General features: G+C 42.1%; 2 protein-coding genes across 2 annotated transcripts; one reads left to right on the top strand and one right to left on the bottom strand.

Annotated features, from left to right (window-relative positions):
- Window positions 1-404: 404 nt before the first annotated feature.
- LOC117509029 (octapeptide-repeat protein T2-like) lies at window positions 405-941 on the bottom strand. The gene has a single exon (XM_034168844.1). The coding sequence runs from the start codon at window positions 939-941 to the stop codon at window positions 405-407; it is 537 nt and encodes a 178-aa protein (XP_034024735.1).
- A 13,436-nt stretch (window positions 942-14,377) lies between these two features.
- Window positions 14,378-124,433, top strand: cdon (cell adhesion associated, oncogene regulated). The gene is made up of 19 exons (XM_034168494.1): window positions 14,378-14,639; window positions 68,016-68,151; window positions 70,178-70,456; window positions 70,943-71,089; window positions 73,633-73,776; window positions 73,867-74,157; window positions 74,237-74,506; window positions 90,103-90,383; window positions 93,099-93,273; window positions 96,885-97,001; window positions 97,632-97,835; window positions 100,996-101,177; window positions 101,638-101,743; window positions 108,942-109,064; window positions 109,290-109,481; window positions 112,341-112,636; window positions 112,806-112,885; window positions 119,497-119,762; window positions 123,787-124,433. The coding sequence occupies exons 2-19, from the start codon at window positions 68,079-68,081 to the stop codon at window positions 123,939-123,941; spliced, it is 3,381 nt and encodes a 1,126-aa protein (XP_034024385.1). The 5' UTR covers window positions 14,378-14,639; window positions 68,016-68,078; the 3' UTR covers window positions 123,942-124,433.
- The last annotated feature ends 126,179 nt before the right edge of the window (window positions 124,434-250,612 follow it).

The raw sequence follows: 250,612 nt of genomic DNA, 5'->3' as shown, positions 1-250,612 counted from the left end.
TTCCCTCTCCACCTCCTCCGTACTGTTTCCCCTCACCGCCCTCCTCCGTACTGTTTTCATCTCTCCGCCTCTTCCGTCCTGTTTTCCCCTCGCTGCCTCTTCCGTACTGTTTTCCCCTCTCCACCTCCGTACTATTTCCCCTCTCCACCCTCTCTGTGCCTTCTCCGTGCTGTTTTTCCCTCACCACCTCTTCCGTCCTGTGTTCCCCTCACCGCCTCTTCAGTCCTGTTTTTCCCTCACCACCTCTTCCGTACTGCTTTCCCCTCACCGCCTCTTCCGTCATGTTTTCCCCTCACCGCCTCTTCCGTACTGTTTTCCCCTCTCCGCCTCTTCCGTCCTGTTTTCCCCTCTCTGCCTATTCCGTCCTGTTTTCCCCTCTCCGCCTCTTCCGTACTGTTTTCCCCTCACCGCCTCTTCCATACTGTTTTCGCCTCTCCGCCTCTTCCGTACTGTTTTCCCCTCTCCGCCTCTTCCGTACTGTTTTCGCCTCTCCGCCTCTTCCGTACTGTTTCCTCTCTCCGCCTCTTCCGTACTGTTTTCGCCTCTCCGCCTCTTCTGTACTGTTTTCCCCTCACCGCCTCTTCCGTACTGTTTTCCCCTCTCCGCCTCTTCCGTACTGTTTTCGCCTCTCTGCCTCTTCCGTACTGTTTTCGCCTCTCCACCTCTTCCATACTGTTTCCCCTCTCCACCTTCGTACTATTTCCCCTCTCCACCATCTCTGTGCCTTCTCCGTGCTGTTTTTCCCTCACCACCTCTTCCGTCCTGTTTTCCCCTCTCCACCTCCTCCGTACTGTTTTCCCCTCACCCACCATTTCTGTGCCTTCTCCGTACTGTTTTCCCCTCACCACCTCCTTGGTACTGTTTTCGCCTCTCCACCTCTTCCATACTGTTTTCCCCTCACCACCTCCTCCGTACTGTTTTCGTCTCTCCACCTCTTCCATCCTGTTTCCCCTCACCGCCTCTTCTGTACTGTTTTCCCCTCTCCACCTCCATACTATTTCCCCTCTCCACCCTCTCTGTGCCTTCTCCGTGCTGTTTTTCCTCACCACCTCTTCCGTCCTGTTTTCCCTCTCCACCTTCTCCGTACTGTTTCCCCTCACCACCCTCTCTGTGCCTTCTCCGTACTGTTTTCCCTCACCTCCTTGGTACTGTTTTCGCCTCTCACCTCTTCATACTGTTTTCCCTCTCCGCCTCTTCCGTCCTGTTTCCCTCACCGCCTCTTCCGTCCTGTTTTCCCCTCTCAACCTCTTCTGTACTGTTTTCGCCTCTCACCTCTTCCGTACTGTTTTCTCCTCTCCACCATCTCTGTGCCTTCTCCGTACTGTTTTCCCCTCACCACCTCTTCCGTCCTGTTTTCCCTCTCCACCTCCTCCGTACTGTTTTCCCCTCTCCACCTCTTCCGTACTGTTTTCGTCTCTCCGCCTCTTCCGTACTGTTTTCCCTCTCCTCTTCGTACTGTTTTCGTCTCTCCACCTCTTCCGTCCTGTTTTCCCCTCACCGCCTCTTCCGTACTGTTTTCCCCTCTCCACCTCGTACTATTTCCCCTCTACACCCCTCTCTGTGCCTTCTCCGTGCTGTTTTTCCCTCACCACCTCTTCCGTCCTGTTTTCCCCTCTCCACCTTCTCCATACTGTTTTCCCCTCACCACCCTCTCTGTGCCTTCTCCGTACTGTTTTCCCCTCAGCACCTCCTTGGTACTGTTTTCGCCTCTCCACCTCTTCCATACTGTTTTCCCCTCTCCGCCTCTTCCCGTCCTGTTTTCCCTCACCGCCTCTTCCGTCCTGTTTTCCCCTCTCAACCTCTTCTGTACTGTTTTCGCCTCTCCACCTCTTCCGTACTATTTCCCCTCTCCACCATCTCTGTGCCTTCTCCGTACTGTTTTCCCTCACCACCTCTTCCGTCCTGTTTTCCCCTCTCCACCTCCTCCGTACTGTTTTCCCCTCACCACCCTCTCTGTGCCTTCTCCGTACTGTTTTCCCCTCAGCACCTCCTTGGTACTGTTTTCGCCTCTCCACCTCTTCCATACTGTTTCCCTCTCCACCTCCGTACTATTTCCCCTCTCCACCCTCTCTGTGCCTTCTCCGTGCTGTTTTTCCCTCACCACCTCTTCCGTCCTGTTTTCCCCTCACCACCTCCTTGGTACTGTTTTCGCCTCTCCACCTCTTCCATACTGTTTTCCCCTCACCACCTCCTCCGTACTGTTTTCGTCTCTCCACCTCTTCCATCCTGTTTTCCCCTCACCGCCTCTTCCGTACTGTTTTCCCCTCTCCACCTCCGTCCCTTTTCCCCTCTCCACCCTCTCTGTGCCTTCTCCGGCTGTTTTTCCCTCACACTCTTCCGTCCTGTTTTCCCCTCTCCACCTTCTCCGTACTGTTTTCCCCTCACCACCCTCTCTGTGCCTTCTCCGTACTGTTTTCCCCTCAGCACCTCCTTGGTACTGTTTTCGCCTCTCCACCTCTTCCATATTGTTTTTCCCTCTCCGCCTCTTCCATCCTGTTTTCCCCTCACCGCCTCTTCCGTCCTGTTTTCCCCTCTCAACCTCTTCTGTACTGTTTTCGCCTCTCCACCTCTTCCGTACTATTTCCCCTCTCCACCATCTCTGTGCCTCTCCGTACTGTTTTTCCCTCACCACCTCTTCCGTCCTGTTTTCCCCTCTCCACCTCCTCCGTACTGTTTTCCCCTCACCACCCTCTCTGTGCCTTCTCCATACTGTTTTCCCCTCAGCACCTCCTTGGTACTGTTTTCGCCTCTCCACCTCTTCCATACTGTTTCCCCTCTCCACCTCCGTACTATTTCCCCTCTCCACCATCTCTGTGCCTTCTCCGTGCTGTTTTTCCCTCACCACCTCTTCCGTCCTGTTTTCCCCTCTCCACCTCCTCCGTACTGTTTTCCCCTCACCACCCTTTCTGTGCCTTCTCCGTACTGTTTTCCCCTCACCACCTCCTTGGTACTGTTTTCGCCTCTCCACCTCTTCCATACTGTTTTCCCCTCACCACCTCCTCCGTACTGTTTTCGTCTCTCCACCTCTTCCGTCCTGTTTTCCCCTCACCGCCTCTTCCGTACTGTTTCCCCTCTCACCTCCGTACTATTTCCCCTCTCACCCTCTCTGTGCCTTCTCCGTGCTGTTTTTCCCTCACCACCTCTTCCGTCCTGTTTTCCCCTCTCCACCTTCTCCGTACTGTTTTCCCCTCACCACCCTCTCTGTGCCTTCTCCGTACTGTTTTCCCCTCACCACCCTCCTTGGTACTGTTTTCGCCTCTCCACCTCTTCCATACTGTTTTCCCCTCTCCGCCTCTTCCATCCTGTTTCCCCTCACCGCCTCTTCCGTCCTGTTTTCCCCTCTCAACCTCTTCTGTACTGTTTTCGCCACTCCACCTCTTCCGTACTATTTCCCCTCTCCACCTCTCTGTGCCTTCTCTGTGCTGTTTTTCCCTCACCACCTCTTCCGTCCTGTTTTCCCTCTCAACCTCTTCCGTCCTGTTTTCCCCTCACCGCCTCTTCCGTACTGTTTCCCCTCTCCACCTCTTCTGTACTGTTTTCCCCTCTCCGCCTCTTCCGTCCTGTTTTCCCCTCACCGCCTCTTCCGTCCTGTTTTCCCCTCTCAACCTCCTCCGTCCTGTTTTCCCTCACTGCCTCTTCCGTACTGTTTCCCCTCTCCACCTCCGTACTGTTTTCCCCTCTCCACCATCTCTGTGCCTTCTCCATGCTGTTTTTCCCTCACCACCTCTTCCATCCTGTTTTCCCCTCTCCACCTCCTCAGTACTGTTTTCCCCTCAGCACCCTTTCTGTGCCTTCTCCGTACTGTTTTCCCCTCACCACCTCCTTGGTACTGTTTTCGCCTCTCCACCTCTTCCATACTGTTTTCCCCTCTCAACCTCTTCCGTCCTGTTCTCCCCTCACCGCCTCTTCCGTACTGTTTCCCCTCTCCACCTCCGTACTATTTCCCCTCTCCACCATCTCTGTGCCTTCTCCGTGCTGTTTTTCCCTCACCACCTCTTCCGTCCTGTTTTCCCCTCTCCACCTCCTCCGTACTGTTTTCCCCTCACCACCCTTTCTGTGCCTTCTCCGTACTGTTTTCCCTCACCACCTCCTTGGTACTGTTTTTGCCTCTCCACCTCTTCCATACTGTTTTCCCCTCTCAACCTCTTCCGTACTGTTTTCGCCTCTCCACCTCTTCCATACTATTTTCCCCTCACCGCCTCTTCCGTACTATTTTCCATCTCCACCTCTTTCATACTATTTTCCCTCACCACCTCTTCCGTCCAGTTTTCCCCTCTCCACCTCCTCCGTACTGTTTTCCCCTCACCACCCTTTCTGTGCCTTCTCCGTACTGTTTTCCCCTCACCACCTCCTTGGTACTGTTTTCGCCTCTCCACCTCTTCCATACTGTTTTCCCCTCACCACCTCCTCCGTACTGTTTTCGTCTCTCCACCTCTTCCGTTCTGTTTTCCCCTCACCGCCTCTTCCGTACTGTTTTCCCCTCTCCACCTCCGTACTATTTCCCCTCTCCACCCTCTCTGTGCCTTCTCCGTGCTGTTTTTCCCTCACCACCTCTTCCGTCCTGTTTTCCCCTCTCCACCTTCTCCGTACTGTTTTCCCCTCACCACCCTCTCTGTGCCTTCTCCGTACTGTTTTCCCCTCAGCACCTCCTTGGTACTGTTTTCGCCTCTCCACCTCTTCCATACTGTTTTCCCCTCTCCGCCTCTTCCGTACTGTTTTCCCCTCACCGCCTCTTCCGTCCTGTTTTCCCCTCTCCACCTCTTCTGTACTGTTTTCGCCTCTCCACCTCTTCCGTACTATTTCCCCTCTCCACCACTCTGTGCCTTCTCCGTGCTGTTTTTTCCCTCACCACCTCTTCTGTCCTGTTTTCCCCTCTCAACCTCTTCTGTCCTGTTTTCCCCTCACCGCCTCTTCTGTACTGTTTCCCCTCTCCACCTCTTCTGTACTGTTTTCCCCTCTCCGCCTCTTCCGTCCTGTTTTCCCCTCACCGCCTCTTCCGTCCTGTTTTCCCCTCTCAACCTCTTCCGTCCTGTTTTCCCCTCACCGCCTCTTCCGTTACTGTTTTCCCCTCTCCACCTCCGTACTATTTCACCTCTCCACCTCTTCTGTACTGTTTTCCCCTCTCCGCCTCTTCCGTCCTGTTTTCCCCTCACCGCCTCTTCCGTCCTGTTTTCCCCTCTCCACCTCCTCCGTACTGTTTTCCCCTCACCACCCTCTCTGTGCCTTCTCCGTACTGTTTTCCCCTCAGCACCTCCTTGGTACTGTTTTCGCCTCTCCACCTCTTCCATACTGTTTTCCCCTCTCCGCCTCTTCCGTCCTGTTTTCCCCTCACCGCCTCTTCCGTCCTGTTTTCCCCTCTCAACCTCTTCTGTACTGTTTTCGCCTCTCCACCTCTTCCGTACTATTTCCCCTCTCCACCATCTCTGTGCCTTCTCCGTGCTGTTTTTCCCTCACCACCTCTTCCGTCCTGTTTTCCCCTCTCAACCTCTTCCGTCCTGTTTTCCCCTCACCGCCTCTTCCGTACTGTTTCCCCTCTCCACCTCTTCTGTACTGTTTTCCCCTCTCCGCCTCTTCCGTCCTGTTTTCCCCTCTCCACCTCCTCAGTACTGTTTTCCCCTCAGCACCCTTTCTGTGCCTTCTCCGTACTGTTTTCCCCTCACCACCTCCTTGGTACTGTTTTCGCCTCTCCACCTCTTCCATACTGTTTTCCCCTCTCAACCTCTTCCGTCCTGTTTTCCCCTCTCAACCTCTTCCGTCCTGTTTTCCCCTCACCGCCTCTTCCGTACTGTTTCCCCTCTCCACCTCCGTACTATTTCCCCTCTCCACCATCTCTGTGCCTTCTCTGTGCTGTTTTTCCCTCACCACCTCTTCCGTCCTGTTTTCCCCTCTCCACCTCCTCCGTACTGTTTTCCCCTCACCACCCTCTCTGTGCCTTCTCCATACTGTTTTCCCCTCAGCACCTCCTTGGTACTGTTTTTGCCTCTCCACCTCTTCCATACTGTTTTCCCCTCTCAACCTCTTCCGTACTGTTTTCGCCTCTCCACCTCTTCCATACTATTTTCCCCTCACCGCCTCTTCCGTACTATTTTCCATCTCCACCTCCTTCATACTATTTTCCCTCTCCACCTCCTCCGTACTGTTTTACCTTCCCACTCTTGCCAGATGTTTCTTGGTTTGTTGGCTTTGGCCTCGACGGCCTAAAGTCACCTCACTGGGCTGAACCTGCCTTGGGAGGATTGGAGCACAGCTTCCATCAGCCTCGGCTGTCAGATGGTGAGCTGCACCTGCTTTCTGAAGCAGGGTGGGCCCAGCTGCTGCTGCCGCTGCCACTTCCAGGCTAAAAGTGCAGCACATCATTTCTGCCTCAAACATGATTACACTGTTTACTCCCAAACATACGCACAAAGGATGACTGTTTCATACATGCTCACCCCCGCCCTTCCTCTCTGTAAAGGCATCTCACCTAGTGATGAGGAAACAGCAGGGGCCGACCAGCATCCAGCCCGTCCAACCAACGGCTCAGACGCCATAACATACGCTGAGTTATTAACTGTTCACATATTTTCCTTCTAATGTAGACTGAGTCCAGGAAGCAGCTCAACAGATGTTACAAATTAATCCTTTACACGCTGAAGTGATTTCACCAAATAAAGGTTAGAAAATCTTCAATCAGGAACGCAAACGAGGAAGGTAAGTGGTTAGTTGGCATGACAGTAATCCACCTAATATGAAACTGGTGTCAGTCCTCTGCTATATGGTGGTTCGTCTGGGTTGTATTTGAGGCCTGTTGCTGGTTGTTTCTTTCTGATGATCATCTCTCAGAGATCACAGTGTATGTACTTCTTGGTTTTTGTCTAGTTTTTAATGGCTACTTTAAAATACAAGATGCGGTAAATGGTACGTGAACAAGCCCCAGACCAAACTAAATACATGCAGTGTAAACTCAGTCAGTACTGTCCTGTTTAATTAATGATGCTCATTTAGCTTAGCTTTAAAATAATTTAAGTTTTAAGATTTTCATTTGATTGATTTTAACATTTTGGAACAATAACGTTTAAAATGAAGCTCAAACTTTGACATTTCTATACAGTGTGTTTTGAAAATGAAGTGTTCAAATGAAATTTCCAAAGTACAACGATATTTGGTTCAAGTTTAAATGGCCTCAATCAAGGGCGCAATTTACAACTAGAAATTGGGGGGACAAAGTGCGAGGCCTGCAGGGCCGAAGCCCATAGGCCGGGTGTCTTGAGCCCACTTTAGGCCCCCAGAAGCCAACGGTTTCTAGATAAGCTCAGATGCATTCTGAGCATCCAGAACAGTAATTTTAATGTTTTGAGAAGACCATAAAGTGGACACCATTTGACTTATACAATTTGAAACTGTAGATAAAAGTAGTTTATTCTGAGAATAGCCAGCACTGATTTTATTAACATCCTGGTATAAATAAGGTATCATCACATGTGTAGAACTCAAAAATAATGATAGGTTGAGTTTTCATTAAAAAAACAACTGCAATGTGGTAAAGTGTCTTCATAAATATGAAAGAACAGGCTCTTAATAATGATTAACTATCGCATACTGTATATTTTTCTCAAGATTTGTTTTTACATAAGTTTGAAAAAACAACAGATCATAAGTTTAGGATAAATTACTTATCATGAATTTAATTTTCGAAGTGGCACTAATGACAACACTCATACTGAACATAATTTCGCTTGCATAGACTGATTTTGGAGATCAAGCAATAATTGCAGATGGGCTTTCTGAGGTCCCAGATAGCTTTTCTGATTTTCCTTTTTCTAACTTTCAGAATTTAGTAAATTAGCATATGGTCCACTGATACTTATGTGTAGACACTAGTCCCTAGAAGCAACTATTTTTGGTTTCAAATCTGGGCAAATGCAGTCCCAGAAAATTCCGAATGTGACAAACAAGAAACAGGTGGTGTAAACAAGTCAGTGCTGCTAAAAATACAAACTTGCAGAAACAAAGATACTATTCTGACATGGTTTTGCACATAAGACTGGCATAGCATGTTTCAAGTACACACATATATGTCACAAGGTGGGGGGGACATACCATATTCTGTCCCCCCTGGTTGAAAATCCCCCACCAAATTACACCCATGACCTCAATTCATTGCTTCTACTGTCCTCCTTCAATGGACGGCGCCAATAAAGCACTTACTTCTGACAACTGACAGGGGAAGGCGGGGTTTATGTGATCACTGATGTCTGATTTCATAAATGTATCTCAATATCACAAAGTTGGGCTTTTATTGTGGAGGGATGGTTGGCTCAGGAAACAGCTGATCATAATATGAATTAGAGCTACTCAATTGATCTGTTTTACAAGTGGTCTGAAATAAAGAGAAGCAACTGATCCCAAGAGAGAATAAAATTACTTGGGGATGCCCCACAAAATGAGTATTATGGCCAATAAGGGTATTTTACAATTGATATCAGCTGTATAAAGTCCAACAAGCACGTACGTGCTAGTGCCTTAAATATGAAATTTATAATTAATTTGTTGTCCATGCCTTGGACTGTTACCAGTGCAATGAATAAATTTTAGAGATTGAAATAATTCATGATTGTTGAAAGATGTTGAAAAACTGAAGTGCCTTCTTTGTAAAGTGATTCAAAGGTTACAAATCTTTCAGTAGTCTTGTGATTTTCTACAGGAAAAAACTAAAATAAACAATATGGCTACACAAATTTCAGTCTACATAAATGCTACACTCAACCCACAGGGACAGGCAGTGGAAACGTGACAGGTATGATAAACACTTTAGGAAAAGGTTTTGACAATGCTTCTGAAGATTTGACTTGGAAAAACAGTGACTTATAATGTGATATAAGTGTACATATTTTTCTACTGCAAACAAATGCAGAAAAAAATTATTATGTGGCTTATATTTTATAGTTTTTGGAGCTGTTTTTTGGGTTGCTGTTTTTTTCCCAATAATTTGAAATTTGATTGACAGGGACTCCAGAGATGCATGCAGCTTTATTGTGTATCTGAAATATGACATAACAAACAGTAATACCTTGTTTTATTATGCATCGCTATATAAAACAACTCAAATGTATGACCATAATCATGAATAATATCATTACAATAACACAGATTCTTTATAAATGATGGATTCGGGGGCTAAAAGACTGGATATAAAATCTATCTATAAAGCAAGAAACATCTGTGTGTGTGTGTGTGTGTGTGTGTGTGTGTGTGTGTGTGTGTGTGTGTGTGTGTGTGTGTGTGTGTGTGTGTGTGTGTGTGTGTGTGTGTTGCTTGCAGATCTCTCTGACTGTTTTTCAGATCGACATCATCTTTCAGATGGCTTGCGCGTGGCACGATGATGTGCATCCTTTATGATGAAAATTTGTGGGATTCATTTTTCAAAACCTTTATTTAACATTCATACTTCCACATGCACACACGTGCAAGACACATGCACCACATGTTTGTTTGTTTTTTTGTTTTTGCAACACCATACTCGTGGAGGCACTTAGAAAAATTTCACATCCAGCTCGAAAGTGATTGTCTGCTGACTGTTTTCGTGCTGACAGAGCGAATGGCCACACATTTCCTAAGTGCCAAGCGAGCGGTGTTAGACCTTTGTGTGTGTCACCTGGAATTTGGCCGACATCTGCTGTGAGAGGGATCAAATGGGCTCTTACAGCGCACACTGTCTTTCAGCTACTGGTGTGTGCAAATAGTAGCATCAGGTGTACGAGGCGTTGGAAGCAGCTCCGATTTTACACATATTACATACAATTCCTGCTTCATGCGCAATTCGACCACATTCATATTATATGTGAAGGAGCCTGTAACAGTCAACATAAACAAACCCAGAGGCACACAGGTGGAAGCACATGATCCTCGTCAAAGGTAATAATGCATGGAATAAATAATTAAATCCTAATCATGACATGCATATTTGATTTGGCACAACTTATGCCAGATGCCCTTCGTGATGTAACCCTCTTCGTTTAGTCGGGTTTGGCACCGGCTCTCAGAATGCAGTGGCTCCTGCACACTCCAGTGGCTCAGTTAAAATTAAAAACACACTGACACACACACACACACACACACACACACACACACACACACACACACACACACACACACACACACACACACACACACACACACACACACACACACACACACACACACACACCACCAAAGGCTTAGAATGTGACTTGGGGCTAACGTGGTTCAAGGCCTTGTTGTGACCATAGAAGGATTTATTTAACATTTACATTTTTAAACCTGCAGGAGCTACATGCTCTCTGCGTGTGACTGTGTCTCTCTCTCTGTCTTTTGGTGTCTCTTTCTAATTGTAGCTGTGTCTTTTTCGATGTGTCTCTCATTTTTCTATCTTTTTCTTTGTCGTTCTCTTTCAGTGACTGTTTTCCTGTCTCTTGCTGTCTCTGTCTCTCACTGTGCCTGATTCTCGCTCTCTGTGTCTCTGTCTCCATTTCACTTTGTCTGTGTGTCCTGTCTTTTGTTGCCACTGTGTCCCTGTGTCTGTCTCTCTCTCTCTGTCTGTCTGTTTCTCCTTGTCTTGTTTGTATCTGTGTGTGTGTGTGTGTGTGTGTGTGTCTGTGATACTGCCTGTATCTCTCAGAATATATCTATTATGCTGTCTGCATCCCTCTTTTCCAGTGTCTGTCTCTCACTGTGCCTTTTTGTCTCTCCTCTCTCTCTCTCTCTCTCACACACACTTTGGGTTTCTCTGCATCAATCTCATAGTGTCCCTTTCTTGCTTTCATTGTGTCTGTGAGTCTCTCTCATCAGTCTTTCTTTCTCTCTCTTGCTTTCTGTCTCTCAATGGTTGGGTTTCCATTACAGATTTGCAGGAAAGAAAAATATAATGCAACGCTAAAATACCCTCAGCCACATGGAGCATTGTCTTGTTTATAATTTGCAGTTGTTTAATTGGTTATCCCAGTGCAAAGTGTATATATATATATTATATATTATATATATATATATTATATATATATATATTATATATATATATATTATATATACGAGGTCTGTTAGAAAAGTATCAGACCTTTTTTATTTTTTTCAAAAACCATATGGATTGAATCACGTGTGATTGCATCAGCCAAGCTTGAACCTCTCGGTGCGCATGCGTGAGTTTTTTTCACGCCTGTCGATTGCGTCATTCGCCTGTGAGCAGGCTTTGAGTGAGGTATGGTCCACCCCTCTCATCGGATTTTTATTGCGAATACAATGTCTGAACGATTTGGAGCTTTGCTGCATCAATTTTTTTTCCAGAAACTGTGAGAGACCTCCAGGTGGACACCGTTCGGAAATTAATATAGCTTTCAGGGACGATTTTATGGGGATTACACAGATTAAGGTGAGTGATCCAGACGGTTTAAAGACCGTCACCAACTGCTGAGAGCCGCGGCAGACACCTCGCTGGAACAACCAGATCATTTCCAACGCTGAAAGCTTTGTTGATCCGGGACCTCGCTTTACTTTCACAAAAAAGGAGAAGATGTGGAATCAGTACTTTTTCGGTACATTCACCATTACAGGAGTTTTTTCATGGAAAGAAAAGCGAGGGAGATGCAACCACGGAGGCGTTCATTACGCGGGACAAACACCCCACCTCGGTGTTGGTCTCACAGGACGGCTTAAAGGTGGATTTCCAGACGGATTCCGGTTGCTTTCAGTCGTGTGATTATCCGATTGTGATTGTGCATGAGCTGGACCTGCCCCAACATGTCCTGGAAGGCTTCATCACGGCGTTTGCTTTGCGCATGCAGCTCCACCGCGACGCGCGGGAATTCCTCCGCACAATCTGTCTCAATGTGCCGAAAAAATGCTGATGTCCACTCTTTTCACAATTCCTGTGCTAGTCAGACGACATACCGGATCAAGACAGCGTGCAGTTTAGAAATGAATGGAACATTCCACTGTTACAGGAGTTTTTGTCATGGAAAGAGGAGCGGCTCCACTGCGCGTCACGGTGCAGCCGCATGGCGCAAAGCAACTCCGTGATGAAGCCTTCCAGGACATGTTGGGGCATGTCCAGCGGTAACCTCTTAAAATACCTCTTAAAATAGGTCATGGTAGGTTAGCCATCTCTGAAGTTGTCCAGGGTCTGTGTCCCAAGAATGTTCCCTGTGAATTTGAAGACTCTGGCAGTGATAGGACTAGACTCATGCTAAGCACAGACAGTTGGATAGACAGACAGACAGATGGATGGACAGACACAACGTCTTCGCAATACCCAACTGCCATGATTTTCCCCTGCTCGGGTCTTGATCATTATTTCCTGTCAGTCTTTCTTTATTGATTTCTTTGTGTTTGTCTTTTTGATTATCTGTTTATTTTGCTTTGTCACAGCTTCTTGTTTCTGTTCTTCACACATCAGCCACGCGTTTAATGCCATTCTGGTTTAGTTTAGTTTTGATCCACTGTTTTTGATTGTTGTTTCATGATTGCTTTCGTCACTAGTTTTATTTGTCAGGTTTACCACGTTAGTCTTTGGTTGTATCTTTTGTGTTTGTTTACTTTTGGCCACATATCAGTTTTGATTTTCTTGTTGCTTTCTTTTCGGTCTGTTCCATTTGTTCACTTGTATGATTCTTTCATGTTATTCCATGCAGCCTTGGTTTGTTTTGTTCCTCTCTGTCTGGAGTATTGTTAAGTTAGGATTTTTAGTCACGTCCCTGCTGTCTGTCCCTCCTCATCTTGGTTCTCATGTTTTTATGCCCCGTTTCATTTGTATCACTGTCACACCCTCTGATCACTGCACTCTGCTGGCCACGCCCCATTTTGTTTGTCATCTCCTTGCCTACTTGTCACAGCACTCTCTTGTCTCACACAGTTGTTTCTCATCTTTGTTTGTCCACGCCCTCCTCCTGCCTACTCACCACACCTGCTTCACATCACAACCTAAATAACCCACTGTGTATTTAAGCCCTGTAAGTTTTGTTTTAATTTGCTAGTTCCTTGAGGTTATGATCTCTGTTCCAGCTCTCTTGCCATAGTTCCTTGTTACCTTGTCGTTGTTCCTTGTTGCCTAACCGTGCTTGGTTTCTGACCTTGCTTTTGTCTAGCCCTCGTATTACTGTTTGCCGTGTTCCTGAACCCAGCCTGTTTTTTGACTACACCTCTGCTGACCACCTGTCTGTACTTTTGCCACGCTGACTGCCTTTTTGTGTACTGAACTCCTGCCCGAACTACGATAAAAGCCTTTTATATCTAATCATCTGTTTGTGAGTCTGGAAAGTGCTTCCTACCTCCTGCTGTGCCAGCCTCCCCGTGTATCATGACACCAATGGCCATGTTTGATGGCCTCGAGTAAAAAGTCAAAGGACAGTGTTTCCATTAGTAATGAAATGTAACTGCTGGGTTTTGTCCCCTTGCAATAACTGAAAGAGAGAAGGTGAGCTTCTTAAATGTTATAAGACTTAATGTGACGGTGACTAAAAAACTACACAAACAACAACAACAATGAAATTACAATATTTAACAAGACTTACCCACTCATTGCCATGTCTAGTGGAATTTGCCCTTTGGCTGACCTGGTAGAGGAATGGTCTTTAGTGCGAGCCGCATGGGTTCGATCCCACTGATGTCCCGGCCACAAGGTCCTGCGGTTACAATCTGGTGTCACGAACAGGATGCGGGTAGTCACAGAACATGCTTAAATGCACCTGTGACTTCGGGACAAAGTCAAAATGATGGGGAGATATGTAGCGGGATGAAGGTCCCGGGTCCTGATTGAAAAGACGTTCCCTGCTAGCTTGGCTAATAGGGATTTCCCCTTTGGCTGACCTGGTAGAGGAATGGTCTTTAGTGCGAGCCGCATGGGTTCGATCCCACCGACGTCCAGGCCACAAGGTCCTGTGGTTACATTAATTTAACTAGTTAGTGTAGGTCTTTTGGATCTATGAAGCTTAAATATGAAAAAGTATTGGTATTGGTATCGATATCGGTGATACTTGGCCTGTATTTTCTTGGTATCGGATCAACACCAAAATTCCCGGTATTGCCCACCTCTAGTTTAATGGTCATAACTCCCCTAGTATTTAAGGACTAATAAATAAAATATAAAATTCTAGTGGTGCCACGGAAAATACTTTTTTTTTTTTTTTTACTTAAAAATCTTAACCCCCCCAAGGTGGACACTTTTAAATTTTGCTCAAATCTGTAACGGAAGCCCAGCTTGTGTGTCTCATGATATGTGTGTATATGTGTTTCTCTTTTCCAAAGTCTCTGTATCTGCCTGTCTTTCTTTTTTCTCTCTCTCTCTCTCTCTCTCTCTCTCAGTGGGGTTGGGACATTCCTGGTTTGACGATCAGCCTCGCGCTGCCGTGATTTGCTGAGCAATTCGACACTGGCTTCAAAGATGTGTGTGTGTGTGTGTGTGTGAGTGAGAGTCAGGACGTAAAGCTTTTTAAAAACACGGACTCTAAACTTCGTAGCTGAAAGCAGCCCAGTTGTCGGTCCCTCGCTGTCCGTGTGTTTGCTGCTCGTGGCCGTGTGTGTGTGTTTTCCCGCTGGACTCGGTGTGTGTGTGTGTGTGTGTGTGTGTGTGTGTGTGTGTGTAATGGAGGGCCCCGTGCGGATTTCTCGGCACAGGAACGCTTTCTGCCGCTGAGGTAAGTCCGTCTGTGTTCGGCTGTGCACACACACATCAACCGTCTCTGTAAACTACACATTTTTTTAAATACATTTTTTAAACAGTTAATTTAGCTTTTCAGTGTCGCTTTTTTTTGAACAACCAGCAGTTTGCTAACTTTGTGCCGGTGTGCGCGCGCGGCGAGCTTCACACTGTATTTAATATATAAAATAAATAAACTTCCACACGGTGTGTCTTTAAAGTGTGAACCGTTTACACCAAAATAACCAGATTCCCGGTTCGCTGAAGTGTCACCGTGCGGTGTTACGCCATTAGAAAGGTTTAGTCGCTGTTCGTTTACTTTATCAGTGTTCTTGTGCAAAGCTTTGCTGTGCAACTTTCCCGAGAACTGGAGTGAACCAACACAACTCAGCTTTGTTGTCTCTAAGCTGGGCGAATTATTATTATTATTATTATTTTAATAATAGACCAACTATGTGTTTGGTTAACAGTGCCAGCTGAAATCAGATGGCCAGAGGGCTGCTTTTTCAGCTTTTCCCCATGAAAGAAGGTCTTAGGAAGTGACAGTGGTGTCACATAAGGTGGGAATGTGCAGGGGTTATGTGAAGCACTGCTTTTCAGATGTTCTACCTTTAATTCTGAGTGTGTTGGGACGAGCTTTGATCCCTGGTCTTTGGTGCTGTTCTTACCTTTGCAGGAGAATGAAGGTCCAAGTCTTTGTGGTCCTGATGCTTTCTGTCTTACTTTGTGGTTTTGACATGAATGGGTAGGGAGAGTTCCCATGAGATAAAAAAAGCTTTTTAACCTACCATCCCTGGTTCTCAAGACCAGGCACCTAAGTGGCTCTACTCTACTCTTTTCTACTCTCCTATTTTACGCTTCCTTTTTAGATATTTAAATACACCTTTGTATACTGGCGTAGTTCCACCTTAGAATTGGAATATAATATATAAGATATACCTTACTGAATTTTCATGACCAGTGACCTCAAGAGAGGACTGGATGTCTTTGGTAGTTGGGTGTTTGGGTACCGCGGCAATCAGTTTGTGTCAAATGATTGGATACTTTAGGGAGACTCAGATGAGGAGATATGTTGGCCATGTGGTGTGTTTCTCTGAGCATGATCCATCACACAGGTGTCTCAGTATTGAAGTCCCCAGGACACCCACGTTTCACCTGACTGTTACCCAGTTGTCTGTTCGGATAGTTGCCATCCAGGAACCAGGGCAGGTCCATGCTCATAGACGTGACTTGACTTGTTAGAACCAACATTATAGACCACGTTCACACTGAGTGTACACACGGTGGTTTCAACTAATAATCAAAGTACTTTTTTCTTCCTCACAGACAGAAAACCTTTATTCATTCATTTATTTATTTTAACTGCATCCCTTGAGGGTGTCATAAATGCATTGGCTTGTGTCTGTGCATTGTGTGAAATTTAGCAACTTAAAATAAAACACTGTACAAAGCAAGTTCAAGAACATTTCAAACTCTACTTGCCTGTGGGAATGAAAATGTCATTGTTTGCCTATTTCTTATTGTAGAGTTTCATGTTAACTTTCACAGCACTTGTGCATGTTTGTACCTGTTTCTGATAATACAAAAAAAAAATTTACATCACTTCTGCCTGAATCTTTATTACTGCCTGAATCTTCATTACTGTAACAGATCCAGATCCTTATCCAGATCTGCAAGGGATTTCATGTGCTGATTTTCTGTCATGGTGTATGTGTCACTGACCGTTTCCATGAGGAGTAGATTAGTTTGTGTCCCCCATGTCTGTTTGCTATTTTGTTTCCGGAGAGGATGACAAAAAAATTACCAAAATGATTTTCATGAAGCTTGATAGAAGCTTCATGAAGCTTTGTAATGGCTCCGGAAATCTCACAGCCTTATTTAAAAGACACATTTATAGTCATATAGTCGCCATCTCTTCAGATCCTCCAGATCAGAACACTTATTCAATTTATAACTTCTGATTATGTTGTTTTGTTTTTATCTACATATTACAAAAGCTACAAAAACATGCAGGAAATGTGGAATTAAAAAAAAAAATTGAAATTGAATCCACATCCAAAGTCTGATTGGGACTAAACGTTTGTGGCTGTTTTTCTGAATAATCCTGATACCAAGACAATAAATACAAGGGAAAATATTGTGTCCATTGCAGAGATAAAACGCATAAAAGAAGAATGTTCAAGGTATTGAAGGCATTTACTTTTACTTATTGGTCATATTTAACTTTTATTTTTATCTCAACTGTCCTTTACAAAACTAGCTTAGAACTGAACATTATTTTACTCCAGTTATATATCGCTGTGGACTGTGTATTAAAAAAATTACAGTTAAATACTTTTATCATTATTTTAGACTTTTTGTAGTAGTTAAAGCTTTTTTCTTTGAATTGAACTTAATTTAAGTTAAAAGCTTGCCTTTTTTTAAGTAGTACAGTCAACATAGAGAAACATGAGATGATTCCACCGTTCCGCAGTTGGGTCTTCTGTCTGCACTTTGCCCCTACCTTCAGGACTTTTGTTAAATATGGGTTACACTCAGAAAATGGAGTGCTTAAAAGTTATCCAGAACAAAGTCTTGAATTCACCTCCAAAGCACACATGGGCGCTCCTGGACAAAACACTTTCAAGTTCAAACAGTTGCCCCGTGCATTGTTACCTCGGTGGGGGACAAGAAGACACTTCCGATGGCTTTCAAATCCTTTCAGCGGTCCTGAGGATTGTGTGAGCTTTTTGACACTGGCAGAGAGAAACTTGCTCTCTGTGCTGAGGCTCGGGCACTGACGGCACTCGGTGTAAAGGAGAAATTCACCTCAGGATCTGATACTGAGTTATTTTATTTTGGACCCAGTGGGTTGTGTGGCTGCTTTGAATTTTAGTCTTGAAGTCTGGAGAATCTGATTTTTACCATGTTTGTGTGTCAAATATTGGTGTGAACAGCATTTATTTTTTTGATTATTTTGGGACCAATACTAAAACATGTTTTTTATAGTTGAGGCTTTAAGACTCTGAAAGGTGCTTTTCCTGTCAGTCTCGTTCATTGTGTGCTGGAATTACACAGAAAGCCACACTACACTGCCAGAAGATTAGTGCTGAAACAAGATGGAACAAAATTATATTCACTCACTCACTCACTCACTCACTCATCTTCAACCACTTACTCCAATTAAGGGTGACGGGGCTGGAGCCTATCCCAGCAGTTATAGGGCGTGATGCGGGGTACATCCTGGACAGGATGCCAGACTGTTGCAGGACCACAGACAAACAAAAACATTCACACACACCTACAGACAATTTAATGTTTCCAGTCCACCTAACCTGCATGACTTTGGATGTGGGAGGAAGCTGGATCACCCAGAGGGAACCCACACAAAGACAGGGAGAACATGCAAACTCCACACTAGAAAGACCACAGGTGGGAACCGACCCCATGACCTTCTTGTTGTGTGGCAACAGTGCTAACCACTAAGCCACTGTGCTGCTCCTAAAACTATATTATGGGCCAGGGCTCAAAATAGTACGTACACGTGCTAGTTTGTGCACATATTATTCGAGCGGTGCACATAGTTTTATACTCCACTTGCACTGGTGCAAGTAACTTTATCCAAGTTTTATCAACTATAAGCACCAGTAGAATGAACCAATAAAGGAATAAATAAGGAAAAAAACAATTTCCAGTGTGTTGTCTTCATCTTCCCTGCGTTTTGACTCTCACACACGGAGCGAGTTGCTGTGACGATTTGTTCGCGCGCACACTTGGAAAAAAAAACTGTCTGGCTTCAGGCTGTTAGTTCTGGAGCCTGACCGATATATCGGCCGGCCGATATTATCGGCCGATATAAGCCCTTTTCAAAGTACTCACTATTGGCCGAAATTTTGCCGATAGAATGCCGATAATTTCTCATAAACAGAACAGTTACTGAAATAATGTTTGTGTCGGCAATGTAAAATGTCCTTGCACCGTTTGTGCTCCGACTCCATTCAATTCTGGGAATTACTGCCATTCGCCATTAACCCTCTGGGGCCGACGCCATCAAGCTTTACTAAATTGTAAATAACTTTTTTAATGATATCAGATATCAGATAGAAACTTACTTTTTTTCTTTTTTTTGCTGAAAAGTTAACTCCGGACTTTCGATCCACCGTCGGCCATCTTGGTACTCCTCATAGAAGATGTGTGATGACATGTGCAATGTGAGTGTCCAATCGGAATTGGTTCTCCGTCACATGGTTTTCCAAAATCCAATCGTAGGGCAAATTTACCTCACGTGATATGGCAAACATCATTTTCAGGAGTGATATCTTGCTAGTTGGCCTGTTTGAATAGCCCCCTAACTGCTCCAATTGCATTTTTGCATTTTTTTAACTTGAAAATTCTTCTCTGTTATAAAGTTAATCAATATAAGGACAAAGCTTCAGCTTTTAGCTCATACCTTTTTTGTTAAGGGTCCAAAAAAGAACATTTTATTCATTAAAAAAATAATGATAATATCAGCTGATTTATCGGCTATTGGCAAATCAGCCGATTTATTGATTATCAGCATTTTTTTTCACCCAAATATCGTTATCGGCATCGACCTCAAAAAAATCCATATCGATCGCGCTCTAGTTAGTTCCTTGCTCTCCGCTCAAACTCTCTCATCACTGTGTTAAAAAAAGGACATAAGTCCTGCTCACAGACTGATTACTAGAGACAGGACATGTCCACATGAAGTATAACTCCTGACATCTCCATATTTACTCACAGACGGTTTGTTCGCGTGCATGCTCGCGCATCTCATGGTCACAGGAGGAAAGATAAACTATAACAGAACTCAGAGTGCAGACCTGCAGCTCAGCACAAGAACAAATATAAACTAGAAGAGAAGTCAGAGTGCACACTGTGCACTCTGATTTCTCTGTGCAGAGAACCTGCAGGCTGTTTTCTCACCTCCTCCCTGCCGACTGCTGCACGCACCTGATGCAGAAATTCCTGCATCGTCATGACGCCGCAGGAAGAAGCAACTTGAAGTGGGCCTGGTGTAAAAGTGACTAAAGTGACTTTTGGTTGTGCAAGTAACTTTTTTTTGGTGCAAGTAATTTTTTTGTTGCTAGCACCAGTGCAAGTAGGTTAAAAATGTATTTTGGCCCCTGTGGGCACAAACTCACTTATGTAATTTATATATAAAAAAAAAAGCTATCAAAGATTTTTGTTTTTTAATCTCATCATATTTTGTCTTCTTTTATGTCACAGTAAATACAGCATTTGTGGATTTCAGGTTGTCTGTCAGACAAAATTATCATTATGACATCAGAAGCCTTGTTTGGCATTTTGGCACAATTTTATTTTTACATTTATTTTTTACCATTATTGTCAAATGGACTCACTGGTAAATAAGATAAGCACTTTGCACAACAGATGCATATGGATCCGTTTAGTATTTTCCGTGCAATTGACTGTCATATTAATGTCAGAGGTTTTTACCCTATAGTAAATTTTAGGGGTGTCACAATGAACTGATATGAACTGAAAATTAATTTTAAAGTAAAATATGGCTTGTGGGTTAAGGATCGTGGATTTATCTCAAAATCCACAAGCACACAAACTCCTTCTGGCCTTCTGTATACTTCTATATCAGCACTCTCAGAGCAAACATTGCATCTGTAGTGCTGCTTCTTGGCATGAATCCATATTGCTCCTCACAGATCTTGACCTCTTTTCCAGTACTCTCCCATATCTTCATGCTGTGCCTCTGTAGTTGCTGCACTCCGCTTTATTCTTGTCTACTGTAATTTTTCCTAAGCATTTCCATACGTGCACTGGAATGTCATCTGCACCAACTGCTTTTCCACTCCTCATGGTCTTCAAAGCTGTCTTCACTTCATCCTTAATGTGTTGCACTTCCTGATTTACTCTCTCCACATGATCAGCCTTCTCTCACTTTCATTTTCTTCATTCATCAGCCCCTCAAAATGCTCCGGCAACCTTCTCAGCACACTCTTCTCACATGCATGGACAGCAGATGTGCGCCAACAAAAAGCACAAGCTTATTTTCACTTCTGTCTGTGTGAATACACATGGACAGTATAATAAATAAAATAACATAATAAATCAATAATAACAAAGCAGTTTCCTCCACTGAGTAGAAAAAATATATCAGGAAGAAAACTGTGAACAGGGCACTCACCTACTTGAATAATGCCTTCCGCAGAATTAAATATATAATGTCCAGTAATCCACATGATCAAAGAGGTCCTGGTTGCCACGTCACGCACAGATGGTGTGCGACGTCCTCCTGTGGACAGATGTCATCCTTAGCTGAATCCCACATCTGTCAGCGCGTACTCTGACCATGCGTGCACGCATCTCACAGCCACCAGCACGAGACTTTTTCCATTGTGATGCTGATGGAGAAAAAATAAATGACTGAATTAATAAATAAATGAGTAAATAAAACAAAATTATCCCAGCTGCTATGGACAGGTGTGTCCACCCCGCTGACCATGACTGCACGTGAGTCTGGAGTTGAGCCACGGCTGTTGGACTCCATCAGCTGCTTTCAGAAGCCCTGTCTCTCTCAGGGTCATCTTCGCTGTTTGGGTATGCTCCCAGGGCAGCTCTGCATGACTCCCATGAGTAATGTTAGATTTTTGTCTCCAATCACTCAAAATGTAGTTTCTTCCGTCATCAACCCCTCACAAAGTTCCCTCATAATTCTTGCATGTTATAAGTCATGGAGACTACAGTCAGGGGGCTTTACAACACCCATGATGGTTCTCTGAGTACTTCGGTAGGGGTTTTATTGCCAGTATTGAACTCTTCAAAATTCAAGCGACATCTAGCGATTCACACGGGGCTTGGCGCCAATTAACAAAAGTCCCATGAAATCTCATGATTTCCCTTGCAAATTCTGGTTGCGAGCAGTCGCGACCCAGTGGGATACCACTCTTAGTGTTTGACTTCATGTACAACTTGCTATATGCCCTTTCCTTAGTCTTTGTCACATCTCTTCATCTTACCCCACATTTCCTTGGACTCTTGTCGACTTTCATGGTCTCTCTGGCTTTCTTAATTAATTGTTTTTCACAACCTCTTTCTCCTCATACTTTCCTGAACATTTTCACTCCACCACCAAGTCTCCTTGACTTCCTTTCTTTGTCTAGTTGTCACACTCAGCACCTTCTTAGCTGTCTCCCTCACCACATCTGCAGTAGCTGTGCAGTTGTCCAGAATCACTTCCACCGGCACCTTGAATTTTACATGACGACAGTTGTTCTCCTTTGGCTTTCACCATCTGGTCCTTTGTACAGCTCTCACTCACTTCCTCTTCTTCTGCTCCCAAGTCATTCTTCAAACTATCATCTGATGCTGTGTAGGCACACTCTTATGCACCCACTTGACAGTCTCAAATTTCCTTTAGGTTACATCTCCTTCATACAGTGTAGTTCACCTGTATACACCTTCCTCCAATCTTATACTTTAACATGTGCTCCTCCTTCTTAAAAAAATATTCACAACAACCATTTCCATCTTTTTTTTCCAAAATCTACTACCATCTGCCCTTCCACATTCCTCTCCTCGATACCATATCTACCCATTACTTCCTCATCACCTCTGTTGCCTTCACCAACATGCCCATTCATTGAAGTCTGCTCAAATCATCACTCTTCTAATTCACTTCAGATATCTCTTTCATTGTACAAATACCTGTGGGGTATAGGCACTGATGATATTCATCATCACCCCTTCAATTTCCAACTTCGCACCCATCACCCTGTCAGACACTTACTGAACCCCCAACACACTCTTAATATACTCTTCCTTTAGAATGACCACCATTTTTCCACCCATCCACACCATGATAAAATACTTTAAAACCACCTCTGATGCTTTTGGCCTTAACGCCTTTCCAGTTGGTCTCTTGTACACATAGTATATCTGTCTTTCTCCTCCATCATATGAGCTAGATCTGTTCCTTAAACCAGTCATGCTGCCAACGTTCCACACTTCTAACTTTACTCTTCTCCCACTGCCTCTGGGCATGTTCTCCTCTTCTTTTTCTTTGCCCAACAGTTGCCCAGTTTCTGTTGATACCCAGTTGGACAAAAGCCATGCTGTTAACCTGAGCCTCAGGTGATCTGGTATGGAAATTCAATTTGTGATCTTCATGTTTGGTTTGACAAAATTTACACTGGGTGCCCTTCTTGACACAATCCTACTTATTTATTCGGGCTTAGGAACGGCACTGAGAATGTGCTCTCTGTACGCACCACGTGGCTGAGTTAAAGATACACACCCCTAATCAATATATATTGGGAATGTGATTTAATCAAAGGTAAAGCGCCACACTGTAGACCCTAATAAGTTAATTCAACTCAGACAATTTGAGTTAACTGATTACTTTATATCCTTATTTTAGAAAGCTCAAATAATTCTAATATACAACATTATAATAAAGTACAACTCCTGATTTGAGATCAATCATGTACATTTATTCTATTTTATGTACCAAAGATAACAGTTTGCTGTCAAAATTGAATGAACTGCTCATGTACTATTTCCACATAGTGTCTTATTCTTTTTTAGTATTGACCAATTGGTCTTTGCAGCCACATATATACTGCATTTTCTGTAGTATAAATCATGCTTTTTTTTATTAGTTTGGGAGGTCCTGCGACTTGTATATTAAAAATCACACATTTGTTGTCAATAATAATAATGATAATAATAATAATAATAACAATAACAAGTGCAATCTGAGATTTCTGACACCTGGCAGTCTGTATCCGGATCACCTCCAAAATTCAGTGGTGTCTTTCATGCCTTAATATCTGTGTTGCAGATTTAGTGAGAATCCGTGAAGTAGTTTTCACGTAATCCTTAAAAGCCTATATAAAGTGAAATCTTGATAGAGAATACAGATCTGGTTCTGGATCACCTCCAAAATTCAGTGAAGTCTTCAGTGCCCTAATATCTATCTGTGGTGCAAATCTGGTGAGAATCTGTGAAGTAGTTTTGATGTAATCCTTCAAAGCCTATACAAAGTGAAATCTTGATACAGAATACAGATCTGGTTTCAGATCACCTCCAAAATTTAATGGAGGCTTCCATGGCCTAATATGTATCTGTGGTGGAATTTTTGGCAAAATCCGTGCAGTAGATATGACTTCATCCTGCTAACAGATAGACAACCAAATAAATAAATAAACACAATGATTTTACTCCATCCTTGGCGGACATAATAATAATTACAGTGACTATTTGTGTAGGACTTTCCCAGGAATCGAAGCACTACAAATAAATTCTAAAAATAAAAGAATGCCTATAATAAAATGTACACTGTAACGACACACAAAAATCCTAAATTAAACAGCTGACAGTACAGAAAAAAGTTGTGACCAACTCTCCAATTTTTATGCCCCAGGATCAACTTTGGTTTCAATGCTTTGCTCACGGACATGAGACATAGGGGTGCGCAGTATATGCGGTAGACGGTATAAATGATATGAATTTGGCCTCTTGATTTTGATTCTACCGACAATCATGATTACGCTTGTTAATGCAAGCACAGACACCATGGAGCAGGAGGAGCTGCTTAAAAAAAGCGGTGCACACTTAAAGCTCTATACTAGTTTTTAAATTTTGGTAATAGGCTTACTATAACGTGAATTATGACTAATAATTTCCCTGATGTTTTTCTTTCGTGAAATTTTATGGTCATATTTGGTGTGCCAACTTGCAGAAAGCAGCAGCAAAAAGTCTCATTTCCTCATTCAGCCCCATCTTGGGGCAGGAGAAACAGAGGGGAAAAAAAAACACTTTCCCGTTTATCATTGGTTGAAACGTACGACATAAGGATCATTAACCCACGTGGGGTGGTCTCTGAGGACATTCTGGACCAAAGGCAGACAAAAGCACTAACCTTGCCTCCAGCTGGACAGAAGCAGGAATGGCAAAGTGTGAGGTCATTCCAGTATCGCAAATTACATGTCCAGCACAAGTCAGAGAGGTCTTGTTTTGGATAGGAATTGTTTTTCTGAGTGGCACAAATAATTTTGTGTGGCATCTTATTGCATGTACACAGGTGTGCAAAAAATGTCTGGAGCATTTCCTGCATTTTAATGTAAATAGTTGTATATAACTTTGTTTTTTTTTTGGTACATTTGTTCATCTTTTTAAACTTTACAATCTATATTTGCAGTTGTAACAATGATGTTTGTGTTCGTTTGCACTATTTTGCACCATAGAGTGCTGAGTTTTAATTTTGAGTTTTGAGATCTGCACAATAAATGTTCTCAAAATTACATTATATCTATTTGTGTTGTTTTTTGTTTATTTATTTTGTATCAGTTTAGCTTTGCTAAAGGACTATATAACCAAATCAGAAACACTTCCATTATAATTTTTACACTTAAGTTTATATCGCGATATATGCCATTACCATGAAGGGATTCAATTTATACCGCAAAATGAATTTTAGGTCATATCACTCAGCCCAAATGGGACATGCAGAATTAATCATGAATTGATCCAGTGGAGCAGCTAGCAGAGTGCATAAGAAGCTGGCCTGCTGGTATGTATATGGTGGTTCTAATCCCGCTCACGCTGTCTGTCTGTGTTCTTGGACAAGACACTTAACCTACATTATCTCACTCCACCCATCTGCAAGTCGGTATTGGCCTTTGCTGGTGATGTACTGGCATCCTGTCCAGGGGGAGTCATAGACCCTCATCCGTTTGATACTATGGAATCTGAATATAAGCACCAACACTAACAGTCTTCAGGACTGATGTAGGAAAGAAATATAGATCTTTTGGCCTCTTAAGTACACCGGCAATCTGTTCCACCACCTGAGGCACAGGTGCCGAACAGGATGACTTACTGACTTTTTGTTTTAATACCAGGATATCGTGTGTCCTCTGATTTTGTTTTTTACTGTGTCAGGAAACAAAAAACAAGCCAGTACAAACAAACAACAACAAAACAAACAAAAAGTAAATAACAATACCTCTCCAAAATACTAGTTGTCCTAAATTGGAAAAAAGGTAGCATAAAAAATTCTAATGTATTTTCTTTACAAACTGAAAGGTTAGCGCTGTGCTCCAGACTAACTTTTTTCACTGGGATCTTCAAAGCAGCAGAAATGTTTCTGTACCCTTCCCCAGATTTGTGCATTGAGACAATCCTGTCTTGTAGGTATACAAGCCATTGCTTTGAGTTCGTGCTTGGTTTGTGCTGTGGCATGCACTGTCAACTGTGAGACCTTATATGTAGACAGGTGTGTGCCTTTTCAAATCATGTCCAGTCAACTGAATTTACCCCAGGTGTACTCCAGTTCAGTTGTAGAACTATCTCACAGATGATCAGTGGAAACAAGATGCACCCGAGCTCAATTTTGAGTTTCAAGGCAAAGGCTGTGAATACTTACGTTCATGTGATTTCTTAGTTTTTTATTTTTTATAAATTTGCAAAAATCTCAAAAACACTTTTTTCACATTGTCATTATGGGGTATTGTGTGTACAATTTTCAGGAAAACATGAATTGCATTCATTTTGGAATAAGCCTGCAACATAAAACAAAATGAGGAAAAGTGAAGCACTGTGTATAGATTCCGGATGCACTGTAATTCAGATAATTTCATATTTGCATTTTGAAATTATTTGGGGGACGCTGAGAATGAATGCAAAATATTTCAAATTATTGGATCATTTGGTGAGTTAATTTTACTATATTAAAATAATTTTTCATGCTTGATTGAATTATTTGCCTTAACTGAACTTAAAGCTGTTTATGGTAGTCATTTTTCCTCTTTTTTGAGTTGAACTTGTCAGATTTTATAGTGCAGAATGAGCTCTTTTCAAAGGCTGTTTTTGGGACTCATAGGGAGATTAATAAACTATTACTGCCCTTGCTTTTATCAGACCAGCGTGAACAAAGCACAACTCTGCTATTACGCATGCTCCAGTAATGTTTGAGCTATTAGGGTCCTTACTAATAGTAAACACATGTAGCTAGAGGAGAGCTATGTTAAGTGGGCAATTTGAATGTAAGCATCTATAATGATACCATCCTTTGGACTATTAATGGCTCTCAAGATTTGTCTTTGTACAGTCATAATCACACAATACACCATAGTACACAAGTAGTATAGTTAAGGTTCAAACCATACAGTTGGTTCAAACTTTGGTATGATGTAGGATTTAGGGTTCACGGTTCAATGAAATGATGGCCAACTCGACAAATTATTGATGCATTTTATCCAAGAAATCTGTTTGGATGACGCTTTAGGTATCCAAGATAAAATACATTATCTCAAAAAAAAAAAAATCTTCTCAAAAGGACACACTGCAGTTTTTACTGGATAAAATCACAGAAAAAATAAAAACACCAGCAATGAATGAATGCCTATTTCAAACACGTAAAAACAAAAATTATATTGTGTTCCTTGTCAGCTCATGTTTGGCGAGTCCATCGGAAAGTTGTTATGCATGCTCAGAAGTTTGAGAAGACATCAGATGGAGAGCTTTCCCGGTGGTTGCATGTTTGTTTACCATTTTGTCCATTTTGTGTGTTACTTCTACGTTACGCATGTGTTCATATCCTGTGTTGTCTCATGCTTCAAGACTGGGCTTCTGATTGGTGAAAGCTTCAGCACAGGGTGTAGGGAGAGAGGACAGTTTCCAACACAACAATATGTAGCACAACTGTTAATTTAACCAAGGTCAGATGGAAGATACACAGCGTGGCTGTGTGCGTTTTTATCTGGGTGTCAGAGCACACCTGGCAGATTCTCTTGGTGAGAAGGTGCCGCAGAGAAAGAAGGTTGTTTGTTGTGGCCTTTTATTGTGAGCAGTCTAAGGCACACCTGTGCACTAATCATGGTGTCTAATCAGCATCTTGGTATGGCACACCTGTGAGGTGGGATGGATTATCTCAGCAAAGGAGAAGTGCTCACTATCACAGATTTAGACTGGTTTGTGAACAATATTTGAGGGAAATGGTGATATTGTGTATGTGGAAAAAGTTTTAGATCTTTGAGTTCATCACATACAAAATGGGAGCAAAACCAAAAGTGTTGCATTTATATTTTTGTTGAGTGTATATTCAATTGAATATACCACAAAGACAAGAGATTTAATGTTCAAACTGATAAACTTTATTGTTTTTGTGTAAATATTTGCGTGTGTTTTGCCTCACTGGCAACAATTGTTGCCAAAGTGTATCACTGTCATTTTCTACTCACAATAAAACATCTCAAAGGTACTAATGCAGTTTGTTCCACTTCTAAAAAAAAAAAATCTGGGCGTAAACAGCTTAATCCCCTAGTTGCTCCCGGTGTGTAGTGAGCACTTTGCATGGCAGTACCCTGACATCAGTGTGTGAGTGTGTTTGTGTGAATGTGAGGCGTAATTGTAAAGCGCTTTGAGTGTCTGATGCAGATGGAAAAGTGCTATATAAATGCAGTCCATTTTACCATTCCAAAACACTTGCTACTCAACTGCACTTATCATGTGGTCTCCCCTTAACCTATAAACTCTACATGCACATGCTGTCTGTGTGACAGGCTGGAAAGCACCAGGTTGCTCAGCAACTCCAAGTCCATGATAAAATAGAAGAAAACAGAGAAAACATTTATAAAACACCGGTCAGGATGCAGCAGACAATGTGCTACGTTAAGCAACACTGGGTCACATACCGAGGTCATACGCCACACACAGTCGCCAGTATTTGGCAGGAAGTTCAGGCTTGAGCATGACGAGTGTGGCACGCCAGCGGTTGCCACTAACATGCCACGCACACGCCTTGTCTGTGTGCAAATCCTTACTTATTCAAGACATCACATTGGTCTCTTAATATTGCAGCTTTTTGATACTTACAGACTGATTTTATTGCCAAAACAAGTGTGTTGAAAAATAATTGGCCACCACGGTCTCGTTTGGAGGTGGGTTAGGGTTAGAGGGGTAAAATATGACACATATGATGTAATTTCTCTATTTCCGGGGGACAAACCGCGGCATTTTCAATGGGTTTTTGGGCAAATTACATGCAAAGAAAGTGAAAATGCAAAGAAAAAGTGATGGTGCAATGGGAAATTGGACATGTCTTGCAATTTGTTTGTGACCCGGAGCTCAAAAGTGTCAAGGCGGTTTTGCAGCCGAGAGAATGGCACTACTCTGATTAGCTGTAGGCTAACATTTACCAACCTGCTCTCACGGCAAGTCGTGATTCAGCAGCACGAAATATACGTTAATCTATTGGTTCGTGATATTGTCACAAAAAGCGCCTCATTTTCGTCACAGTAGCACAAATTCATTCTAATTCATTCCGTGATAGCTGCACGAAATTAAAAGTGAAGCGGGGGGGTTGGGGGGTATGGTTAGGGTTGGGGGTAGGAGTAGAGTTTGTAAAGGTGAGTTAAAAAAAACCCTGTCACAAAAATTTGACTCATTTCGTGATGGGAGCACAAAAAAAAATGTGAGACTGGGTTGCCCTTACAGACACGACGTCTCCCATCGGCCTCGTCTTTTCTTCTCCACTGGGAACTGAAAAAAAACTTTTCGCAACTGCTTTGTAAACAAAACAGTACACCATTTTTCTGTGTGAACTTATGCTGTGTATATATTGCGCAACGGAGACTATTGCCCTATTGCATCTACCAAAGAGGTTATGTTTTCCAAATTGTTGATTGGATGATTCAGTGCTTAGCTGACGTCATGTCGACCACTGAGCAAAGTTTCCACGAATAATCGGCCATGAGATGATTGGCCAAAATATAAGCATGTCAACTAATGAAAATGCGTTTTATTCAGCAGCAGGATATCAGTGGTAGGACACCCGGCTCGGATATTTACGGATCTGCAGGTTTCCTGTGTGCAAATGCGTATATACTTTGGTCTCTTCCCACCTAATCCCATTTGCTTATCCATACAGTCTGCCTTATGCTAAACTATTGACAACTAACCTCTCCTGTGCCCCTGTTGCTTGGGGTTTGAGTCATCCTGCAGAAATGTCCAATTTTCTAGTGCTAGCCTTTGGCCCTGTGAGGTTCAGCTTGCATTTGTCAGGGACAGCGCGAGAACTCAGGCCCCATTAAATGGACAGAAGAGAGTTTTGGGCAGCTTGCCAAAGAGCCTCCATGTTCAAGGAGCCGCGGAGTGCTGATTGACAATACCCAGCAGCCATAAGCAGGAGGTCGGTGGGAAGGATGGTCAGGTCAGAGAACGTGTTTCAGATGTGACTGCTGGGTTGGTGAGTGCACCCTGCAGCTGTAGTGTTAAAAAAAATATCTGGAAACTACTTTTCTTTCCACCCTCTCTGTACATTCATTTAAAGGGCAGATTTAGGATAAATTGAACCTGCTGCTCCTGTTGAAGTAGCCATACAGGGAAACGCGGTAGCTGAAGGTGTCACATGTGTTTATATACGGAGCTGTGATTAGGAGGATTTCTTATCTGCTCTTAGCACATGCTGTCATTATCTTAAACTATACAAAGTCTGTCAGTGGGACCCCTCCCTCTTTCCCCACATCTCCCTGACTCTGACAGATGATCCAAACACCTCACCGTTGACTGGCTGAACTATGCAAGCATGTTACTGCAGGTGGTTACAGATAGGCTGTGTTTCCTCCAGTAGTCCCAAATGTCAAAGGGGAGCTGAATGTAGCTCGATATATATACCAGCTTTCAGCAGATGGTCATACTGAATTTCTAAAAAAATCAGAAACTTGAAGAACCTGAAACTTTCGAGTGATTGGAGAAATTAAATGAGAAACATCGGGGTGTAATTGTTAAGACAAACAAACATTTTTGCAGTACCAGAAACAGATGTTCCAGGCAGCCACCGAAATGCAGCATTGCAAAGCCTCACGGCTGGCGATAGTAAGGCTTGGTGTTCTGCTTCTTCTCTGGACAGTTTGTTTTATAGAATGGGAGTATAAACCTCGTTAAATGTAAATATCTGTCTGCTGAATGTGATAAGGGAATATAAATCAAAACCACACACAGTGCTTCACAAAAACAAAAGTCTGCTACAGATAATGAAAATAGCACAAAAAGAGCAAGTTGTCAAGCACAGAAGTATACATTTTTAATAGAAATGTTTGTGTGCACTGTGCAGGATGTTAAATTATTTTTTAAAGAACTACTAGACATATTACCACTAACCTGGAAGGACCGCTATATCTGATTGTACATCAGCTTGACCAAAATTAGTAAGTTTACAATGATACTGACTTACATTATTTATTAGATAATAATAACATTAAGAATTCAGGAACTGCCTTCAGCTGGCTTCACATCTGTGTTTTCAACAATAGAAACCTTCGACATGAGACAAAATAGTAATGATGATAATAATAATACTAGTTCAGTAAGTCTGTGTGTGTATATAGCGGTTACTAGAGGCATTTTTCAAGTACTTTATTTAAAGGTGTAGTCGCTTTTGATTTTTCTCAAAACTGACATTTACTTTTTGTTGAAATCTAATTATTTTAAAGCACCTTTAGTTCTGTGTATGGTAAAATCTCATAAATTTTATTGTTGGAAAAGTCTATTTTTTTGGCGCGGGGGGATACCACGGTCAGTATAGTAAGTTTGCTTTGTCATCATGACATGAAGGGGGAAGTACATGTGCACATGCACAATGTTCAAAGTTCATGCTGAATAGGAAAAAGACTCAGAATATTCATCTTCCAGGCTGGAAATGTACATAGAGTCTAAAAATACTAAGATAAAATGTCAAGTCTCCCCACAAACGTATTTTAGCTAGCCCAAGTAAAAACGTTAGTTTTGACAGGTGACACAGTAGACCATTGTATGTTGTTGTCCTCTTCTGTAGACCTGTGTGTTTTCTTACCTGTCCACCAGATATCCAGCAAAACCTTCATGTGAAGTATGTCCAGATTTTGTCATGATGTCTTCACAACAAGCTCGCTGGTCACTTGTGTTTACTGTGTGTAGCTTTCTTTCTGGTACACTTTTATGACATTTTTTTTGGCACTTCAGTTGTAATTCACCTGACCACAAATAAGAAATATAACACAATGCTAAAATACCCTCGGTCTCAAGAGCATAAAAATAGGAAACAGAATGTGACCTTTTGACCCCTTAAAATAGGTCAAGGTTAGCCAACTTTGAAATTGTCCAAGGTCTGTGTCTCAGGAATGCTTCCTTTGAATTTGAAGACCCTGGCAGTAATAGGAACAGACTTATGCTGGGCGCAGACAGACAAAGGTACGGACTGACACAAAGTCTTCGCAATACCTGATGGCCATATTTTGGCCTCTGGTAAAAAACGAAACTCAAAGAATTGCTTTGTCAACATCTGTTTTTTTTTTTTTTTTTTTTTTTTTTAAATCCCAGTCAGGTGAACGTCCGGTCTCATTGTTAACCGTGCTTGGCATCTGCAAACTCATATGGGGTGTGCAGCCAGTACATTCTGAGTGCCTGTCCCACACCTGGATAAATGAGGAGGGGTGCCTCAGGAAGGGTGTCCGGTGTACAACAAGCCATGATTAAAAATGTAGAGTACAAATCGAATTGAATCGAATCTATACCGGATTGGTCAAGGCCTGCGCTAACAATGACTGCCAGCGGTGCTGTTGCCCAACAGGGTGCCGGTGGGAATTTTGCTACTGCTGGGTGAAGAAGAGGAAGAGGAGGAAAACATGTCCAGAGACAGCAGAGGAAGATGAAAACTAGAAGATGGCGTCACCAGGCAAGAGGTGAAGAGGGAGGCCAAAGAGGAGGATTATGGATGTGGTGAGGGAAGACATGCAAGTGGTTGGTGTGACAGAGGAAGTTAGAGGACAGGGTGAGATTGAAAAGATTGATCTGCTGTGGCGACCCCTAACAGGAGCAGCCGAAAGAAGAAGAATGTGTCTATGAGAAAGATGCACAAGTTTCCAGCCCCGCACACACACGCACACTGATGTCAGGGGGCTGCTTTGCAAGGTGCTCACTACAAACTTGCAGAAACTTGGGGATTAAAGACCTCGCCCAAGGGCCCTGAGTGATTTGCTGGTGGGTGGCTGATGTATGATTTTGTAAAAGAGCGCACTTTCACTACTTAATGAAGGGGGATTTGATGCTGCTCTTTGAATCAGTGTGGTGCATCAAAGTTCACCAGATGTAAAGGGATTATATGTTCTTTTAATTTGGCGAGTTATGCGATGACAGCATTTACTGTTTTTGAGTACTGTTTTCAAAAGCTCACTGGGATGGGCTGTCACTCATCATTTCCTACACTGTTACCATTGAAGAGGATAGTCAGAATATGATAATACAATGCAATGCTAAAATACCCTCAGCCATATGAGCATAGAAATAGGAAACAGAATGTGACCTTTTGACCTCTCAAAATACGTCAACGTTAGCCGTCTTTGAATTTGTCCAGTGTCTGTGTCCCAAGAATGTTCCCTGTGAATTTGAAGACCATGGCAGTAATAGAACTGGACTTATGCTGAGCACATACAGACGTACGCAAAGCCTTTGCAATGCCATATTTTGGCCTCTGGTAAAAATGAAGCTGTTGCTGAGGAACACTTTTTTGTGTACTTTTAGTGCTCTCTCTCTCTCTCCATCCTTACACACTTTGTGCATGCACACATGCACTTCCTCCATGTTGTCTGTAATATCTCACAGAGCAAACTCACTGTATATGCAATCAATTCTACTCAAAATAAATACTTTTCCACCAATGAAATTAGATGTAATTTTACATTAGACCACATAAACATAGTTAGCCATGCTGCTTTGTGTGTATCTGATTCTGTCAGATCACAGAACTAAAGCAGAGTTGGTACTGTACAGTACTTGGCTGGGACACCAGAGCTTGAGTGTGTGTGTGTGTGTGTTGCTGTGTAGAACTGGAGTTGCATTTGGATTGGTATCATTCCCAGTGACGATCTCTGCTGGATCTGTTGTGATGATCCACAGCAACTCGGAGCAGCTGAGCAGTCATACAAATACAATTTTACTACTGTTTCATAACAACTAGATTTCGTCCCGAAGTCAGTTTTATGGAAATTTGAAAGGCACAGCAGTTTTTGAGTTTTCTTAATTTAAAGGCATTACCCTACGGTCAGATTAGCTGCAACAGTTACAAATCAACAAACAAACAAAGTGTATATATATATTTTTGCCAACCAACATACATACTGCAGTTCTCATAAGCCATAAAATAAACAGCTGCTCTTCAGTATAACAGGAGTGGATCTGCACAGTGCTCTTTGAAGTATGATGGTTCCATTGTTTAATTCTTTTTTTGTGTTTATTTTTCCTTCAGTGTAGAGATGTACATTTTTTTTTTCCTTTGAAGAGCCACAAATTTATCTGGATGGAGGCACATGGGCCATAAATAAATGTTGATCTTGCGTTAATTACATACATCAATTGCATTACAACAAAATATTATTTTTTATACATACTTGTGATCCATCCATCTATTTTTTAAACTTGCTTATTCTGCCTAATGGTCATTGGGGGTCTGGAGTTGCATAAGGCATAAGAAAATGAAAAATAAAAATAAAATTTCCAAATGACAAAGCACACCACTTTCTAACTGCTTAACAGTAAAGGCACCTTGACACTTGCATGAAGCGCAGTGCAATCCGTTGTGCCAATGCCGACGCCGCACTTTGTCCACGCTTGATGCCACGCTAATCATTTCATAGCCCATGATGCATTTGCTGTCAGAACTTGGCTGTTGAAACCATTCTGTCATTGCTCCCAGAATCACAGAGAAATTATCTACAACTATAGGTTGCCTCTTGTGCGTTGTGCGGTGGAGAACGCGTTTGGAGGCTTGTCATTATTTATAATATATATATTGTAATGGATTGGTAAAACAGTTGCATTTTCATTCCTTCGTATGAGTTAATTATCTGCAAAGTTATGTTTAGTATAGATGTAACACCATATCAAAATTCAAGTTCAGATGCCATGTGCGCAATGACACGGCTTTGACACGCAGTGTTTTCGAATACGTTGCAGAACATTCACAACTAGCCACAAAAGTGGTACGAAATTAAAGCGTGGCAGAAATTTTGAACATTTTACAATTTTCTTTGCGCACAGTTCACGCACAGTTTGCAACAGTTTACAGTGAGTTTACTCACTGGAATGCAAGATAACGTGCCAGTGCGGGGATCAAATTTGTATAAGTCTCAAGGTGCCTTAATTTGCAGAGCGCTTGTTAATTGCCAAGGTGGGCCAAAACAAAAGGAGTGTAGTCCATAAGTCCTGCATTGTGACCACAGAGAGACTTGAGTAAGAAGCTTGTGTTGAGGTGTGACCATGTTTATTTGTGCTTGATGACCGATAAATAAATCAGAAGGCCAACATAATCATTCAATTTGTGATACTCACAGGTACATCTGTCATGATCTGGCCCTTTAGGGCCTGTTGGTATAGCTTTGGACTTTTGTCCTCTTCCATGCTCTGAAATGTCTGTGCTTTTATTCATGTCATGTCAAATTTTCATGGTCATGTTCGGTTCTGATTGGTTTTGTTTCATTTACTCATTGTGTATCATTTGCTTGCCGCATATATAGTTTTGCTTTACTGCTTATTGTTTGCTTTCACTCTTTAGTTGCTTTAGTCTTAGTTTTGTTCTGTTTATCACATTAATTGTATTGTGCTTTAGTCACAGGTTTTGGTTGTTATTTATCTTCTAGTGTTTCTTATCTGATTAAGTTCTGTTTGTTATTTATTGCACTATTCTATAATCTGTGGTTTTGTTTGCTTGTCATTTATTTTCTAGTTAGTCATTTACCTGTTTGCCACTTTATCTTTTATTGTATCACTTTTTATTCTGTAGTCCTTATCTGTTCCATTCTAGTTGTGTCCAGGCTCTGTGTGTTTTCAGCATGTATCACTAGTGTATCACTTATCTGTTTTGTTTTGATCATAGGTTATATCTGTTGTTCTATTTTTTGCCACCCGTGAGTTCTACACTCAACAAAAATATAAATGCAACACTTTTGGTTTTGCTCCCATTTTGTATGAGATGAACTCAAAGATCTAAAACTTTTTCCACATACACAATATCACCATTTCCCTCAAATATTGTTCACAAACCAGTCTAAATCTGTGATAGTGAGCACTTCTCCTTTGCTGAGATAATCCATCCCACCTCACAGGTGTGCCATATCAAGATGCTGATTAGATACCATGATTAGTGCACAGGTGTGCCTTAGACTGTCCACAATAAAAGGCCACTCTGAAAGGTGCAGTTTTGTTTTATTGGGGGGGGGGGGGGAATACCAGTCAGTATCTGGTGTGATCACCATTTGCCTCATGCAGTGCAACACATCTCCTTCGCATAGAGTTGATCAGGTTGTCAATTGTGGCCTGTGGAATGTTGGTCCACTCCTCTTCAATGGCTGTGCGAAGTTGCTGGATATTGGCAGGAACTGGTACACGCTGTCGTATACGCCGGTCCAGAGCATCCCAAACATGCTCAATGGGTGACATGTCCGGTGAGTATGCCGGCCATGCAAGAACTGGAACATTTTCAGCTTCCAAGAATTGTGTACAGATCCTTGCAACATGGGGCCGTGCATTATCCTGCTGCAACATGAGGTGATGTTCTTGTATGGCACAACAATGGGCCTCAGGATCTCGTCACGGTATCTCTGTGTATTCAAAATGCCATCAATAAAATGCACCTGTGTTCTTTGTCCATAACAGACGCCTGCCCATACCATAACCCCACCGCCACCATGGGCCACTCGATCCACAACATTGACATCAGAAAACTGCTCACCCACACGACGCCACACACGCTGTCTGCCATCTGCCCTGAACAGTGTGAACTGGGATTCATCCGTGAAGAGAACACCTCTCCAACGTGCCAAACGCCAGCGAATGTGAGCATTTACCCACTCAAGTCGGTTACGACGATGAACTGGAGTCAGGTCGAGACCCCAATGAGGACGATGAGCATGCAGATGAGCTTCCCTGAGACGGTTTCTGACAGTTTGTGCAGAAATTCTTTGGTTATGCAAACCGATTGTTTCAGCAGCTGTCCGAGTGGCTGGTCTCACACGATCTTGGAGGTGAACATGCTGGATGTGGAGGTCCTGGGCTGGTGTGGTTACACGTGGTCTGCGGTTGTGAGGCTGGTTGGATGTACTGCCAAATTCTCTGAAACGACTTTGGAGACGGCTTATGGTAGAGACATGAACATTCAATACACGAGCAACAGCTCTGGTTGACATTCCTGCTGTCAGCATGCCAACTGCATGTTCCCTCAAATCTTGCGACATCTGTGGCATTGTGCTGTGTGATAAAACTGCACCTTTCAGAGTGGCCTTTTATTGTGGGCAGTCTAAGGCACACCTGTGCACTAATCATGGTGTCTAATCAGCATCCTGATATGGCACACCTGTGAGGTGGGATGGATTATCTCAGCAACGGAGAAGTGCTCACTATCACAGATTTAGACTGGTTTGTGAACAATATTTGAGGGAAATGGTGATATTGTGTATGTGGAAAAAGTTTTAGATCTTTGAGTTCATCTCATACAAAATGGGAGCAAAACAAAAGTGTTGCGTTTATATTTTTGTTGAGTATAGATTAGTCTTTGCATTTTATTTTCTCATTGTGTTTGCAGTCTGTTTGCAAATAAATAAATAAATAAATAAATAAATAAATATATATATATATATACACACACACACACACAACCCCAATTCCAATGAAGTTGGGACATTGTGTAAAATGTAAATAAAAACAATACAATGATCTGCAATTCCTCTTCAACCTATATTCAGTTGAATACACCACAAAGACAAGATATTTAATGTTCAAACTGATAAACTTTAATGTTTTTGTGCAAATATTTGCTCATTTTTAAATGGATACCTGCAACACGTTTAAAAAAAACTGGGACAGTGGTATGTTTACCACTGTGTTACATCACCTTTCCTTCTAACAACACTCAATAAGTGTTTGAGAACTGAGGACACTAACTGTTGAAGCTTTGTAGGTGGAATTCTTTCCCATTCTTGCTTGATGTACGACTTCAGTTGTTCAACAGTCCGGCGTCTCCGTTGTTGTATTTTGCGTTTCATAATGCGCCACACATTTTCAATGGATGACAGGTCTGGACTGCAGGCAGGCATTCATTGTTGGTTTTCGGCCTAGCTGCTTATGTGTAGAAAGTTCTCCAGATTCTCTGAATCTTCTGGACTGTAGATGATGGAATCCCTAAATTCTTTGCAATTGAACATTGAGAAACATTGTTCTTAAACTGTTGGAGTATTTTTTCATGCAGTTGTTCACAAAGTAATGATCCTCGCCCCATCTTTGCTTGTGAACAGCTGAGCCTTTTGGGGATGCTCCTTTTATACCCAATCATGACACTTACCTGTTTCCAATTAGGTGTTCTTAGGGCATTCATCAACTTTCGCAGTCTTTTGTTGCCGTATCCCAACTTTTTTGAAATGTGTTGCAGCATCCATTTCAAAATGAGCAAATATTTGCACAAAAACAACAAAGTCTATCAGTTTGAACATTAAATGTCTTGTCTTTGTGGTGTATTCAATTGAATATAGGTTTAAGAGTCATTAAACCGGATATTCACACACTGGACAAAAACAAAAGTCCCAATGTTTTTCCATGTAATAAACATGTATATACCGGCGAATTTTGTATGATGGATTTTCGCTTACATCGGACAAAACTTCCTCTCTGAGCGCAATGCATTTCCATTTAAAACCCCTCGCATGTAACGGACAGAACAGTCTGGATCAACGTGCCCAGTAACAGATGTACGAAATTAGGTTCAGCACTGACACTTGCCAATTCAAAAAAAGTGGGTACCGTATTTCTGTGATTAAAAGCCCGGCCGTTTTTTTTTTTTCAAACCACGCTCACCGGGACCTGCAACCTGACGTGCACCTGCTAAATCAGAGACAAAAAGATATGGTTTGTCACTTTTCACTCCTTCATCTCCCGTGCACATGGCAATTTGGATTAAATATGTTTAGCTTAACATATTTCCTTCATGGAGGAAATTATACAACTCACCTTTGATTTGGAGCTACAGTAGGTGATTGTAGAAAGAAGAGCTCCTTGAGGGACAAATCCAGAAAAAGCATAATCCAGAAAAATTGCATAAAGACATGACGGAGAACTTTAAAACTGTCACACACATTGATGTCATTGCATGGCACAGAGTTACAGAGCTGCAGACGATTTTAAGTTACACCCCGCAGCGGACTTAGAAAAAAAATGACTTGACCAAATACAATCTTTTTAATGGACATAATGCCCGCCGGTTAAAGGCAGGCCTTTATTTTTTTCAGAGGAATTTTTGACACGGTCAGTAAATGAGGCAGGTCCTGATTCAGAATTCCCCATTGATCATTTGGCACCTCCTGACTGTAACTAATCTGTTACATAAATATAGCAGATTTTGTCCATTTTATACATATAATGGATTTTTGTCCATTTGTGCATGTAATAGATTGGACAAAATTCGCTGGTCCACCTGAATCCATTATATACGAGCTTTGTTCACATTTTCATGAGCTGAACTCAAAGATCTATATACACAAAATACCTATTTGTCTCAAATACTGTTCACAAATCTGTCTAAATCTGTGTTAGTGAACACTTTTTCTTTGCCTTTCTCTGCACCTTTCAGAGTAGTCTTTTATTGTGGCCAGCAAAAGAAACACCTGTGCAGTAATCATGCTGCCTAATCAGCATCTTGATATGCCACATTTGTGAGGTGGGATGGATTATCTTGTCAAAGGAGAAGTGCTTACTAACACAGATTTAGAAAGATTTGAGAACAATATTTGAAAAAAAATAGGTCTTTTGAGTATATAGAATTTTTTTATATCTTTGAGTTCAACTCATGAAAAATGGGAGCACAAACAAAAGTGTTGCATTTATATTTTCTCAGTGTGTGTATATATATATATATATATATATATATATATATATATATATATTTCACTGGGATACCAATTTTCAATTTATTTTAATTTATATAGCTCCAAATCACAACAAAGTTGCCTTAAGGCGCTTCACAAAAGTAAGGTCTAACCTTACCATCCCCTAGAGCAAGCACACAGGTGACAGCAGTAAAAAACTCTCTCTGGTGATTTGAGGAAGACACCTCAAGCAGACCTCACTCAAAGGGGTGATCCTCTGCTTGGGCCATGCTACCGACATAATTTACAAAATGAATATACAGGAAATTTTGGGCATCCATGCCAGTGCACAGGACAGGAGGCTTGCAGAAGGCACCACCCCATCTCTGGATGCACCTCAAACAGAGAGAAAAAACAGAAAAATCAGGCAGCAGAAAAACAACAAATACAGAATACAGGGCTGTGAAAACTCTGCAGATCCGAGGAATTCCACGGATTTCATCATGGGGAGGGGTGGTGTTTTGTGTTGTACTCTGTAATTGTGATTGTCACTGGGTTTTTAACATGCTTATCACAAAGCATTCTTTTTTTACAACTTCGTGCAAGTTTTATAAATCCGTGGACACTGATCTATATAATAGATACAAATCTGTGTCCTCGGAGCCGCAGAGTTTCACAGAGAAAATGCCTCATTCAAAGTGTGGTTATTATGACAGTTGTCTTAATGCGGGACTGATTGGTTGCTATGGTGACACTGTGTGCCCGCTACAAGACGCTGTTCTTTAATCTAAACGTAGCATGTGGACATTGCACACTTTTAGAGCCATTAAGTTTTTAAAAGAAGAATTTTGCGACGTTTGTTTCATGGAGCAGCGTTGGACAGAGAGAAGATGGCGAGAAAGACAGTTTGGAAAAGTTTAATAAGTAGTTTTTCCTTTTGTAGTTTGTTCTCCACAGTGAAGCTGGTAGGCTTTGTTATTTTCATTTTACTTTTGAGAGAGTCTGTCAGATTTTGGATCTTGATGTGTGCCGAGTCTGTTCTTTGTACTGGAGCAGCACACTGTTTTAACCCCGTTATAACTCCTACCATGAGACTGAATGCGGAACGCTCCGCTGTTTTTCAGGCTGCCAGAACACACAGATGTATTTCTTCTATTTTTCACAATTATATCAATGACAACACTTATAAGTGTGCACAAAGCTGAGCCTCTGGCAGACTTCTTTTACAGGCTGCATTCATGGACGTGCATGCGCACTAACTTTACTCACAGTGAAGAGTGGCTGCTGCTTTTAACCTGACTGCATCAAAATGAACAGTTATCACTTAAAAAAGTCATCATAACAGACGTCACACTTATGTAAACTCATGTTCTTAAAGTTAGCAGTGACATTCCATTCAAGAGCTCACTGGGACATTTTCCTCAAAGCTTTGTAAACGCTGTGGGAAATGCACGAATACTTTGTTTTCGGCAGTCTCCGTAGCTGTTTGTTACGAATGCTGTAACTTTGAGACTGGTCCTGTCAGTCCACAAAGTCATCCCGGTGTATCATCAGATGGTCACTAACAACCTAAATCTTAGTAGTTATGATTTCAGTGCAACATGACGTTTAACTCCCTCAAGTTTAGTAAACTCTTGTTCTGTACATTCTTATACATTCTGTATGTCTGATTGTCTTATTTTTTTTTAAGTTGTCAATGTTTTTGGTTTGTACAGTGAAAACAAAATACCTTCATCAGTCCTCAGCCATTTGAAGCACAGTGGAGTTGTTTTTAGCCTGGCAGTTTGGAAATTGTGACTCTCTGCAAATGTCTTTTATTATATGGCTGTAATCATTCAGTATGTGTGTGCAGAACATGAGAGAGAACAAAAAAATGTATAGTTCCCCAAGAGGGTTCAGTGTGGCATTTTGGAAGCCAGAAACAACTTCTTTTCTCAGACATGTCAAGCCAGTACACGATGAGACCCTTTGAGCCACTGCCTGCATTTCGTGTCATTTTCTTAGTGACTCCTCAGAAGTACAGTACAGGAAAAGTTTCTTGGAGTGAACTTCTGAACCAGACCCCAGCTGACAGCTCTTAAAAAAGTTTTTATGGGGAATTATTTTTTGCATCCTCGGCGTCTTCCTGTTTGCAAGATTTTTTTTTTCTCTTCCTGTAAATGATCCCAAAAAATATGCCTGACTTGGTCTGCTGCCTTTTTTATTCTTCTTTTTTTTCCTTGAAACTGTGAGCAACCACAGCTTTCTATTTCAAATGTTGAACCAATAAGTCACATCTGACATGGGTTTTCTGAGAACCAGAATGTGTGCACCGTTAAGGAGCCTATGCAAGGATCAGCAAGACTATATTAAGGCAAAAGTAGTGACTGGCACTCCCCTCCGCCTGACAGACAGGATCCTTGTTTGAAGGGCTGTTTTTCTCCCAGATCAGAGAGTGAGGCAGTGTGGGTGATGCAGCCGCTGCCTGCTTCTGGTCCTTGTGGTTATGGGTGCCGTTTTGGTCCTTCCCTGTAGAATATGTGGTCCCTAAGGGAGCAGTGGGACCTCTTATTTGCAAAAGAAATTCAAAGTTATCCAAAGCAGAAGGATAAAACACACACTTGGTGCAGCCTTTGCCAAGTTATTTAGACATGGAGAATATATTCAGCGTGTATGTGGAAATTATTTCTCCAGTTTGACTCAAATAAATAAATCACTCTCATGACTGGTGTCCTGTAGCGTTCTGGCGCGCTTACACAGCAGCAGATCCAAACAAACAAGCAAACACAGCAGCAAAACATACGCCACGCTTTCCTGTATTTTCGCTATGTTTTGCTGTTGTCATGAAATTATGTTGACTTTGGTGCAGTCAGAGGCCTTATGTTTATCTGCCGAGAGGTCTTCTGAACACGCTGGAGCTCTTTTGACCAAGAGCCAAACGTCGGAGCTCAGATGATGTGTCATAGACATACCGCTACCGAGTTTGTTTTGAAAACCTCTCGATGCCGCACAGCAGGCACACAGCGCTACGACGTAAGTCAGATAAACATTTAGATAAACTAAATAAAGTCTTCACACACTGCTTTTGGGGCTGTGCATTCATCTTCATGTCTTCAAACATGTAGGTACAAAGGATACCGTTTGAGTTTGTGCAAGAGATTTGTAGAACTTGTGAAAAAGACAAATTTTATTTTAACCTTTTTCATCAGTTTGTTTTTCTTTCATGTGCTGCATGGAGAGGTTAACCACAGTCACAGTCATACATGGTCAGGTACATAAATGTTTGGACAGTGGCACTATTTTTGTAATTTTGGCTCTACAATACCACAGTGTGCTTGTAGTGTAGATTTTCAGCTTTAATTCAAGGTGATTAACATAAACATAATTGAGGAATTACAGCCATTTGTACACTCTCTGAGTAGTTTTTGTTGAAGCAGACTAGTGGGGGAAGCCATCAAGACACCTATGACAATGCTAAGTGAAGTATAGGCTTCAACGTGTTCATGTCTATATGGACATACATTTGACCTACATCTTTGCTTTCTGTCTGTCAGCAGGACATCTCAAAAAGATATCTCAATTTGAATGACATTTTGTGAAAAGCTAGATTTTGGGCCAAGGAAGACCTGATTAAATTGTTATGGCTCCAGATTAAGGCAAGTCTTGTCTTTGATTATTGACCAAAGTCAAATAAAGTGAGAATTACAAGCCACAAATTAAATTAAATAATTGTTCTGAAGACCTAATATGTTGATTGTTTTGTAACCCAGAACATACATTTTTAATTTGTGTCAGCAATTAACAGTAAACCACAATACGTACAATTCCGTTGAGCATGTACCAACAGGTTGATTTTGTATAACCCTCTTGAACTTTATCATCAGCAGGCATGAGAATTTTCCAGATTTTTTAGGATAGTCTGGGCCATTCCTGAAATTGCTGAAAATCCAAGGAGAAAAATTTTTGGTTATAGGGTAGTGATGTAACAGATCACAGCTGCTCCGTGATCCGTATGGACCACCTTCCACAGTTTAGCACACAGGTGAACTGTAGATTAATTTTAAATGTATTAATTTTAAAGTTTAAATAAGTGTGATTTTTGTGTCATGCTGTTTTTAAAGTAATTACTGCATTTATCTTGATGCATTTGTGACAAAATCACAGTTTAAGTGGAGAGGCTGCATCTGCGTATGCAAATCATGAATGCAGTCTGTTAAAAACTGCTCCAGTGATGTAGAGTTGTGGAATGCGGCTTTTCCACATTTATTTCCTCAAAAGCTGCAGTGATAAATCCGCTGTGCACTCTGTTGACGAACAGATCCAAACTCCAATCGAATCCGAGAAGAAACATCCCGTTAAAGGCATTTTTGATTAGTCAATGAGACTTGATACACTCAAAAAGTGTGCGCTTCCTCTCACTTAGTCTGCAAGGTGGTGCGAGCAGCCAATGTTTGCTGCAGCAGGGACATGCACACACACTGTGTTTAAAAAAAAAAAAAAATACAAACACATTGTTTCACTTTAAATATGCAACAAGTCTTTTTTAGGTCACCAACGGTGCATGTGTGTCTCACTGTTTGATAGTGCTGAGCCATAGTGCTGATCAATCAATCAAGCAACTTTTTTCTTATATAGCGCCAAATCACAACAAACAGTTGCCCCAAGGCGCTCCATATTGCAAGGCAAGGCCATACAATAACCATGAAAAACCCCAACGGTCAAAACGACCCCCTATGAGCAAGCACTTGGCCACAGTGGGAAGGAAAAACTCCCTTTTAACAGGAAGAAACCTCCAGCAGAACCAGGCTCAGGGAGGGGCAGTCTTCTGCTGAGACTGGTTGGGGCTGAGGGAAAGAACCAGGAAAAAGACATGCCGAGAAGGGGGGCAGAGATCGATCACTAATGATTAAATGCAGAGTGATGCATACGGAGCAAAAAAAGAAAGAAACAGTGCATCATGGGAACCCCCCACAGTCTACGTCTAAAGCAACATAACCAAGGGATGGTCCAGGGTCACCCGATCCAGCCCTAACTATAAGCCTTAGCGAAAAGGAAAGTTTTCAGCCTAATCTTAAAAGTAGAGAGGGTATCTGTCTCCCTGATCTGAATTGGGAGCTGGTTCCACAGGAGAGGAGCCTGAAAGCTGAAGGCTCTGCCTCCCATTCTACTCTTACAAACCCTAGGAACCACAAGTAAGCCTGCAGTCTGAGAGCGAAGCGCTCTAATGGGGTAATATGGTACTACGAGGTCCCTAAGATAAGATGGGACCTGATTATTTAAAACCTTATAAGTAAGAAGAAGAATTTTAAATTCTATTCTAGAATTAACAGGAAGCCAATGAAGAGAGGCCAACACGGGTGAGATATGCTCTCTCCTGCTAGTCCCCGTCAGTACTCTAGCTGCAGCATTTTGAACCAACTGAAGGTTTTTTAGGGAACTTTTAGGACAACCTGATAATAATGAATTACAATAGTCCAGCCTAGAGGAAATAAATGCATGAATTAGTTTTTCAGCATCACTCTGAGACAAGACCTTTCTGATTTTAGAGATATTGCGTAAATGCAAAAAGGCAGTCCTACATATTTGTTTAATATGCGCTTTGAATGACATATCCTGATCAAAAATAACTCCAAGATTTCTCACAGTATTACTAGAGATCAGGGAAATGCCATCCAGAGTAACGATCTGGTTAGACACCATGCTTCTAAGATTTGTGGGGCCAAGTACAATAACTTCAGTTTTATCTGAGTTTAAAAGCAGGAAATTAGAGGTCATCCATGTCTTTATGTCTGTAAGACAATCCTGCAGTTTAGCTAATTGGTGTGTATCCTCTGGCTTCATGGATAGATAAAGCTGGGTATCATCTGCGTAACAATGAAAATTTAAGCAATACCGTCTAATAATACTGCCCAAGGGAAGCATGTAGAAAGTGAATAAAATTGGTCCTAGCACAGAACCCTGCGGAACTCCATAATTAACTTTAGTCTGTGAAGAGGATTCCCCATTTACATGAACAAACTGTAATCTATTAGACAAATATGATTCAAACCACCGCAGCGCAGTGCCTTTAATACCTATGACATGCTCTAATCTCTGTAATAAAATTTTATGGTCAACAGTATCAAAAGCAGCACCGAGGTCCAACAGAACAAGCACAGAGATAAGTCCACTGTCCGAAGCCATAAGAAGATCATTTGTAACCTTCACTAATGCTGTTTCTGTACTATGATGAATTCTAAAACCTGACTGAAACTCTTCAAATAGACCATTCCTCTGCAGGTGATCAGTTAGCTGTTTTACAACTACCCTCTCAAGAATCTTTGAGAGAAAAGGAAGGTTGGAGATTGGCCTATAATTAGCTAAGATAGCTGGGTCAAGTGATGGCTTTTTAAGTAATGGTTTAATTACTGCCACCTGATAACAGCAATGAAGAACAACCAGCACACTCACTTTTTCTTCTTGTCTATTCTGCAGCCTGCACACAGATGTGCAAGCCTCGGGTGCAGGGGCATACCCACCGGGGCCGTACATCCCAGACGTGTGGGTCTAACTATGTTGTCGTACATTGCCGTGCTTATCACGGAATGTTGCTGATATTTAAGCATTCTTATTTTAGTTTACTTTTAGATAGATTTCATATATATGTTTTCCTATTTTAGACATATTTTGTGTTTTTGCCAACAAAAACAGTCTAAAACTTGTTTTTGGCAGATTTTAACTATAAAGCATCAAAGTATCCCAACCCTGGGCAATATGAAGCAATTAAAAATGATTTCTGAGCAAACCGAGCCAGAAAACATGGCATTCTTTGAAATTAATGAACATCGTATATGATTTTACAGCAAATTTGATCATTTTTTTGATCCAAGACAAATCATTTTGTTTTATGACACATAGCACATATGATATGTTGTTCAGCAACTTATTAGGGATCCTGCATATTCTCATGATGTTAAACAGAGCAGCCCAGTCAACCAAATCAGACTGAATACTTGCAGAGCTACAGTAGGATGATGTATGCTTCAGCGTCACATTCTCATTCCAAGGCCTTAAATAGCAAAAAATTGTCAGGCTTCTTGTTTTTTAACGTATGTACAAGGAATGGGCTAGCTGTATAGTAGCTCACAGCAAAATGAATTTGTGTGAAAAGTCTGTAGTTATGATGTCTTTCTTTTGTTCCAATAAGCCAGCGTTTTCCAATCCTGGTTAGAGAGCAGATACAACTGTAACAATTGTTCATTTCTGGAAACAAGCACCAGAATTGGCACGCATACACCTTAGACATTACTCTTTTGTAAAAGACAGCCAGGTAGGGGTCAATTGAAGAATTACACAGGGGTCAAAATTTAAAAATACTCCAATCATGTTGAAAATTATACCACATTATTTGTCTGATGATGAAGATTCCAAAAGGTTAAGTTGCTCCAATTTTGCTAAAAAGTGGTGCAAATTATTGGTTGCGTTGATAGGATTAACAAATTGAATAGTTCTGACTGTGTTGAATGCTTGGTCTGTACGGTAAAGGTCAAACAATGCCGACGTCCATTGGATTCTACGGCATGTGACATATGTTACCCTGTAACATGACAACTAAGCATGACACATGGTGCAAACTATTCCTTTTTAAAACCCTGTTAACTCAACCAATAATTTGCATTATGTTTTACAATATTTGGAGCAGCTTTAACTTCTGACTCCTGTACAAACTGAAACTGACCTTTGTCACCATTCTTGCTGTTTTTACCCCATAACTCCATAACATTCAGTCATAGATAGTCCAAACTATACGTTTTGGTATGATCAGACACAAAATGTGGTATAGCTTTCAATATGATTGGAACATTTTTAAAATTTTGACCCTTCTGCAATTCTTCATTAACTCCTAATTGGCCCCTGATTGAAAATTCAAATGGCTAACGTTATTTGTCTAAAATATATACCAAAAGGTATACACAGTCAAATTTTGGTGCTTGTAACCAGATTTGAACAATTCCTCTACAAATATTCTGTTATCTGCTGCCTTAGGTCCTCGGGACCCAAAATACTACACATTTTCCACGTGCTCCTGAACTACTTAGAGGAGATCAGCTCAGTCATCTGTTGGTTAGTTTAACACACCTGAGTGAGCTGCTCTGCTCTGATAAGTTCAGGGACAGATTGAAAATGTGCAGTATTTTGGTTCCCAAGACCAGCATTAGAAAACACTGACATAGACTTAAGGTTGAGGTTATGATTATTAACGTCCTCCACATCACATCGGGGGAGTTGTAGGGCTGATGTCTGTCATTTTGACTTTGACTTTCTAATTGCCTTGTGATACTAAGATGTGCAATTTTGAGGAAAAGGGCCAAGATGTAGTAGATGGTTGACTTTGTAAGCGTGAACTGACACCGAATACTGCAGGGAATGCCCCGTGCAAGTACGTTGCCAAGCACAGACTTCAGTTATTCTTGTCTTAAACCAGGTGTTCACGCTTTCTTTTCCAGAGATGGGCAACAAGTCCTTTCTTCCAGTCTGTTCGGATGATACAAGATAGAAACAAACACTGCTTACAATACCCGGAGAACACGAAGAAGTCCAATCTTGATAACACAGATGTTTACACACCCCCCCCTCTGCCAAGTGGCAGATCAGCAACTACAACCCTGGCATCAGAGATGTCCAACTCCTTGGCAGGAGGATCTGCCTTATGCAAGTGCTGAAAGTAATTGGCCCAGTGGGACCATAAAGCAGCATCATTTGTCAGAACTGTGGCCTTAACTGCAGTGCAGCAAGGTGTTGGTGCAATTCATCAGTTCCTCCATAATTAGTTGAAATGTCACTTGCTCACACATTTTTCAAACAAATGCATCGTTGTCTATCCTCAGTGCCATCACAGTCCACTTTGTCACTTCCTTATCAATCCCAAAATTACGAACAAGCTTTGCACTGTAACTGCTCGGGATGATATTCTGACTGCCCTCAGAACATCATACAGTTGGACCTGAGTGACTTGGAGTCATGATGGGACTTAAAAGTATAGCCGGCCATATGCCACACGATGTTGCAATAACAATGTGTATCACGCCAGGACCACAGTGAAAAGCACCCTATATTGTAGCATTTATGGAAGCACTGTGGGATTATGTGCTTTGCAGAGTTCAGGCAGTTAGGCAGCATAACAAGCATGTTAAAAACTCCTGTGATGATGCAACCAGAGCCATATTTCTCATATTACATCTTATGTGTACTGTGTGATGTTATTGCAATTTAGCGCTCTCAACTTGGTACAGGTCCGATATTGAACATGTGCATAAACCAATCAAACATGGGAAGTAACTAAATCTTCTGAGCACACAGAAACATTTTGAGGGCTCAATAAAATGTGGCTTTATCACTCCTGAGCGCTGAAACAATCACAAATGAGACAACCTGTGCAATGTTGTGCATCTCCTGTGCCTCCCTTACTAGACTGCACTGACAGAGACACTGTAAATTTGTATACTGCCATTCTGCAGTTCTTCTGCAATACGCTTTTGCGTTATGATGATACATTTACTATACAACAGTATTGCATCATATCATTGTGTGTAAAAAGTGGTTAGTTTGAGAGTAACTAAGTAATGCCTGTAACTGAGTAACTTAAAACACTCCTTTGATTTTTAACTGAACTTTGATTATGATCAGTTCCAGGTTACTTTGATCCTGTAATCAGGATCAACAGAATTATTATCAGAGGTTTGCAGTAAAGGTGTTGTGACACTATGAAAGACAAAGTAAAGTGATTATTGACTAAAGTAAGTGTCTTCAGCTGCTCCCTTGTTTGCATTCAGGGTCACAAGTTTTATGCCGGATGCTCTTCCTGATACAACTCCACATTAGATGGAGAAATGTGGCAGGGTTGGGGTTTGAATCGGTAATCTTCCGCACTGAAATCAAGTGCACTATTCACTTGGTCACCACCCCCTAAAGTGATTAGTGACTGATTGACATACTTAGTCTGGTGGCAAATATTACTTAATACCTCGGTCTCTTTTGGATACATGATGTCACATTTCCATTGGCAACACAAAGAGCTGCATTCAGCAGAACCATTTTTCCAGTTTCAGAACATATAAGAGTGCTGGGAGGAGCCGGATTTGAGCAGGATATGTCATGTTCTGAAGGCAAATGTGGCTAGAATCTGGTTGGCTTGGGAATCATGACGTCATACTTCCTCACTACATTTGTGCACTTACAGCATCTTCTCACTGTGCTGGTGTTCAGTGTGGCTGCAATGGTGAGAGTACCAAACAACCTTCTTTCTCTGTGATGCCTTCTCGCCAAGAGAATCTGCAGGGTACCCTCTGACATCCAGATAAAAAAACACAGTTAAGACTGACCTAGGCTAAATGAATAGCTGCGCTGCATGGTGCTGCATCGGGAACTGTCCTCTATCCCCTCGTACTGAATTCACACCGCACGCCAGAGCTTTGGCTAATCAGAAGCCCAGCCTGAACCATCAGACAGCCACGGGATATGAACACGAGTATTGACATAACAAAGAAGTATAGTACAAAACGGTAAACAAACATGCAACCACCAGGTAGCTCTCTGTCTGATGTCCACTTAAAGTTTTGAGCATGCACTGAACTTTCTGATGGACTCACTGTACGTAAGCCAATAAGGAACACGTTTAACAAATGAGGAAAGGAGTTGTACAGGACAAAAATGCACATGAATGGATATAGAAATGTTATATACATTACTCATATGTTTCCTCAATCCGTCAGTGTGACAGGCAGTTAAGGGTCAAACCTCAAATATCAACAGAGTGATGAAAGACAGACATTTACTCCCCCCCCCCACACACACACACACATGCAAAGACTCATGTACACACATGCAAACATTGTTGATTAAAGTTGAGGATAAGCTCTGTGTTCTAAATCAATAAAGTAACATTTGACATTTAGTTAAATTTGATTTCACACTTTTTACACATGTCTGTCATTGAGTTCCATGTTGTTTCTGCTTTGGTGAAGCAGTACCCAAACTACAGTACAGTTAAGGACAAATAATCAGAGAACTGTTGGACCTTGGCAGAATCATCGGCTTTGTCACTGTTGTCTAGCTTAATATGTGTTTTAGTTTGAAAGTTTGTTTAGACAGCTGCCAGGTATTTATCAGGAAGATACTGAACAGAAACTGTTGTCTGCGTCTTTGGTGCTTGTTGCTGTAGAGACATGAGCAGTGATGGAATCCAGGGGAGTTTGGGAGGGATGGGAGACTGCACTGAAGGGGGAAAGGGGTGAGCGGCTTGCTTAGCTCATAGTTCTCAGCCCACACAACAGCATTTAGAAACACTGTGTCCTGAATCCCTCAGACAAGGTGGACCATTTCAAGACCCTCATCTTTCTAATCAATCTTGATATTGTGGAATGTGCAGCTGTGGCACCGGGAAGACAAGCCACGGCTGCACATTCCACAAAATCAAACTCCAGATCTTCCAGATGAATCAGACTCTTGGCAAATGTTGGATATCAGCGTTATAACTCACCCTGCAAGCAGGAGGGCTTTGTTTTACATCTTGGTCAAGCCTTCAGAATTACCTTTGGTTTGAGCAGACGTTCCCCTGTGGCCTGAAAGGTCTGTGAAATCAGCCGGAAGGACCTGGCAAGCTCGAACAATGGAGAAAGTTTGTTAGTTACATGCGCTTTGCAAAGGTCTGGAGGTGGCCTTGTATGGTGGCGATACCCAGGGATCTGTTTCTAGTGTCCGAGGCCACTATTGAGTTTCGCTCCTGTGGTTAGCCCGCTGTTCAGACCTTGGGAAAAATCCATACCTCCCCACCCTCCTGTCCCCCTGCTCACAGATTCCCAGGAAAAACAAGACATTGCAGAACAATATCCAATTAAGATGGGTCTTACATACTGTACCATTCAGTCTCCACTCTCTCTCTCCCTCATTTCAGTCTTTCTCCCCCTCCCTCCCTCCCTCTCTTCTCTCTCAGCTCTCTGTTTGTGTCTTTGGCCAACAAGCCTCGGGGTAGAATTAGCGCTGTCTCCCAGGTCCCGGCCCTGGCACTTTGGGAGGGTCAGGCTTTGGTGTACGGAGGCGTAGGGGGATGGAGGTGAAGGGGGAGATCTGTGTCCTTGGTAAACAGGGCTTTGTGGGATGTGACTGTCTGATCTTCCGGGGCCTCTCCTTTCATTTTTCCTTTCGTCTGGTCCCACACCACGATGGTGTCATCGGCGTGATGGTGTCGCCAGGATCTGGAGCCCTTTTGGCATGTCTGTCACCCTACAGCAGTGCACCTTCTGGACCACTTCTCTGAAAGGCAGGCTGTCCTTGACTATATTTTTCTTTTTTCCATCTGTACTTGCATTTATTTTCAATGATTTATGGAGGAGATTTACATTTGTAGGATGTGCAGGTCAAATGACGGCAGCCAGTTTGTATTATTTATGGACGAAGGATATATCTTTTCACTCCTCATTGTAAATAAAAAAGGACTTGTCTTCTTTCCTCTCTTAATTCCCTTATTTAACTCCAAATCATGTCCCTCTTTGTTTTGCTTGCTCTCATTCTCTGCATCCCTCTTTTAGTAATGTCTCAGTCTTTAATCAGACAGTCTGTCCTTACCAGAGTCCCAGCGTTTCCACTCATTACTTTCCTCTGTGGCCCTGGGCTGCCTCATTGGTCTCACCCAGACCAATGAAAGTTGAAAATGGTCCCCTGGCTTCTCTTCTGTCCTAGGGCCTCACATTTCTGGACTGAGCTTCTTTCAACATCATGAATCAGTTTGGCAGATATGAATGTGAGCTCATGTCTCTATCTCCAAGACGGAGGAGAAATAAGTCCTTTCTTGGCAACTTTTTACATTACAGGGAATATTTCACCTGTTTATACCCCTATCTCTTTTCTTCCTTCTTTTGCTTTCTCTTGTGCGCTTCCTCCCTTATTATGTCTCATCTAGCATTGACTTTATCTTCTAGCTATGTGTGTGTGTGTGTGTGTGTGTGTGCGCGCGCGTCAAGATGAGGAATGCATGCTTTAGAGATCCTCTGTCAGTGAGATGTGAGGCGAGTGCAGACAGGTTTGGGTCAGACTGGACCATCACACCAGGAAAGACTTGCTTTTTCTGTTACACTCCATTGCTCCATTACTCTGATATCTTTTGGGCTGTAAGATTAATTCAGTTTGGCATATTATCTCAGCATTTATTGTTTTGTTTTGTTTTGGCTTGACCAAGATGTTGTTATCAGCACAGGAATACCATTTATTACACTTGAGTATTGATTTCAAGAGGAGCCAGGATGGGCTCCTGTTATCGGTAAACAGATCAACCCTGGAGCTGCTGCATGATGTTTGTTTCGTTCAGATGTGCAGTCTTGTGAAGCAGAGAGGCTACCTGCAGCAGCAGCACCAGTTGTGACTTGTTCGTCTCCCCTTCGGGTCTTTGATGCTCTGATGGGTTGCTTTTGTCCCTCTTTACCCAATATGACAGTGATGTGGGCATTCCCAAATAGGGGCAGATGGTGCTTTAAGTAGATCTTGCAGAGAGGAGGCCAAGTAGAGGTACAGATGCTACTTGTTTTCTTCAGCTTTTGGGTGAATTCTCCTTCCTGAGAGCAGCTTTTCAGCATGTTTGTTTTCTACTGTCATCTCTAGAAATTCCTCCTGTCCTATGAGGGGACAGATGGTGCTATTCTTGTCTCTGTATTCCAAGTGAATTTTGCTCTAAAGATATTCAGAGCAGATGGATCTGTGGCATAGGATTTGGGGTAGCAACCTATGTACTGAGGTTTGAGTTCAAGTGTGTGCTTCAGGTTATCTGTGTATGCTTGAACAAGACACTGTTCCAGTCCATTCAGCTGTAAATGGTACCAGTCCTGGACTGGGAAGCAACCGGCAACGGGTTTGCATGACATCAAAGAGGGTTTGTTGTGTGGGCCGCTGAAGAGGAGGTACTGCTGGCCTCCACCACCAGAGGGCGCCCTGTCTGGAGTGCGTGCTCCAGGCATCAGAGGGCGCTGCCGCCTCACAGGAGCAGCCGGGGTGACAGCTGTCACTTATCACCTACAACAGCTGTCACCAATCATCTGATCAGCAGTGGTATATCAGCAGGACGACATCTCCACCTCTTTGCCGAGATATCGCTCTACCGAGGAGGTAACGTTCTCAGCTGACTGTGAATATCTGTTGCTTGTGTGTGTTGGACAGCAGATATTCTGTTTCTTTTTTCGACGAGAGGTGGAGGTGGTTTTCCACCATACGTGTTGCTGGGTGCAGACGCACCCACATCTAACTGTTTTTGTTCCTCGCCAGCAGTACCAGATCCGACAAGCAGAGGCAGTGGCCACCTGGGAGTTCGGGACTTGGCGGCTCCAGTATTCCCGGGGTTCGGTGGCGGAGGAAATCGTGTGGTTCCGGTTCTGCTTTGGACAGACGTCTCTTATCTTCGAGCCTGCCCACGCGACACATTTTTGTGAATTGACTTCATTGACTATTATTGTAATCTGCTGTGTTTGTTGTGCTCATTCACAACAGTAAAGTGTTGTTATTTGACTTCCTCCATTGTCCGTTCATTTGCGCCCCCTGTTGTGGGTCCGTGTTCCTACACTTTCCCAACAGGGTTCATAGATTTAATCAGGGTTCTCCACAGAAATTTTTAGTATAGCGGTGCTATTGGCAATTATCACCCGAGGTGGTGAGGTTTTGCTATGTTTCCAAAATTTTGGACAATCAAGGCCTTAAGCTCACAATAGCACCCAAATCATGAGCTTACAAAAACATTTATTGAAAGTAAAATGGTTGCATGCACATTTCTATCATAGATTTGATTAAAGAATGCTCAAAGAATATGTTTAATACAATACAGTGCACATTGAATTGACTCTGTCAACTATCAGTAGTATTGGGACAGGTTTATCCAGGAGTCAGTAAGACCTTATTTAGGACATTCTTTTGGCGATTTGGGATGTCCTCATGTATTGTAATAAATATTCCAGAGAAAGGCAAGAGTTTCTCTCAGAATTTAGAAGAATAGGCCTGAAAGAAGTTTCTGTAGGAAGTATTTTAGACATAGGGTGAAGTGGGAGGGGGAAGTGTTGGCTTTTTAAGTACTTAAGACACTGGACTCATCGAGAGGATTTAGTACTGCTATAACGGACTGATGCAGAAGGTGGCAGCAATGCAACAGTAAGGATGCCGGCTACAGTTAGACGCCATAAAAGAGGGTAATCTTGATCTATTTCACAGGGACACGTTTTGAGGTCAGAGCGCATTTCCGCATTTACAAAATGCCTCAAGAAAACACCAAAAAATTAATAAAAGTACTTCATTTACTCATATTTATTGGGTAATGTAACAGTGTGGGTAAATTGCCGCACTCTGACCCATTGATTGTGCATCTAATCTTGTTTCCCCAGCAGAGTGTGTGCAAGACAAAAACAACCATCTATCCCCTGTGCAAAAACTGCTGAAGATTGATGACTTGGGGTACGAAAAAATTCGACTTTGCCATTGGAAAAAAATGGTAAAATGAACAGAATTTCACGAATACTTGTAGGGGCCCGAGTGGGCCGTCTGTAGTGGACTGACAGTGGGCCAAATCACCATCGGGCCAGAAGGCAAATGGCAATGTCGAGCCCTGTCAAATAAAAAAAAAAACATCTTGACATGACGCCAGAGTATAATGGTGCTGTGATGAGACTATAACAGCGCAGCTGCTTTAATCCAGCGTTGATATCAGTGTGTCTCAGGGCCTGAAATGCTTACTTGTATTTCAGGGCTCTATGCTTAGTTTGGTCACTTGCCATGTCAGGCAAGTTGGCCTTCATACAGGTGTCACTGCAACATTTCTCAAACATGCATGGGTCAAACCTTCACTGAGAGACATGTGAGGGTTTCCACGTGAACTCAGTGACACTAACCACATTGATTTTCAGTACATGACCCTTTGCCTGTTTTCCAACAGCACAGTGTGTTTTGTGCACAAGATGTCTCTTCAGTTTATAGGTATAGCAGTGCATTTACAGCATAAGTGGAAAAACAGAGTAAGAGATCAGATTCGGGATAGATGGAGGAAATCTGAAGCACAGAATTTTTTCCGACAAGTATTCTGGAGTTTGGGAAAAGAGAGGAGAGAGCAGCTGCGTTGAACATCATTTGACAGGGGCTTCCCCATTGTCAGAGGCTATGTTCCAGGCCTCTCTAGTTTGTGTGTGGGCATCTGCTTGGGAGAAAGGGGAACTTGCCATTCCACATTGCCAGTGCTGTCAACGTCAGGAAAAAGCTGCGTGATGAGGGATACAGGATATCCTCAAAGTCTCCACTGAGGCAGCTTCATGGTGGCGGATGTCAAAGAAAAGCCAGGGAGATAAGAGGCAGGAATGATGCCCCCGTGTTTCCTCGATATGCCAGATCAATGAGCCAGATAGGCTGCTGAGTGTGTTTATACAAGTGCACCCAGTCCAAGGTGTAGATCTCAATTGCTAAACCCCTGGGGTTGAAGAAAATACAACAAGGAAAGGCTTCTCATCCTAAATATGTGTGACTATACTGGTGTTGTTATTATTGCAATTATATATCATTATTACAGCAGAAGAGAGAACGATAGTTTCCATTGATGACACGGAGGCAGAGTGCAGGGCCTGTTGTGACTCGTGGGATGGAGACATGTTAGCCTGTAAGATGTGGGTTTGATTTGTTTGAGTGAGCCTACTCATCATGCAGAGTTTTCAGAACTTCCAGCCCTTTCAGTAAGTTTTAGATTAGGAGGAGAAAACAAACAGCCTGGCCCTCATGGCGATGCATCAGGGGGTAATGTGGTATTTAGGAAGAGTCAATGGGGAGCATTTTAAAAATGACACAAAAATATTCAGATTAGATGCCTTCTGTCCAGAGGAGGTCACTGTTACCATTTGGGTGGTTTTACATGTCTACGTAAAAAAGTATTGTTCTCTGGCCTTTTGCTGTCCGTAAATCAGGCTGCATAATCATAACAATATTGTTATAGCGATATTAGCACTAATGATAATTATGTCAGGCAAGTTTTGGAAATTGTGATGAATTTTATGTTTATATTTTTCCTCACATCAAAACTAGAAGTGACACTGCAGTAAAATCTGACACGACGAGGAGCGTAGAGACAAAGAGGAGTCAATTAAGAAACACACACAACTCTAACCACTTTATATTGCAGTGATTTTTTTTTTTTTTTTTAACCGAGGGTTGTATAAGGCACCTAAACCTTCATGTATAATAAAATAATATATTGGAGGTTCCCACCAGTTCTGCCTTTCAAAATAAAATAAATTATATAAACGGAGCTACAATAATTCAGGATTTTCTATAATACTTTCGTCATTTATATTCAAATTGAACCATTTCCCTGTGTAACGTCCACCAGTTTATCACCAGTTCACTTTAACAGTAATTCATTGCTAACACAGCTAATATACTAACATCGCTGATGCTCCCTGTAAAAAAACAGCAAAAGTGTAAAAAATTATTTACATTGTCAATTTTTTTAAATATTGCAGAAATATTGATACCACAATATTTGCCAACAAGAGCAATCATGGCACATTTTTCCTGATATCTTTCAGCCCTACTGTATAATAAATCCTCATAACATGAAATTAAAAGTTTTTAAAAGTTACAACTTGTTGACCCCATTTAGGTTCACAACTCGGTCTGGTTGGTCCATGATATATGAGGATATACGAGGTCTGTGATAAAAGTAACGGACCTTTTTATTTTTTTCAAAAACTATATGGATTTGATTCATATGTTTTTACGTCAGCCAAGCTTGAACCTTCGTGCGCATGCGTGAGTTTTTCCACGCCTGTCGGTTGCGTCATTCGCCTGTGGGCAGGCTTTGAGTGAGCACTGCTCCACCCCTCTCGTCATTGTTTCATTGCGAGGAAATGGTGGAATGATTTGGGCTTTTTTTCCATCAGAATTTTTTCAGAAACTGTTAGAGACAGGCAGCTGGAAACCATTTGAAAAATTTATCTGGCTTTCGGTGAAAATTTTATGGGCTTCACAGAGAATAAGGAGTGTTACTACAGCTTTAAGGACGGCCCACAATGGCGCTCGGCACGCTGCGCTCCGAGCCGCCATCAGGAGGCAGAAACCACCACATCATTTCTAAACGGATGGCTGTGTGGAGCCGGGACCGTCGTGTGCAATTTCTCTGGTTATCACAAGAGCTGGACATCAGCCATTTTCCGGCAGATTTCACTTTTAACAAGAGATTTTGTCATGGAAAGCCGTGCGGAGGCTTCGCGCATCACGATTCGCTGATGGAGCGAGACAAAGGAACACCTCCGTTTCGGAGTGCCAGGGGACAAGTTGGGACATCTCCAGCTTTCCACAATTTCTGTTATACTCACTCGACTGGTAAGCACTGAAAGCCGAGATAGGCATGTCCCAACTTGTCCCCTGGCACTCCGAAACGGAGGTGTTCCTTTGTCTCGCTCCATCAGCAAATCGGTCGTGACGCGCGAAGCCTCCGCGCGGCTTTCCATGACAAAATCTCTTGTTAAAAGTGAAATCTGCCGGAAAATGGCTGATGTCCAGCTCTTGTGATAACCAGAGAAATTGCACACGATGGTCCCGGCTCCACACAGCCATCCGTTTAGAAATGATGTGGTGGTTTCTGCCTCTTGATGGCGGCTCGGAGTGAGGCGCGCCGAGCGCCATTGTGGGCCATCCTTAAAGCTGTAGTAACACTCCTTATTCTCTGTGAAGCCCGTAAAATTTTCACCGAAAGCCAGATAAATTTTTCGAATGGTTTCCAGCTGCCTGTCTCTAACAGTTTCTGAAAAAATTCTGATGGAAAAAAAAGCCCAAATCATTCCGCCATTTCCTCGCAATGAAACAACGATGAGAGGGGTGGAGCAGTGCTCACTCAAAGCCTGCCCACAGGCGAATGATGCAACCGACAGGCGTGGAAAAACTCACGCATGCGCACGAAGGTTCAAGCTTGGCTGACGTAAAAACATATGAATCAAAGCCATATAGTTTTTGAAAAAAATAAAAAGGTCCGTTACTTTTCTCACAGACCCTGTATATAATCATGCATCGGCCATGATATGATTGTCAGCATTCCTATTCACATACTGCAATGAGCTGCCACGCAGAGATGGGTATGGATGCAGGTGGATGATCATTAAGGGGTAAAATATTTACTAGCGCATTGCCCATGGGGATCCATGGGTTCTAGATTGAGTAATGTTTATAAAATAGGTAGTTGGCATTTTTCAAGGGTGGTAATAAATTATGCAACATTTCTATAATGATTTTAACTGAAACTGCAGGAAATTAAAATAAGAAAGTTTTATGAATAATTGTTTTTATTATTTGGCACATTTGGTTGATGTCATGCTTTATACAGTAACTGGCAAGGTTGAGATAGTTCTTTTGTTCACCGCTTGTGTGGTTAACGGTATCAGTGTCCATTGTTCAGTTACATAATATCCCTCATTTCTCCAAAAATATTAGTCCTATAAACTTTCCTTTTTTGCGGCATTCATCCTTGACCCAAAATTTGTAAGCACACCAAACGGAAAATGTCAGCTCTCCCCAGTTTCTCAGTGATCTACGTTATATACATACATGCACACAGAGGCCATTTGGCTTTCAGTATATACAGTAGTGTTCAGAATAAAAGTAGTGCTATGTGACTAAAAAGATTAATCCAGGTTCTGAGTATATTTCGTATTGTTACATGGGAAACAAGGTACCAGTAGATTCAGTAGATTCTCACAAATCCAACAAGACCAAGCATTCATGATCTGCACACTCTTAAGGCTATGAAATTGGGCTATTAGTAAAAAAAGTAGAAAAGGGGGTGTTCATAATAATAGTAGTGTGGGAGTCAGTCAGTGAGTTTGTCAGTTTTGTGGAACAAACAGGTGTGAATCAGGTGTCCCCTATTTAAGGATGAAGCCAGCACCTGTTGAACATGCTTTTCTCTTTGAAAGCCTGAGGAAAATGGGACGTTCAGCACATTGTTCAGAGGAACAGCGTAGTTTGATTAAAAAGTTGATTGGAGAGGGGAAAACTTATACGCAGGCGCAAAAAATTATAGGCTGTTCATCTACAATGATCTCCAATGCTTTCAAATGGACAAAAAAAAACCCAAAGATGCATTGAAGAAAATGGAAAACAACCATCAAAATGGACTGAAGAATAACCAGAATGGCAAAGGCTCACCCATTGATCAGCTCCAGGATGATCAAAGACAGTCTGGAGTTACCTGTAAGTGCTGTGACAATTAGAAGACGCCTGTGTGAAGCTAATTTATTTGCAAGAATCCCCTGCAAAGTCCCTCTGTTAAATAAAATGTGCAGAAGAGGTTACAATTTGCCAAAGAACACATCAACTGGCCTAAAGAGAAATGGAGGAATATTTTGTGGACTGATGAGAGTAAAATTGTTCTTTTTGGGTCCAAGGGCCGCAGACAGTTTGTGAGACGACCCCCAAACTCTGAATTCAAGCCACAGTTCACAGTGAAGCATGGTGGTGCAAGCATCATGATATGGGCATGTTTCTCCTACTATAGTTTTGGGCCTATATATCGCATACCAGGTATCATGGATCAAGCACACTAGTAAACGAGCAAAATCTTGGTTCCAAACCAACAAAATGAATGCCTCGCAGATGTGAAGAAATCATGAAAAACTGTGGTTATACAACTAATTACTAGTTAGTGATTCACAGGATTGCTAAAAAAAGCAGTTTGAACATAATAGTTTTGAGTTTGTAGCGTCAACAACAGATGCTACTATTATTGTGAACACCCCCTTTTCTACTTTTTTTTTTTTACTAACAGTCCAATTTCATAGCCTTAAGAGTGTGCATATCATGAATGCTTGGTCTTGTTGGATTTGTGAGAATCTACTGAATCTACTGGTACCTTGTTTCCCATGTAACAATAAGAAATATACTCAAAACCTGGATTAATCTTTTTAGTCACATAGCACTAATATTATTCTGAACACTACTGTAGATTTTTTTCTCTGAAATATAAACATTTTTTGCCATAGGTTGAATATACAGTGTAAATGCTGAGGATCCACGTACTGTACTCACAGTGTGTGCTACAAAAGGAGTTTTTTTTTTTTTAAGTTTCTTTGACATACGGAAGTGTGAAAATACACACTTGGGAGATGTGTTTCTGATCCAAAGATGCAGTCCCTTTGGATTAGTGGTGTAACGGATCATAGACTCTCATGGTTTGGCACGCATGTCAGCTGCAGATTAATTGATAAGATTACATAATAATTTTAACTTGTTTTAAAGTAATAGCTGCATAAATTTCTATGCAGATGTCAGTAAACTCAAATTGTGAGCCAGTTGTGAGTGGAGAAATAAGTGGGACGTTAACATGAAAACATGAGTTGGCTTCATACTATTTTCCACAATGGCAAAGCTTGCAAACAGCATTTTTTTAAAATCTAAATCACTGCTCTCTTTTTAATTTAAAGCCAGTGTGGATCCATATGTAGATGATAAAAGGAGACACTTCTTGCATACAGTCAAGCTCACCTAAACCATCATCATATAAACTGGATACTCACACTGACTGGACAGAAGCAAAAGTCCCAATGTATAGTCCCATGTAAATAAACACGTTATATGCCGGATTTTGGATAACAGATTTTCGCTCACAGAGGAAAAAATGTCCCATTGCAATGCATTTCCGTTAAAAACTGCCCAGTCGCAACAGAGGTACGAAATGAAGTTCAGCACTGACATTCACCGTGGGACCGTATGTCCTTGATTAAAAGCCCTGGCATCTATTTTTTTTTAAAACCGTGCTCGGACCCGGCACCTAAATGAGGTAGACTTTTATCCAAGGCTGGCGATTATTAATAAAATGCTGCCTGCTGCCTGCACTGTAATATGGTGTTATGTTTCACACACATCCCTGGGTGTGGCAAAGCAAAGGCAGCCATATTAGTTCAGAGCCCTCTGCGTGACTGCCGACCCTCTCTGTAGCCCGGTTGAAACGACAGAGACAGCAAGGGCTGTGATTGGTCAATTTTCCGCTTTCACGCCTTCCTCTCCCGTCATATTTTATGTTGTTGCAGTCCGCACACTGATGACATTTCAATCATGGATCTAATAGAGGAACATTTGGCAGAAAGATCCACAGAGATGACCAGCTTTACAACATGGAGTCGAAAAACTACAAAGATGCACAAATGACTTGCAATTTATGGAGGGAAACTGCACGTGCCTTACTGTCGGTTTGGAAGTTGATGATCATATAAATAAGTGGAGCTTGTTGAGGGACAAGTTGATCCAGAAAAAAACATTGTTTCCACCAACGCCACAGAGAACTTTAAAAGGGTCACGCACACGTTGACGTCACTGCATGACCACAGAGTTACAGAGTTATAGGAGTATAAATCAGCCTTTAGGATTTCAAGGTACCACTCTACAGTGGACTTAGAAAAAGAGTGACTCGACCAAATCTTTTTAATGCACATGATGCCTGGCACTTATTTAAGGCAGGTGTTTATTTCTTCAGATTAAATTTTTACCTGTTCATTAAATGAGACAGGCCCCTATTCAAGGTCAGGCTTTTATGCAAGGAAATACATCAGCCTAATTGGTGCTGGGGATTCTCCGTAGATCGTTCGGCGCCTCCTGACTGTAACTAATCCATTACATACATAAAACGGATTTTGCCGTTTTATACATATAACTGATTTTGTCCTTTTTATACATATACCGTTTTATACATATACCGGGAAAATTTATATATTGGGGTCTTGTTTGTTCATGTGAAGCTGTAAAAGTGTTTTCACTGCTCAACCACAAACAGGGCAGGCTTATCAGCCTCTGAAGGACAAAATGCCCCATTGTTTTCCTCCAGAAGATTCTCTACGGCCTTGGGGAACATTGGCTGCCTTCTTATCTCTCTAACTCCAGCACACAAGAACAGATACTGACTCACACATGGACAAAGACTGAAGCATGCTCCACCTCCCCCCTACCTCCCCTCCTGCCCCCATCACATACCCCATCCCAGCCACCGCTCACGCCACCCCTTTTCCCCTCCGGGGGCTGCGCAGTTTTAACCGCGGCAGGTCCCCGTTCCCCCCAAGCTGGCATCGGCGCGACTCCTGTTGCTGCGGCTACCTTAGCTGTGAATATGTTTGTCTGTTTGTATGGTCCGGCCCTGCGTCCTATCCTGGGTGTACTCCACCTCTTGCCCAGTGACAGCTTGTCTCAGTTCCAGGTCTCCTGTGACCCTTATATGGAAAAAGCGGGGACAGAAAATGAATAAATCAGTTAATCTATCAATATGAGGGGTGGGAAAATTTACACAGTAATGTGGAAAAAATATTTTGTTCCTCAGTTGTTTCAGTTTTGATGTGGTTGTGTTTTACAAGTAAAACTAGCAAACAGTGTTGCCAAACCTCCTCCAACAAATGACATCACAAGACACAAACTTTTACTAAACTCAAGATCCAAAACAAGAAATAGAGGTGTGTAATATTGGACCCAGAATAGCTGAGTATTTTAGAGAATTCATGGTTTTTCGGCTAACATGTTAAGAAGGCTGAAATTCAGTCAGTAGCAGCTTGTGAGAGATGAAATTAGAACCTCTCACGCAGCAGGTTTACTGATTTGAATGAATTTTGTTTAAGCTGTCCATCGTCCCCCCACCTGTTTTATGTGGATAATGTGTGTCAAAGCACGGAGCCACAGGTGACCTTGGGGGCTGGTCCAGGGCCACTAGACACCCGCTGGTTCACCCTCTCTCTCTGCTCTTCCCTGACCTTTGACTTGTGGTTGAGAAGGGGGCGTGAGCCAGGAGCCGGGAGAGTTTATTATTTCCTGGCCCCTCTCTCTTCCTCTCAGGATGCTGTCTGTGAAGGAGGGATGAAGATGAGTAATGTTGAGTTCATAGAGGATCAAAACTGTTCATTGCTGTCTCTTTCCTCAAAAAGCAGTATGAGAGGAGGATGAACAAACTGACTTCTTTGAGTGCTGATCAGATGAAACTGTGTTCAGTTTAAAGCCCTCTTCAGCTCTGCCGATACACCCAGATTTCATCCTTTTAATATGACCCACCTTCAGCCTCACTTGGCCTTTCCGCTAATGTCTGTAAGCTATCGAAGTGCCACTATGAATATCACAGCTGGTCGGCCTTTGTGTGTCCAGCCTCAGACTCAGACCCTGGTTACCAACCAGGAACCTGGGATCAAAGGCTTCCCGGATTACTCTTAGGAAAAGGAGGAGGAGGTGCCGCAGTCGGAAGAGGTCAGGTTGAAAAGGATAGAGGAATGCTCCTAATTACGTGCTCTCAGCTTCTTTTCTGTGTTTCTCTTTGGGTCTTCTCTTGTGTCTCGTGTGTGTCTGGACCTGCACTTCAGGCTACAGTGAACCTATGAGGAAGCAACACAGTGTGACAAGAGAGTAATATTAACAGCCAGGCGACAGTCTCTCCACAGCCACTCCATTAGCAGGAGACCTCTGCTGGGGGGGGTGGGCAGCGAGGGCGGACATTCCAGCCTGTATGGAGACACTAAAGTGGGTGAGAAGAAGGGTCGAGGAAGAGGTGGGAGGCGCAGATCGAGGAATGTGCGGATGGGGATGTGTCGTGAAGATGAGCAGCATCACTGCACAAGATTCAGTTGTAACCTCAGAGATTGTTTTCTGGCAGGTTCACCCCATAGATGCAGTCACCTCTGAAAGCCTTGTGTAACACGTTTGTATCATTTTTACACCATCCACAAAAGTAAAAGAATCTCTTTCTCGCTGTTTATCTGTCTGTCCATCAGTCGTGTACTCTTCCAAAAACGGTTTTGTGGATTTCAACGAAACCTCACATGATGGTACCAGACCATGTAAAGATATGCATAATGGAAAGTTATTCCGGTGGGACCTCCTCAGTGAGACACAATTGGACTTTTGTATTTATTAGTGCATCATACTGTATGATATTGGCTTCATAAATGCAGCACCTTCTCAACTGCTTTATGGATTTCAGTGACACTTCTCACAATGATAGATGATGTACATGAATGAAAATAGGAAGATAATTAGATTTTAGTTTTTGTTTTTAATAAGTTATATTTGTAAATTACATGTACAGAGGTTGGGCAGTTTAATTCATGAAATATTTGCAATAGAGCTGAAACAACTAATGGAGTTAATCGATTAAAATCGATTATTAAAATAGATGTCAACTAATTTAGTCATCGATTAGTTGCTAAATAACTTTGTTTTACCGCAAATGTTTCATTTCTTCCATATAATCAACCGAGCTTTGCTTTGAATTTGAACCAGTGAATGAGTGCTTTGAGCTGCTGCTTCGTTGGTTTCGTTTTATTTCGCTTTATCTTAATTTTTCCCCACTAAAACCCTAAAGAGCACATGCCTGTGAGGAATATTTACCTTTTTTATGTTAAACTGACCTGTTATGGTCTTCTGAAACAGTTGATAGATGTATTTTATGCTAACGCTGATGCTAACGCGTTAGCAGGTCTATGGCGTTTTCAGTGTTAAAGTTAGCATTAAGCTGCTGGCAGTTCAACATGTTTGTGCATTTGTTTTCTGTATAATAATTAATGGCTTAGTGTTTGTTGTCGTAAAAGAGTCATATGTATTGCAGATTATATTTTTTAATTTATTTTATTTATATATTAATAATAGTAATAATAATATAGTAATAATAACTAAGAATGCTACAATACAATTTTAGAGAAAGAAGTCACATGTGTCATTGTGAAATGACCACATAGTTTACAAGTTATACAGAGAATGTTGCACATATAAAGATCAGGCTACAATTTTTGATTTAGGTTTTATGATTAACTGGTTATGCTAATCGCTCATTTGCAGCAACAAAAATCCCTCTTTTTTCACCATATATTTTATAACATTTATATGTTTCAATGTTGTTTTATGGCAACTCAGCACTTTGATAAAGCAATGTCATTTTAAATAATTATTTTTGTTCTTTATTATAAACTGTTTTATTCTTTATTATTTTATATTTCAACAGCCAAGGGACATTTGACGATTTGTTGATTTTCAAGTATTTTACGTTTTCAAATAATGTTTTGTTGTTAAATAAAGTGATGGAAGTAGAGAAAAATTGTTTCCCTGGCACATTTTAAAAAAATTCCCCGCTAATCCGATTAATCATGTCGAAACCCCATCAGATTCATCGATGATCCAAATAATCGTTTGTTGCAGCCCTAATTTGCAATCACTGATATATAATAACTAGCACACTGCCTGTGGGGATCCATGGGCACTAGATTGGGTAGTGTTTATAAAAAGGTAGGTGCCATTTTTCAAGGGTGGTAATAAATTAAGCAATGAGTTGGAATGGCATGTCAGTCCAGAATGTTTTAGAACCTTAGACCTCAACAGTTTTTACAAGAGGAACTTTACCCTTTTATTTCCTGTTTAATTATGTAATTTGTAGTGTTAATTTATTGTCTTAATGTATGTATAAATTGTTTAGGTTGTTATCATATACATGCTATTATTATTATCATTATTATTGTTGTTAATATTATTATTATTATTATTTTATTTTTACTTCTATTTTGTTATTTTATTTTTAAATGGACCACAACGGAAATAAATGTTTTCACTTTCTTGTGTCATCCATATATTTTTAATGTATTTGCAATTATATGCACTTAAATTGAACTTACTAAATACAATCTCACACTCGAGCTTTTAATATAAAGATGATTTACTGGTCCCCTGCTGGAAAGATGTGTGAGTCCAAAATGTAATTAACAATGTTAGCTACTATTTGAAACTTCTCCAAAACTATTAGTCCTATCAGTGTTCTGTTTTGGTGAAATACATAAGCATACCAAATAGCAAATGTCAGCGTTGCTCTGTTTGTCCTTGATGGAAGTTGCTTGCTTGCACGTGTGCACACAGCTGTTTGTCTATGCAGGTGCTTTTAATTTTAGACACAAACAGGGTGGAGATCAAACACAATACACATTTCACTCATGGTGTCAGCAACATGAGACTGAACTCACTCATGGCAACGGCAACATAACTTAACCAAAGGCCCCTGGACATGTGCATGTCTTTGACTCACGCACCAGTACGACCTGTGTTGTGTTGGAGCGTAAACTCATCTTTAACTGGTGTAGACCGGACGCCAGAGGGGCATCCTGTCTAGAGATTTTTGAAATGTTCAAAAAAGCTTTCACGCATAAAAATGTTGTGCTATGTGGCGCGATCTACTCACTAACATGATGTTCAGCTCATCAAGTGGAGTAAAGAAGAAGTGAACAGAGCGAGTGGTGACGTCAGCGGATCGCATCAGAGTACAGCTTGTCTGAAGGATTATAACAAGAAGTTAAATCTGTTATCAACATACTTTAACAGCTGCACACAAGAAGGAAAGAACACACACAACTGTTTTACCAAGCCATGACAATGTAATGACAAATAATTACCCTTTTAGATGGCTTAAAATGCTTTCTGCAGCTTGTTCGGCATGCACATGCGAATGGCTGAAGCTTGCGCGGTCCTCTGTGATTCAGGAAGTGATTACAGCCGTTTTCAACGGCCAATTTGCAGAGAAAATGAATAATCTGACATGAAATAATTATTTTATATACACAACGTCCAGCGCATAGCACGTGGCAGCCAGTAGAACAAAGAACGGTGTTCAGCTGAGAACACAGTGGGCGGGTTCATCACGACGACATGTGGGCTTTGCATGAATCAAAGACATGCTCGTGTCAGAGGGCCTTAAAGTGACTAAAGCAATTTGAAATACAAAATCACAATAAATCAGTAACACTAACACTGTTAAACTAACATGGACCACAATCATAACATTTTAAACCCAAAACTTCCATGGTGCATTGCAGCACAACATCTATTGTTTATTGGTTAGCTAAAATAGCTAATTTCTCCAAAAATGTTTTTCAACTTTCCGTTTTCACAGCGTTCATCCTTGACCCAAAATACATAAGCATACCAAATGGCAAGTCTCAGCTTCCACGGTTTTTGCTTGATGCATGCACATAGAGGCCACCTGGCTATTATAATATAGAAAATAGAATGATTGATTTTATATATATATATATATATATATATATATATATATATATATATATCTTAGATGCAAACATTTGTCCTGGGTTTGCTTCCTGCCTGGTCGTTTCTGTGTGGAGTTTGCATGTTCTCTGCATGTTTACGCGGGCTCCCTCCAGGTGCTCTGGCTTCCTCCCACTTCCAGTGACAAACAGGTTTGGTGAACTGGTGAATGTAAATTGCCTGTACATGTGAATGATAGTGTGAATGAATTTGTGTATCTATATGTGGCCCTGTGATAGATTCCAGGTTGTACCCCACCTCTTGTCCAATGACTGTTGGGATATTCTCCAACTGAACTAAGCGGGTATAGAAAAGGAATGAATAAATTCAAGCGACGTGTTTGGCAGCTACTATAGTGGACTTTTTGTAAGCCTGGTCACAGATCTCTAGTTTTGTCTGTTTCTAAAGCAGGTGTTGTCATATTAATGTTTAGACCTCTGTGTATGTTGCAGGTTTGCTGAACAGAGACTGTACATGCTGTTCAACACGGCCGCTGACAGAGATCCAAGTGCACCATGGACAGTGGCCTAAGGGTCCTCCTGTCTACCGTGCTGTGTCTCACTCAGTCTGTGCCCATCAGTTGCTTTTGTAAGTTTTTCTCCTCACATGTTAACATACATGGGGGTCCTTTCCATGCATTATTGCGCAGGAAATTGACAAAAATACCCTGAAAAATACTAGCTGATAATCTGATAACATTTGTTTTGTGAAGACACATCAGATATTTGCACTAAAAGTGTGCAGTGAGCTAATTTTTGTGAAGAATTTCTTTCATAAATCAAGAGAAACATTTCTTGCCAGTGAATCACAGGATAGAATAATAAATATATCAAACAATAGTAAAAGTAAATCCCTTTGGCTGCTCCCTTATTTTTTCCCCTCGGGGTTGCCACAGCAAATCCAAAGTCGATTTGCATGTTGATTTTGGCTCAAGTTTTACACCAGATGCCCTTCCTGACACATCTTACATTACATGGAGAAATTTGGCAGGGGTGGGGTTTGAACTGGCATTGAAACCAAGCTTATATACATAATATGCATATAATCAACACATATCAAGGACTTGCACCAATTGTCACTGAATTTGTCCTAAATGTGAGAGCAGTTGATTTCAGAATGTAGGCCCCACTTCATGAAACTGGCTGTGCTTAGATTTGTTAATCAAGGGCATAATTCTGGTAAAATGGGCCAAACTCAAACAATTGTTGTGAAAGTGTAGTGACACGGACCCACAACAGGGGGCGCAAATGAACGGTCAATAGATGAGCCAAAAATTAACAATTTAATGTTGTGAAGGTGCACAACGAACATACAGACAATCTCAGAATATGATTACAGTCAATCCACAAAGGTGACGTGTGGGCAGGCTCGAGGATAGAAGACGTCTGTCCTGAGAAGAGCCGGAACCACACGATTTCCGCCTCCACCGAACCTGGTGAATACTGGAGCCGCCACGTCCCGAATTCCCAGGTGATCACCGTCCCCGACTGTCGGATCTAGTACTGCTGGCGAGAACAAAGACAGTCAAGTGTGGGTGTGTGTACACCCCGTAACAACAACGGTGGGAATGCCACCTCCACCTCTCACTCAATATGTTGCAGAGTACCACAGTGATTCCTCAGGGGAAATGAGTGCCGGCCTGCACTCACTCAGCCTCCACAGAAAAAGGGACCGGTACTCCTGCAAACACTCACAATATACAGATATGTTGCAACACAAATGGCTGAGGATATTACCTCCAACGAAGTACGATATCTCGGCAACGAGGTGGAGATGACGTCTGGTCTTTATGGAGTGAGATGATGTTGAGTAGATGGGTGACAGCTGTCAAGAGATAATGAGTGACAGCTGTCACCCCCGGCTGTGTCCGTGGCGGCAGCGCCCTCTCGTGCCTGAAGCCCGCACTTCAGGCAGGGCGCCCACTGGTGGTGGGCCAGCAGTACCTCCTCTTCTGGCGGCCCACACAACAACAATATGATAATATGAGTATTACCAACCTATAACAAGGTATTGTACTAACCTTCACGAATTTCATCTTTGGGATAAATGCATGGACAGACATAACATAACATGCTATGACATAATCCAGCCGTTGTCCAGTTGGGGATTACAAAAAACGAATAAAATAAAAAACATCCCATATGATACTCTCAACCAGGATCTCCTTTTCTTCCTTAGTGCATGGGTCACCTCTTTGTCAGATATTGTGAAAATCATTCCATACATCTGATAAATCTCTTGTAGTAACAGAAGTAGTATCACACTTTTTTTAATTCTTGAAATTTATTTCCATCTGCCTCATAATTTGTCAACACTTATTCCAGATGATAGGAAAACATTTAATTCATGAAATGAACTTGTTTCACATTGCAAAGTCTTAGAATTTTTACAAAGTTATCAGTTTCCCTGTTCTGTCCATTTTTACAGATGCCATGAAAAAAATTATTTCTATGTCAGCGTTAATGTTCTCACCATGTTTAATCAAATTTGAATAATTTGTTTTCATGTGAAAAGAAACAGACATTAGCAACTGCATAAGTTCATTGATGGAATTATGTTAGCCCTAACCTAACACTTTGTGCCTGTTTTTGTCAATGTGTGCCTTCTTCTTCAGCCCATCATCTCTCCTTCCATTTCGAGCCTGTCTCCGTTGTCCAGAGTCAAGGTTCTGTTGCTCGTCTGCGCTGCTCAGCCAGCCCTCCATCTGTGGTGGTTTCATGGCGCTTCAATGGCCAGCACCTGGACCAGGATGTGTTGCCTGATGTGGCGCAACACAAAGACTCCCTCATCATTGCTTCTCTTCAGCCAAGCCATTTAGGCATTTATCAGTGTGTGGCGCAGTTAGACGGCGGGCCAGCTATAGCCAGCCGTCATGCACGTGTGGCCATAGCAGGTACGGATACAGAAAATTACCCTTCAAAGCAGGGAATAAAGAAAGAGAGGAAGCTGCTTTGAGAAAGAGAATGTCGTTTTCTAACTGTTGAACACTTGGAAAGAATGGTTGTCCTCGGCTGAGTGATGGAGGAAGGAAGCGGTCAGAGTTTGTAGTTGGGCACCCATCCAGATACCTCTTAACCATTATCCTTAATAAGCCTCAGGTCTTCCTGAGTAGTCTGTTAGGTCCCTGCTGGGATTGCTGCTTTGCTGTTTGTTGGACCCAAAACAAGGATCTTGACCCTGATCTGGAACTGGAACAGGCATGAATAGTATCACTCTCTGCAGCAATAAACAAACCCTGCGATCCAACACAAACAGCTCAAGTAGTGCTGCTTGCCCTCATACTTGACCGTGCTGATGTTATCACATATCAAATGTCTGATACTCTGCACAGTGTGTTTGAGTTGTATTTCTCTGAGCATTGTCTTTCTCTGTTTTATAGAAATTTCAGAATATGCTGTTGGTCAGCGGCGCTCTTTATCAGTACAGGAAGGCAGCACTGTTCATATAGATTGTCCTCTACCACACAGTGTTCCTCCAGCCCTCCCAAGACTCAGAGTACGAGGAGAGTGGATAGACATGTCAACAGGTACCATTATGCATATTCTAACTTCACCCCTTGCTGGAAAAGGGTATTGCAAGTAATCATGTGTAGGTCTTTTTATGTGCACACACGCATTTACTATCAAAAGGGATTTTTACTTCATGTAAACTACAGTAAGGTGTCATTTGTGTCACCCTACAAATTTTGCTTGATGGAACCTGTATTAAAAACCCTCAGATGTTGTTATGCACACACAAGGTGTTTTGAAAAAGCCTTAATTGGAATGGAAACACCTTTTCTGTTATTACAGGTCACATGACGTACAGAAACTGTCACATGATATTCTAAAACACATGGTGTGGTACGTCTGGACAGACTCCGTTCACAGAGTAAGAAACAGAATTTATTGAATCTGACAAGACATTACAAAAATAATGAGATGGCAATATTTAGCAGGACTTACACTACTGGCGCCATGACCACTGTAATGACAGTTATCAAGAGAGGGAAAAACCTAAAGGAAAGTAAACTTTTCTGGTTTCAGTCCTGCCCCTCCTGTCATACATTTCCATCATGGATCAAATAAAGGAATGTTTGGCAGAACAGACTGAAAATATGACCAACTTCACAACACGGAGTCTAAAAACTACAAAGACACTCAAATGACCTGCAGTTTATGGAGGAAAATTCCACATACCATTGGTTTGGAGGTTAATGATTGTATGAAGAAGTGGAGCTCATTGAGGTACAAATTGGTCCAGAAAAACCCATGGTGGTAAACTGCATTAAGACACCCACCAGTGTGACGGAGAACTATAAAAGGGTCATGCGCACGTTGACGTCATTGCATGGCCATGGAGTTACGGAATTGTAGAAGAAGAAATCAGGCTTTAGGGTTTTAAGGTACCACTCCACAGCGGACTTAGAAAAAAGAGCAACTTGGCTAAATGTAATCATTTTAATGCACGTAATGCCTGGCGCTTATTTCAGACAGGCGTTTAATTTTTTTTCAGATGAAGTTTTGACCTGGTCATTAAATGAGGCAGGTCCTGATTCAAGGTTAGGCATTTAATCAAGGAAATGCGTAAACCTAACTGGTGCTGGGTATTCCCCGTAGATTGTTTGGTGTCTCCTCACTGTAACTAATCCGTTACATACATACTGTATAGCGGATTTTGTCCTTTTTAAAAAAAATTTTTTTTTTTTTACATATAGTGGATTTCAGTTTTAACAGACAAAATTCTCTGGTCCACCTGAATCCATTATATGCAAGTTTTACTGTATAAGAAAACTTGTTTTGTTGTCTTTTGCTTTAAATGCTTTGTCTCCATTTGAAGGCACTTCCTCATTTCACTGCAATATGAGTAAAACTATGAACAGTCTGTAATCAACCATTTCAGATGAATTAGTCCATGCAGACTCACAGAATTGTAGGACATTGCAGATGTTTAATATGCAACCTCAAGTTTACTGTACTTGAGCTCTTGGCGAAATTCCATTGTACCTGCATTAATAATAAATATCCACCGGGTGTAGATACTGCTCCATTTTAAGAACCTTGAGTACAGGCTGCTGTGGGACACTGTGGCAACCAGCCTGTTGCTTATATTAATAGATACATATTAATATATTAATGACACAAATGGAACCCCATAGCCTCTGCTATGCAGCTCAGCAAACTGCTGCACATCAAGATCAATGTTTCATAAAGAACAGAGGACATCTCATTTTTTTTGGGGGGGGGGGGGGGGTCAGGTTTGGTCGGTTGTAGCTTATTGTTTGTATTATAACGTTTGGAAAGGGGTGTCATTTGATTTAAAACTGCGATTCGCTCTGAAGTTATTAATTCTGACCAAAATCTGTGTGACTCTTTAGAGCTGTGCATTTAGTCCCACAAAACAGAGAATATTATTATTATTATTATTATTATTTTCTTTAGCTGATGGACAACTTCAGTGTACACACAGCTGGTGCTCAAGCCATAGAACCATCGCGTACAACTCCGGTGTGGAGCGCTGGACGTTTCTTGCCCGCAACAAGTCAAGAGTCCCAGTTTGTGATTTTAATACACACAAAGCTGACTCACGATTGACATCTTTAAAATGGCTTTGAGAGGGGTTAATGAAGACATTGCGGACCTGCCACTTGTGAAAATCAGGGAAACAGAGAACCAGCGAACAGCGTGTCGAAGCGCTGCTTCGTTGCTTCAGCCTTCAAGAAGACCCGCTGCAGTCTGCAGTCAATGTAGAGAAATAATAATTTCCCGATAAACATCCTCAAAAACAACGGCCGCTCCAGTGTCCCGAACTGAAGGACCGATAAGGAAATCATTAAGCTTTCTGGCTTATGTCCGTGGTGCATTCAATGTGCATCAGAAAAAAAACTGATGCAAGCAGGCAGCGAGTGATGCAGCACAATTCAACCCGTCAAATGAATCGCACACTGAATGAATCGATGCAGTCGGATCACGCACGTTTGTATCTAGATACCAATTCGTATCGATTAATCTCCACATGCCTAATATATACTGTATATATTTTCTCTATATTACCTGCAGCTACTGTTTTATTGTGACTTTTTCATTTCAGGTGATTATTTAATTCTTCCATCTGGAAGTCTCCAGATTACCTCTGTCTCAGATCGGCATCAGGGCATGTATAAATGTGGCGCCTACAACCCTGTTACTGGGGAAACTAGGGTGCAGCGTCATGGTACTAAGGTCTCCGTCAAACGTAAGTCTGAAAATTATGTAATTTTTTTGTCTTTGCAGTTACAGTTCATTAAGGTAGTTTTATTTTTGTTTTATTTTTAATTTTTGTTAGATTCAGACAACTCATCTCCTGTTCACGTTATTTACCCCGCCACTGCCATGACCGTGTCAGCGCAGCAGCAACAGCCACTGACACTGGAGTGTGTCCTGAGTGGCAGCCCTGCACCCACGGCCAGATGGTTTAAGAATGGCAAAGAGGTCACACTGGGGCAATCTCACCATCAGCAACACAACAACCTGGGTTTTGTTTCAATGGAAAGCAGTGATGAAGGGAACTATAGCTGTGTCGCTGAAACTGAGAAGGGAACTTTGATCAGCTCCAACTATACTGTGAATGTCCTTGGTAAGAATAAAATATCTTGGATTCTGATCAGGTCTCTCTTAAAAGATAGAGAGGGTAATCTTTCTGCTCTGCTCCATAGAGCCTGTGTCTGTCTTGAGGGGTCTGACCAACCAGCAGGTGTCTCCTGGCTCCTCGGCTTCTTTTACCTGCACAGCAAAAGGAAGCCCCGCCCCTAACATCACCTGGCTGTTCAACGCTGATCCCATCAAACTGTCACATCACTTTCACATCTCTGGAGACTCGCTTGTTATAGTAAATGTGATGCCACAGGATGAAGGTGTGTACCAGTGTCTGCTGGACAATGGGATCAGTTCGGCACAGTCGCATTCTCTTCTTACGACACAGTCAGGTACGTGTGATTGATCATGTGAGATTTTCATGTGTTGCTTAAGTTCATTCTGAAAGAAAACTGAATGGATGAGATTGTATGTATTACTGTGTGTGTGTGCGTGTGTCACACTCACTCACTCATCACTCATCTTCAACCGCTTTTCTGGGTTCGGGTCATGGGGGCAACATCTCCAGCAGGGGAGCCCAGACTTCCTTTTCTCGTGCCACATTGACCACCTCTGACTGGGGGGTCCCGAGGCGTTCCCAGGCCAGTGTGGAGATATAATCTCTCCACCTAGTCCTGGGTCTTCCCTGGGGTCTCCTCCCAGATGGATGTGCCTGGAACACCTCCCTAGGGAGGCGCTTCATTTTGTTATATTACATCCTTTTTCCAAAATGGAGTAAATTCATTTTTCCCCTCAAAAATCTACTCCACAATACCCCATAATGATGATATGAAAAAAGTTTTTTTTTTTGGTAAATTTATTAAAAATAAAAAACTAAAAAAAAAAAAAAATCACATGTACTTAAGTATTCACACCCTTTGCTCAATACTTTGTTGATGCATCTTTGGCAGCAATTATAGCCTCAAGTCTTCTTGAATATGATGCCAGAAGCTTGGTGCACCTATCATTAGGCAGTTTTGTCCATTCCTCTTTGCAGCACCTCTCAGGCTGGTTGGATGGGGAGTGTCGGTGCACAGCCATTTTCAGATCTCTCCAGAGATGTTCAATCAGATTCAGGTCTGGACTCTGGCTGGGCCACTCAAGGACATTCAGAGAGTTGTCCTGAAGCCACTCCTTTGATATCTTGGCTGTGTGCTTAGGGTCATTGTCTTGCTGGTGTTACGGTCGAGTTGATCAAACCAAGATAGGATGCAAAAAGCAGGGAGCTGTGATGAAAAGCAAAACGACAATGTTATTGGAATGATGATACAAGGGAATCTGGAATATTGCGGGGAGACACCTGAGGCATAAGACACAGACTGGACCAGAACAGGTGTAGTGGCAGGAGACCAAAACCAAGTGGCTGCCCACGACCTGACAGCGAACTGGAACGCCAGGGAACAGAGAAACAGACTGATTGGAAAAACTAGAAAAGAACAACATGACCACTATCTTTCTAAGCTAGAGAGGCCAGAGACCACGTAGCGATTACTGAGTTTCTGGCAAAGGTGGACAGGCTGGACCAGGGCTTATAAGCAGGTGAGTTGATTGAAGACAGATGATGAAAAGCAGCTCCGTGGCACAGCGTCTGTAGAAACAGAAAAGGAGGGAGAGCAGACCAGAGCAAACACCAAGGCAGCACAGCAGCTGAAAGATGAACCGTTGTCCCAGTCTGAGTTCAAGAGCTTGCTGGAGCAGGTTTTCATCCAGGATGTTTCTGTACATTGCTGCATTCATCTTTCCTTCAATCCTGACTAGTCTCCCAGTTCCTGCCACTGAAACACATCCCCACAGCATGATGCTGCCACCACCATGCTTCACTGTAGGGATGGTGCCTCATTTCCTCCAAACATGACACCTGGCATTCACGCCAAAGAGTTCAATCTTTGTCTCATCAGACCAGAGAATTTTGTTTCTCATGGTCTGAGAGCGGCCCTGTGCCTTTAACTAAAGAGTGGCTTCCGTCTGGCCACTCTACCATACAGGCCTGATTGGTCGATTGCTGCAGAGATGGTTGTCCTACTGGAAGGTTCTCCTCTCTCCACAGAGGAATGAATGGAGCTCTGACAGTGTAACCATCGGGTTCTTGGTCACCTCTCTGACTAAGGCCTTTCTCCTCCGATCACTTAGTTGGGACGGGTGGCCAACTCTGGGAAGAGTCCTGGTGGACCCAAACTTCTTCCATTTACAGATGATGGAGGCCACTGTGCTCATTGGGACCTTCAAAGCAGCAGAAGTGTTTCTCTACCCTTCCCTAGATTTGTGCCTTGAGACAATCCTGTCTCAGAGGTCTACAGACAATTATGGGGTCTTGTGTGTCAAATTTTGAGAAAAAAAATTGATTTAATTAATTTTGGAATAAGGCTGTAACATAAAATATGGAAAAAAAAGTGTAGTGCAGTGAATACTTTCCAGATGCACTGTAAAAAAAAAAAAAAAAACATTTTTATGACATACAACTTGAAGATGTTGTGAATATTGGTAATGTTGGTCAGGTTGTAAAGGGTTAAGGCGTACCAGGCGGGATTCTGCAGACATATTGCATCTGCGGGGAGTCCTTGCTCTGTGTGTGTGTGTGTGTGTGTTTTTCTGACGGCCAGTTGGAGAGGCTTGGCTAGTAACGCACTCCTCCTGAGCCTTGAACTGAGTTTGAGCGTGAGAGTGAGCTTTGTGCACACCGTCAGGATTAAGCCCCCGGACGCTGGAATGTAAGGAGTAACCGTGGAGGGTTATGACGAGGACCAGACCACCCAGCTGTCAACATCATACACAACTGCCTTTTATTTATTAACACATCACAAGCCTCTTCCTCTCCTCCACCTCTCTCCCTACTCTCCAAACCACTCCTTTTCTCCCTCCCCAGCTGCTCTAGTCCAACACTCTTCTCCTCATCTGGCTCCTCAGTGCACAGAATGACTAATACACCCACATGTTGAATGCAAGGGAGCACACAGCAGGCAGGATCAGGCAGGTTTGTTACAAAATTTTTGCCCACTTTCTCAGACCGCAGGAAGAAGAATGAGATTGAATAGCTTTTCCTTCAGCTTGTGCAAAGCACTTTTCTATACAAAAACATAATGTCAGCTTGATAAGCTGGATTTACCCAGCCAAGATAAACACTTGAGGTTAGTTTGTGTTCAGTGGCTGTTCCAGGTGCCAGGCGCCGCATCTTATCAGAAACCTTTCATTGAAAGTCAACAGCATTGCCAATACCACTTTTCGCAATTCATCACAGAGAGCACTGTGGAACATCACTGTTTCTCTGAGGATTTACTTATTGGCTTGGTCAGGACCACAGAAGCAACCCACATCAACAACTCTACAGAGCTTTTTTGCATTCACATTGAATTAGTAAATTGTGAGACAAAATTTATGATGAAACTTAAAGATAAGGTCAAGAGAAATTCTCAGTAATCTCTGGCTGTACATCAGAAATATTTAGTCTTAAACAGCACACAAATTTATAGCTGTAGAAATTTTGCGCTCAGCCTTTTAGAGATACTTTTGGGGGCGTTAATTATTTTTTTTTTTATTCTCACATTTTTATGTCAGATGAAAGGAACTCTGGTATTTTTCAACTTGGGCACTATTTTTTTTTTTTTTTTTTTAAGAGTTTTTGAGTTCATCTTTTTCACTCTACACAAAACTGTTTTATTGGTGCGGTTTTGGTTTTGAACCCAAATACCAGCACAGTATTTGGCTAAATGGCTGCATAATGTAATGGCACAGGACAAGCTAAGATATGAGCATACAACCATTTCTTGTCAGCACTGCTGATATGAAAATGTCATTAGTGTCTGGTAGCATGGAGAGGTAAATGTCCATTTTTACATCAGTAAAACGGCGCCTGACGGCGATCTGCGCTTCGAGGCGGCAGCGTCTCGCCGTTTCAAGTTCAGAACTTCCACATTTCAGGCTCTGTTGACACAGTAAGTCGTCAGAGAACAGAGAACTTTCAGAAGAAGTCGGCATGAGGAGTTTATTCAGACATTCCATTGTTAACGGTCATTTTGTAATGAAAGAACGTGCGGGCAGAGTCGCATGTCGGGCTGGACCCGACCGTGGGGGGTCGCGGCAGGAAAAACACCTCCGTTGGAAACCTTAACGGGCAAGTTGGAACATGCCCAAGCTCTTAAACAATTTCTCAGTTACTCACTTGTTGAAAGCCATCAAAAGCCGCCTGAATTTTACAAATGGTCTTCAACATGGAGGTGTTTTTCTGGTCGCGGCGCACACAGATTTGCGTCGTCGTCACGGAAACGACTAGGCGAATTTGCGCGCACGTTCTTTCATTACAAAATGACCTTTAACAGTGGAATGTCTGCATAAAGTCCTCATGCCGGCCTCTTCTGAATCTTCTCTGTTCTCTCACGACGTCCTGGGTCAACAGAACCTTAAATTAGGATGATTTCAGCTCGAAACAGCCAGACAACGTCGCCTGGGAGCGCTGCGCGACGTCCCGCTCCGTGGGAAGTCCTTACACCGACAGAAACACCCCATAATCTCTCATCAGCCGTTAAACTTTTCACAGAAAACCAGCTTAATTTCTCGAATAGTGTCCACTCGGATATTCCTCACAGGTCCAGAAAAATTTTGATAAAGCAACGCGCGCTATCTGGAGCAGCGTGTGAAACAAAGGAATTCATGCCGAGAGGGCGGGACCACATCTCACTCAAGGCCTGCCCACAGGGAAATGACGTCACCGACACGCGTGAAAAAACTCACGCATGCGCACGAGGGTTCAAGCATGATTGGTGTAATCGCATGTCATTCAAATCCATATAGTTAAAAAAATAAATAAATAAAAGGGTCGGTTTATTATCTAAGAGACCATAACAGACGCCTGCCCATACCATAACCCCACCACCACCATGGGCCACTCGATCCACAACATTGACATCAGAAAACTGCTCACCCACACGACTCCACACACGCTGTCTGCCATCTGCCCTGGACAGTGTGAACCGGGATTCATCCGTGAAGAGAACACCTCTCCAACGAGCCAAACGCCAGCGAATGTGAGCATTTGCCCACTCAAATCGGTTACAACAACGAACTGGAGTCAGGTCGAGACCCAGATGAGGACGACGAGCATGCAGATGAGCTTCCCTGAGACAGTTTCTGACAGTTTGTGCAGAAATTCTTTGGTTATGCAAACAGATTGTTCCAGCAGCTGTCCGAGTGGCTGGTCTCAGACGATCTTGGAGGTGAACATGCTGGATGTGGAGGTCCTGGGCTGGTGTGGTTACACGTGGTCTGCGGTTGTGAGGCTGGTTGGATGTACTGCCAAATTCTCTGAAACGCCCTTGGAGACGGCTTATGGTAGAGAAATGAACATTCAATACACGAGCAACAGCTCTGGTTGACATTCCTGCTGTCCCTCAAATCTTGCGACATCTGTGGCATTGTGCTGTGTGATAAAACTGCACCTTTCAGAGTGGCCTTTTATTGTGGGCAGTCTAAGGCACACCTGTGCACTAATCATGGTGTCTAATCAGCATCTTGATATGGCACACCTGTGAGGTGGGATGGATTATCTCGGCAAAGGAGATGTGCTCACTATCACAGATTTAGACTGGTTTGTGAACAATATTTGAGAGAAATGGTGATATTGTATATGTGGAAAAAGTTTTAGATCTTTGAGTTCATCTCATACAAAATGGGAGCAAAACCAAAAGTGTTGCGTTTATATTTTTGTTGAGTGTGTGTGTATGTGTATGTATGTATATATGTATGTGTATGTATGTATATATGTATGTGTATGTATGTATATATGTATGTGTATGTATGTATATGTGTATGTGTATGTATATATGTATGTGTATGTGTATGTATGTATGTATATATGTATATAATATACACACACGCACACGCACATTATTATTTACATTAATTATTAAGATCCTATTGTCTTACTTAGAATTTGTACATGTTCAATAAAGCTCCCCTGTCTATCAGTCAATCAGTCATAAACAATATTTACATTTAGTAGCTTTTTACAAGAGTGGAAGTTAGAGTGCATGCTAACCTCCGCAAAATGTCTTCTAAATTATTTCAGAGGTGTTATCAGCAGTGTTGCCAAAGTAACTTTGAAAGGTTACTTCATTAGTTACTTTATACAGTTATATTTTACAGTTACTTCATTAACAGCTGCGGACAACTTGTCAGCAGCTGCTGAATGTAATTAATAAAGTAACTCATAACTTGGTTATTTTAGAGATTTATTACTCATAAAAGTTACTTAGTTACTTTGCTGGTTCGTTACGTTGCTGATTACTCAATCTTAAGAGTAACCAAGTTAGATTACTAGTTACCTTATTAGTTACATTACTTATTAGTTTCAAGTTTTCGGCAGCTTCTAAAAGTAATTGCGTAAAGTAACTGTATAAAGCAACTAAAAAAAGTAACTTTTCAAAGTTACGTTGGCCACACTGGTTATCAGGTTACAAAAACAGCATTTCCAATTTTAGAAGTGTTTATCTCTCTCTAGCTTTTACATAATATACAATAAAGGTGTTATATTTAGCCAAAAATGAAGCAAAGTTAGCAGCTAGTGACACCAGTAAGTGACATCACCATGCTGACGTCTGCGAGATCATACCATAAAACAGGAACAGAATATAACTTTTTAACCTCTTAAAATACATTAAGGTTAGCCATCTTTGATCTTGTCCAAGGTTGTGTCCCAAGTATGTTCCCTATGAATTTCAAGACTCTTAGTAATATGACTGCACTTATGCTGAGCACAGACAGACTGACAGACGGATGGACGGATGCAATGTCTTTGCAATACCCGATGGCCATATTTGATGACCTTGGGTAAAAATGTAACAAAACAACAACAAAAACTGTTGTCATTGTAGGAGTACTGTCTGGTATAAGGTCATGGGTAATAATAGGGGATATGAGATTCCTCCATCGGTTATCTGAGCTTACGTTCTGGGACATAGTGAGAAGCTTGAATATCTGTGAGGGTCTAGGAGTCAAGCTGATGCTTCTTCACATTGAAGAGAGAGGGCAGAGGTAGTTCAGGCATCTGGTTGTCTTCCTTGGGAAGTCTTGCATGTCCAACTGGGAGAAGGCCCTGGAAAAAACCCAGGATACACTGGAGGGATTGTATTTCCCAGCTGGCTTGCGAGTGGCTCAGGATCCCCCAGGAAGAGTTAGAGGACTTGGCAGAGGATAGGGAAGTGTGGGATGAGTTGCTTGGTCTACTACCACCACAGCCTGGACCCACATAAGCGTCAGAAAATGAATGAATGAATGTATTTAGCAACTTCTTATTATTTTAAAAAGTCTTCGACACAGAAACCATATTTGCCTTGCTGACATTATGGTATTCTAGTCCTTATGAATTTTGTTTTTAATTGAAGCTCATACTATTTGTAATGATAAATTGTGAAATGACCTGCGAAGGATTTTTGGCGCATGTCCCACAGGTGTTATGAAAATGAGTCCTTGAGTTTTTGAGTAACCCAGAAGGGTGTAGTGTGAAGTGAAGTCAACCTACTCAGCCTTTATTTATGTGAGCTATTTCGACAAACTCTAAACTACGTTAATGTATTTATTAACAAAGGACCCTATTCAGAGCTGTTCAGCTTTATGTCTGTATCACTTGTAAAAAAATATCATCAGAAAAAAACAAAAAAACCCTCAAAACAGATCACTCTAATCTTTAAATACTGTCACCCTCCAAAAAGAACTCTGTACAGTTCAAACTCTAAGAATTACACCATCGTACCGCACAATGGCTAAAATAGATCCTTGTAATTTTATATTTTATTAATTTATAAACAAGAGAAAAGGGACTTAAATTTTGGTGTGCATTACTGGTTCTTTGAGGTCAAGTGGTTCCAAGCAGTCCAGCACGAACTTTGAATAGCAATCCAAACGATGAAAATTATCAGCTTTGGTAATATCAACATCCGTCACAGTCTTAAAATGAAGATGTAGTCCATACCTGATGCTGTGCATTGACTTTTTCATGTACAGACTGCCATCTGCTTTCTTAAGTCCAGCACATAACACACACACACACACACACACACTCATCTTCAACCACTTCGTCCAGTCCAGTTGCGGGGGGCTGGAGCCTATTCCAGCAGTCATAGAGTGCGAGGCAGGGTATACACCCAGGACAGGACGCCAGTCTGTCGCAGGGCTCCAGCTAATAATCGCGAGAGAAATTTGTTGAGATCTTCATCTGACAGCACTTATACTTCAGCTAAGCTTGTTCAAATTGTTGCTTGTCACCAAAACAAATCCCGCCATGTTTGTTTTTAAGCTAAGCGCCATCACCGCTAGTGTGAGTGTGTGGTGGCCGTGGCGTGCAATGGTACAAAATGTATGGAATGAAATTTGTACGGTAAATGGTATAAAAATTTCACAGTAAATGGAACAAAATGGCTTTTGGGATGAATGATCAATTTCATGTGACATTCAAACCACCAATCAAATGAAAAGGGTTGATTTAGGTGTTATATAAAACATTATACAAATAATGGATGATGAGGAGTCCAACATAGAGAAATATTCGATGAAGAAAGGTTATATTGGATGACATTGTCATGGCTTGGTAAAACAGTTGCATGTGAACAGCATATGATTGATTCTGATGTGATGAATGCTTCTAAAACATCAGTAGCGTGCTTGTCTACCTTCTTAGTGTTTTTGCCATCCTTGGAGTTCAATATTTCCACCAGTTCCTCCTCTGTGAACTCAGCAAACCTCGCTGGCAGACGATTTTCTGCTGTTGTTGACATGTTTGTTGACATTTTTTTCAACCAGCGTCTGTCAGCTAGTTCCTAACCTTCGTATGCTGCACTCTGATTAGCTAGCTGTTGGCAGTAAGCTCTAACGCTATTGGTCAGTGGGAACCGAGTCAATATAACTTTTGGTCCTAGCCTTTTTGGATCATTTTGGATCCAACATAACTTTCTGGCTCCAAGCATGTCAAAATACAGGTAAATGATGGACAGAAAGGCTAATCTGTGATTGGCTGTTGCAATCTGAGTTGAGAACATAACGGAATAAAGAATAGAATCAAGTTCATTTGCCATTTGCGCAAATGCATTTAAGTACAGGCACATTGGAATGCTTGTGCATTTCTCTGAGTTGTATACTCCTTGCAAGTAAAACAATAATTTGCCTTGTATGTGTGTGTGTGTGTGTGTGTGGGGGGGGGGGTGTTGGCACCCAGACACAAAAACAAAGAGAGAAGGGTGAAACTATAACTTCCGTAGAGGACATTATAGAGACCTGCCAACTGCTATACATTTTGTTTAAGCGGTACACAGTTAACATTCCCGCTACGCTGTTACACACGAGCCCAAAAAGTATGCAAAAGCTTTCAAATGGTTAAACAAACAGGAGTAAACAGAGCTGCTGCAGATGGCTCTGCTGCTTTCAGTTAGGCAAACGCTTTGCCCGCTCCTGAAGGATTCCTGTCAAATAAATTAAAGGCTAATTCAGTGAGGGTACGAAGGCTTATCCTCATCGATCACGGCCTCCTGCTGCCTCACCCACAGACAACTGTTAAGATAGCCACAAAACAAGAGCCTCTTTCACGTTTGGGCTGAAAGCCATGTGTCCTCTGTAAATATTCTGTCCTGACGTGTGAATAAAAAGCAGAGCGACTGACACGAGTGTTGATTCAACTTTCTGCCCACTGTCGACTTTGGAACATTCTATATGGAATAACTATGAAAAGCGATCAATGGATATGATCACGATTTCAGACTCAATATGTTAATATATGTGAATGGACTGAGTCAACAAAAAATCAAGTGTGAAAGTCAAATATCTACTGTTGTCTTCTGTTATGTAAATAAAAAATACCCCCGACACAGATTACAGAGGGTTTCAATAATTTTTAATGACTGCACGTTGCCATAGCGGTAAAGATTCCGGTGCTTTTTACCTTTTGTAAAATGATCCATAGAATCCTATGTGAATAGAGATGACAGTAAATATCCTCTGGAGAAGAAGTTTAGTATCTCAAGTATGGAAGCACTGAAAGATGCATTGTGATGACACATTAGCCTGCCAGCAACAGGGATTTTACAGTGACACAAGTTTGATATATGTAGAATTTCCATATCGATGTGTTCAAACATCACACTTGAGAAATCATGTGTAACCTCCATGTCATCACCTCACGTCTGTGCATTCCCTCTTCTGCTCTGCTTGTGGCACAGACAGTACATGTTCAGTGGGATGGGACACAGTTGTTTTGTGCTTGTATGAGGTGTTTGAATCACCTACTTTAGCACCCGGAGCACGTTCTGCTGCATGGAGTGCACTCCTCTGTACACAGCCCCCAATAAACATGAAGCTGACAGGCAGGTAGGCGATAGAAAGAGGCAAGACGATAGAAAGTTACCATAGAAAGGAGTCCATTCTATTTAGTCCAGTACTTTTTTCTTTTATTTTCTTTTTCTTTTCTTTTTTTTTTTTTTTTTTTTTTCTTTTTTTTTTTTGAGGAGTGACAACAGCCACTCCCATCTCCGTCATTTATGCTGAGCTTTATAGCTTATGAATTGGCCATAAATGTTACAGATGTCCTGTGGTAAAACTACGTTACTCCACCTCTCCATACGAAACTAATCCCATCGGAATAGGGCTGCAGAAATTCTCAAAGGTTTTCAGAGCATTTCACACTGTAACTGAGTAACTTCATAGGAAAGGACACTGAATTTAGAGTAAGTACCTTGTTTTAAGAGGACTTGACGCACTTGCGGCATGAACTATAAATCTTTCTCTTTCTCTTGTTGTGTTTAATGATTAATCAACACAAGCATTAATTGATTTTCCAGCTTCATTAATGTTTTTTTTTTCCCCACAGGGAGAGAGGCGCGGGGTGGGGGGAAGCGCTGTGTGCACTCTGCGAACTGCCATTTGTCATATATTTACTGAAAAGCAACTTTAACAACAATTTTTAAAACAAAAATGTTATAATGATGCAGAATGCACCATTTCAGCATAATGACACCAGATCGTCCTCACTCCCTGACATTTGTAATGCAAAGGTAATGTTGTTGTAATGTTGGGAGGGCTGCCAATAATGCATTGTCCTCAGTTTAAAAATATCATATGCACTTATTTAATGTCTGTAAACATGCAGCTTTGTGTGGATCTGGCTAACAGCACAGATCAGGTGCCTATAGATGTCGAACTTGCTCAAACTTTCACTTTTCTCACTGGTGGCAATATTGCCTCTGGGATCACAGCCTTTGAGAACAAGTGGTGTCTCAGAATACGTTACAGAGTCATGAGGTAGCTGGACAGAGGTGTTTGACAGTGGTGATATCTTTGTGAGAGAAAGGATGTCACAGTCAGTTACCTAAGGCGATAGCTGGATGTCTTTGGTATCAGGTCTCTCTGGAGAATAACTGGATACCACTTTGAAAACGGTTTACTGGAGATTCAGATGAGACGTACTAATTGTATTGTAAGGGAATATCAGTGATGACACCACAGCGATATGATACACTTCCATGAGCAAATGGAAAACGTCAAGGGGACGTCCACATATCACCTGGATCAGGAAGTGGCAAAAGATAAGTTGTCTACTTGGGCGGTTGCCAACTACATCCCAGGATGGTACTGTAGTATGGTGGATGAAGCACCAACGCATGATCCCAGACCTGACCAGTTGTGGATGATGTGTCAGTTTAGAAGGTAAATGGTTGCTGTAAGCTAGGTTAAAGGGTCTGCTACACTTTTGTGGAGTAATGTGCTCCAGTGTAGTCCTTTAATTTGATTCTAGGGCTGCAGCGATCGATTATTTTAGTAATCAAGTATTCTATCTATTATTCTGGCAATTAATTGAGTAAATGGATAAAAAGTACTTTTGTGTTTTTAACATCAATAGTCCAGGGCTCTCCCTAAGCAATGGCAAAATGTCGCTGCGTCATCACGGAGATTGTCAAATTTAGTGTATCCCTTTCTGTTTTTTCTGGGTAATCATTTATTTTTTCACATCTTTACAAGTTTTGGATCTTTCCTGGTGTCAGCAGCTCAGCCAAAGTCAGGCCAAAGTCTTGATATTTTGCTGAAATGGCCATGGAATGTGGCTTTCTGTTTTTTGTTTTCCCTAACTTGTAAAATTTAACCTTTTTTTTAAGGTTGGTGAACTGGGTCCCTGCGTGATTTTTTTTTTTTTTTTATTCCTCTTTCGCTGCGGTTCAGCCAATGCATTTCAGCTGGAGGTTGAACATGCAAGCCTCACAGTCAGTATTTTTTATTATTATTATTATTATTATTTTATTTGAGTTACCATGTTTGTGAAGCGTTGTGTGTTGCCCAAAAAAGCAAAAATTAAAAACGAAACACTCAGTGCGAGTCTGAGCAAAACACAGAAGGAAGAGTGGACTTCTTTCAGAGACTGTCAGTGTGGCCGAGGACGGAGCTGTGTGAGGGCAGTGCTGAGCCGCTCACACCGGGCAGAGAGAGGCAGCCACCGGCCTTGGCGTGAATAGCCACTCCCCACGTAGAGCGGAGAGCAGGCAGCAGACAAAACTGTGTTTTATTTGTTTGCTTTTTTAAAACAGACAAACAGACTGCTTTGCTTTAAATGCTCAGTAATGCCTTACCAAAAAGTAGTGCATGCAATTATGTTTCAAGTATACTTCCAGTTTACTTTTTTTTTATACTTTTTTTTTATACTTCTCAGTACTATTTTTTGGTAAGGGAAGTTATTTCAGATGATTAACGTTTTTCTCCTAAAAGGCTTCATTTTACTCTGTGTGTTGCGTTGGAAAGCTGTCACTATTGTGGTAATTTGATTAGCGCTTACACGGCTCATGCGTGCTCTAGTCGTCTTCTTTTGTTTTTCTGGGGACGTTACAGCGCCACACACAGGCCTGGCATATGTACTACAACGTTAAACAAAGCTTCAATGCACAGAATTTGCCTCGAACATTTTTGTAATCGAATTACTCGAGTTACTCGACTAATCGTTTCAGCCCTATTTGATTCCCAAATACACTCAGTTTGATCTGCTACCAAGGGGCAAAGCCAGAGCCCTCAACAGGAAGTGTCTGTTTTGATATTTCTACACAGTAAATTTTGCAGAGTAAAATATATTCTGCCAGGATAACATTTGGTCCCAGTCCAAATAGAGTTAAATATATGCTATCGCAGTGCTAAATCAACTCTATCATGCTGTGAATGACTCTTATTGGAGTTGAAAAATGTGATTTGACAAGACGTAGAGCTGATTTCACTCTATTATAGAGTGTATTTAACTCATTTTGGACTGGGACCAAATGTTATCCTGGCAGAGTATATTTTACTCTGCAAAATTTACTGTGTACTGGTACGCCCTCATGATTACTACCCCACTTTGCTCCCAGGTGTGCTTCTCTAATGGCCTGACCTTTTGGTAGTATATCTCTGTCCAGGTGAAGCTGCACTTACACAAGATGTATCGCTCCCCTCAATCAGGCACTGAGGACACAGAGGTCTTAATGGCCTCCTGTTATCTCGCTGTGGTGGAGCAAAAGCTCCGGCTTTTGTTAAGACAGAAGCTGCAGAAAGGAGAGTAATGGAGGGCAAAAGAAGGGTACTGTGGAGAACTGGACATTGCACCAGAATCTTATTCTCCTTGGTATTTTAATGGTTGCCGTGTGGAATGTGTGGCAGCTGGCAATAGTCTCAGAATCAGGTCTAGTGTTACCACCCCTGGGCCTGTTTGTTTTATAAAGTGAACCAGTGCTGCACACACCAAAGACAGCACTGCAGTGACAAGCCTTGCTGCTTTAATTTACTTCTTACTTGTTTAGATTTCAATCCTCATGCAGCTCCTGCCCACATGGACCATGCCCACTGTCCCCCAAATGTCTGAATAATTTCACCTACACTTTGCCAAACCGGTGTCAGCCGTAATAAGGCTTGCAGCCTGTATAATTTGCCCAGGTGGACTGCTCTGGCACTGACTCTGGTGTAGTTGCAATGAAAAAAAAAAAAAAATAAACAAAGTCTGATTATGTGCTGCTGTGGAGATCCAGGTTGTTCTTGTTATTTTATGTCCATTAAAAAACATTTTCCAAATTTGAAATGTTCCAGGACTCGTTCTTCGTGGGCTTGTAGTGCCACCTTAACAAGTCATTGAATGAAAAACACTGATTCACTCATTCTTAGTCAAATCCATCATTATTGACAGTATGAAAATAAATTCATTAGTAAATATTAGTGCCTGTTTTGTGTTCATTCAGCATTGTGGACATTTTTCAGTACACATAGGGCCCTATTGTATACCCAACACAAACCACAGCAAACGTGTCATTGCTAATTTCAACCAAACTCAGGTGTAATCTTTATGCACAGTGCCCACATCCTCTAACAATACCACTTGTGGTCCTATAGGTGTGCTGGTCTAAAAATGAGGTACAATAGTATTTCAAAAAGTTCTCTGCCTCAGCCAGAAAAGGTCACAGAAGAAAGATTGTTCTTGCATCACTTTTCAACAAAGTCTTGCTTAACTTCAATCCCATTTGACCACCAATATTCAAGACTTGCTGTCCTGTTGCAGAAGAAGGTCACATTTTAAAATCAGTTCTGGGACAGTATGGTCAGGCTGGCTTGCCACCAGAAAGCATTTGCACCTTAGATCACCACAAACCTGGTCTGAAATCCATTAATTTTCTCTTGCTGATCAGACAGCGTCAGATGCAAAGACATAAGCAGCTTCACAACACACACAATACAACCTGCCTGTACATATCACTAGTCGCCTGCAATAGCGTAATAGGACCACTTTCTCAGATGGACTTCCTGTGCCGCTGACGACATAAACAAAGCTCTTCTCTGCTGAGCTAAAGGTCGTAATTATTCTGATTGAAATTAGGTGTTGTTGTACGCCGTGCCGCCAACACGTGGATCAACAACTTTGTAAGGTGTATCAGATGAATGTCAGCTGAATGCTCTCCCCAGTTTGTCTGTGATCAAAGTTGTACACACGCAGAGCTTTTTGCCTTTTCTGCATTCTGCTGCAAGCAGGTGCTTTTAATATTTACATACCCACAAACAGAGACGGTGGCGGAAGACATCAAAAGCACTTTTCACTCATGGTAATGCCAACAGGGCACTTAACTAAACTGACTAAACCAATTGAACTACAAAAACACAATAAATCAGTAACACTAAAAACACTGTTAAACTAACATGAACCACAATAACAGCATTTAAAGCCCAAAAACCTCAAACTCTCAAACTCCCATGGTGCATTGCAGCACAATGTTCATGTTCATTGTTGTTAGCTATTATCGCTAATTTCTCTAAAAAAATTAGTGCTATTAACTTTCAGTTTTTGCAGCTTTCATCCTTGACACAAAATACATAAGCATGCCAAATGGCAAATGTCTGCTTTCCCTGGTTTTGAAGGCATACACACGCATGCACACACCAGACACTCACTCAGATGCCACTTGGCTGTTACCCAGTATCTCCAAAGCCATAAATTTTTAGTCGACGCCAACATGTACTTGGCTGTCAAGGGGACCATCAGTGTGCAAAATATGAAAGAATTTGAACAAACTGTTTTCATGTTATTGATGAAAGTCTGTGCATTTCTGCATATGGTTTCCTTTAAATCTCCATTTTCCTGCTTCCTTGATATCACAGTCTGTGTACCTGATACATTCCTATTTAAAGGGAAGGACAGGTACCACTCTGATTGGTTATCATGTTCGCAATCTAAAGTACCCATGTGTAATGAACATGGTAAACCCAGCTCTTGTGTACAGTGTCTGGCTGTGTGCTGGTATTTCCCACTTCTTCAGTACCATAGTATGTTTGGACATATCCCAACTGGATTTGTGTCTTCTGCCCGTCCTTTTTGCATCTGCAGTCAAAATCGAATCCGGCTTCAAGTTTATATCCCTTCAGCCGCCACCGCCATCATACAGTTTATTAATTTGATTTCAACACACATTTCTCTCACTTTCAGACTCACAGAAGAGTACAACCAGCAGCAAGATGGTCGAGCCATCACCGTCGCTTCATCCCATGCAGAGTGATGAGGGCCATGAACATTTCCCGACGGAAGACGAAGGTCCGTTGGACACTCTCAACTTCCCAGCTGATAGAAGTGGTGACCGTGCCACCCCAGAGGCGCCAATCATCATCAGTCCCCCTCAGACTCACAAACCTGATGTGTATGACCTGGAGTGGAGGGCGGGGCGAGATGGAGGCAATCCAGTTAATGCCTATTTTGTCAAATATCGAAAGGTGAGTTGAAGTGACCACTCAGATTTGATCCTTCAGCCAATTTTCACCCTAACCACTGTTTAAAGATGTGTTTTTCCTGAAGTGTATTATGAACCCAACTTTACATCTGATGCAGTCTGTTTGTTAGAATAAGGTGGGGTCTGGACCAGCTGAAAGGTTGCTCATTTCCTCTTTAAATCCTGTGTTGGCTTCAGTAATAAGCTCACTCTGTCTATAAAACTGCGCCAACTTTATTGAAGACTGCGTTGGCAGAACAAATCACGATGTTTGGAAACTGTGACAGAACTCTCACAGGCATTGTTGCTGCAGCTGTTCCATGTCGTTATTTTGGGTCATAAAGACATGGGAGATTGTAAAATTATAGGGTGACAGAGGAATTTTGTTTTTTTAGTTGTACTCATTTCAAGGAGATCATGTTGTTGTCTTTTTGTAGGATTATTCAAAAATGAAGCATTACTCACAAAAGTTTTGAAAAGTCGAGACTGTCTCAGAATATATATATCAGTAACTACATGATGATGCAGTAATAATTCATGTTACAGCTTTACGACAGATAGACTAACTGGGATGGGATCATCCATATTCATGAGATGAGACTGCATTAGAACTCTCCCGACATGTGACCATGTGGTCAGATGAGACAAAAATTGACTTTGTGGGCAACTGTAAATTTCAGTCTAGCTTGAAGGTGTTGATTTTGGAGCGAGTGCTTCTTTCTTGATTGGCATCCTCTCAGTCCATGGTGATGCTGGTGTTTCAGCACTTTTCACTTCATGAGCGATGTGAGCCTTTGTGGTTTCTGGGTTGTTCCTGATCTTCCTAACCAATTTCCTCTCATCTGAGGGTGACAGTTTGGGTCTTCTTCCAGATCTTGGCAAAGTGGGTGACACATCTGACTAACTTGTACTTACGTGCCCTCAAATTAATAAACTTGGAATCTGCGGCTATTTACAATGACTCCAAGAAAACTTCTCAACTTTTTTGAATCAGCAGTTCTCCTTCTGAGTTCTTTGGACTTTCCAGTTGTTGTAAGTATTGGTCAGTCCAGCGAGTGCTGTCAAGCATATCCTTTTTATGTTGGCAAAAAGAACTACCAATTACCAGCGGATTGAGACCAGAGGATCCTTGGTTCAAATCCCAGCCTGACTGGAAAATCACTAAGGGCCCTTTGGGCAAGGTCCTTAATCCCCTAGTTGCTCCCGGTGTAGTGAGTCCCTTGTATGGCAGCACCCTCACTTCAGGGTGAACGTGAGGCATTATTGTAAAGCGCTTTGAGCATCTGATACAGATGGAAAAGTGTGCTATAAATGCAGTCCATTTACCATTTGTAGTCATCATGAAAATTCAGTAAGGTATATCTTATATATCATATTCCAATTCTAAGGTGGAACTATGCTAGTATACTAAGGTATATCTAAATATCTAAAAGGAAGAGTAAGATAGAAGAGTAGAAAAGAGTAGAGTAGAGCCACTCAGGTGCCTGGTCTTGAGAACCAGGGATGGTAGGTTGAAAAGCTTTTTTATCCCATGGGAACTCTCCCTACCCACCCAAGTGGCTCAAGAAAAAAGTATATATAATAATAAATAATAAGACATAAGAAAGATAAGACATCATATATAACTTATATTTAAATATTAAGGATAATAAACAACATATACAATAAATATGGTACTATATAATATATAGGAGTAGGTATTAAAACCTAAATATTAATACAGGAGAAGATTGTAGTACAAGTAATTTAGTATGTAGACTAGTAGTAAATCAGACTGAACTTTAAAAGACACCGTAGAACCTTCAGCACCTATTAAAAGGTTTAAGTGAATGTGTATCTGTATTTGAGGCTGTATGTATAATTGTGACCCTGTGTGGATTACAGAAGATTCTAAATATATTCAAACTTGTGCATCCAATTCTTGTTTGGTAAAGTCATTAATGATGCATGCTTTACAATCATTCCAACCTGGCAAAAGAACCGTTCAAAGACATCATTAAAAGCCCAAAATTACTATGATATTCATGCCCATGATGAGTGTATGTAAACGTCTCCCCACAACTGTACTTTTTAGTTTCTGTCACTTCAGCGCACTGTTGTCCACAGAGCCCATCGTCCTCCTCCACTGCATGGAGTGGACTACCCTAACGGAAATCATCGTAATGTGTACTCTGTTATTCTGTGGTTCTATTGCAACACATGTCCATTTATAACATACCAGAATCAGACGGATCATCATGTCATGTATGAATGGCATTAGTTAGAGCTAGTCAATTAATCGATTAATTGATCAGTGTGTCAACAAAAGAAATCCTGCAAAATTTTAACCAGTTGTTTTTACTTCTGATGATGTAATGCATTTCACTTTTTTGTTGCTATAAAGTGAAATTCGTGGACTGTCACACAAAACAAACATTTCATGATGTTGTCTGTGTTTGAACGTTTTTCCATGCTTTACAAACTAAATGAGTATTTGAATGATTATAAATAGTAGCTTAAGTATAGAAATAGTATAGTAGTAATATAGCAATGGAACTAGTAGCTTAAGTAATAATTACATTAATGTCTATTTAGCCTTTTTTGTTGTTGTTGTTTTCATCAAAGGGACAGAGCCAGAACATTTTTAAATACATTTGGCCTTTTGCTAGCTGTACACGCTTTGAGTGCTCTTTTACTTTGTGATATGATTATATTGTTTTTTTATGTGTGTATCTTCTAGGTGGATGAAATGGGAACAGTAGTGGGGAGCTGGCAGACGGTGCGTGTACCTGGCAGTGAGAAGACTCTGCGGCTGTCCGAGCTGGAGCCCTCCAGTCTGTACGAGGTGCTAATGGTGGCTCGAAGTTCAGCGGGAGAAGGCCAGCCAGCCATGCTCACCTTCCGCACCGGAAAGGGTCAGTACAGTCCTTACATCGTGATGTACAACACATGCACAACAAGGCTGGTAAAACCTACCTTCCTGCCTGAACTCGTCGATGTTGACACTATTTATGCACGCTGCCTCCACCACAGCTTGTTACTGCTTATCACTCAGCACTTTGTTTTATTACTGCTGATAATTTTAGAACACAGCACTGCAGTCTTCCATCAGGCAGTTGGTTGGCAACTTTGGTTGCTAGGAGAAGGCAGCATTTGCTCATGTGTTGTTATCAAGCTAAGAAGAAGAAACACCGAATGTTGATGGCACAATGCATTCTGGGTTGATTTATCCTTTATGTGATAGGGAGCATTGCCCGATATCCATTGCCTGATATCAGGGTTCATTAGTTTTTCAAGTCTCTTAAGTCCCAACTGAACAAGGAAAAAACTGCTTTTAACTATTGTGTGCTGAGAGCCTCAGTGTTCCCCACAGGACCTGCGGTATCGTTCCTTCTTGCACTGAGGGTGCCTCAGTCTGTCACTGAACGAGCTGTTCAGCTCCAATACAGTCCGGTGCAGAAGGTGAGAGTTGTTGTCCATGATGGATTTGAACTTGGCTAACACCCTCCTCTCAGCCACCTCCTCCAGAGAGTCCAGAGGACAGCCCAGGACAGAGCTGGACTTCCTGACCAGCTTATTCAGTCTCTTTCTCTCCCGCTCTGTGCTGCCCGGGGCCCAACAGAAGACAGCATAGAGGAGAGCAGAGGCTACAACAGAGTTGTAGAAGGTCTTAAGCAGAGGCCTGCTCACTCCAGGAGGTGGAGGCGACTCTGGCCTTTTCTGTACAGGGCGTCGGTGTTGAGTCCAGTTCAGTTTGCTGTTGAGGTGAACACCCAGGTATTTGAAACTGTCCATGGTCTCTATGTCCTCCCCCTGGATGTTCACCGGTGGGTGAGGTGGTGGTTTCCTCCTGAAGTCGATCACCATCTCCTTCGTCTTGCTGGTGTTGAGACACAAGTGGTTGCGCTCACACCAGTCAACGAAGTCTGTGATGACCAACCTAGTTTTGAAACATACTCCAGTCTGTGGTTCTGAAACAGTCCCTCAGCCTCTCAGTGGCCTCTTCAGTCCAGAGTTTCACTGACCTTTTATGTATTGGTTCTCTTCTCACCCTGGGTGTGTACTGGGGGAGCAGATAGACGAGGCTGTGATCAGAGCGTCCCAGCGAGTGGAGGGGGGTGGAGGTGTAAGCGTGCTCCACATTAGCGTAAAAAAGGTCCAGTATTCTATTGTCCCTGGTTTTACACGTGACGTGCTGGGTGAACGTGGGGAGAGTGGCAAAGAGGGAGGTGTGGTTAAAGTCCCTGGTGATGAGGAGGAGGACGCGGGGGTGTTGTGTCTGCAACCGTGTGACTGTACTGTGGATCCGCTCACAGTCAGCGGCGGCGTCTGCAGAAGGAGGAATATACGCGCAGAGTGGAATCACACTCCCGTGGGAGATAGTACGGCCTCATGCTCACCGCGAGTAGCTCCACGTCCGAGGAGCAGATCTGATCTTTCACGTGAACATGAGCTGCGTTGCACCATCTCTCACTCACATAAACGGCGATCCCCCTCCTCTTTTTTCCCCCGCTCTCCACCAGCATCCTGTCCGCGCGGATGAGTGTAAAGCCGTCCATGTTAATGACCGAGTCCGGTACATGTTCATCCAACCACGTCTCCGTGAAGCACATGAGACTGCAGCCCTTATACAGCCTCTGGAAACGGGTTAGCGCTGCTAGCGCCTCGGTCTTGTAGCGGAGAGAATCCGAATCTGGTGTTTAGTTTTTGCCAGTCACATCATGTTTTTGAGATATGAAAACATATTTCTAGTATCAAGCATTGAAGCATTATGGCTCTTGTTCACATTTAGTGAACCTGGTTTAAAAACTATGCTTTTGAAGCTGCTTTTGTGTATAATTAGTGGCATCAAACTCGTGAGTGAATGAACAACTTTTGCATAATCCATCAATACACAACATGCCGATTGCAACAAAATGTGATGCCTAAATCACTTCTCAAAGTCCATCCATCCATCCATCCATTTTCTTCCGCTTTATCCGGAGTCGGGTCGCGGGGGCAGCAGCTCAAGCAAAGCCGCCCAGACTTCCCGATCCACACACACCTCCCAAAGTCTTCTTCTTCTCAAAGTCCATACAATAAAATTTTTGTTGTTGTTGTTGACGACTAGTGTAATCCATGTCTGTGCAACTCCACCGTGAAGCTGCGACTGGACTGCCAACAGACAAAGATTATACTTCGCACAGTTTCTCCAGTCACAGCCACAAAAGCCTACAACTTCTTCAGAGTTGTCTGGATGCCTTGGTGGCTTCCCTCATGAGTCTCCTTCTTGCCTACACCAGACAGAGTTGCCAAGCAGTAACACACTGTTTGAAGGTTCTTTTGACTTCTTCTGTTTTCACTGAGGGTTGCCACAACAGAACTTGGCTCAGCTTTTCCACCGAATGCTCTTGCTGATGCAGCTCCACATTACATGGAGAATGGATGCAGGTGACATTGATTGACCTTATGATCTTGACGCAAGCACATCAGCCTCTTGGCCACCATGCTGCCTAGTACCACTGTTTGTATTTATTCGTAATTGATGTAACTGAAGTCCAAGACATATTCACTGACTTCGAAATGTTAATGTATTCATCACCTGAGTTGTTAAAAAAAGTGTTAAAGTGATGATTTGTATGGCCATAATAATCCTCATGTTTACCATGTCCAATTCCTTATCGTCTTTGAAAATGGAGAGCCTATATACAAATGACCATTAATTGGTGAATGCTATTTATGAGTTTTATTTTGATTAATGGTGTGTTTTTGTTAAATCCTTTGAATTCAAACAGAAAGTCTGCACTACAAGAACATATTGATTTTTCCACTTCAACTCCATTGTGCACTTTGGACAGAGGCAATATTACAGCTCCTAGATGGGGTCTCCACCCAAATACATATGGACCTGACTGGAGCTGGGTTTTTTTTTTTCTACATTTTCTCAAATTTGGCATTTTTACAGCATGATAGGTATCCTGAACTAGTCCAAGGGCCAGTCATAGTGAAAGTTATACCACATTATTTGTCTGATGATAAAGATTCCAATGGTGACAAAGGACAATTTTAGTTTGTACAGACGTCTAAAATTAAAGTTGCTCCAGTTTTGTGAAAAGTGATGCAAACTGTTATGTAAATATGATTTTTAAATGATGACCCCTCTGTAATCCTGACAGTATCTGCCACTCTGGAAAGGCCACCACACATTTTGTGTTGGCAGTGCTATACTGAGGTTGGATTTTAAGTGTTCTGTTCCCCTTAGTCAAAAGTCAGGTCAACATTGGCTTCGAGCTCATGGACTGAATAGTGTTTGTTATTTTATAGGTTTAACACAGGTTGAGCGTCACACACTAATTCAGGCTTTGCGGAGTTCAGCTGTCACCTGACAACCACAACCACTCCGGAAACCATGAGGAAACTTCAGATTACAGAGCCAACATCTCAGGCTGTTCTGTGTGTTTTGTGTAGAACTGATAGCCCCTAAGACCTGCAGGGCCCTGTACCTGGCTCACTTTCTGACTCACAGCTTTTCTTTCTCCTCTTCCAGAAAAGAGCACCTCCTCCAGCAAGAATCCGTCCAAGGCTCCTGTCATCTCCATGCCGCCAAAGGTTCCGCAGGACAAAACTCCCAACACACACTTTGGGGTGGTCTTGCATGACAGAGGTAGGTGTGGATGCCAGAGTTCACCTTGAGAAAATGTCTTTTCTGTTTGTGCTGGCGCTGATTCAGTGCAGGAGATGTTTCTGAGGGGCTTCATACAGGGAAATGTTATGACCTCAGTGCTTCAGGTTCAGATGTGGTCTGATGTATGTCGTGTCTCAGAATACAAGCATCAAAAATTATAGTTGACACTAGTGTAGTGATGCTTGGCTAAAAGATGCAGTAAGCTGTTTGCAAAAGCATGTTGGGTTAAATATGTTTGTGTGTGTGTGCATGTGTTACTCACATTACATGCAGGCCTGCTTTGCAGAAACTCACATTAGCCTTTTTACTAACCCCCTGTTCTCTTTCTCCCTCTCTCTCTCTCTCTGTCTTTCTCTCCCGCCCTCTCTAACTATGTGTGGCTAAGAGCCCAGGCAGTAAGTACACATTCCTCCACAGCATGCTGCTTCACTCTGATGTGTTTTCCTTTCTTATTTTCTCCTTCTGTGAACGTGTTCCATCCTTACATGAGATGGGATGCGACGATGCCGGTTGCCAGTTCCTGTTGCATTCTGTAGTTTTAACAGAATTCACATAAGCCTGCTTGGCTCATGATTTTCCTTTTGGTTTGTCCCCACGTTTGCACTCCAGTGCCCGAGGCTCCTGATCGTCCCACCATCTCCATGGCAACCGAAAGTTCGGTTTATGTCACCTGGATTCCGAGAGCCAATGGAGGCTCGCCAATTACAGCTTTCCGTGTTGAATACCGGCGTGGCCACAGTACAGATTGGGTTATTGCTGCAGATAACATCTCACCTCTCAAGCTCTCTGTGGAAGTTCGTAATCTGGAACCTGGTAAGATATCTGAAATCTGTACTTTAGTGAGGTGTTACTCAAACAAGTCGTTCTTAATCCTCTGCACTGGCTAAATAAACACAGACGTAAAATGATAATCTCACACTGTATGACTTGTGGGGTTAAAATTTTAACTTATCTTTATTTTTCTATCTGGATTGTGATTAATGAGACATAATCCAGTCTAATGTTAATTGTTGGACTGTGGGGCTGCTGTGTAAGAGTCATATTACCACTCATAAAGAAATCCAGCTCAACATTGCCATCAAAACATGATGAAGGTTGAAAACCTTGTTTTTAATTTTAGCTTGTTCAGTTTGTGCATTGCGGTGGCTTAGTGGTTAGCACTGTTGCCTCACAGCAAAGAAGGTCATGGGATTGACTCCCACCTGTGCCCTTTCTGTGTGGAGTTTGCATGCTCCGGCTTCCTCCCACATCCAAAGACATACAGATTACATGGATTGGAAACTTTAAATTGTCCGTAGGTGCCGGTGTGACTGTGTCTGTCTGTATGTGGCCCTCCTTCACAGCTGTCAGAGAGCAGAGAGATTGAATCTGAATGGATGGACAGATGACTGAATAATACCAAGCTAAAACGTTATGCCTCCAATGTAATTATTTCAATAACAAGCAAGATATTGAAGTGAAACGGGAAAGAATCCTTTACTTATTGACTGTCGCTACACCAAATGGTTTTTGCCTGTAATTTCAGGTTTGCACAGAATCACCTTTGACATAACACATGCACACACTAGTCGGTTAAAAAATGGTATTGTGACAGTAAAAAAAACACAGTCCTGTATTTGAAACAAAATTCTGTTATTGAAATCCTCCTTGTTGTGGACATCCATCAATGAATGAGGGTTCTCTATAGCGACACGATGTCAGTACAGTCAGGACGTGGGCAGGGAGTTTGAAGGCTAAACATCCAGTAAGGATGACGAGTCTGCATGATCAGGCCCATAGCAGACGCCAAATAACAGCCACAGATGTGCAGGTGCAATGACATAGTCGTCACAGAATTTTTGGAACGCTGCAAACTTTGACCGATATGTGGACACTTTACAAAAACTGTGCACACACTTGAAGTAAGTTTGTCCTGGAACAGATGCAGTTCTTCAGCATGACAATGCTCATTCGCACACAAGTCGACAAACAGGTTGAAATTCAGCGGCTCAAATGTTATCGCTGTCCACCGTACAGTCCAGATCTCACACCCTCAAATGTTTTCCGTTTTCACAAACTGAAAGAACATCCGTAAGGACACTGTTACATCATGATACAGCTGTGTACAGCTGTGTATGTATGTAGCAGCTGTGTGTCGCTGGTGCCGAGAGACGACACCCCATTTCTTCACTGATGGGATGCAAAAACTAAAAGTAATGCACCATCTGCATTCCAAGCTTTGAGCAGATACAGTAGATACCTGATTCATGGGAGTATCTTGCTTGTTATTTAAATCATCTCAAAGGAGGCAGAACTTTTCAGACTCCCCTTGTAGATGGATGGACAGATGGCTGAATGGATGATGGACACTGGATGGATGGATGACAGCTAGCTGGCTGGCTACATGATGTATCTTCAAATGTGCCTGTGTGTCTAAATTCAGTGCAGCTTTTAAAACTCCACAGTAATACAGCAAAGAGTTTTCATCGTACATTGTTGAGTCTTAACCAGTTGAGGCTTTTGATAGCTTTTAATTTGGCACCTCATTTCAGTGGGCGACACGTACATAAACCCCTGATCATAAACACATGACTTCTGTTCAGTGATGACAGAATGTGCTCACACGTGACTTTTGTTTATAATGTTCGATGTGTTAAGAAATATTGCTGTTAAGCAAACCGAGCCAAGGAACAGGTGAATATTGTCACATTTTAGTCCATGGTCAGGAACCAAAGAACCAATGAAGACCCTCTTTATTTTGTGTTATAAAACACTGCCCTACCAAAGTTTAAAGTGTTAAAAACAGATCTATGTAATTAACAGTCAGTTAAAAACCAGCACTGGAGAGCACAAGACACATTCAATTCATGTAAATTGTTAATTGACAGTTGAATTGCAGCCGTATGATCTGCTAGCTACTTAGCTGCGATGTTCCCATACTACTTTATAGTGCAGAAAAGGTTTGAATTGAAATGTATTTTAATTTCTGTGATATATTATTATTCAATGAATGCATCTTTTTTTTAAACTAGTGATTAATCTTTGAACATTTGTGGTAGTATTAGATAAAAAAAAAACTGAACACATCAATTTAACAGAAAATATACTATATATTAAAGTTGTTTTTGCCTTGGAATCATTAGCTTAAATTAAAGTTTTTTAAAAGAGCAGGAGGTGCACGCGTTTGTCCATGTAGGACCTGAGTTACAGCAGGAAGGTCGTCAGATGTAAAACTTGTGCCAAATACCAATGTTGATCCCCTGCCAGGAAATGCTTCAAAGGGGTTTTTGGAACAACAAAAACATTAATCAGCTGAGGCGGAGGCACTCAGCTTTGTCCTATGACATAGTTTGACTCCAATTCACTTGTCTGCAACTTAACTTTTTTCATTGAAAGTCCAAATTATTAGTGAGTATCTGTAAAATAGATAGGTAGCTAGCTATCTTAATCCAGACATTACAATGATGGTCCATGGTAATCAGAGGTGGATAACCAGGGCCTCAATGAGTAAAAGTCCTACCATGTATTGTTTCTAGCTGTGCACCTAAAACAGGTCATTTTACTGATTAGCTTAAATTCCTGCAAGAAGAGTTGAACTAATTACAGTCAGATGGTTTAGCAGGTGGATTAAATAAATATGTGGTAGGACTTTTAGTCACGGAAGGCGGGATGACCCACCTCTAATGCTAATGTATGTAAACAATTATATTTTTATGAGCCTGTGTTCTCCTGAGGATTAGTTACTGTTTATTAGCAAATATTTTATAGTTTTGTACAATACATTCAATACATGTATTGTTTAAACACGTTACAACAAAACAAGTTTTAATGGTTTAAATGATTTTACCTTGTTAATCTGTGAATAAGAATAATTAAATTGCCCTTTTGTGTCACTACACAAGTATTTCTAGTGAAGTAGCACTACGACATGGCATCATTTATACACAGAGTGTTCATTTGTAATTCATTTGTTTTGTGTACATTCAACTCCAAGGTTCTACCTACAAGTTTCGTGTTGTGGCCATGAACATGTACGGCGAGAGTCCTCACAGCAGTCCTTCTAAGATGTACCAGGTGCCGCAAGCCAGCCCTCGTATGGCAACCCGTCCTGTGGTGGGGCCGCACATCTCCTCCACAGACGCCATCAGTGAGACACAGATCATGCTGCGCTGGACTGTGAGTACCCCACACATACACATCAAACAGGCCAGTGGCTGAACTATTTGGAAAAATGTAGCGTGCTGTAGTGGTGTTTCCACATGGCTTATCTGTACTTGAGAGGTGGTTGTTGGTGCGTCGCTGGCAGTGACGATGCCATCAGGCCTTTAATTGACCATCTGTGCTGATTAGAGCTCCATGCTAACAGAGATTAGGAGGCCACTGTCCACGTAAACTGTGATTCAGCCCTCTTCAAAGCTGTTCGTGCAAATGGACCAAGATAGTTCCCCACATTTACTTAACCTCAGACAGCTTCATTATCTCCTGAACTTCAGACGGGAAGCACAATCACGATCTGCTTGCACATCTGCTGATAACTACGCACGTCTCCAGTTGCTGGAGCGTTTCTCTTCTTTGTGTAATAATTTCCCTGCAAAATGCCCCAAGTCTTAACGTAATCGTTTTCATCCCCTTACAGTATAGTCCCTCGAGTAACAACAACACACCAATCCAAGGCTTCTACATTTACTACCGTCCCACAGACAGCGACAATGATAGCGACTACAAAAGAGACGTGGTTGAAGGTAAGTGGCCGTGTTTGTGAGCCTGCTTGTTGAGACTCAAAGTTCACTGTCTGAATGGGGCAGAGTTTGTTGACAGCCCGTCCAGTCTTGTTAGGAATACCCAGAGTTGCCGTCAGGGTGTCGTGAACAGGGGAATTTTTGCTGCTTGATATGTGAATAGACTGCAGTCTGTAGGCAGCACAGCTTTTTGAAATCTGTTTTTAATAAGCGCTTATAAGCTAATGGTTCAAAGCCGAATATGAGAAAGGCCAGAGGAGCTCAGGTTACAGGGAGGAATGCTAACAGTCAAGACTAGCGTAGAAAAGACAATTCAGGCCATGGTTCACACCACCCGGCTTCTTAAAATCTTTACTTCTAGCTTTCTAAAAGCTCCAGACTGTGAGACACGTGGCTGGAGGGTTGGACGTCCACCAAGCGCTTGTTTTACATTTAGACAATTCAAAGACATCTTGGAATTAAGGTGAAACCAGGTTTACATTTTTCCTTTTTTTGTTTTTGATCAAATAATACAAACATGATGGACTACAGTGACAGATGTGAAATAAGTTTGTGAGTGTTATTACAGCAAATCAGCATGTTGGGGGTGTGCAAACAAACATACACAATTTAATTCTCTTTTTCATAATATTAAGAAGTGGTTGTGGTTCTGTGCTGTGCGATGGATTGATGGACACTACAACCCATGGCACCAGCACTTGCTCCCAGACCTGACCTGGCCTGAAAATTTTTCCAGAAGACCAGAAATTTCTGTTTTGCCCTTTGAACCTGATGCAATGCCCCCTTGCCATACTACTCCAAGAAGAAGGCAGCAAAATTGAACCATTAAAAAGATAAAGTTAACATAATCTATATCTTACATCTAATGGAGACATAATGCCAAAAGTTAATTTTTTTTTGTGTTGGGAATCATTTTATACAAATTTCAAGAAGCTTGAGAAGCTGAATGTGGAGTTGGAGTGCCTGAGTTTGCGATTGTCCTGGGTCAAGTCTAACCTTGAGGCTTTCAATGACTTTTTGGACCGAAACTGTCATTACTTGAAGAGAGCTTCACCCACAGTATGTCAACAGTCAGTGACCTTCTTATCTCTGGGTCCTTTAAGATCCAGAGATGCCTGGAGGCTTATGCAGTAAGGAGGTCACTGGACAGAGAGTTTGGTGATGCAGATATCTTTTCTGTAGGATGAACATTCAAGTCTTTAGGTCCTGGTGCTTCCTGTCTTACTGTATGGTTGTGAGACTTGGAAAGCAACCAGTGCACTAAGACGGCAACTGGATGTCTTTGGGACTTGGTCGTGTCAAAGGACTGGGGATGGACCGGTTGTTGTGTTGTCATGCCAGCAGTGTGTGTAGTGAAACCAGAGGGTACTAGTGCACCCTGAATAACTAATTTGACAAGAAGAGTTTGTCTGTCTGCAGTTACACAGAGCCGTGATTTTTGTGCACCGTGCACAAGCTGGAATAGGTTGTGCGCTCTGAGTGCCTCTGGCTGAATTTCCGGTGCCATGCTGTTTGGCTTAGAGCAGCTCGGTGCCCATGGAAAGCGCAACTCGGTTTTCCTGCTTAGGTGCACCATTACTTGGCCCATTAAGGTAAATCTGTATATTGAATTTGAATTTATTTTATTTATTCAGCGACAGAAATAGCAGCAGCAGCAGCAGCATCAGCAGCAACTGCAGCAACTACAACAGCAACAGAGTCTGTAATTTATAAGACACATCAAAAAACACAAAAAATTTAAACATATAAAACAAACTCAAACAAATAACCCAACAATGCAACTGAAAGGGTGTGGGCAGAAGCAGAAGCTTATAAATGCCCACCCCGTACATCATACAATATTTAAATGCAAACACAATCACACACAATACAAATGTAGCACTATTAACAAACCAAAATACAAAGGCAAAAAAGAAACAAATATATTATTCACCATTATTATAACCAGAAATTATAAATTTTTTATAACACTTCTTAAAACAGGCCAATGAACCACATAATTTAATTTCCACAGGACATTCATTCCAAATCTTCACCCCTCTAACTGAAGCACAAAACCCCTTAACATTAGTACGTACAGGAGGCTTCTTAAATACCATACAACCACGTAATCTATATCCCAATTCCCTACTCTTAAACAAGTTCTGGACATAAAAGGGCAAACGCCTGGTTATTAGCTTTGTACAAAGTTTGTATCAGAATATAATCCACTAAATCCCTAAATTTCAATAAATTTAAATTCCTAAACATGGAATGTGTTGACTCAAAATGATGTATATTACCAATAATTCTGATGGCACGTTTTTGTAGAAGAAATACAGGATTAGTGTTAGATTTATAGGTATTACCCCAAAGTTCAATACAATATATCATATATGGTACAATTAAAGCATGATATAATGTAAGTAACCCAACCTGGGACAATATGTCCCGAACCCTATACATAATAGCAATAGATTTGGACATTTTTAACTTTATATAATTTATATGGGGTTTCCAACAAAGTCTATTATCAATTATAACACCTAAGAATTTATACTCAGATACTGTCTGTATTTCGATATTATTGATAGTAACATTTTTACATTTGGACATAAATTTATTTCCAAAAATCATGCATTTAGTTTTTCCAAGATGAAGTGACAATTTATTAGCATTAAACCAAGCCATAAATTTCCCCAGTTCATCTTCCATAATGTCCAAAAGCTGTTCAAGATTATCCCCGCTACAAAACACAGTCGTATCATCAGCAAAAAGAATGCACCTCAATACCCGTGAAACCAAACAAATATCATTTATATATAAAATAAATAACAAAGGACCTAACACCGAACCTTGAGGCACCCCACACGTGATTTCCCTGAATTCAGAATCAATGCTATTATATTGAACATACTGATACCGACCATGTAAATAACTATCAATCCAATCATATGCTAAACCTCTGATTCCATATTTCACCAATTTATTTTTCAGAATTTCATAATTAACAGTATCAAACGCTTTCTGCAAATAAAAAAAAACACCTACAGTATATTGCTTATTATCAACTGCAGTCGCAATATTTTCCACAAAATCCATCAGTGCATGTGAAGTAGTCCTAGATTTTCTAAACCCATATTGCTCTTCACACAATATCTCATACTTAAGTAAATAATTATTTAACCTTTTAACAAAAGTTTTCTCCAATATTTTTGAAAATTGAGGTAAAAGTGAAATAGGTCTATAATTAGAAAAAATATGTTTGTCACCAGACTTAAATAAAGGAATTACTTTGGCTATTTTCATTCGTGAAGGGAATTTACCTAAACTTAAGGATTTATTACAAATGTAAGTAAAAGGTTTTACAATACAATCAACAATTTTTTTCAAAAGAGCCATATCCAAATTATTAAAATCCGTAGATTTCTTACTTTTTGAGTTCTGCACCAAATCAATAATTTCTTTTTCATTCGTTGCACCAACAAACATTGACACATTTTTATTAAATATTATCTTATTTGCAATGAATTTATCACTCATTGGATCAATCTTAGTATCAAGATTTCTACCTACATTAACAAAATATTCATTAAAATGATCAGCAATCATCACATTATCATCTATCACAGTATTATTAAAAAGAAAATAAGAAGGATAATCTCTACCTTTTTTATTCTTTTTAATTATATCATTTAATATATTCCATGTATTTTTTATATTATTCTTGCTTTTAACAAGTAACTCACCGTAATATTCTTTCTTACTAGATCTCATAATATTAATTAATTTGTTCTTATACATTTTATGTTTACTTTCAGCTTCATTTGTTCTCAATTTAATGAATTGCTTATACAATCGATTCTTCTTTTTACATGCCCTCTGAAGACCCTTAGACATCCATTGTTTATTACTAAATCTATTATCTAACTTATTTACAAGAGGACAATGTTTATCATATAACTTAGAAATAAACCCATCATAAGATTCATCAACATCCTCAACATAAACATTATTCCAATTCTGACATAATAAATCCTCCCTAAAATTATCAACAGTCCTTGGTGTTACATTCCTACTCCTTCTATTGCAATCCTTTTGGAGCACTCGATCTTGAGATGCAAGGACAGTAAATACAGGCAGATGATCACTAATATCATTTAACAATATTCCCGCATTAAGATTACAAGTTATAACATTAGTTAAAATATTATCAATAAGGGTTGCAGTATTCAAAGTTATTCTACTTGGATGAATGATGGTCGGAAATAATCCCATGCAATATAACGAATTAATAAATGAAATAGTTTGTGAATGATTATGAGGATTTAAAAAATCAATATTAAAGTCACCGCAGATAAATAAATTATAATTCTTATTGATTTTATTATACATATTCATAATTACTTCTTCAAAATTATCAATATTTGCTCCAGGAGCTCTGTATATACAACTAACAATCCTATTATTTGAATTTATAGATGTGATCTTAACTGTAACACATTCCATGATATTATCAATTGTAAATGACATATTATAAACCAATTCACAGTCATAATTAGACCTAACATATAATGCCACACCACAGCCTCTTCTCTTCGATCGATTTACAGAAAACAATTGATAGCCATTCAACTGCACAAAATCATAATTATCCTTAGTTAACCAGGTTTCAGATATAGCGATCACTGAAAAACTTTTGCTAATTGTGTCTAAACAATCATTTATTCTTGAACAATTCCGAGAAAGACTTCTACTATTAAAATGTATTATTGAAAAATCTCCATCATTAATTTTATAGTCCTTAAATTGTTCTTCTGTAAAATAATTACATTGTCGATCGATATTATCATTAAAGAAAAAATCTGGATCTGATTCAAATTCACAATGGCGAGAGGCAAAATGACTATGATCAAATGTTTCCAAACAAAGCTCCTTTACAGAGGTAACCTGATTATTAACCGTGATCATTAAATTATATTAAGATTATTTCGTCATCACAATCAACCAATACATATCATTATTAAGCATTTCATCACACTTACATCAATTAAACACATCAAGATCATTCTCATCTTTAATCCACAAGATTTTAGCTTGTTCAGGAGTTCCATTTAATTTAATATAAACTTTACAATTAAGTGTCCATGTAGCCTGTATCTTATTTTGTTTTCTTAACAATCGTGCCTTTCTTGCTATGTCAGAGTTTCTCTTGGTCAAATATTCATTTATATATACATTCGTTCCTTTTAAGTTCTTAGCTTGTTTTAAGATTTCAATCTTCTGTTTCCTGTTTTTAAGCCTCAATAGTGTAACTTTAGGTCGATTTTGACCTCTCCTCGGGAAAAGGTAACTACTGTCAATATCATCAGAATTTATTACAATACCTTTGTCCTTCAAAAAAGAGATCACCTGTTCCTCTACAGATAGGTTGTCCATTTCAGAGGGCTCCTCTCCTGGAGCCACCGCTCTTGCATAACTTCGAGGCTTAATATCCAATCCTGTGATAAGAAGGTCATTTGACCTAGACTGCTGTTCTAGATCAGCAATTCGATTTTCCATAGATTTCAATACTCTATCCTTCTCCTCATTAGCCCTTTGTAATTCCAACACTTGTTTGGTTAATTCCAAAATCTTCTGTTGTTGCGAAATAATCTTTAATTGGTCAGTTACTTCTTTAATGGGCTTCATTTGCGCTGACATTTCATTTAACATTTTCCTAATGTCCTCAAGTTCTTCTTCCAAGAACAAAGTACCTTTTTTTGGAGCCATAGCTGATGATCCTGAAGATGAACCTCCAACACCGACAGCAAGAAAATCAACAAGCCACAATCGAGGATTTGGTAGGCCGCTAAACCCGGCCTACACGATATGAACACCTCCTTGAAGCAGACCAACAGCAAATGACCACTGCAAATCTCCCGGCCAAAGCGACAGCGGCCCCCTGGATCTGATGGCAGCTGATAAACGCCAACGATGATATCCAGCAACAGCAAAACGACGGATCCAACAGCTCCTGAGATGTTTGACGCTTGCTAACAGCATCATTGCTAGTAGCAGCGCCCCAATCAAGCAACGACCGCAGTACACCAGCCACACTACAGCCGCAGATTTTAACAGCCACACAACAAGCGACTGGACCTCGACAACAATGTTCCAATTAACATTTTAACCGCCAGACTTGCTTCGGTCATTTCAATGACTTTCCGATGGTGGTCACAACAACCTTCCACAACAGTACTAGCTAGCACACAGAATGGATTGTGACGACATCCGACGACGACACTGACGTATATCAGTAATAGTAAATAAATACACATTAATTTATGATTTAACTTGGGCAGGGATGGTTGCCAAGTGGTTAGTGTGCTTGTTTCTGTTTTGGAAGGCTCCCTGTTCAAGACCATGCCTGTCCATTATGCATGTAATGTGGACGTGCGTCAGGAAGGGCATCCTGTGTAAAACTTATGCCAAATTAACATGCAGATTTACCTTGGATCTACTGTGGCGACCCCAAGTGGGAGAACAACCCAAAAAGACTTGCTAATACTAATGCTAATTCTCAGCTTGTGCAGTATGCAGTTATAGAAGAGCTGCAGTGGGGCATCAGTAGAGAGAACATACTCAAAGTGATGCATTTCAAAATACATCAGGGTTGGGGGGGGGTCTCCATGCCTTTTCAGGTAATATCCAGAGAATTTTGATTCATCAATGCAGGATTCTTTATCACAACCTAAACTATACTTTTGGGCAAAGACTGCAAACATGCAGTGATTCATTGTAGTTCTTATCAAACAGAACATGATGTGAACGGCAGCTTATTCAGCCTCATTTGCAAGAAATGTAGCCTCTCCATGCTAACGTTTGTCATCTCGTGTCATGACAGTGCACGTAGCGCGATTATGTGTGGTGGCGCAGTTGTGTGTCCACAAACTCACAGGTTTTTGTACTCTGTGCGGAGTGGGATCACTGGAGACAAGCCAGAACAAGCATGAAGTTGCCATATATGGAGGTCGTCTAGTGTTAGCAAGTGTCTGAACGGACCAAAGTGAGACAGAGAGAGAAAGAGAGAACGGGAAGTGTGGGCGAGGGGATGAAGTGTAAAAGAACATGGCCTCCATTAAAGTGTGGAAAAAAAGAGAAGGGAGGCAAATATTGATTCTAAGTGTGGATTCTGAATAACACTTTTTTGTTGCCTTTGTGGTCATTTCCCCTCCTCCAGGTGTAAAACAGTGGCACATGATTGGTCACCTCCAGCCCGAGACTTCTTATGACATCAAAATGCAGTGCTTCAACGATGGGGGAGAGAGTGAATACAGCAACGTCATGATCTGTGAGACCAAAGGTACGACTCCCAAACTACACAGGAAGTGAGTCATGCTTTCACCAAGCCTGTATTTTACCAGACGTCCAGGCTTGTTGCTGTAAAGCCTTTAACTGTAATAATGGGTGTGATCGGCATAATTACACAACTTAAATGTAACTCGCTTTATAGGAGCGACAACAATGCGGCGCACTGTATTATTTGTCTTTGCTGCTAGCTACAAAGCCTCTTTCTTCTCTGTTGTAGCACGTCAGTCCCCCGGGGTCCCCAGCCAGCACCCCATCACCCCGCCGGGCCCCCAACCCCAGGAGCCACTCAGCCCTCCTGGAGGACTGCTGTACTTGATTGTGGGTTGCGTTTTAGGAGTGATGGTGCTCATCCTGCTGGCATTTATTGCCATGTGTCTGTGGAGGAATCGCCAACAGAACAACATGCAGAGTGAGTTTACAGACAAGTTAAAATCATATGAAGGCCAAATTGTTGCTATGCTACAAACAGATACGGTTGTTGCTTAGACTGAGGCATTTTGGGTAATTCATTTGTAAAGCACCAGCCAAAATGTTATGTTGAGTCCATGCCAAGTTTTACAAGGCTTTCTTCCAAAATCAGTTTCCAACACCACAAAGTCGCAATGAGTCAACACCATTTTACGTGTCATAAAGTAATAAAGGCAGTTTGCTGCAATTGTGTGCAGCTTTTTACATTTCATGGTGCTTATGTAAATCAGACTGAGCTTATAAAACATGGACTGGAGGTTCCTTTATTGCTATTTTACCTTGAAGGACTGTTCAGGTGAAATTGATGTTTGACTACACAGTACAAGTGTTATACACATTACTTGTAATAATTTTCTAAACCATAAAACCAAAAAATGACAAGTAATAAGCACTTTTATGTTTTTTCCAGGGTCCCTTTGAGTTCAGTTCATTTTGGTAGATGTTACAATCAACTTGTGGACACCTGAAATTGTTGTATCATGAATAATCTGTCAGTCATCGCAGATAATGTAACTGTTTTTTTTCTAACTCAGATATTTTAGTTTTTATTTGCTGTCAGAAGTGCAGCGCAACTGCTACGTTACTGATTTGACAAACCTTATACAGAAGATTGTGACCTTCAGTTTCATTGTAATCGTGTGGAATTTTAGCATCCAGGACATTTAGTGTTCTTACTTCAAATTGTGCTTTTATCATCTTTGTCTTTTATCAAAGCTAAAACCGTTTTTATCTTTTAACCTTTTTGAACAAGTTGTGCACTCTTTTATTTCAAGTCGTCTGGACTACTGTAACGCACTTTATTGTGGCATCGGCCAACAGGCTCTTTCCCGTTTGCAGTTAGTCCAGAACGCTGCAGCGCGACTTTTAACAGGGGCCTGGAAGCGTTATCACATAACCCCAATTCTTGCATCTTTGCACTGTCTTCCTATTAATTTTACAATTGATTTTAACATTTTATTGTTTGTTTTTAAAGCTTTGAATGGAATGGCCCCTCAATACATCACTGACCTCCTACAAATTTACTCTCCGGCACGTGCTCTGAGGTCTGAGCGCCATTTCCAGCTCGTGGTAGCTAAGACAAGACTTAAAACCGGGGGGACAGGGCTTTCTCTGTGGCTGGCCCCAGACTTTGGAACGCTCTGCTCCTCCATGTCCAAACAGCCCCCAGAAGTGGAGTGTTTTAAGTCTCGTCTGAAGACCCACTTTTATTCTCTGGTTTTTAACACTGCGTGAGTTGTGTTGTCCTCTGTTTTATTGTTTTTGTTTTTATTTAGGTAGATTTTATTGGTTTTATCTTTTGTATGCTGTATTTATTTATTTATTTATTTATCTTGCATATTCTACTTATTTTTATTGTTAATTTTCTTATTTTAAATGTATTTCTTGACTATTGGGGTTTTATCTATCGTGATTCTATGTTCAGCACTTTGGAACGTCTTTGTTGTTAAATGTGCTATATAAATAAAGTGGATTGGATTAGTATAATCTTTTTTTAAATGTCTAATTATTTTTACTTTTTTTTTTTTTACATTAATTACATTTAGGGCCTAATTTACTGAAGGTTTGCGTGTGTGAAAATTTGTGCAAACACCACTGCGCTCACAATTACATCTGCATGCTGAGTTACAGACAGTGCGCAATGAGGATTGTGTCTGTTAAATGCGCAGACTAGTATGTATAGTCTATTTAGTGTGTTTGGCTTTATAAATATTGGATTTGGGGTTTGTTTACCCAAGTGCACAAAATTCTGGGAGGGAACATGCAAATAGGTGGGGTTTGCACACATAGCATGATTTATTAAGGTCAAAGGAAAATTCTTTAGATGTGCTGATTGCATCTGTATTTTGCAAGTTTAAAACCTTTGCGTTAACTGATTGCACTTGACAGACTGCTGTTCGGTGCTTCCTGGATACAGAATTAAAAAAAAAACATTCATTGTAAATATCAGGCATATTTAAAGAGTTTAAAGGTTTACATGTTTTTTCTATCCAGCTTTAAATTAACTGCAACCATATACCAAATTAAGCCTGGTGTAAGTATTCCTTGATTTAGATTTAGACTTTCTTTATTGTCATTCAGATTATACCCATATTGTGAACATCAGAACAAAATTTTTTTGCAGCTGGCCTGAAAAAAATATGCAAACTGCAGTTCTATATATAGATAAAACAATAATAAATAAAAGATAAAATAAGTAGTAAAACTCTATTGCTTCAATCAGATATAATCTTGAAAATTTAGAGGGAAGATGGACTAATCCTTTATCGATCACCCCTCCATTACAGGAGTCGGACACAAGCCTCATTATGTGTCATGATCAAATATACGTATACTTAACATTGTACATCAGTTTTTATATTACCTACCAATCATGTATCAATATTAAATATAACAAAAATACCTAAGGGTCTGTTTAGTCATAAGTAATTTTGGTGTCTCCCTCTAGGCACGGAGTTGCAACAGCAAGGTTGATATGGACCTGTTTATTGATTTTAGCACAGGTTTGACACCAGATGCCCTTCTTGACACAACTCTGCATTAGATAGAGAATGGGCACAGACGGTCTTAAACACTGACCACTTGGCCAGCATGCCACCCATATGTGGTCCTGCATATGGTTTACCAAATAGTATCATTTAATGTGCAGTGTGAGCTCTACTATAATGATGCCCAAACCATTGAATAAAGATCAGCATTTATTGCATTCAGGAGGCTTCAAACCTACATAAATAACATATACATCAAAATAATGGCTTTCCTTATAACCATTGTCTGCATTTCATGTCTTGATCTCCTCTAGAGTACGATCCTCCTGGCTACCTGTACCAGCCACCAGAGATGAATGGCCATGTTCTTGAGTACACCACACTGTCTGGCACCAGCCACATTAATGGGGGCGTCCACGGGAGCTATGGACACAGTAGTCCTATATCTCCCCAAGGGTGCCATCACCTGCACCACAAAGTCCCCAATGGCTTGGCACTGCTCAATGGGTCCGGCAGTCTGCTGTCACCTGGCCACACACACAGCCTTGATGGCACGCTATCCCACAGCACCCGGGACTGTGAGCACTCACATCCTCACCACCACCATAACGTGAGTGTGGCAGTCCTTAGGCCAGAGTCCACACACTAACACTGGATCACTCCAAACCTGGAAACCAAGTGCCTCTCTCATAATTACTGTGCCAGTATTAATGAGCAGGATGTGGTATTTTTTTTTCAGTTTAGTTTGGCTAAATTTAATGTTTGTGTTCCCCTCATAGGGTGGAGGCATGTACACAGCTGTGCCCCAAACAGAATCTTCTGATTGTATGAGCTGTCAAAACCTTTGCAACAACAACAGGTAACAATGAACAACTTTTTTTATGTTCTATATGTATTTTGTGGACTTGGAAGAGGCTGAAGTTTGTGCCCTTATGTAGGTTATTGCCAGAATTTGGGGTGCTGTGGTTCATGTTCCAGCCCTTGTGAATTAATGTGTGACAATGAATGTCATAAGCAGATATGTTCCAGCATGTGGGGTATGAAATGGAGGAAAAATCAGATTATTGTAGCGAGGTAGATGAGGTGGTGGAAAGAGTACACAAGGAAGAAAATGTGGCGATTTGGAGCAGGAATGTTTGTGAAGGGAACACGGGCGATTAGGAGGTGATGACAATGAATGTGATAGGGCAGATGGTGATGTATTTTGCAGTAAGGATTGAAATGCCTGTGGCATAAAGAAGAATGAACGCAGGATGAACTGTAAGAGTTGAGCAAGGTGCACACAGGTAGGCTGTGTCATTTGCAGGAGATGTAACCTGAAAGAAATAGGAGACTACGAGGTCTGTTAGAAAAGTAAAGTGCCTTTTTTTTTTTTTTTGCAAAAACCATATGGATTTGAATCATGTGCGCTTGCATCAGCCAAGCTTGAACCTTTGTGCGCATGCGTGAGTTTTTTCACGCCTGCCGGTTGCGTCATTCGCCTGTGGGCACGCCGTGTGGGAGGAGTGGTCCAGCCTCTTCATCGGATTTTTATTGTCAGGAAAATGTCTGAACGATTGGAGCAGCGCTACATCAAATTGTTTCAGAAACTGTGAGAGACAGCCAGGTGGAAACCATTCGGAAAATTCAGATGGCTTTCAGTGAAGATTCTTTGGGGATCACACAGATTAAGGAGCATTACAACCGGATTAAAGATGGCCCACAGCGGCTGAGGGCGCGCCGCGCTCTGAGTGGCCATCGACAGGCTGAAAACAACCAGATCATTTCCAAAGTGAAGGCTGTGTTGATCCGGGACGTTGTGTGACCCAGAGAAATTGCGGAAGAGGTGGGTATAGCCATTTTTAGGCACATTCCATTGTTAAAGGAGATTTTGTAATGAAAGACGTGTGGCGGAATTCGCGCGTCGGGACGAAGCCGCAATGGCGGAGAACAAAAGCAAGTCCGTGTTGGAAGTCTCACGGGACATGTTGACATGCCCAGCTCTCCACAATTTCTCGGATACTCACTCGACTAAAAAGCCACCGAAAGCCGTGTGAATCTTCTGAATGGTGGAAGTCATGTCCTGTGAGACTTCCAACACGGACTTGCTTTTGTTCTCCGCCATTGCGGCTTCGTCCCGACGCGCGAATTCCGCCACACGTCTTTTATTACAAAATCTCCTTTAACAGTGGAATGTGCCTACAAATGGCTATGCCCACTTCTTCCACAATTTCTCTGGTAGTCAGACGATGTCCCGGATCAACACAGCCTTCAGTTTGGAAATTATGTGGTCGTTTCAGCCTGTCGATGGCCGCTTGGAGCGCAGCGCGCCCTCAGCCACTGTGGGCCGTCTTTAATCTGGTTGTAATGCTCCTTAATCTGTGTGATCCCCATAGAATCTTCACCAAAAGCCATCTGAATTTTCCGAATGGTTTCCACCTGGCTGTGTCTCACAGTTTCTGAAAAAATTTGATGCAGCGCTGCTCCAGTCGTTCAGACATTTTCCTGACAATGAAAATCCGACAAGGGGGGAGGACCAGTGCTCACTCAAGCCTGCCCACAGGCGAATGACGCAACCGACAGGCATGAAAAAACTCACACATGCGCACGAAGGTTCAAGCTTGGCTGATGCAAGCGCACGATTCAAATCCATATAGTTTTTGCAAAAAAGGTACGTTACTTTTCTAACAGACCTTGTATAAGAATATAGAGGTGAAGGAGACGACTGAACCAACAATCAGATGGTAGAAGTTGAAGGAGAATGGCCGTTGTCTGAAATTCAAGAAGGATGTTAGGGGTGTGCTGTGGGGTGGTGAAGACATGCTGGATGACGAGACAACTACTGCAGAAATCATAAATCTAGCCTCAAGTTTTATTGTTAAGCTGGATGGAGATTTATAAATTAAAAGTAGCTTTCTTCCTCACTTTGAATTGCGAGCAACATATATATTTGTCCAGGTGGACAGTCTTCATTCAAAGGCAACTGTTTGTTAGACTTTACCCAACTTTTATATGGGACTGTCATTAGGTCTGCCACGATAATCAAGATATTGACTTATCATTCGATATACATCCCCCTCCAAAAGTATTGGAACACCAAGGCCAATTCCTTTGTTTTTGTTGTTCAGTGCAGACATTTGGGTTTAAGATCAAAAGATGAATATGAGACAAGAGTTCAGAATTTAAGCTTTTATTTCCTGGTATTTACATCTAGATGTGTTAAACATCTCAGGACATTCCACCTTTTGTTTAAACCCACCCATTTTTCAGGTGTTGCCTCTGAGGTTGACTTTTCAAACATTAAATAGCTCTGCATGTAGATTTTAGCCTTGGGTTTAACCTATAAAGACTGCATTTTTTGTTAAAGAGGACAAGCCAACATGAAGACCAGAGAGCTGTCTATAGAAGAAAAGCAAGCCATTTTGAAGCTGAGAAAAGAAGGAAAATCAATCACCAGCTCAACAATTTGGAATGTCCTGAAAAATTAAGAAACTACTGGTGTACTGAGCAACAGAAATCAAACAGGTCGGCCAAGGAAAACGACAGCAGTTGATGACAGAAATATTGTGAGAGCTGTGAAGAAACCCCCAAAAACATCAGTAAGTGACATCATCAACAACCTCCACAGTGCAGGGGTGAAGGTATCATGATCCACTTTTCAAGAAGACTCCGAGAGCAGAAATATAGAGGCCACCACAAGATGCAAACCACTCATCAGCAGTAAGAATTGGAAGGCCAGATTAGAATTTGCAAAGAATTACAGAGATGAACCAGAAAAGTTCTAGAACACAATCTTATGACTGATAAGACCAAGATTAATCTCTACCAAAGTGATGGAAAGGCTAAAGTTTGGAGAAAGAAAGGAACGGCTTATGATCCGAAGCATACAAGCTCATCTGTGAAGCATGGTGGAGGTAATGTCATGGCTTGGGATTGCATGGCTGCTTCTGGAACAGGCATAACTGATGATGGTAGCAGAATAATTAATTCAGAAGTGTACAGAAACATTTTGCCCATTGTCAGAGAAATGCATCTAAAGTCATCAGGAGGAAGTCTATCATGCAGCACGACAATAAGATAAGATCAGCTTTATTTACCCCGAAGGAAATTATTTTGCCAGAGTGTAGAAACAGCAAACAGTGAACAATTTTTTTTACAGTAAGTATAACAAATTTATGTGGAAGACGTTTGCACAAGATGTTTGACAATATTGCAGAAAACTCTGAATAACTCTGTTCATTATGTATTCATCCTACGGAAGGGGGAGGAATTATACAGTCTGATTGTCATAGGTAAGAAAGACCTCCTGTGGCATTCTGTGGTGCACCTCAGTGGTCTCAGTCTATGGCTGTAGATGCTCTGACAGGATGTCAGTGTGGCATGCAGGGGGTGGGAGGTGTTGTCCAGGATGCTGAGCAGTTTCCTCAGCATCCTCGTCTCTGGCACCTCCACCACAGACTCCAGCTCAACCCCAAGACAGAGCCATCTTTCCTGATGAGCTTGTTGAGTCTATTCGTGTCAGCTGCCTTCAGCTTGCTGCCGCAGCAGGCCCAAATCACACTGACAACAAAACAAAGGACTTCATCAGTTGAAAAAAGTGGAAGATTTTAGACTGGCCAAGTCAGTCACCTGACCTTAACCCAATAGAGCATGCATTTCACCTCCTGAAGAGGAGACTGAAGGGAGAAACCCCCCCAAAACAAACAAGAACTGAAAGAAGCTGCAGTAAAAACCTGGAATAGCGTCACAAATTAATGCAGCAGTTGATGATGTCCATGGGTCGCAGGCTTGAGGCAGTTATTGCAAGCAAGGGTTATGCCACCAAATATAAAACATTTAATTTAAGATTATTTTTTTCCTTTACTTTTGCTCACCAAAAATGTTGTTGTCTAATACAAATGGTGATATGTCCTGAGTTCTTTAACACATCTAAATGTAAATAGCAGGAAATAAAATCTCTCATATATTCATCTTTTGATCTTAAACCTAAATATCTTCAGTGAACAAAAGGAATTGGCCTTGGTGTTCCAATACCTTTGGAGGGGACTGTATATCGAATAAGTCAATATATTGATTATTGTGACAGACCTAATGACAATCCTATAAAAAAGTTGGGTAAAGCCTAATTCATGTTGCAAAATAAAATAACTTGTCAGCACTAAATTCTAAAATAGCCACCTAAAAGTCATGAAGAGTAGATATAAATAGTATGAATGTATAATGTAGTATTAGAGATTTGCTGAATATATACTGAACATGACAAGGCAGCACTTTGAGACAGTGATCCATGCTTTTCTTTAATGTCGGCTGGATTATTGTAATTCACTTTATGTGGGAGTCAATCAGTTGTTACTTTTGCGTCTGAAATTGGTTCAAAATGCCACTGCATGACTTTTGACAGGAACTAGAAAGCAAGATCATAATATAACTCCTGTATTGGCCTCACTTCATTGGCTCCCTGTATGTTTTAGGGTCCATTTTAAAATTCTTATATTCATTTTTAAATCTCTTCACAGTAATGTCCCACCTTACCTCTCTGAGCTTCATCAGGTCATCTGACCAGCTGTACCAGAAGTACCGAGATCCAAAAGGAAGCTCAGAGGGGACAGGGCCTTCTCTACTGCTGCTCCGAATTAATGGAACAGCATGCCCTTGTCTGTGAGAGAGGCCCCTTCACTGCCCATTTTTAAAGTTTGTTTCAAAACCTATTTTTTCTCCTTGGCTTACTGTAGTTTTATTTTATTGTACTTTTTATTCATTTATTTAAATGTCAGCAGTGGTTGTGTTAAAGAGCTTTATAAATGAAGTTGGTATGATATCAAAAGAAATGCAAGTATGTTTTAATAAGATAAGATAAACTTTATTGATCCCACAGCGGGAAAAATCACTTGTTGCAGCAGCAAGTGTCGTACAGTAGTAAAGAAAAATATTGACATTAAAGAAAGGTGACTAAAGTATGTTGCAGTGCTTTCTGGTGGGTGCATAAATACTTATGGGAACAGATTACTGTATGTGAAAAATAGAATATAAGTGAATATAAGTGTGTAAAGATACTGCTTTAAGAGTAAAAATTTCTGTAAAAATGAAGGTGTGCTTGACTTTATCAATCTGATAACCAGAAAGGTAACGTTCTGGGTCAGATCAGTCAATAGTGGATGTGACCACTATGTGTTACAATTAATGCAACTAGTTTTCTACACACAGAACCCACTACATGGTAAATTTCCTTTTGAGGCATGATCATTTCTCCTTCAAGGCATTGTGGAGTTGAACAACAGTGTTTGGTATAAGGATGCGTGCGGAACAAGACGATTGAAATTATCCCATAAATGTTCCAGGGTGACATACCCAGTGAGAATGCTGGGAGGGAAGTGTGGCAAAATCTTCCCATGTGAGGAAATCAGTCACAACTCTCACCATGTGTGGACATGACTTGTCCTGCCAATGGCACGTTTCAGTGAGGTGTGGCATGGCAAAAATGCAACAAATCTCAAATTTTATCATTTACTTTTATAGGCCCTTCATACCCCAACAAAATCACCACTCCAACCGTTACCATTGCACAAAATGTGCCACACCTCCGTAATTCTGTCCACGTGCTTGTGTTTGTGTGCAAAGGCATGTTCCGTGACTTAAAACTCAGTATTTATGATCTGCATCTCTGTGCTCGACTCAAAAAGACAATTAGGCTTCACCGTACTGTTTGTAGGAAAACTTGCGTTTCTTGTGTTGTTCAGTATACTATTGCAGTCAAGATGATTAGGAATGGCTGATAAAGTTGCAAAGTCGGTGATAAGGGCAACATATAACATGGTGTCCTCATCACCTTCCATTAGTAGGTGTTGCACGCCTTCTCCATTTCAACATTCCAAGATCTGTGGTCAAAGTCGTGGTCTGTTGAACAAAAGAATAAAGGTGCTTTTATCTGACTTACTTGCACCTGGCTTCACCTATTTGCACCTCCTCGACCTGGCCCAGCCCATGTCAAACACGTGAAGCCAGAATCCACTGAATAGCTTAAACCTGGCTTTTTGTGTTATCCTGGATTTCTTAATTCCGCCTCTGTGAAATAGTCCTCTGTTTGTGCACCCAAGTGTCCCCGGCATCACAGTTTACCCTGTATGTACCCAGCCAGCACAGTAATGAGCCCTGTGTTTATTTACCTCTGGCTGCTGGGAAAGAGTGGGCGGGGTCACAGTCCAATCATGCACCAATAGAGGGAAGTTGAGTTCAGGGAAATTGGGTGAAACACTGTGTGGAATTGTTTGTTTTTTGCACAATCACTCACAGCCGGCGAGAGCAGACCTTCAGTCGGATTTATTTGTCAGAAGAGTCATTGTTTTATGGTTTGTTGGGAGTTTTAATGTGTTCTGCGTCTGCTGGAAAACCCGTAGCTATGCAGAAAGAGTGTGAAGCACTCAGCAGTGCACAGGCGCCTTCTAAAACAGTATGTCCTATTTTTTGTTTCTGTCGTCCTCTGTCCCTGTGCAGATGTTTCAACAAGACCAATGGCACTTTTTCCAGTGGTACTCTGCCCCTAATGCATCGCATGGCTGCGTGCCAGCAGGATGGGCTGGAGATGATGCCACTGGGCCAGGTTTCTCCACAGTGCCACGGCTCTATCAGAAGGACGCACTCTGGTGAGCCTGAGGCTGAGGCAGGAAACCAGCAGCTGTTTGAGCACAAGGAGTCCTTACTCTCCCAGCATTCCTGCTGTCTGCTCGGAAACAGTGAAACCTGCCCAGCAGACGATACTGGTGAGACATTTTGACACCCAATACCCACTTAAGTATTATTTTCTGTTTCTTTTCTTTCTCTACCACTTCATTCATTCTTCTCATGTTCCAGTATTGTCCCCGTGTTCTTATTTATGCAGCATCTGCAGATGTATGACATTATGTGTGCTTGCTCTCTCAGTGCAATAAGCTAATTAATTAAACCCGAAAGACAGTCATCAATATTTGCCATGTTAAATATAATTTTAAACATTTTCTGCTCCTTTAAAATACACTCACCGGTCACTTTATTAGGTACACCTTGCTAGTGCTAGGTTGGAACCCCTTTTGCCTTCGGAACTGCCTTAATTGTTCGTGGCTTAGATTCAACAAGGTGTTGGAAACATTCTTCACAGGTGTTGGTCCATATTAACATGATGGCATCTGCCCATTCCCCTCATCAACAAGGTGTTTTCGTCCACACAATTGCCACTCATTGGATATGTTCTCTTTTTCAGACCATTCTCTGTTAGCCCTAGAGATGGTTGTGCATGAAAATCCCAGAAGATCAGAAGTTTTTGAAATACTCTGACAAGCCTGTCTGGCACCAGCAATCATGCCATGTTTAGTCATTTAAATCTCCTTTCTTGCCCATTCTGATGCTCGGTTTGAACGTCAGCAAGCCGTCTTCACCACATCTAGATGCCTAAATGCATTGATTTGCTGCCATGAGATTGGCTGATTAACAGTTTGTGTTAACAAGCAATTGAACAGGCGTACCTTATAAAGTGGCCGGTGAATGAGTAATGACACCCAATGCAATGCCATGTGTTCCTGGCCAGGCCCAATGTTTTCACCAAGTCTTGTGAAACTCAGTTAATTAGTTTCTCACATATACAACAAATGTAGGGAAAAAAAAATGTAAACCCTGTCTGTGGCTTTAAAAAGTATTTAAACTTATGCCAAAGGTAATATTCAAAAATGCAGTGTTTTTTAAAATAACCTGCTTCTTCATTTAATCAGAAACATTGATGCCTCAGGCATTTATTGACTGAGCCAACCTGCAATTCCTTGAACGCCAACAGGAATGAAGGAAAATTTAAATGACCTTCTTATTCCATAAATGGGATATGTAATGAAACAGCCAATACAGGCACAGATAGAAATGTGGCATCATCTGTCTTTAACAGAGCGCTCTGTCAGTGGGACTTATAGGGCTGTTGACCAAAGAGGAATACATAATCCAAAATTGGCATTAAAAAGGACTAGGCCCTTGTCCTAGAGATCAACTGTGAACATTTGTCAAGTGGTTGGCAGCCTTCCAGTATCATGATGATCCCTTTCTTCTGCCAAATGACAGAGGAGGGCAGTCACAATTTTGACTTCTTTCTTCTGCACATGGTGTCTTTTAAACTGTTTTAATAAATTATTCAAAGTAGAAGTGAATTTTGTATCAGCGATGTTTGCTATACTGATGGACCAACAGAAGAAGTGAGAACCGAGCCACCATGGTTGACGCTGTATGCAGATGATACTGCACTGACAAGTGATAGCACAGAGTACATGGAGTTGGACTTGTAATGCTGTGTTACATAACAGATGAATGAAAATCAGCAGGAGAGAGTACTTGTACATTTACAAAAATTGGAACAACCATCTTTGAAGCTGCAGGGAGTAGATGTCCTAAAAGCAGGAGAGTTCATGTGTAATTGATCCTTTGCAGTGGTGATTGTGAATAAGAGATGATGAAAATAAGTGCATGCATGACAGAGTGTGCAGATAACATTAATAAAAAAAGTGACAGTGAAAGCAACAGATTTAGTCACTGGTAGCACAGCTTGGAATGATGCCTGACTTGGTGATGTTGGATCTAAGGGGGGAAAAAATCAGGAGGAGGAGTTAGAGGTGGTGAAATGAGAAGGTTATGAATCAAGCTTTGTGTGACAACACAAGATCTGCTCCAAGTACATTTTGAGTAAGGTTATAAAAAAAGTGAGAAAAATCAGTGCCAAAGTCAGAGAAGTAAGACTGCTCTGGTCATGTCGCCTTGGATTTGTGGGTACTGGGGATTCCTAATCACATGGGTAAGCCTAAAGAAAAAGATTTACTATGTGTGAGCTCATGTGGGGAATTCCATGTTAAAATTAGTATAAGCAACATATCACAACATAGGAGAAGAATTTGACCACTTCTGTTGAGACAGCATGTGGCAAACTTACAGTAATAGTTATAGTAACAGTATTAGTGATAGTTATAGTATTCATATAACCTCAGTTTCTCCTCTGGGGGTGTGTGGAGGTTGCATCTGGTCAGCAGCCGCCTAGGCCTCTTCAGGTCAGTCCTGGTTGCACACACTGGCGCCGTGTACCGCTGTGTCCACCTCGCGATGGTAATGCCTTGGATCCTAAATGGAAACCAGCAAGGCTTTTTCAACCTAAAGATAATTGATGCGATAGCCCCATCTATACCTTTTCAAATGTCTCCATTGATGACCAAACCCCACCCTCCAACAGATGTTGATTCTGATTGGCTACTAGTAAGATAAGTGGTCTTGACACTGAAATAGGTCAGTGTGACGGTGTTGAAAAACTGCAGTGCAGCTGCTGTGGATGTGTGTGTCTCGTACGATTTATTTGCTTATTTTTCAAATGGCCTAATTGTATCGCACCATTCCCGACGCACCTCAAGTGTGTCCTAATTACTGTCATGTTGCTGATTGTGGTTGGTAGGTTCACCCCTTAACATAACCGCTAAAGGGTTTGTAGCTGTGTTTGTGTGTAAATTAGGACATTATAGGAGACCGTAGTCTCGTTTGAACCCTCCATGATATTGTGGGATTTGACCACTTATGGGGACCTCCATTTAATATATACACAGCATAACTTCACACAGATAAATGGTGTATGGTTTTCTTTTCGGCTCCAATCACAGAAGCAGTTGCGAAAAGTTGTTTTTTTTTATTTCGGTTCCCAGTGGAGAAGAAAAGGCGAGGAAGTGGGAGATGTTGTGTCGGTAAGTGTTAGCCTACACAGCTAATCAGAGTAGCTCCGGTCTCTTGCCTGTAAAACCGCTTGGACACGTTTGTGCTCCGGATCGTAAACAAACCGCAACACATGTCCACTTTCCCACCGCATCGTCACTTTTTCTTTGCATTTTCACTTTGTGTACGTGTAATTTGCCCAAGCCCCAATTGAAAATGCCGTGGTTTGTCCCCCGGAATTTTTCAATTCAATTTCAATTTATTTTCCTTTATATAGTGCCAAATCACAACAGAGTTGCCTCAAGGCGCTTCACACAGGTAAGGTCTAACCTTACCAACCCCCAGAGCAACAGTGGTAAGGAAAAACTCCCTCTGAGGAAGAAACCTCAAGCAGACCAGACTCAAAGGGGTGACCCTCTGCTTGGGCCATGCTACAAACATAAATTACAGAAATAATTCACAGAACAATTCACGGACGAATATACAAGAATTGCTGTTGGTGCACAGGACAGGAGGGTCGCCAACACAAATACAACTCCCATCTCTGGATGGAGCTGCACCTTAAACAGAGAAAAAACAGAATCAGGCATCAGAAAGACAAAAAATACTGTATAATTTGCCAGCATTAATCAACCGGAAGTAGAGAAATTATGTCATATGCCTCATAACGAGACTGCGCTGCCCTATTACTTGTCCCGTTGCAGGCACACGTGCACTTCTTCCTGTTGAACTCTCACAGCTGGAGGTGTGAGCTGTGATTTCTTTGCTGTAGTTGTTGGAAAATGTCATTATCACCTCAAGGTAAAAGTGACATAGTGCTACACCTCAGTGTACAAAATGTAACTTTTAATGACATTTCACATATTAAAGCAGTTCCTTTCTGAGTGAAGTGTGAAAGTGAATGGAATCAGATGTGAACCACAGCTGACCACAAAGCCAGCCACAAAAACACTTAAAATATTGTAGCGACTAATTTCCCTGTGGATGAAATTAATTTTCCTACTCGATCGTCACAGTTCAACTCTCCAGTGAAAGCGTTTATCCAGACCTTTTTCCCTTCATCAACGCTGTACGTTTCTGTTGCAGCTGAGGACGAGCCGGACTGCGTGGACGTGGAGGAGCCCGTGGTGTGCTGGGAGAGTCTCGGCCTGCCGGACTTGGACTGTGATGAAAAGCACGGGTGGATTTCCAGCAACAGCCTGGTAGGAGAGCTGATACAACCCGGCCCACAGGAGGTCTGAACGAACCCACTCCCCTGGTGTGGGGAGGGGGACTGAACCAGAGGACGAGCTCCGTCAGAGACACTTCACGGTGACAAGGACTCAAAACTGTGGATGGACGGAGCCAAGTGAGCTGGATAATAAAGAGTGACGACGAGAGACTAAACGTAAAACCAGATGGAGGGAAGCGGAAAGAGAAACGGAAGCGTAGCTCCAACATGGAATCTAGATCCCAGTGGAGGGCAGACTCTTTAAAGATCACAAACTCTTTAGATGACTTATTTATTTTTTGTAGTAGTATAATATTATTTCATATGAATGTATCTGTTTAAAAGAAAAAAGTTTGTCTTTTATATTATTTATGCCTTTTGGATGCGAAATACTTTTTATTTTTTTGGTGTTTTGTCCTCCGGTGTTCCACTTGGTGTGGAGGTTAGCAACTGTTGGTGTAAAGTTTTGTAATAATATAAAGAGAAGATATGGAAGAGTAAATAACAGGTTATTTTCCAAGTCTTTCCTCTTTTTGTCTCATTGGTCAGTCAGTCATCATGTTCCTGGAGTCAGTCTGGTCTCATCTGTGTTGGTGTCAGTCCTTTGATGCTGCTGCTCCGCCGCACTGACCCCAGAACACTCGCTGCACTGTTTGCGCTCAGCCTGCTGTGCTGCGCGTCACTGACTGCTCGATAGCTCGTTACTTCGCCCAAAAGGCACTCTTGCTTTGAATGTCCCTGCGAGCCCCCAAACTGCTGCAGATCTTTAAGTTAACTGTCGCACTAGTTATAAACACAAAATATTTAATTGATGAATTAATGATATTTGCCCAGTTTCTGGGGTCATGCATGTGTTGCAGGTCTATACGAGTATTTATATATTTTGAATCTGTTTTAAACACAAACTGTTTTGGGTTTTTTTTTTTCTACCCAACAAAAATAGTCCCAGTAAAATCATCTGACAGTTACAGATGAACCAGAGCAGTGCAGCTCAATTTTTTTTTTTTGGTTTGAAGAGTCATAAATTAATCTGGATGAAGGCCCACAGGCCAAAAATCAATGCTGATGTTATGTGAATTACACATTATGGGCCAGCCGTGCCCCATTCTCCATATGTAAAATATGGATTTGTATCAGGAAGCAGATCCAACATAACGCTTGTGCCCATTAGATCCACTGTGGTGACCCATAGTAAAAGTGGAGCAGCAAAGAATCACAGTGTATTCTATTTTATAGAAAATTAACAGTATAAAGAAGTAAATTTCCCAGACAATAAAAACACAACACTAATTTATTGATTTGCAGTGAGCTTGTCAACTGCTATCGTAGGCCAAAACAAAGGCCAAAGCAAATTTTGCAGCCTTTATCCAGAGCCAAGCAATTTTTTCCCCACCTTTGCACCAGTTGCTACAACAAAACTCCCACCCAAGATTTTTTGACTTGCTGCAAAGTCTTGAGTTTGCGTTCATATCAGCATAAAAATAAGTTCAATTCTGCATTAATGTCAAAATAAATTATAGTCAACAAATATGAATTACAACTTTTGTTTTTGCAACCATTTTTCATGAGATAAAGTAAAAAGGAGACTCAGATGAGAAGTATCACTTGCGAAGTATCACTTAGAGCAGGGGTGCTCAAGTTCAGTCCTCGAGAGCTACCTTCCTGATACTCTTAGTTGCCTCCCTGCTCCAACACACCTGAAACCAATGAAAGACTTGTTAGCAGGCTTTTAATGAGCCTTTCATTGGATTCAGGTGTGTTGGAGCAGGGAGACAACTAAGAGCATCAGGAAGGTAGCTCTCGAGGACCGAACTTGAGCACCCCTGACTTAGAGTAAGGGGGCTGTCAGTTATGACAATTTGGCCATGTTACGCATTTCTGTATGCATGATCCGGCATGTATAGTAGTGTTCAGGTGACTAAAAAGATTAATCCAGGTTTTGAGTATATTTCTTATTGTTACATGGGAAACAAGCTACCAGTAGATTCTCACAAATCCAACAAGACCAAGCATTCATGATATGCACACTCTTAAGGCTATGAAATTGGGCTATTAGTAAAAAAAAAAAAAAGTAGAAAAGGGGGTGTTCACAATAATAGTAGCATCTGCTGTTGACGCTACAAACTAAAAAACTATTATGTTCAAACTGCTTTTTTAGCAATCCTGTGAATCACTAAACTAGTATTTAGTTGTATAACCACAGTTTTTCATGCGTTCTTCACATCTGCGAGTCATTCATTTTGTTGGCTTGGAACCAAGATTTTGCTGGTTTACTAGTGTGCTTGGGGTTATTGTCTTGTTGAAACACCCATTTCAAGGGCATGTCCTCTTCAGCATAAGGCAACATGACCTCTTCAAGTATTTTGACATATCTAAACTGATCCATGATACCTGGTATGCAATATATAGGCCCAACACCATAGTAGGAGAAACGCCCATATCATGATGCTTGCACCACCATGCTTCACTGTCTTCACTGTGAACTGTGGCTTGAATTCAGAGTTTGGGGGTCGTCTCACAAACTGTCTGCGGCCCTTGGACCCAAAAAGAATTTTACTCTCATCAGTCCACAAAATATTCCTCCATTTCTCTTTAGGCCAGTTGATGTGTTCTTTGGCAAATTGTAACCTCTTCTACACGTCTTTTATTTAACAGAGGGACTTTGCGGGGGATTCTTGCAAATAAATTAGCTTCACACAGGCGACTTCTAACTGTCACAGCACTTACAAGTAACTCCAGACTGTCTTTGATCATCCTGGACCTGATCAATGGGTGAGCCTTTGCCATTCTGGTTATTCTTCTATCCATTTTGATGGTTGTTTTCCCTTTTCTTCCACACATCTATGTTTTTTTTTTTTTTGGTCCATTTTAAAGCATTGGAGATCATCGTAGATGAACAGCTTATAATTTTTTGCACCTGCGTATAAGTTTTCCCCTTTCCAATCAACTTTTTAATCAAACTACGCTGTTCTTCTGAACAATGTCTTGAACGTCCCATTTTCCTCAGGCTTTCAAAGAGAAAAGCATGTTCAACAGGTGCTGGCTTCATCCTTAAACAGGGGACACCTGATTCACACCTGTTTGTTCCACAAAATTGACAAACTCACTGACTGAATGCCACACTACTATTATTGTGAACACCCCCTTTTCTACTTTTTTTTTTTACTAATAGCCCAATTTCATAGCCTTAAGAGTGTGCATATCATGAATGCTTGGTCTTGTTGGATTTGTGAGAATCTACTGAATCTACTGGTACTTTGTTTCCCATGTAACAATAAGAAATATACTCAAAACCTGGATTAATCTTTTTAGTCACATAGCACTGCTATTATTCTGAACACTACTGTAGGTGCCTGGATGTTGAGAACCCCAGTGGCTGAAGAAGCCCAAGGACACATCCACATATCACGTGGTTGTGGCAGATAGTTACTTTCGAGATGTGGGGTGGACCGGTTTTCTGCCTGGGTGGTTACATGCAGAAGGCAGGGTGTTGTGTGATGGATGTGGTAAGAAACACAGCACCAGCATATGCCCCCAGAAGTAAAAGATGCAAGACTTCCAGGCAGACAAAAGGTTTATTTTCCTGTAATTTTGTTCACAAATGTTTACGAGCACTTCACCTTTAACCCGATAACCTGTTCACCTGGCCGATGTGCCGTATCAAGATGCTGATTAACAGGAATCCTGCAGACCCTTTAAAAGTCTTAAAAGGCATTGAATTTATTTATTCATTTTTTAATTAATTTTCTGCCACTTATCTGGGTCCAGGTTGCAGTGGCAGTAGACCAAGCAATTTCCTATCCTTGGCTTAGTTCTCTAACTTCCAAAACAGTTGAGAAATATAATCCTGTTGGCATGTAATGGGTCTTTCCCATTGAATTCATTAATCTAAGAAGACCTTAATTGGTATGGATGTATTGGATGGATTAAATTGGTCGTTAAAAAGTGAAGACATAGGAAGTAGGATTTTATAGTACATTTTTTCTTCTAACACTGCAATTAAATATATACATACACACATACACACACATATATATATATAAAATATGTGCACACAGTTGTGCTCAAAAGTTTACATACCCTGTCAGAATTTTATTTATTTATTTATTTTTTGCCATTTTTGCCACAAAAGACTCCAAGCTGTCATTGATGTTAAATATTTTAAGAACTGGGGTATGTAAACTTTTGATCATGGTCTTTTGAATAGTTTCTGTTGTCATTATGATTTAATAAGAGTAAACACAGTTGTTTGACAATAAATGGGTTCAGACAACCACTAATCATGAGTAAAAAAAACAACTTTTTGTGTCATCATTCATATTCTCTGAAAAATGGCCAGGAAAAAAAAAATCTTGAATTCTGACAGGGTATGTAAACTTTTGAGTACAACTGTCTGTGTGTGTGTGTGTGTGTGTGTGTGTGTGTGTGTGTGTGTGTGTGTATATATATATATATATATATATATATATATATATATATATATATATGTGTGTGTGTGTGTGTGTCAGTGAAGTCTCTTGTGACACTATACAAATTTTTACAGCTGAACCAACAAATCTCTTGTTTCCTCCCAGGAAGCTCAGCGAAGACACACTTTCAACTAGCTCTATGCAACATGATGACATGGGGAAGTGTAGATTTCATGAAAATTTGCTTTTCAATGAACAATTTGCAGCGTGTCTTCAACCAGTACTAGAGAATGCATTCAAGGCACAGTGAATTTTATGCAGGAACTCTTTCAAAGTTGGCATGATGAGAATTCCACGTGCAAAGTGAGAAACACAAGACTGCAAAATCAGATACCAACAGACACCAGGTATGCCTCACTTGTACTCTGAATCTGCCCTCATCTCCAGTATACCTCCTCCGCCTCAGATACTGGCACAGTTCTAATAGATCTTTGAACAGCACTTGGCCATACGTTATTGTGATGCTGGTATCAGAAAAGTCTTAAAATCTATCCTGCCTTAAGCTGTAGGCACCATGTGATTAAACAGGATTATTGCACAGATGTGTGTTGGACTGGTCACAATAAAAGTCCACGCTACAATGGGCAGTGGATCTTGAAAAAAAGATGCTTAATTAGTTGAAGAAGCCAGATGTGGTGGTCCCGGGCTGCCATGGTCACATGTCTGCAGTTCTGTGACTGGTTTCAAAATAACATTGGAAGAAGTTCACGAGCAACATCTCTGGTGGACTGTCTGGCAGCCAGCATGCCAGATGAATGCTTCTCTAAACATACAGAAGTATTTCTTGGAATGGAAAACAAAAGTGTTGCATTTATATTTTTGCTCATTATAAAATGATTTTTCACTCAGCTGTAATTCTGCAGTTCTGTTAAATTTCTCTTCCTGAGGAACAACTTAATGTAAGCGATGGGTTGGTCAAAATTGGCATTTTGGTCTTTTTCAGGAAATGTGCTATATGTTTAAGTGCATATACATACTTAGGCAGTGACACACTTTGTAATTTTGCCTCTGTACACCACAATGGATTTAAAATTCATCAAAATGTGCTTGTAGTAAGACTTTCAGCTAGACTTTCAACTTTAATTCAACGGATTTAACAATTCTGCATTAACCATTTTAGAATTAGAGCCCATACGTAATCAGACAAAATATAAGTTAGTTTTCATAAACGTCACTTTTACACCCAGTGTTCTTTAGATAAATCATGGATGGACACATGGGCATTTCCAAGTCACTGAATGTTTTTGACTTCACATCAACTATATGCTTGAATGTCCCATGTGCCTTCTTGCAAACTAGCTAAAATGTATTTTATTTATATATTTATAGAAAATCATTCGCTTTTCCACTCCACAATAAATGAAAACTTTAAAATGAAAAGCAGTTCTGTAACTTCCCAATATTTGTCCAAGTGGTGCTAATTTGAGAGAAAACAGCAAGGGACCCAATACAGAACCCTGTGGTACCCCATAGTTTCCTGGAGCAAGCTTTGAAATGACATTGTTATACAACACAATGATATCGGTTGAACAGTTAGAATGTCAACCATGATAATACCCAAAGTGGTTTTCGTGCCTTTCCAACATTATATGGTGATAAGTTGTATCAAATGCTGCACTAAGTTCAAACAAAACCAGCACTCTTGGTTTCCAAATAAATCAAAAGGTCCTTCACCATTTTAGGAAGCACTGTCTCCATAGAATGCTCTGCTCTAAAAGCCAACTGCTGTGTCTAAAAATAATTTTTATCAGTGAGATAGTCCAAAAGCTGCTGTGAAACATTTTTTTTTCAAGAATGTTTGAACAAAGGGGCAAATTTGAAATTGTTCTATAATTTGCCCATGACCCTGGATCTAAAAAGGGTGTTTTGAGACTGGGCTTAATGACTGGAGATTTAAAACATGCAGGAACAGAATGAGTTGTTAAGGATCCTCAGTAAAGTGAATCCAACTAAAGACCACAGGGTCCTAAACAACCTTGTCAACAGCATATCAAAAGGATAAGTAGTAGTACTAGCGCCATTTAGAATTTGCAACAACATACTAATTGAAAATTAGTGGGTCAAAATTAGCACGTCTTGGTTTTCCATTAGAAAGAATATCGCCTATGGTCATAGGGTCCAATGGACTGACTAAGGTTTGGTGATAAGTACTTGACCTAATGTCTTCCAATTTCTTTACAAAAACTCCATGAGGTTGAGAAACGGATTGGGGCAGCATCAGTAGTAATTATATGACTTTGAAAAAATTAACCAATTCATTGTTTACTATCCAAAGAACATCTGGAGTACCACCAACGTGATTTCCCTAATGAACCAGAGCACACTGAAACCACTGACAGTCTGGGAGTCTGAAAAAAAAAGTAACTTCACTGATCCGGTTGTATGCTTTGGAAAATTGTTGCCAGTAACCCAGCATGTATGCTAATTGTATATAATGAACTCAAAGATGTGAAAGTGGCCTGTGTGGTCCTTTAAGCATTTTGTTGGTTTTAAAATGATCCCCGCGGTGGGCTGGTTTGGTTTGATGGAATTACATCGGACAGATGTTTGTGCCAGCATTGCCTGCCGGGCCTCAGGCACCGGCCCGCCTGGCATTACTCCTCCTCTGGTGGATATTCCCGGCACACAGACTGACTTGCCTGTTGCTGAGGCGTGGCACAGAGTCTTCTGGTTGTTATTTTTAGTCGGATTTGCAGCTGTGGAGTTGTTGAGGCTGCTGGTATCTGTCCAGCTTACTGAAGCTCAGGCCTTTCCCATGAAGTGCTGTTTTTGAGATGCGGCTGCAAAACGCCAAGTGATTCCTGGGTGGAGTCTTGGAAAGTCGTAGTTACTCTCTGCTTAGGCTCCTTATCTCTTTTGTGGTTCAGGAGGAAAAAAAGGAACAAACCCAATGGATAGGAAATGATGCTGGAAGTGAAAGAGAAATAATTGTGGGAGGGAGAGGAGACGGTGACAGACGCTGGCTGGCTGATGAGGAGACGATAAGCTCAGGTTGGTTGTCAGCAGCTACACCCCTTCCTTAAGGCGCTCGTGGGAACAACAACGCTTATTGTCCGCCATGGAATTTGGATCCCTTGCTGCTGAGCCGACCTGTTAACGCCGGTCCCTCTGCCCTCCGTTGAATGCATTCACCTCGCTGATTCTGCTCCCGCTCACTTTTATCCTTGAGATGAGACAAACCGCAAGTGAAGCCTGTTGTGGTTGGATGAATTCCAGCAGCATTCCGGTGGGTCCCTGCAAACCATGAGGTCACAGTCTGAAGGAAACAAATCATTTTAATGACCCCTGAGGAACAGCCGCTCGTAATCAGGTTCATGTCTTTGGGGGTGCATTTGTGTTTTCACGTCTATAAAACACTGTCAGTGTCAGAGTTGGACCTGAAAAGAACAACTCAGTTAACACAGAAAATAATCACGCAGGAGACACTGAATTTCTTTTCCTGATCAGGAGAGAGCAAATGAGCGTGACCCCTCATCAACAACCATCTAGTCCGCTCTGAAGGGCCCCACCCATCTGCCTCACATATTTATTGAAATACAGTTACATACAAGCATATAGGGGCGGCAATGTGACAAAACAAGAAATAGACACGGAGTCTGGTCTCACATGATATGAAAACTGTTATGGCTTTAAGCCTTCAGTCTCCTAGCATCCCCATAACACCGTTCAGCCCTGAACCAGTGTGCCGGTCACACCGCTCTTCCCTCAAGGCTGACCCGTTAATTAAAAACGCACATCTGCGCTTAGCAAAAACATAGCTTTAGCAAAACAGTCTGCACATTCACTAAGCCAAAGATCATCTGTTCACTTTCTCGTGCAAGCAGTTGTAATGATTATTTGAACAGTTCAGTGTTTGCTTTAACAATAAGTGATTAATTAAAAGAGTAATGGTACATGAACTCTCACACATGCATATCTGTATATATGAAAATAGAGAACAGAATCACAGACAAGATCAAAGACAGTACATCAAAGTAAAGACATTAATAATTAAAGACATTAATATTTGCTAATCATATTGCTGATATATAGAAAACCCTGTCAGTCCGTATGCGCAGTCAGACTAACGGCGGCACACTCCTTAATGCTCCATCCAGCTCTCAACAGACATGTTCAGTGTCACCTTCCTTACAATGAGCACTTTGATGAGGAGCAGGTGGCTCACCTCGACTATTCAATACATTTTCCTTTTATCATTTCAAAAGAACTAAAACATTCACTACAAATCATGAAAGTTTGTGATCTGGAGTGCCATACTTTGTCAGTGTGTGCTGCAAATCTGTCACAGCACACCCACATCTCTCATTGTTCAGTGTTTCAACACGGTTGCACAATGTTACATCTGACTTGAAGACATAAATGAATGACAAAAAAATACAGGGTGAAGCACTTCAAAGCCAGAGGTGGGACGAAGTCACCATCAAGTCACTCTCAAGTCATCAAGCTGCAAGTCCCAAGTCAAGTCTCAAGTCAGCTTGCAAACAATTGGTGATCATTATGACTTGAGACTTGCAGATTGATGACTTGAGAATGACTTGGCCCGTGCCTATAGGTAATATCAACAATTGCTAAGGGTGGGCTCCATCCAGGGGGGCACCACAAAATAAGTAAATTTTCACTTTTCTTATACTAAAACTAGTAAATACTGTTTAATGTAAAATAAATATAAGCCCATATTGATTTAACTGCAGAGCAAAGCCAATTAAATAATAATGATGATAATAGTTTCCTCGCTCCCCCCCGCAACAAAGTGTCTCAAGAGCGGCCCAAACCTGGTGTCAAGTTGCCATTAATTACGTGATTAACAAGTCAACAATGTCGACCAAACTGTCTGGTGCCCAGTTGAGGAAAAAAAGAAAATTCAAGGAGATAAAACGGGACCAACTGGGACCAAATGATGAAATGTTTTTTCCGTCACATTGCATCAGTGTTAACGTGTCTTTATCCATGGTTTGCTAATTCCTAACTCCTAAGGCATTTTGGGGTGAGGTTCGCCTAAACTAACCTAACCCAAAATGAGTGTGTTTTGTTGGGGTGGGAATAGTTGGGAGAGGCTTTGAGGGGAGTTTCTCTCCGTCATTTTGACACACACTGATCGTCAATGTCAGCAGCCGGCTGATTACATTTTTATTCAAGTCAACCTCACGGTGGGGGGGGGGGGGGTATAGGGAGTCATGGTTAGGGTTAGAGAAGGGACACACTTACGTTATGGTTATGTTTAAAGTTAGATGAAGGGAGAGTCAGAAAGAGGAAAATAATAATAATAATACAAAAATCACAAAAATGTCATTAATTTTGTGACGGGGGCATGAAAAAAGCATGAGACTGGGCTGGAATTGTCACGCGGTTAAGCAAAGCTAAAGTTTTCCCTGCTTGTAATAGCTAAAAATAATGCTATAACATAAGTGTAAGCTTCTGTGTTTATTTGAGCTTTTATATGTTTGAATTTTTTTACAACATTAAAAAAAATCAGGCTTTTATATTAAAATTTCTAAAATGATGCCCTTATTAAACTAACAGTGAAAAGTAATCTCAACATCATGAATTAAAAAAAATAAAAATCTAAAAGCCAAAATGATGGTGTGAATAAGTAAGTGCCACCTTTAGTATAACACATACAAAGCATCACTTTTACATCCAGTCTTCTTCAGACAAGTCAGGGGATGGATACATGAACATTTCTGAGACACTGGTTATGTGTTGGACTTTATTTAAATAAATTATGAAGGAATACAAACTATATGGCACTCTATGGTAAATCTGTGTGGAGCAGACAGTTATCAGAAACTGACTGTACAAGGAGATGAGTGAGGAAAGCCACCAAGACAACCCTGAGCAAGTTATAGCAGGGATGAGAATTCTCTGTGGATTTCAGACTTTTTCTGTATTTCTGGGCCATTTCTGAGATCAGCGTAAATCAGCTGAAAAAAGTTGGGGTGGAGAGGGGGAGGTGTAGCGGGGCCAGCCATGCTTGTTAAACCTTTCCTTGTGTGCCCAGAAATCGCATTGCTGAAACTCCAAGCTGGAAAGGCGCAATGTCGTTGGTTACTTTTTCTACAACAGCAAACTTTCACCCAATCGGAATCTGTAATATCGAAAGTCACTGAAAGTACCTGGACATGGACATCTTTGATTTTCTGCAAGTTTTGGTCTGTTGAGCGACATCTTTAACATGGCCAAAATTACTGAGAGAGGAGGAAGACGGCTTTAAAGACATCAATCTCGGTGTCAAGAATAGGTTTAAGTGGACACGTTTGGAGTGGGACGTGGACGTTTACGGGACAAAGGCAAGACTTGATGAATTAGTCCGCAAGGTTGAACTCCCCGGAAAAGCTCTCTGCACGTTAGGGTCAGATTTCATCAACAAAACCTTGGAAGAACAGTGCAAGACGAAGAAACACATCACCAAAGTTAATATTAAACAGACTGCTCTGCCCGGGTCCAGAAGAGTGCGGAAGAGCCCCAAAGACCACAGAACTTGTTCAGGTGCTGAGCTCCTGCCACAGGTCAGTGACCGAGTGTGTCCAGCGTGTCCAATAATTCTATTCATGCAATTAAAATGTGTTTACAATGACTGAAATTTTTAAGTGCGGTGCAGTATTTAAGTGAAAGTCAGGGCTGCAAAACCTCCGTTTGGATATGGACGTATATCTTAAAAAAAAAAAAAAAAAAAAGTATTTTATGGCTTTATTTTGACACGAAATGCTCTTTTGCCTCAAAATGTCACATGACCATGTGGAATAAAACAAACCTTTCTTCATTTGTGGTGTATAACGACAGCTGGCATGCTTATTGTTGCATTGCTGCCACCTCCTGCCTCAGTTGGTTATAGCAGGACTATAGCAGGATCACTTCCTGTTCCGGAGCACAGCGGTGTTTTTCTGTATCTGTTAGCTGTTTAATCTGCGCAGTTAGATTGATCTAGTTATCTAGATTACGATTTGTTTCCCAGTGTAATCTTTACGTGCCTTAACTAAAGCACTCCTTCTGCTGAATCACCTCTAAATTATTTACACATTATTCACTTTGCGTGTTTTTAGGAATCCGCTAGCTTAGCGTAGCTACTAGCTCTTAGCCGATTTAGCATGGCGGCTTCTCCTGTCTCTCCCGCACTTTTCTGTTCTGGGTGTGAAATGTTTAGTTATTCCTCGGCCTCCTTTAGCAGTAACGGTACTTGTAATAAGTGTAGCTTATTCGTAGCTTTGGAGGCCAGGCTGGGCGAATTGGAGACTCGGCTCCGCACCGTGGAAAATCCTACAGCTAGCCAGGCCCCTGTAGTCGGTGCGGACCAAGGTAGCTTAGCCACCGTTAGTTACCCCCTGGCAGATCCCGAGCAGCCGGGAAAGCAGGCCGACTGGGTGACTGTGAGGACGAAGCGTAGTCCTAAACAGAAGCCCCGTGTACACCGCCAACCCGTTCACATTTCTAATCGTTTTCCCCACTCAACGACACACCCGCCGAGGATCAAACTCTGGTTATAGGCGACTCTGTTTTGAGAAATGTGAAGTTAGCGACACCAGCAACCATAGTCAATTGTCTCCGGGGGCCAGAGCAGGCGACATTGAAGGAAATTTGAAACTGCTGGCTAAGGCTAAGCGTAAATTTGATAAGATTGTAATTCACGTCGGCAGTAATGACACCCGGTTACGCCAATCGGAGGTCACTAAAACTTTGCAAAAAACAATGTCGGACTCTGTAGTTTTCTCTGGGACCCTCCCCAATCGGACCGGGAGTGACATGTTTAGCCGCATGTTCTCCTTGAATTGCTGGCTGTCTGAGTGGTGTCCAAAAAATGAGGTGGGCTTCATAGATAATTGGCAAAGCTTCTGGGGAAAACCTGGTCTTGTTAGGAGAGACGGCATCCATCCCACTTTGGATGGAGCAGCTCTCATTTCTAGAAATCTGGCCAATTTTCTTAAATCCTCCAAACCGTGACTATCCAGGGTTGGGACCAGGAAGCAGAGTTGTAGTCTTACACACCTCTCTGCAGCTTCTCTCCCCCTGCCATCCCCTCATTACCCCATCCCCGTAGAGACGGTGCCTGCTCCCAGACTACCAATAACCATCAAAAATCTATTTAAGCATAAAAATTCAAAAAGAAAAATAATATAGCACCTTCAACTGCACCACAGACTAAAACAGTTAGATGTGGTCTATTAAACATTAGGTCTCTCTCTTCTAAGTCCCTGTTGGTAAATGATATAATAATTGATCAACATATTGATTTATTCTGCCTTACAGAAACCTGGTTACAGCAGGATGAATATGTTAGTTTAAATGAGTCAACACCCCCGAGTCACACTAACTGTCAGAACGCTCGTAGCACGGGCCGGGGCGGAGGATTAGCAGCAATCTTCCATTCCAGCTTATTAATTAATCAAAAACCCAGACAGAGCTTTAATTCATTTGAAAGCTTGACTCTTAGTCTTGTCCATCCAAATTGGAACTCCCAAAAACCAGTTTTATTTGTTATTATCTATCGTCCACCTGGTCGTTACTGTGAGTTTCTCTGTGAATTTTCAGACCTTTTGTCTGACTTAGTGCTTAGCTCAGATAAGATAATTATAGTGGGCGATTTTAACATCCACACAGATGCTGAGAATGACAGCCTCAACACTGCATTTAATCTATTATTAGACTCTATGGCTTTGCTCAAAAAGTAAATGAGTCCACCCCCACTTTAATCATATCTTAGATCTTGTTCTGACTTATGGTATGGAAATAGAAGACTTAACAGTATTCCCTGAAAAACTCCCTTCTGTCTGATCATTTCTTAATAACATTTACATTTACTCTGATGGACTACCCAGCAGTGGGGAATAAGTTTCATTACACTAGAAGTCTTTCAGAAAGCGCTGTAACTAGGTTTAAGGATATGATTCCTTCTTTATGTTCTCTAATGCCATATACCACACAGTGCAGAGTAGCTACCTAAACTCTGTAAGTGAGATAGAGTATCTCGTCAATAGTTTTACATCCTCATTGAAGACAACTTTGGATGCTGTAGCTCCTCTAAAAAAGAGAGCTTTAAATCAGAAGTGCCTGACTCCGTGGTATAACTCACAAACTCGTAGCTTAAAGCAGATAACCCGTAAGTTGGAGAGGAAATGGCGTCTCACTAATTTAGAAGATCTTCACTTAGCCTGGAAAAAGAGTCTGTTGCTCTATAAAAAAGCCCTCCGTAAAGCTAGGACATCTTTCTACTCATCACTAATTGAAGAAAATAAGAACAACCCCAGGTTTCTTTTCAGCACTGTAGCCAGGCTGACAAAGAGTCAGAGCTCTATTGAGCTGAGTATTCCATTAACTTTAACTAGTAATGACTTCATGACTTTCTTTGCTAACAAAATTTTAACTATTAGAGAAAAAATTACTCATAACCATCCCAAAGACGTATCGTTATCTTGGCTGCTTTCAGTGATGCTGGTATTTGGTTAGACTCTTTCTCTCCGATTGTTCTGTCTGAGTTATTTTCATTAGTTACTTCATCCAAACCATCAACATGTTATTAGACCCCATTCCTACCAGGCTGCTCAAGGAAGCCCTACCATTATTTAATGCTTCGATCTTAAATATGATCAATCTATCTTTGTTAGTTGGCTATGTACCACAGGCTTTTAAGGTGGCAGTAATTAAACCATTACTTAAAAAGCCATCACTTGACCCAGCTATCTTAGCTAATTATAGGCCAATCTCCAACCTTCCTTTTCCTCTCAAAAATTCTTGAAAGGGTAGTTGTAAAACAGCTAACTGATCATCTGCAGAGGAATGGTCTATTTGAAGAGTTTCAGTCAGGTTTTAGAATTCATCATAGTACAGAAACAGCATTAGTGAAGGTTACAAATGATCTTATGGCCTCGGACAGTGGACTCATCTCTGTGCTTGTTCTGTTAGACCTCAGTGCTGCTTTGATACTGTTGACCATAAATTTTATTACAGAGATTAGAGCATGCCATAGGTATTAAGGCACTGCGCTGCGTGGTTTGAATCATATTTGTCTAATAGATTACAATTTGTTCATGTAATGGGGAATCTTCTTCACAGACTAAAGTTAATTATGGAGTTCCACAAGGTGCTGTGCTAGGACCAATTTTATTCACTTTATACATGCTTCCCTTAGGCAGTATTATTAGACGGTATTGCTTAAATGTTCATTGTTATGCAGATGATACCCAGCTTTATCTATCCATGAAGCCAGAGGACACACACCAATTAGCTAAACTGCAGGATTGTCTTACAGACATAAAGACATGGATGACCTCTAATTTCCTGCTTTTAAACTCAGATAAAACTGAAGTTATTGTACTTGGCACCACAAATCTTAGAAACATGGTGTCTAACCAGATCCTTACTCTGGATGGCATTACCCTGACCTCTAGTAATACTGTGAGAAATCTTGGAGTCATTTTTGATCAGGATATGTCATTCAAAGCGCATATTAAACAAATATGTAGGACTGCTTTTTTGCATTTACGCAATATCTCTAAAATCAGAAAGGTCTTGTCTCAGAGTGATGCTGAAAAACTAATTCATGCATTTATTTCCTCTAGCTGGACTATTGTAATTCATTATTATCAGGTTGTCCTAAAAGGTTCCCTAAAAAGCCTTCAGTTAATTCAAAATGCTGCAGCTAGAGTACTGACGGGGACTAGAAGGAGAGAGCATATCTCACCCATATTGGCCTCTCTTCATTGGCTTCCTGTTAATTCTAGAATAGAATTTAAAATTCTTCTTCTTACTTATAAGGTTTTGAATAATCAGGTCCCATCTTATCTTAGGGACCTCGTAGTACCATATCACCCCAATAGAGCGCTTCGCTCTCAGACTGCAGGCTTACTTGTAGTTCCTAGGGTTTGTAAGAGTAGAATGGGAGGCAGAGCCTTCAGCTTTCAGGCTCCTCTCCTGTGGAACCAGCTCCCAATTCAGATCAGGGAGACAGACACCCTCTCTACTTTTAAGATTAGGCTTAAAACTTTCCTTTTTGCTAAAGCTTATAGTTAGGGCTGGATCAGGTGACCCTGAACCATCCCTTAGTTATGCTGCTATAGACGTAGACTGCTGGGGGGTTCCCATGATGCACTGTTTCTTTCTCTTTTTGCTCTGTATGCACCACTCTGCATTTAATCATTAGTGATCGATCTCTGCTCCCCTCCACAGCATGTCTTTTTCCTGGTTCTCTCCCTCAGCCCCAACCAGTCCCAGCAGAAGACTGCCCCTCCCTGAGCCTGGTTCTGCTGGAGGTTTCTTCCTGTTAAAAGGGAGTTTTTCCTTCCCACTGTAGCCAAGTGCTTGCTCACAGGGGGTCGTTTTGACTGTTGGGGTTTTACATAATTATTGTATGGCCTTGCCTTACAATATAAAGCGCCTTGGGGCAACTGTTTGTTGTGATTTGGCGCTATATAAAAAAATTGATTGATTGATTGATTGACCTTATGGCTAAAATGCTTCCTACAGATACTTCTTTCAGGCCTTACTGTTGGGAAAGTGAATGACACGGACCCACAACAGGGGGCGTAAATGAACGGAGAATGAAAATGCCAAAGATAACAATTTAATGTTGTGAAATGTGCACAACGGAATACAGATACGACTTTAGGTAACAGTCAGTTAAACAATAGGTGACGTGTGGGCAGGCTCGAGGATAGGAGACGCCTGTCCAGAGAAGAGTCGGCCCCACACGATTTCCACTGCCAGCGGAGACCTGCAACACACCGAAGCCGCCAAGTCCTGAGTCCCCAGGTGGCCACCGCCTCCAGCTGTCGGATCGGGTACTGCTGGCAGGAAGAACAAACAGATCAAGTGGGTGTGAGCACACCCAGCAAACAGGAAATGTGCGAACGGCACAATTACGGCTGAGAGGTTTACCTGTCGGGTAAGCTGATTTCTCGGCAGGGATGTGACGTCTCTGCCAGGCTTTTATGGTGTGATGAATGATGAGATGAGCGGTGACAGCTGTCAGCTCCGGGCTCCTGGGGTTCTCATGCAGCGACTGCGCCCTCTGGTGCCTGAAGCCCGCCATTCAGGCAGGGCGCCCTCTGGTGGTGGGCCATCAGTACCTCCTCTTCGGGCGGCCCACACAACACTTACAACTGATTTCCTTCAGTTTTTATTCTTTAATAGTTAAACAGTTGAAAAATGACTAGATATATTTTGCTTCCATGCTGAAATCATCATCCATCAATTTTTTATATTTTATTTTGGTGAATTTCATAGACTGCGGTACAGCTGGTGCACAGGATGTGTGCTTTTTAATGTTACTATGCTGTAGGTGCCTGTGGGGTTTTCTTGGTGACTGACATGAGTAGTCAGGGTGCAAACTCACAGGGTGTGATTTAGGAATTTATTATGGGGCATCAATTTGTAAGTGTACATTTTACATGTAAATATTAATAAAGTCACTGAGACAAGGAGACAGAGACAGCTATAGAGGTGCAAAGTACAGATTTAGCAAGGAGGTGGCAAAGATTAAATCCATGTACAGTTCACGTCTGCAGCAAAGGTTCTCTGCCAACGACTCGGCCTCTGTGTGGAGGGGGTTGAAAGAGATCACCAACTACAAGCCCAAAGCACCTCGTTCTATTGACGACCTGAAGCTGGCCAACGACCTGAACGTCTTCTATTCACGCTTTGAAGACAAGGACTCACACCTCCCCACCCCCCACACAACTGGATATTCAAACACCATGGACCTCCCCCCTCCCCCCGTTGCCCTCTCGGTCCAAGAGGAGGACGTGAGGAGACATTTCAAAAGGCTGAATCCACGGAAGGCCCCGGGCCCAGACTGTGTCTCTCCTGCCACCCTGAGACACTGTGCTGATGAGCTGGCCCCAGTCTTCACGGGGATCTTCAACACCTCCCTGGAGTCATGCCATGTTCCAGTCTGCTTCAAGTCCTCCATTATAGTTCCAGTCCCCAAGAAACCACGCATCACTGGACTTAATGACTACAGGCCTGTGGCTCTCACGTCTGTAGTCATGAAGACCTTCGAACGCCTGGTTTTATCCCACCTGAAGTCCATCACCGACCCCCTCCTGGACCCCCTGCAGTTTGCCTACAGAGCCAACAGGTCTGTAGATGACGCCATAAACCTGGCCCTGCACTCCATCCTGCAGTACCTGGACTCCCCAGGAACCTATGCTAAGATCCTGTTTGTGGACTTCAGCTCTGCATTCAACACCATCCTTCCAGCTTTGCTCCAGGACAAGCTTTCTCTGCTCCACGTGCCTGACTCCACCTGCAGGTGGATCACAGACTTCCCGACGGACCGGAGTCAGCATGTGAGGCTGGGAAAGAATGTCTCGAACACTTGGGCTCTCAGCACAGGATCTCCGCAGGGCTGTGTCCTTTCCCCTCTGCTCTTCTCCCTGTACACTAACTGCTGCACCTCCAGCCACGACTCCGTAAAGCTCATCAAGTTTGCGGACGACACCACCCTCATCGGACTCATTTCGGATGGGGATGAGTCTGCCTACAGGAGGGAGGTGGACCGGCTGGTGACCTGGTGTAGCAGCAACAACTTGGAGCTCAAAACCCAGAAAACAGTGGAGATGATCGTGGAATTCAGGAAAGCCACAGCCCCCCCGCCCTCCCTCGCCCTCACCAACAGCCCCATCACCACTGTGGACTGTCACCGCTTCCTTGGCACCACCATCACCCAGGACCTCAAGTGGGAGTCAACCATCAGGTCCCTCATCAAGAAGGCCCAGCAGAGGATGTACTTCCTGCGGCAGCTGAAGAAGGCCAAGCTGCCTGTCCAGTTGATGGTGCAGTTCTACACGGCCATCATCGAGTCCATCCTCTGCTCCTCCATCACGGTGTGGTACGCCGGGGCCACAGCCAGGGACAGACACAGACTGCAGCGCATTGTGGCCTCTGCTGAGAAGGTGATCGGCTGTAGCCTTCCATCTCTCCACGACCTGCACGTCTCCAGGACTCTGGGCTGAGCAGGTCGGATCACAGCTGACCCTTCTCACCCTGCACACAGTCTATTCAAACCGCTCCCCTCGGGCAGGAGGCTACAGTCCATCCGGACCAGAACCTCCCGCCATAAGAACAGTTTCTTCCCCTCTGCCGTTAGACCCATGAACTCCTCATAACTCAGTCACCTTAACCTTAACTCTGTCACTTTATCATTTTATCATGGGTCACTTTAGACAATGTACTTTGGTTTTAATTGCACTCTTCCACTGCGCTGTTTTTTCTGTTCCTCTTTCTTTCTGTTTTTCTGTTGCACACAGCCTTTCATATTTCATGTCATTTTTTTTATCTAATATTTTGTCTTATTTTGGCACATATTGTATATTTTATCTTATTTTATTTTATATTGCTCTCTGTTTAATGTTGCACCATTATATAGAAGCAAATTCCTAGTCTGTGAATCATGTTCATTGGCAATGGCAATAAACTTCTTCTGATTCTGATCTGTTTTATACCACAAATGTTGTTTTGATAGGTTTTAATCTATTTAAATGATTTGCACATACTTGCATGAAGTTTCAGTATATTTCAGAGCTCATTACAGGTTAAGAAAAGACACTTGAATAGTTTTGGCAAGTTCAGTGATATCTGTCCAATTCTATGCCATTTATGCTAAGTACATATGCTATAGCACGAGGAAGGTATCACTGAAAGAAGGTCGACAAAGACAGATTCTTTTATTACAGGTTTCCACATACGCTAACATACAAAACATATAAAATGGAAATTCCTTAAATTTAGTTTCTCTAGTGGCCCCAAAATGCCTCTAAAATGCTCAAAACCTGTGGGCCCCCGGTCCCCCATTGATTTTCAGAGTTTTTTTTCCTTTGCCCATTGTCATCCCTGGTTATAGGCTTTTGTGGCTGCAACTGGAGAAATTGTGCATAGTGCAAGTTTTGAATTTTGCATCGGTTATACAGTTTCATGATGAAGTGGTACAGAGAAGGATTTAAAAAAAAAAAAAAAAAACCTTGAAAGTTCAGCTACAGTTTGCCAAAAAGCACATTAGAGATGCAAGCCTAGATTTGATCTGTTTAGTTGAAAGAAAATTCTTCTCTGCTCCACTCCACTATGATGTTGAGAATGGTGAAGCAAAATTCAAAACTTGCACTATGCACAATTTCTTTAATGACAGCCACAGACGTTTATACCCTATTCTGGGTTATCTGGGTATCTTGGTGGCTGTCCTCATTCTTCTCCTTTTTTACACAGTCACTCAGTTTTTGAGAACTGTCTACTCCACACAGATTTACCATAGTGTGCCATAATGTTTGTATTTCTTCATAACTGATGTAAATAAAGTCCAAGACATAATCAAGGTATTGGAAATGCTCATGTATCCATCCCCTGACTTGTCTGAACAAGATTGGATGTATACTTGGTGGTATATATGTGTTACACTAAAAGGAGCACGCACTTTGTTTTTTGATGTAAAAAATTCAAAGATGTAAAAGCTCAATGGCGCACAACCTTTTTCACAGAACTGTATTGCAGAATAGGCACCTGATGGTGTCACAGACTCCTCTTTTCAGATGGTCTTTTGAGGTATTTAAGCATAAACCATGTGGTCTCAAAACAACTCTCATGATGCCATAGATGAGTTTGCTGCAAGGAAACCAAGGAGAGTCAAACTGAAGCAGGTGATATGAGGGCGAGAAAATGGTTTTTAGGTTTCTGTCAGGACGTGGAACAAACCAGGTGGACACAAATGCAAACTCTCATAGCAGATGCAGTTACAATTAGGTTTAATCGTTGTAACAGGCAGGGATTTGGTACACAGGTGGTCCAGCAGTGAAGCAAAGGTACAGACTGAGGCTTGGTCGAATAAACAGGCTGAGGTCAAAACACAAGGTGTGGTGGCATTCGGAGGCAAAAAATGTGGTTGTGGACAGAACTAGGTCCAATACCTGCAGGCTGATACGAAGCCAAAACAGGACAAGACGTGAGGGCTGGAAAGTGAAATACATTCAACAATCTGGCAGTGAGCTGCGAGGGCTTAAATAACTGGTGGTGTAATTAGTGGAACAAGATGCAGGTGTCAGTGAAAGTTCTGGAAGGGGACGTGACCAGTGAACAAAGATTATGCTTTGTGCAAGATAGTGAAGGCAGGAAAACAGAGTGGAATGATGAAAGAGACAAAGACACGTGAGCAGATGCAAGAGCGGAAGTGGATGAAAACACAGAGCAGAAAGAGTCATAGTGAGAGACGAAGACACAAATGCTGGTGCAGGAGCAATCACTCGTGAGGAGCTCGGAGTCGAGCCGCTGCTCCTCCACGTCGAAAGGAGTCAGTTGAGGTGGCTCGGGCATCTTTTCCGGATGCCCCCTGGACGCCTCGCTGGAGAGGTGTTCCTGGCACGTCCCATTGGGAGGAGGCCCTGGGGAAGACCCAGGACACACTGGAAGGATTACATCTCTCGGCTGGCTTGGGAATGCCTTGGGGTTCCCCCGGAGGAGCTGGGGGAGGTGTGTGTGGATCGGGAGGTCTGGGCGGCTTTGCTTGAGCTGCTGCCCCCGCGACCCGACTCCGGATAAAGTGGAAGAAAATGGATGGATGGATGGATGGATGGAGGAGCAATCAAAAAAGACAAGGCAATAACAGAAACCTTGGACAGAATACAAGTATGACCAGGAATGAACTAAGCATGAACATATGAACTGAAAAGTGAATCATCAAAATAAAAAACAAAACTAGAATGGAAACTAATCATGGCTGAAGGAAGAAATGAAAGATAACCAGGTGGCAAAACAAACCATTGGTTAAACAGCAGATAAACAAAACCAGTGACTACAGAATAGTGCAATGAATAAAAAGAACTAACTGATGAGTAATGAGTGACAAATGGAACATAATCAGAAGAAGCACTTGAAGATAAATAATAACCAAAACCTGTGACTGAGGCATAATACAATTAATGTGATAAACAGAATTAAACTAAGACTAAAGCAACATAAGGGACCAAGAGTGAAAGTGAACAATAAATAATAAAGCAAAACTATATACTTGAGCAGCAAATAATACAACCCCTGGCAAAAATTATGGAATCACCGGCCTCGGAGGATGTTCATTCAGTTGTTTAATTTTGTAGAAAAAAAGCAGATCACAGACATGACACAAAACTAAAGTCATTTCAAATGGCAACTTTCTGGCTTTAAGAAACACTATAAGAAATCAAGAAAAAAAGATTGTGGCAGTCAGTAACGGTTACTTTTTTAGACCAAGCAGAGGAAAAAAATATGGAATCACTCAATTCTGAGGAAAAAATTATGGAATCACTCTGTAAATTTTCATCCCCAAAACTAACACCTGCATCATATCAGATCTGCTCATTAGTCTGCATCTAAAAAGGAGTGAACACACCTTGGAGAGCTGTTGCACCAAGTGGACTGACATGAATCATGGCTCCAACACGAGAGATGTCAGTTGAAACAAAGGAGAGGATTATCAAACTCTTAAAAGAGAGTAAATCATCACGCAATGTTGCAAAAGATGTTGGTTGTTCACAGTCAGCTGTGTCTAAACTCTGGACCAAATACAAACAACATGGGAAGGTTGTTAAAGGCAAACATACTGGTAGACCAAGGAAGACATCAAAGCGTCAAGACAGAAAACTTAAAGCAATATGTCTCAAAAATCGAAAAATGTACAACAAAACAAATGAGGAACGAATGGGAGGAAACTGGAGTCAACGTCTGTGACCGAACTGTAAGAAACTGCCTAAAGGAAATGGGATTTACATACAGAAAAGCTAAAAGAAAGGCATCATTAACACCTAAACAGAAAAAAACAAGGTTACAATGGGCTAAGGAAAAGCAATCGTGGACTGTGGATGACTGGATGAAAGTCATATTCAGTGATGAATCTCGAATCTGCATTGGGCAAGGTGATGATGCTGGAACTTTTGTTTGGTGCCTTTCCAATGAGATTTATAAAGATGACTGCCTGAAGAGAACATGTAAATTTCCACCGTCATTGATGATATGAAGCTGCATGTCAGGTAAAGGCACTGGGGAGATGGCTGTCATTACATCATCAATAAATGCACAAGTTTATGTTGATATTTTGGACAATTGAAAGGATGTTTGGGGATGATGAAATCATTTTTCAAGATGATAATGCATCTTGCCATAGAGCAAAAACTGCAAAAACATTCCTTGCAAAAAGACACATAGGGTCAATGTCAATGAGCAGATCTGATTTGATGCAGGTGTTAATTTGGGGGATGAAAATTTACAGGGTGATTCCATAATTTTTTCCTCAGAATTGAGTGATTCCATATTTTTTTTCCTCTGCTTGGTCTAAAAAAGTAACTGTTACTGACTGCCACAATCTTTTTTTCTTGATTTCTTATAGTGTTTCTTAAAGCCAGAAAGTTGCCATTTGAAATGACTTTAGTTTTGTGTCATGTCTGTGATCTGCTTTTTTTCTACAAAATTAAACAACTGAATGACCATCCTCTGAGGCCGGTGATTCCATAATTTTTGCCAGGGGTTGTACACAGAAGATAAATGAAACAAAACCAACAATAAGGGAAGCAAGACCATGATAACAAGACATGACATGAATAACCACACAGGGGCTCAGAACACAGAAATGGATACAAAGCCATACTTATGGCAAACCGCCCTAAAAAGCCAGATCATGATAGTTTCTAGTCGTAAGGTTTCTAATGTTCTAATTTGTTCTATACTGTTTTTATTGACTTGTTTGACCTTATAATCTGTTAAAAAACAGATTTAATTTAGTTTCTTGTGTGAGTGTCTATGTAAATGTGTAATTTACTGTGTGTTTGTGTGTGGTTGGCATTAAAAATCTTGCCTAGGGCGCCAAATTGGATAGGTCCAGCACTGTTCAAAACATTTAGTTTTATTTAATATAAATAAGTGAAGTAAATGGAGAGTCTCAGCTTGACTCTGCCAGAAGTGATCCTTTTATGCTGAAGCAGAAGCAACGGGGCCAGGTGCCTCCTCCAACCTATCAGCAGATCTCTCCTCACAGCCTCTGGACACAAACCATCAAGAGGAGAAGCACACAGGGTGGCGACATGCAACAGCCAACACAGAGGAAGGAACTGCAATAGGGTGTTTACTGGAAACAGTGAACAAGACAAATAGTCCATCCACATTTATGGACTAAGCGCCTTGGGGCAACTGTTTGTTGTGATTTGGCGCTATATAAATAAAATTGATTTGATTTGATTTGATTTATCTGGGTGATGTATTTTTCCTTGTCTGGCCTTCAGTATGTTCGTCACACAAAAGTGTGGTGTTTGTAAAAGGCCAGCAGGGTGCACTCATGCCTACTGTATAGAAGAGGTGGGTTTGCCATGTTGGGTCGTTGGGGAGCAGTGAGCACACGAAAACCATATGGTCGTTCTGTTGGTAAGACGTGTTTGGTGCGTTCTTCTCAGCACAGTCTTTTTCTATGGACCCACACCTTCTTTTTCTGTTGAAACACAACAGAAGAGAAGATTTTTGACAACAGGTTATGGGATTAAACTATGGGAAAAGGCACACAAAAATGCAAGAAGAGCTGGCACAACCGGCATTTCATTACTGAGAGATATAAACTCCACACTAGAAAGCAGATAACGGACAGATTAATCTGTGACTTTATGGCAAGTTTGCACAAATTGGCAGCAATGTGTCAGTTTGGAACTTTACTAAGGGAGGCGCTGAGAGACAGATTTGTTTGTGGTGTGAAATGTGAAACGTTACGAGAACGCCTACTGGCCGCTGCTCAGACAAAAGAATTAACTCTCACCGAGGCTCAAGAATTAAGCCCGGTTTTTGAGATATAATTTTTTTGTTTGTTTGTTTCTTAAACTTTGATGTCTCCCATCAAGAGTTTTGTAAATTAAGTTTGAAAAAAAAAGCTTTTGTTTACATTTTGCTTCTGGAAACACGAGACCGACGTGTGGTTTTTGAACGTACAATGAGTACAGTGATTGAAAATATCAGCCCAGCTTCAGTTTGAATACTGCCATGAACACTACTGGCCAGTAGACGGCAGTAGAGACCTTGAAAACTTGCAAACACAAAATTCCAAATAATCTGTGCTGCTGCTTGCTACGTTTAAGAAGCGTGGAATTTAATAAAAGCAATCACAATAACAGCGTCTGTAAACCCAGAGAATATATTCATGTTAGTTTTAGGCACTAGAGTTTAATGCTGTTGTTGGGGGTTAGTAAGGCTAGACCTTACGAGGGCTGTCCATAAAGTATAGGTCCTTTTAATTTTTTTTCAAAAACTATATGGATTTCATTCATATGTTTTTACGTCAGACATGCTTGAACCCTCGTGCGCATGCGTGAGTTTTTCCACGCCTGTCGGTGACGTCATTCGCCTGTGAGCACTCCTTGTGGGAGGAGTCGTCCAGCCCCTCGTCGGAATTCCTTTGTCTGAGAAGTTGCTGAGAGACTGGTGCTTTGTTTGATCAACATTTTTTCTAAACCTGTGAGACACATCGAAGTGGACACGGTTCGAAAAATTAAGCTGGTTTTCGGTGAAAATTTTAACGGCTGATGAGAGATTTTGAGGTGATACTGTCGCTTTAAGGACTTCCAACACAGCAGGACGTCGCGCAGCGCTCCCAGGCGCCATCGTCAGCCTTTTTCAAGCTGAAAACCTCCACATTTCAGGCTCTGTTGATCCAGAACGTCGTGAGAGAACAGAGACGTTTCAGAAGAAGTTGGTTTCAGCATTTTATCTGGATATTCCACTGTTAAAGAAATTTTTTTAATGAAAGACGTGTGGGCGGATTGCAGCGTCGGCTCACAGCCGCCGCGACGCTCCGCCACAGGAAAAACACCTCCGTTGGAAGCCTTAATGACAAGTTGGAACATGTCCAGCTGTTAAACAATTTCTCATATACTCACTCCACTGAAAGCCATCAAAAGCTGCCTGGATTTTACAAATGTTATCAACACGGAGGTGTTTTTCCTGTGCCGCCGCACCGTGCCAGCTGCGTCCCGACGCGCCGACCCGTCCGCACGTCTTTCATTAAAAAAATCTCCTTTAACAGTGGAATATCCGGATAAAATGCTGAAACTGACTTCTTCTGAAACTTCTCTGTTCTCTCACGATGTCCTGGATCAATAGAGCCTGAAATGTGGAGGTTTTCAGCTTGAAACAGGCTGACGACGGCGCCTGGGACCGCTGCGCGACGTCCCGCTGCGTGGGAAGTCCTTAAAGCGACAGTATCACCTCAAAATCTCTCATCAGCCGTTAAAATTTTCACCGAAAACCAGCTTAATTTTTCGAACCGTGTCCACTTCGATGTGTCTCACAGGTTTAGAAAAAATTTTGATCAAACAAAGCGCCAGTCTCTCAGCAACTTCTCAGACAAAGGAATTCCGACGAGGGGCTGGACGACTCCTCCCACAAGGAGTGCTCACAGGCGAATGATGTCACCGACAGGCGTGGAAAAACTCATGCATGCGCACGAGGGTTCAAGCATGTCTGACGTAAAAACATATGAATGAAATCCATATAGTTTTTGAAAAAAATTAAAAGGACCTATACTTTATGGACAGCCCTCGTACTTGTGTGAAGCGCCTTGAGGGAACTCTGTTGTGATTTGGCGCTATATAAATGAAAAATAAATTGATTACTCGAAAGAATCATAAACAACACATGGAAAATCTGGAAGAAGTGTGAACAATGTTAAAAATGCACAATCTTTGGGAAAACAGTGACAAGTGTGATTTTTTCAGCATGGTGTGTCATATTTGGGGCATGAGGGAATGCACCTTCTGAAAGAAAAATGTGAAGCAATTTCCAAAGCAAAGACCCCAAGTAATGTGACAGAGCTGAGGTCATTTCTGTCCCTGTTATGCTACTATGGAAAATTCATACTGGAGTGGAGCACCAGTTCATCTTCATTGATGAGGCAGGATTCAACACTATTTTCAGATCATTTTAACCCAAGTTTAAGTCAGCGAATGATAGATTTCTATTTAATCTAATGCCCGACAACCCGTAATAACGCTAAGCAAGACAGCAGCTGCGTGGCAACAGCCCACAGGCTGCATCCGCAATCTAGCCGATTAAATAGAAATCGATGGAAGGAACACAGCTGACAGCTCCTCCTTCCTGATTCCAACCTGTCCTCTCTCCCCAGTGTCCTCCTCTCCATCCTTCACACTCACAGTTGTAATAACCAGCTGGAAATCTGATGTGTACTTTCTCTCCTTTTAGAGGAGGTGGTTCTGCCAATGCTTGATCAGTGACTGTCGGCTATGTGTGACACCTCAGTCAGCAGAAAGTGTCTGCACAAAAATTTAAGGGCCCCACTCCCCACACATGACATACTGACGTGCAAATGAACATTTGAAAATCAATTCGTACAAATGACAGCTGAAAGCCTTTTTCTGTTTTCCTTTTTTTTGTCCCTTCTGAGAGCTCTTGCTGCACCTCCATGTTGCCACTGTGGGCAGGTGACCATTTCACCTATGTTCCAGATTTCTTGATTGTTTACAATTTCCTCTTTACCGACTGTGTCCTCTAAATGTGCAGACTTTTCCCATCCATTTGTAATCAGCGTGCGTACTGCAAAAACCATTATAATATGATGGTAGATGAAGCAGTGAAAGCAGAAAAGTGTCAAATCACAGCCTTTTGTGTCTGATTTAACAGGTGCACATCAGGCTGTGGGTCTGAGTCTGAACACGGTGTGAAAAAAATAAACGTCGGTCTTTCAATCACGGAAATGACTCCAGGCCCACTTTCCTCAAATTGCGAGTGCCAGAGTTGAACTTTAATTTGTACTTCTGTTCTGGGACTTTTTTGTCCGGTTACTGCAAATATCTGGTTTATACGATGACGGTTTAGGTAAGTTTTACTGTACATGGGACTGAACAATAAATATACCTCTCAAAGCTTTGACGACGATGTTGGCTTCCATCCCACACAGCTGACTTTATTTTCCCAAATATTTCTTCGGTTAGGATCTGAAGGGAATCTGTACATCTTGAAGCCCGTGTTGTGTCTATTTGTGTATCCAAATGCACAGCAACCCAGCAATTTCAGTGAATAAATGCAACCCCAATTTCAATGAAGTTGGGACGTTGTGTAAAATATAAATAAAAACAGAATACGATGATTTGCAAATCCTCTTCAACCTATATTCAATTGAATACACCACAAAGACAAGATTTTTAATGTTCAAACTGATGGACTTTATTGTTTTTGTACAGATATTTGCTCATTTTGAAATGGATGCCTGCAACACATTTCAAAAAGCTGGGACAGTGGTATGTTTACCACTGTTACATCACCTTTCCTTCTAACAACACTCAATAAGCATTCGGGAACTGAGGACACTAATTGTCGAAGCTTTGTAGGTGGAATTCCTTCCCATTCTTGCTTGATGTATGACTTCAGTTGTTCAACAGTGCAGGGTCTCCGTTGTCGTATTTTGCGTTTCATAATGCGCAACACATTTTCAGTGGGCGACAGGTCTGGACTGCCCTGCCTGCAGTCTAGTACCCACTCTCTTTTACTATGAAGCCACGCTGTTGTAACACATGCAGAATGTGGTTTGGCATTGTCTTGCTGAAATAAGCAGGGGCGTCCCTGAAAAAGATGTTGCTTGGATGGCAGCATGTGTTGCTTCAAAACTTGGATGTACCTTTCAGCATTGATGGTGCCATCACAGATGTGTAAGTTGCCCATGCCATGGGCACTAACACACCCCCATACCATCACAGATGCTGGCTTTTGAACTTTGCGCTGGTAACAATCTGGATGGTCTTTTTCCTCTTTTGTCCAGAGGACACAATGTCCATTATTTCCAAAAACAATTTGAAATGTGGACTCATCAGACCACAGCACACTTTTCCACTTTGCATCTGTCCATTTCAAATGAGTCGCTCTGCTATGCTGCACTCCAAGCTGCTTCAAGACCTGGCCAAACAAATGAGATGTAAAGTTACTGCCCTGATCCGACTGTATGACTTTCGGAATGCCAAACACGGAAATAACCTGAGTAAGCGCCCGCACCACTGCCCTAGCAGTTATCGGCCAGAATGGACAGGATGCTGGATACCATGTAACTTGACACATCACTGTGAGCAAATATAATGACCCAGAACTTCAACGAGGTAAAAGCCCAACAGAGTCAATTATTAAATGCTCAAATGGTTCGGATGCACCTGCAATTGGACTCAATGGAACTGGCTTCAACACTTGATTAGGCTTAGCAGTAAGCTGGCACACATGACATGTCTTAATATATGTAGAAACGTCCCTTTATAGACCCGGCCCAAAAAAAAGTCTCAGGACCCGTTCATACGTTTTAGTCACCCCAGAGTGTCCAGACTCATCATGTGCGACTTTTAACACAGCAGCGCGAAATTTACTGGGCATCACAATTTGAAACACAGGATCACCGACAATACCCGCATGCGGCGACCATTTTCTCACCAACAGTGAATCCTGAAGAAAGTACCCATGTGCGCAATCCAGAACCTCACTCCCTGGGCGCACCTGATCAAAGAGGCCTTTTAAAGACACGTCAGCATGCTGCTCCGCCACCCACTCACTACGGGACAAGGACACAGGAAAATCAGACAGAGGTACATGAACATTTTTAACATATTTCTCCTTCTTAACCTCATTCCGTGCCATAGCCCGAGTAATAGCACACGCAGTGAACACCTGGGGGAATTGTTTACTGCTCTCATCAGTCTGAGGAAGTAAGTAAGGAACTGGCTCCACCTCCTTCTGTACAGCTGACAGAGCAATGTCCTCCCAAAACCACGCACCAGCCAAACCATTACTCAAGATAACGGAGACACCTTCCATTGGCAATACAGGACAAACAGTCAAAACTGCTTCCCCGCTGAACAATTCACACTCAAGCGATACTTTATACAAAGGAATCGGAAGACATCTTACTCCAACAGGTTCACTGTTTAAGGCAGTTTTTTGGGGCCAGTGTTGAGGGAATGGAACAGATGACCTGCTTTAATAAAATGTTTATTAAAGTGATCTGACATGGTACATTTATCAGTCAATTGTATGGAATCTTTGACCAGGAAATTGGACGGCTCACTAAGGCGTGGCACTGGAAGCAGATCTCACAACTTTCCAGAATTTTTTGGGGTCTTTTAATTTTCGCTGATTTTGGATAGAAAGAATTTGGATTTAGCCTTCTTAATTAGGAAGGTGCATTTGTTACAGAGCTGATGAAAAGTTGTCCAGTCAACCTCTGTTTTAGTTTTCTGTGCCATGGACCAGACATGGTCCCTTTTTTTAAAAAAGGTTTCCAATTTCGGAAGAGAACCAAAGATTGTCCCGCCCTTCTGTATTTACATAGTGGGGTATGTGTTGTGAAAGTGTAGGAACACGGACCCACAACAGGGGGCGCAAATGAACGGACAATGGAGGAATCAAATAACACTGTTTTTACTGTTGTGAAAACAGGCACAACAACACAGCCGATTACAATATTGCGACTAAGTCCAATAACAACGGTGTCGTGTGGGCAGGCTCGACGATAGGAGACGTCTGTCCAAGTCGAACCGGAACCACCCCGATTTCCTCTGCCACCGAACCCCGGGAATACTGGAGCCGCCAAGTCCCGAATCCCCAGGTGGCCACTGCCTCCGCTCGTCGGATCCGGTACTGCTGGCAAGGAACAAAAACAGTCAGGTGTGGATGCGGCTGCACCCAGCAACACGGAGGGTGGAGAGTCCACCTCCACCTCTCGTTAACAATGATACAGGAGTGTAGGAAGGTGAGTACTTATCCGAATGTGTTCAGTAGTCAGCTGTCCTACAAATGCTCAACAAGAATTACAACAATGGTTAGTTGTATGTATGGGCAGAGATTGTTACCTCTTTGGTTAGGCGATATCTCGGCAAATGAGGTGGAGATGCCGTCCTGCTGATATACCTCCGTATTAATTGGGATCAGCTGTCTCCAGTGATGGATGACAGCTGTCATCCTGGCTGCTCCCGTAAGGCGGCAGCGCCCTCCGGTGCCTGGAGCCCGCACTCCAGGCAGGGCGCCCTCTAGTGGTGGTGGGCCAGCAGTACCTCCTCTTCAGCGGCCCACACAACAGTATGTTTATTAATTAGCTTCACAAATTCATTGCAGAAAAACTGCCAGGCCAGCCAACATCAGCTAGGAGAGATATTTGATTCCACTCGATTTTAGACAGATCATGTTTGAAAGCCTGTTCACAAAAATGTTTGAAGTCTCATTTAAGTATGATGTGTGGTTTGGTTTTGTGAAGTTTGGTGTCCCTGACTACTGCTATCACACTGTAATCACTCAGATCATTTCAGAAAACCCTGACTTCAGGGTATTTGTCGTGGGCATTTGTTAATATTAAATCAAGATGACCTGGAAGGGTGTTTGAAATTGGGCCGAGTTGGACTGTCAATCATCTGAATTAGATTCAGTGAATCACCAATGGATTTTAGGCTGTCTGAGGCTGAAGACAACCAATCAAGGTTTAGATCCCCCACTAACACAAGCTCACCAGGGTTTAACACTGAGATACAATTTAGTGAGCTTAGAGCCTCACAGCACGCTGAGGGGGGCCTATAACAGCCCATGACTATCAGGTACTGTCCATGCTGGAATTCAAGTTTCAACGCCAGAAATTGTTTAATAATTGAAAGAGGAGAGGGGAGTCACATTAAACCTGTTCTTTACATAAATGGCTACACCTCAACCTTTCCTGGGATGATCACAATGGAAAACATTGTAGTTGTTGATAATAATAACAGAATTTGAGACTGACTGCAATTGGAGCTTCTGGTACCGGAACCCAGCGACAAAGTCCAACCCATGGGTTTGGGATTAGTGGTTGGGGCTAGGGTTATGGTGTTTGAGGTTCAGGTTAGTTTTAGGAGTTACAGTTGGGGTTAGTGCCAGGGCTAGAGTTAGGGTTGGGGTTAGGGTTACGGTTGGGGGAAATTGCAATGGGAGCTTCTGGCATCAGGACTCAGCAACAGAGTCTAACTCACAGGTTTGGGATTAGTGGTTGGGGCTATATGGTTAAGGTGTTTGAGGTTCAGGTTAGGGTTAAGGGTTAGGGTTCAGGTTAGACCTCAATGCACAGGCCATCACTCTCTCGCCTCTGGAACAGTCTATGCCTCATTCAGGAACCTAGGCCAAATTGTGTTTAATTTAATAATCCATTCTCTTTCTGTTCTTTTTGTGGTTGCAGTGTTCCATCTGGATTACTCTGCAATATTGTGGCTTGGACTGCATACCATCCATGTCTCAGGAAATGATCCACCAGAGGAGTATTTGTTGCCTTGTGTTTTAAAATATTATGTTGTGTTGAGTGAATCTTAACAGGTTCTTTTTAGTTTCCCCCACATACTAAATGCCACATTTGGTGCATGTAATCAATTGTACACAGTTGTGGTAACATGGGTTTCCCCCTGTCATTGTTTTATAAATGTTATTGTTGGATCTGTTTTATATCCAGCTACGATGTTTAAAAAATTGCTTGTGTCCTCTCCTGGCTAATGTTGCAGACCGAACAATTCCCCCAATGGAACGGTGGACCGTTCGGTCGGCAACACCAGTAGTTGCACCGGGGAGACTTTGCTTTAACCAGGTGGTCCTGTAGATTTCTGTTCTTTCTGAATGCTGCTATAATTCTGTATCATGGTAAAATTTCTGTTCCTGTAATGGCCTTTTGGAAATTGATTTTAATATTCTGCCCAACTGGACTCCAGATGGAGTGTACGTTGTTACAAAGGGGTAACTTTTCGGACACCACTACAGGTTTAATTTGCAGAAATGTTTTGTATGATTTTCTGAGGAATGATCTGGAATAATCCCTTGTATATAGAATTAACAAAAGTGTTTTGGTAGCTTGTTTAAAGTCATCCCTGTGTGTGCATACTCTGTGAGAGGGTAATCACTGTGATTTGATCAAACCTGCAAAAGTGTGCTTGGGATGATCACTTTTCTTGTAGGGTAGTAAATGTGTGTCCGTCTCTGCGAAAAACACTTTGATGTCCAAGTTATTGGTCTCTGAAAAATTCTTCCCCTTGTATGTAGTTGAGTCTAGAAAATCTACCAAGGTCAAGTCCGTGGTGGATTTAAGTTTAATGGATTTATTGTGATTATTCAGAGAGGACAAAATTGGTTGAATTCCTCTTTGGAGTAAGTCCAGACTCCTCAAATATCATCTAGGTATCTGTAATAATGAAGTGTTTTTTTTTTGGGCAACTAGCCAAGGCAGAGGTTTCCCACTCGGCCATAAAGATATTTGCAAGGCCGGTGCAAACATTTTACCCATGGCTGTGCCCTTAATTTGAAGGAAGAAATTGCCATTGAATTCAAAATCATTCCTGGTCAAATTTATTTCCAGTAGTTATAAAAGTTCTTTTTTTGTTTGGGTATTTTTGAAATATTTTTCGAGTGGCTTGTATGCCTTCTTTAATCTCAATATTTGTGTATAAGCTGTCAATATCCATGGTAAAAATGATGGCATCTGTGGATACGCTGAGTTTTTTTTTTTACTTTTTCCACAAAGTCATATGTGTCCTTAATAAAACTTGAGTGTAAACTTGACAGAGGATTCAAATAAAAATCTAGGATTGCAGTAGTGACACTTGCCACACAGCGGAGTTCAGAGACAATCGGTCTCCCTGGTGAAATTTCATGAGGTTTGCTCCATTTGTCTGGGCCCTTGTGCATTTTTGGTAACATATAAAATAGTCTTGCTCTGGGTTCTGAGTTTCCCAGTAAAAATGCTTTTTGTTTAGCATCTATAATTTTTTTTTTTCTGTGTAGATTGTGGGTGATTTCTTCCACCAGGGGGATTGTGTCCTGGTAGATGGGTTTTGCTAATTTGTGATATGTGGTGTCATGTAGTTGTCTGTCTCCTTCCCTCAGATACTGTTCTCTGTCCATAATGACCACTGCACTACCCTTATCAGCTGGTTTAATAATGATGTTTTTATTATTTTTTAGTTCGGTCAGGGTCGCTGCCTCCTTCCCGCTAAGCTTTGGTTTTAGCCGGCAAGCCGTGAAATCCTTGTCAAAGTATACAGTGTCCTTGTTGATAAGGCCAATGATCTCCTGTGGTAATGTACCATCAGGGGGAGACCAGGTCAATTTAGGGGTGAATGGTGACTGTGTAGAGTTGTCCCTGTGTTGAAAATAAGTTGCCAATTTGAGTTTTCTGTGGCTGGACTGCAAGTCTGCTCTGCCTTGTTCTATGATGTGTTTATTGCATCCCTTAGTTGGTATAAATGTTAAACCTCTGAGTAGAGTAAACTGTGAAGGAGTAAGGTTAAGATTTTTTCTCAAATTGATGACATTCTTAGACTCCTCCTGGCTAGTCAGGCTTGTGGGAATGCTCAGTTTACCGCATCAAACCAGTGCTCCAGCATGTGTTGAGCTGTGGTTTGTGTCCAGTGGATCTTGTCCTCTGTTGTTATGAATTTTGTGGCTGGCAACTCTGGTATGTATGTGTAATTTTTTTGTGTTATAAGCATTGAGTTTTTATAGGTTGCGTTGTTCTTTAATGGGAGTAGCCCTGGAATAATTGACTTGTGGTATCCAAATCGTGGCCTGTCGGAACTTGAGTTGAGCTGCTCTTTCCATCCTCTGTAGTTGTTTGATTGTTGTTTGTTTGATGTTCTGTGACCTATTGTTAAAGCCAAAGGACAAAATTACAGTCTCCACCATTATGGAGTCTGAAATGATTGCCCTTTTCAAGGTGGCTTCTGCATGCCTGAATGTGGCCCCGGGGTAGCTGTCCACTGTAGGTCTGCCATTTCCTAAAGCAGAAATCTTGCTACATTGGAGTCCCCCATCACTAGCCACTTCTTACCCACACTAAGGCCCCAATCCTGCATTTTGTGTTCCGTGTTAAGGTGCCTCATAGGTCTACGGATGGGTATGGATGGTGGCAGTGGTGTGAGGCTGGGTGTCTGTTGGTCCAGTTGGCTCTGAACCACCGTTCTGAGTTGACTGGTTGTAATCGGTGTTATATTAGTGTGTGATTGTGATGTATTCACTCTGGGTGATGCTATCTCACCCCGTTCTGCTTACAACAGTGACTCCAAGTCTTCTGCTGTGCAGTCCATGATGTTAGGTACTTCCTGGGACACACATGGATTACGGGAAGGAGGGGGAGTCATGGTAGGTGCCCCTGTTGGACCTGTGTACATAAGGCATGTCTTGTCCTTCTCTGTGGCTTCGGTGCTCCCTGTGCGGGGGTGCTGTATGATGTGGGTGACATGTCCACAGTGAGTGGTGGGGCTGGTGCCACCTCAGTGTGAGGCCCTCATGTGTCTTGTGTGCATAGTCATGTATGTACTTGTGCAATCACGTCTGTCATTGATGGACATGCTGCAGTGTCCAGCTGACCCATATTTCTCTGTGGTGGTACAGTCTCCCTGCTTGCTGAATCAATCAGAAGTATGGATTGATCTGTAAGTCTGCCAACAAGTAGAGCTTCGACCTTCTCCAAAGTTTCATCCTTTAGGCCACGGCCTAGGTTCCTTTTAGCCCAAGTGGAGGTCACTTTAAAGGGTTCATACCATGCACAAGTAGACATATTAGTTAGTTTCACAAGTTCATTTTCCATGACTTGTTAGTAGTGATCCTGTAAAGTCAATGTAGTTGTGTGCGGCCAGTTTTTGGCATTGCCTTCCAGTAAAGTTAGAGTTTGTGTAATGGGCAGTGGTGGGCACAGTTCCACTTGGCCTGACAACTGGCCCTGAGTTGGGCCAGATACTGGCCTCTCTCTCCTAGCCTGTGATTGGTTGGCGGCCAAGACGCTGACGTCAGCCTCACTTTGATGTGGTGCGAGCGCTGCTTTCCTATTGGTCGTTTAGGAATGGGAATTCCAGCACTTAATTTTAAAATAATGCACTAATTGTGAAGTTTTGAACGTTAACACACAGATGACCAAAGGGATTATGGGTTAAAAAAAGGCATTTGCAAAACCAAAAAGTGTCTGTTAAGTTGCGATTTAGGTCTACAACCATGTGATATAACCAGGATCAAAATGCATATAACACTGTCATCTACTGGTGCCTGGTTATATCACACGGCTGTCGACCTGAATCACAACTTAACAGACTTTTCGGTTTTGCAAATGCCTTTTTTTTAACAAATGAAAAAAGACATATTTACAAAAGCACATTTATTTGTAAACACCAACACACAAGTTACATTAACTTGTGTTGGTTTTTACATAGAATGAATTAGTCAACCAATCAGTATGAGTGGAGGCTCAGTTTATCCATAATCCCTTTGGGCATCTGTGTGTTAATGTTCAAATATTTGGAATTAGTGCATTATTTTAAAATGAACAGATATGTGTTATATTTTCACTTTGTACATTTTAAGAGTTGACATTAATGTAGTTATTCTACCTGGATTAATTAGATTTATAAATCATCAAACGTCAAACCTGCTTTCCTTTACAAGATGTCTGGTCATGGCTGGATCAGTGTATGCTGCCAAGGTAAATGACACTTCCCTACAGTAGTGGGTAGGCCGCACAAAGACATTCACGGCGTTTGGGTTTATGATCGCCTTTGATTCCATCAGAAGCATTGGCGCTGTTTAAACTCAAAGTCTGCTTGTCCGTAGCTGAGATTGTACTGGAAACAATACTGAAAGTTATCGGTTAGCTGTAGATTCTGCTAATTTTTTGGTAGTTTATCGGTTTAGTGTTATAAAAGATAACTTTTCAGTTAGCTGATTAGTGGTTATTGAAGCTAACTTTTTCGTTAGCTGTGCCCACCACTGGTAGTGGAGGCTGCTGGTGTTATTATTGATGCCAGGTTGTTGGTTAGCCTAGCTATGGTAGGTGGAAGGACATCAGTATTGGCTTGTAGCCTGGTTCTTTGACCTGATCTGTCCTCACAACGCTGCTTCTTTGTCTATGTGCCCTGGTCACGAAGCATAACTACATCTTTGAGGATGGGAGAAGTCCTGGCGGTCCTGGGTTGTGTTATTCCTCCAAGATGTGTGGCTAACATTAATTTGTCGGCCCCGTCTGTAGGTAACAGTAGACCAGTTGTCTTCCTGTGACCATTTGTACATTGTGGAGTTGTGCTAATTTAAGCCCTTTGAGTGGAATCCTTAAAAAATTGTGACGTTTCAGTCCTTACAAGAACCTTCTTCAGGCTGGCTTATTCCAAAAGTGGTGGTGAAAAAATAATTAATTTAAGTGGAAAAACCCCCACAAAAGCTCAATGCTGATTCTTCAAGAGTTTTGTGTTGGTTGGTGCGCACAGAAAATATACGATTTTATTCAGCTTATATACTTACTGAAACTTTGTAGAAATTGTGGGGAATTTGTCGTTTTTAGCAAAAAATTGATTTTAGCATGCCTTTCACAGGAAAAGTATTTGATGGGATGCTGGTATTAAGCATTTTATTGTAAAATGGTGCGACCAAGATGAACTATCTGATGTTCTTTAACTTTGCTACCACCAACATCAGCGTGCCACACTTGATATTATTTGCAAAAAACATGTAAAGAACATGTTTAACTGACTGCTGTTCTCAAAAGTCATTGTCCTGTAGTCTGCAAGCCATATTCAAAGCTGGGGTTGATCTGACAAACAGTCAGAGAGATATGCGAGCCGCATACACAGACATTTGTTGCTTTATAGATAGATTTATGCTTATAGATTATTAGCTTCCAGGATAGCTTACTGCTTGACAGAAGAGTGACATTGGCTGTAAGATGATAGACTTGTTTAGATTTCTTTAAACTTTTATTAAATAAAATGTCACATATGTAACACATTCACTCAATGTCTTTAAAATAAGTCAGACATGTGAAACTACAATGCCAGTGCCAGCGTTTAAAACAGCTCACCAAAGGCTGATGAGTATCAGCTATTGTGCACACTCTTTTAATAAATGAGACAATATATGACCAGTTAAACACTGAAATCTCATCCGTCTACATCGTGTCACACATTATACTTCCTACAAAGAGTCAACAGCACAGGGTTTCAGTGTGTGTCACAGATGTAATGGCTTGACAGTAATGCATCACACTGGAGAAGTAGTTCTGCAGACAGCGGAGCCCACATGGTTATGTTCAGTCATTGTCCACTTCCAGCCGAGTGGAGTAGAAGGTCACCCTGGTTCCTTTGTCTGTGTCGTACAAAGCCTGGCAGGTGTACGTGCCCTCTGCGTCCCACTGAAGCTCCTCGATGACTAAAGCTGTGCTGTTAAAAGGCACCCACATGTGGCCCAGGCTGCTGGACTGAGACTGGAGCTTGGGACCCTGACCGTAGTTGTAAGCCACTGCCACGCTGTTATCAGTTCCTGGTTTAGTGAACCCCCAGATGAAGATGGTGGGCAAAGCGGAGCCACAGTCCAAAATGACAGAGCCTCCCACAGTGACTGTGATATTGGAGCTGATGTATTCCACCTCGTCAGGGTCAAGGATCTCTAGACCTGTTAACACAACAGAAGACATCAGTAGTTATTTGCTCTTTAAACAGTTTACCCAAACAATTCATTTACACACCCACAAATCACAACATACTCAAAGTCCCAAAAGGTGCAAGTTCATATCAAATACTTTTTCAGGAAGTTAATACATGTTGCAGATTTTAATAGTTTCACCCTCAAATATACCATAAACACTGAATGGATGTGTTTTCTCAGCCTGTTATTGGCTCAGCGGTATAAGGCGTGAGATGACCAATATGTAGACCTGGATTCTATTTACGATCATGCTACCTCTCTGTGTCCTTTTTTAGTGAAGCAGATAACTGTAACAATTGTTTATTTCTGGAAACAAGCAGAAAATTGGCACACATACACCTTAGACATTAGTCTAAAAACTGAGTAGCCACTTGAGTTTTCAATAGGCCAGTCTCCAACACCAAGTAGGGGTCAATTAAAGAATTGCACAGGGATCAAAATTTTAAAATATTCCAATCATATTGAAAGCTATATAACATTATGTGTCTGATCACAAAGATTCTAGAAAGGTATAGTTTGGACTATCTATGATTGAATGTTATGGGGTAAAAACAGCAAGAATGGTGACAAAGGTCAATTTTAGTTTGTACAGAGGTCAGAAGTTAAAGTTGCTCTAATTTTGGTAAAATGTGGTGCAAATCATTGGTTGAACTAATAGGATTAATAAATGGAATAGTTTTAACTGCTAAATTCTTGGTCTGCAAGGTAAAAGGTGTTGTGTGTTGGGGGGGTTTGGCTGGACAAGGTTGGGTTGTTTTGTGTTTATTTTCCTTCCCAGGTGATTTGGGGCTGTTCTCTGAGGAAAATGTGCTGCAGAAGAGTCTCTCTCCTCTGTTACGATGATTGGCTGCACCTGTTGCATTCTCGTGCGGCTCTCTATCAGGACAATCCACGACACATGTGATGTTCACGTGCAGATCTGAGGACTTCCAGCTGGTACCAATGTAGTGATGAAGAACTACATTTAAACCAGCAGTGAGTTGGATAAGATTGCCGGAGAATACGACCTTGTGACGACCGTGTGGGGACGCTGAGGGCCGTTTCAGAGTCTGACATCACGCCTGTGAAGGAGGACGAGGGTGAGAGACAAACGTTGTCAGCACACGACAGAGGTGAATATTCTGAAAAGTTTATCCGTGAATGTAAATTGGCGCAGCTATAAGTAATTATTGGTGAAAATTGTTTGGCGTACTCCTCACGGCAGTGGCGTGCAGATTAATGATCCTCCACTAGCTGTGAGCAGCAGCCTCTTTGAACTAAGTTTGAAACCAGACCTAAACGTGTAGCTGATAAGTTTGCCTCTAAACAATATTTCGTAGTAATAAGTGTTGAATAATCTCATCTCTGTTCCTCCTTCGCAGAGTACAGTCTGGGAAAGTCACCTGGGGGGGGTGTTGGCGGAACTCCTGAGTCCTGAACGTTCGGACTCCGACTGTTGAGACGCTGAGAGAGCGCGCCGCCTTTTCCCCTCACCAGAACTTAAATTATTTAGTATTTCATGTATAGCAAAAAGGGAGAAAAATAAATGTTTTCTTTTTGGAACTGCTTCTGATTATTTCATGCTGGGTTCAGTCAGATACTGGACCGCTCCTCAATCCGCGTCTTATCCATAACAAAAGGTCAAACAATGTCCATTGGATTCTATGGCATGTGTCTTATGTTACCCTGTAACGTGATAACTAAGTATGGTGCAAACTATTGCTTTTTAAAACCATATTAACTCAATCAATAGTTTGCATCACATTTTACAATATTTGGAGCAACTTTAACTTCTGACCTGTACAAACTAACGCTGACCTTTGTTACCGTTCTTGTGGTTTTTACCCCATAACTCTATAACATTCAGCCATAGATAGTCCAAACTATACCTTCTTGGAGTATATACGAGGTCTGTGAGAAAAGTAACGAGACGCTGAGAGAGCGCGCCGCCTTTTCACCTCACCAGAATTTAAATTATTTAGTATTTCATGTATAGCACAAAGGGAGAAAAATAAATGTTTTCTTTTTGGAACTGCTTCTGATTATTTCATGCTGGGTTTAGTCAGATACTGGACTGCTCCTCAATCCGCGTCTTATCCATAACAGGATTCTCCAGCCAAACCACTATGGACCCAGCGGCAGAAGCAGTTCCATTTCAGGTGAAAGTCCAGAAGCACCTGGAGATGAAAACAAATGCCATGGTTCAACGATTGCTGAACCTCCGACAGGGGCGACAAAGTGCAGCTGATTATTCTGTGGATTTTCGAGTCTTTTCCGCTCAGTCTGGTTGGAATGCTGCTGCTTTGAGGGGGGTGTTTGTAGACGGGTTGAATGACTCCCTGAAAGATGAGCTAGCCATCCGTGACGAACCGAAGGATTTAGATGAGTTAATATCCGTGGTTATTCGTCTAGACGATCGGATTAAGGAGCGTGGACGAGAGAGAGGGCGAGTGTCCAAGCGGGGTGTTTTGTCTCTGGGTTTTCCCCGACACAAGTCCGGACCGCCTCTTCTTCATTCCTCTGAGACTCCTCCGACAGGACCTCTAGCTCCTCTAGTGGACGAGCCAATGCAACTTGAAAGGGTCAGAACAGCCATATTGCCCCAGTCAAACGAGCGTCAGGAGACAGCATCATAACATGGCTCCAGGTGTTTTATGGACATTTTTGTGGGATATAAATGGGAGTTTTTGTAAACCAGGTTTTGTGTATAGCACTTGAGGTAGTTCTGGTGGGGTGAACAGGCTGGCTGGTCGGAGTTCATTTGGACTCAGGTAAGCGTGTGTTTTTTTTTTTTTATTGTTTATAGTTATTTAATTTTTGTTGGCGGAATGGGTCGTTTTATTTTGTTGGTTTTTATTTCCCTGTCCCCTAACCCTAGCCTCACACACTTCTGGCCGTTCGTCTTTGGTGTTGTGAGGTGGTGCAGGTTGGTTGCTGGGCATTCCCATGAGGACCTCTGCACCTGGGGGGTCCAGGGCTCTTTTCTTAGATTTAGTTGTTTCCCGGTTCCTCTCCAGCCTCAGCGTGCCTCTGACCATTCGCCACTGGCATTGCTGAGGTGTCGGGCAGTGGGGATATACTCCAGTCGGAGCGGTGGGGCCGATTAGTGCCGTACGCCTTTTCCGCTGCCCACCCCTCCCGGTAGGCTGGCGTATAGTTGGGGGGTCGACACCGGCCGTCTTGCCGGTTTTCCTCTGCCCTTGGGGGTGGAGCTGGGTTGTGTTTTTCCTATTGGCTTCTCCGGCTTAGTAGTCCTGTGCCGATTGCCACAACGTTTTTCCCGACGGACCTGGAGGGTCTTTCGGGGTGCTGGGGAGGTCAATGGGGCTTTCTGTAGTTTTTGTTTGCTCCTGGGGTGGTTTTTGGAAATCTCTGGGGGTTTGGGGTTTTTGTTTCCTCCTGTTTCCCCCCGGGGTTTGATGGGACGGTCCTCTGGGGGGGAGGTTGACTGTGGGGCCGACCGGCTGTGTTGGGCTGGGGTGGGGTTCCTGGGTTGTGGGGGTGTCTCCTGGGGTTTGATGGGACGGTCCTCTGGGGGACGTTAAGGCTCCCGTGTATGCCTGGGGACGAGGGTGAGAGACAAACGTTGTCAGCACACGGCAGAGGTGAATATTCTGAAAGGTTTATCCGTGAATGTAAATTGGCGTTTATACGCAGCTATAAGTAATTATTGGTGAAAATTGTTTGCCGTGCTCCTCACGGCAGTGGCGTGCGGATTAATGATCCTCCACTAGCTGTGAGCAGCAGCCTCTTTGAACTAAGTTTGAAACCAGACCTAAACGTGTAGCTGATAAGTTTGCCTCTAAACAATATTTCGTAGTAATAAGTGTTGAATAATCTCATCTCTGTTCCTCCTTCGCAGAGTACAGTCTGGGAAAGTCACCTGGGGCGGTGCGCCACGCCGCTTGCCTGCCGACGCGCCAATCCGTCCACACGTCTTTCATTACAAAATCTCCTTTAAACAGTGGAATGTCCGGATAAATGTCCAGATATAACTGATGATCCCAACCTCTTCTGGGTCAACAGAGGCTTAAATGTGGAGGTTTTCAGCTCGAAACAGGCTGACGACGGCGCCTCGGAGCGCTGCGCGACGTCCCGCTCCGTGGGAAGTCCTTAAAGTGACAGTAACACTCCATAATCTCTCATCAGCCGTTAAAATTTTCACCGAAAACCAGCTGAATTTCTCAAATGGTGTCTACTTCGATGTGTCTCACAGGTTCTGAAAAAAGTTTGATAAAGCAAAGCGCCAGTCTCTCAGGAAGTTGTTAGACAAAGGAATTCCGACGGGAGGGGTGGACCACTCCTCACTCAAAGCCTGCCCACAGGGGAATGACGTAACCGATAGGCGTGAATAAACTCTCGCATGCCCACGAGGGTTCAAGCTTGTCTGATGTAATCGCACGTGATTCAAATCCATATAGTTTTTGAAAAAAATAAAAAGGTCAGTTACTTTTCTCACAGACCTCGTATGTTCAGACAAATAATGTGGTATAGCTTTCAATATGATTGGAACATTTTTAAATTTTGACCCCTGTGTAATTCTTAAATTCACCCCTACCTGGCCGCCTATTGAAAATTCAAGCAGATACTCAGTTTTTTTCTAAAGAGTAATGTTTAAGGAGTATTTGTGCCAACCTTGGTACTTGTATCACCATTGGAATGATTCCTCTGTAAATATTCTTTTATTTGCTGCACTAATTCAAGAAACGTCATGTGCTATGTCCTCGTACGTCCAGGTGAAAATGGGTACTAGCCTTGGTTGGGTAAATATTGTGTGCTGGACCAGTGGAGTCCAAGTGGAGTCTTAGATCATTGTCCATTTCATGCTATAGAATCCTGGAAGAGCACTGTCATAACTCGCCCTCAGGGCCTATATAGGATTTGCTACATCAGAGTGTCAACATACAACATCCTCCATCACATTACGGAATTGCCTTGGGTTGCGGATGGCAACCACCCAGGCAGACAACCGGCCCACACCTCTTGAATGTAACCATTTGCCTGTAGTAGCCAGGTGAAATATGGACATGTTAGGGAATGGATACATAAACATTTCCAAGTTACTGACAATCTCTTTGATTTCACTAACATCAATTATTAACAAATAATATGGTGCTGTATGGTGAATGTGTTTGCAGTTGACAATTCTTGAAAACTGTGTGACTATGTAAGAAGGAGACGAGTGAGGGAAGCCAACAAAACAACGACTACTCAGACGTAGGTATGAGTTTGTATTTGTGACTGAACACACTGCACAGTGCAAGGTAGTGAAATATGAGGCTTGTGTCTGTTCGGGGCAGTGCAATATGAGGCGTATGTCTGATTGGGATGGTGCAATTTGGAGGTTTCTGAGCTCACATCACCCCGCCCCCACCCCCTAATCTCCTGATGCTCTTAATATTTACTGAGGTGGGTGTGGATGTGTGTGCATGTGAGGGTAAGTTATGTGTGAGTGTGAGCATTGTTTTTGAGGATGCACAAGTAAATTTTGTTATGTTGTTTCACTATGCATTGACAATAAAGGTGATTCTGAAGATTGCCTGTTGCATCACCAGTCACATCTTCATGATTGTTTCATTTTGTCTGCATTGTGGAGTATGGACACAAACTAAAATGAATGGAAATGGAATATAAGCTAGAGCAGCATTTCAGTAATAATAATACTGTAAACTCAATGCTGTTTGCGGGGCAGTAGGACTTAACATTTAAGAAAACCTCAATACGATACGTATCACTGGACCTTATTCAGATTATTGATACATTTATTTGCAGAAAATTATACACTGTTCATCTCCAATGATCTCTGATGATCAAAGACAGTCTGGAGTTACCTGTAAGTGCTGTGACAGTTAGAAGATGCCTGTGTGAAGCTAATTTATTTGCAAGAATCCCCTGCTTATATAAATTTTATTTAAATGCATGCATGAATTGCGTAGTGTGTGGTGTTAGTCTGCAACCTATATTTTGAAAACTTGGTATACTGCTTAAAGTGTTGGATTAGTATTTTCTTTTGCACATTTTCACCTTTTCTTTGCCTTTAACCCAAACTCTGACATCCCAGCCGACATGTGTGTGTTGACATCAGTATGAACCCCAAGAGGCTTAACCATTTTCATATTTATGGCTTTTCTAAACCTAACTGACTTGAACCAGTTATGAGTTGCTTTTATATATATATATATATATATATATATATATATATATATATATATATATATATATATATATATATATATATATATATATATATATATATATAATACACACACACACAGTAGTCTTCAGAATAATAGTAGTGCTATGTGACTAAAAAGATTAATCCAGGTTTTGAGTATATTTCTTATTGTTACATGGGAAACAAGGTACCAGTAGATTCAGTAGATTCTCACAAATCCAACAAAACCAAGCATTCATGATATGCACACTCTTATTTAGTTGTATAACCACAGTTTTTCATGATTTCTTCACATCTGCGAGGCATTAATTTTGTTGGTTTGGAACCAAGACTTTGCCCATTTACTAGTGTGCTTGGGGTCATTGTCTTGTTGAAACACCCATTTAAAGGGCATGTCCTCTTCAGCATAAGGCAACATGACCTCTTGAAGTATTTTGACATATCCAAACTGATCCATGACACCTGGTATGTGATATATAGGCCCAACACCAAAGTAGGAGAAACATGCCCATATCATGATGCTTGCACCACCATGCTTCACTGTCTTCACTGTGAACTGTGGCTTGAATTCAGAGTTTGGGGGTCGTCTCACAAACTGTCTGCGGCCCTTGGACCCAAAAGAACAATTTTACTCTCATCAGTCCACAAAATATTCCTCCATTTCTCTTTAGACCAGTTGATGTGTTCTTTGGCAAATTGTAACCTCTTCTGCACATGTCTTTTATTTAACAGAGGGACTTTGCAGGGGATTCTTGCAAATAAATTAGCTTCACACAGGCATCTTCTAACTGTCACAGCACTTACAGGTAACTCCAGACTGTCTTTGATCATCAGAGATCATTGGAGCTGAACAGTGTATAATTTTTTGCACCTGCGTATAAGTTTTCTCCTCTCCAATCAACTTTATAATCAAACTATGCTGTTCTTCTGAACAATGTCTTGAATGTCCCATTTTCCTCAGGCTTTCAAAGAGAAAAGCATGTTCAACAGGTGCTGGCATCATCCTTAAATAGGGGACACCTGAATCACACCTGTTTGTTCCACAAAATTGACAAACTCACTGACAGAATGCCACACTACTATTATTGTGAACACCCCCTTTTCTACTTTTTTGTACTAATAGCCCAGTTTCAAAGCCTTAAGAGTGTGAATATCATGAATGCTTGGTCTTGTTGGATTTGTGAGAATCTACTGAATCTACTGGTACCTTGTTTCCCATGTAACAATAAGAAATATACTCAAAACCTGGATTAATCTTTTTAGCCACATAGCACTACTATTATTCTGAACACTACTGTACACACACACACACACACACACACACACACACACACACACACACACACACACACACACACACACACACACACACACACCACACACACACACACACACACACATACATTCACTTTATTAATGCAGAAGGTTTTTGTATTTCTTATCAGTTCCACTAACTGCAGAATTATTAATTGTGGTAAAACTGAGGCAGATTCTCACTGGCGCATGACTGATGGAGAGGATGTGGAGACACAAAATCACATGAAAACAGGGGAAAAGGCAATAACTTTCTCATCTTGTATCTCACTGAATTGGTCCTCCCAACACGTGCACACCTGATAGCTTACTGTCTGCTGAATGCCGTCCGCAATGGCAGCGAAAATACAGTCACAATTCTCGAGCGGTTCACAGACATGCCCCACGAGAGCCACTGATATGCCACACAGAACACACAAAAGTCGAGAGACACTGCCACAGTCTTTGCAGGATTTGTGCACGAATACCATGCCGCACTCATGGATGTTCAGTACCACTGCCGCAGCTAAAATGACAACACATTTGTGCACACAGTGCTCGGGATGGATGTGGACTATTACATTGTTATTATGTGAAAGACGTTGTGAAAATTCCCCTGACTTTAGGCAGAAAAAGCACTGAAAATAATAATTAAATAATAATTTTAAAAAAGAAGAAATGTGTGAACAACCACTCACGCACTTACAGAATGATGTCCAGGAGCTGTGTCTCTCAAGTTCAATTGATGTCCTCACAGACAATGAAAATAAAATCAATGAATCCATATCACCTCGTCCACATTCTTCATACAGGTGTAGCCCACCGTCCCTGCATGCACGAGGGTTGCCGCCGACCAGCAGCATTAGACTGCGGTCCTCAGATAAATAAATAAATAAATAAAAGAGAAAAACACAGTAAATCCCATTCGTGTGCTCCTCTATGGTCAGACAGGAAGCATCCAGCGTGCATGCATAGCTGGACAGTACATTCACAGCCGGCCACACTTAAAATGTAGGTCCGCTAGATGGCACGGCTCCTCCGTGGACAAGATGCATGGACACTGTGATTGTTTGGAAGCATTCAGATAAAAATAAAATAAAAGAATGAAGCCAGAGTGCTGACATCGTCCATCCAGCATGCAGCGGCTGCTGGCCAATAGCATTAAACTTAATTTCCATTCTGTCCTCCTCAGAAAAATAAATAAATTAATAAAAAGATGTAAACACGATAATCTGGTTCGAGCAGCTCGTACCGGCACGTCCAACTCAGGTACATGCACAGGGGTAAAGTGTTGTTCCTCTCTAATCATATAAAAGGAAAAGTGTGTGTCACCCCCTCACAAGTTGTCCACATGTTGCGCACATTTTGAGTCACAGAGACTATGTGGTGGGGAGTACAAAGTGCCCGCCTAACTATTCTTGAGGGAGTTTATCACGCAATTTTTTTTTGCTCTGTTCAAAAATCAAGCAACGCTTGGGCCTCGCCTTGTGACTGAGGTGAGGGGACAGTGAATGGCTGCAAACCTCACGCTGAACTGCGCAAATTTCCTCATGGATGCTGTTTGCAGGCTTTCACATCCAAGTGAGATATTACTCTAATACTGATGGTGGCCAAGTGGTTAGTGCACTTGGTTTTGGTGCAGAAGGTTCATGGTTCAAACCCCAACCCTGTCATATTTCCCCATGTAATGTGGATTCTGTCAGGAAGGGCATCCGATGTAAAACCTGTGTCAATGCAACATGCAGATCCACCTCAGATTTGCTGTGGTAACCCCAACTGTAAACAAGGGAGCAGCTGAAGGGACTTACTTTACGGGTTATACATTTTCGCTATTAAAAATATTATTAGCAACATCAGTAATTATAGTAATATATGCAAAACGTGTGTCAAATATCTTCAAAAGTTGACCTTTCTAATAACGGTGGGGGACGGGCATTCCATCATCTGTGGTTACGCCCTTGCCTTGCACAGTGAACAGGAAGAATGAATAACTCATGTATGTATGTGCACAGCGCTACCTGAATGACAGGAATGAAGTTTCTTTCTGTGCGTTTGTCACATGTGCCATCTACAGAAAGAGACTTTGTGCATATTTGAAAGAAAGCAAAGCCTTAATGTAATTTTTTTTTCCTGCGGGTGTGCTGCTGTTCTATTTTTTGCTGCTGCGTCGGCTCCATCCTAACAGATGAGGTGCAAGCGTGAATATGTTTATATGCAAACACAAAGGCTTTAAATAGAACAGGTGGTGATTAAGAAATGAGACAGGTGTAAGGGAACAATCGTGAAGGGGGCATGGCAAACAGAAGGGACAAGACACACCCATACCAAACCCTGGATACCAGACAAGAGTGTGCACTAAGACAAAAGCAAAGTGAACAGGACCCAACTCAAAGATGAACCTAAAACCACATTGATCTAAACAAAATACCAAAACCACAGATGAACAAAACTCAAGTTCCAATAAATAAGAAATAAACTAAAGAAGACTCAATATGAAAGAACAAAGAATTAACCAGAAAACAAATGTAAGTACTGAAAAGAGATCAACAACAAAAATAAAAGCTAAAACTAAACTAGAATGGAACTCACAAGTGACAAAAGTAAAATAAACCGATAATTCAACATATGTTAAAAGTAAAACAGGTGATACAACAAATGATTACACAACGGAAAAAACAAAGGCTGGACAGAAACTAGGATGGAACTAGGCAGGCAGGCCAGTCTGGTACCCACACTCTTTTTTTTTAATTTTTTTTTTTTACTATGAAGCCACGCTGTTGTAACACGTGCAGAATGTGGCTTGGCATTGTCTTGCTGAAATAAGCAGGGACATCCCTGAAAAAGTTGTTGCTTGGATGGCAGCATGTGTTGCTCCAATACCTGGATGTACCTTTCAGCATTGATGGTGCCATCACAGATGTGTAAGTTGCCCATGTCACAGGCACTAACACACCCCCATACCATCACAGATGCTGGCTTTTGAACTTTGCGCTGGTAACAATCTGGATGGTCTTTTTTTCTCTTTTGTCCGGAGGACACAACATCCATGATTTTCAAAAACAATTTGAAATCAGGACTCATCAGACCACAGCACACTTTTCCACTTTGCGTCTGTCCATTTTAAATGAGCTCGGGCCCAGAGAAGGCGGCAGTGTTTCTGTATGTTGTTGATGTATGACTTTTGCTTTGCATGGTAGAGTTTTAACTTGCACTTGTAGATGTAGCGACAAACTGTGTTAGCTGACAATGGTTTTCTGAAGTGTTCCTGAGCCCACGCGGTAAGATCCTTACCGCGTGGGCACAGTGATGTCAGATTTTAATGCAGTGCCGACTGAGGGATCGAAGGTCATGGACATTCAATGTTGGTTTTTGGCCTTGCCGCTTACATGTAGAAAGTTCTCCAGATTCTCTGAATCTTCTGATTATATTATGGACTGTAGATGATGGAATCCCTAAATTCCTTGCAATTTAACGTTGAGCAACATTGTTCTTAAACTGTTGGACTATTTTTTTCATGCAGTTGTTCACAAAGTGGTGATCCTCGCCCCATCTTTGCTTGTGAATGGCTGAGCCTTTTGGGGATGCTCCTTTTATACCCAATCATGACACTCACAATTAGCGTCCTCAGTTCCCAAACGATTATTGAGTGTTGTAACACAGTGGTAAACATACCACTGCCCCAGCTTTTTTGAAATGTGTTGCAGGCATCCATTTCAAAATGAACAAATATTTGCACAAAAACGATAAAGTTTTTCAGTTTGAACATTAAATATTTTGTGTTTGTGGTGTATTCAATTGAATATGTTGAAGAGGATTTTTGTATTCTGTTTTTATTTCACACAATGTCCCAACTTTATTGGAATTGGGGTTGTAAATTATGAAATTGAAAAATTTAAATTATTTTGCACAATATGGTTCTTTTAAGTTTGCCAAGTAGATTGAGTCCTTACCTTGCAAAGGAATAGCCAACCCACAGAGGAGCAAGCAAAAGTAAGGAATCATCTTCAGACTCTTCTTGGTGCCGCAAGCTTCACGTTCAGGATTCTTGGTGGTAAAAGTGTCTCCTGTCCACTCAGCTCCACATGAAGTGACTGGAGGACTGATGGGCACGATTCTTTCCGACTCCACTTTAAATTATTCATCAGTGTGTCCACCTCCCTGGTGCTAATCCATTTTACCCGCCTCTGCCCGCTGATGGCTGGGCTCACGGTTAGACCTGAGCGTGAAAGGTGTAGGGTGTCACAATGATGCCACCTCTTCATTTATTATTGAAGAAACTGGTGACGAGAGCCTTCTTAGAAATTCCATCACTTCCAACACGAAATGAAACCGAGGGCCCGGCAAGGTCAGGAAATCATCACAGAGGCTCCCACACAAATGCCAGTTATTATTCAGCCTGCAAGAGCAATGCAGAGTCTCCGCTGATTTCATGCCATCAGCTGAAGCCCATCTTCTCACTGTAAACAATACGCTGTTGTCTCTGAGCTCATCTGCATAGAGATGACTCGTGTGACTCATGGAAGCGGCGTGCTGAAAAATGCATGTTTGTATCATGCTTTTTTCAGCAATCGTCCTTCACCAACCAATACAAGACTATTTAAATAAAATATTTTCAAATTAAGAAAACTGTGGAAATCTATAACTACATAGCCACCAGTCCTCTTCTGCTAACCTGGAGGAATGAATTTGACCATATTTCTTTCTCAGGTTGCTCAGGCTTTGCAGGTAAAAATACATTTAATTTACAGTACAGAATTTACCACAGTTCAGGGGAATCTGACAGCTGGATGGATTCCAGGTGGTGCACAGACAGATGGGCACACAAGCTGATGGACAGACGCTGTCCATCAGTTTGTGTGCCAATCTGTATGTGGACCTCCTGAATGGATTCCAGGTGGACTAATAACTGCCGGAAATAAGTGGGAAAAAGAGATAGATGAGTGCATTAACTGAATGAGATGCAGGTGTGGAGACAGGACAGAAGCCACCTTGCGTTCTCCAAAGATTTGGCCTTATGAGACTGCGGAGGAACCGCTCTGAAATGAGACGGTCTAGCCCACGGAGCATTTTGTGATTGCTTCATTACCTCATCCTAGCCTTACCCCTTGTTGCCTAGCAATCTGGACAGTAGAGGTGGGCGATACCGGGAATTTTGGTATTGATCCAAAATCAAGTAAATACAGGCCCAGTATCGCCGATATCGATACCGATACTTTTCATATTTAGGCTTCATAGATGCAAAGGATCCAAAAGAACTAGGATAGAATTTCGCCAAACATTGTACGTGACAACAAAATACTTTATTATCATAATCAACATTTTTATTTAAAAAAAAAAAATAAAAATTACTCAACACAACTTAAAATCTCCTGAGGTAGAGGGCTGACAAACCACAATACAACAAAATTAACACACCACAACAAATACTGTAAACAGTTGCAAGCCAGGCAGAGCCTACCTGCATGGCTGTTGGCTGGCGCCGCTGAGCCATGTGACGGAGCAACAACAAAAGACTAGAGGGGGGAGGGTGCGCTGCTTTGTGTTGTGTGACACAGCGCAGCGCTGCTCTTACAGACAGAGAGTAGACTGATGAATCTGCGTGCGCAGTAGTCAGTGTGTGCGGGAGAGAAAAAAAAGCTTGAGTATCGATGTTTTTACACGAGGATCGTTCAATATCAATACCAGCGTTGGTATCGATATTATCGATATTAGGATCGATCCGCCCACCTCTACTGGACAGCTGTATGTGACAAACCCGCGTAGTGGACGTAACCTGTAGTTTAGCAATCTTATATCAATACTTATTTATAGTTATAAGCATTACTTTTTAAAAATTGAGCATGTGGAGTAGGGATACAACCTTTTAACGTTTTTTCCTCAATAACAATTTCCTGTATCATTTAGATGAGCTTATGTATATGTAACTAAAGTGAAGTTATTGTCAAGCTATCTTTAAAAAAGTTCACCCATGAACTCATGTTAGTACTCTTATGCGAAACATGTTTGAATATGGGTAGGGCTGCATCGCACTCTTGGCTTTCAATAAATTCTTAGCATGTGTAAGACTTCAGTGGTGATTAGAGTGTATTGCTGAGTCATCATGCCTTTTTCCCTTCTTTGTTTATAATTCAACCAGGGTTCTATAGTTGTTGGAGATCCACCTAAATGCAAGTAAAAAAATTCAAAGTTAGTCATTGGTGAACGTTTTTATGGAGCCCACCGAGAGACATGGTGATTAATTTTTTGTGGGCCCAGATTATTGCGTTCCCTTCCAATACTTTTGCGTTCGCTCACAATATTATTGTGTTCCCTCGCAATAGTTTTTGCATTCCCTCGCAATAACCTAATATCATATTAAAGCTTATGCCTATCAGAGCACACAGAGAGAGTGGAATCAGGTGGGTGGACTGAACGCATACGCGCGCGTATACACACACACACACACACACACACACACACACACACACACACACACACACACACACACACACACACACACACACACACACACACACACACACACACACACACACACACACACACAGCAACAGGATTCATGAGAGAATGGGATCCCATGAGATGAGAAAGTTAAGTTGCGGCAACTTACACAGCTGTAAGACTCGGTATAAAACATAGTTTATACAACAGTGATAGTAACAAGCAACACCTGTTAGTGTGCCTTATGTGACGCCCAAGTTAAAGTAAAACTTAATCAAGTTCTGTTATCCACGATGTGCAATTCATCCAAACGATTCAACGAACCTGTGTGTTGCCAGCCCGGCCCCCCCACTCCCCAATTCAAGGGGGTACCTATGCTTGTTCCCCATTTTGAGAATATACCCCCTATCTAGGGAAAACCTTCAGACAATCACCCCCCTATCACGGGCTTTTTTCCATGATATATACCCCCTACCTAGGGAACGTTTGCTTTTGACCCCTCCTATCTAGGGAACATTTGCCCCCCCCGCCATTTAGGGGGGAAGTAACAATGCAGTTGAGTATTCAAAACCCTGTCAAGAAAACAGTTGTCAAGAACAATTTCTGAATAAAGAACCATCTCAAAATAAAATGATGCCAAAATAGAAGAATTTGTTTCAGTTTGATCTGAAGGAAGGAAAGAGGAAGGAGGTTTTCACACTCATTTTTCACACCTTTGGTTCTTCTCTCTGCTGCTCAGAGAGGCCTCAAATTGATTCCAGAATTCCACTTTTGTTTAGTCTTTCTGATGAGATTTTACATCAATTTATTCTGAGATGTAAGTAAGTAACCCGGGGTAAGTAATAGGTAAGTAAGTAAACAATAATCAATATAGATGCAAAAATTCAACTTCTCCTCTCCCATATCTTTCCCTGTCCTTTCATTGTTATGCAGATGATCTGCAAATCTATCTGCCTGTGAGGACTAATGGGAGTGATGCTTTGTCATCATTATTTAATTGTATTCGTGATGTAAAGCAGTGGCTGTCCCAAAACTTCCTTTACCTGAATGATGGTAAAACTGAGATCATGGTGTTTGAGCGCACTGGCATACCAAATGTGGTAACACCAAATTTTGGTGTTTTGGCTAACTATGTAAAACCAGCTGTCAAGAATTTGGGAGTGATATTTGACAGCTGTTTGAGGTTCGATCAACAGATAAATTCTGTTGTCAAAGCTAGTTTTTTCCAACTTCGCCTTTTGGCTAAAATAAAGCACTTTCTCAGTAGACGTGATCTTGAGACAGCCATTCATGCTTTCATCAGCTCCAGACGTGATTATTGTAATGCACTTTATTCGGGCATTAATCAGTCGTCTCTTGCACGTCTCCAGTTGGTGCAGAATGCTGCTGCTCATCTTTTAACAAACACTTTTAGACGTGAGCATATTACGCCCGTCCTGTACTCACTCCACTGGCTTCCAGTTCATTTTAGAATTGATTTTAAAATTTTAATGTTTGTTTTTAAAGCTATTTATGGCCTTGCACCTCCCTACTTGAAATTTTAACTTTGCGCACCTACAGTAGGACATAAAGGGCGTCTGGCCAGCTTTACTTAGATGTTCCAAGGTCAAGATATAAATGCTGGGGTGATCATGCTTTCGCGGTAGCTGGCCCCAGACTGTGGAATGAGCTACCTCTTGAGTTACGTACTATTCCTGACCTAGCACTTTTTAAATCTAAGTTAAAGACTTATTTATTTAAACTGGCTTTTAACACTTAGTGGGGAGGTGACATGTTCTGTTATTTTTATGTTCTTTATGTGTTGTTTTAAAATTTTATTTTATATGTGTTTTATTTTTTGTAAATTTGTGTTTTTAATGTTAAGCACTTTGGACACCAGTCGGTGCTGTAAAGCGCTTTATAAATAAATGTTGATTGATCTGAAAAACTCCATACATCTGAGGTGGAGACAGGATCAATTTTGTTTGCATTTTATAATGCAAAGGTGTACACATGCCTTCTTAGCTTCGTAAAAACAAACAAACAAACAAACAAAAACTAACATTGTAGGAATCCTCCTACTCTTAAACTTACTGCTTTCCACTTTGAGGAAGACTACAGCACAGTTAAACAATATATGCTCACTTTCTGATTACTTTCACACTCAGTTGTTTCACATAAATGAAATTAAATGAAAAACAAATGACACCTGAAAAACAAATCAGTTAACACAAGACGAAGATTAAACACGTTTATTAACTCAAGGGGACGAGGATGACTGCATGTATTTTTCCTGGGGTATTTTTCATGTGTAACATGCACCCCCGGCATCCCGGCCCGGCATGCACCGGTCGTGACGGGGGGCAGATCAGCCCGCAGACAGGCCTGCAGATCAGTTGAAAACTTCGGCTTCTTAAGTTTGAATGAAAACAAAAAACGTCAGCTTACCTAATTCTTTGTGGTCTCCAGGGACACATCCACAATACGAGCACTTGGCACTGCCCTTTTCAGGCAGGAACTCCTCACAATCGTCGCATTTGATGCAAGCACTATGCTCCTTCCTGCAAATATCAGACGCCATGATTTGCTGATCTGGTTCTGCTGTTGGCCGCGAGACGGTGTCCGGTGTTTGCAGAATTGGCGCGTAACGCACGGGGAACCTGGCCGGCCAGGGTGGGGTCACATCTGGGGCCAAATGCATTGCGGGATTTTGTAATTGTGTGTTATAAACTCCTAATTTTATTTTTTACTGGGGTCTGACGAAAAACTACCCCCTTTTTCGAAAATCTCGGGAGATGGTATACAATTATAGACTTTTGATGAGGTGTACCCGTGATTATGCGGACCTGGTCAGGATGGAGTTCACCGAGGCCTTAATCACGGGTACACCGAAATTAAAAGTCTGTAACTGTTTTATTATATGGTAAACAAGAAAATTGGGAGTTTGTCAAACATACTAAAACTGAAAAATCAATCTCAAGTTTCAGCTCCTTATTATTACTGTCATACTGCACCAGCAGGTCCAAAATACTTCAAGCGCACAATCTCTAAAGCCCCTTTCACACCGGGGCTGCCTCGAGCTTCCTGTGGTGTCATGACGACGCAGGAATGTCTGCATCAGGTGCACGCAGCAGGAGGTGAGAACGCAGCCTGCAGGTTCTCTGCACAGAGGAATCAGAGTGCAGTTTGGCTGCAGACAGACTGTGCACTTTGACTTATCTTCTAGTTTATATTTGTGCTGAGCTGCAGGTCTGTGCTCTGAAGTTTGTTATAGTTTCTTTCCTACTTTGACCGCGAGATGCGCGTGTGCACACATGTGAACGAACCGTCTGTGAGTGGAGATATCTGGAGTTATACTTGATGTGGACATGTCCTGTCAATCAGTCTGTGAGTAGGACTTTTATGGACTCTATTTAAACACATTTGTGAGAGAAGACTGAGGAGCTGCTGCAGCCAGCAGCGTTTTTTTTCTGTGCCCTTAGTTTTTACTGCATTGTGTACATGGCATCATCATGACGACACACAATGCAACTCGAAGCGGGCCAAAGTAGGCGTTGTATCGCGTTATCTGATTGGTCGCTATCGATAGAAGGCGTCACTCGATTGGCTAGCGCTATGCTGCACGCGAGGTGTACTCGGCTCCACCAGCGGTCAACTCGGCATGTGGTACAGCTCAGAAAGTGGTGAACGGGCCAATCAGAAGTTGGCAAAATCATGTACCATATAATAATTTGAAAAGCAACCCCCTTTCCTTGACTTTCTCGGGAAAAATCTTCCAGAGACGAACGATTAAAATGTACCCCCTTTCCCGAGTAAATTGGAACGCGCATTCATTAAAAAAAATCTCCTTTAACAGTGGAATATCCAGATAAAATGCTGAAACCGACTTCTTCTGAAACTTCTCTGTTCTCTCACGACGTCCTGGATCAATAGAGCCTGAAATGTGGAGGTTTTCAGCTTGAAACAGGCTGACGACGGCGCCTGGGAGTGCTGCACGACGTCTCGCTCCGTGGGAAGTCCTTAAAGCGACAGTATCACCTCAAAATCTCTCATCAGCCGTTAAAATTTTCACCGAAGACCAGCTTAATTTTTCGAACTGTGTCCACTTCGATGTGTCTCACAGGTTTAGAAAAAATTTTGATCAAACAAAGCGCCAGTCTCTCAGCAACTTCTCAGACAATTAATTCCAACGAGGGGCTGGACGACTCCTCCCACAAGGAGTGCTCACAGGCGAATGACGTCACCAACAGGCATGGAAAAACTCACGCATGCGCACGAGGGTTCAAGCATGTCTGATGTAAAAACATATGAATGAAATCCATATAGTTTTTGAAAAAAATAAAAAGGACCTATACTTTATTGACAGACCTTGTATATATATATATATATATATATATATATATATATATATATATATATATATATATATATATATATATATATATACACACACACACACACACACACACACAGGAGGTCTGTTAGAAAAGTATCCGACTTTTTTATTTTTTTCAAAAACCTGATGGATTTGAATCACGTGTGCTTGCATGAGCCAACCTTGAACTTTCGTGTGCATGCATGAGTTTTTTCATGCCTGTCGATTGCATCATTTGCTTGTAAGCAGCCTTTGTGTGAGGATGGGTGTAGTCTCTCATCATTTTTTCTTTGCAAGGAAATGGCGGAACGACTGGAGCAGCACGACTGCATCAAATTTTGCCAGAAACTGGATGACAGCCAGGTGGAAACCATTCGGATTATTCAGACGACTTTCGGTGATGATCCTCTGGGCATCACACAGATTAAGGAGTGGTACAACTGGTTTAAAGACGTCCGCACAACGGTGGAGAGCGAGCCGCGCTCCGGTCGGCCATCAACATGCTGAAATGACCGGATCATTCCAAAGTAAACGCTGTGGTGATGTGGGACTGTCGTGTGACTATCCGAGAAATTGTGGAAGAGGTGGACATCAGCACTTTTTCGGCACATTCCACTGTGACAGAAGATTTTGCCATGAAAAGAGTTGCAGCGAAATTCATGCCGATGGCTTCGGCACGAAGCTGATGGCGCAGCAAAAGTGCCTCCGTGTTGAAGCCTCACAGGACATGTTGTGACATGCCCAGCTCTTCCACAATTTCTCAGATAGTCACCGAAAGCCGTCTGAATCTTCCAAATGGTGGAAGAGCTGTGCATGTCACAACATGTCCTGAGAGACTTCAACACGGAGGCGCTTTTGCTGCGCCATCAGCTTCATGCCGATGAATTTTGCTGCAACTCTTTTTCATGGCAAAATCTTCTGTCCCAGTGGAATTTGCCGAAAAAGTTCTGATGTCCACCTCTTCCACAATTTCTTGGATAGTCACACGACGGTCCCGCATCACCACAGAGTTCACTTTGGAAACGATCTGGTCATTTCAGCATGTTGATGGCTGCCCGGAGCGCGGCTCGCTCTCCACCGTTGTGCGGCCATCTTTAAACCGGTTGTACCACTCCTTAATCTGTGTGATGCCCAGAGGATCGTCACTGAAAGCCGTCTGAATGATCCGAATGGTTTCCACCTGGCTGTCGCCCAGTTTCTGGCAAAATTTGATGCAGTCGCGCTGCTCCAGTCGTTCCGCCATTTCCTTGCAAAGAAAAAATGATGAGAGACTACACCCATCCTCACACAAGGGCTGCTTACAAGCAAATGATGCAATCGACAGGCGTGAAAAAACTCACGCATGCGCATGAAGGTTCAAGGTTGGCTCATGCAAGCACACGTGATTCAAATCCATCAGGTTTTTGAAAAAAATAAAAAGGTCGGATACTTTTCTAACAGACCTCGTATATAGGGTATTTTAGCATTGCGTTAGAGTTTAATTTACCAATTTTATCTGGGAAAAAGAAAAAAAAAAAGCTCGGATTTGGGGTGTGAAGGATACAACGAACAATAGCCACATCCCAAGGAGTCTTTGAAATGATACAGCCTAGTTACGACACCACAGCACATGCTGTAGACAAATGCAGCCTTTGGAGGATGCTGCCCTCAAAACTGAGACAGCCACAGAGAGAAACAGGCAACATGAGGAGAAAACATCCTATCAGACTTATGGCTATCAATCAACATTGATTTATATCATCCTTTACAGCTGCCAAAATGTGTCCAAAGTGCTTTACAGCAAAATCAAGGAATAAAATTCCTGAACGAAAGCAAACGCACAATAGAATGAAAAAAAAGGTACCAAAAACAAAACATCACAGTATCACTCTGTGTTAAAAGCCATTTTAAATAAATAGGTCTTGAGCTTTGGTTTAAAACGTGCTGGGTCAGGAATAGTGTGTCAGTCAAGAGGTAACTTGTTCCACAGTTTGGGGCCAACCAGAAAAGCACGATCGCCAAAGTTTATATTTTGACCTCAGAACTTCTAAATAAAGTTTATAGGCGACTGCAATGCACTATACAAACTTTACAAACATAATCTTAAAATCAATTCTAAAATGAACTGGAAGCCAGTATGATGTGATGATGTCACTATAACATCATTACATTCTGAAGAGCACGTTTATTATGGTGTTGGGTATGCATCAGCCCTCCTTTGGTTTCATTTATTAACATGATCATTAAATATGTTGTTATAAATATTATTATTGCAGTTTTAAGACATTTTTGAATTTTGTGTTTACTGCTGTGTGCTGATGTGAAGCACTTTGTGGGTGGTTGTTTTGGAAAACACGTTGCAAATAAACATTACCATGATTGATGATGATGATTATTATTATTATTACTATTGTAAAAATTTTAATGATTTCAGCCACCTTGGGTACTGGATGGCAAACACCCAGGCAGACAACTGGCTCAGTGTTCATGCATATGCTGGATTGTGCTACAACATTAATCATACATCTTGACTAACCTCAAGCGCATGAAAAGTTTTATTTTAGCACAATTAAAAACAAACATAATGAAAAAAAAACCTTAAAGATGTGCATAATGGAGGAGAAAGAGCTGTGTGCTGCAGGAGTACAACATTAATTTATAAAATAGTCAGAAAATATTATTATTTATTTTATTTTATTTATTTTTGAAGTATGAAACACTCTCCAGCATCTTTGCTTTTGATTTAGTGTGTAAATAATAGCGCAGTAGTCACGCTGCACAGCAGCCAAAGCTGTTCCTCAGAGCCTCTGCAGCAGCCGGACGGTGAACTGACTGATGAGAACATGGCAATTTGCAAAGGGGCATTTTTTGGGGACAGTAGGTCCCGTGACACTTTTACAGTTTGAATTAAAGTTTTGAAAGAGATTTTGTGTTGTTGACAGGTGGAAATAAACTTGCTTTTTAACTAGGGTTAAAAGCAAGCATTTTGGCGCACTTTGTATTCTATAATATCCCAGGTAAGAACGAGCTTCATATGACCAATGCTCCCAACCCATGTAGTCACATCCAGGCCACCATAGAGACAGGGTGTCCATTTCCACAACACAAAAAAGGAGGACATTTTTTTAAGACTGAACAAAGTCAGGATTAAAACTGAAACGTAACAAACCCATCACATAGTATGACCATGGTGTACTTACCAAAGAGGTGAATGTCTATTTTTGGACTTCCTCCAAGAATTTTTTGTTTGCAAGGAATTTATGGTATGTTCGTGCACTCAAATGTGAAGTTCACACAGCTTTGCAGCTCTGCCTTGACACTGTCCACATCCAGACAATTTCTCTCATTTCTCCATGCTGAGGTCATCATTGAGAAGACACATTCTGTATGTGCGTTGCTGCTTGGGATGGAGAAGGTGTACGGTGCAGCAGGAAAGTATTCACATGTCATATGTTATAGCCATATTCCAAATTGAGTGATTCATTTTTTCCCCTCAAACTGCTCACACAATACCCCATAATGACAACATGTAAAAGTTTTTTTTTTTTTGCAAATTTATTACAGATAAACAACTAATAATCACATGTACATAAGTATTCACTCAATATTTTGTTGATGCACCTTTGGCAGCAATTACAGCCTCAAGTCTTCTTGAATATGTTGTTACAAGCTTGGTGCACCTATCTTTGAGCATTTTTGCCCATTCCTCTTTGCAGCACCTCTCAAGCTCCATCAGGTTGGATGGGGAGCGTCAGTGCACAGCCACTTTCAGATCTCTCTAAATATGTTCAAACAGATTCAGGTCTGGGCTCTGGCTGGGCCACTCAAGAACATTCACAAAGTTGTCTTGAAGCCAATCCTTTAATATCTTGGCTGTGTGCTTTGGGTCATTGTCCTGCTGAAGGATGAATTGTTCCCACAGTCTGAGGTCAAGAGCGCTCTGGAACAGGTTTTCATCCAGGATGTCTCTGTACATTGCTGCATTCATCTTTCCCTCAATCCTGACTAGTCTCCCAGTTCCTGCTGCTGAAAAACATCCCCACAGCATGATGCTGCCACCACCATGCTTCACTGTAGGGATGGTGCCTGGATTCCTCCAAATATGACGCCTGGCATTTGCACCAAAGAGTTCAATCTTTGTCTCATCAGACCAGAGAATTTTGTTTCTCATGGGCTGAGAGTCCTTCAGGTGCTTTATGGTAAACTCTTGGTGGGCTGCCATGTGCCTTTTACTAAGGAGTGGCTTCCGTCTGGCCACTTTACCATGCAGGCCTGACTGGTGGATTGCTGCAGAGATGGTTGTCCTTCTGGAAAGTTCTTCTCTCTCCACTGAGGAAGACTGGAGCTCTGACAGAGAGACCATCGGGTTCTTTGGTCACCTCCCTGACTAAGGGCCCCTTCACACATAGTACGAATAAGTACAAATCAGGGCAAATCACAGCGGAACAGCTCATATGAGTGAACCACAAAAACATCGAGCTGACTGGCAGGCATGTACGATGCTGCTGCAATGGTTTTGTGCACGGGCGTGCATGACACCACTGCAGCGGGAACACAATGTGAGCAGCTGGAGCATATGTAACCACATCACGCAGCTGCTGTGACAAAAACAACAACAACAACAACAAAAAATACCACCCACGAGATTCAAACCTGCAATTTACAAAAGCTCTGATTACCAGATGGAAACTTTACCACTGCGCTACAATCACTATCTTATAACAGGAGTGTGAAATGGAGAAAATAAAAAAAGATAAACATATTTTTTTTAAAAAAGAGAAAAAAAAAAACAGTGATAACTGACCAAACGATGTTTGTTATGGTGTATTTCTGCAGAGTGGGGCAAGGGCCCAACTGAGGCACAAACTTAAAGAAAACAACTAAATACAAAACTAACACTGCAAACAACAACATAAGCAACAAACCAACAAAAGAACCAAAACATACATAAAAATAGGGCAAGGGAACTCAGCCAAAAGGGAATAAAACCCTTACCCCACCATAATCAGATCAGGCAGTCAGTCCCGTGCAGTGCATCAACTCCACCAGCAGAGGGCGCCATCTGCAAAGCAATGCGCACAACTGTTGAAGACCAAACGAAAATGTGGACAAAGCAACTGCCCTGTATGTACCATGAAAATTCAGTAAGGTATATCTTATATATTATATTCCAATTCTAAGTTACTGGTCTAATCAGAATCCACAAATATAGAGTTTGCCCCATCTCCAAACCTTATCTTATGTTACAATCAATCAATCAATCAATTTTTTTTTTATATAGCGCCAAATCACAACAAACAGTTGCCCCAAGGCGCTTTATATTGTAAGGCAAGGCCATACAATAATGATGTAAAACCCCAACGGTCAAAACGACCCCCTGTGAGCAAGCACTTGGCTACAGTGGGAAGGAAAAACTCCCTTTTAACAGGAAGAAACCTCCAGCAGAACCAGCTCAGGGAGGGGCGTCATTCTGCTGGGACTGGTTGGGGCTGAGGGAGAGAACCAGGGAAAAAGACATGCTGTGGAGGGGAGCAGAGATCGATCACTAATGAGTAAATGCAGAGTGGTGCATACAGAGCAAAAAGAGAAAGAACAGTGCATCATGGAACCCCCAGCAGTCCTACATCATAGCAGCATAACTAAGGGATTGTTTCAGGGTCCACCTGATCAGCCCTAACTATAAGCTTTAGCAAAAAGGAAAGTTTTAAGGGCCTAATCTTAAAAGTAAGATGGGTTCCTGTCTCCCTGATCTGAATTGGGAGCTGTTCCACAGGAGAGGAGCCTGAAAGCTGAAGGCTGCTGCATCCCATTCTACTCTTACAAACCCTAGGAACTACAAGTAAGGCCTGCAGTCTGAGAGCGAAGCGCTCTATTGGGTGATATGGTACTACGAGGTCCTAAGATAAGATGGGACCTGATTATTCAAAACCTTATAAGTAAGAAGAAGAATTTTAAATTCTATTCTAGAATTAACAGGAAGCCAATGAAGAGAGGCCAATATGGGGTGAGATATGCTCTCTCCTTCTAGTCCCCGTCAGCACTCTAGCTGCAGCATTTTGAATTAACTGAAGGCTTTTTTAGGGAACTTTAGGACAACCTGATAATAATGAATTACAATAGTCCAGCCTAGAGGAAATAATGCATGAATTAGTTTTTCAGCATCACTCTGAGACAAGACCTTTCTGATTTTAGAGATATTGCGTAAATGCAAAAAAAGCAGTCCTACATATTTGTTTAATATGCGCTTTGAATGACAATCCTGATCAAAAATGACTCCAAGATTTCTCACAGTAGTACTAGAGGTCAGGGTAATGCCATCCAGAGTAAGGATCTGGTTAGACACCATGTTTCTAAGATTTGTGGGGCCAAGAACAATAACTTCAGTTTATCTGAGTTAAAAGCAGGAATTAGAGGTCATCCATGTCTTTATGTCTGTAAGGCAATCCTGCAGTTTAGCTAATTGGTGTGTGTCCTCTGGCTTCATGGATAGATAAAGCTGGGTATCATCTGCGTAACAATGAAAATTTAAGCAATACCGTCTAATAATACTGCCTAAGGGAAGCATATATAAAGTGAATAAAATTGGTCCTAGCACAGAACCTTGTGGAACTCCATAATTAACTTTAGTCTGTGAAGAAGATTCCCCATTTACATGAACAAATTGCAATCTATTAGACAAATATGATTCAAACCACCGCAGCGCAGTGCCTTTAATACCTATGGCATGCTCTAATCTCTGTAATAAAATTTTATGGTCAACAGTATCAAAAGCAGCACTGAGGTCTAACAGAACAAGCACAGAGATGAGTCCACTGTCCGGGCCATAGAGATCATTTGTAACCTTCACTATGCTGTTTCTGTACTATGATGAATTCTAAAACCTGACTGAAAACTCTTCAAATAGACCATTCCTCTGCAGATTATCAGTTAGCTGTTTTACAACTACCCTTTCAGAATTTTTGAGAGAAAAGGAAGGGTTGGAGATTGGCCTATAATTAGCTAAGATAGCTGGGTCAAGTGATGGCTTTTAAGTAATGGTTTAATTACTGCCACCTTAAAAGCCTGTGGTACATAGCCAACTAACAAAGATAGATTGATCATATTTAAGATCGAAGCATTAATAATGGTAGGGCTTCCTTGAGCAGCCTGGTAGGAATGGGGTCTAATAAACATGTTGATGGTTTGGATGAAGTAACTAATGAAAATAACTCAGACAGAACAATCGGAGAGAAAGAGTCTAACCAAATACCGGCATCACTGAAAGCAGCCAAAGATAACGATACGTCTTTGGGATGGTTATGAGTAATTTTTTCTCTAATAGTCAAAATTTTGTTAGCAAGAAAGTCATGAACTCATTACTAGTTAAAGATAATGGAATACTCAGCTCAATAGAGCTCTGACTCTTTGTCAGCCTGGCTACAGTGCTGAAAAGAAACCTGGGGTTGTTCTTATTTTCTTCAATTAGTGATGAGTAGAAAGATGTCCTAGCTTTACGGAGGGCTTTTTTATAGAGCAACAGACTCTTTTTTTCCAGGCTAAGTGAAGATCTTCTAAATTAGTGAGACGCCATTTCCTCTCCAACTTACGGGTTATCTGCTTTAAGCCTACGAGTTTGAGAGTTATACCATGGAGTCAGACACTTCTGATTTAAGCTCTCTTTTCAGAGGAGCTACAGCATCCAAAGTTGTCTTCAATGAGGATGTAAAACTATTGACGAGATACTCTATCTCACTTACAGAGTTTAGGTAGCTACTCTGCACTGTGTTGTTATATGGCATTAGAGAACATAAAGAAGGAATCATATCCTTAAACCTAGTTACAGCGCTTTCTGAAAGACTTCTAGTGTAATGAAACTTATCCCTACTGCTGGGTAGATCCATCAGAGTAAATGTAAATGTTATTAAGAAATGATCAGACAGAAGGAAGTTTTCAGGGAATACTGTTAAGTCTTCTATTTCCATACCATAAGTCAGAACAAGATCTAAGATATGATTAAAGTGGTGGGTGGCTCATTTACTTTTTGAGCAAAGCCAATAGAGTCTAATAATAGATTAAATGCAGTGTTGAGGCTGTCATTCTCAGCATCTGTGTGGATGTAAAATCGCCCACCTATAATTATCTTATCTGAGCTAAGCACTAAGTCAGACAAAGGTCTGAAAATTCACAGAGAAACTCACAGTAACGACCAGGTGGACGATAGATAATAACAAATAAAACTGGTTTTGGGACTTCCAATTTGGATGGACAAGACTAAGAGACAAGCTTTCAAATGAATTAAAGCTCTGTCTGGGTTTTGATTAATTAATAAGCTGGAATGGAAGATTGCTGCTAATCCACCGCCCCGGCCCGTGCTACAAGCATTCTTGACAGTTAGTGTGACTCTGGGGGTGTTGACTCATTTAAACTAACATATTCATCCTGCTGTAACCAGGTTTCTGTTAGGCAGATAATCAATATGTTGATCAATTATATATCATTACCAACAGGGACTAGAAGAGAGAGACCTAATGTTTAATAGACCACATTTAACTGTTTTAGTCTGTGGTGCAGTAGAAGGTGCTATATTATTTTTCTTTTGAATTTTTATGCTTAAAATAGATTTTTGCTGGTTATTGGTAGTCTGGGAGCAGGCACCGTCTCTACGGGGATGGGGTTAATGAGGGATGGCAGGGGGAGAGAAGCGCAGAGAGGTGTGTAAGACTACAACTCTGCTTCCTGGTCCCCAACCCCTGGATAGTCACGGTTTGGAGGATTTAAGAAAATTAGCCAGATTTCTAGAAATGAGAGCTGCTCCATCCAAAGTGGGATGGATGCCGTCTCTCCTAACAAGACCAGGTTTTCCCCAGAAGCTTTGCCAATTATCTATGAAGCCCACCTCATTTTTTGGACACCACTCAGACAGCCAGCAATTCAAGGAGAACAATAACCAGAAAGGTGGAAAGATCAGTGCACTTTTGACTAAAGTCAAATTTACCAATGCTAGTAACATTCTGGAAATTGAACAATTTTGGTATTTAATGATATGTTTTCTGATATACAAATTCAGCTGAGCAACCGGGAACAGGAAATGAAACACTTGAGAGTCAGCTGGGACTACTGAACTTGCAAAGAAATCTTGGTGGATCAGAGGTGCATAGTGGGTTCCTACGGAAGCACTCTGTTAAGATTTTGTATATATGTATCACTGTTAAACGTTTGTACATTTGTCTTCTTTCTCATGAGAACGGTGTTGTGCTGTTTTGCACTTCACCCTGAGAACTTACGTGTTATTCAACCTTGTTTAGCTTTGTCTTCTTTCTCATGAGACGGTGTTGTGCTGTTTTGCACTTCACCCTGAGAACGTACGTGTTATTCTACCTTGTTTAGCTTTGTCTTCTTTCTCATGAGAACGGAGATGTGCTGTTTTGCACCTGTCTTAATGCAATCCTGAGAATTCAATTTTTGTTTTGACGTTTGTGATGTGGTGTTTAGTGTGAAGGAGTGTGGAAGACAGGACACTTCAGGCAGATGCAGAACAGCTGATACCTGCAACAGACGAACGAGATGTGCTGACCTGAAGTGTTCTTCCTTACAGCTGCACTTGACGTATGCGTTTATGTTATGGGAAGAAACTTTTCTTGCGTCATTACCCCACCCTTAGGACAAGTTTCTTGTTTTATGTGATGAGGGCGTCTCTTAATAAAAAGAGCGGAAAAGCAGGCCAGACTTTAGTGTAGCCTTGGTGTACAGCCTGGCCGCACTCCGCGCGTATATTTGACTTTCTGTCTCACTGGTGTTTCTTGACTCTGTTTGTCTTGTTAAAGGTTTTAAGAATGTTTGGAGGAGAAAATACCCAACATTGACTGGGGGCTCAGTCCGGGAGCTCAACAACACCGGAGGTGTCCCGCGGAGGTCATCAAGTCCAGACGTAAATCCTTGGCCAAGGTCTGATCGATCGATTGATCGTGTCTGCAATTGTCGACCACCGCTGGCATCGTCTGGTTGACGAGATTTTCCCGAAGAAGACAGACAGGAAGTCGAGTCAGTGAGTAAAATTTCTTTGTAAACAGTACTGAGTGAGTGGTGATCAGATCACATAAAACAGTTAAATTCCGCAAGCGATGATACAGAATCGCCTGTTAATGCAAAGCAGTTAAACTCTGTAAGGAGGGTGCGGACTCCTCTGTTTATATACGCGTACCGGTAGGGGATAAAAGTGATCCCATAAAACAGTTAAAACATCCGTAAGCGATGATACAGAATCGTCTGTTAATGAAACACAGTTAAACTCTGTAAGGAGGGCGGACTCCTCTACGGTTGCGAGGGACGCAAGTAGTTAAATTCCGGAAGGAGGATACGGACTCCTCTGTTTTAATGCGTAAAGGAAATCCCGGGTAGAAATATGTGCACTGTAAAAAGGCAGTTAAGTTTGGCAGGGACGGCGGAGTCCCCTAAGGCAGGACATTAGTTAAATTTCACGGGAGGGCGAGCTCCCCTGACATAAGAATACGCGTACGATTATTAGGAGTGTTTCTATGTGTAAATAGTGTTTTGCGCAAGTGTAATAACTGTGTGAAAGTGTAATACTTTGGACAACGTTAGTGACAACCGTGCGTGTGGAAGCAGCAGGCAAGTGATTCCGCTTCCTACGGGGAGGTGAAAGGAATCAACCACACGACGGTAAATGAATTGTCACGTCCAAAGAAAGTGTGAAACTTCAGATTTAGAACACCCTAGGTGTGCCCCCGTCTGAAGTCCAAATTATAACAAGGGATAAAAAAAATATAATAAAAATGGGGGGTAAGACGTCTAAAAATAAGGAAAATTTATCAACTGACGACTGGAAAGTTATGGAGGCAAAAAATCCAAAAGCAACAAAGAAATTGGAGACCTGGATAACTAAACATGACTTTGACGGATGACTGAACCTGATCAGCATACAAAAGCTGAAGAAGGAGTTAGAACGGGAACATAAAGGTGATGAGAAAAAGATGCAGAAAGTAGGGGCAGATTTAGTGGCATTTTGGAGACGAAGAAGCAGAGAACAGACAGAAGGAGCAGAGAAGCGACGATTAGAGAAAGCAAGGAAAAAGAAAGCTGTAGGTAAGGCAGAAGAAGATGTATAATTCAGCACAGAGAGCCAGAACAGCCTCAACAATCACCGCCGGCTGGATCGTCGGTGACAAAGAGACCTTTATCTCCTCTAACCAGAGGATGACTTGTACCCCCACCACAGTATGATTTGGCGTAAAACCTAAGGTAAAAAGAGGAAAAACCAGAAAAACCACAAACACAGCAGTCAAGCGAAAAGTGCCTACAGCCCCTCCCATGGGTGGAACATAGTGATCAGGGAATGGTGCCTATCCTATGATAGAAGTACCAATCCTCGTGCGGAACAGCAGGACAGCTACCAACCATGCTCGTTATTCGGACATGGAATGCTGATGATATCAAAGCAGCAGTCGACATGATACCATCGCCACATGTCGATATGAGGGATTTATGCAGGATATAGAAAACATTAGAACATCTTACCACCTTAATGGACCTGAAGTCCAACAGGTGTGGATGAAAGCATGTGGCCCTAAATGGAGTCAGGTACGCGGAACTGGAATCCTGCAGATCAACAGGCGTACCACTGACACATGATGAGCTAGTCTTGAAAACAAGAGTGGAAGCTATGATACACGTGCAAAGAGGAGTGTTAGGACCAAGATAAATTATACTGAAATTACCAGGACAACTCAGAAAGAAGGAGAGCCATGGAACAGAGTTTAGGTAGCAGATTTGAGAATGTGTTTAGGGTCCATAGTGGCATATTGCCAGAAACACCTGTGTATGAACAACAATTGAAAATTCTCTGATCCAACATTCCAATAAGGATATAAAAGCTTGGATACAGAAACATTGGATTGGATTGCCTACAGGCACATTGGAAGACACACATACACACTGCTGTCATGCAGAAGAAGTCTTAAAACAGAAAAAGACAAGAAACAGCGACAAAGGAGTGTATGTAGCACATGGAGATGATGAAATATATTACCAGCAGGGCAACTTAAGACAGCAGAAGCAGTGCAAACGCCCCAAAAAGCCATGGCAAAATAGACAAGGTGGACAGCCACAACGTCAAGGACCATGGCAACCACAACAGCAGGGAGGGCCACCACGTGGTCCCCTGATTTGTTGGAACTGTGGAAGAGAGGGACATATGTATAGAAATTGTCCAAATCCACCTACTGAGGGAGCAGCAGGGAGAATTCCACAACGGAATAATCCTCTGCAGCCACAGTATCCACAATGACTAGAATCCATAATCCATGATTCCATATCAGATAGGCAGTCTGAATCTGTATGTATGGATCTGTGTGCCTTGCTGGGAAATCCGGTACCAAAACCAGAAGTGACTTTGTTGGTAAATGGACGACCAGTGACATTCCTTTGTGATACAGGAGCATGTAGAACCACATGTAATGACAACATACCTGTCCATCAATTAAGCAACGAACTCTTTAGGGTTCGCTCTGCAAATGGACAAACATCAGACGTCCCTATCACTAAACCCATAACGTTGACAGATCCATTTGGCCTGACGTGTACTATGTCAGTGTTGAGCATGCCACAATGTCCAGTTAACCTCCTAGGACGAGACGGATTGACTGCATTGGGCTTGTCCATAATTGTGGAACAAGGGAAATTAGTTGTTGAACGCACAGGAGGCGTTAACATGGTAAGAGAAGAAAGCGCTGACCCCACATTCCACTATTACTATACATTTGACATCTCAGAAGAAGATGCTGCAGGATGGGGTAAAGATGTCGTCTTGCAAGCGACAGCCCTACTAAAAAATCCTGAACAACAGATGTCACCACCTGACCTGCATGTCACAATGTGGCATAAAGATCCTCCAGGTCCGGATGGTGACTATGAAACTAAATTGAAAAATGTTTCACCTGTGAAACTGACAATGACCGATTTGATTCATGATGGCAACTCAATAGCCGTCATAACAGTAACAGGCGCCACTGAAGATGTATCAAAATTGAAATTCACAGGTATGCCATTACATATGTCACTTTGTAAGCCATATTTGACAGAATGGCAAGAATTGGGACTGACAGTCATAACAGCTTTGTCAGCCTCTGATTGGAGTAGAGTTGGCCCACGAACGGAGTTCAGTCCATCAACCAAGTTGTATAAAGTGCTAGTTAATGTCTCATTGGTGCTGACAGCTGGAACACACATTGATGCGTCCACTTCACAATCCTGAGTGTTTCAGTTGAGTCCTGAAGAGGATGCTCTTCTCTCTTCAGTACCGTCAGGATTGTGGACAACAGGTCCTTCAGACGTAGGACTGATTAAAAATGCACAACCTGTAGTTATAAGGCCAAAAACAGAATACAGACCATGTGTAAGACAGTATCCATTGAAACCTGATGCAATTGACGGAATCAGGCCAGTAATAGAGGATTTATTAGCAGCAGGAGTAATAGTGCCATGTCCAGATTCACCATGTAACACACCCATATTTCCTGTGAAAAAGGCTCCGCCCTCAGTGGGGTGGAGAATGATTCAAGATCTGCAGGCAGTAAATGCTGCTGTGATTAAAAGAGCACCATGTGTCCCAGATCCACATACCTTGTTAAATTCGCTGAGACCAAATTCTAATAGTTTCTCAGTAATTGACATAAGTAATGCATTTTTCTCTGTGCCAGTGCATCCAGAGAGTCAATTCTGGTTTGCTTTTACCTTTAAAGGACAACGATATACATTCACCAGATTACCGCAGGGTTACGCAGAGAGCCCAACTATTTATTCTCAAGTCATGTCAGCATGTTTAGCCAATTTCGTTCCACCGGCAGATAGCCAACTGTTAGTGTATGTTGATGACATTTTGATTGCCTCTGACACACGAGAAAACTGCATAACTGACACAGTAGCATTATTATGTTTCTTATTTGACAATGGCCACAGAGTGAGTAGAAACAAAGTTCAGTTGTGTAGGGGTAAAGTAAAATATTTAGGACATGAGTTATCAGCCACAGGGCGCACGATCCTGTCTGACAGGAAGGAAGCAATTTTGCACGCTCCAAAACCACAAACCAAAAAGCAGATGATGTCATTTCTTGGATTGACAAATTACTGCAGGGCATGGATTCCTTGCTATGCAGAGTTGACTAGTCCACTTTCTGATTTGATGTACAAAGATGATATTTCAATGTCAACCGTGTTGGAATGGAACAAAGATGCTGAGGAAGCCTTTGTAAAAGTAAAACAAACATTAGTGTCATCCACAGTTTTGGCACTACCAGATTATAGTAAACCATTCATTCAAACAGTTGATTGTAAGAATAAGTTCATGACTAGTGTTTTGGTTCAAGTGTATGGCTCAAAATTGAGGCCAGTTGCCTACTACTCATCTAAATTGGATGCAGTAGCAAGTGCTTTACCACCATGCGTACAGGCTGTTGTTGCGGCCTCTATGGCTGTTCAAAGTAGCAGTAATGTTGTTCTATTCCATCAGTTGACATTGAAAGTTCCACATGCAGTCTCTGCACTTTTGTTGCAGACAAACACGAGCCTTTTGTCCCCAGCAAGACATCTTTCGTGCATGTCCTTGCTATTATCACAGCCACACCTTATGATAGAGCGATGTACAACATTGAATCCCTCCACATTGATACCTTTACCTGAGGATGGTGAGCCGCACAATTGTCTTGATGTAGCAACAGTTTGTACAAAAGCACGCCCAGACCTCCGGGACACACCCATCCCAAACAGTACAATCGTGTATGTGGATGGTTCTTCCACCAAAAATGCTTATGGACAAACGCAATCTGGATATGCTGTCGTCACAAATTCAGAAGTATTAGATTCTGCTTCATTGCCATCGTCATTTTCAGCACAAGCAGCTGAATTAGTTGCTTTAACTGCAGCTTGCTATCTGTTTAAAGGTACGGCTGTAACAATTTATACAGACAGCCAGTACGCTTTTAGCACAGTGCATGTGTTTGCAAAACTGTGGGAGGAGCGTGGAATGGTGACATCGTCTGGAAAGCCAGTGACTCATGCCACTCTCCTAACTGCCCTACTGCAAGCTGTGAAGTTGCCTCAACAAATTGCTATATGCAAATGTGCGGCTCACACCAATGGCTCTGACAGTGTTTCAAAAGGAAATGATTTTGCTGACAGAGCAGCAAAAGAGGCAGCAGCAGCTTCTTCTATTTGTGTTGTACAGGAAACTACTCCAGATTTGCATTTAGGTCATACACTGCTTGCTGACATGCAACAGCAGGCAACTGACAGAGAGAAACAAATGTGGATAGCTAAAGGCGCTACGTATGCAAATGACTTGTACGTATGACCACAAAAGAAACCCATATTGCCAAAAAATATGTTTAAATGGGCAGCTATTATGAGCCATGGCGTGACGCATGTCTCATCAGGGGGTATGATATCGCAATTGCAATCTATTCTTGTATTATTAAAAGCCATGAGCACGGGACATGATAATAAGGATCACATCCGCAGATTGCAGAGACCAAAAAGAAGTAACAAAGACCCCAGTCCAATAATCAATGCCACAGTACATAGCTGTGATGGGAATAATGCATACCGATTTGGTGTACAGGCCTGCATTCCTAGAAATACTTCTGTGATCATCTCTGTACCATATAGTGCTCTTACCCATGGAATGCCGGATGGTGACAGAGGGACTAATTACGGAAATAGTTTCTCATGGTATATGACCAACGATCAACAAGATAGGAGATGGGAAACGTTGGTAGCCGATGAATGGAGTAGATGGACACCAAGATGGGCACAAACCGAGTGGGCTAAGTACCAGAGTCAAAGTCTCAAAATGTATCAAACAGATGATAAGCTGTCTATAGTGGTGAATACCACAGAAAAAGGAACCATATTCCCACCTGATATAGAGGGAGACTGTTGGTTGTTCCTCCTTTGGGTATACAAACAAGGAAAAGACCCGTATTTCCATTTCTTCCTCTGTGAGACAGATAGAGTACAGCAACCAATATTGACCGAATTAAGTACGTCAAAGGGGGTGTCCATACAAGCAAAGGGGGTGTCTGTACAAGGCACAAAAGACATGAAGGCAGATGACTGGTTCCTAGTAACTACAGGAATTAGTGGACAAAATAACAATTGGCTTTTAATGGCAGAACAAGCAGGACTAGCAGCAAAGAAGGACTGTGTTGTGTGTATGGGACCCAGACCTGTATTACAGGTAATACCGGCAGCATTACCCAAAGACTGTCTACTGACTGCTATGACACAGACATACATTGCGGTAAACAACAAATGTTTTAAGTGGGACAAGATCTATCCAGTGACCAAATTAACTAAGATCAAACCTTTATTCTCAAGCAAAGTTGGGCATGCTAACCATACATGTGTACACTTGACAGGGACAAGTAAGACTTTGGGTAGCTTAAACCACACCGCCTGGTGTAAGAATGTGGTCCATAGTACTCCCACATTCAAACCTGTCGGGAGGAGTGACGTATGGTGGTGGTGTGGGGATAACAGAATCTTTGACAGACTGCCACGAAATGTGTCAGGTTATTGTGCATTAATATCATTATTGTTACCAGTTGAAGCCATACCCATGACCCCTGAAGACGTTACGACATATGCAGCCTCTCTTATTCCTGAAGATTGGCAGAAAGGCGTAGCCAGACATAGAGTGAAAAGAGATTGGAAAGGAGTGGGAAATCCAACATATATTGACGCAATAGGAGTCCCCAGGGGAGTGCCTGACAAGTATAAACTGGTTAATCAAATAGCAGCTGGATTCGAATCTTCCATCTGTTGGTGGTGCTCAATTAATAAAAACGTGGACAGAATAAACTACATCCACTACAATGTACAGAAATTAGGAAATTGGACTGAGGAAGGATTTAAGGCTGTCCATTCACAGTTAGAAGCCACGTCCCTTATGGCCTTCCAGAATCGCATTGCTCTGGATATGTTGTTGGCAGAGAAAGGAGGTGTTTGTGCCATGTTCGGAGAACAATGCTGCACATTCATTCCCAACAACACAGCTGCAGACGGCAGTCTCACTCAAGCCATTGACGGGCTGAGGACGTTGAACAGGAAGATGAAAGAGCACGGTGGAGTAAACACCGAAGGCTGGGATTGGTGGCTGGAAGGGATGGGAAAATGGAGGTCTTTGATTTCTTCACTATTAGTGTCTATAGCAGTATTTGCTGCAATTCTAACATTGTGTGGATGTTGTTGTATTCCATGTCTCCGAGGCCTTGTAAATAGAATGATAACCACAGCAATAAGTCCAGGACCAGGAGGGGGTCCAGCATCATATCCACTTCTGGGGACAGATGACGACAAGGAGGACGATGGCTCTCCTGACCTGTACCCAGACCAATGGAAGTATGATGACCCAGACACCGATGATGGTGACAATGATGACATCACCTCTGGGGTGTAAGCCTAGAGAAAACATACCATGATGAACCTCTTAGTGAAAATCTCAAAAAGAAGTGCTAAGCTGAGTGATGCCTACTGTATGTTTTAACAGGCGATAAACAGGAGGGGAATGTTAAAGATTTTGTATATATGTTATCACTGTTAAACGTTTGTACATTTGTCTTCTTTCTCATGAGAACGGTGTTGTGCTGTTTTGCACTTCACCCTGAGAACGTACGTGTTATTCAACCTTGTTTAGCTTTGTCTTCTTTCTCATGAGAACGGTGTTGTGCTGTTTTGCACTTCACCCTGAGAACGTACGTGTTATTCTACCTTGTTTAGCTTTGTCTTCTTTCTCATGAGAACGGAGATGTGCTGTTTTGCACCTGTCTTAATGCAATCCTGAGAATTCAATTTTTGTTTTGACGTTTGTGATGTGGTGTTTAGTGTGAAGGAGTGTGGAAGACAGGACACTTCAGGCAGATGCAGAACAGCTGATACCTGCAACAGACGAACGAGATGTGCTGACCTGAAGTGTTCTTCCTTACAGCTGCACTTATTGACGTATGCGTTTATGTTATGGGAAGAAACTTGTCTTGCGTCATTACCCCCACCCTTAGGACAAGTTTCTTGTTTATGTGATGAGGGCGTCTCTTAATAAAAAGAGCGGAAAAGCAGGCCAGACTTTAGTGTAGCCTTGGTGTACAGCCTGGCCGCACTCCGCGCGTAATATTTGACTTTCTGTCTCACTGGTGTTTCTTGACTCTGTTTGTCTTGTTAAAGGTTTTAAGAATGTTTGGAGGAGAAAATACCCAACACACTCTACAATACGAAGTTACATTTACAGATGCCTCTAGTCCAAAGTCTTATGTTAACTTTGTCAATGAGCAGCTTTGACTTTTCTGGGCTCGAAGGCATCTTGGTCAGATGAATCAGTATTCCACATCTTTTTGTTTTTAGGAAGAAACATGACAAAAAGGACCTTCCAGACTGTTATCAGCAACAAGTCCCAAAACCAGGGTCTGTCCTGGTACAGGTTGTGTCAAAGCCTTTGACAATGATGAATGCAGAAAAGTGCTTTGAGATTTTAGAGGAACATATGCTGTTTTCAAGACAACCTTTTTTCCAGGGACATCCATTCATTTTTCAAAAATTCAGTTGAAAACCACATTCTTCACACATTACGAAGGCATGACTGTGGAAGCAGAGGAAAAGGATGCTGGACGGGCCTGCCTGCACGCCTTGCCTGTCCCAAATAGAGAATGTTGGAGAAAAATGCATCAATAAACAAACACATACTGTTACACATCCTAAGATGTGTTTGCAACAATAATGGAGCAAAATAACATCTGAAATTCTTTATCACTTGGTATCCTCAATGCCAAAACATCTTCTAAGTGTTGTGATAATGAATAGCAACATTCCAAAGTGGTAAATGCTTGAGCGTTCCAAGTTTTTTGGAGGGATGGGGGAGAGGATTGCTGCAGGCCTTGAATACACAAGTGGATGTATATTAACCAAAGAAATAATACTGTCTGCAATGAAACAAAAGTCAAAGTAGATGTAAAGATCTTTTTTTTTTTTTTTTTGCCCTGGTCTTCTAACAAGTCACGACCACATCATCAAACATTCAACCTGCCGGTTTCACTCAACTTCATGGTTTATTACAGAGGTGATTTCTCTAAGACTGCAAGAAGGGGAGCTCAGCTTCCCCTAAAATGTCAAAAATTAAATGGTCAAATATGTATAGTTGTGTTAACATCTCATTTACTGCAAATGTGTTAGAACACGTTTATCTCAAGGACAAGTTCATTCAGAATCAGCTACTTATCACAAATCAACTGTCAATTTTGCCCCTCGGATGCTCAGCGTCTCGGGGGGTGAATGGACATGTGGGCGGGCCTCGACTGGCCTGGTGAGCTTCCGTGTGATGATTGGAGGATCAGTCAAAAGGCTGAATCCCGTTTTGATTGACAGCTACTTTGAGATATATACACAGTCAATTATTCATTGGGTGCTCAGTCCCATCGCGGATTTTTCAAGTGAGGTTGAAAGACAAACTGCAGCCCACTTCTTGGTATTTTCTTGACCGTTTCCATTGTTCATTCACAGTATTTCCTTGTATCAGTTTTTTTTGTGACATCCTGCCTGCCACTGAATGTAAATGAAGTTCTAAATGGAAAGTTTACTTTGCATCAGAACATAACTCGAATGCACATGCAACAAAACAGGAGACACGTGTAAGGTGTAAGTACTTACACATGTAAGTGCTCCAGCTTCCTCCCACTGTCAAAGAGACATGGGTTAGGTGAACTGGTGACTCTAAATTGATCACTGGTGCTCGTACATGTGTGATTTTTGTTTAAGCAAGAGTGTGAATGTGTTTGTCTGTTTATATGTGGTCCAGCGGTAGACTGGCATTCACTCCAGGCTGTACCTCGCCTCTCGCCCAGTGAGTGCCAGGTTAGGCTCCATCTCCCTTATGACTGTTAACTGGAATGAAAATGAAAGAGTTTCAGTTATTTCCCCAAGTGCAGGAGTTTAAGTATCTCTGGGTCTTGTGCACAAGTGGGAGTAAGTTGGAGCATGAGATCAATAGATGAAGTGGGGCAATGACTGATGTTTTACGGACGCTGTACTGGACTCATGTGGTGAAGAAAGAACTGAGCCAGAAGGTGAGACTCTCACTATATGCTCCTATCCTCACCTGTGGTAATGAACTTTTGTTAATGACCAAAAGAATAAGGTCACAAATACAACCCCAATTCCAATGAAGTTGGGACATTGTGTAAAATGTAAATAAAAACAGAATACAATGATCTGCAAATCCTCTTCAACCTATATTCAGTTGAATACACCACAAAGGCAAGATATTTAATGTTCAAACTGATAAACTTCATTGTTTTTGTGCAAATATTTGCTCATTTTGAAATGGATGCCTGCAACACATTTCAAAAAAACTGGGACAGTGGTATGTTTACCACTGTGTTACATCACCTTTCCTTCTAACAACACTCAATAAGCATTCGGGAACTGAGGACACTAATTGTCGAAGCTTTGTAGGTGGAATTCCTTCCCATTCTTGCTTGATGTACGACTTCAGTTGTTCAACAGTGCAGGGTCTCCGTTGTCGTATTTTGCGTTTCATAATGCACAACACATTTTCAGTGGGCGACAGGTCTGGACTGCCCTGCCTGCAGTCTAGTACCCACTCTCTTTTACTACGAAGCCACGCTGTTGTAACACGTGCAGAATGTGGCTTGGCATTGTCTTGCTGAAATAAGCAGGGACGTCCCTGAGAAAGACGTTGCTTGGATGGCAGCATGTGTTGCTCCAAAACCTGGATGCACCTTTCAGCATTGATGGTGCCATCACAGATGTGTAAGTTGCCCATGCCATGGGCACCAACACACCCCCATACCATCACAGATGTGTAAGTTGGTAATGACATGGGCACCAACACACCCCCATACCATCACAGATGTGTAAGTTGCCCATGCCATGGGCACTAACACACCCCCATACCATCACAGATGCTGGCTTTTGAACTTTGCGCTGCTAACAATCTGGATGGTCTTTTTCCTCTTATGTCCGGCGGACACAATGTCCATGATTTCCAAAAACAATTTGAAATGTGGACTCATCAGACCACAGCACACTTTTCCACTTTGCGTCTGTCTATTTCAAATGAGCTCGGGCTCAGAGAAGGCGGCAGCATTTCTGGATGTTGTTGATGTATGGCTTTTGCTTTGCATGGTAGAGTTTTAACTTGCACTTGTAGCGACGAACTGTGTTAACTGACAATGGTTTGCTGAAGTGATCCTGAACCCACGTGGTAAGATCCTTTACACAATGATGTCAGTTTTTAATGCAGTGCCGCTTGAGGCATCAAAGGTCACGGGCATTCAATGTTGGTTTTCGGCCTTGCCGCTTACATGCAAAAAGTTCTCCAGATTCTCTGAGATACAGGACTTGGCTGAGGATTGGGAAGTGTGGGAGAGCTGCTTGGTCTGCTGCCACCGTATAAGTAACAGAAAATGAATGAGTGAATAAATGAATTTCACTATTGTTTCAACTCGGAAAAGAAATGTAGAACTATATTATATTGTATCTGATTGACAATAATGCTGTCCTTAAATATGCCATAAATTAGCGTAAACATCAGACAAGATAATTTGGTGCATTATAAACCTCGCGTCCATATTAGTGTTGCACTGCTGCTGCTCCACAGAACTCTCATGGCCAAAGGACCACAAAGAAAATATGCAACTTGTCCTTCTGCAACCACTAGGACCTGTTGTGTTGGTTTAAGCACTGACCACATTCTTTCCTGGTGAAGCACAGAGCATGCCACACCTGCTGGCTCCCTGATTTACTCCATGGCTGCCAACAACAACAACAACAACAACAAAAAGAGGAAAGGAAAATGTGAGTCACCGAGCAGCAGCATGAGACTGAGAGACAAAGGATGGGTCGTATTTTTTCGGGACCCCGTTAGTCCTGTAAAAGGTTTGGGGTGCAGCATCACACTGAGCCAGGCTGAGCAACATTTTTTCTCTTGGCATCAGATGAGAGAACACAATCAGAGCCAGATACGTGAGACTGTATGGGGATCTGGGGAACACATTAGACCTTCAGCCACCCTCTCAGACTGTGAGAGCTTGGCAAAACTGCATTTTTTTGAGCGCGACACCCGTCAAAACAGGTGGGATTGTTGAGTGTGCCCTGTGATTAGATTAGCCATTACCGCGGGCATTGTTGCCAACAGAGCTAACCTCTCACTGGGGAGGACCACCTGTATTGGAATGTGTTACTAAGGCTCAGCAGATGGTTCAGTCCGTGGACTGGAAAACAGTCTTTGTTGTCTCCCAGTGAGGATGTGTGTTTCCACTTATCGCTTAATGAGATTCTGATTACATTTGTGAGTGCCAGGCAGCCACTGGCTTTCTTTTGTGTACTCACTCGGGTACGGTGCTGCTCATAGAAGTGTAGCTGTCCTCTGGCTGCAGCTGCAGCTTTCCTCCTCCTCCTCCTCGCTACGTTTTCTTCAGTTGACAGTTTGGACCACACATCGAGGAGGCGGCACAGGCCTGTTGTAGTACTCTGGTAAAACGGCTAACATATATTAGCCGGTATTCTGCTCTGTGGTGATTTATCTGGCAGGCAGGCACAGCACATTGAGGCCGGGCTGTGCAGAGCCTGTGCTCGTAAAGCACAGAGGCCCACCACTGTGTCGCTTCTCATCTCGCAGCTTCAGACCCTGCCACGCTGGCCCCCCTGTGCAGAGCGCTCCCTACTGGGACTCTACCTGAAACATATCACAGCTGACGGCCTTGAGACGAGGACGGCAGGAAGGGGCCTTTCTCTCTCCCCCGACTGAGCCTCATGAGGACAAATGCACAAAATATGGCTTTTCAGAAAAGACATGGATGTCCTTCTCGCTCCTCCAGCCGAATGTGTCCCTCATGGTTTGGTAGTTTCAAACAGGATTAAAAATACGTAATCCTGTTCCAGTGCAGTTTTTTTTTTTCCTGGATGATCATCAAATCAAATCAAATCAATTTTATTATATAGCGCCAAATCACAACAAACAGTTGCCTCAAGGCACTTTATATTATAAGGCAAAAGCCATACAATAATTACAGACAAACCCCAACGGTCAAAACGACGCCCTATGAGCAAGCACTTGGCGACAGTGGGAAGGAAAAACTCCCTTTTAACAGGAAGAAACCTCCAGCAGAACCAGGCTCAGGGAGGGGCAGTCTTCTGCTGGGACTGGTTGGGGCTGAGGGGAGAGAATCAGGAAAAAGACATGCTGTGGAAGGGAGCAGAGATCAATCACTAATGATTAAATGCAGAGTGGTGCATACAGAGCAAAAGAGAAAGAAACACTCAGTGCATCATGGGAACCCCCAGCAGTCTAAGTCTATAGCAGCATAACTAAGGGATGGTTTCAGGGTCACCTGATCCAGCCCTAACTATAAGCTTTAGCAAAAAGGAAAGTTTTAAGCCTAATCTTAAAAGTAGAGAGGGTGTCTGTCTCCCTGATCCGAATTGGGAACTGGTTCCAGAGGAGAGGAGCCTGAAAGCTGAAGGCTCTGCCTCCCATTCTACTCTTACAAACCCTAGGAACTACAAGTAAGCCTGCAGTCTGAGAGCAAAGCGCTCTATTGGGGTGATATGGTACTATGAGGTCCCTAAGATAAGATGGGACCTGATTATTCAAAACCTTATAAGTAAGAAGAAGAATTTTACATTGTATTCTAGAATTAACAGGAAGCCAATATGGGTGAGATATGCTCTCTCCTTCTAGTCCCTGTTAGTACTCTAGCTGCAGCATTTTGAATTAACTGAAGGCTTTTCAGGGAACTTTTAGGACAACCTGATAATAATGAATTACAATAGTCCAGCCTAGAGGAAATAAATGCATGATTAGTTTTTCAGCATCACTCTGAGACAAGACCTTTCTAATTTTAGAGATATTGCGCAAATGCAAAAAAGCAGTCCTACATATTTGTTTAATATGCGCATTGAATGACATATCCTGATCAAAAATGACTCCAAGATTTCTCACAGTATTACTAGAGGTCAGGGTAATGCCATCCAGAGTAAGGATCTGGTTAGACACCATGTTTCTAAGATTTGTGGGGCCAAGTACAATAACTTCAGTTTTATCTGAATTTAAAAGCAGGAAGTTAGAGGTCATCCATGTCTTTATGTCTGTAAGACATGCAGTTTAGCTAATTGGTGTGTGTCCTCTGGCTTCATGGATACATAAAGCTGGGTATCATCTGTGTAACAATGAAAATTTAAGCAATGCTGTCTAATAATACTGCCTAAGGGAAGCATGTATAAAGTGAATAAAATTGGTCCTAGCACAGAACCTTGTGGAACTCCATAATTAACCTTAGTGTTGGGAAGGTGTCGTAAACACGGACCCACAACAGGGGGCGCAAATGAACGGACAATGAGTAAGCCCAAAAGGTAACAATTTAATGTTGTGATATTACACAACGAAACGTGTCTTAATTTTCACAGTCAATAAACACCAGGTGACGTGTGGGCAGGCTCAAAGATAGAAGACGCCCGACGAGAGAGAAGCCGCGTCCCACACGGCCTCCACCACCAACGGCCTGAAGAACACCGGAGCCGCCAAGTCCCGAGTCCCCAGGTGGCCTCTGTCTTCGGCTGTCGACCCTGGTACTGCTGGCAGAAAACAGAAAGATGATGTGTGAGTGTGAGTCCGCACACTCAGTAATTAACAGTCCAAACACAGTTGGGAGGAAACACCTCCACCTCCAACCTAGGAACACACTAGCAGCTCCTGTAACCACTTATCTGGATGGAGTGAGAGGCGAAGACGTCGCTTCTCTCACTGACCGCCAACCCAGTTGAAAGGGCACCACAGGACAACGGCTGCAAACAGATCAGACGTAAGTCACAGTTTAAATTCAGCAGAGAAATTACCTTAGTACTGGTAGTCGATTTCTCGGCGGGGAGGTGGAGTTGCAGTCCGGCTTATATGGTGGTGTAGATGAGTGACAGCTGAGTAATGAGTGACAGCTGTCACTTCCTCTGGGTCTGGCGCCCTCTCCGTGCTTGGAGCCCGCACTCCAAGCAGGGCGCCCTCTGGTGGTAGTGGGCCAGCAGTATCTCCTCTTCAGCGGCCACACAACCACTTAGTCTGTGAAGAAGACTCCCCATTTACATGAACAAATTGTAATCTATTAGATAAATATGATGATAAATATGCTCATGAAAAATATACCCCTCAGCTGGGTGTACTTTTTGTTTAAAGTCATGCCTTCTGGTCCATAAGTATTTGGACAGTCACCTGCTTACTCCAATTAAGGGTCACGGGGGGTTGGAGCCTATCCCAGCAGTCATAGGGCGTGAGGTGGGGTACACCCCGGACAGGACGCCAGTCTGTCACAGGACCACATACAGACAAACAAACACATTCACAACCGCACAACACCTACGGTCAATTTAAAGTTTCCAATCCACCTAACCTGCATGTTTATGGATGTGGGAGGAAGCCGGAGCACCCGGAGAACCTGCAAACTCTGTACATCGGCACAGTGGAGTTGAAATGAAACATCAAGATGCTTTTAATCTTAATCAAGGCCTGAACAAAAATATGGCATTCCCAAATTAGTAATCACAACCTACACTCACCGGCCACTTATTAGGTACACCTTGCTATACTGGTGTCGCCGACCGAACGGTCCCCCTAAAAATCGGTCCCCCCTGATGATGCGCTTCTTGGATTAACAGTGAGTTTCTGCTTCAAACTGCCCTCAGTCATCATCTATCTCAGCAACAGCTATCTGAATCTGATCTGATCATTTCCACATAAATTCAGCATTATTTCATAATAAAAGGCAGCGGAAGCGATCAGAGCACCGCTACTGAACGAGCTACTAGCTGATGCATTCACTGCGCGTCGGACATTTCAAGCATCATGGAATTTCGCCTAGTTTCTGTTTAAAACAGCCTTGTTCTGCTTAAAACTGACTTTAGAAAGATTTAAGAAGTTTTACCTTCATCATCTGATGGTTAATAATCCCATTAATCCATTTGATTGCTTTTGGTGAAGAGACTCCATCTCAGACATGCTGCTGTGGTCCAAAATGACACAATGATGCAAAAGGCGGACTGATTTTTAGGGGCGGACCGTTTGGTCTGCAACACCAGGTTGGACGCCTTTTTGCCTTCAGAACTGCCTTAATTCTTTATGGCATAGATTCAACAAGGTGTTGGAAACAGTCCTCAGAGATAGTGCTGCATATTGACATGATAGCATCACACAGTCGCCCATTCCACCAGTCTGTTCATTCTCCTCTGACATCAACAAGGCATTTTCATCCATACAACTGCCACCTACTGGGTATCTTCTCTTTTTCTGACCATTCTCTGTAAACCCTAGAGATGGTTTTGTGTGAAAAACCCAGTAGATCAGCAGTCAAAAACAGTCAAACCAGCCTATCTCACATCAACTATGCCGTGTTCAAAGTGACTTAAATCTCCTTTCTTCGCCATTCTGATGCTTGGTTTGAATTTCAGCAAGTTGTTTTCACCACATCTAGATGCTTAAATGCACTGAGTTGCTGCCATGTGATTGACTGATTAGTTATTTGAACTGATGTACCTAATAAAGTGGCCAGGGAGTGAAAATCTATACACACAGTCCCTACATTTTGAGAAGCTATAAGTAACTGTACAAACTAAATATAACGATCATTGTGCATAGGAATGATCACTTATATGGCTAGTTTTCTCTGTTTTGATAGCTTCCCTAAATTGACTCCTTCTCCTGCTCAGTTTTTGGGAACTGCCTCCTTCAGACAGGCTTATCATACAGTACCACAGTGTTTGCATTTCTTGACGGATGGAAATGAAGTCCAAGCAACAATCAGTAACTTGGAAATGTTCATGAATTATCCAATGATTTGTCCAAAGAAAACTGTAAAAGTGCTGATTTGTCTAGGAAATAGTCCATATCTTTAGCTTGTCAAGTTACTTATGGCCTCTGAAAATGGGAGGGTGATGTATAAAAATGGGTGTAATTCCGAAATGGTTAATGCAAAGTCAACACTACAAGCACATCTTGTTTCATTTTAACTCTATTATGGCGGTGTTAAATCTCCTTTCCACCACCATAATGGAGTTAAAATGAAACAATCAAGATACAGAGGCAACATTACAAACACCGTGTCATTGTCCAACTACTTCTGATTGTGACGAACACCAGAGCAACCAGCGTGTACTCATTTTTACTCGTATAACAGCAGCTCAGCAGACTGTGAGCTACAGGTTATAATAAGGGACATTTAAATGTTACATGTCCTACACCACATTTTGCATGTCCGTCTATCTGCATGTACTTTAATGGACATGATAGTGTAATTTCTCCCAGCTCCTTATGTAATTTACTGCCCCTTTCCAAGAACCAAACCATTATATTCCTCATTTTGGATTTATTAAAAGGTCACAATGAAAACTGGACCGGGACCCTCACAGACAGTGTACATCTTGTGAAAGGCCACAAAAATTGGGTCATACAACACTTTTTATACAATGTGGGCATTTACAATGGGTGTAGTTTCGTCTCACATGTCTAATGTTACTGGCTCTTACAGATAGGGGGAGCCCTCCCTGTATCTAAAACTTAGACATAAATGATGGAAGTAAAAATTAACTCTTATGTTTAAATGTTAAACCAGATCCCAGAGAAATCCAATCAAATAGCAAAAGCAAATACTTGATAACTAACATAAAACAAGGACTTAGCACAGATATTATCTAACAACAGCATATCTCTGGAATCGCTCAACATACCGCCGTAATTTTGGTGTGAAATTATTTGCAAGTTTCTGTATTAAGCCTTACCATGGTAACAGCCAAAAACAACTTAATTTACCCACTACTCAGATCTCAGTAACCACTGAGTCTTGAGAGCAGATTTTACCCTTGAAGTACTCTACACCCCAAAGTTGCTCTTTTGTCCAATTCAACATTTTCCAGAAGATGAACAAAGAAAATCTTTGACTCTGAAGAAATGACACTTCATTTGAAAGCAAAGTCACAATTAGATAAGTAAAATAAGAGAATAATTGAGAAATTCAAGAGATATACTGAACAAAATGTCAGAACTGAAAACGAGGGACTTGGACCTTCATTCTCCTTAGTTCTGTCACAAGTGACCAAAGGCAGCAACCAGAGCTCTTTGGCTGCTGGAATGAGTTTGTGTCTAAGGAAGTTACATTGATGGACTCATATTAGGCATACTACTGGCACAATGAGGGGATGTCAGCCGTGACATTTTCGAGATATGGTGCAGTTAAGCTGGGCTGGTATTACCTCGGCTTTTGGAAGATAGATCGCTTCCTTTGAGAGGTAATGGTTGGGGTATTTGCATCCACCCAAGGATGTTCCATGGCGGGGTGATGCAGCAGCACCTGCACACAGTTGAATGCCAATCTTTAAATGTATAGTGATGTATGAAGAAAGGGAAATGTTGGGAATTATCTGACACCAGAATCCAAAAGTCCAGGAGTGTAAAATGTTGTAGACTATAGCTAAAATGTGCCTGGTTTGGTCTACAGAGCACTGTAAATATTCTCTCTGTGGTGGGTTGCATCATTGCATCACACTACTGAACTCCCTTGTGTCCTGGGTGGTAACCAGCAAGGTAAAAAACAGATCCATCCCACATCTCAAAGGTAACCATCGGTGAAGTGTGAGTGTGTTCTTTGCCTTTTAAAGTTGCTCATGTCCTCAAACACCAAGGCGCCTGCGATTATGCCCAAAGAAGCGCATCACATGGTCACAGCTGATGTTCCTGCTCAGTGCAGGTGATACAATAGTGTTCAGAATAATAGTAGTGCTATGTGACTAAAAAGATTAATCCAGGTTTTGAGTATATTTCTTATTGTTACATGGGAAACAAGGTACCAGTACATTCAGTAGATTCTCACAAATCCAACAAGACCAAGCATTCATGATATGCACACTCTTAAGGCTATGAAATTGGGCTATTAGTAAAAAAGAAAAAAAGTAGAAAAGGGGGTGTTCACAATAATAGTAGCATCTGCTGTTGACGCTACAAACTCAAAACTATTATGTTCAAACTGCTTTTTTAGCATTCCTGTGAATCACTAAACTAGTATTTAGTTGTATAACCACAGTTTTTCATGATTTCTTCACATCTGCAAGGCATTAATTTTGTTGGTTTGGAACCAAGATTTTGCTGGTTTACTAGTGTGCTTGGGGTCATTGTCTTGTTGAAACACCCATTTCAAGGGCATGTCCTCTTCAGCATAAGGCAACATGACCTCTTCAAGTATTTTGACATATCCAAACTGATCCATGATACCTGGTATGCGATATATAGGCCCAACACCATAGTAGGAGAAACATGCCCATATCATGATGCTTGCATCCCCATGCTTCACTGTCTTCACTGTGAACTGTGGCTTGAATTCAGAGTTTGGGGGTCATCTCACAAACTGTCTGTGGCCCTAGGACCCAAAAAGAACAATTTTACTCTCATCAGTCCATTAAATATTCTTCCATTTCTCTTTAGGCCAGTTGATGTGTTCTTTGGCAAATTGTAACTTCTTCTGCACGTCTTTTATTTAACAGAGGGACTTTGCGGGTGATTCTTGCAAATAAATTAGCTTCACACAGGCGTCTTCTAACTGTCACAGCACTTACAGGTAACTCCAAACTGTCTTTGATCATCCTGGAGCTGATCAATGGGTGAGCCTTTGCCATTCTGGTTATTCTTCTATCCATTTTGATGGTTGTTTTCCGTTTTCTTCCACGCGTCTGTTTTTTTTTTTTGTCCATTTTAAAGCATTGGAGATCATTGTAGATGAACAGCCTATAATTTGTTGCACCTGCGTATACGTTTTCCCCTCTCCAATCAACTTTTTAATCAAACTACGCTGTTCTTGTGAACAATGTCTTGAACGTCCCATTTTCCTCAGGCTTTCAAAGAGAAAAGCATGTTCAACAGGTGCTGGCTTCATCCTTAAATAGGGGATACCTGATTCACACCTGTTTGTTCCACAAAATTGACGAACTCACTGACCGAATGCCACACTACTATTATTGTGAACACCCCCTTTTCTACATTTTTTTACTAATAGCCCAATTTCATAGCCTTAAGAGTGTGCATATCATGAATGCTTGGTCTTGTTGGATTTGTGAGAATCTACTGAATCTACTGGTACCTTGTTTCCCATGTAACAATAAGAAATATACTCAAAACCTGGATTAATCTTTTTAGTCACATAGCACTACTATTACTCTCAACACTACTGTATATATATATATATATATATATATATATATATATAAACACATACATACATATAAAAACAGCTGTATGTGCAGACTAAAGACTTTTGCATTTGTCAATACTTGCTGTTTATATAATTGCTTGCAAAAGTATTCTGCCCCTTGATACTTCACATACTTTAATTTATTATGCCATTTCAAATACAAAAAGTAAATCAGGCCTTTCAATGTAAAAATTTCTAAAATTACTGCAAATGCAATAATTTTATTATAATAATAATAACATTATTTATTGATTATTATAATAATTAATATTATTAATTATTATAATTATTATAATAATTATACTATTATTCTGAACACTACTGTACATCTCATTTAAGTGTCCTGAAGTTAATCGTTCATTTGACACAAACTCATTCCAACAATACCCAAGGATCTCCCAAAGAGACTTAAGCCTAGTTTACACATAGACGGTTTTGTCGGCGGGCAGTATGTAGACCGAAGTTCGCGGTAGTTCCGGCTGTTTTCACAGTGGAAAGGGGTGGAGCATTTTGCCGGCGTTTTGGCCGCCGTACTCTCCGCAAATACGTGGATAAAACGCTGCTAAATCTGCTGAATAAAGCGGCATTTTGACGCTGTAGCATCCGGCACACGTCAGGCAATGGGGGTTAATACCCAGTTCTATCCTTTACAATCGCAGGTTAAGATGCGCGTGAAAATGGCGGTGTTCTGCTGCCGCCGATAATGCCCTGTGTACCGCTGGATTTCTCCAGGCAAATCGTCGTTTTGACCGTTGGGGTTTTACATAATTATTGTATGGCCTTGCCTTACAATATAAAGCGCCTTGGGGCAACTGTTTGTTGTGATTTGGCGCTATATAAAAAAAAAATTGATTGATTGATTGAAATCCTGCGTTACTCCAGGAACTTTTGCATATAGGCACCGCCCCCAGAGTATAATAGGCTGAAGCCTCTGTCACTTCAGGGGGAGGGAGATCATCCTCAGCCTTTTCTTCTCCTTCCTTTCCCCCTCCACCACAGGGCTACCCTCTGCTTCTGAACCAGACCTCTTGGTAAGTCCTTGTCGCTGCCAATTTTCTTTTAGGAGGCATACTGGAGCTTCTCTGCAAAAATATCTGGAGCTGGCCGCGAGTGAGAGGCCTGCATGCAGCGCGCTAGCGTTTTTATATTGACCGCCGCCTATCAGCCGTTTGGAACGGCGTTAACCGGGAGGTGGCGTTTAGAACAGCGTAGTGTCCGCTAGCACCGCCGTTTTGTCTGCCTCTGTCGCCGGTTAAAACGCCCTTGAGGACACCGATGTGGGCTCTATCGCCGTTTTACACGCCGTTGATTAGGGATACAATGTCGGCCGCCATTTACGGTGGTGTAAACTGCGGCACTACAGGAAGGGGCAGGATGAAACGGTGATTAAAAAGTATCAAACGCCGTTGTTCTCGTTGTCTCCGTCATCACGCGAATTCTCCGGGAGCGCTCCCAGAATTATTCGACATGTTGAATAATTTTTTCGACGATTCCCGGTAAATCCGGAACTAAGACACGCCCCCTAGTGCCGGCGTTAACAACGGCGTGTGATCCTTAAGACGGCCAAATACTCTTCCGGGACGCTTCCGGGAGCTCTTACCGTCTATGTGTAAATGGAGCTTTAGTACCAAAGACAAACCATTGTCTCTTTAGGTCACTGGTTAGCGTCCAAGTCCCACAACCATATAGTCAGACAAGAAGCACCTGGGCTCTCATTTTTAACATTGCACAAAATGGAATGAAAAGATTTGCACAAACATTGTGATTTCAAAAACAAATTAGGCGGCAAAATGTGCATACATGTACGCAAACTTTGAACCATGCGCACAAACATTTTGGAGCGGGTGAAGTGCATTCATTATGTTATATTGTTTGTGCTCATTTCTTTGGTATTGTTGTTATGAGTATATATATTTATATATAGAGTAGCTACCTAAACTCTGTAAGGGAGTTAGAGTATCTTGTCAATAGTTTTACATCCTCATTGAAGACAACTTTGGATGCTGTAGCTCCTCTGAAAAAGAGAGCTTTAAATCAGAAGTGTCTGACTCCGTGGTATAACTCACAAACTCGTAGCTTAAAGCAGATAACCCGTAAGTTGGAGAGGAAATGGCGTCTCACTAATTTAGAAGATCTTCACTTAGCCTGGAAAAAGAGTTTGTTGCTCTATAAGAAAGCCCTTCGTGAAGCTAGGACATCTTTCTACTCATCACTAATTGAAGAAAATAAGAACAACCCCAGGTTTCTTTTCAGCACTGTAGCCAGGCTGACAAAGAGTCAGAGCTCTATTGAGCCGAGTATTCCTTTAACTTTAACTAGTAATGACTTCATGACTTTCTTTGCTAACAAAATTTTGACTATTAGAGAAAAAATTACTCATAACCATCCCAAAGATGTATCGTTATCTTTGGCTGCTTTCAGTGATGCCGGTATTTGGTTAGACTCTTTCTCTCCGATTGTTCTGTCTGAGTTATTTTCATTAGTTACTTCATCCAAACCATCAACATGCTTATTAGACCCCATTCCTGCCAGGCTGCTCAAGGAAGTCCTACCATTATTTAATGCTTTAATCTTAAATATGATCAATCTATCTTTGTTAGTTGGTTATGTACCACAGGCCTTTAAGGTGGCAGTAATTAAACCATTACTTAAAAAGCCATCACTTGACCCAGCTATCTTAGCTAATTATAGGCCAATCTCCAACCTTCCTTTTCTCTCAAAGATTCTTGAGAGGGTAGTTGTAAAACAGCTAACTGATCACCTGCAGAGGAATGGTCTATTTGAAGAGTTTCAGTCAGGTTTTAGAATTCATCATAGTACAGAAACAGCATTAGTGAAGGTTACAAATGATCTTCTTATGGCTTCGGACAGTGGACTTATCTCTGTGCTTGTTCTGTTGAACCTCAGTGCTGCTTTTGATACTGTTGACCATAAAATTTTATTACAGAGATTAGAGCATGTCATAGGTATTAAAGGCATTGCGCTGCGGTGGTTTGAATCATATTTGTCTAATAGATTACAGTTTGTTCATGTAAATGGGGAATCTTCTTCACAGACTAAAGTTAATTATGGAGTTCCACAAGGTTCTGTGCTAGGACCAATTTTATTCACTTTATACATGCTTCCCTTGGGCAGTATTATTAGACGGTATTGCTTAAATTTTCATTGTTACGCAGATGATACCCAGCTTTATCTATCCATGAAGCCAGAGGATACGCACCAATTAGCTAAACTGCAGGATTGTCTTACAGACATAAAGACATGGATGACCTCTAATTTCCTGCTTTTAAACTCAGATAAAACTGAAGTTATTGTACTTGGCCCCACAAATCTTAGAAGCATGGTGTCTAACCAGATCGTTACTCTGGATGGCATTTCCCTGATCTCTAGTAATACTGTGAGAAATCTTGGAGTTATTTTTGATCAGGATATGTCATTCAAAGCGCATATTAAACAAATATGTAGGACTGCCTTTTGCATTTACGCAATATCTCTAAAATCAGAAAGGTCTTGTCTCAGAGTGATGCTGAAAAACTAATTCATGCATTTATTTCCTCTAGGCTGGACTATTGTAATTCATTATTATCAGGTTGTCCTAAAAGTTCCCTAAAAAGCCTTCAGTTGGTTCAGAATGCTGCAGCTAGAGTACTGACGGGGACTAGCAGGAGAGAGCATATCTCACCCGTGTTGGCCTCCCTTCATTGGCTTCCTGTTAATGCTAGAATAGAATTTAAAATTCTTCTTCTTACTTATAAGGTTTTGAATAATCAGGTCCCATCTTATCTTAGGGACCTCGTAGTACCATATTACCCCATTAGAGCGCTTCGCTCTCAGACTGCGGGCTTACTTGTAGTTCCTAGGGTTTGTAAGAGTAGAATGGGAGGCAGAGCCTTCAGCTTTCAGGCTCCTCTCCTGTGGAACCAGCTCCCAATTCAGATCAGGGAGACAGATACCCTCTCTACTTTTAAGATTAGGCTTAAAACTTTCCTTTTCGCTAAGGCTTATAGTTAGGGCTGGATCGGGTGACCCTGGACCATCCCTTGGTTATGTTGCTTTAGACGTAGACTGTGTTTCAGAATTATTGTATGGCCTTGCCTTGCAATGTGGAGCGCCTTGGGGCAACTGTTTGTTGTGATTTGGCGCTATACAAGAAAAAAGTTGATTGATTGATTGATATGTATACATTCGTTATTTTTTATGGTATAAGGGGCGATATTTCTAAGCTTCGCTTCTGCCATCACCCTTTCGGCCACACAGGTTCATTGTTACGTTGTTCTTTTTATTTTTTTGTTAGTTTTTGTTATTGTGTGCCAAATAAATACATTCATTCAATTCATTCATGATAGATGAACCCAGTACACAAGAGGCAGGATGTAAAAGATACAATTTATTACAAAATGGTGAAATTGCAGTGGTTGAATTAGAAACTGGTGGAGTTGGAGGTGGATTGTCAAGGCCAGGTGGTAGCCAGTGGAGCTGGTGGTGGCTGCAGACTAGAGGCAAAAACAAGGAAAACACATAAGTTACAGAGGAACTAAAAAAAAAAAAGACAAGAAGAAAATCCAAACAAGAGTAGGAATTAGGACTAAGAGTTTGAGGCAATGTTACCATACTGGTTCACAGAATAATCTTGAGAAGATGGGCTGAAGAACCAGGACTGAAATACTGTCCTTAGATGAGAAACAAGTGTGCAGTTGCAACAGGTGAATCCAATCAGCAGCTCAGCTGACAAGACCAAGAAGGAGAGAGAGAGGCAGCAAGGGAAACAACACAAAACCAAAAACCAGGCACCACAACAATCGTGATTCCACAAGTCCAATTGTTCAATTGTTAAACATATAAATTGGCTCACATCGTACATCAAACCACATTTCATACAGTGGCTTGCAAAAGTATTTGACCCCTTGCTATTTCATACATTTTAATTTGTTTATGCCGTTTCAAATACAAAAAGTAAATCAGGTTTCTCAATATAAAAATTTCTAAAATTACCTTCCTTAAACTCAAAGTCAAAGCAAATCTCTACAACTTTATATAGATTAATTAAGAATCAGCCAATTTTGGTATAATACCAGTAAATAATCAATTTTATTGCCAGTTTTCTTCAGACAAGTCAGGGGATGGATGCATGAACATTTCCAAGTCACTGAAAATGTCTTAGACTTTATTTACATCAGTTATGAAAAAATATAAACAGTATGGCACTGGCAAATCTGTGTGGAGTAGACAGTTTTCAAAAACTGAGTGACTGTGCAAGAAAAAGAGTGAGCAAAGCCACCAAGACACCCAGACAAACCAGATGACATAGGCTTCTGTGGCTGATTGCAGAAATTGTGCATAGCGCATGTTTTGCTTTTTGTATTCCAAGTTACACAGCTTCACGATTTTCAAGTTCAATTTATTTTCATTTATATAGCGCCAAATCACAACAAAGTTGCCTCAAGGCGCTTCACACAAGTAAGGTCTAACCTTACCAACTCCTAGAGCAAGCACACAGGCAACAGTGGTAAGGAAAAACTCCCTCTGATGATGAAGAGGTATTGAGGAGGATGTTCTTTAAAAAAAAAAAAAAAAAAAGTCCTGAAAGGTCCGCTACAATCTGAGATGGTACATCTGAGATGCAAGTCCAGATTTTATGTTTTGCTGAAAGAGAATTCTAGCTGCCTGCCAGAATTACCTGCCCCTCTATTTAATGAGCCTTACTGTATGCCTAAACTCTGACTTTTCTCACTAAAGCCCTTGTTACAACTTGATGATTTTGCCCACGTATGCTGACGTATTAAAAATATGCCGAATATGCTGGCATGTGTCTAATAGGTTATGGGTAGGTTTTGTATAGGTTAAGAGCACGCTGAAGCATGCTGGTATACGTTGCAGTGTGGCAAGTTTGTCAAAAAAATTTGGACATACACAATATTTTAGGCACATGCCAGCGTATGGGTCATACACTGAACAAACATATAAACGCACCACTTTTGTTTTTGATCCCATTTATCATGAGCTGAACTCAAAGATCTAAAACATTTTCTGTGTACACAAAAGACCTATTTCTCTCAAATATTGTTCACAAATCTGTGTTAGTGAGCACTTGTCCTTTGCCAAGATTATCCATCCCACCTAACAGGTGCATCATATCAAGATGTTGATGAGACAACATGATTTTTGCACAGGTGTGCCTTAGGCTGGCCACAGTAAAAGACCACCCTGAAATGTTCAGTTTTATCTTTTTGACTGCATTTATATAGCGCTTTTCCATCTGCATCAGACGCTCAAAGTGCTTTACACTGCTTCACATTCACCCCGATGTGAGAGTGCTGCCATACAAGGTGCTCACTACACATTGGGAGCAATAGGTGATTAAACACCTTGCCCAAGGGCCCTTAGTGATTTTCCAGTCAGGCTGGGACTTGAACCACTAGACCATCACCTCCCCCACACAACATCACACAACACAATGCCACAGATGTCACAAATTTTGAGGGAGCATGCAATTGGCATTCTGACTGCAGGAATGTCCACCAGAGCTGTTGCCTGTGAATTAAATGTTCATTTCTTGACCATAAGCGATCTCTCCAAAGGCATTTCAGAGAATTTGGCAGTACATCCAACCGGCCTCACAATTGCAGACCACGTGTAACCACACCAGCCCAGGACCTCCACATCCAGCATGTTCACCTCCAAGATCGTCTGAGACCCGCCACCTGGACAGCTGCTGCCAGAATCGGTTTGCAGAACCAAAGAATTTCTGCACAAACTGTCAGAAACCGTCTCAGGGAAGCTTGTCGTCCTCATCAGGGTCTCCAGCTGGCTGCAGTTCGTCATTGTAACTGACTTGAGTGGGCAAATGCTCACATTCGATGGCATCTGGCTGCTGATCAACTTTATGCGAAGGAGATGTGTTGCACTGCATGCAGTAAATGGTGGTGACTGGTTTTCTGCACCCCCCCCCCCCCCCGACCTCTCCAATAAAGCAAAAATGCACATGAACAGAAGAGACCTGTTGGTTGTAGATACCTGTTTTTTTGTGCTAACTCATCGGCTTCCTTTGACAATATTCTAACAAACATCTGTGACACAACAATCATCACAAACCAAAACTATATCAAGTGAGATGAAAACACTAAAATGAAGTATTGGAATGCCTTTAAATACATACTGACACTGACAGGCACTTTAATACTCTGACTCCGAGTAAACCATACTTGGATGGACGGAGTCCATTGCTGAAGGAAGTAAGGGTTCAGTGTGAAAATGGATTTAAACTCTTCTCTCCTACTCACATTGAGCGTCATCATGTACCATCAGAGAGGGTTAAGGGTCTCCATCATGGTGATGAATAGATTAAGTGCCACCAGTGTGAGCTGTTTATATTAATTTGCTGTGTGGTTGTGATCGCTCAGACAGATTTTACAGCTGAGTGGACTCAGACAATACAGACTGTCTTGTGGGCACAGACAGGTACCACAAGCAGGATTTGAACCCAGCTCTCCATATTGGTAGGCCAGCTCCTTATCCACTGAGCTACCCGCACCTCTGTGAGGAGCATCTCAATTACACATTTTATGCTTCTTTTCTGCCTTTTAAATTTCAGTGTCCTTTGCAGTGTGACAGAATAGTCCATCTTTTGAGTGACAGACAGACAGATTGTACAAGCAAATTATTATATATGAGGTGAGTGTGTCTACTTCCATTCATGGATGATGATGGGAGTGCACAGCAAATCAGTGCACATATGTTCACTGTCACATTGAGTGAGGATTATAACAAGTAAAAAGAACATTTCTGACTTTGTGTGTGCACAGTTTTTGCCATGATTCTTCACAGACTTTTAGAAATGACACTCCTGGTGATCTACTCAACTCACTCACCCCAAAGTTGTTCTACATAACCACTTTATAGATTTTTCAAAATATACTGAGATGACAGTTCATGAAATAAACAGAAGTGCACCAATATTCCTGATGCTGATCCTGATCATTAGTTCTCTTGTTTTTCTGACAGATAACGGTGGTGCTTATATCTATGAAAGGCTCAAAAGTGACATCAAAAACACTAAACCTTAAACTACCGATTATTATTTCACTGCATGATGAAATAAGAATCATTTCAATTCAGGTTTCTGTGTTAATATCTTGTTTTCTTGAAAACCAGGAAATAAGACAACATGTCCAATCAAATTGTGGAAATGCCATGTGTCACTGTGTTGAGGCAGGTGGGAAAATTTGTCAGGATTTCCACTGGAATCTGGGTTTTACTCTGTTTTATCAGTGTCATGTGTTTGTTTCTCCACTAGATGGCAACCTCAGTTTTGTTTTCACACCTGGATCAGATGAATGATTGATAGACTATTTAAACCCTGACTTTCTGTTCATGAATGGCCAGAGACTTGTCGATTGTCGCCTTGCTTTCCTCGTTTTTGCCTCACCAGCTTTTAGAGCCTCATCCCATGATCCAGACAAATATTAGGAGGACCAAACCTGATTGCGCCCCCCCCCCCCCACCCCCGTGACCATGACTGTGTCTTCCAGCTGTGTGCTGAAGACACCGAAGCGTCCCACAGCTTTTGCTCAGGTAACGCTGGTCTCCCCTTTTAAGCAAACTGTCTTTTCTTGGTGTTCCAGATGATTCCAGGATGGCTTCCAAGCATACCTGGATCCTGGCTCTGACTACCTGCACAACTACGTCACTTTGGGAACTCCTCAGCTCTTGGTGTGGAGCGCGTCTCGATTACACGCCAGTTAAGTTCCCCTCATCTCAGTGAGATCCCATTCTCACTCATTCCTGTTTGTGACTGTGCTATGATAAAGAACTGTGCCAAGAACTCTCCCTAAGACCTGCATGAACTCTGATATCAAACCATTGAGAACCCAGCTGTATCAAGTCCTGCTTAATTGGAACTGCATTAGAACAGAAAGCACTTGACCTCTGACCTTTGGGTACAACTTATAAACTATGAACAATTACTGAACAGTGAACTTTCTATCTTAAGAAGATAACTTTATTTCCTGAATCCTGAAGCAATCTGTGTTAAGCCGGTGTTGAACTGTGACTGTTTTTGAGGACAGCGTTACGAGTGCTTTTCACTCACCCTGTGTGTCTTTTTCCTTAGTTCCTGGTTGCTGAGGCGAGCGTTCCACCTGGCCCTGGTCATAGAATCCTTAGTTCAATCAATCAATCAATTTTTTTATATAGCGCCAAATCACAACAAACAGTTGCCCCAAGGCGCTTTATATTGTAAGGCAAGGCCATACAATAATTATGTAAAACCCCAACGGTCAAAACGACCCCCTGTGAGCAAGCACTTGGCTACAGTGGGAAGGAAAAACTCCCTTTTAACAGGAAGAAACCTCCAGCAGAACCAGGCTCAGGGAGGGGCAGTCTTCTGCTGGGACTGGTTGGGGCTGAGGGAGAGAACCAGGAAAAAGACATGCTGTGGAGGGGAGCAGAGATCGATCACTAATGATTAAATGCAGAGTGGTGCATACAGAGCAAAAAGAGAAAGAAACAGTGCATCATGGGAACCCCCCAGCAGTCTACATCTATAGCAGCATAACTAAGGGATGGTTCAGGGTCACCTGATCCAGCCCTAACTATGAGCTTTAGCAAAAAGGAAAGTTTTAAGCCTAATCTTAAAAGTAGAGAGGGTGTCTGTCTCCCTGATCTGAATTGGGAGCTGGTTCCACAGGAGAGGAGCCTGAAAGCTGAAGGCTCTGCCTCCCATTCTACTCTTACAAACCCTAGGAACTACAAGTAAGCCTGCAGTCTGAGAGCGAAGCGCTCTATTGGGGTGATATGGTACTATGAGGTCCCTAAGATAAGATGGGACCTGATTATTCAAAACCTTATAAGTAAGAAGAAGAATTTTAAATTCTATTCTAGAATTAACAGGAAGCCAATGAAGAGAGGCCAGTATGGGTGAGATATGCTCTCTCCTTCAAGACTGGCCCGGGAAACTGCAGCTCCCTTATTTCACTGCCAGGAGGCGGGCCACTCTCTATACTGCAGGCATCCCAACACAGCATTTAATTTATTTATTGTAAATACATATATTTTCCTTTTGAACTCCTCTCTGTGTCCAGCTCCCTGTGTGTGGATCCATAGTGTGAAATGGTTCGGTTCCACCTGAACCCCTAACCATAACAAAATTTGCCTTGTTTTTCTCCACTTGCAGAGTCCCTTTACAAGAGAAACTGCATGAGACTTGTTGTGTGGGCCGCTGAAGAGGAGGTACTGCTGGCCCACCACCACCAGATGGCGCCCTGCTTGGAGTGCGGGCTTCAAGCACGAGAGGGCGCCAGAGCCACTGGGAGTGACAGCTGTCACTCATCCTCAGGACCAGCTGTCACTCATTCATCATCATCACCATCACCATAAAGGCCGGACTGCAACTCCACCTCCTCGCCGAGAAATCAGCTACCATTCAGGTAACTTTCTCTGCTGACTCAAATCATTGAGTGATAACCTGAACTTGCAGCCGTTATCCTGTGGTGTTCTGCCTTATCTGTGGGATTGGCGTTTGGTGTGATCAGCGACGGCTTCGCCTCACACCCCAAACCAAGATAAGTGGTTAAACAGGAGCTGCACGAATGTGTGATTGGAGGTGGAGGTTTTCCCTCCTTTACTGAACACTGACTGTGGGATTACTGAGTGTGCGAACTCACACTCATCAGGACCGTCTCTGTTTTCTGCCAGCAGTACCGGGTCTGACTGCTGAAGACAGCGGCCACCTGGGGCGCAGGGCTTGGCGGCTCCGGTGTTCTTCAGCTCCGTTGGTGGTGGAAGCTGTGTGGGGATCCAGCTCTTCTCTCGCCAGGCGTCTTCTATCGTCGAGCCTGCCCACACGTCACCTGGTGTATGATTGACAGTCCACCATATTGTTATTGTCTGTACGTCGTTGTGCGATTCACAACATTAAATTGTTACTTTTGGCTTATCCATTGTCCGTTCATTTACGCCCCCTGTTGTGGGTCCGTGTCACGACACTTTCACAACAGGATTTCTCGGCCAGCGTCATGGATCCCGAGGGGCGTCAACCATCGCTTGAACAGCCAATGGAAGAGCGAGGTGCACAGGCGCCAGCAGGATGCGTGTTGGGTGAGCTGCAGCTCATCTTAACCGCCTTTACCGCTCGGTTGGACTTAGTTACCGAGCAGAGCAGTGTTCTCAATCGCAGGATAGAGGCTCTCACCGCCCAGGTGGAAGCGCGTGCTCAGGGCGCTGCTGCAGCACCTCCTCCTGCTGACCGTGTGCCAGAAACAGACATTCCGCTGGTCGTTCAACGAACCCCCCCACCTTCCCCTGAAGCATACATAAGCCCTCCGGAGCCGTACGGAGGCTGTGTGGAGACGTGCGCGGACTTCTTGATGCAGTGCTCGCTCGTCTTTTCACAGCATCCCGTCATGTACGCGTCAGACGCTAGCCGGGTGGCTTACGTTATAAATTTGCTTCGAGGAGAGGCACGCGCCTGGGCTACGGCGCTTTGGGAGCAGAATTCACGGCTCCTAACAGTTTATACTGAGTTTGTGAGGGAGTTCCGACAGGTGTTCGACCACCCTCATAGAGGCGAGACCGCTTCAAGTGTGCTGCTGTCGATACGGCAGGGGCGTCGGAGCGCAGCGAAGTATGCAGTCGACTTCCGCATCGCGGCAGCACGAGTCGGCTGGAATGCTGTTGCGCTCCGCGCCGCCTTTGTAAACGGACTGTCTCTGGTCCTTAAGGAGCACCTGGTGGCGAAGGACGAGCCGCGGGATTTAGATGGGCTTATCGACCTGGTTATACGGTTAGACAACCAATTAACGGAACACCGACGGCCGCGAGACGAGGGGCGTGGTCAAGTACAAGCCATCCCTCTTCCTCCCGGGTCTGAAAGGAAGCCGACTTCCCCACACTCCACTGCCAGGGCTCTCCACGTGACAACAGCTCCCCCTGCTGACGTTGCTATGGAAACGAGCAGGGCCAAAAAACGATCAGATCAGAGACAAAGGAGGCTGATCCGTGGAGAGTGTTTTCTCTGCAGCTCTACCGAGCACACACAGAGAGAATGCCCCAAACGGTCAAAACAGCAGCACTCATCCTTAGAGACTGGGCTAAGGGTGGGTCACAACACCCACGTGGGGAAACCCCGATGATCTGCACGAATCCCAGTCACGATCCTGAGTGGGGATCTAACCCTTCACGCCCCAGCACTGGTGGACACGGGGTCGGAGGGGAATCTGCTGGATAGCAGATGGGCAAAGGAGGTTGGGCTCCCTCTAGTGGCCTTACCGTCACCATTGTCGGTGCGGGCACTAGATGGCACCCTTCTTCCACTAATCACACACCAGACACAGCCAGTGACATTGGTGGTGTCTGGGAATCACAGGGAGGAGATTGTGTTTTATGTAACACCTTCTACCTCCCGAGTGATTTTGGGTTTTCCATGGGTGTTAAAACACAATCCCCGGATTGATTGGCCATCTGGGGTTGTGGTTCAGTGGAGCGAAACCTGCCACCGGGAGTGTTTAGGATCCTCGGTTCCACCCGGTGTGACAGCTAAGGAGGAGGTTTTAGTCCCCCCCCAATCTGGCGGCGGTGCTGGCTGAGTACCACGACCTTGCTGACGTCTTCAGCAAGGATCTGGCACTCACGCTGCCCCCGCACCGTCCGTACGATTGTGCCATTGATTTGATACCCGGCGCTGAGTACCCGTCCAGCAGGCTGTACAACCTCTCACGTCCGGAACGCGAATCAATGGAGACCTACATCCAGGACTCGTTAGCTGCCGGGTTGATCCGGAACTCCACCTCCCCGATGGGTGCTGGTTTCTTTTTTGTGGGCAAGAAGGACGGCGGACTCCGTCCATGCATTGATTACAGAGGGCTGAACGAGATCACGGTTCGCAACCGATTCCCATTACCTCTGTTGGATTCAGTGTTCACGCCCCTGCATGGAGCCCAAATTTTCACGAAATTGGATCTTAGGAATGCTTATCACCTGGTTCGGATCCGGGAGGGAGACGAGTGGAAGACGGCATTTAACACCCCGTTAGGTCACTTTGAGTACCTGGTCATGCCGTTCGGCCTCACCAATGCGCCCGCGAAGTTCCAAGCATTGGTTAATGATGTCTTGCGGGACTTCCTGCATCGGTTTGTCTTCGTATATCTAGACGATATTCTCATCTTTTCTCCGGATCCTGAGACCCATGTCAAGCATGTACGTCAGGTCCTACAGCGGTTGTTGGAGAACCGGCTGTTTGTGAAGGGCGAGAAGTGTGAGTTCCACCGCACTTCTTTGTCCTTCTTGGGGTTCATAATCTCCTCCAACTCCGTCGCCCCTGATCCGGCCAAGGTTGCGGCAGTGAGAGATTGGCCCCAACCAACGAACCGTAGGAAACTACAACAGTTCCTCGGTTTTGCAAATTTCTACTGGAGGTTCATCAAGGGCTACAGTCAGGTAGTTAGCCCCCTGACAGCCCTGACCTCCACAAAAGTCCCCTTCACCTGGTCGGATCGGTGCGAAGCCGCGTTTAGGGAGTTGAAACGCCGGTTCTCGACTGCACCGGTTCTGGTGCAGCCCGATCCCAAGCGCCAGTTTGTTGTTGAAGTGGATGCCTCTGACTCAGGGATAGGAGCCGTGCTATCCCAGAGTGGGGAGTCCGATAAGGTTCTCCATCCATGTGCCTACTTTTCCCGCAGGTTGACCCCAGCTGAACGGAACTATGACGTCGGCAATCGGGAACTTCTTGCGGTGAAGGAGGCTCTTGAGGAGTGGAGACACCTGTTGGAGGGAGCATCGGTACCATTTACGGTTTTCACAGACCATCGGAACCTGGAGTACATCCGGACCGCGAAGCGTCTGAACCCCAGGCAAGCCCACTGGTCGCTGTTCTTCGGGCGTTTTGACTTCCGGATCACCTACCGCCCCGGGACTAAGAACCAACGATCTGACGCCCTGTCCCGGGTGCATGAAGAGGAGGTCAAGACCGAGCTGTCAGACCCCCCTGAAACCATCATCCCCACTGTCGTGGCCACCCTTACCTGGGACGTGGAGAAGACCGTCCGGGAGGCCCTGACACGGAGCCCGGACCCGGGGACAGGTCCGTAGGACAGACTGTACGTCCCACCAGAGGCCAGGGCTGCGGTCCTTGACTTCTGTCACGGTTCCAAGCTCTCCTGTCACCCAGGGGTGCAAAGGACCGTGGCAGTGGTCCGGCAGCGCTTCTGGTGGGTGTCTATGGAAGCCGACGTCCGGGAGTATGTCCAGGCCTGCACCACCTGTGCCAGGGGCAAAGCTGACCATCACAAGGCCCAAGGCCTCCTCCAGCCTCTGCCTGTGCCTCGTCGCCCCTGGTCTCATATTGGCCTGGACTTTGTCACGGGCCTCCCGCCGTCCCAGGGCAACACCACCATCTTAACGATAGTGGACCGGTTCTCCAAGGCAGCCCACTTCGTGGCCCTCCCGAAGCTCCCGACGGCCCAGGAGACTGCAGACCTCCTGGTCCACCACGTCGTGCGCCTGCATGGGATTCCATCGGACATCGTCTCGGATCGTGGTCCTCAGTTCTCCTCCCAGGTCTGGAGGAGTTTCTGCAGGGAACTGGGGGCCACCGTCAGTCTCTCGTCTGGGTACCACCCCCAGACGAACGGGCAGGCAGAGCGGACGAACCAGGAACTGGAGCAGGCCCTCCGCTGCGTGACCTCCGCGCACCCGACGGCCTGGAGTGACCATCTGGCCTGGATCGAGTACGCTCATAATAGCCAAGTTTCATCTGCCACCGGCCTCTCCCCGTTTGAGGTGTGTTTGGGGTACCAGCCCCCATTGTTTCCGCTAGTGGAGGGAGAGGTCGGGGTGCCCTCGGTCCAGGCCCATCTGAGGAAGTGCCGTCGGGTGTGGCGTACCGCCCGCTCTGCCCTGCTCAGAGCTCGGGCGAGGGCTAAGGCCCATGCAGACCGCCGGCGTTCCCTGGCCCCTGCATACCAGCCTGGGCAGGCGGTTTGGTTATCCACAAAGGACAAACCTCTGCAAACGGAATCCCAAAAGCTGAAGGACAGATTTATAGGACCCTTCACCATGGTGAAGGTCCTCAGTCCAGCCGCAGTGAAGCTGAAGCTGCCAGCTTCACTGCGGATACATCCGGTATTCCATGTCTCCAGACTCAAACCCTGCCACACCTCTCCCCTCTGTGCCCCCGGACCGGCGCCGCCGCCTGCCCGGATCATCGACGGGGAGCCGGCTTGGACTGTGTGTCGACTCCTGGACGTTCGTCGAAAGGGCCGGGGGTGAAGAGGAGCTTCATCCTGGACCCGGCCCTCCTGGCCGAATTCTACACCCGGCACCCGGACAAGCCTGGTCGGGCACCAGGAGGCGCCCATTGAGGGGGGGGCCCTGTTGTGTGGGCCGCTGAAGAGGAGGTACTGCTGGCTCACCACCACCAGATGGCGCCCTGCTTGGAGTGCGGGCTTCAAGCACGAGAGGGCGCCAGAGCCACTGGGAGTGACAGCTGTCACTCATCCTCAGGACCAGCTGTCACTCATTCATCATCATCACCATCACCATAAAGGCCGGACTGCAACTCCACCTCCTCGCCGAGAAATCAGCTACCATTCAGGTAACTTTCTCTGCTGACTCAAATCACTGAGTGATAACCTGAACTTCTTTTGCAGCCGTTATCCTGTGGTGTTCTGCCTTATCTGTGGGATTGGCGTTTGGTGTGATCAGCGACGGCTTCGCCTCACACCCCAAACCAAGATAAGTGGTTAAACAGGAGCTGCACGAGTGTGTGATTGGAGGTGGAGGTTTTCCCTCCTTTACTGAACACTGACTGTGGGATTACTGAGTGTGCGAACTCACACTCATCAGGACTGTCTCTGTTTTCTGCCAGCAGTACCGGGTCTGACTGCTGAAGACAGCGGCCACCTGGGGCGCAGGGCTTGGCGGCTCCGGTGTTCTTCAGCTCCGTTGGTGGTGGAAGCTGTGTGGGGATCCAGCTCTTCTCTCGCCAGGCGTCTTCTATCGTCGAGCCTGCCCACACGTCACCTGGTGTATGATTGACAGTCCACCATATTGTTATTGTCTGTACGTCGTTGTACGATTCACAACATTAAATTGTTACTTTTGGCTTATCCATTGTCCGTTCATTACCGCCCCCTGTTGTGGGTCCGTGTCACGACACTTTCACAACAAGACTGATCATAAGTACAAATAAATTGAGTAAATTCAACAGAGAATGTTGGAGAGAGTGGTATTTTTGCAGTGTGCTGGTTTGAGTGGGTCGAGGAGAGGTGGTCTGGCACTCTCCTCTTTTGAAGCAGAAATCAGGTCATCGTTGGGGAGGCTGTGTAAAGTCCTAAATGAGTTGACCTGTAAAGGTCCATATGGGGATTGGTGTTTAAGCACCGTAGAGGCCCTTTGCAAACAACATGTGGAAAGGCTTTGGCGCCTAATGTAGCGTGGAGTATTTATGGACTGAGCGCAGACTTGACCACTGTCCATTAGGATGCCGGGCGCACATGTGCTACATACAGACACAAACACCACAGCGATTTACACAAGTCAACCTCGCCTGGCCAAACACACACACACACCTGCTTCAGCTGTTTATTGTACAGTAGCTCCTACCCACAATCCTCTGTGAGCAGGTGGTCAGTCATAGGCCTGTTTCAGTGGCGTCTCTGCCATGGCAGCTGAGAGCAGCACTGCAAAAACCCAGTGTGAGGCTCTATTTATTTTAAATGACTGAATAGGCATTCAGACAGAACAGATTACAGCATGTAAAAGTCATGTCCCAAAGTATTTGAAGAGTGAGTTTTTGCAGTTTTTCCTCTGTACACTGGAACTACTTGCAATGAAACTATCAATAGTGTTTATATACTGTATGTAAACATTCAGCTTTAATTCAAGTATTTGAGTAAGATCTAGACCAAGAATCACCAACCTTCCTCTTGGAGATCACCTGCACTGTGTATTGTCTATATGGACCTGCTGCATCCACAGATGATTAGTGAAGTTTGGTGTTTCTGAGCTTTGGACCAGTTGAGCACATCTGAATTAATGAAATGACAGTGGGAAGAGTGAGGACTGGTTCCAGCCTGACAAGCTTTTGCTTGATATATATATAAATAAATAAATATTAATAGCCAAGCCAAGTGGCCATGCTTGTGTATGGCTTTGATCATGGAGAAACTGGGTAGAGCTGACATTTGCCGTTTGGTACGCTTATCTATTTTTGGTCAAAGATGAAACATAAAGTTTATACGATTTTTTATATATATATATATATATATATATATAAATTAGGGATATGAGCTAACAATAGTGAACAATGGATGTTATTCCACAATGCACCATGGGAGTTCGGAGTTTTTAAATGTTACTGTGGTTCATGTTAGTTTAACAGTGTTAGTGGTATTGATTTAGTCTGTTTTTGTTGTTCAGTTGGTTTAGTCAGTTTAGTTAAGTGTCATGTTGCCATTACCATGAGTGACAAGTGAGGTGTGTTTGATATCTTCTGCCACAGTCTCTGTATGTGGGTGTGTATAAACAACAGCACCAGGTTGGGGCAGAAAGCAAAAAATACAAAATGCTCTGGGTCGGTTTTCGCTCTTCCATGCAGCTCACCACAATATATTAAAAACGAAGTGGCCTGTGTGCATACGTACATGTATCAGTATAGCTTTGATTACGGACAAAGTGGGGAGAGCTGACATTTGCCGTTTGGTATGCTTATGTATTTTGTGTTATGGATGAACTCCACCAAAACGGAACATTGATAGGACTAATATTTTTGGAGAAACTACGGATATCAAGTCCAAGACAAATTTCCCTGAGGGGACAATAAAGTGTATCGTATCGTATCGTATCAGCGAACAACACTGAACAATGTACATTGATAATTACATTCTGGAATCACACACCATTCCAGCAGGGGGCAGTAAATCATCTATATATTAAAAACAAAGTGGTATCTGTGTACATGTATGCATGTGTGTGTGTTTGATTTTATTTAGTAAGTTCAATGTAAGTATGTAATATAATTGTAAATATGTTAAAAATACATGGATGACACAAGAAAGTGAAAACACTTCCATTGTGGTTCATTTAAAAATGAAATATGTTTTTCAGCGGTAGGAACAGGGAGACAAGTTGGTTTGAGGGAAAGATGAATGCATCCTTGATGAAAACCTCCTCCACAGCACTCTTGAACTCAGACTGGGCGACAGTTCATCTTTCAGCAGGACAATGACCGTAAGAACACAGCCAAAGATATCAAGGGAGTAGCTTCAAGACAACTCTGTGAAGACAACTCTGTGAATATCCTTGAGTGGCCCAGCCAGAGCCCAGACCTGAATCTGATTGAACATCTCTGGAGAGATCTGATAATGTCTGTGCACAGACAATCCCCATCCAACCTGATGGAGCTTGAGAGGTGCTGCAAAGAGGGATGGGCAGAACTTCCCAAAGACAGATGCACCAAGATTGTGGCATCATATTCAAGGAGACTTGAGGCTGTAATTGCTGCCAAAGGTGCATCAACAAAGGGTGCGAATACTTATGTGCATTTGATTTCTTAGTTTTTATTTTTAATAAATGTGCAAAAATTTAAAAAAAAGTTTTTTTCATGTTGTCATTATGGGGTGTTGTGAGTAGAACGTTGAGTAGAATGAGTAGAGGGGAAAATGAATTCACTGTGGACTATGGCTGCAATATAACAAAATGTGGGAAAAGTGAAGGGCTGTGAATACTTTCTGGATGCACTATAGATATATGTTGTATTTGGCCCTGCGATAGACTGGTGTCCTGTCTAAGGTGTACCCTGACTCATGCTCTGAATACTGGGATTGGCTCCAGCACCCCCAAGACCCTTAAATGGAGTTTGCAGTTACAGAAAATGAATGAATGAAGAAACATGTTTAGAGCCTACAGAAAGCTCCCCCCCCCCCCCCCCATGAAAACTGTACAGTTGATCACTTTTTTAACTTCTGTTTTAAGATGTTTTAAGCCGTAAAGTTATGTATAATGGGTGGCGACGTCACTTTGAGTGAGCCAAGATCCGACTCTCACTGTGTTGGGAATGAGGCTGTTTGACAGAGTGCTGTTTCTTCCTGGTTAATCCCAAATATGTGTGCTTTTTGAAGCATCATAGTAACTTCTTGATCTGTCTTTGTCAGTCTTGAACAAACTTGGTATACATAGTAGTTACGGCCCTCATTGGCACCAGATCTGAAATCGGGATCCAATTTTTGAACTGTTTAGAAATTTTGTCCTGATTCTCAAAATAGTTGAGGGGTATTTGTAGTGACTACAGCTTGAAACATGTTTGCTCGTGCTCCACTGGGGTAAAAATTTTAAGCCAAAGCAACGTTTATTGTGGTATCTGCACAAAGTTCAAACTCAGTCTTCATATTGTTATTAGCGTTGCAATAATTGACACATACATTAACTCAGGCTGAATCCATGGCACACAGGTATTTTTTTTTTTTTTTTTTTCTGCAAATGACCAAGGGCTTGTGTTTATTGAGTATATTTTGTGGTTGAAGACAGTTAAATGTATCTACCCCTTTGAGTCTGGTCTGCTTGAGGTTTCTTCCTAAAATAAGACAGTTTTTCTTTACCACTGTCGCCTGTGTGATTGCTCTGGGAGTTGGTAAAATTTCATTTAAAAAACAGTTTACGTGTTCTGAACAGTGGGGACAGTCCGTATGGACCATGGATCAACTGTGATCTGTTACACTACTAATATAAATTGATATCAAGGTAGGATATCACATAATGTGAAGCAAAGATTGCAGATGAAGCACTCTGGAGTATTCTCACAGGCTGAATTCAAAACAAGAAGCCAGTGGTTCGTAGCATGTTGCTGAGCAATTTCATCAAACTTCTAAAACTGTGAGTTTTAAAGCATTTCCATGCTTCAACATCCTCCCACAGAGCCTAACAGAGTAATGTCACGCTGCGAAAGGCAGGCTGAACATCTTATAGGTGATATTCTGTGTGCATGCGAGCAACAGAGACAACAAGTTTGCTGTATTTGGCTATGGATTTGCACTCAGTTGCCAGTTTATTAGGTACACCTCATGAAAAGTAATGTAGACCTGTAGCACATCACGCTTCATGAATAAGTAAAGGTCCACCCTCTTAAAAATCAGTATCACCAGGCAACACTGGTAGAATCCTTCCCATCAGCTGGATGATTGAAAATGTTTTGAACCCAGTCATAAACAATGGATAAAGACAGAGCAGGTGAGTTCCCTTCCTGTCGTGCAATTGCTCAAGCTAGCACATCCGCACACAAAAATTAAGCTATTTTAGCATCATCTGTAGAGCAAGTGACTGATTGTTGAAAACAAGGCTGCACTGGAAGAGGAAGGCTTTATAGATGTTTAGATGATCAAAATAGAGTTCAGTGTGGGAAATATGGATGCAGGATGCAGGGATTGCAGGGGTGGTAGTTGTGGAACAGGTGGAGTGATTTGTAATTTGTGCAATTTCCACGGAGACGGTTGATAGGTTCTCTCAGTTGTGCATTACCTGAATGGTTAGTGAGTGGTGGTCATCCATTAGGGTCCTTAAAAGCCATTTACGCTGTCAAAGATTTGTTTCTTGGGTTGGTACAACCACTAAAAGTGGGTGAACTCAGTGAATTACAAGTTTTGGCCAGTTGGTACCATTATGTTGTAAGCATCGAGCAGAAACTAACTGACAAGACATACAAATAAACACAGAAAAGAGTTTTAATTAGAGTGATCATATTTTGATTACTGAAAAACAGGACACTCGGCCCGGTGTCAGAGTTTCAAAACTACCCTAGTCTGAACGATCCACTTTAGCAGCGATTAACAGATTATCACCTCGTTTCTGCTTAAAACTGCACTCCAGTCATCATCTATCTCAGCAACAGATCTCTGAAGCGTTTGTACAACAATCATTTCCACATAAATTCTACATTATTTCATGATAAAAGTCAGGGGACTGATCAGAACGTCACAGCAGCAGATCTGAGACTGACTCTCTGAATCAGACTCTCTACCAATCAAAGGGAATGTGATTATTAACAGGTCAGATTAGTGCTGAGACCCTGATAATGAGATCCTCACATGATAGTTGAATGCTGGTCAATCTAATGTCCCAATGAAAAGCAATGGAAACTAGAACATTTTCATCACTTTCTAAAAAAAATAAACCAGGATGGCCAGGAGAGGATATGAAATCAGGACATGTCCTGGGAAACTAGGACATTTGGTCACTCTAGTGTTGTGTGGGCCGCCAGAAGAGGAGGTACTGCTGGCCCACCACCAGAGGGCGCCCTGCCTGAAGTGCGGGCTTCAGGCACGAGGGGGCGCTGCCGCCTTACAGGAACAGCCGAGGTGACAACTGTCACTCATCAACTATGACAGCTGTCACCGATCATCTGCACTTCACCCCGGATAAAAGCAGGATGACACCTTCACCATGTCGCCGAGATATCGTACTTCTTTGGAGGTAACTTTCTCTGCCTGCATATTATAATAAGTGATTTCAAGAGCTACTTTGCTGCAGCTGTCTACCCAGAGGACCAGCGTGGGCTGCGACTGTTTCGTTCTACTTCCCACCAGATAAGTGGTTACTCAGACGCTGCACGAGTGTGTGTTAGAGGTGGAGGTGGAATTCCCACCGTTGTTGTTACGGGGTGTACACACACCCACACTTGACTGTCTTTGCTCTTCGCCAGCAGTACCAGATCCGACACGCTGAGACGGTGGCCACCTGGGGAATTCGGGACCTGGCGGCTCCAGTATTCTTCGGGTTCGGTGGCGGTGGAAATCGTGTGGTTCCGGTTCATCTCCAGACGGACGTCTCCTATCGTCGAGCCTGCCCACACGACACCTTTATCCATTGACTTGTATTTATTCTATAATCTGCTGTGTGTGGTTGTGACATTCACAACAGTAAAGTGTTCAAATTTAACTCCCTCTATTGTCCGTTCATTTGCGCCCCCTGTTGTGGGTCCATGTCACTACACTTTCACAACATCTAGTTTGCATTTTGAATGCAAAAGGTGAGGGTGGTGTCTTCCGACCAGATCTGGATGTAGAAAGAAAAGGTTGTTACAGTAGAGATGAATTCCAAAAACAAAGTCCACAAGGAGAGAAGCCAGCAGTCGAGACAGATTCTGAGGCAAAGGTGAAAAGGTCATAGATGAGGAATATGCAACAGATTTATGACAAGCTGAGAGGTGTACTATGCTGGTAAACTGGGCAGCTGGTGGTGAGTGGTGAGAAGGCTGTGTTAATATCCTGCAGGCTTGAGTGGTAGATTGAGAGTCCAGGAAGACTCAATACGCCTCCATGTGGACAGACAGAAACACCAGTCACAACACTTAACATTTGGTAACATTTGGTTTTATACTTTCCTGTGTGAAAATCTACTTCCAGGAATAGTGTTTCACATTGAGACCATGTTTTTACACACGTTATATTTTTTTCCACATGGTAACATGAGATAAGATGAACAATATTAATCCGCAGAGGGGAAATCTCAATGTCACAGCGTCTCAAGAATCAAAAACCAAACAAGATAGAGGTAAAGTGATAAGGAAGCTGTGTACATTACACACCTATTGTACAGTGCAACACATTGCACTGGTTTATTGTACAAGTAGAAGACATTATTTCCACAATGATCCAGACATTTTAAGTTAGGTCATTACTGCTGCATTATCATCCAACAACAAAACAATAAAACAGACATGTAATTCTTTGTGTACTGCAACAAATAAAACAAACCCAAAAAGACTCTAAAATGCTTCTTTTAACAATGATTAGTATTATTGTTTGTTATGTGAATAAAAAGTTAAAATTTAAATTTCTTTGGGCAGATTTTAACTTTTTCAGCATGAGACCTCCTATTGTCATTGTGGTCCTTGTTTTCTTCTTGAAACTATGCTTTTCAGCAGAAACTGTGGAAGACGTATTATCCAATTTACCACCAGATGTATGACAGTAGATTATTCCAACACAAGCAAATCTCTGTGAACATGGTCAAATCTTAAAACAGAAATTGACAGTGGAATGACTGTTTTCTTTCCTATGGTGTAATAGAATTGTCAGAGATGATTTTACTTTCTCAGAGGAAAACACTCACCCTGTGTCTAATTTTCTCATTTCTACCAATTTTCTAATTTGTACCAGTGGCGTTGAGAACATGCATGTTGGTTGGCATGGTGTTTGCTGAATAAAGATCAAACCTCTGATCACATGGGGAAGTTTAAAATAAAAATATGCTTAACACCCTGATTCACTTACACACATATTTGCCATCTTTCTCCGACTTTCATTTCCCTTCTCTCCAGACCATACAGTCTCTCCATTTCTCCAGGCTAGAGTCAACTCGTCAAACACGATTGCAGTGTCTGGTTGCAAGAAGCAATGAAATGGCTTATAAATCAATCAATCAATCAATCAATCAATCAATCAATCAATCAATCAATCAATCAACATTTATTTGTAAACACTTTACAGCTGCCAGTGTGTTTCTGAAGTGCTTTACAGTAAAATCAAAGACTCATAAAAATAAACCAAACATACAACAATAAAGTTAAAATGGCATATAAACATAAATGCATATATAAGTATAAAGTGCATTACAATAATCAAGTCTGGAGCTGATGAAAGCATGAATGGCGTCACAACATACGATACGAAAACTTTATTGTCCACAGAGTGGAAATTCATCTTTGGTTTTACCATTGACATATCTCAAGACAGTAGGACATACAAAACATATTAAAACATTGCAGAGTAGAAATATAACAAAAATATAGTAAGAAAAATGTATAACAAAAAAATTATAACTGCATTTTAAATACAGTAACTATCCAGTCATCACGCATTCAAAAAGATACCAACAAAAGTACACCACATAAAAACCTGTAGTGCCAAGAAAGCCTTCAGTAAAGGTAGGGAGCAGAAATAAAAGTAAGCAGCTATGGCCTTCTAGTTTTATTCAATGCATTGACAGTGTCTGGGACAAATGACCTTTTATAAAGATATTTCCTTGCTGTTGGTAGTCTATAATGCTTCCCCCAAGGTAAAAGCTCAAATTCACTATACAAGGGATGGGAGGAGTCATTAATCTTCTCAGCATTACTTTTGATTAATTCATCGTACAGACTACTTAACTGCTTTTGTGACTTACTTAAAATCTTGGAGGTTTGTTTCTCTGTTTAATGTTCAAATTTCCATACAACATGATTACATTAAATGACAAAATACTTTCCACCAGGCTCTCATACTCTGTTTCTAAAATCGCTTGACACAAGTTGTGAACATTTTTTAAAATGTGTCCGTATTGATTTGGAAAGTAAGACTGCTGTCAATGTATGTACCCAAGTTTTTAAAATCATCAACCATCTCGACCATTTGTCCATGTATGATTACTGGCTTCATTATATTCTTGTAATTTTGTAGGATCAACTTCTTGGTCTTTACAATTGCAACACCAATTTTGAAAGCTCAGTACATAGTTAAAATATAGATTCTCTCTTTCAATATTGCCCTCCGGCTGTAGAGCAACCAACACCATATCATCTGTGTACTTAAATAGATGAAACTATACATGATTGATACAACCCCAATTCCAATGAATTTGGGACGTTGTGTAAAATGTAAATAAAAACAGAATACAATGATCTGCAAATCCGCTTCAACCTATATTCAGTTGAATACACCACAAAGACAAGATATTTAATGTTCAAACTGATAAACTTTATTGTTTTTGTGCAAATATTTGCTCATTTTGAAATGAATGCCTGCAACACTGTTGTGTGTTGGGGGGTTTTGGCTGGACATTTTGGTGTTCTTTTCTTTTCTTTGCTCTCCAGGTGGTATGCAAACTGATTTATTGTCTGTGGAGAAGGTGCTGGCAGAAGAGTCCTTCACCCTCATCAACGTGATGTGCAGCACCTGTGGATGATGCTAACGTGCAACCTTAAAGACTTTCAGCTGAAGCAGATAATGAGATGGCGTTCTGCATTTAAGCCATGTGTGATTCAAGCAGAATTGCCAGGAACTCGACCTTGTGATGTTCGTTTGTGAGACGCTGAGGACCGCACCTGGGTTTGACACATCGTGCCTGTGAAGGAGGACGGGTGAGGGACACATGCTGTCAGCACACATCAGAGGTGATTTGATTGTCTGAATAATTGTTAATAGTAATTTGGTATTTTGTTATGCAGTATATGTGAATATTGATGAGAGTTGTGCAGCTTGCTTCTCACGGCCGTGGCGTGCAGACAGATGATCCTCCACCTGTTGTGAGAAGCTGCTCATTTACATAAAGCTTAAATTCAGACCTGAATGTGTTGCTGATAGTGTGTGCCTTTGAAGGATATTAGTTGTAGCTGCTGACTTACCTCACCTTTTCTATCCTTCACAGAGTCGGTTTGTCGTGTCCACCTGGGGGGTGTTTGGCGGTGAACGTGGGTCCAGAGGCGCCGGGCTTCGATCCCTTTGGGCGCTGGAGAGCGCGCCGTCCTTCACTCCGCCAGACAGACGCGTTTTATGTTTGTACACCGAGTATTGCACAAAAGGGGGAAAATAAATTGTTTTGTTATTGGAACCGCTTTCTGGTTATTTTAGCGCTGGGTTCAGTCAGACGCAGGTCAACAAACACATTTCAAAAAAGCTGGGGCAGGGGCAACAAAAGACTGGGAAAGTTGATGAATGCTCAAAGACCACCTGTTTGGAACATTTCACAGGTGAACAGACTAATTGGAAACAGGTGAGTGTCATGATTGGGTATAAAAGGAGCATCCCCAAAAGGCTCAGCCATTCACGAGCTAAGATGGGGCGAGGTTCACCACTTTGTGAACAACCACATGAAAAAATAGTCCAACAGTTTAAGAACAATATTTCTTAATGTTTAGTTGTAAGGAATTTAGGGATTCCATCATCTACAGCCCATAATATAATCAGAAGATTCAGAGAATCTGGAGAACTTTCTACACGTAAGCGGCAAGGCTGAAAACCAACATTGAATGCCCGTGACCTTCGATCCCTCAGGCGGCACTGCATTAAAAACCGACAACATTATGTAAAGGATCTTACCGCTTGGGCTCAGGAACACTTCAGAAAACCATTGTCAGTTAACACAGTTCGTCTCTACATCTACAAATGCAAGTTAAAACTGTGCCATGCAAAGCGAAAGCCATACATCAACAACATCCAGAAATGCCGCCGTCTTCTGGTTAGTTGTCCACTAACCACCCCTGCCTTGTTAGTGAATTTAGTGCAGACTAATCCATTGATAAACTAGTGTATTTTTGTGATAATTACAGTAAGAGTATATTGATATTTAAGTTATGTAATTTAACTATTTAAGTACATTGTATTTTTTTTAATACAACATGCTGGTGTTGAATAAAAATAAGTGCTTCTCAAAAATCCTTTTTCTTTATGCCATATTCCTGGACAGCAAATATAGCATAGCATGTAGATGAGTGTGTTAGTCTATCCTAGGTATGTGCAGACAATAACTCACCACCCCTTCACATGCCATCATCTTAAAATAAAATCACCAAATTAAAAGAACACGAGGACAAACCCGACAGACTGCTGCAGACTGAATGGTCCACCCTGCCTTCACTGTGCATGCATCATTAGCCGCAGTTCACAGATAATCAACTCGTTTCTGCTTCAAACTGCACTCCAGTCATCATCTATCTCAGCAACAGATATCTGAAGCTTTTGTACAACAATAATTTCCACATAAATTCAGCATTATTTCATAATAAAAGATGGAGGAAGCGATCAAAGCGCCGCGGCTACATGAGCTGCTAGTTAATGCATCATTCATTTCAAAGCGACACAGAGTATTGCCTCATTTCTGCTTAAAACTGTCTTTAGAATGATTTAAGAGGTTTTATCATGTCATCTGATGGTTAATTTGGGGTATTTCAGCTAGGTTAGAGTGGATTTATCCAGTGCTGGGCACAGCTAAAGAAAAAATTAACTTTGATAACCACTAATCATCCATCCATCCATTTTCTTCCGCTTTATCCGGAGTCGGGTCGCGGGGGCAGCAGCTCAAGCAAAGCCGCCCAGACCTCCCGATCCACACACACCTCCTCCAGCTCCTCCGGAGGAACCCCAAGGCATTCCCAAGCCAGCCGAGAGATGTAGTCCCTCCAGCATGTCCTGGGTCTTCCCCGGGGCCTCCTCCCAGTGGGACGTGCCCGGAACACCTCTCCAGCGAGGCATCCAGGGAGCATCCGGAAAAGATGCCCGAGCCACCTCAACTGACTCCTTTCGACGTGGAGGAGCAGCGGCTCGACTCCGAGCTCCTCCCGAGTGACCACTAATTAGCTAACTGAAAAGTTAGCTTTTATAACACTAAACTGATAAGCTACCAAAAAATTTATTGGAAGCTACAGCTAACCGCTAACTTTCAGCACTGTTTCCGGAACACTCTCAGCTATGAACAAGCGGATTTTGAGTTTTAACACTGCCAAGGATTCTGATAAAATCAAAGGCGATCACAAACCCAAACACAGCCAATGAGTCAGCACTTCTGTCTTTGTGCACCCTGACCACTGCTGTAGTGAAGCGTCATTTACCTTGCTACCATACAGTGGCCCAGCCATGAGGCAGATGTCTTGAAAAGGAAAGTAGGTTTGACTTATGGTTTTGATATATAAACCAAATTAATCCGGATAGTTTAACTACATTAATGTCAAGTCTGTCATTTGTACAAAGTGAAAATATAACACATATCTTTTAATTTTAAAATAATACACTAATTCTGAAGATCTGAACATTAACACACAGATGCCCAAAGGGATTATGGGTAAACTGAGACTCCATCCACTGATTGGTTGACAAATTCATTCTATGTAAAAACCAACACAAGTTAATGTATCATGTGTGTGTTGGTGTTTACAAATAAAAGTGTTTTTGTAAAATATCATTTTTTTTATTTGTCTCACTGCTGCAAAATACATAGCAGACAGGAGCCAACAGGGTTTATAAATGTTTTTCACTGTTACTAACTATGTAAAAAAAGTGGTCCGTTTATGCATAGGCAAGACGCGTTACGAATGTCATATTTGCATCATTCTTGGCACATTCCTGACATTCTTAACGTGACTTAATGCATCTGAATAGGTTTCTTAATAGTGTGTGATATTCGTGATTTTTGTGGAGCATGTTTTTGACTGTCAAAAAATCTTCCATGAATGTCACGCATCACGCTCATTTCGCCTCATGTTGTGAAGGTTGCAACTGAGCGTGTTGATCCGTCTTGATTAGTGATGATCCTTAATAGAGTGTGACAGCGTTCTTTTCTGACATGTGCACAATTAAACCCTGCTGCACCACATTCAGTTTCATTGCTGCAGTAAATGAAGAAGGACAGTGATGTCAAGTCAGCTGAAAGTCTCATTCCAGTGCTCCTCAGCGCACTCCTGCAGGTGTTCGACCAGCTGCTGCATGTGCCTGATGTTTGGGAAAACAAGCGAGACAAGAGCCGTGTGAAGCCACACATCTAGTTCTTTCAGTCTCCTCCTCCTCTCTGTGCCACTCCACGCTGTTATGCGCAATAGCACGCAACAGTGCACAACAATGCGGAAACTTATTCTTGACCGTGCGTAGAGGTTCCTGATAATTCTCCAGCAACACGTGCCATTAATCGTAACGCATGGTAACAGGTTGCAGCAGTTCAGGACACCTGACGCCTGTGCCTCTGCCCCGAATCATCGCATTTGTGATCAGCGGCCAAGAATGTATACTTCGTGGCATTCGTGTCATCGTTATGTGTAAACGCACCTTCAGCAGTCTAAAAGTTATCGGAACTAAATTTATCGGAAGCTAATTGGTTCACTGATGGTTTTTGAATTTAGCTGAAAAGCTAATCCGCTAACAAAAAGTTAGCGGTTATCGGAACTGTGCCCACCACTGGATTTATCCACAGGGATTGTAGTAGTAAACATCTTTTTACATAAAAGTCAGTTGTGTGTGCGTGTGCATATGTGTGTATGTACACTCTCCGACCACTTTATTAGGTACACCTTGCTGGTACTGGGTTGGACCCACTTTTGCCTTCAGAACTGGCTGAATTCTTCATGGTTTAGATTCAACAAAGTGTTGGAAACTGTTCTCAGAGATGGTGGTGCATATTGACATGATAGCTGAATGGACCAGTCTGTCCATTCTATTCTGAAATCAACAAGGCATTTTCATCCATACAACTGCTGCTCACTGGATATCTTCATTCACTGTAAAAACTAGAGATGATTGTGCATGAAAATCCCAGTAGATCAGAAGTTTCTGAAACAGACAGACCAGCCCATCTGGCGCCAACAACCAGGCCATGTTCAAAGTCACTTAAATCTACTTTCTTCCCCACTCTGATGCTCAGTTTGAACTTCAGCAAGTCATCTTCACCACGTCTAGATCCCTAAATGCATTAAGTTGCTGCCATGTGATTGGCTGATTTAGCTATTTGTGTTAACAAGCAACTGAACAGGTGTACCTAATAAAGCGGCCGGTGAGTGTACGTATATGTACACCCCACAACGCCCCACCCCACACACAACCACACACACCTGCAGGCACCCCCCTGCACGCAGCTCCCCCAAAGTCTATTTCACCAGCACACCCTTAACTTGTGACAACATAAATTAATTCGTGGAGGTAACAGATGTCACCTACTGAGTTCATAAAACCAAGTATGAGCCCCACACGAACAATATTTGCAACATTATTTTTAATGAAATATGTCTCTCGATTATTTAACTTTTACTTTTTTGTCAACACAGTGATGTAACGATACTGTGTCTTTAATAAAACGAGGTCATATCTGGGTTGTCAAACTGAATATCATCACCATTCACAAAGACATCATTCTGGATTATGTCAAATCTCTGCTTTCTGCTCTACTCTTCTTACAATCTTAAATTAAGTTTTTTTTTAATACATATCCTGTGTTGGCTCAAGTCTGAGCGACACCACTGGTGATCAGTTTTCATGCTTACATGCAGATGGTGTTGCCTGAATAAAACAATGAAATCCCCCTCACATGAAGGGGCCCAGCCAGCTGATCATAAAACTGGAGTTTGGCAGCATGCATGTGACTGACTGAGCCTCTATTTTGGAAGGCGTTCCAAGAGAACAGGAGAAGGTTGTCAGTGAGCTCTCCAAATGTTGCAATCAAACCCTTGGAGCCATTGTGTTAAACTCCCTTGTGTTTCTTTAGATGTCATCTGGTTGCTGTTTCTTCATATGTCAATAAAATACTACATTTTTAATTTCAAAATGTCAACTTAGAAAATGTTTGAGAATTTTTTCTATTTTAATAACAAAGAGGTACAGTAAAGAGAGTACTGTAATTTGCGGACTATAAGCCACTTTGATCACTGCAGCTTAAACAATGATGTGGCTAATTTATGTTTTTTTACTGGCTCTCATAAGTTGAAATACGTCAATTGATGCTGTCCATTGATTGGCTGAAAGCTGTGGTCTTCATGTGGCATAAATTCACACACAAAGTAAATATAAAGTTGTACCTGTTCATTTTAGTGGATTCATCCTCATAAAGCCTCCTGATTTTGGAAAACGACGTCTGAAAAAACTTTAATTCCTTGTCACGGCTGAAGAAAAGTCCCTCTTGTGCACTTTGTGCCACAGTTGTGCCATCAGATCAGTCAGCAGAGCTTTCTCCCCTCCCCCCCACCCTTCCCCACCAGGTCTCTGTCTTTCACCACAAGTTGAAAAAGTCACAGCACCCTATTAAGGTCTCATTTACCGCGGACACCAGGCGATCCTGGCTGCACGCAATGAAATTATCTCATGATCCACAAAGAAATTAAAAAGTTAAAATTACAAGTTCTCTAAGTGGAGCGGAGACGCGTGCACATGGTGGCATACAGATGCCGTGCTGATCAATATTTGTGTCTAACACCTTCAGGAAAAAAGCATTTACGGTATTTTTTAAATTAAAAATCTTTTGTCTAACATTTTTCTGTGTAAATATGTTACAATGTGGAAACCTGTGGCACAGGTAAAAGTGTAGTGACACCAAAAAATATGCAAAATAATCACTAAAAATCATGAAATGTTGATATTTTAAAAAATTCTGAACAAAAAAAGTGTATGATAAGTGTGTGACCATATGACCTTTGTGGCCGGGACGGTGATGGGATGGAACCCCTGACTGCTCGAACTAAAGACCAGAACTCTACCAGGTCAGCCAAAGGGGAGTTCCCCGTTAGCCAAGCTAGCGGGAGCATCTTTTCAATACGGACTTCATTTTGCTACATATCTCCCCACCAGTTTTAACTTTGTCCTGAAATCACACGTGCATTTAAGCATGTTCTGTGACTACCCACATCCTGCCGACAATGCCAGTTGTGACCGTAGGACCTTTGTGGCCGGGTCGGTGGTGGGTATGAACCCCAGACTGCTCAAACTAAAGACCAGAACTCTACTAGCTCAGCCAAAGGGGAATGTGGTATGTTGGTGTGTGGTGTACCTTTAAGGTAAATGTGGGTGGTGCTAACATGGCCTTGAAAGCCGGAGCAGGCACACTGCGCGTCATACACACACCACCTGGAGTGGGTTCCAGGTGATGGCGCGCTTGTGTGTGACTGTTTGGGCAAGTGCTACGCCAAACACCGCGCATCTCGGGGCAGAGGTCTGGTCTGTGTGTGTGTGTGTGTGTGTGTGTGTGGGGGATACCTTCACGGTTGTTGAGAGTGTGTGCGGTCGGACACACGCTGTGGGTCCAGGGCTCTCTACTGTGGTAAGTCCATTCATTGTCGCATTGGCTTTGGTTGCTGGTTATGGCTGATGCTAAATTCTGCTTTCGAGCCTGGGTTATGGGACCTCGTGGTTAAGTCCGTCATGGCTCTCTCTCTCCCTCCTCCTCCTGCTGTCTGCGGGTATGCGCGCCTCCACCAGCAGGTAAGATGCCATCCACATACTGTAGGCTGAGTTAATGAAGTCATTGTTAGTTTAATTATACTAATGTCTCTCATTCAGGCACAAGGAACCACAGTGCGTGTGGCGCATGTTCAAGTCGCCAATTCCTATAAAAGGGACTGTTGCTTTTGGTCATATTTTCATTGACCTTCAACAGCTGTGCCAGACCCAGCGCCAGAAAAAAAATATTAAGGGGGCGATGAGTTTAACACAGGGGGTGGGGTCGCCCCCCACCCCCCCAAAACAGTGCGCACCAGAGCGGACGTGCCTCTGAGCGTGCGTAATGAATTGGGTGCGCTCCTGGAAAGCTCGTGTATTTAGGCTACACCATTGTAAGAGACTGACTGAGTAAGAGTAAAGAGTGATGACAGTATTTTTTTAATTATTATTTGAACGTATAGACCCTCGGTCAAGTGATCTCCTGCATACCACACAGAGCTGGTGTTCTGTCGAGATGAAGTGCGCCAACTTTCGACACTCTGAGCTGTGACGTACCTTCGCGTTGTCCAATAGGAACGACGCGTCGGGCAAAACACGGAAGACTCGTGGCAGAAACCACTGATCTCTACAAAATGGATTGGACCAATCCATTTTGTAGAGATCAGTGGTTTCTGCACCAATCTGATTGGTGCATAAACCACTGATCTCGACAAAACAATGTGTGACAGGACTGCTCATTTATAGAGCAGTTTTCTGAAGAAAAATCATTGGAAATGATTTTTTTGGTGTTGTTATCTCAAAATTTCTGATTACTGTTAAAAAAACTGTTTAGAACACTTGTAATTAAAATAGCTAAATAAATCAATAAATGGTTCTTTAGAAACCTTTCATCTGTAAATTAAAACCACCTGTTATTTCAGATTAGATAATTTCTTGTTTAACATAAGGAACCTTGGACATTTATTTTTAGGCAAATAAAATAACATGGAAACTTGTACATTTTTTTTAAGTCTGGTAGATTATTTATATCTCATTTCAACCAGAAAAACAAACATTAAATAAACACAAATGTTTATTATAAATACAACAGGAAGTAATTTAACAATGACTGCAGTGTGATTGTAAAGTAGGATTTCTGTGACATAAACCTCATGATGTTTATATATATATATATATATATATATATATATATATATATATATATATATATATATATATATATAGTCATTTAAACTTGTAATTTTGTCAAAATATGTAATTGCCTTTAATGTTATCAGGACAGAGTCATTTCTAAAATATGAATTTGAGCACAATAAGTGGAGAGCTTCTACCTGTGCAAATGTCTTTTGACTTTGATTCGTGGACATTTTTAGTGATCCGTTCATTTATTGTTAAAATATAAAATGAAACAACTTTTTAAAAAAATAAAAAAAATAAGTTATTTAAAGTTGAGCTTTTGTGGTGTCTGAAAAAAGCTGTAGCTTTATTTGGTAAAAATAAAGACTGAACCATCTACAAATTAAAACGTTCACTCAGATCAACTGTGCTAAAAAGCTAAGCTAACGTTAGGCGATCAATAAACCTTCACTGCAGTTCAGTAAATGTCACATTTTATTTTTATTTTATTCTCACCTCGATAAAGCTGAAGAACTAACCTCCGTTGGGCAAACTTGGACTTTGCATATATCCAAAAAGTGGGAGATTTCAGATTGAGTGGGTTTGCTCCATCACCCTGGCTGCCTGCCTCGCTCTGCCCAGTGATGATGCCTGAAGGCCGGCTTCTCCGTGCGGGTCGGCCCGCTGTCGTGGTTCAATCGATATCCCACCAAGTCGTCAGTCCAGTCGGCGTCACTCCAAAAAGTAGCTGAAAAAAGCTTCTCCCAGCAGGGTGATGGGAGAATCGTTCTACTGCTGTTTTTTTTAAAGGTTTTTTTGTGGTTCAGGTGACGCAAATTCAAGATGGCGATCGCTGAACTTTTTTCAGGTTGTGGAAACAGCCAGAGTGTGACGTGGCCGCAATATCTGCCCCCTTGCTGCTTCCGAAGCGACGCGTCTGACGTCACGACGCGTTGGAAACGCACTTGCCTGGCGTTACGACGTGTTGGGAAAGCGTCGCTCTGAAGCTTGCAGTGTGAAAGGCCCTCGACACTGCTTGAATGAATCGAGCTTGCCCTCTGCCGCACTGACAAGCGCAACCCTCAACCTATCAAATCACTTGAACACAGACACGCCATATCCATTTGTTTTAAAATTAATTACTTTAGTTAATTAATTTGGTTTATTTGTTAAATATGTGATATTATTGAATAACTAATATTTTGTTATATTTTCCAGTATTTCTTTTTTTTTTTTTGATAACTCTAACATCCGAGGGGGCGAGGTTGATGACGTGATGAGGGGACGTCGCCCCCAAACCCCCCTCGTGGCGACTGTCCGAGCTGTGCGCATTGCCTCGCAGAGGGCGCCCTCTACTGGTGTGGTTGGTGCACTGCACAGGATTGACTAAGGGTTTTATTCCCTTTTGGCTGAGTTTCCTTGCTTTAATTTTATGCATGTTTTGGTTGTTCTTTTGTTGTTTTGTTTTGGTTTGCAGTGTTTGTTGGTATGTAATTTGTCTTTTTTAGTAGTGCCTGAGTCGGACCCTTGCTCAACCAATATTATTCAGGATAAAAAGTGAACAATTTCATTTTGTGCTAAGTGCAAAATTAACAGGTTTATCATTTAACTCTGTGTAAAGTGCCACATAAGGCCTGATGTGTATGTGCAATATAAAGTCGTGAAACGCAGTGCCATGAAATGTGTAACTTGTGAAATGTTTTATATATATATATATATATATATATATATATATATATATATATATATATATATATATATATATATATATATATATATATTTTTTTTTTAAATCAATTTGAAAGAATAAATCTACCTTGTGATAAACACACCTCTCTGTTTCCCGTACCTAGTGCAGTCATGGGGCCATATCCTTGGGTGGCGTTGTCGGTCCTTCTCTCTAAAATCGAAATTAAATTAGAGTTCCTTTTTATACAAATAACAAACAAATAGCCCAACTTGACTCCACTTCACCACAAGTGTGCAGGTGAAGGATAAACAACAGCTGTCTGAAGCCTGCGCTCTATTTCAGGCCTCAGCCTCTTGTGCTGATGTCACTTCCTCCTTCTTCTCCAATGTCGGGACTTGACCAGAAGTTCCTGGTTTTTAGTGGCGCACAGTTCAAAATCTGAATATTTCTCTTCAGTAACTGCACACCAGGAAAGGATAAATTTCAAGCTGTTGTTTAATTTTAGTCTTAAATACTCAAAAAACAAACAAACAAACAAACAAACAAACAAACAAAAAAAAAAACAATACATATCGTGTCACCCACATTTTAATAATTCATGCATTTGATATTCTTACAAAGTGAGATAGTTAAATTTATAAATTTAAAGTTCTGGTTTCCCACAGCCGAACAGTATGGCTAGTATTGCTATAAGCCAAATTTTAGGCATACGTGACATAATGTAAAGAAGTCAGAATCTGATTAGTCCACATTAAAAAAAAACCCAATACATTAGTTTATCATCCTTGACATCAGAATTAAAAGGGATGAGGGATGGTAGATTTGTTCCCCATAGAAACAGGTCCACAAAACGTCATTTAAAAAAAAAAAAAAAAAAAAAAAGACACATACAGCACCTTGGGGAGTAACGGAATACATGTAACGGCGTTACATAATTAGGATACAAAAAAAAGGTAACTGTATTCCGCTACAGTTACAGAAAAAAAGACGTATTCAGATTACAGGTATATTTGGTAAAAATGGAGATTACTTCGCAGGATTACAATTTTAATGCATTTTATGATATTATCTGTATATAATATTTTTTTTCTCCCTTCATGGACAGCGACATGACGTCTCCTAACCAGGCAAAATACTGATGAAGTACCCGGATGTTAATGCATTTTCAATGGAGATCCACGACTGAACACACTCAGAAAAATACACATCTCTATGTGTGACTGTGACTGTGAGGGGCACAGCGCGGGTCATTATAATCTCATTATTTTAAGGTGCAAATTTAAAAAAATCCACAGTCTTGTCGAACAATTTTAATCACTAACGACAAGAATTTTAAGTAGACATTGGTCTATAAGTGGAAAATATCAACTAGACATAAGTGAAGAGTTAATGGTCCGTGTCATCAGGCGACACAGGTACGGCAGGAAACATACAGCTGTTTATCATCCAAATATCATGGACAAAGTGACAAGAAGAACCAAAACCACTTACTTATGGAAGAAAATATTGTCTCCCTTGTTCCTCCCTTTGTGGCTTTGCCAACGTGCAGCTTTCCGGCATATTCCACCTGTTTCTTGAACTTCTCTGCACGCAAATCACTAACTTGCCCGGAATTAAAATGGCCACCACGCCTCCTTACTGACAGTATTTACTTAATGGTTTTCATTATGTTTTTGTTCTTATTTTGAAAGTTCAATAAGTGAACTGATATGTTAAACATGGTGTGAATTTACTGAACAAGTAGTAGACTTTTTTGTTTTGTATATTGTTCTGTAAGCCACGTTTAATTACAAATTCATCCGCACACCGCCTGAGTTTTCATTATCCTTCATTTGTTTGGCATTTTTTGTTGAAAATTTAGCAGGTGAACACTGGGTGTGTTTAAAACAATATTGTGGGTGCTCTTAATTCATAATGTGAAGTAAAACAGAGCATGCCATGCCGTAAAAGAAACAGTTTTATTTTTGCTTAATAAACTGTACTATGTGGTCAAGACTATTTCTATTTAGTTTCTTTTGTCTGTATTAGCATATTTGATATTGGAGTAATCCAGAAGTAATTGAAAGTAATCAAATTACATTACTTTAATATTATGGTACTTGGATTACGTTACTGATTACATTTTTTCAACAGGTAACTAGTAACTGTATCAGAATACATTTTTAAAGTAACCCTCTCAACCCTGCGAGGAACTGAAAATATCAACTATTTTTAAATAAATCTTGTTCCACATTGAATACAGTCAGTGTACTGCACACTAGTAGCGTGATAAACATACATTCTGTGCATGAGTGAGAACCAGCAACTGACTGTGTGGTTGTCAATGACAACAAATGAATGTATGTACAAAAAGTATGCTTTGGCCATACTTGCCACCTAGCAGACGTGCTGATTCTTGCACCAGCTGTGCTGCCATCAATGAAATTCGCCAAAATATATATATATATATATACTCAACAAAAATATAAACGCAACACTTTTGGTTTTGCTCCCATTTTGTATGCGATGAACTCAAAGACCTAAAACTTTTTCCACATACACAATATCACCATTTCCCTCAAATATTGTTCACAAACCAGTCTAAATCTGTGATAGTGAGCACTTCTCCTTTGCTGAGATAATCCATCCCACCTCACAGGTGTGCCATACCAAGATGCTGATTAGACACCATGATTAGTGCACAGGTGTGGCTTAGACTGCCCACAATAAAAGGCCACTCTGAAAGGTGCAGTTTTATCACACAGCACAATGCCACAGATGTCGCAAGATTTGAGGGAGCGTGCAATTGGCATGCTGACAGCAGGAATGTCAACCAGAGCTGTTGCTCGTGTATTGAATGTTCATTTCTCTACCATAAGCCGTCTCCAAAGGCGTTTCAGAGAATTTGGCAGTACATCCAACCAGCCTCACAACCGCAGACCACGTGTAACCACACCAGCCCAGGACCTCCACATCCAGCATGTTCACCTCCAAGATCGTCTGAGACCAGCCACTCGGACAGCTGCTGAAACAATCGGTTTGCATAACCAAAGAATTTCTGTACAAACTGTCAGAAACCGTCTCAGGGAAGCTCATCTGCATGCTCGTCGTCCTCATCGGGGTCTTGACCTGACTCCAGTTCGTCGTCGCAACTTCGCACAGCCATTGAAGAGGAGTGGACCAACATTCCACAGGCCACAATTGACAACTTGATCAACTCTATGCGAAGGAGATGTGTTGCACTGCATGAGGCAGATGGTGATCACACCAGATACTGACTGGTATCCCCCCCCAATAAAACAAAACTGCACCTTTCAGAGTGGCCTTTTATTGTGGACAGTCTAAGGCACACCTGTGCACTAATCATGGTGTCTAATCAGCATCTTGGTATGGCACACCTGTGAGGTGGGATGGATTATCTCAGCAAAGGAGAAGTGCTCACTATCACAGATTTAGACTGGTTTGTGAACAATATTTGAGGGAAATGGTGATATTGTGTATGTGGAAAAAGTTTTAGATCTTTGAGTTCATCTCATACAAAATGGGAGCAAAACCAAAAGTGTTGCGTTTATATTTTTGTTGAGTATATGTATAAAAAAATTGCTGCGGCCAATTTTGGCATGTGGGCAGGGATGATAAAGTAATTTTTTGTTTTTTTTTGATGGGGCCTTACTCTCAGAGCCATGCCCACATGATCTGCAGAAGAGAGAGATGTGCTCTGTGCAGCAGCTCCATGTCATTTAAAATAACAGACGCACAAAACAGTAACGTCTTAAAGACGTGACAAATTTTTTAAAAGAAGCACCACCTCAAAGTCTGTGCAGTATTTTTGGCTGAAACTTTTTCATTGTTTTGAGTATTGTGGTATCTACTTACATATGTGTGCTGAGAAAGTTTAGTACACTGTATGACCCCTCAAAAAGCAAAACACAGTCACATATGATATGTTTTTTTTTTTTTCTTTTAATCCTCCGCTGGCCGAAGGCCCAAAGGGGATTATGTTGTGACGATTTCCATCTGTCTGTCTGTCTGTCTGTCCACTCATCCCAAAAAAGAGTATAAGCATTCTGAAATCAACTCCTCTCGCATTTTTAGGAGGAATTTCATTAAACTTGGTACAAGTCCTTGTTATAGGATATTAATACACATATTATCATATCATTCGAGTTTGGCCCATTTTAACAGACATATGGCCCTTGATTAACAAATCTAGACCTTGTCAATTTTGTAAGTGGGTGCCTGCTTTCTGGAGCCAACTCCTCTCACATTTTTAGGAGGAATTTTGTGAAACTTGGTAGAAGTCCTTGTTATAGGTTGGTAATGCGCATATTATCATATCACTCGAGTTGGATCCATTTGAAATAGGTTATGGCCCTTGATTAACAAATCTAGACTCCGTCAGTTTTGTAAGTGGGTGCCTGCTTTCTGGACCCAACTGCTCTCACATTTTTAGGAGGAATTTTATTAAACATGGTAGAATTCCTTGTTATAGGTTGGTAATGCGCATATTATCATATCGTTCGAGTTGTATCCATTTGAACAGGGTCATGTTCCTTGATTAACAAATCTAGACTCCGTCAGTTTTGTAAGTGGGTGTTGGGTATTTTCTCCTCCAAACATTCTTAAAACCTTTGATAAGACAAACAGAGTCAAGAAACACCAGTGAGACAGAAAGTCAAATTAATCACATGCGGAGTGCGGCCAGGCTGTACACCAAGGCTACACTAAAGTCTGGCCTGTGCTCCCGCTCTTTTTATTAGAGATGCCCTCATTACATCATAAAACTTGTCCTAAGGGGGGGGGGGGGGGGGGGGACAACGCGAGACAAGTTTCTTCCCGTAACATAAACACATACGTCAATAAGCGCAGCTGTAAGGACAAACAGTTTCTTTCTTTTACTCTTATCGTCGGAGGTCAGCACATCTCGTTCGTCTGTTGCAGTTATCAGCTGTTGTGCATCTGCCTGGAGTGTCCTGGTCTTCACACTAAGCATCACGTCACAACAGTCAAAAACAACCTTCAGGTCTATTACTCCCAGTTCATGACTGACCCCGTCATGCTTCACTCCCAGTCGTTAGCGGCTACAAAAACAAGTTGTATAATAATAATAATAAGTACATCCAGCTCTTCATTCCCAGTTCAGATTGACCCCAGCATGCTAAAACAAGGTTGAATAACACATACATTCTCGGGGTTAGGTGCAAACAGCACAACACTGTTTTCATAAGAAAGAAGACGAAGGTACAAATGTTTAACAGTGATAACATATATATATATATATATATATATATATATATATATATATATATATATATATATATATATATATATATAAAATCCTTAACATTTCCCACCTGTTTATCGCCTGTTAAACATATAGTAGGCATCACCCAGCTTAGTTAGTTAGTTTATTAACTTAGTTTATTCTGTCCACGTTTTTATTAATTGAACACCACCAACAGATGGAAGATTCGAATCCAGCTGCTATTTGATCAACCAGTTTATACTCGTCAGGCACTCCTCTGGGGACTCCTATTGCGTCAATATATGTTGGATTTCCTACTCCTTTCCAATCTCTTTTTACTCTATGTCTGGCTATGCCTTTCTGCCAATCCTCAGGAATAAGAGAGGCTGCATATGTCGTAACGTCTTCAGGGG

The sequence above is a fragment of the Thalassophryne amazonica genome, chromosome 4 (genome assembly GCF_902500255.1).
Source record: "Thalassophryne amazonica chromosome 4, fThaAma1.1, whole genome shotgun sequence".
NCBI classification, from domain to species: domain Eukaryota; kingdom Metazoa; phylum Chordata; class Actinopteri; order Batrachoidiformes; family Batrachoididae; genus Thalassophryne; species Thalassophryne amazonica.
Note: the sequence above shows the minus strand (reverse complement) of the source record. Positions and strands in the feature narration are given on the sequence as shown.

Bases quoted from the DNA above. Each gene is read 5' to 3' on its own strand.
- cdon (XM_034168494.1), top strand. From the start codon at position 68,079: ATGGACAGTGGCCTAAGGGTCCTCCTGTCTACCGTGCTGTGTCTCACT. The intron at 70,457-70,942 runs GTACGGATACAG...TCTGTTTTATAG, and splicing joins TGCACGTGTGGCCATAGCAG to AAATTTCAGAATATGCTGTT. The intron at 90,384-93,098 runs GTGAGTTGAAGT...TGTATCTTCTAG, and splicing joins ATTTTGTCAAATATCGAAAG to GTGGATGAAATGGGAACAGT.
- LOC117509029 (XM_034168844.1), bottom strand. From the start codon at position 941: ATGGAAGAGGTGGAGAGACGAAAACAGTACGGAGGAGGTGGTGAGGGG.